This window comes from Callithrix jacchus, chromosome 18 (genome assembly GCF_049354715.1).
Source record: "Callithrix jacchus isolate 240 chromosome 18, calJac240_pri, whole genome shotgun sequence".
Classification (NCBI taxonomy): domain Eukaryota; kingdom Metazoa; phylum Chordata; class Mammalia; order Primates; family Cebidae; genus Callithrix; species Callithrix jacchus.
Window position 1 is genome coordinate 47,931,842 of NC_133519.1, and position 288,358 is coordinate 48,220,199.

General features: G+C 35.1%; 1 long non-coding RNA gene across 4 annotated transcripts; it reads right to left on the reverse strand.

Moving 5' to 3' along the window:
- Nucleotides 1–12,772: 12,772 nt before the first annotated feature.
- Nucleotides 12,773–135,587, reverse strand: LOC144580103 (uncharacterized). 4 transcript variants are annotated; one of them, XR_013529033.1, is made up of 5 exons: nucleotides 135,441–135,587; nucleotides 133,572–133,633; nucleotides 87,467–87,551; nucleotides 82,741–82,862; nucleotides 34,943–36,713 (listed from the first exon to the last, which is right to left on the reverse strand). It is a non-coding gene; the product is annotated as an uncharacterized LOC144580103 (long non-coding RNA). The 4 variants fall into 4 exon arrangements; XR_013529032.1 differs by lacking the exons at nucleotides 34,943–36,713; nucleotides 82,741–82,862 and adding an exon at nucleotides 12,773–14,434; XR_013529030.1 differs by lacking the exon at nucleotides 82,741–82,862.
- Between the last annotated feature and the right edge of the window lie 152,771 nt (nucleotides 135,588–288,358).

Consider the following 288,358-nt stretch of genomic DNA (forward strand, 5'->3'; position numbering starts at 1 on the left):
TTATCTTTCCAATCATCCTTTTTTGCCTGTGTAGCAAAGACACTTCCTAAGATTTCTAATGAGCCACTTAGATTATACAATTAATGGCCAGGGTTGGTTGAAGCACCATGGGGCCTCCTTACTCTCTGCTATGTCTCCCAAACTCACAGTCTATGTGGGACTTAATAGTAATAGATGCACAGCAAGCATTATATAGAGAAATAATGTGTTATTTTATCATAATATGTTTCTCCATAAATGTCCCATGTTCAGAATTCTAGATTTTTGTTCCTACAGCAGATAGCAGCAGCTATTATAGGATACATTTTATATTTTTAAAGGAAAGAGAAAACATTAGACTTTCCTTCCATTGGCCAAGATTTCAGAATAAATAAATGCCAGATATTAACCAAATTTTTAAAAAGTAGCATATATATTCAATATATGAAAGAGAATGCATTATTATTTATTCAGGAGGGATGTAAAGAAAAGCGTCCCAAAAGACTCAAAAGATCCTGAATAAAAAAGTTAATTGTAAGATATGGTACATTTCTTTTTTTAATAAAATATACTTTATATACAAATGCACTCTCCTATTTACAAGTGTGTTTTTAAACTGAAATATATTATCGAAGCTAGTATCAGTAGTTCAGTTTATTAAGCCAATTTCTCAGAATTTGCCTAGGTACTTCATTTCTGTTTAAGTGATTCACATTTTCGAGGCATATAACTTTGTAATCAATCAATTAAATAATTAAAGGCCCCAAGATATTTACTTTTACAAGGGTTGAAAAGGCCCTAAAGAATGAAATAGAGTGATATTGAAATTTCCTCTTTTCTATTTGCTAATTTCAGTTATTAATTCAATCAACGACCCTAAGGCATTTATTGACCGTTTAGTTCAACTTTATTTTTAAATTATATTTGAGGAACTTAGTACGTGAGAATTGTTTTGGAAAAATGGCATGTGTAGAAAGAAAATAACACAGTAAAGGCACCTGAAGAACCAGGTTTGAAAAATGATTCCTCCAGATATCAGCTGTGTGACCTTGTCTCAAACATTTAACCCTATTTTCTCAGTACTGAGAGATTCACAATAAATGCAATAATAATTGAGATACATGATGAATCTTTACAAGGACTCTCTATCTGTAATTTGTTGTGATACTTCTTTGAAGTCATACCTTCATGGTCAAGGACCAAGGCTTCAGTAACTTGAAGAGGCAGAAAAAAGCTGAAGAAGATGCAAAAGTACTTGGAAATTGGAGTCTGAGAAACTAGAATAAAAGACCTGAGCTACAGGAAGATGTGGCAGCAAGGGCCAGAATGAAAACAGGCATCCAGGCAGTGGAAGAGCAGAAATCCAAAGTGGGCAACTTTCCTAGAGACATAGACCATTGCCTCAAGATTTTCAAGCTTTAAACACTCATGTGGTGAATCTGAGCATGGAACTCTCATTTGTGGCATTTAACATCTCCTGTTTGGAAGTATTCTTGGGCTTCTAGAAATAGCTGAAGCAAACCCTTTTTGGAGGAAAGAATCACACAGTGAAAATTATATAACAGTGAAATTACTGGGCCCCACCTATATTCAATGAGACGGTTGAATATTACCAATGTGATTTTGCAAGGATTACTTTCAGCAGAGACAGAAAAGGTAATTCAGGCCAATGCTCACGCTGAGAATAACTAGAAAAGTTCTATGTACAGTAATAATTACCTCTTTGAAAACATCTAAGAGCTAACAAAACAGTAAAAATTATAAGGACAACATCTACCAAAACCACCACCCCTAACAACAACAAAGAGATCTTTTTTTCCCTAATAAGATCATCGGTCAATTCTAAAATAAAAGAGTATAAAGCTGAGAAACTACCCAGAGATTTTATATCCTTTAAACCTGGATTTCCCAACACTTGAGCCTCGGACTGGTACCAGTCCAAGACCCCTTAGGAATCAGGCTGCACAGCAGGAGGTGAAGAGGAGGCAGTGAGCAGGGGAAGCTTCACCTGTATCTACAGCTGCTCCCCATGCCTCACATTAATGCCTGAGCTCTGCCTCCTGTCAGATCGGAGGCAGTATTAGATTCTTATAGGAGCACAACCCCTATTGTGAAGTGCACATGCAAGGGATATAGATTGCATGCGCCTTATAAGAATCTAATGCCTGATGATCTGACACTGTCTCCCATCACCCCAAGATGAGACTACCTAGTTGCAAGAAAACAAGCTCAGGGCTCCCACCAATTCTACATTAGGGTGAGTTGTATAAATACTTTGTTATATATTACAATGTTATAATAATAGAAATACAGTGCAAAGTAAATGTAATGCATTTGACTCATCCTAAAACCATTCCCCCCAAGCTCTGTCTGTGGAAAAATTATCTTCCACTAAACTGGTCCCTGGTACCAAAAAGGTAGGGGGCCATCGCTTTAAGCCAAAAAAGGGATTCCAGAGTCTGACACAAAAAGAGAGAGAGAAAAACAAGAAGGGAAAAGGTAAAGAAGGAAAAGAAAAAGAAGAAAAGAGAGAAAGAAAGAGAGACAGAGAAACCACACGCACACATACACACACACACACACACACACACACACACAGAGAGAGAGAGAGAGAGAGAGAGAGAGAGAGAGAGAGAGAGAGAGAAATGACAGAGAGAGGGAAAGGGATAATCTGATAAAATCTCTTAATAGGTGGTCACTCACAACTACACCAATGTAGACTTTGTACTTAATTGAAAATGTACATTTTTTTATATCTTACTACTTACATATGCAAAAAAAGTAAATTAATTCAACATAACTAAAGAGAATACAAGTATTCCTATGTTGATCTATTTTATGAATTTACAATTAGGGTGGATGCTGACTGAAATGGTGGACTCTGCAGTTATATGTATGTTCTCCACATTTTACAAAATTTCTTGTAAGTGCTCCATTCTGCCATTCCAGAAGCATGGTTGGCTTCCCTTTTTGTTGGAAATTTAGGCCATTATTTGCATTTAATTGTCTATTAATTCCATTAAAATGCTAGATGAAATTTACTTTGAGTTTATTTCCTTCTATTAATATTTTCAATTAAGTAGTTTTCCAGAAGCCTAAGTGACATAGACACAAAGGAAGGAAATTTTGCTCTCAAATCTTTAAAATATCTGTTTTGCATATGTCAAAGACAGGCCAATTGCTGCTGTCTCAGAATCATAAGTGATAATCAGCCCCATCTATGTATAATATTGAAATTGTAAACAAAATTAAAACACCACCAATAACAAAACACATTTAAAATAACCCGGTTTTAAATAATCAACTTGAAATGACAAGAATCTATAACAAACATCACATTACTGGATTAATGGGAATCCAAATGATTGATAAGAAAAATAGTGTGGCTAAGAGGAGTTTGTTCTGTTTCACTTTTTGTTGTGATTTCAATAACCTTCTATTTTTCAAGTTATAGTTTTCTCTTTTTTCTATGTGTCTTTGTTTCAAAAAGGCAAAGAAAAAAATCAAAACAAAGCAATACAGAAATACCCCTAGAACAATATATTTTAAGTGCTGGATGTGCCTTCACAGAAGGAATAATGAAGAATAAATTCTTTTCCCCAGGTGAAGCTGTTCCCCGGGTTTCTTCTCCAAGAGCCAAATGTTATTTTTTAAAATTTGTAACTGCTTTAGGGAAGTGAAGCACCACGGGAGTTCTTCAGTTAGAGCTAATGAGCAAAATCTTACCCGTTATTTGCTTGACTTTAAGTCTTAGCCTCCATAAGCATTAGAAGAGAGACTATAGAAACAGGGGTCATTTGAGAACTCAACTTTCAAAAGAATAAAAGATACAGCTATTCCCAACAGCAAATGGTTCCCTTTCTTAATCCACAAGTAGAAATGCATCTTTAGGATTCCATATTATGAACAATAAAAATAAAATTTTAGGAAAGACAAAAGAATTACTGCAATTAATTCTTAAAATCCTCAATCTACTTGTTAAAAGGAAAAGCAAAAGCTTAAAGTAATATTTGTAAGAGTAAATGGTGAAAATATGCAAAGATACTTAACTCTTTAAGGAGGTTTACATAAACAACCTTCAAATGTTAATATGTTGTTTATAAACATAGAACCCTTGCCTTTGTCTATGTGTTTTCCAACACATAGACCATGAAAAAGATGTTGCTTTGGCTTACTTCGGAGAAGAAGAAATGTTTAATTGGAAAAAATAAGGAGTAGAATTTACAAACAAGAAATTTAATGCCCTAGATATTTTTTTAAATTCTGATGTCACTTAGCACAAGGATAGACATTATATTTTCACTGGTAGCATTTCTGTGTGTAGTATAAAGTTGTATCCTAAATATTTTTTTCTCAAATTAAATCCAATTCATAAAATAAATCAAAATATGTCTCATTATCTTACAATTCTGCAGAAAACTGACCTTATGGTAAAAATGTTAGGTACATCTGTGCATGTTATCTAATTTTGTTTAAATATATTTTAAAAGTTAGACAATTAATACTATTATTTTTAAAAAATTATGTTCCAACTATAAATATTTAAATTTGTCTTTTACTACCAATAGGCAGGAAATGAAAATTTAGCCACATGGAGAAAGCTGAAATTGGATCCCTTCCTTACATTTTATACAAAAACTAACTATAAATGTATTAGAGATTTTAACATGAGGCCTAACACCACAAAAACTCTAAAAGAAAACCTAGGCAAATACCATTCAGGACATTGGCATTGGCAAGGACTTCATGACTAAAACACCAAAAGCAAAGGCAACAAAAGCCAAAATAGACAAGTGGGATCTAATTAAACTTTAGAGCTTCTGCACAGCAAAAGAAACTATCAATAGAGTGAACTGGCAACCAAAAGAATGGGAAAAAATTTTTGCAATCTACCCATCTGACAAAGGGCTAAATCCAGAATCTACAAGAACTTAAACAAATTTACAAGAAAAAAAACAAACGACCCCATCAGAAAGTGGCCAAAGGATATGAACAGACACTTTTCAAAATAAGACATTTATGTAGCCAACAAACATGTAAAAAAGCTCATCATCACTGGTCACAGAGAAATGCAAATCAAAACCACATTGAGATATCACCTCTCGAGCATCTATTGTCTCCTGATTTTTCAACGATCACCAGTTAGCATGGTGATCGTTGAAAAATCAGGAGACAGGCCGGGCGCGGTGGCTCAAGCCTGTAATCCCGGCATTTTGGGAGGCTGAGGCGGGTGGATCACAAGGTTAAGAGATCAAGACCATCCTGGTCAACATGGTGAAACCCCGTCTCTACTAAAAAAAATATACAAAAAATTAGCTGGGCATGGTGGCGCGTGCCTGTAATCCCAGCTACTCAGGAGGCTGAGGCAGGAGAATTGCCTGAACTCAGGAGGCGGAGGTTGCCATGAGCCGAGATCGCGCCATTGCACTCCAGCCTGGGTAACAAGTGTGAAACTCTGTCTCAAAAAAAAGAAAAAAAAAATCAGGAGACAATAGATGCTGAAGAGGATGTGGAGAAACAGAAACACTTTTACACTGTTGGTGGAAGTGTAAATTAATTCAACCATTGTGGAAGACAGTGTGGTCATTCCTCAAAGATATAGAAATAGAAATACCATTTGACCCAGCAATCTCATTACTGGATATATACCCAAAGGATTATAAATCATTCTATTATAAAGGCACATGTACATGTATGTTTATTGTGGCACTGTTCACAATAGCAAAGACTTAGAACCAACCCAAATGCTCATCAATGATAAACTGGATAAATAAAATGTGGCACATATACACCATGGAATACTATGTAGCCATAAAAAAGGATGAGTTCATGTACTTTGCAGGGACATGGATGAAACTGGAAACCATCATCTCAGCAAACTGACACAAGAACAGAAAACCAAACACTGAATATTCTTACTCATAAGTGGTCGTTGAACAAAGAGAACACATGGACACAGGGAGAGAAACATCAGACACTGGGGCCTGGGTGGGGTGCTAGGGAAGGGAATAGCAGGGGGTGGGAGGACTGGGGAGAGATAGCATTAGGAGAAATACCTAATGTAGATGATGGGGGCAATGGATGCAGAAAACCACCACCATGGCATGTGTATACCTATGTAATAAACCTGCACGATCTGCCTGTGTACCCCAGAACTTAAAGTATAATAAATAATTTTTTAAAATTATGATAACATGGAAACCAAATACAATACTGTATACACTTCAGAAATCAAAAACAAAACAAAGAAAACCTGTATTTATGTTTGTGACAGATATTATACTTTCAAAAAATGAAAAAATTAACACAGGTAATGTGTTTGTTAGTTCTCAATGGATAAAAACAACTAGAACTGAAAAGAAGATAAAAGGATAGATTAGGACAATTAAAAAATGAATACAGGTCAATTTTTGCCAGCCATGGTGGATGATTTAATATCCTATTACTGTTTATAATTGTTCTCCCTTTTCTTAATGTTAATTAACAAAACGTAATTTCAAGCAGGCAACAGGCAATTTTTAGTGCCTTGACATAAAAAATTTTTTTTTTCAAATGTAGTATCTATTGATGTTACTCTTTTTACATTTACATTTCATTCATGTACTTATTATGGAATTGCATTAAAATAAAACTGACATAGAGATGCAGGGAATAAATTATGTCTCAAACTTATAAATGTACACCTCAAATTGCTAAAATAGGATTATGCAGTATTTCTAAAATGTAGACTACTAGACACAGGCATTCATTTTACTGTAGTTTTTAATCAGTATGCTTTATAGAGGGACTTTAGCCTTGCCTAGCCAGACAGTTAAGTAAAGAATGGCTAAAGAGCGTCTGTGATACTGCAGTTTCCAATATGGGGACAGCTGTCAAATTCTACATAGCTTTTATTTCTTATCTTTAAGTTATTGTGGAAAACAATACACCAAAAGAGAACAAGAAAAAATGGCAAAACAGAGATGTGTCACCTGTCCTATTTAGCATCATGCAAATGTTAACAATCATATATATGGTAGCTTAAATATCCAATTACAATATTGCTTCATTCTTCTGAAATAAAAGCCAGAATGTAAAAATTGTTCCTAAAATAATTAAAATATGTCTCATTGCTATCAGTAGAAAATCAAATTACGATTAATCAAATATACTTGTAAGGGACTTAAATAGTTTGTGTATAACTCATTTCTTTTGTAGACTTTTTGCTTATTCAAACAGAAAAAAAAAGTGTTTGTGTAGAATCTTTCATTATTTAAGCCATAACAGTCTGTCCCAGATGAAGATGAAATTGTTCAAGGGCAGTGACATTTATCTATGGGCAGCGCCATGTTGTAGTATTACAAGAGTCCCGATTCTTCTGCCTGTAGAGTGTATTCAGGGATCCTGCGAATATTAGAACATCTTGATTTCTTCTATCAAAATTCTTCATTCTTACCCTTGAATTTCAACTCCACTAAAATCAGTCTTGCTATGTCTTTCTTCCAAATACTGGTAGACAAATTTTTAAACAATGGTCTTTGTTTTTATTTGAAATCAAATAGATCCCTTGCTTTTTCTTAATATGTCTGATATATAGTGTGTGTGCGTTAGTACTGGCAGAAATTGGTTCACAGTGTTTCATATTTCATACAAATATGAGTCAGAGTTGCGAGGACTAAATCTAATTCTCTACACACAACTTTCAAAATAAAAATACGTGCCTCACAACACTGGTGGCATTTGTTGAGGTTAATAAATAAGAATACATGATAAGTTATTCTACCTTTTCATTCTTTGCTCTTTCTAAAACTCCAAAACAACAGAATCAAAAACGGTGAAAACACTTGGCTGGGTGCAGTGGCTCACACCTGTAATCCAAGCACTTTGGGAAGCTGAGGCAGGCAGATCACTTGAGACTGCGAGCTTGAGATCAGCCTGGCCAACATGGCAAACCCCCATCTCTACTAAAAGTATGTAAATTAGCCAAGTGGGTGGCACAGGCCCGTAATCCCAGCTACTGGATGGCTGAGGCATAAGAATCGCTCCAACCTGAGAGGTGGAGGTTGCAGTGAGCTGAGATCGCACTGCCGCACTGGAGCCTGAGTGAGAAAGTGACATTGTCCGGAAAAAAAGAAAAAAGATTAAAACACAACTGATTCTCTGTAGAAAACAGTGGGTGGGAAGTTTTTGAGTTAACTTGTAATCATTTTGTCTTCTGAAATTCACGGTGTAATCTAACAAGTGCTTTCTTATACTAGTCCGGTTTATGTTGCAAAAACAGCATGCTGTTCTCTTAAGGCACTAAAATGTTGTATGTAATGATTTATCAGTCAGTAACCCCAGAAGTGTAAACTGAGCTGACGTGCATTTCAGAGCCTCAGAACTTCCTCCAGGCAGAGTAAAGTGAACTTCTTAGTGTGAGTTCAATTTATTCTGCACTAAGAAGTTGGGCTTCATTTTAGAGCATAAATGTGAAATCATCATAAAAATGCAATAGGTAAAAGGCCTATTTTTCCATATGTAATTAATATAAATGAAAAATGACATGAAATATAAATAACAGTATATTTAAATGAGTAAACGTAATTCTGATTTTTTTCCTTAAATGTACATAAAATAATGCCTAAAAGTCCCCACCACAAATTAAATAAATAGGAAAATAAACTTTAGCAATTTGATAAAAAATTACTAATATTTCATCCAGAAAATATATATCAGGGACTAATTTCTTCAGTAGCAAAGTACTTACAAATAAAGGTTTGTATAAAGCTCAAGGGTGCAATAATGCACTACAATATTAAAATTAAATATTTCATTCAAGCAGTTCAAGCAAAGCACTATTAAATTTAACTATGTAATGTATTACTCTGTGTTGTCTGTACTTCTCCTTCCCAAATACAAATCTCTTTTTTTCCTCTACTGCACTTATTCAGTTCTCTATTCATCATTTTTACTTATGTATTGTAAGTCAATGCATTATTTAGCCTTATGACGCACATCAAGTCTCAATAAAAAGACATTTAAAATGCGCTGGGATCCAGGATTTGCATCTGGACTCAGTAGGTAGATGAGATATTTTGTTACATGTTTTGCTGAAAAAGCCAAGTAAGTTTAGACATGTATGTGGTACCACTGAATTATAAAAATGCGAGTATTTTCAACATGTTTGCATAAGAAGAAAATGTGTTTGAACTTGGGGATCTACTGCCACTAATCTAAAAATAGCAGTTGGGGCCAATTCACTTTCTTATTCTTATTGCAGTGGCCTGGGTGAGGAACTATTGGGTGATTCCGGGTGTTACAGGTGACCAAGACCAAAGCCAGGCACCACAACATTTTCCTAAGCCAAGCTGATTTCTTTACAACAGACACATAATCCAAGCAGAGGAAAGTAATTCCTGAGACTTTACTTGGGAATACTACTTCAGAGAGTCATGGATTTCCCCACTGCAATGGACGCTGACCACATGAAAACCTGGGACTGCTACCACCACCTGAATACAACACGAGGACTAAAAATTAAACAAACTTGAAGGGAGATGTACCGATGAAGACAGATAAGGCGAGGGTGACATCATTTTAAACCCTGGATTAAGTGGTACTGAAGCCTGCACTATATACTCAGGAACTTTGGAGTTTTATATATCAATACATGTTTTCCTCTCCTGTATACTTTCTGTCACCTTTCAAGCAAGTTTTTGTTGCTCTTTTTGTCCTTTGGAGTTTTAAAATGTCTTAATTGATCACAAAAATTAAAACACCTTTCCAGACATTCTTCCGTTCTTCAGGGGACTGCCCCTCTTCTTTCTATACATTGCTAGTTTTTTTAGAGATAGTGATTTTCTGATGCAATGGAGGCCAGTAATAGCCTTTCTCTCGGATCTTTTAAATGATAGCTGAGGAATTCAAGTCTCATTGGTGAGGAGACTCATCAATTTAAAATTATGATAGCAAGAAACGTCTGTTTCCCAGTTTGCTTTAAAAGCATGTTTCCACTGAGATTAGAAATCTTGTTATTAGAAAATGGAATCATGAATGCTAAATAGCAGGATAGTGACTGATATAGTTTGGATATTCATTCCCTCCAAATCTCTCTAAAACATGGTCTCCAGTGTTGGAGGTCAGGTCTAGTGGGAGGTGTTTGGCTCATGAGGGTGGATTGCTCATGAATGGTTTGATGCCAATGCCATGGGAATTGGTAAATTCTAACTTTATTAGCTTATGTGAGAGATGATAGGTTAAAAACAGCTGGTACCTTTCTTGCTCCCTCTCTCAACATGTAATGTGCCCACTCCCACTCCCCCTCCACCTTCTGCCATGAAAGAGTAGATGGAGGCCCTCACTAGAAGCAACACAAGGTTTCTGTACAGATTGCAAAACCTGAGCCAACCTATTAATTTATAAATTATCCAGTGTTAGGCATACCTTTAGAGCCACATAAAATGTATTAACACAGTGTCACATGGATATAATTGTGTGACATTGGGAAATTTAAAAAAATATAATTTGTAAGTGTTCAAAGAGCAGGTAAGTGAATAGGGCCTCAAACCTAGGGAGATGCCAGAAAATAAAAAGGTGAAACTCTCGAAGTTAATTAGATTTTAAAATGAGTCAATTCACATCGGTACTCGAAATGCAATTTTAGATACTGGGCACTGAAGAATTTAGTGATGAGCAAAATAAATGTGTCATTTCATGTGAGATGTGGATATAATTTTATGTGAGGCATAAACACACTCAATGATGATACCTAGAGATGAAAACGATGAGAGACATAACAGAGAGTAAAGACGTCTCACTGATTTCTCTAAGTATCTTTTCATCCAAACACAGACAACGAAAATAAATTGGTGATTTTAGTAAGAGAAGTTAAATTTCACTTTTCAGTTCCAGTTTGCTGTCTCTTTTCTGTAGAAAAATAGCAATAGAATTACCTACGGCTATCTTGTCTGAAAGAAGAAGTTATGGCAAGATAAAAGCAGACATCACATATGCAGGAAAAAACATGTAATGCATCTTGTGTTGCATTATGATGTTTACTCAGCCATTTACCTGACATCTCAAAGCTGTAAGTCATAATAGGCATTGCTGTCAGTCATGGGAAGAGTTGAGAAGGTCCTTTTAGTGTGATGATTGTACAAGAGCACTAGCCAGAGTGTTTATGGAAAACTTACAAGAAACAATCCCTTTGAAATATTTTGGACTCTTTTCTTAGATGTTCTTCTTCATGTACTATTTTCCAAAAGGGTAAAGATGCTATTAGATGCTTTTGTATTCAGAAATATGTGATTGGTATATTTGTAATCATTAATAAAAGTTTCACGATACGTGGTTAATTCTGCAGTAATGCTCCACAGCAAATGGCATCAATTCCTTGCTGAACTGCCCTCATTATTACAGGATATAATCAACTGAAAACTACATTAGTGTTGCTGATATCTCTGAGATTAAAAAATTCTGCATGGAAAATTTTATTTTATTCAGGAAAAACACCCTTTTATCTTATAATGTTTCTGCTAGAAGCTCAGAGCAGAGTTTGGGAAGGAAACTGTCTGTCACTTTTTAACTGACTGAACTTGGGCAACTTAGTTAACCTCTCTAAGCCTAATATTATTTACAAGTATTCCTGATAAATCCATTCAATAAGCTCATTGAGAAGATTAAAAAAATAACAAAGCAATGGTCTTGTTCTGATACCTAACACAGTAATTGCTCAATCTCTTGTGTACAGAATAAAAGTCAATACTTCATAGAACCTGCATGTAAAGAGATGTTTCGTTGATTTTTCTAAATAGAGGACTACCTTTATTTAAAGTTATCACTTCTCATGTATCAATAGGGTGTGGCCTTATCTTGCACTCATTTTGACTTTTAAAATTTAATTAAAATTATATATTGTTTTAACATATTTTCAAAATTATTGAAAAATACAAAGTTTAAAAACTTTAGAAATCATACCAAGTTTTTTTTTCTTTCACTATGGTCAATATATGTATAGCTAGAAAATGAAGACAGTAATTTCTTCAATCTAAAGTATTCTCATTAAAAAATATATTTTTTGCTGAGCATGGTGGTTCATGCCTGTAATCCCAGCACTTTGGGAGGCTGAGGTTGGTGGATCACCTAAGGTCAGGAGTTCAAGACCAGACTGGCAAACATGGTGAAAATCCACCTCTACTAAAAATACAAAACTTAGCCAGGCATGGTGGTGGGAGTTATAATCCCAGCTACATGGAAGGTTGAGGTGGGAGAATTGCTGGAACTAAAGAGGCAGAGATAGCAGTGAGCCAGGACTGTGCCATTATACTCCAGCCTGGGCCACAAGAGTTAAACTCTATCTCAAGAAAAATATACATACATATATATATTTTTCTATATATTTATTTTCTATAGAATATATATATATACACACACATATATATTCTATTTTCCTAATATTACCTCAAGTTTATTCTCGTTTAGTAACAATAGTCTGAATGAAAATTTTTTTCTTTATTCTTAGTTCCTCTTATAAATATAGTAAGTTTTGGACAATTTAAAATCTCCTGAAGCCCTTATGAATAAGGAAGAACAAAGCTAAAAATTGCAAATATTCACTTGAATAATAATGTCAATATAATTTTAAGGAAAATAATTTATGTCTCTATATAGTGTTATTTTATATTGCTTCAAAAATTTTTTTTATTGTTTACTCTTGATTCAACTTATTTTTTCTTCAGGAATTAAAATGTGATTCATAGTAACCCTATTTTAAAAATAATATGAGCTACAAAGATAAATATTTCTTGTAAGAATTTTTTTATTTCCAGTGAATTGAAAGGCATGTGAATCTAGACTTCTGATAAATTATTTATATTTCTCAGTATACATATTGTTTTCTATCTAGGAAATTCAGCAAAAACTTCCATCTCAAATTAGGGAACTTGGATAAAATTCAAGAAGAATTGAGATAAAGGATTATCACTGGATTCCATTTTTCTCAAACTATAGAATTATTGTCTCCTGTCATGACATTATTGTCAATATTACCAGACTACTCTAGCAACAAAAGTAAAACAATTTAGAGATTCTTTTTTCCAAAGAGATCCTAGAGCTAGTTTGGGCAGTTTGCTTCTGTATCTCTCTGAACTCCTTCACCTATTTGAAGAAGTTCAATCAGCTGAAGATGTGTCAGTCACAAGGCTGACATTGTTGGGGTAAAGGGAATGTCCGTGCATAAAACATAAGCGGTGGCTCACACCTGTAATCCCAGCACTTTGGGAGGCCGAGGCAGGTGGATCACGAGGTCAAGAGATCGAGACCATCCTGGTCAACATGGTGAAACCCGTCTCTACTAAAAATACAAAAAATCAGCTGGGCATGGTGGTGCGTGCCTGTAGTCCCAGCTACTCAGGAGGCTGAGGCAGGAGAATCGCCTGAACCCAGGAGGCAGAGGTTGCGGTGAACCGAGATCACGCCATTGCACTCCAGCCTGGGTAACAAGAGTGAAACTCCATCTCAAAAAAAAAAAAAATTTTATTAGAGCTATATTTTAGAGATGCTCTTGACAGAATTTAAGAGTTACACTAAGAAATATGCCTTCTATGAAACTGCTTTTGGTTTTACACTGACTTCTCCTATAATAAAGTGAAACATTCATATTAAGTTCCTTTTGAAGATATGTTAAATTAAGCATTATTTTTTCTCTATTTTTCCTCTTTTTCTTTATCCTTCTCTGTTTTCATGTGGATTTTGGCATAGAATTGACATATTGTTTGTATAATCAGCAATCTTAAGTATATGCTATTTCATTTACACATTTTGGTTACATTTCCCCTAATTCCAGATTTATTTAAAGGAAGTATCTGATTATCTCATCTTTTTGTTTGTAACATTTTCACATTTAAGTATCATCTTCAATTCTCTGCCTTGGCCTTTTTGTGAAAATACGAAGAATTTTGATAATATAATTGTAATCGAGCTGTGATGTGTTTACACATGTAAAACAGCTACCTGATTTATACTGCTATCTTGTTGAAAGGTCTGAAAAAATTGAACTGAAATAGACTGTTAAAAAAACTAACTCTTAATATTTGCTGGAAGAACAGTGAGACTCTGCCAAACTTCTATAAAGTCAAACTTATCACTCACAAAAGGTAAATTTATAGCACTTAAAGTCGGTAAGGCATTTTCAAACTTAAATACATCACTACAGTACCTTGACATTGAGTATCATAGTCGACTACTTAAAAATACTCTGCACAATTTAAAGCAGGATGTGTCACCTCAGCACTTTATATTGATTGAACAAAATTTCACTAACTGGAAGTTGAAGCATTTCATCAGGCACATACTGTCCCTATGATGCAAGTTCAATAGACTCACCTGGTCCTTTAATGATAATAGAGAGACATTCCACCACCTCCATTGTGATGAGCATAATAAGAAGAGTGTGCTACTCAGCTTTTAAAGCCTCTTTCTCAGAATAAGATGAATTCTATTAAGGAGGAAAATTGACCATGAACAGTCATAACCTTTAAAGTAAATAAGAATCATAGATAAAGTTGAGCAAAACATATTAAAGATAGCATTTTCCAAATGAAGAAAGGGTACTACTCCACAGTTCTAGAATTTTACCAAGTATCAAATGCTCCAATCACATAGAATGATTTAACCCCAAGATGAGGCCATTATGTAGCTTGTAAAGCAAGCTAGGACTTTTTTTTAAAAAAAAAACAAAACTTTGTATCTTAAACCTTTTTTTTCCTAGTAACAGAGTCTCATTCTGCTGCCTAAGCTGGAGTTCAGTGATGTGATCACAGCTCACTGCAACCTCGAATTCTTGAACTGAAGTGATTCTCCTTCCTCAGCCTCCTGATTAGCTGTGATTAAAGGCACTCTCTACCATGCTCAGCTCAAATTGTAAATTTTAATGACTATTATTTTCATGTTTCTAATGCAATTACTCTATCATGTATAATACTGAAGCATGGAAAAGACTGTGAAAAGAAATAAAACATAGATAAACAACATTTTTCTTCATTTAACTCCATGCGTACTGGTAAGAAAAAAAAAGAGAAAAATGATCTCAGAAATACCTATGAATTTATTTTAAAATTTGAATGACTTCAGGCCTTCTAATTGGAACAATTCTATAGCTACTTAGCTTATTTTATTCTGTGAATATTTGTGTGACTTGATTAAAGATAATACTACATTTTATTTCAGCCTTATTTAGACAATGCTCGTGCCTCCTTTTTTCTATCTGTTGCTACAGTTCTGATAAGGTCTCCATCCTCCCTCACCTTCACTACCATTATATCCTTTTAACAAACTCCCTACATCTAATCTTTCCACCTCAGTCCACTCTCTGACAAGTAGCATGAGTATTGTTTTAAGTTATTTTATGTGAACTGGATCACCCCTTCCTTAAAGCCTTTTAAAGACTTCCATTACACTTACAAAGTTTAGGTTTCTACTTTTAACGTAAACGATCCTTAACATTTCTCTAACCCGCCTAACGCTCTTCTTGCTGTGCTTTACACTTGCTGCACTTGCTCCATTCTTTTGAAGTTCTCAAACACAGCAGGAGCTGTGTACATGCACTTTCTTGAAGCCTGGTATAGCTGGCTTCTTAGCCTTCTGTTTCCAGACCACGAACATTATTATTTATAAATCAATAGATTTTCCACTTTAAAAATTCAAAAACGTTCTATGAATATTATGGCTATTGATATAAATTGTTCATAAATAATTGGGAAATTATGAATTTTACACTGTTAACAATTGTGCCTTAAATATTCTCACTAAAACTATAATATAAAATATAATGATTGTACTGGTCACCATTTCATAGCTTTGTCATTTGGATTAAACAATGAGCATATCCATAAGAAACACTAAGTAAATTCTTCAGTGTACACTATGTAAATTCTTAATGGAACTTAAAATATTCATTCAGTATATACTAAATATTCAGTATAGAACCAAGGGAAGTAAACAAAGTTACTCTGAATACTTCTGCCTCAAAAGTAATCATTAAAAACTGACTAGATATATCAGTAAGGGGACTAGAATGAACACTAATCTATGGCATATTTCAAAATAGCTAGAAGATAATTTAAGTTTTTCTAGCATCAAGAGAAGGTAAATATTTAAGTCAATGGTTATCCCAATGACTCTGATTCCATCTTTACATATTCTAAGAATGTATCTGCTAATCACATCTACCTCCAAAATATGTACATTCATTAACAATAAAAATGAATAGATAAAAAAGAACTTTAAAATACAGGAATTGATATACTTTTTAAAGGATTTTTTTCAAGATGAGGTACTCAATAAACATCACATGTGCTCCTTAAATCTCTAAGGTACAGATCGACAGAGGTTTCTGTATCTCAAAAAAAAAACTATACACAAACTATAGTCTGACATATATTGAAAATAACATTGGCTACAATGTTTATAAATTAGGATTCCCAGTTTGGGTGTTCACAGGAAAAATACAATTTCGTGTATCTTTACAAGTATTACTGTATTAGTCAGGGTTCTCTAAAGGGACAGAACTAATAGGCTATATGTGTGTGTGAAAGAGAGTTTATTAAGGAGAACTGACTCAAACGGTCACAAGGTAAAGTCCCTCGATAGATCATCGGCAAGTTGAGAAGCAAGGAAGCCGGTGGTGATTCAAACCTCAAAAGTAGAGTAGCCCACAGTGCAGCCTTCGGTCTGTGGCCAAGGCTGAGAGCCCTTGGTAAACCACTGCTGTAAACCAAGAGTCCATAAGCTGAAGAACTTGGAGTCTGATGTTCAAGGACAGGAAGCATCCAGCATGGGAGAAAGATGAAGGCTGGAAGACTCAGCGAGTCTGCATTTTCATCTTCTCCTGCCTGCTTTATTCTAGCCACGCTGGCAGCTGATTCCATGGTGCCCACCCCAATTGAGGGTGTGTCTGCCTCTCCCAGCTCGCTGACTCAAATGTTAATCCCCTAGACAACACCCTTACAGACATGCCCAGGAACAATACTTTGCATCCACCCATCAATATTCTTCTATTTCAAAATGTCATAACACTTTTTATAAAAATTAAATTTTCTTTCAATTAAGTATGTATTCTCATGAAAATCCATATGCAAGGTCAAATTTTAACATTTTATAGATAACTTCTATGAAATATATAGATGGTACTAAAATAAAATTGTAGCCATACTTATCTTACGAAGAGTACTTATTACAATTTAAAATTTTTTTCAAACCTATACACATAGTGAACAGAGCAGTGTTATATTAATGCAATTTATAACATCAACATATATGTTTAATAATTTTAAATTAATTGGCCCACAAAACAATAATTTGATTCTTAGTTATAACAAATAATGCATGCTATAGCAAACCTCCAGTGGGATCATGCAGTATATAAGATAAACAGAATTTAAAAGAAAAAGGCTTGGAACATAATATTTGAATGATAATTATATAACCAACAAGTTAAATAATGCATAACTGACTAACAAGTAATACAAATAATTTTTAAAAATAGAGCCACGTGATGGTTCACGCCTGTAATCCCAGCACTTTGGGAGGCCAAGGCGAGCAAACCACGAGGTCAGGAGTTCGAGATCAGCCTGGCAAACATGATGAAACCCTGTCTCTACTAAAAATACAAAATAATAGCTGGGCATAGTGGCAGGCACCTGTAATCCCAGCTACTTGGGAGGCTGAGGCAGGAGAATCACTTGAACCCGGAGATGGAAGTTGCAGTGAGCTGAGATTGCCCGACTGCACTCCAGTCCTGGTGACAGAGTAGGGCCCCATCTCCAAATAATAATAATAATAATAATAAATGAATAAATGAAATAATATAATAGTGAATATAATGTAAAATAAAAAATGACTGGGGAGTAATATGGCGAGAGAAGCATCTTAAGAGTCAGCAATTTACCTTAAGCATTCTGGTCTATAAAAACTGAAAATGAAGTGTTGTGATGGTTAATTTTTGTGTCAACCTGATGGGTTTAAGAACAGAATGCTTACAAATTTGATCTAGCATGATTTTTGGGTGTGTCTGTGAGGGTGTTTCTGATAAGGATAGCATTTGAATCAGGAGACTGAGTACAGTAGATTGTCCTTCTCAATGTGGGTGGACATCAGCTAATCTGAATAGATCAAAAAGGCAAAAGAAAGGAGAACGCGCTGTCTATCTCTGCCTGTTTGAGCTTAGTTATTGCTTTTCTTCCACCTTTGGATTGGGACTTACACCACCATCAGCACTGGTAGTGCTCAGGACTTTAGTCTCAGACTGGAAGGGTACCATCAGCTTTCCTGAGTCTTCAGCCTGCAGACAACAGACTGTGGTATTTCTCAGTCTCTATAAATGCATGAGCAAATTTATTATAATGAATCTCTTTGTAGATAAATAGACATACATATACATATGTGCTTGTATATCTACACACACATATACATATATATGTATGTAAACACAGAATACACCCAGAGGAAAATAGAGAGATTTATAAGATACACAGATCCTGTTGGCTTTCTTTCTCTTGAGAACCCAAACTAGTACAGTTGTCTAAAAATTTTTTTCAGAAAAAAAAATCTCTGGAAGAGTAGTCAAATTATAAAATTATTATCATATATGTGTCAATGATTCAAATACGTGAATGTAAATAATATTTGAACACATGGGTCTATATTTTCCCTAAATATACAAGTATACATAAATCTATATTTCCTCAAATTCTTCTCCAGAAGAGTTACCAAATATTCCAGTAGAAACGCTTCTTTATTCAATAAACTAACAAGCAGTAGACTTTTCTGGGCATAGTTCCAAATAAGTATGATAATGCTGATTTGAAACATGAAGCCCTCTTGTGGAAAGACAGCTATATGCTCATATTTTTCCCAATGCCTCATGGAAAGGAAAAAATACCCTAAACATATCTCTTACTGTACTCATTAAATACTGTGAAACTATTAGGGTAAATCATCATTCACACTGCACCTCGCATTGTTTGGCTTTGTTTATAGAATCTATTTAGAAGCTCTTGGAGAAAACATTTGCCAAATTTTTAATCACTTACCAAATTCGTAGCAAGTAGAGTGCTTTCAAATGCTAACAATCTGTAAACATGGTTATAAAAAACAAACAAAATGATATAGAATCAAAATGACAACTGGATAAGCACTTCAGCTGCATTTGTTGGAATTATTCCCACTCTCAAATGCTTTCAACTGGAAAAAAAAAAAATAGCACTCTTCCCCTTTACTTGAGCTACTGAGCTAGAAAGGGCAGTTGCCTTAAACAATATCTTACAATATCTTAAAGACTGAAGAACAACGACTGATAGAACTGACATAAAATAATGCTTCTAACTTAGTATGTTTATTAACCAATTGCCAGTGCAAACTACCATTAAAATGAACAGTGAAAATTCAGAAAATCAGAACTGTGAAAATTTGAATTGAAAAAAATTGTGTGTGCAAAATTTAATAAAAAGTGTTTACTTACATTAGTATACATTTTATTATGTTTTCATAGTTTTATTCATATAAGTATCATATAAGCGAATTTCAATAAAAACAAAACAAGCAAAGGACAATCATCTGCACTTATGCATGAACTTGGAAAGATCAAAGTGTGTATCGTGGGATTATACATTCTTTTCTATTTTGATTTTTTAATAATTTATTTTGATCTATTTTGATGATTATATGGTTATCACGTTTTACTCATTTCCTGATGATAATGAAGAATTTCACCCTATTGATTTTCACTGTATTCTACTGTATTCAGGATCATTTAATTGTGATAATTTTGAATAAACATAGAAATTAAAATGTTATCACAGTGTTTTGTAGAGAAGAGATAAATTATCATTAAAGGAGAATTGCATGACAATCCCTTTGGAAAATAAGAAAGTTCTAGATATGAATGATGCATAGTCTCTGATCAAAATGGAAACATGCTTCAGAGAGCAGATTGTTCCAATTTGGTCTATATTGTTTATTAATGGTATAATAAAGATTAAACATAAAATCAAATACAGCAAAAGTACATATAAAAATAAAGATTTAAATTATATTTCATGTAGTTTCAGAAATCTCCCAGAACATCAGGAACATTGTGTCTATCTTCACATCCATTTAATACAATTCCCAGAAACTATGATATATTTATATATGTGAAGGGGCAAATATGAAATGCACCAAACATATTTTGACGGAACATCAATTATGATCAATGTACCTATAGTCTAGGGAGGCATTAGAGAAATTCAGAATTTGAAACACCAATATCAGATTGTATCTTAACTCTGGTTATTTATTTATTTGTTTGTTTGTTTTTGAGACGGAGTTTCACTCTTCTTGCCTAGGTTGGAGTGCAACAGCGTGATCTCTGCTCACTGCAACCTCCTTCCCCCCAGTTCAAGTAATTCTCCTGTCTCAGCTTCCCAAGTAGCTGGGACTACAGGCATGCACCACCATGCGCAGCTAATTTTGTATTTTTAGTAGAGATGGATTTTCTCCATGTTGGCCAGGGTGGTCTGGAACTCCCAACCTCAGGTGATTCGCCCACATTGGCTCCCCAAAGTTAACTCTTTTTTAACCCTTGTCCCAATTGTGCCCTCAAAGAGCTAAAAAATATTACACTTTTAGGCTAGAACCCAAAAAAGCCAATTCTTAATCATAACTTTTGGTGTTCAAAAGAAGCAGACATTTTTATTTTCCTTGAGGTTACATTTAGAACAAGCCTGAGACCGCCTTTAATAAGTATCCAAACACGCCTGTCTCTTTTGTCTCTAACAGCTACTTTTCCCTTCTCCCTATTTTAGATTCCTGCATTCCTCCTCTTCCCCACATTTTGGTGTTTAAATTGGTAGGCTTCAGTTTCATGCTGCTGTCTTCAAAACATAAATCCCCGAGTAAATCTGAACAAAACTAACAATTAAATAAATAAACATTTAGATACTATAAACATTATTTCTAAGATAATTACACTTATTTTCTGATAAAAACCTATAATTATATATAGTATGCTATCTAATAATGAATATATATATCTAAAGATAAATGCAATATTCATACTATCTGCAACAAATCAAAGTGGCTAAATATGCATAGGAAGAAACTGATATACTCCTGGAGGCCTAAAAATAGTCCTTAAAATAACTTTTCTAATGAACATTCAATCCATATATTATGTTTGTATATATAATTATACACTTTTCAAGATGTCTTTATTTTTACATATTTTTTAACTTATCAAGTATTTTATAGACACTATGATTTGGATGAAATGCTAGAAACAATATTGACACAACATGGCACAATATTTCTTGATACTATCCAAATGTTGAGTATCTAAATAGATACATTTCCACTGGTCTTAAATTTCCTACCAGCTGGTTCAACTTTAAGAATTTCAAACTGATTAAAGGGAGGAGTGCAATATTTCTTGAAATGTGGTGAGAATAAGAATTGGCACTGGGCAGCAGAAAAGTGTTGAAATCACCATAGGAAGTATTTCACCTGCAATCACAAAATGTGAGCCTGTGGCATGTTAGATACGCCTGAGATATTTGGGTTTTCCAGGATGAACAGATGGGAAAAATATTTTAAAAAGGTAGCAGAAGGGTAATGCACACAGGCCTACTTTGGAGAAAATACTAAGATTATGGTTATAAAAAGATTTATGCCATGCTTTTCTTTATTTTATCATCTCAATTAAGATTTTAAAATAAAACACTTAAATTTTCCCCAAGAATCTGCTGACTATATAAAATGTTGTCTGAGATCTAGACATTACTATTCATGGGGAATGATCTCCTTACTAAATCCACAGATTGCTCTTCTGCCTAATGAACACCCACCCTGCTACATGCAATATGAACCTTTCTAACTTCCCTTGGCTATTGCTCTGCTGAACTACCAAGTTTTAGAGTGTTAGTCAAGAGGAGCAATTTGTCTGTATCTAGATCGCTGAAGATACACTCAATGGCAAATCAGGATCTGATTTATCTGTCATAGAATTTCGAAGCAAGTGTAAGAAAAAATTGTTGTATTGAAAACCTAGCCAGAGTTTTTAGGTGATATTAGAAATTAGACTGAACTGATGCAAAAATAAGGATTATTAAGCTTCTATAGGCTCTGGAGATTCTCAAGTGTTCTTGTTTTCCAACTGGATGGTACAATTATCTTCTGGATGAATAACACATAATTATATGTTACAACCAACTCTGACACTTACTGTCCTATCCCCAGAATTGACACACCATTAGTAGCTTTCGGAATTACTGAGAAACAACTTATCTATGGATTTATGTAAGCATTTTGGCAGCAGCCTTGCATAAAAACTCAGCCAAAATAAAATGGGTATATCAAATGTAATGTACATGCTAAATAGAATATCCTTTAACTAATGGCATTCGTGATTTTATCCAACGGTGGATTAATAATTCAGATGGGTTTAGAGAATTTCCTCTAAATTTTACTAGTGATGGTTATTTTCAGTGAATTTTATATAAACATAAACTACTGTTTATGTTTCTATTGGCAAAATTTACAAAGTTTATCTATACTGAATGATTGAACTCTCAATCAAAATTTTAGAATTATAAGACCTAAATACATACATACATATATATATATAGATAGAGAGAGAGAGAGAGAAACAGTAAGAGACAGACAGACAGAGAGAGAGAGAAAGCAACTCTCTAGCCCCTCTTTTATAAAGGCTTAATCCTGTCATGCAGGCAGACCTGAATAACCTCATCTAAACCTAATTACCTCCTCAGGCTTTGATCACCAAATGCCCTTATATTGGGGTTAGGACTTCAACATGAATTTTGTTGAGACACAATTCAGTCCATAGCAATACTAAAATATATCCCAGGATGTTACTTGAAATACATCATATGCCTAAATTATTTTAATTATTTTCTTGATGAGGCTTTTTGTTTTTTTTTTTTGGAAAATGATTCCTGGAGTTCTCTTTTTAAATAACCTTTTATTAAATTTAGAGCTGAGTTTCAGTTATTGCTAAAAAAAACCTTGAAAGTCCTTTATAATCATGTAGTTAATAGAATAACTGATGGTGTCATCTTTTACACATATTTGCCTTATTTATAATTAAATTGTAATATTACTTCACTTTTAATTTTTTATTATACTTTAAGCTCAGCTGTACATGTGCAGAACACGCAGGTTTGTTACATAGTTATACAAGTGCCATGGTCGTTTGCTTCACTTTTATTTTCTAGAAACTGTAAACAAAGGTTTTTAATTCTTCTCCATTTTTATTCTTTTTATCATGTGCAAAAGAAATTGTACAAATGTGCCGTAAGACACATTTCTTCAGCTGATGTGGATTTAAACTGAAGGCATTCTATAATCAGCTATGATGGTCTAAGCAGAACAAATGGAATTTCTATTGCTGTGGCAGATTGAAGTTACCAACAATTAAGAAAAATAACCCAAATACAATTCAGCAATAAGCAGCTGAATGGTTGAGGAAAAAAAATGAGAAGGAAAGGTGAAAAGCACTTCTAAGAGCAAATTGGTAGAACGACTTGAGCCATACACAAACCCCAGGAATCACCTACCTCAAAATTGCAGGTATTAAAACTTTGGGTTAGAAACTATAGACTAAAATGAAGCTCAGATACAATACTGACACACAGCCTTTTAAGATAACAATAATCTCATTTAATTTAGTACATATTTTTACTTTGCTGTATTAGGGAACAGGATTATGATAGACAGGTTCTCAAGTTTCAATAGAGAAAATTAGTAGATACTCAAAACTTACAAATCAAGAAATGTATACTCATTGCAGTGGCTGCAGTGAGCCAAGATCATGGCACTGGACTCCAGCCTGGGTGACAGAGCATGACTCCATCAAAAAAAAAAAAAAAAAAAAGGATTTAAACTGTGCTTGGATATTCTGTTGAGATATTATAACACTACTCTAAACAGAGGTTTCAAAATCAGCAAGATTTGGGTCACAAATATGTTTCTTTGTCCAGCATACTGAATGTGATTTGTTGTTACTGCAATCCCATGCCACAGTTAGTAATTCTTTGTATTCAACTTTCCCTGTTCAAATCACGATGTGGTTTCTCTCTAGTGATTAGACCTAGACAAATATATATTTTTCCATTCATCATGGGACTTGCTCTTGTTTCCTTCATATCAGACAAATATTTTCCTATATGACACTATGGCTTTTTCAAAGTGGAAATGCAAAATTTAGAGACTTTATTTTTTCACTAAACGTGAGAGGACATATTTTACTGTAGAAGTACAGTTATTCCCATGTATTTAAAGGAAAAAAAAAGTAACCATGAGCAAAAAGTGTATCCACCTGAGACCTCAATATAACCCCCACCCACAGAGAATATGCTTTTGGGGACACTGGAATGCTGGAGGTAGGCACTGCTCCAGAATGTTTGTGCTCTGATTCTGTCCCCACCCACCTCAATGCTGATATCTTGGTCTTACTGCTGCTGATTTAGGCTCAGTACATACAGGAAGCATATTTCATTACACACTGTTTTAATGAAAGGGATGAAAGCAAATTGTTGGTTTAACTTTCTCCTTAATATGTATAAGTCTCAGGGATTTTGTCTCAGTATAAAATACAGTTTCTTGCATCTGACGAGACCCACGTTCGTAATCTATCCCTGAAAGCATGCCCACAGAGTGGCTTGTGAGGCTCAAGAAGTCTCAGGCGAGCTGCATGGTATTTCTTCTTTGCTTTCACTTCTTACCAGGTATAGTTTTTTTGTATTTTTATTAAATAGTAAACTCAATCCAGCAGTGTGTACATATGTTTTTGCATGTGAGTTTCCTGCCATCATTAGTTAGTCCACATGCGATGCTGCATTACCATAACAGGGACCATAACAAATTTATAAAAACAAGAAATGGTAGAAAGCATAATAAATTCAGAAAAAGGTGGCCGGGCGCGGTAGCTCAAGCCTGTAATTCCAGCACTTTGGGATGCCGAGGCGGGTGGATCACAAGGTCAAGAGATCAAGACCATCCTGGTCAACATGGTGAAACCCCATCTCTACTAAAAATACAAAAATTAGCTGGGTGTGGTGGTGTGTGCCTGTAATCCCAGCTACTCAGGAGGCTGAGGCAGGAGAATTGCCTGAATCCAGAAGGTGGAGGTTGCGGTGAGCCGAGATTGCACCATTGCATTCCAGCCTGGGTAACAAGAGCGAAACTCCGCCTCAAAAAAAAAAAAAAAAAGAAAAGAAAAAGGCATACCTTTGAGTGTTTTCTAAAATGTAAATTAATGGACTAAGAGCACTGTGAAATAAAGAGATATATAAGGCATAAAAACTACTTAGAGCCAAATCGTTTTACTGGTGGTATATTTAAAATATAAATATGGTGAATAAAATGTAAATTAAATGTTCTCAGGCTAAGCAAACATTTTCGAAGGTAATACAGCTGGAAATAATTGGGCTTAACTGGGTGAAGGTATGGCTGAGAACTTAATGGATGGACAATAATTCTAAAAACCCTAAAATATATGGGTCATCTTCTAATGTACATGACAAAATAATAAATATGCATCAACATTTCCCAGTTATCTACAGGCTCAATGAAAATACTCAGTAGACTGAAGGCATTTCAACAGTGTCCATAAGAAGTATATGTGTGTGTATTTGTGCAGGCACACTGAGGAGAGGTTGAGAAGTTTATCGCAGGCTTATTAAAATTAGAAAGCATTGCTATAAAATAAGGCTATCATTGTGCTGCTTTATATTAATATCATACTTGTGAAAAATTTAAGAAAATATATAGTGTGACAAGATTTTCCAAAAACATGTTAAGTCTGTTAGTTTTAAACTAAAACTTCTAAAATAAAGGAAGTCTTAGTTGTCAACAATATATACACCTGTTCTTGTGAAAAACAGACTTGTATACTTACCAGTACAGTCGAGACAGTTTTTTTTAAATTCATTTTTAAGGTCAGAGGTACATGTGCATGTTTGTTACACAGGTAAACTTTGGTCGTGGGGATTTATAGTACAGATAATTTTGCCACCCAGGTATCAAGCCTAGTACCCATTAATTACTTTTCCTGATCTTCTCCCTCCTCCACTTTCCAACCTCCAGTGAGCACTAGTGTGTGTTCTTCCTCTTTATGTGTCTGTGTTCTGTTCTCATTATTTAACTCTCACTTATAAGTGAGAATATGTGGTATTTGATTTTCTGTTGTCAAGACAGTTTTGAAACTATTTTTTTCTTTTTTCTTTTTTTGAGACGGAGTTTCGCTCTTGTCACCCAGGCTGGAATGCAATGGCGCGATCTCGGCTCACCGCAACCTCCGCCTCCTGGGTTCAGGCAGTTCTCCTGCCTCAGCCTCCTGAGTAGCTGGGATTACAGGCGCGCGCCACCATGCCCAGCTAATTTTTTGTATCTTTAGTAGAGACGGGGTTTCACCATGTTGACCAGGATGGTCTCAATCTCTTGACCTCGTGATCCACCCACCTTGGCCTCCCAAAGTTCTGGGATTACAGGCGTGAGCCACCGCGCCCGGCCCTGAAACTACTGTTTTCAATAGCAAGCATACTATGTACACAATGATGTGATGGTTCCTACTGAATAATTTAAACATTATTACATTTTCCCACATTTTCTACACTTAATACTTTTGTGTCTGTCTAGTAATCAATGGTTTGTGTTGAAAAAATATATTTAACCCTAGCTCTGTTTAAGATATTCAAGGTACCATTCATTTTTAAACATAAAACAGGAATTAGCATTTATTTGTAGAAGGTTTATTTGTAAAATTAAAATTTTAGGAGACCTTTACTTGTAGCCAAGGGTATGGAGTAATAGTTTTTATCACACCCCTGAGAACAACTTAAAAAAAACAAAGAAAATACAAAAATCTATTTGAGGTCAGCTAGCAACAAAGATATTTGAAAGTCAGAAATTCCTAAGAGGAAAGACTGGTCATTTCGCTGATGACATTAAATACCTAATTCTATGATGAAGGAAAACTATCGAGAAACAAACCCATAGGGAGATTAAAACTGAGTCTTAATATAGCTCAATGATGATTCAATGGAAGCAGTTTGCCTCTTTTACTGAGACCAGGAGCTAAACATCCAGAACCTTGAATTAACTAATTTTCTGTACAGAGCATCCAGATTTAATTTAAACCTTACATGTCAGGAGATAAACCAAACACCAATGAATGAGTAGAAATAACTCCAAATGAAATAGGAACACTTTTACATGGCTGGCGGGAGTGTAAATTAGTTCAACCATTGTGGAAGACACTGTGGTGATTCTCAAGGACCTAGAAATGGAAATTCTATTTGACCCAGCAATCCCCTTACTGGGCCAAAAGGATAATAAATTGTTCTACTATAAAGACACATGCACACATGTGTTCACTGTGGCACTGTTTACAATAGCAAAAACCTGGAACCAACCCAAATGCCCATCGATGATACACTGGACAAGGAAAATGTGGCACATATACACCATCGAAAAGCACGCAGCCATAAAAAATGATCAGTTTGTGCGCTTTGTAAGGATATGGATGAATCCGGAAACCATCATTCTCAGCAAACTGACACAAGAACAGAAAATCAAACACCACATGTTCTCACTCATAGGTGGGTGTTGAACACTGAGAATACATGGACACAGGGAGGGGAGCATCACACACTCAGGTCTGTTGGAGTGGGGCAAGGGAAGGGACAGCTGTGGTTGGGGAGTTTGGGGAGGGATAACATGGGGAGAAATGCCAGATTTTGATTTTGAAAATGCTGTAGATTCAATTTAAAACAAAAAAGGAAAAGAAATAACTCCAAATAATACACAGTAGAAAATCCCCAAGACAATCCATATATGATTAACATGATGAAGAAAATGGAGAACGAAAGAGAAAACTGCAGCAGACAACCGGATTCCATTAAAGAAACTAGGCTTTTGATTCTCACTTCCACTTCCAGTTAAGGGGAAGCAAAGGTTCTTTGTTCTCACAGTAATAACAACACCACAAACAAAACAGACACACACACATTAAAAAAAACCCAGGAACAATAAAAATGTTTTAAAAATATATTATGGTTATGAGACAAATTGAGTCCCCCTGTAATTCATATGCTGAAGTCCTAACCTCTGGTACCTCAAATGTGTCTCTATGTGGAGACAGGGTCTTTATAAGAGGTAATTAAGTTGAAACGAGATCACTGGAGTTGGTCCTAATTCAGTATTACTGGGGTGCTTACAGAAAGAGGCAATTAGGACACAGATACACACAGAGAAAGCCCATGTGAAGACACAGGAAGAAGATGGTCCTCTACAAGCCAAGGAGACCTAAAAGGAAAAGAAAAATAACTCCACCAACATCCAACACCTTCATCATGGACATCTAGTCTCCAGAATGGTGAAAAACTAAATTTTTATTCTTAAAGTCACACAATCTGCAGTACTTTGTTACAGCAGCCCTAGCAAAGTAATACAATAACCTAGAGCATCACCAGAAGAAAGATTTAAAAGAACTGAATTCCACAGAGAACTGAGCCATTCATAGGTGAGTGGGTGTGGCGGGAGCTGTTGCACCTTCCAAAGCTGAGGACAGATGCCTTGTCTGTGTATAAGTGGGTGTGACATAGACAGAGAGACTGTGAAAATGAGAAGAAATCGGCCAGGTCTTGAATAACACTGTGAGTTGTCTAGGCATATTCTAATCTGGGAGAACTAGAAACAAAAGATCACCAGATCAAGCGATTGTCTTCTGACATCCCAATATTGTCAAGAAAGTAGCAGTGGAGGTGGGAGGTGGTGGGCAGAGCAGTGGAGTACAGTCTTGCTCACGTTCAAGTGACTGTGTTCAGTGGGATTGCAGCAGGTAACGAACATAAATGAGCTGAGGGGTGTTTCTGGGGTATTGGCAGTGTCTCATAAGTTTTATCTGTGATAGGTATTTGAGTGTGCATTTCCTTGAGACATTCATTAATCAACACACTAATAATCTGTCTGTGCACTTTCCTGTATGTAGGCTGTATATCTAACAAAAAATTATTTTTAGCAACCAGTATATTACTCTTTCAAAATAGGCTTACAAAGATGTGTGTGTGTGTGTGTGTGTGTGTGTATGTTCTTAATTTTGAAAGTATATTTCTAAATGTGTCCATTTACTCATCTTACCTATTTTGTATATCAATCTATATTGGAAAACACCAATTATGAACACTCTAAAATATTAAAATGTTCTTTCGATATTCTGAAATTATAAAACAACCCTCCTTAATACATTTTTAGCAATTTCAGTTGTTAATCTGAATTTATTTGAGAATAATTAAAAAAAAATTTTCCATGATGTTCTATACCTACAAAGTCAGAAGTTAGAAGTCTTTAAAATGGTCCTCATATGGGGTATTTTATTCTTTTTATTGTATCTCTTATCTTTAATTGCTTGGTACTTCCCTTCTCTGTTTCACAATTACAAAATTATGCATGTATTATCCCTCAGCTCCTGTTCATAGCAACTCCTTCACCTATGCTTTTTACTTGCCTAATTATTTTCAACTCATAATTTGTAACTTCTCTCCAGTTTTCCCTAATTTTATGCCCCTTCAGTAACCCAGAATCTGTTAATTATTTTGTGATCTATATGATAACATCATTTAGTAGTCTCTTTCTTTCTTTTTTCTTTTTTTTTGAGATGGAGTCTCACTTTATCTCCAAGCTGGAGTGCAGTGGTGCAATCCTGGTTCACTGCAACCTCCGTTTTCTGGTTTCAAGCATTTCTCCTCCCTCAGCCTCCCAAGTAGCTGAGACTACAGGCATGCACCACCATGCCTGGCTAATTTTTTGTATTTTTAGTAGAGACAGGGTTTCACCACGTTGGCTAGGATGGTCTTGATATTTTGACCTAGTGATCCACCAGCCTCAGCCTTCCGAAGTGCTGGGATTACAGGCGTGAGCCACCATGCCTGGCCTCATTTACTAGTCTCTTTCTTACTGTGAATCTCTTTACAGAAATAATCTCTCTAAATATATAAAATACATAATATATATAACATATTATTCATATGTATTAATATAGTCTTTCTATATGCTTAATATGAAATACACCTTGTAGTATTAGTAAATTCTTAAATTCTTTCAGAAGAAAGAATATGTGCCAGGGAGGAAAGGAAAGGCTAAGAAAAGAAGGAAGGAAGAAAGGGAGGGAGGGAGAAAGAGAAAGGAAGGAAGCAAGGGAAGAAGGCAGAAAGGGACAGAGGAAGAAGGACTGGAGAGGAGGGAAGAAAAGGCCCATAGATGAGCTTCACTTTTTAGACGACTACATCCATTCTTTTCTTTGATTTCGCATTGACAAATTATGAGGCATAAAAAGAAACCATTCTAATTGTTTATAAAGTCATCTCAACTTAGTCCACATGAATATTGCTTGATAAGTTTTGTGTTTAGTTGTGTGTATAGTTATAATAATATGTCTTTTATTTTGTGTTTTGAATTAAAAAACCACAAAGAAAGTTTGAAAGCTACTGCTCTTGATGACTCTTTTAAAGGACATATCTATAAAATATATTTTCACTTTGGGGCTTCATAAAAAGATTTAGAACATTGTGTTAAGGGTAGGATACTTTAAATTATCTTAAATAATCAAATAGATTCAAAGTATTTTCTGTCCTATACGTGAAGTCACTTTGTTATAAACATATGTTTATTGATACATCAAGGAAAGAAAAATTATTTAGAAAAGAAAATATAACAAATACAATCTGTAATATAACCAAACCAGTGACCGTGTTTGAATGTATATGGTCTTTTAAAGGATTAGACAACAAACAAACATTTTGGGTATGTAAGTTGCAATCATTTTTAATACTTTTAGTGACGTTTATTATATCTGGATTTACTAATCTGGTCATTTTGGTTGCTGTTGAGCATAAAAGTAGATTCACTGTTCACTGTTGAATAATATTATTTCACATATTTATTAAAGAGGCTAATAACAAAAATCAAGCATATTGTATAAAAGCTCATATATAAACAAAAAAATGAAAACTTTATATTCGCACTGCAAAATAAGTAACTTTTAATAGTCCTGAAAGTAATATGTACATTCAAACATGGCCACTGGTTTGGTCGTATTACTGATTGTATTTGGTATATGGTCTTTTAAAGGATTATACTTTTTTTGTTTTACATTTTTTCTTCCTTTGAAATATTAATAAACATATATTTATCACAAAGTAAAGTCAGGTTTAGAACAGAAAATACTTCGAATCTATTTGATTATTTAGGAGAATTTGCAGTATCCTACCCTTAACACAATATTCTAAACCTTTCTTATGAAGCCCAGAAGTAAAAATACCTTTTATGGATTTATTTACAAAAGTAAACTGAGTGAAAACATATCATAAAAAGTTTGAATTGTGGAATATTTAGAGCAAAACACGAAATAATTATTACAAAACAAATGCACTAATTTAAAGTAGACCAATTAAATCCTTACCAACTTGGGAACTTTAAAGGATATTTCCAAATTAGTAAGTTCAGTTCATAGTTGAATTCTTAAATTGTTCATATTTTAATGAGTTCATCTGAAGATAACAAAAATATTTTTATTTCCCATGGATATTAATATTTCCTTAGAGAACCTTGGTTTTAAAAAAATGGTGGGTGAACAACAAAATCTATAAAGAGACTTGTCACCTAGAGCCTTGACTCATTTCCAGCAGGATCAACAGTTGCTAAGAGCCAAGTGAAAGATAAATATTAACTAGGACAGTCAGATGCACACGGAGGAACAAAAAATAAGACCATCTAAAATAACCAAGCAGGCCTGCAACTTTTTGGCAACTATATCACAATTATTTCTTCATTACGAGTGCAATCAGTCCTTCTATGATATTTAACAAACAAATATTTCTGGTAAAAATATATCCTTTTTATAGATATTCTTTGCAAAATAAGTTATCCTTTCCACTGTTGTATAAAGAGATTCTGAATTAAGAGAAAAGGCCTTGATGGCAAGATATCTTATTGATAGAAGATGCTGATATAAATTTATATTTACATACCTATATGACAAGTGATGCTTATTTAGGTGCATAGATGAAAGATATAAAATAAACATATGCATATAATTTAAATAATTTCCAATCAATATCATATATTAATAATATGATAATTGGGCCAGTCCAGTGGCCCACGTCTGTAATTCCAGCACTTTGGGAGGCTTGGATGGGTGGATCACCTCAAGATCTGAAGCTGGCTCAAGACCAGCCTGGTCAACATGGTGAAACCTCTTTACTAAAAGTACAAAAATTAGCCAGCCGTAATGGTACCCAGCTGTAATCCCAGCTACTCGGGAGGCTGAGGCAGGAGAATGGATTGAAACCAGGAGGCAGAGGTTGCAGTGAGCCAAGATCAAGCCACTGCACTCCAGCCAGGGTAACAAGTGAAAAACTCCATCTCAAATAATAATAATATAATTAACTAGGACTCTTAGCTAAGTCTTACCAGGAAGGGCGCTAATACTTTATAGTATTTAATTCTATCCTCATCACAACTCTCTGAGACTGGTACAGTTTGTCTACCTTACAGGTGGGACAAGAATGTATATAGAGCGTAATTATGTTTTTAAGATTACGTATCCAGTGACATGCACAGATGGGATTATAAAATTGTCGATCTGTCTCTGATCTGTGGCATATAAATTTACATTAGTATTTCAGTATGGCAGAGGATATCTGGGATATTAGCCATAAAGCAAACATTAATTACACACCTGTGTCCCTGGTAGTAGCAGTAGTTCCCAATATTTATTTAACTTTAATAGTCAGAATTGAACAATGAAAGGAAATAAACACAGTTTACTATTTATATAGTTGCTCTGAGTACAAGCATGAGACTATGAGTAGCTATAAAAAAGATTTCGGTAAACATCTTCAAAATTCATGCAATTATATTACATATCAAATTGATAAAATTATTCTCTTATGAAAATGGTGAGAGATAGCATGAACAAAAGTGCTGTGGTTGTTTTTCTCTTCTCTATCTCAAGAAAACTATAGCCTTCAAAGAACAATGCATTGAATCTTTCTTATATTAACCGAATAAAATGTCTCTCAAAAATATGGATTGTTTTGTTTTTAAATTTCCATTTTAAACTAATTTTTTCTTTTAAAAACTGTATGCTATGAAAATTAAGATGTTCATGTCAAAATTAAGCATTTTTAAAGTTTTGTGATCTATGGGCTTTAGATCATGCTATATAAAATAATGTATGTAATAAAATCATTGCTTTTGTTTCTAATCTCTGTACAGATTAAGAAAACAAAAATATCTATTTTAAATGGAAAATTCTCTGTTTTTAAACAAAATTCACAGTCTTCATTTTTTTCTCACTTCAACTTAAACTGTGCTTTTCATGTCTAATACTTTTTTAAAAAGCAAGGCAAGTGAGGTGACTGTGAACATTTGTTTAAAAAAGACCTCTTTGGCAGCTAAGATATCTCATACACCCATGTCATTACGTTTAAAAACTGCCTCTCTTATCTAATCACATTTAAGATGTCAGAGAAACATCAGCAAACAACTCTTGAAACATTATCTTAATCGTTTTCTTGCAGTTGTGTGCAAAATGCTGGAAATAATTGAAAACAAATTGTATCTGTCTGAGCAAAAGAAACAATCTGCATGCCCTTAAATACAGCAATTGAAGGACTATTTATTTCTATCAAAAACAAATAAACACTTGTGACTATCTTAGATAAAGAATTTGGTCAGTTCAAATGGAATAAATGATATTTCATTGCCACAAAAAAGGGAAGAATATATGTATAAAACTTCCACTTACATTTTTATCAAAGTATACTAGGTTGCATTTAAGCAACACATGTAATCATTTTTAATTCCTTTAATAATCATAAATGCAATCTAAAATGTTATTTTTTGATTTTTTTTTTTTCTTTTTGAGATGGAGTTTCGCTCTTGTTACCCAGGCTGGAGTGCAATGGCGCAATCTCGGCTCACCGCAACCTCTGCCTCCTGGGTTCACGCAATTCTCCTGCCTCAGCCTCCCGAGTAGCTGGGATTACAGGCACCCGCCACATGCCCAGCTAATTTTTTGTATTTTTAGTAGAGATGGGGTTTCACCATGTTGACCAGGATGGTCTCTATCTCTTGACCTCGTGATCCACCGTCTCAGCCTCCCAAAGTGCTGGGATTACAGGCTTGAGCCACTGCGCCCGGGCATTTTTTGATTTTTTAATTGGTAACTAAAAAATGTTAAAATTATGGTAATATATGCAGTGACATAATACAATTATATATTGTTATTAGAATTAGTATGTCATTACTTTTTCTAAAGCATTTTGATAATATGGATAAGAAGCATATTTTTCAGAATTGTACCTGCCATAAACTTTTTTTTTTACTAAAGTAGAATGTATAGAGAACTATATAAACTATGAGTATCCAGCTTGAACATTCATAAACAAAAAATACGTATGTAACCATCACTGAATAGTAAAATATAAATAAATAAATGAAGACTGCCCAGCTGCTACCCTCCTTAGAAATGGATGCCCTTACTACTTTTAGCGGCATGGACACCACCAAATTATTTTACAAAGCTGATGCAACACTTATATACCTACCAACAGTGCATAAGTCCTACCCTCCACATCCTTGCCAACATGTATTATTAGCAAGTTTTCTTTCTTGAAATTTTGGCTGTTAGCTGTATCTAATTGAAATTTTAATTTGCACTATTTAATTGAGAACTAATAAGCTGAACATCTATTTGTATATTTTTGAACTATTATGAGTTTTCATACAGTCTAGAGAGATAAATTACATATATGACCAAATTTATAAATTCATTCAATAAATTTATCATCTAAAATAATAGAAAACGATTAAAATTATATTATTTATATATTTTTAATTCTATAAATCAATAATTATATTACAATTTAAAAAATTTCTTTGCTGCTTTTCGTGGTACATTTTTTGTATTCAGTTGCACTATACAAATATAGATCTCTTTCTATGGCTTATTATGATTCTTTAGTATTTTTTAATGATTTCCTCTATGAAGGGAGTATTTTAATGCAGTAAAATGCTTTCACTTCATGCAGGCGTTTTGATGACTGTTCGCAAATACATGAAATGTTACCATCACCACAACCAAGATACAAAATCTTTCTATCATCTCTGACAGGTTCTTTTCCACCTTTCCATTGGAAAGGTTCTTGAAAGGTTCTTCCCAATCTCTTTCCCTGAACCCACTAATATGCTTTTCCTAAACCCACTAATATGCTTTCCCTGAATCCACTAATATGCTTTCAATCAAAATTCCATTTTAAAGCAATACCACAGCAAATGTACTGTGAAGGAGAGACCAGTAAAGTGAGAAGAAAGGCAGCCAAATGATACAAGAGATTCAAGAAGGAAGAGGGCTGAGAATTTATGTTAGATGAGAACTGGGTCAGAACTGACCTTTCACTATATTAATGTGGAACTCATTGCTTAATTTGATGAGTAGTTTCTTTCACACAGTCACAGAGAAGGCCTGAGTGAAATAATTTTAAGTGAAAATGAGAGGAAGAAGAGTTAGGCATAGTGAGTATAATGATGTAACTGTTTGTAGGATAGTTTGACTGAGGGAAGCAAAAAATAAATGAATAAAAAGGGAGCAACAACTTACCCCAGAATTCATATCCTACTCCTCTTCTCACATTTTACCAACACACTGGCCTTCTGCTGTTTCTCAGTCAAGCCGCTCATTCTCTCCAGTATTGGTTTTTGCATGTCTATTCTCTGTGCTTGGAATGATTTCTCCTATAAATCCCTTTTCCTAACTTTCTTCAACTTTGCTTATCTTAATTTGGCTTTCTCTGTCCATTGCTTTAAAACTTCATCTATTTCTCTCCCCCAACACTCATTCTAATAACACTCCATCTGCTCCAATTTTTTTTTATTTCCTGAGCATTTACTGTTTTCTAACATAATACAAAATTAATTCATGTATGATGTTTATTCTTTATTGTCTTCCTTCTCCACTAGTGTAGGGAGCCAGTCCTACATCACCTATGGGTACCTTGTGTTTGGTGGCAACAAAGGAATGAGAAAAAGAGTAAGAGAGACAGTGGGACCAGGGGGCCATCACTCATTACTCCAGAGGAGGCAGTGAAGGCCCCGAGCTCTGATCATCCACACTATTTATTGGTTATAGTTACTTTGATCTATAGGGTAGGGGTGGAGTGATGGTGGATGAATCAGTGAGCCGGAAGTGAATCAGTGAGCAGGAACTGGTGTGTCATCCTAAGGATTGCTAACAGTGGCAGTTTGGGAGCTTCACAAAACAGGAACATGTGGCTATCTTTAGCCAGATATCTGTGTGCAGCTGGTGTAACTCAGGCCTTACAAGGAGTCTGCAAGTCTGGCAACATCATAGTGCTATGAAGGGGTTTTATGTCCTTGAGCACAATGTGTATGGTGACAGAGCCAAGGTCACCCTGCACCGGAACATGAGGCATGGAGAGGCCATCCTCCCCAGAGGCTTCCTGTGGCCTTCGCAGTTTATTGTTCCTTGCACATATGTTACTCATAATCAATTTACATAGGCTCTCTGTAAGTCCTTTCTCCTTTGCTGCTTTCCCCGACATACTAGAAGGTAGCAGCAATCTTGGTTTTGTTCACTGATAGATTACTGCAAGCATCCAGAAGAGCATCTGACACAGGAGGTACTCAGAATACATTTTCTGAAAAATAAAAGAAATCCAGGTGGAAAATAATGGTTTTGAACAGATGAATAAAATATTGTATTTAATTAGAGAACGATAAAAAAATGTTATTTGTTTGGGGGGGTTCATAGAAGAGTGGATAGGTGGATTGGCAGGGAGGCTATGTTATCATTTCTCTTCTTGAAGATTTGAAGAAGGAAGGGTATTCCAAAACAGTAATGCAGAGGTCAGAGGTTCAATTCATTAAATAATGTTTTTCTATTTGGAATATATTTTTTAAGTTAATACACAAAATTTACTTCAAGGGGAAATGAACAGACCAAAAAAAATGAATTTTAAGAAGGAAGATCACGTAAAGATTAACAAGATTCGGGCAGTGATTCCCATAGAGCCACTGATTCTGCAGTAGCACAAAATAACACTGTTGGGATTAAAAAGCCTTGTCCATATAATAGAAAAATAATACGGTCAACAAAAATGCTAGAGCACATACTATATTCTAAAAATAAAAACTTCTGTTAGAACAAAGAACAAAGGAAGATTCAAAGAGTGAAGAGCAACACATAAAAAAGTAGCAGATAACTGCACATTAACATCATGTACAGAAACAGCCATTTAAGCTGCATTTGCAAATGGCATATTTTCACATGCTAATGGATATTTAGATTTGCAATTATCCATTTTCATATAAAAGTATCTCTTTGAGTATGCAAATAAGTGATTTGAATGCATAATGTGGGCACTCATTCTGAATATTGGACTTGTTAGAAGATTGCTAGTGGTAGCAGAAACTTCTTACTTTCTGAGAACTGCAAACATCAAAAATTCAGTTTGGTTTTCATGAGAGAAAATGTTCTTGAGAGAAAAAAAATCAAAATTTTTCAAGTAAAGAATTTCCCTCTTGTGGTAAAATTTCTTTTGAGAGGAAAGATCAATCTATTTCGGATAGACCATAATAAATTATGACAATTGTGAATTCAAATGGTTCAAATAAGTCAAAGAAAAATATGAAATTGGAAGAAAACAAGTAATAGTTTTCACAAATTTGTAAAAAAAAAAAAAATGTATAGTATTGCTGGGCATGGTGGTTCATACTTGTAATCCCAGCATTTTAGGAGGCTAAGGTGGGTGAATCAATGAGATCAGGAGTTTGAGACCAGCCTGGCCAACAATGGTGAAACCTTGTCTCGACCGAAAATACAAAAATTAGCTGGGTGTGGTGGCAGGCGTCTGTAGTCTCAGTTATTTGGGAAGATGAAGCAGAATTGCTTGAATCTGGGAGGTAGAGGTTTCAGTGAGCCAAGATTATGCTACTGCACTCTAGCTCAGGAGACAAGAGCAAAACTTTGTCTCAAAAAAATATATATATATCTTATTTCTACTCTATCTGATGTGTTTGACATTTTTTGCTTGGTTTTATTACCTGGAAAATTAACAATAAAATCTTTAAAAGGAAGTCAATATTTAATTTGTAAGAATTGTGTTTAGGTTATTTTCTAAGCATGGTTATATAATAAATACTTTTAATACTTAATATGTACAAAAAGTTCTGATACACAAGTGAGTTTAAAACTAAGCAGTTTCTGCCACCAAAGAGTTTCCCATCTGAATTTTGCTGTATAGCATTACATAACTGACAATCCCTGAAATGGAAGCATAATGAGGTTGGTCAAATAAGGAAGAGGTTTCACATGATTAGGGAGATATGTAAGAATTACTATTTAAACTGCATCTTTAAGATGCAGATGTTCTTTAGAGAATATTTATTTTAATAGGTTTTAAAATAATTTTCATAAGTAAAGGTTTGCACATCATGAAAGGAAGCATTTTATGAGAAAACCTATACATAGGTGATTAACAAGATAGTATCAAGCCAATATAAATCAAATGTTAAAAAATTAGAATCTCATTAAATAAACTTATACAAAATGTTCAAATTAAAAACACAAAGGGGCAAATTAGCTGATTTTAACATCATGCCTTAAATATTTGGCCTTCAGTGCTTCTTCAGTGATGTAAAAATTATCAGAAATAGGCCCGGCATGGTGGCTCATGCCTGTAATCCCAGCACTTTGGGAGGCCGAGGCGGGTGGATCACAAGGTCAAGAGATTTTGTGACCATCCTGGTCAACATGGTGAAACCCCCTCTCTACTAAAAATACAAAAAATTAGCTGGGCATGGTGGCACATGCCTGTAATCCCAGCTACTCAGGAGGCTAAGGCAGGAGAATTGCCTGAACCCAGGAGGCGGAGGTTGTGGTGAGCTGAGATCGCGCCATTGCACTCCAGCCTGGGTAACAAGAGCGAAACTCCGTCTCAAAAGAAAAAAAAAAAAAAAAATTATCAGAAATAAGTCCAAATCTCCTTAGAGATAAAGTCCATTTTAAAACTCTCATGATTATAGCTTCTTTGCTTTAAATCGTTTTTAAGTTATAAAAAGTCCAAAAAATTTGCTTAATTTCATAGCAGCAAGGATCATTAATTCATATGGAGTAAATTAAGCAATATTTATTTTTGGCTTATTTATGTCCTTTTAGAAATTCTTATGACAATATGGAATACCTATTATTGAATGTACTTCAAAATTAAAATACATTTTGAATATTTCAAAGTAGATATTGCATCAATCAATTTAATTTAATTCAACTAACATTAAAAGGTGCCTGTTTGCTTAGTTCTGAGCCAAACAACATAGGAGAAAAGATATATGATTTAAGTAACAAATCTTGGCCCTTAAACAAAGTATAATATTAAGGAAGCATACTTTTTTAGGTAAAAATAGGCGGTTCAGATAAATAGAGTTAAAAAAATCACTGCAGAGGTACTGATGATTTACTTGTTTCACTTTATAACAAATCTATGTATTTATACTCAAAACATATATATATTGTGCTAATTTAATAGAGTTTGCCTCAAAGAAAAAAATAGTTTAAGATCAATTTATGTTATTTTATGAATGATTCACTAATCATTGAAAATGAGAAGGAAAACAAATCCATTAACAAAGAAGTGATATTAGTAGAATGTATCTTAAAGTTTTCTTAGGATTATTAAAAGTTAATTTTTCAAATAAATATGGGAATATATTTACTATATAAATAATTACATACCCAAACCAAATCTTGAAAATAAATAGTCATATGAAGCACTTGGCTTATAAAATGATTAGGGAGAAAATATGATATAAAGAACATCTTTCTGGTTACTGACCTTAAACACTGTCATGATAATACAAAATTTCAAATAGAATTTTTCTATACCATAAATACTTAAAAATAAATATGTCATGAAAAACTGATCAACATCACTAATTTTGTCAGGGAAATGCAAATCAAAAACCTCACTGAGATAATAACATCTCATAGATAGGACAGCAATTATCTAAAAGACAAAAAGTAAGTGCTGGTAAGAATGAAGAGAAAGAGGAAATTATGTCCTGTCGGTGTGAATGTAAGTAAGTACTGCTATCATGAAAAACAGTGTGGAGATTTGTCAAAAAATTAAAAATAGAACCACCAACATATAATCTCACCATTCAATTATTGAGTATTTATCCAACGGAAAGGAAATAAGTATATCAAAGAGATACATACATCTCATGTTTACTGCAGCACTATTCACCATAGTCAAAATATGGGATCAACCTAAATGTTCATCAACAGATGAATGAAGAAATGTATACAATGGAGTTACTATTCTGCTATAAAAAGAATAAATCTTTTTTCTTTTTAGAGAAAAAAGGATGAAAAGGAATGAGCAAAGTCTCCAAGAAATATGGAACTATGTGAAAAGACCCAATCTACGTTTGATTGGTGTACCTGAATGTGATGGAGAGAATGAATCCAAGCTGGAAAATACTTTTCAGGATATTATCCAGGAAAATTTTCCCAATCTAGCAAAGCAGGACACTATTCAACGCCAGGTAATACAGAGAACACCACAAAGATATTCCTCAAGAAGAGCAACCCAGGGCACATAATCGTTAGATTCACCAGGATCAAAACAAATGAGAAAATACTAAGGGCAGCCAGAGAGAAAGGCCAGGTTACCCATAAAGGGAAGCCTATTAGACTTACAGCAGATCTCTCAGCGGAAACCCTACAAGCCAGAAGAGAGTGGGGGCCAATATTCAACATACTTAAAGCACAGAACTTTCAGCCCAGAATCTCATATCCAGCAAAACTAAGCTTCACAATTGAAGGAAAAATAAAATCTTTTATGAACAAGCAAGTACTCAGAGATTTTATTACCACCAGGCCTGCTTTACAAGAACTTCTGAAAGAAGCATTATACATAGAAAGGAACAACCAGTATGAGCCTTTCTAAAATTATACCAAAAAGTAAAGAGCATCAACATAAAGAAGAATTTACATCAATGAATGGATAAAATAGCCAGTTAACATCAAATGGCAATAACCCTAAATTTAAATAGACTAAATCCCCCAATCAAAAGATACAGCCAAAACCTAATGGTATATCCAAAGATACACAAAGACTCAAAACAAAGAGTTGGAAAAAAATTTACCAACCAAATGGAGAGCAAAAATAAATAAATAAACAAAAAGCAGGAGTTGCAATTCTCACATTTGATAAAATAGATTTCAAAGCAACAAAGATACAGTGGTAAAAAGGACAATAAGAGATCTTAATACCCAGATACATAAGACCCATAACGAGATTTAGACTCAACGAGACAGAAAATTAATAAGGATATCCAGGACTTCAAGTCAGATCCGGAACAAGTAAACTCAATAAATATTTATAGAGTTCTCCATTTTAAATACACAAAATATTGAATGGCCATTATTAATACCCATTTTTAGAATGAAGCAATATTCCTGTTCTCTCTCCCTCTTTTTCTTCCTCTTTCTTCCTCTCCTTCTCTCCTTTTTTTACTTTTTAACATCCTAGTTCCTCACCTCTATTCAATACAGTCCTCTGAACACCTGATTCCTTGTGATTCTCCCGTCCCACTGAAACCTCCAATCCATTAAAAAAAAAAAAATCACAGCGCTGCCACTTTGTTTTGTGTTCGTAGCATGATGGTAGATGTTGACGCCCAATAATTGGCAAGGTGAAGCCACTGAATCGTAGGTGGCAGAGAAGGAGGCTTCAGTGGAGTTTGATTGCTCATGTAGTCATTAAAGAACATTTTTGTGTCATGGAGACTTTTGCTTTCCTAGACCAGCAGCCTCCAACCTTTTTGGCACCAGGGACCAGTTTCATGGAAGACCATTTTTCCATGGACCACAGGGGAGAGAGAGTTTGGGGATGAAAAAAAAAAAAAGAATAAATCTTGTCATTCACAGCAATGTGGAAAAACTGGAGAACATTATGTTAAATTAAATACGGCAGCCACTTAGAGACAAATATTGTTTGTTCCCACTCATATGTAGAAGCTAAAAATTAAGGTGAAAGATGTACACAGCAAAATTATGACTATTAGGGCCTGAGAAGGGTATGTGGGAGAGGAAGATAGGAAGTGGTTTGTTACCAGATAATAAATTATATTTTATTTAATATAAATTATTATATTAAAATGTAGAAATATCTTTATGTACAGTATTCTAAATTTTTATGGTATATTCTATGTTCTATATAGTATTTCTATATTTTATATATAAAATTTATATATTTTTATAGGAATACTATGTAGAATATAGAATAGCATATATAGAAAATATCTAAAATAGTATATATATAGTATCTGTATATTTATATAAATACAATATCCATAAACTTAAGTATATTTAATATTTAATAAATATTATTCATCCATAGTATTTCTGTATTTTATATATAGCATTTCTATATGTATATACTTTATATATAAATTTCTATATTTTATATGTATAAATGCTATATATAAAAATATGGAAATACTATAAATATTAATATTTAAATAGATATATTTTAGATTAATATTTAAATATTATTATAGATATAAATAAAATAATTTATAGATATAAATAATATAATCTATATATTTATATACAGAGATAAAATATATATTTATATAGTTATGCAAATATATTATTTCTATATTTTTGAATAGAAATACTATTTATTCAATTGTATGTATATAAAATATATACATACAATACATGCCAAAAAATTTTGCCCAAATATTTAGGATACAGTAGATGCCAAAAAATGTTTTGTAAAGTTTGAGCCTGAACTATTATGAAGGAGTTGGAGGAAAAACACTATATAATATTAAAAGGACGTTTCCCAGAATATACAATCAAATTGACAAATGAATGCTGAAGAGCTGCTTTGCGTTAAACTGGAAGTATGGCAAATCTTCTCAATGAAAGTGAGTTATCTCAAGAGTAGAGGCAAAAATTTCACATCTGGAAAAGCTTTCAATGTATTTATTTTATTCTTTCAAACATTCTGCCTCTAGCATGAAAACAAATATGTATAGCTTATTAAAATTTAAACATTGGTCTTACTCCTCTGATGAATAGCTTTTAAAATGTGATTTATAATATTATTTGTCTCCTTTTTCTCATAAAAGCTCATACAACAAAATAAGTTTTCTTAATGTCATTGATCGCATTTTACCTTTTGCCATTACAAATTGAGAATGCTTGTGTAAATAAAGCAGTATTTTCATGTTGGCTTGATACCATTAAGTTAAAGCTGTAAGGTTCGGTTTTATTAAATCATAATATTTTGCAAAAAGACTCATAATCCAACAAATTTGGGATTCACATTCTGTTTAAGAATTTAAATATTTTTAAAAATTAAAATTCAGTTGTAATAAATGATTGGAAAACAACTTAGCAAAGTCGTGGGTTTCTGTATATAATGACATTGTTGCTAGTCTAATCTTAATCTATAAGTGACATATATAATGCTGGTAAGCATAAAATGACCTATTAAGGTAATTGAAGTCTGGTCAGTATACAAGATTTTTAAATGTTACGTTTGGTAAAAAATCTTGCTCATACGTTAACATACCTACAACTTTCGGAAAGACATCATCAATTGACAATAAGAAGTAAATATATCTGAAAACTCACAATATTAGAAATCAAACTTCATATTTTACATCCTCTTATTCCACGATAAGTGAAAAGAAGGGTACGGACTGAAATAAAAATCAAAGTACAATGTATGGTTAAGTTATTCTCAGCTGCATGAAATGTTGAAATGAGGTATTTATCTGATTTAAAATGATAATTGTTTATAAAATAACTGAATATTTTAAAATTAAAATAGTTGATAAATAATAATAATTATTATGTTAAAGCTTGTTTAAATTTTAATTAACTTTTAAACAACAAGATACCACTATTCACATATTAGATTGGCCAAAATCAAGAACACTGATAAAGTAGGCTCTTTGGAAGACAGAGTGGCAGTTTCATACTAAACTAAATATACTCTTACCATACAATCTACAATCATATTTGTCAACAGTTACCCATACAAGTTGAAAGGCTCTTTGGAAGACAGAGTGGCAGTTTCATACTAAACTAAATATACTCTTACCATACAATCTACAATCATATTTGTCAACAGTTACCCATACAAGTTGAAAACTTAAGTCCACACAAATACCTGCCCATCCAGGAATGTTTATAGAAACGGTGTTTATAATTGCCAAAACTTGGAAGGAAATAAGATCTCCTTATGTAGGAGAATGGTTGAGTAAAAGCTGATGCATTCAAACAATGGTATAGTCAGTGTTAAAAAGACATGAACAACTTCTGATTCCTAGTTCCACATGTAAGGAGCTTGGAAGTTGCCTTTCTGTACTACCAATGAGAAAAAAAGCTAAAAAATTCATAACTATTCTTAAATTCCTAAGAGAAATAAGTTCACAGGCAAACTGCTATCCCCAAAACTGGAGAGACAGACAGGCGATTACGTAGAGAAGCACAAGATGTGGGAGCAGAAAACTCTGTGGGAATCAGTGCTGGAGTAGAAAAACCTGAAGTATAATTTATGAATTGCTCCAGGCTCAGAGTAAACAAGTCTGAGAGTTAAAAACTCCAGGAGGGGCCGGGCACGGTGGCTCAAGCCTGTAATCCCAGAACTTTGGGAGGCTGAGGCGGGTGGATCACGAGGTGAAGAGATCGAGACCATCCTGGTCAACATGGTGAAACCCCATCTCTACTAAAAATACAAAAAAAAAAAAAATTAGCTGGGGCATGGTGGTGCATGCCTGTAATCCCAGCTACTCAGGAGGCTGAGGCAGGAGAATTGCCTGAACCCAGGAGGCGGAGGTTGCGGTGAGCCAAGATTGCGCCATTGCACTCCAGCCTGGGTAACAAGAGCGAAACTCCGTCTCAAAAAAAAAAAAAAAGAAAAGAAAAGAAACGTGGAAAGTTTACCATCCAAAGGCAAAGTCTCACTAAAAGCCTGAGACTTAGTCATAGAGCACCTCTTCTCACCCCAAGCTTTACCACCACATTACCAAAGACCAACGTACAACAGCTCAGTACTCAGTATATCACATTTGGCCATCAAGAAAAAATTATGAGGTATATTGAAAGGCAAAAAACACCATTTGCAGAGACAGAGGAACCATCAGAACAAGACAGGAAAGGCTGTTTGAATTAACAGGCATGGAATTTAAAGTAACTATGATTAAAATGCAAAGGGTTTTAATGGATAAAGTAGACAGCTCCTAATTACAGACAGTAATAACATATGGGTAACATGAACAGAGAGATGGATATCCTGGAACAACAAGAGCAACCAAGTGTCAGGGATCAAAGACACTATAACAAAAATGAAGAATCCCTTTGATGGGCTTATTGAAAGAGTGGATACAGGTAAGTAAAAAAATCTCTGTGCTTAAGAGGTATCAATAGAAATTTTCCAAGCTGTAAAGGAAGAGAATAAAGAATAAAAAATTTAGACTAGAATATCCATAAACTATAGGACAACTCCAAATATGTATGACACATCTAATGAAAATACCAGAAACAAAACAAAAGAAAGTTCCTTAAATTAATATGAGACACAAAACCACAGCTTTAAGAGGCTCAAAGAAGTCCAAGAAGAATATATGCCCCCAAAACAACATCTAGGCATATTATTTTTGAGCCATAGAAAGTCAAAGATATAGAAAAACATCCTGAAAGAAGCCAGGGAAATGGCGGGAAATGCCTTACTTAATAGAAGAGCAAAGGTAATAATGACATCTGACTTCTCAGAAACATTCAAGGAAAGAGTAAATTGAAATATTTAAAGTCTTGAGAAAATATAAACTTTATAATTCTGTACATTGTGAAATTATCTTTCAAAGTAAAGAAGAATATTTTCTCAAACGTGTAAAAATTGAGGGAATTTGTTGCCAGTGACCTGCTTTGCAAGAAATGTTAAAAGCAGTCAAGGAAAATAACATAGGCTAGAAATGTATGTCTACAGAAATAAAGAGAAAGTGCTAAAGAAGGAAAAAGTAATGATAAAATAAAAAAGTATTCTTATAGTCCATAGTTCTAACATGCAATAGTGTATTCAAAGTAATAATAGAGCCAATGTATTTAATTAGTCACATATCATACATATGTTTATATTTATATGTGTTTATATAATTGTAAAATGAATGGTAGCAATTATGCAAGAGAGAGGAAAGAAAGCTTAGGATTGTTTTGTTATAAGGTGTTCATGCTAACCTTGAAGCAGTAAAGGATACAGTGTTATTTGGAAGTGAGTTTGAATTATTTATAAATGCATATTGTAAACTCAACGGCAACCACTAAACAACTAAAGAAAAAAAAACCCACAAAGTCTAATTGATATACTAAGAAAAAAGGGAGAGCAAATAATATCATATAATGTGCTTCATTAAAAGCATCAAAGGCAGGAAAAGAGTGAAAAATAAAAATTTAAACAAAAATAAGGACAACAAATAAAAAATAGGAATGACTGTGTAAGATACTCATTCAGCTGTATTAGTATTCACTTTGGATATCAGCAGTTTCAAGGCACAAAGACAGAGGCTGTCAAGTGGAACAGCAACAAAAGACCCAATTAGATGGCAACTATAAGAAACCCACGTTAAATAATAAGGATACATGTAGATTAAAGGTAAATGTATGAAGGCAGATAAATCATGCTTACACTAATTTTATTTAAAGTGAGAATAGCTACATTAATTAGAGACCGAGAAGATTTCAAAGCTCTATTGCCAATGTAATTGTATTGGGAAGTGGAGCTTTTCATAGATGATTGCATCACGTGGTCAGAGCCCTTAAAAATGGGATTAGTGACTTATAAAACTGGTCTCAGAAAACTGACGTGCACCTTTCCACCTTCTAAGGACACAGTGAGAAAACACTGTCTATAATAAAAATTGGGTCCTCATCAGACACTGAATTTTCTGGTATTTTGATTTAGGGCTTCTAAGCCTTCCGTACTTTAAGAAATAAATTCCTCTTTAATATGCTATTCAGTTTATGATGCTTTGGACCAAAATAGGGTCAAGTAACAAGACATAACATTCCTTAATATATATGCACCTAATAATAGAGCATTGCATAAAAATATATTGAACAAAAACTGATAGAAATGCAAGGACAAATAAAAGAATCTATTGCAATAATTGTGTACTTCATCATCCCTTCATCAAAAATGGACAGAGTCAGCAGGCAGGTAATTAGCGAGGACACAGGTGAACTCAATAGCACCATCCCACCAGTGGCATCTACAGGCTACTTCATCCAACCACAGCAGAGTACACATTATTTCAAACTCACATAAAACATTCACCAAGAGAGACTACATTTTGGGCCCTAAAATACATCTTAAAACATTTATAAATAATAGAAATCATGTAATTTCTGTTCTCAGACCAAGAGAGAATTAGGCTAGAACACCTGAAGATAACTAGACAATCCCAAAACATGTGGACATTAAACAAACCTCTAAATAACAGGTGAGTCAAAGACAAACTATCAAGAGAAATTTAAAATAGTTTGAACTAAGTAAAAACAAAAACACACTTTCCCCATACTTGTGGAATACAGCAAAATGAATGCTTAGAGGGAAATTTACAGCATTGAATGCATGTATTAGACAAGAAGAAAAATCTAAAAATCAATAATCAAATTCTTCACCTTAGGAAACTAAAGCCACCACCACAACAAAATGTAAATCAAAAGTTAGCAGAATAAAATAAATTTTAGAATATGAAGAGGAAATCAATGAAACTGAAATTGAAAAATTAATAAAGAACATTAATGACACTAAATTCTGGTCCATAGAAAAGATTGATAAAATTTAAAAACCTTTATCCAGGCTAAGAGAAAAGAGATAACACAAGTTGATTTTATCAGAAATAAAAGAAGGGATATCACTACAGCTACCATTAAAATTTTAAAAACAATTTAAAATACTGTGAACAGTTCTATGCCAAACAATTAAATAATCTAGATGAAATAAACCAGTTTCATCTGGTTGGACCCAATCTGCCAAAATTTATGCAAGAAGAAACCAGCAATCTAAATAAGCCTATATATATATGAAAGAAATTGAGTTGGCAATTCATAACTTTCCAAAGTAGAAAGTAACTGGCTTCACTCTTATTCCACCAAACCTTTAAAGAAAAAATTATGTTCATACAATTGCTTTCAGAAAATAAAAGCAAGAAAATACTTCCCAACTTATTCTGTGATATGAGCATCACACAGATACCAAAAAAGCTAAGATATTACACAAAAAGAAAACTAGACACCAATATCTGTCATGAACATAGAAGCAAAGACCCTCAATGAAGTATTAGCAAATTAAATCCAACAAAGTATTTTTACAAATTATATACCAATACCAGACCAGATTTATTCCAGGTACACATGGCTGATTCAACATTTGAAAATAATCAATGTAATCCATAACATCAATGGGCCAAAGAAGGAAAATCACAAACTCATATCAATAGATGCACAAAATACATTGGAGAAAATCCAAGATCCATGATTAAAAGAAAAAAGTTTCAGTAAAGCAGGGATATATGATATAGATATAGATATAGATATAGATATAGATATATGTGTGTGTGTGTGTGTGTGTGTATATATATATATATATATATATATATATATATATACATTTTTTTTTGCCAAAACAGACACTCAAGCCTGGTTTAATGATCATTGTCTAGTTTTCAGAGCCCAGAGGCTCCAAGATTTGCCACCCTAGGTGTACACAAGTGGGAGGAACGGGGTCTTGGACACGGGAGGCCTGCTTGGTCAGCAGAGCTACGAGGAAGTACAGAGGTAAGAACACACAGAAAACTGGATCTGCCTTCTTTGCTCTCCGCAGCTGGGGTGTACCCTCTCTTTGCCCCTTCCTTGGGCTCTATAAAGCCAGACCAAAAAAAACCTAAAGATCACAAATATTACACAGACAGATTGTAGAGCCCTGTCATGCTCTGTCTCCAGGGACACCTGCTTCCTGGGAGACATGTCAGGTTTATGGCTACAGGGTAGGGTGAGAGGAGGTGGTGATATCTCGGCCTTTTCTTATACCCACACCTAGCAGTATTCAATACAGGGTTCTAGTGAACTTACATATGCTGATTACTCAATTCTCCAGTTAAAAAGCTACCTTTGGGTTCTTTTTCAACTTGATTTTTAAAAATCAGTTAAAAAAAAAGAAAACCCTTCAGTTTTGGTTGTACTTAATTGTGAGAAAATAGAAGTCGTCTCACCACCAGGAACAAATTATGTCACTATCAGGAACAAGATGAGCTGTTCCCTCTCCCAATTCCTAATCAACGTTGTCCTGGAAGTCCTTGCTAGGGCAATAGGGAAGAGAAACTAAATAAATGCATACTGACTGGAAAGGAGGAAATAAAACTGTCTTTGGTCACAGATGACATGATTGCCTTTGTAGAAAATCTGAATGAATCAACAAAATAGCTCCTGGAATTCATATGTGATTATAGCAAGGTTGGAGGATATGATATTAGAATAAAAAGTCAATTGCTTTCTTATATACCAGCAATGAGTAAATAGAATTTGAAATTAAAAACATAGCAATTACCCCATAATAGTTAGGTACAAATCTCATATAATATGTGCAAGATGTATAGAAGAAACACAACATCTCTTATTAAAGAAATCTAGAAATAATTAAGTGGAGAGAGATTCCAATTTCATGAATAGGAAGACCCAATATGGTCAAGATGTCAGTTCTTCCCAGCATTATCTTTAGGTTCAATGCAATCCCAATAAAAATCTGTGACAGTTATTTTCTGCATATCAACAAACTGCTTCTTAAGTTTTTGGGAAGAGGCAAAATACCTGGAATAGCCAACACCCTATTGTTGAAAAGCAAAGTCGCAGGATGAACACTCCCTAACTTTAAGACTTACTTTGGGAGGCCGAGGCGGGTGGATCACGAGGTCAAAAGATCGAGACCAACCTGGTCAACATGGTGAAACCCCGTCTCTACTAAAAATACAAAAAATCAGCTGGGCATGGTGGTGCGTGCCTGTAATCCCAGCTACTCAGGAGGCTGAGGCAGGAGAATTGCCTGAACCCAGGAGGCAGAGGTTGCAGTGAGCCGAGATCGTGCCATTGCACTCCAGCCTGGGTAACAAGAGCGAAACTCCTTCTCAAAAAAAAGACTTACTATAAGGCTACAGTAATCAAGACAGTGTGGTACTGCTAAAAGAGGAAACTAATAAATCAATATATTAGACTAAAGATCCCAGGAGTACATCCACATACATACAGTCAACTGATCTTTGAGAAAGGAACAATGGTAATACAATGGAGAAACACAGTATATTCAACAAATAGTGCTGGAACAACTGGAGATTCATATCTAAAATAAGCAATAAATCTAGATTCAGTCCTTAAACCTTTATGAAAATCAGTCATAATGGATCACAGACCAAAATGTAAAATGCAAGGCTATAAAGCTCCTAAAAACAATGGAAGAAAATCAAGTTGATCCAGGTGTAATGATGACTTTTTTGATGTGACAGTCAAGGCACAACCTCTGAAAGAAATAATTGATAAGCTGGACTTCATCGACATTAAAAATCTTTATTTTGTGAAAGGCAATGTTAAGAGAATGAAAAGATAAGCCACATACTAGGAGAATATATTCACAAAAGGCATAGCTGAGAAAGAACTGTTATCCAAAATACACTAAAAACAATCAGAATTTAATAAGAAAACAAACAACCCAATTAAAAATGGCCCAAAGACCTTAACAACACCTCATCAAAGAAGATATACAGGTAGCACACAGTCATACAAAAAGATGCTCTATATTATATATCAGAGAAATGCCTGTTTGAATGGTCACAATCCAGAATGTTAAGACCTAACCTGGTGAGGAAGTGAAGCAACAGGAACCCTCATTCATTGCCACTGGGAATGCAGAGCAGTAGAATCGGTTTAGAAGACAACTTGGCAGGGTTTTATAAAACTAAATACACATTATGATCCAGCCATCATACTCCTTGTCATTTGCCAAAGGAGTTGAAAATGTATGTCCACACAAAGTTCTGCACATGGATGTTTATAGATTTATAGTTTCCAAAACTTGGAAGCAATCACGATGCACTTCAGTGAACAAGTAAACTGCAGTATATCCAAAAATAAAATATTATTTGCTACCGAAAGAAGCACTCTTTTAAACCATGAAAAGACATGGAGGAAGCAAAAATATGTATTATAAAGTGAAAGAAGCAAGCCTGAAAAGTCTATATACTGCATAGTATCAACTTTATAACCTTCTGGAAAATGCAAAATGGAGGAGTCGAGATCAGCGGTTGCCAATAATTAAGGGGAAGGGAGAGAGAAGCAGGCAGATTTCAGAAGATGTTTAGGGCAGTGTAACTATTCTATGCGATGCCATATTTGTGGAATCATGTCATAATACATCTGTCAAAACTCTTGCAAAGTACAGTACTCGATTGAACTTTAATGTAAACTATGAAATTTGAGTGACAACGTGTTGATGTAAGTGCACAGATTGTAACAAACGTGTCACTCTGGTTCAGGGTGTCGATAGTCCGGAAGGTTGGTGAAGGGGCAGAGTATGTGGAGACTGTACTTTTCATCCAATTTTGCTGTGAAACTAAAAGAACTCTAAAAAATCAATTCTTGCCAAACAAATTAAAATGGAAATGGAAAACCAAATACTGCATGTTCTCACTTATAAGTGGGGGCTAAACCTTGGGCACACATGGACCTGAATATGGAAACAGTAGGCACTGCAGACTACTAGAGGGGGCAAAAAGGGAGTGGGCTGCGGGCTGGAAAACCACCTATTGGATATTGTGCTTATTACCTGGGTTCAATATGCCCGTGTAACAAACTTACACATGTATCCCACTGGGTCTAAAATAAAAGCTAAAATTTAAAAGAAAAAAATGCTCCCATCTCTCTAATGGACACACAAAAAAATGAAAGGAAATAAGTAGTAAGGTAAAGAGTAACTGAGGAAGCAGAGATGAGCTAGTCTGTAACTTTAAGAAGCCTGACTAAGCAGAGATGGAGATATGGATAAAGCATTATTTAAAAGTTTTAAAAGAGGAGATTATATATATATATATATATATGTGTGTGTGATTTTATATATATATATATAAGATTTTATATACATATATATCGTTTAAAAAAATAACATATAAACATGATAAGAAAAATACTGAAGGACCCATAAAGCATGGCCACAGCCTCCTGCACTCCTCATCCCTGTTAGGACTCAGGTGTTTCTCTCCCCTAAAAACTGCTCATACCATGTTCATCAAGGACCCTTCCTTCCACTGGACATTTACTTCCATGATATTTGGTTTTGTTGGTCACCTTTTTTTTTCTTGAGATTCACGCTAACTTGAATCCCATGTAACCATTTTTCTGAGAGCAGCTCTTATGCCTTGACTCCTCTATTCTCTGTGGAAAGAAAGTTGCCCAGGTGCCATGGCAAGAGACTGAAGGCACAATCTGTCCCAGCATAATAAATAATTGATTACTTAGTTATAGCAATGATATATTTACTGATTACTTAGTTATAGAAATGACACCAAATAGATATTAAATTCAACAACACAATTATATAATCAATCTTATTACAACATTATTCTCTATTAATCTTTGCTTTAGCATAGGAACATTTTGTCTTATAGTATAGACATAATCGAGTGAAATATAATTCGGAACTGAAGGGACATCATGAGAAGTGACCAGGAGGTGAGAGTAAATGCCTTGCAGTAATGCCAGTGCCTGGGAAGGCACCGGTCACCTAGCAGGCAGGCCTTGCTGTAATGCCAGCCTCTGGGGAGGCACCCATTGCTTAGCAGGCCGTGAAGGCGAGTTACCCTTTCACTGGGGAGTTTCAGAGAAAACTCTGCTCTGCCGGCTCTTGAGGAAGGTCTGACACTTGCCAGGCTGGCCCACAGACATCCAGGGATTTATTTAAACACCTCTCTGTGGTGCTGTGCTCCGATGGTCACTATCCTTGTCCACTTTCCCACCCGATGCTCCCTTGTAAATTCTTAGAAGCTGTAAGAAGTAAGAATAGAGGAATCCTAAAAGCCTTTTGATCTCGCTGATAAGTGCATAGAAAGTTACTGACGTAGGTGCCTCCCCTCCTTGCAGAGGCTTCCTGAAAGGGAGGGGCCCCCTGAACTGTACCCACGTGACCCCCTGTACTATACCCATGTGACCTCCTGAACTGTACCCACGTGACCCCCCGTATTATGAGAATGTGATTTGCTTGACCCCTACCAATCACTCTCCTGCCCCTGCCCCTGCCCCCTGCCTTGTATACAATAAATATCAGTGCTGAAGGCATTTGGGGCCACTGCTGGACTCTGCCCCAGGCAGCAGTGGTCCCCCAAGCCCGGCTGAATTATTCTCTTATCTCTGTGTCCTTGTCTGTTTCTTTTCTGCCATCTATCCTCTCCATACACAAAAGAACACCCACTGGACCCTGCAGTTCTCCAATTGGTTCTCAGACTCCTTTGCTCCCCCATATTAAAAATATTACATATTCCCAGGCTTTGTCCTCTCCCTCTTCCCACTCAACCTGATCTTCCGGGGTGGACTTATTTGTTCCCCTGGCTGTAAATAGCACCTAGATGCCAACGAATTCAAAACATACAGCTCTAGTGTGAATCACTCTCATGAGCTCTAGAACCATCTATTTCTATCTGTTCAGTAGACACATGGAAACCCTACAGGAGCTTCAAAGTCAGCAGGCTCAAAACTAAATTCACAAACCTGACTCCTTAATAAAAAAAAAAGATCATGGCATCGATAGAATATTATACCATAGAATAATTTCTCTCTTGTGATTGATGAAAAAATAAAATTAAACAAAATATTACCAAACCATATTCTTTGAAAAGTAAAAATAATGTAATATGAATAGATTGTGTTTATTTTAGTAGTGTAATATTGGTATAACTTTAAAAAATCAATTTAAATATGTATCACATTAATTCATAATAGAAATTAACATTTGATTATCCCAATAGTGGTGAAACAATGGATAAAGTTGGGCAGCTATTCATGATAAGATATTTTAGTTTGCTAGGAATGAAATGGAGTCACTCTTAATCTAGTAAAACATATTTTTGAAAAGGCCTACATGCCTAAAAATAAAGTCACATGTCTTCCTCCTGAAATGAGGACATATGAGAAAGCTGATTATTCTCACTGTTATTCAGTGCTTGACTGGAGATCATAGCAAAATCAGCAAAGAATGGACAGAAAAGTAAAAAATCTGATAAGCCATTCAAATTGGTAAGGAAATATGGCAATCTCACTGGATAAAAATTTTATACACAAAAATTAATTATTCATCTCTGTACACACAAAAACCAATTCCCAAATGAATATTAAAAAACATAAAATATGCAAGAATAAATCCAATGAAATATGTGACTGGCCTGTACTCTGAAAGAAAAATAAACATCAAAAGAAGTTACAAAGACCAAACCAATGAAGCAGCATATCACCTTAATGTATCGGAAAACTCAACATCATAAAGATGTTACTTATGCAATATTACAATGATGCAACTTACTTACATTTAATATTTATATTAAATGCAACACAATTCAAAATTTCAGTACTCTTTTGGTGGGAAGTATACAAATTGATTCAAAAATTTACTAAAAATGAAAAGGACCAAGAATAGCCAAAAGTTTTGAAGAAAAAATTATGTAAGATTGTATCACTGTGTAATCAGCGCTCATTATATAGGTATAGAAAGAGATAATACAATGTAACAGATACAAAAGAGAAACAGATTCCCAATGGAACAGAATATACATAGCGGAAAAGGTCCATGCTTGTATGAACAACTGATACATGAGAAAGCTTATTTCTTACTTACACCTACATGAAAAACTCCTCTTTATCTCTGATAGTATTTCTTGTATTTAAATAAATTTTATCTGGTATTAACAAAACCATAATTGCTCTCATGTTTAATATTACCATGTTTGACCTTTCCCCATTTTTTAAATTTTAAAACTGTCTTTATATTAGCATTGTCTCTTCAATATATTTTTAAATATCATTTATATTTTCTCTCATTTGCTTTTCTTTCCAGACTTCCTTTGGTTTAATTGATATTTTGTTTAATATCTATTTAATTGCTTGTTTTGCTTTCAAAAGAGGCAACCACTATTATTTTATATTTAATTCTATGTATATTATAAACCACAAAATGTAATAAAGAGCAGAACATTATCATGTGGAGGAAGACACCTGACAGTATTTATCTTTGGAAATCTTAGTCATCATGAAGGAATGGACCCCAAAATTACCCTTTCATCAAAGCATTGTAGAGTTTTTTTGTTGTTGTTTTTATGATACTGCTATGCTTATTGATGGAAATTATATTGAAGGAGCAACATCTAAAATGCAGGTTTTTTGGTGCATCTACTGGATAGATTTAGAAGTTTTGTTAAGTTTGAAAACTTTTATGATTTATCTATACTGGTATACTAGTTAATTGAATCAATCCTTTCAATGAAAATATCTATCAAAACTGACAAAGAGTTCAAACACATCCGCTTGAAGGCATTATGGAGTTAAAAAGGAACAAAGTACTTTGGGCTAAGATATAGAACAAGGAAAGGAGGAAACTGAAACATATGATTGGGAAAAAAAAACAAACTGGGTTGTGCTAAAACCTGCATTCTGGTCTGGGACCTACAGGGCTCCACCCAAATATCTGTATAAATCAGAGATGTCAGACTACACAGAACTGAAGACTAGCAGCAAATCTCAATTTGTGCTTGGATTACAGTGATTTGGGATTGTCATTGCCAGTAGTGAACTCTTGAAGGGAAAAGTATAGACAGAATACATCTATTTTTAGGAATACAGAAACTGAGAGCATCCATCACCAACAGTTATTCTCTGAGTGAAATTCTACAGCTGTTCATTTAGAAGGAAAATGAGATAACTTGTCCTATGTAATCTTAAGGATTCTGTATTCAAATACACTTAAGATATATTTAGAATAGGTTGTTTAAATGTTGGTCTTTCTCATTATAGTGTAACTACTACAAAAAAGATAATTTACTATTTGATTATCATAGTATGCTCAAATTTGGTCTCATGCTTGACATAAGCAATTGCTTAATGATTTTCTCCAGGATAGCTGAATATGAATGAATTTTTTGCTGTGTAAGGATTTAAGATTCAAATGTTTCATTGCAATTTAACCATATAGAAGCGAGTTCACTAATTTCTTGTTTGATATTTAACTTTTTGACATATAATATCCGTACATAGTTAATACATATAATTGAATGAGTTTGGTGATGAGATTCAGTTAAGCAGCCATCGCTACAGTCTTGGTCATAAACCTGTCCATCGCCTCTAAAGGTTGCCTTCACCCTGTTATATCATTTTGTAATAACAGTTAACATAAGATCTACCCTTCTAGCAAATTTTTAAATATACAATGCAGTATTTTTATTACACACGAGTTCTCCAGGACTTATTCATCCCATTTGGTTTTAGAACCTCATGCCTATTTCAATGCCAAGTTCAACAGATTTTAGAATTATTCACACTATCAAACTATTTATTTATTTACTCATTTATTTTGAGATAAGATCTCCCTCTGTCACCCAGGCTGGAGTGCAGCAGAATGATCTTCATTCACTGCAGCCTTGACCTCCCCAGGCTCAAGTGATCCTCCCACCCCACCCTCCTGAGTACAGAAAACTGCACAGATGCCACCATGCCTGGCTAAGTTTTTGTGGAGATGGGGTTTCACCATATTGCCCAGACTGGTACTGAAATCCTGAGCTCACACATTCTGCCTGCCTCTGCCTCCCAAAGGGCTAGAATAATAGGGGTGAGCCACTGCATCAGACCCACACTGGTCTTTGGCTCACTTCTGCTCTTTTCTCTTTTTCCTTTAACCAAATAGAAAGAATAAAAAATAGCAAGACTATATAAAGCTAAAACACATAAGCATTCTTGGGAAGTGGGAGAAGCAGACAAAGAGGGGATTTAATGTTTTGGTTTCCATCTTATCCATTATATTGCATATACGAGCGATTTATTTCGGGTTTTCTGTAATCTTTGAAAGACTGGAGTAAAGAAGAGCTTCTGTGATGTAATTTGATTGCATGACCAAATGACAGTAAAAATAGCCCTTCATCTACCGTTCCCTGAAACTCTCTCTTTAGAGAGGCTTGTATATTTCTTGTGTATTATATATTTTTGGAAAAAAATTTAATAAAAAAACTAATTTGTTAATACCTTATTTATTATTATGCCACTAACAAAATTTAGAGAATATACAAACCAGAATCTAAAGAATTCTAACAAGCTACTACAATTTTTTCCTTGATGACTGTATTAGTCTGTTTTTATGCTGCTGACAAAGATATACCTGAGACTGGGTGATTTGCAAAAGAAAGAGATTTAACAAACCTACAATTCCACATGGCTGGGGAGGCCTCACAATCTGGCAGAAGGCAAGGAGGAGCAAGTCACATCTTACGCACATGGCAAAAAGAGAGCTTACGCAGGGAAACTTCTTATACAGCCATCAGATTTCATGAGACTTATTCACTATCACAAGAACAGCACAGAAAAGACCTGCCCCATGATTTGATTACCTCCACCAGGCCCCTCCGACAACACATAGGCATTTAAGGTGAGATTTGAGTGGGGACACAGCCAAACCACATCAATGGCTAAAGGAGTATCACACAAATAGTATTGCTTTGTAACCTTAAATAATCAAGTGATTCTTTCCATTTATTTTTTGATAATATTTTTGTTATATTTGAAAAGAAAATTTATATATATATATTTGCTTTATTGATTTGCCATGCTATGTAAAATTCTGCATTAGTGTAATGTTAATGATTGTATAATATAGCAGGATATAAAACTATCATACATATTTAAGTATCCGCTTTTCTGCAGTTGGGCTATTTTCATTCTTATTCAAATTACTATGCTATAATAAACATTTATGCATATAAATCTGTGTATGAAATCTGTTTCTTTTTTTCTTTAAGAAAAAATGTTTTTTAAGTGGAATAATTTAGTGCAAGGGTATAAGTATTCTAAATAGCTCTCCAGAATAGCCAAGTTTTTCTAATCTTCAGCACTCCAGATTATTGAACATCTTACATTTTATTTTGTTAGCTTCGTGACTGGGAAAGCTGCATTCTTGTAAGCAGACATAGAGTACATATGAGCACTTGCTATATGCCAGGTAATATATTAGGTATTTTACATGTATCACCTTAATCTTTAATAACACTCATAAATTCAAACATAAATTTATCTGACTGTAAATCTGTGCTCTTTTCACAGGATTGCACTTCCTCAATATCTGTATATCCACAAATACTGCTGTTTTAGTATTAATCATAAATATACACATGCAAATTATAAGCACACAGAAATGAAAATACCTGTGTGTGTATATATGAATATGTATATACATAAAGTTTTATGCTTCAATTGGTATTTCTTATTGTTTTATTTTTACATCTATTAGCTTTTATGTAAACTTAGGCAGGCATATTATGCTTTTAAGCATTCAATGTAATGTAAATATATCAATATTTTTAGTAACTATTTAATAAGCATTTGCTGCCACCCTTTGTAATTTCAGTCTAATTTGAAAATATAGCAAATGTAATAATGTTTCCTCAGATGTTTTCCAATAGAGATAGTATTTTACTAAACTTTGGATAATCCTGAGACTGATCATATACTGTAGAAAAACCACATGGCCTAGTGAAGACCCTCAGATATTTTCAAACAGACAATTTCTAGTCTAATGTTTAAGTGACAAACAAATAAGCAACCTCTGTGTAAATACTTTAATCTGAATTAAAGAACATCTTAAAATGCACAATTTTTGCACATATTTAGGCATAAAATTTAGCATTAAACTTTGCTAAATTTTTAAATTTCATATGCACTAAAACTGTGAATTTTTTAAAAGTCTGCAAAGAATTTGAAACAGGTTTTCTGTATTTATTCATAAAGACACGCAAAATTTAAGTTTATTCCATGTAATTACAGACTTTGGTTTATGTCTCATATTTCAAAGCATATTTATGACAGCTATATCTATCTCATTTGCCAACCCATGTAAAACATGAAACATTTCATCAATTGATGCTTTGCCAAAAACTATTCTAAAATTTATGAGTTTATTTTTCTTGTACTTTCCAGTTCCATCAAGACTGTATTCTGTTAAGATTTTTCTTAGTTCTTGTACCAGTCATTTCATATAACTAATTCTTGCTTCATATCACCTTCTTCATGCAAGGCTTTTAATTTTGAAATTAGCAATTCAACTCTTAAAGTCATTTTCAGGATTCACACTGTTCACAACACTCAAAGGTCTGCTTACAATTTCAAACCACAATTTCAAGAGTAAGGATAATTAACAACACTTACATTGTGACCAGAATCCTACCAAAATGTTGTCTTATATAGAAAAAAAAATTGTTAATATGCAGCATAGTAAAAATATGCATAAGCAATTGTATTTGTAAGTACACAAAAATGGACCCCTTGGTCCATGGAACTTTGGACTCTAACCAGAATGCATTAACTATAGAAGTAGTAAAAATATCTCATTATAAAACAATTTTACTTTTAATATGGTTTGCTTTCATAGAGTTGAGAATATTATATTTCCAGAGTTAGATGTATTTTTTTTTTAACCAAACCATTCTAGAATTATAATGCCAATAAATGTCTTAGGAGGCAAACTTAAAAACTAGCACATCATCAACAACAACAACCAGATATTGTACTTCAGGTCCAGTTAAAATGATATAGAATCAGTACTTCCAGGTCTACCTCATTAATTAAAACTATAAACCCAGGAAATAATGCAACCAAAGGAGAATTCTGAAATGTGGAAGTAGGAAAACAAATTGATGTGCTTCTCTCTAAAACTGGATGAATAGCACAGTGGCAGAGACCTTTCATTTCCCACTCATCAGAACACAAGCCAGGCCTGATATTTCCTTACCCCCAACCTAGCAACGGATAGGGATTGAGCCACAAACATCTGTTGCTTAATGAAATGAATATTCCACTGACAACACGAGGCCAAGAGAATTGATCAGGAATCACAGACTGTAAGATGGTAGGAGAAATCCATTGCTTACCTGGGGTCCTGAGGCACTACAGCTCTAGTAAGAGGCAGCCTGAAACTAGTGGTACTGAACAGGGAGATTCTGCCACAAGAGGCAGAAAACATCTTTATCCTCAGGAGCCCAAGACTCTCCTCCTTCACCAAGTGTCACCAAAGAGCCAGGTAGCACTTACAAAAGGGACACTCCCAGGAGGTCTATGGGACTGAGAATCTTTTCGCTCATTTTGAATCACCAGGTTGCTCCTCCTGGAGAAAACTCTCGTGACCTCTCAGGAATCAAGATCAAGGAGCCATAGTAATCCCAGCTGCACCAGATAAACCCAGCAGGCAAAGCTAACAATGCAAAGCCTCAGAGAACTAAACTGTATTTGAATTCACAGCCCGCAAAAGTAGACCAGGAACCTGTGTGCTAAAACAAACAGGGTGACTGCCCGCAAAATAAAAGATACAAAGTCTCCTATTATCATAGAGAAGAGCTAAACAACACAATCAAATAAGCTATAATCAATGTATATAAACCACCTCACTTAACAATAGTAAACATGCTTTTTCTTTTTAATTATTTGCCTGACAGTCTACCAAGGTAGACTATCCTAGGCTATTAACAAATTGAACAGACCAGTGAACAAATTGAAAACAACTGAAATTACACAGAATTTATTATCTTACTGCAATTGAATTAAACTGGAAACCAATAACAGAAAGATTTTTAAAAAATCATAAAATGTTTGAAAATTAAACAACACACTCTTATATAATCTAGCTGCCAAAGAGAAAATCTCAAAGGGAAAACAAAAATAACACATAGAACTGAATTAATATAAAAATACCAATCTATTCTTCTGACAAAGGTCTAATATCCAGAATCTCCAAGGAACTTAAATACATTTACAAGAAAAAAACCACCTAAATATAAACCATACAAGAAAAATTTGAACTTCATCAAAATTAAAAACTTTTGCTTTGCAAAATATCTCAATAAGAGGATAAAAAGAAAAACTATAGACAGGGGAAGTATATTTACAAACTATATATCTAATAATGTACTAACACCTAGAAAGATAAAGAATTGTCAAAACTTCATATTATAAAACAAACCAAGTAGAATATAGAAAAAATTTATAAAGAGACATTACACCAAACGGAATATACAGATAGTGAATGAGTACCTGGAAAACATGTTCAATGTTATCAGCCATTAGAGAAATACACCTGAGAACCACAATGTGATGTTTCCACAAACTTACCTGAACTGCTAACATTAGTAACAACACTAAATTATTCAAGGATGTGGAGATGCTTGATTAGTCACACATTTCTGACGGGCATATAAAAATTCCATATAAGCATTCCATAAAATATTGTAGTCATGTCTTATAAAACTAAATGGCCAACTTTCATAAGACTCACCTATTGCACTGTTAGGCATTTATCCCAGAGAAAGAAAACCTTATATTCAATCAATAAAAACCTGCATACCAATGTTCTTAATTGCTTTATTCATAATGGCATATGAAGTATACTACCTAGATGTCTTTCAACAGATAAACTGATAAACTGTGGTACATCTATACCATGAAATACTACCCAGCATTAAAAACGAATTAGTGATCTCCACAACAATTTTAATTAATCTCAAGAAAATTAAGCTGAAATTTGTAAAGCTCATTCCTAAAAGTTATATACTATTACATACTGCATGATTTCATTTAGATAACATCTAGAAAAGATTAGTGTGTGAATAAGTATACAAAAAGAAGGTGGATGCTATAAATAAAAGGAAAATACGAGGAATTTGCATGGGGATTTCTATGATCTAAGAGGTGATGTCCCCACAAATTCATATGTTGGTCCTGATCACCAAGGTGACGATATTAGAAAGTGGGGCCTTTGGGAGGTGATGAGGCTATGAGGACTCTGCATTCATGAATGAGATTAGTTCCCTTATAAAAGAGGCCTCAGAGAGGCCTTCCCTTGTACTGATGAGGGCAGAGCAAGCAGTCAGCAGTCTGCACCCCAGCAGAAGGCCCTCACCAGAACTCAACCAGGAAAACATTCTGATCTTGAACTTCTCAGCCTCCAGAACTGTCAGTGATACACTTATGTTGTGTATAAGCTACCCAGTCATGGTATTTTGTTATAGCATGCCAAACAAACTCAAATAGTGAGGGTGATTTTCTATTTCTTAAGTGATGTGGTGAATACATGAACACATGTAATACAATTGCATTATATGTATATATATTGCATTAAAAATGTATGTATACATATATATACATATATTCCCTCTGTCCCTCTCTCTCTCTCTCTCTCTCCATATATACATATATATATATATATATATATGTGACACCATCTTTGAAGCAGAGTCCTCACCAGACACCAAATCTACCAGCACCTTAAGCTCGGACTTTCCAGTCTCTAGAACTGTGAGAAATATGGTTTTGTTGTTTGTAAACTATCCAGTTGTGATGGTTAATACTGACTGTTAACTTGATTGGACTGAAGGATGCACTATTGATCCTGGGTGTGTCTGTGAGGCTGTTTCCAAAGGAGATTAACATTTGAGTCAGTGGGCTGGGGAAGGCAGACCTGCCCTTAATCGGGTGGGCACCATCTAGTCAGCTACCAGCAAATATAAAGCAGGCAGAAAAAGGAAAGGGGTGAGACTGGCCTAGCCTCCCAGCCTACGTCATTCTCCCATGGGGGATGTTCCTGCACTTGAACATCAGACACCAGGTTCTTCAGTTTTGAGACTCAGACTGGTTCTCCTTGCTCTTCAAGCTTGCAGACAGCCTATTGTGAAACGGTGATCATGTAAGTTAATTCTTAATACACCCACACACACACACACACACACATATAACTAATAGGATACACACACACACACAATGACTACAAACTAATATATATCTTAATATATCTTGGTTACTCCTGTATGACTACAAACCCATGTCTTATTCCTCAGGGTTCTCTAGAGGAACAGAACTAATAGGATATATATGTCAGTACAGAAATAATAGGGGACATATATATATGTGTGTGTGTGTATATATATGTGTGTGTACATATATATGTGTGTATATCCTCTCTCTCTCTCTCTCTCTCTCTCTCTCTCTATATATATATATATATATATATATATATATACACACACACACATACATACATATATGTATATAAGTTAACACTCGGCATTAACCATCACAACCTGGTTGTTTACAAACAACAGAAACATATTTCTCACAGTTCTAGAGACTGGAAAATCCGAGCTTAAGGTGCTGGCAGATTTGGTGTCTGGTGAGGACTCTGCTTCGAAGATGGTGTCTTCTTGCAGCACCCTCATTTGACCAAAGGGACAAGGCAGCTCTTCACCTTTTTTTGTAAGGGCACTATTCCCATTCATGACAGCAGAGCCCTCATGACTAAACGGATTCCCAAATGACTACTTAATACCACTAGGTTCTAATACATGCACTTTGGGAAAACACAAACATTTGGCCCATAGCAGCGAGCCAGGAGAAAATGTGAATAAACTCGGAATAAACTTCCCAAGATTAAGCTAAGGGTGAATTGGAGAGAGAAGGAAGAGAGAGAGAAAGAAAGAATGGGTTTTATGAGAAAGACAATTGTAGGAATTCCCTGATAGCTTTTCCCACTAACCTTAACACACAAAATACTCTTAAAATTATTTTGTTTTCTCTGACTAATTTCAGAGGTCTAAATGAACACTACATGAAATTCCTTTTTCGAAATGTTTCTTTGTAAGAAGATGAATAAATGATAAATTTCAGTTTAGTACTTAATTTTAACAGCTGCATACTGAGCCTACGTAGTCTTAGCTTCCTCCTGGGTCCTTGATTAGACTATTACTTTCAGAAAGTTCTACTTAATTACTGTGTTTCCCCATTCCACTGCAAGTCTAAAATCAAAACTATTATTTTCCCTTAATATCAACATCCCTTTAGCATTCCTGGCCATAGTTACTGGCCCTCTTGTCTTGTCTTGTCTTGTCTTGTCTTGCCAAAAGACTGAAAAGTGATTGGATTGTTTTTTAACATTTACTCTCGCTTTCCCCTTGATTCTAGTCAATTTGAAAAGGTTTACTTATGAGTTAATTTCTTCATACATAAACTTTCACTGTGTTATAAGCACATTTTAACCCTAACTTAAACTACATTAGGCTTCTCATTTGTACTCTGTTTCTAGTCTCTTTCCCATGAGAGTCATCAGACATGCAGATGTTGCATTAGGCTTACTATGGTAAAATCTACATGCTCTGATTGACTTTATAAAGCACTCTGTGATCTGCTCCACAATTCACATATTCCGTCTTCTTTTTACTACAGCTGAATTATACCTTTACTCTCCTGTCTTATAACCTTAGCTAGTGCTATTCATATCTTAGTATATCTTGGTTACTCCTCTATGATTACAAACCCATGTTTTATTCCAAGTTCAGTTCCACCTAACTCTAGTGAAAGTTTCCTTGACACTGGCCTATAAATCTTTCATGCTTGTGAAATTCTTTAGTAGAAATATAGCAAAATGTCCCTCCACATTTGATAACTTTAGATTACTATATTTTTTATAGCTGAGGGCCAGCATTTTCCATTCAATCACAACTTTCTGAAATTATTTCTAATAGTTTCATGCTTACAGATTCAACTCAGCTAGATTTTGACAGAAATTAATTACAGCATCCAATGTAGTGCTTCAAACAGTAGATTTTCCTAGATAATTACATTATTTGATATACTTAGACATGCTGATTTAATTATAATTATTTTGATTATCATTATAAAGTTTTATTAGCATCTCTTTTAGTCACCTATAACAACTCGTCGTGAGGAGTCTAGAAATAATCATTATTTTTAGAATTTGCCACCTTTGTTTTCATGGAAATCACTTGAAATAAGAGTTTGCTTATTTACTTACATTTTGATATTTAAAAGGTTTATATTAGGAGACATATGTACATATCTGCCTTGTATGTGCATCTGTTTCTTCTAGTGTTATAAATTCTGTCCACGTTCTAGGTTTGATAAATATCTGCTTTTTAAACTTTCATAGGGTTTTAAAGTTTGTTATTTTTACTCTTTACTCCATCTGGAATTTATTTGTGTAAGTGACGTAAGAATATAAATTGACACTTTGTTTTTAGAATGGCTTTTTCAAGCATAACAACATCCTTTTTTGAAAGATAAACATTCTTCTTTTGATTTGAGTTGCCACTTATAACATACATCAAATTGTTTATTATAATTGTGTCTATATATAAGCAATCCACAGCAATCTATTTATATTTGAATAAATATTCCAATATTTAGCCTAGGGTAATTGTACTGTTTTAATGACTGCCAAGTCACATATCTCATTTTTCTTTTTTTATCTTATTTTTCCACTGCAGAATATGTTTTTCAAATGCTTTCCTTTGATAGCAGTCTTTCAAACTAAGCCTATGCAGCACTCAAAGTGTAAAGCAGATGAAAGCAGAGCTGCTCTGGTTGAAGAAGGTGGAGCCCTGATTACCAGGATTGCACCGCATCGCATTTGCAGAGTATTGGGACTCCTTAGACCCATATTTAAACCTCTCATTTTTGATTTACATGAATATATTTTTGACATATTCTCCCAAAATAAGCTTGAATTTAGTTGCAATTGCTTTAAATCTACACATCACTTGGAACATAATTGACATTCAAATTGTGCATATTAATTAATTTATGGCCTCCCAGCTGCAAGCTGACCTTTCCTTGCCCTGCTTGTGATAGTACACTGCTTCTCCTCTGTCAGCCATCACACTGTTAGGCTTTGTCAGTGAAGGGTGATAGAAGGACCCTGGAGGAGATGAGAAGAAAAGTTTTCTTTCCCTTTCATGTATGCTTTATTGCCTGGTTCCTGTGTTGTTAAAGCACTCACCAGTTAACAGAGACTCCAGTAGTGCTCAGCTTATAGCTTGCCATGTACGCTCTGGGTTCTCTACCTCGTCAGCCTTTGCCACCCAGCTTCCCAGATGGGGTTTCCTGGCTGGCAGAGCTCCTTTTGCCAGTTTTGACCCAGTGACACCTAACAGAAGGCTACCTCCTTGCCAGTCCTGGCCTACCGTTCCTCGTCGGCCAAACTCAACTATTTATGATGAGCCGATTGAGGATTTCCGATTGCCAACTTTGATCTGCCAGCATCCTCACAAGGGCTTTATGTTTGCTGGCCAGTCTCCGGCTCCTTGACCATTACCTTTAGTCAGATAGCATCCCAGTGGGTGACATTTTGATTGACAGATCCAACCAGAGTTACCCATGCTCCATCCTCAGTCGGATGTCACACTAATAAGGAGCTTCTAGGTTAAGTCTCTGTCCACAGCTCCCTGCTCACCAGGCTCAGTTCAACACTGTGGACACATTCAGACCAGCAAGGCGACCCTGCAACCTCCCTGCAATTTAGTAGGCTGCAGTAACACACTCTCCAACGGAGGCTGAATCACAGTTTTGTGAAAGACAGCTCCCTTTCAACTGTTTTCCTTTCTTAAGGCTTAGACATTTTTAGAATCCATTTTTTCTTTTATTCACCCTTAATAACCAATCACAGGCATATTGTTAATAATTTCTTTACATAAAACCTCCTGTCTTCAAATTACTGTATACTTTTTGACTCCTAATTACTGACTTATAAAAATATATTTTCCCTTTCTCACCTCCTGCTTCTCTTCCTCCACTTTCTCCTTTTCCTTTTCTCTCCTTTTTCATTTTTTAAAGGATAAATCTTTCCAATTGTTCAAAACCTTATTCAAAGTATCTTTTTGCTTTGAAATTTTTTTGTTTTAGTTTTCTTTAGTTAAGTAGCATTATTTTGTTTTAGAAATGCAATGCTGTATTCTATTCCTATGGTAGATGAGGTAATTTGCATTACATTATTTCTTGGAATTTAGTGATGCATATGAAACTAACGCTTTTCTCTTTAATATGTCTAGCTTACATCTTGACATATAACTGAACTGTTTCATAATCAAACAGTTTCTTTTTTGGGGGTATTCTAGTTTAACAACTTTATTATCTATAATTAATGATTGTTTTGCCTGTTCTTTTTCACCATCCCTGTATCTGATAAGTTAGTCCCTGTTTTTTATGAGATAAATATCTTCTGCATCTATATAAGTGAGTAAATAGTAGAGGGAAGGAAACTTCTATTACTGAAAATGGAAGATATCGTGTTCCCCCGTAAACACTCCTATCACCCTGCCTCTCACAGAGGACTATGCTATTTTAAGATCTTGATTAAGTTACTGTGTTTAAATTATTTATTCGTAGGTATGTTTGTGCAGCTTGTTGAAAGACACCATAAGGAATCCCTACTTCCATTTTTAATTAAAGTACTCACCAGAAATTTACTACCTATCAAGCTTTTCCTAGCTATTTTCCCAGTTGAGTTCACCAGTGTTGACCATGACAGCAATAGTTCACATTAATCGAGTGCTTATGTGGGACCCTGAGCTTAATGCCATTCAATGTGGTGCTTTATATGCATATATGCATTGAGTTCCCACAGCATCTCTTTTAAATCATCATCTTCTCATTTAACAGATGAAGAAACCGAGGACTAAGAATATAATTTTCCAAAGTGACACCATGACAAATCTAAGATTTGAACTATAGTGGTTTCTAAAATATATATTTAATGCCTCTACATATGGCAGCAGAGATCACATTAAACCATGTTAAGCATATAAATATCCCGATTGAGAAACTTTGTTCCATTATTGACTTTGTGCAAAACTGAAATAGCCTAATTTTGAGGGTAAAAAAGGAAGAGTCCCAAGGAAAATAAATGCTACTTATCTTCCTCCTCCTAAAACTGCCTGTCTCCCATATTAATATTCTGTTCAATATTAGCAAGAGAGGATTTCACTCAAGAGTATAGTGGGGATGGTAATACCATAAACAGATGAAACTTGACCTTTCAATACTGTTCCAAAGTCAATAAAACATATTTCATATATTTATAACAATAAAACTTAGGACAAAGTACAATATGTTGGTTGGCATTAGAAAACCAATTGTCTGTGAAGTTGGTTGAAGTCTGGTGATACAAAAAACATGGATGAAACAGGGAACCATAATTCTCAGCAAACTGACACAAGAACAGAAAACCAAACAGCATGTGTTCTTACTAAGTGGGTGTTGAACAATGAGAACACACGGACACAGGAAAGGGAACATCACACACCAGGGCCCGGGTGGTGGGGGGCTAGGGGGGGAATAGCAGGGGGTGGGGGGATTGGGGAGGGATAGCATTAGGAGAAATACCTAATGTAGATGACGGGGGATGGATGCCACAAACCACGACCATGGCACGTGTATATCTAGGTAACAAACCTGCACGATCCGATCTGCACATGAACCCCAGAACTTAAAGTATAATAAAAAAAGAAAGAAAGAAAGAAAAATCTTGGTTTAAGTTTTCTTAGTATCCTAGTCAGCCTGATTCTGGGGAAAAAGTGAAAAACATCTTCCAAAAGAAAATAATGTGATATTGATTTTCTATATTTTTTGGGAAGATCCATTTCTATCTACTGCCTCATATTTTGGAGGAATATTTAAGTATATGTCATTTGTTATGTAGAAACTTGCAACATAATTATTGAGCCACAGTCATACTTATCTGACTTCCTTCTTCCCCTTTGTATCTATTGCATTTCCCATTTTAAAAATATGTTCTAAACAACATAAATGTTGAATTGGCAATAGATTCTTTCTAGAAATCTCATCCATAGAATAAATAAGGAAAATGTAGTAAGCCTTACAGTGTGCATCTGCTCCCAATCATTCGGTTTACTCTTACTTTTTAGGGAAAGCAAGAAGGAAGAGAGGTTAAGAAAGCTTTCCTAGCTTGTCATACAGGCTAAGAATTCCCTCCACTTATGACCAGGCAATGCCTTTGTCACTGGAAATGTTCTTTGTTTTAAGTCTACATTGTATAATTAACATAGCCAGTACAGCTCTCTTTTCAGTAATGATAAGACACAAGTTTCATTTTCAACCTTTTGTTGGTAAGTCTGTCTTTATATTTAAAGTGAATTTTCTGTAGACATTTTATAGTAGAATTCTGCTATTTTTAAATGAAATCTAAAAATCTCAGATTTTTTATTGTGGTCTTGAGACTTTACATTTAATGTAATTATAATATAGTTGGAATGAAATCTACCATCCTGAAAGTTATTTTTTATTAGATTTATATTTTATTATTTTGTGTTGCTCTTTTCTGGCATTTAAATTAAGTGAATTATCCTTAACTATTCTATGTTAATTCAAATATTCATGTACAGTACTAGCTCATCTTTATTTTTCTAATTTGTTACTTCAGATTTTCAATATACATCTTTAATAATACCATTCTACCTTCCATGTCTGGTGTAAGAATCTTATGAAAATATACTTCAGATTTTCCACTATTTTTATGGTTTTATTTACATACATTATATTTCTATATGCATTATTTAAAACCCAGAATGCATTAATTACAATGGGTGCTCTGCTAAGTAAATTAAAAATTTTAAAAGTTCTTACTTTTATTCTCAATTATTCTTAAATTTCTAATGTTTTTTCATTTTTTGAATAAATATTAATGGCAATCAAACACATATTTCTTTTGTATTAGGAACACCTCCAACATGCCTTACAGTGTGCATCTGCTCCCAATAAATTGATTGTTTCACAGAAATACAAATACTGCGTGCTCTCACTCATATGTGGAAGCTAAAAATAAACTCATATATATCTATAAGCATATATGAGTTTAACTCATACTACACATTTACACTTCAAATCTAAATCACAACTCATGAGTATATATATGTGTGTGTGTGTGTGTATTTACATGTTTTATGTTCTTTTCTTTTCAAATGTCTAGTAAATCAACTCATTATTTTAAACCTATAAAATTTAGTGAAAGAATTAAGCACTTATTCCGTGCTTTCAGCATAAACTAGGTATCAGTGTAACTAAAAATTTGATGAGGCTTAATTGCTCTATTGAAGAATTCTGCCTACTAAATTGAAAATGAATAAGGAAATTAAAATATTATGATTTTATTTTGAAGTTTTCAATGAACCAATTAACCCAAGCATTAAACATCAATGGCTACTCCCATCAGAAAAGAGAGGCATGTACATGTTGCATGCTGCCTGATGAAATAACATAACACCAACCTCTGAAATTGAATCTGATCAATCTTTTAACTATAAACATTTTCAGAAACAAAACTGATACTGTATAGCAAAGATAGAAATCACAAAATTCAGATTGTGTTAAATTCTGTAGTAAAAATAATGCAATTTTTTACAAAATAAATTACTAAAAGCAAAACAAAACAGTGAGATGCAAAGAGAACCTATAGATTAAAAGACTCACAAGATACGTCAGCCAATCACAATGTATACATCTTTTAAAAATGTGCATTCAAAATAAAAAAAAACTGTTACGATATAATACATAGATATGTATATGTGATCTTTTAAATTAGAATTTTTAACACTAGATATTTGAAGTTTTTAATAGATAAATGCTTTTTTCACATGATGGTGGCATTGTGGTAATATTGCAAATAAAAGATAAATTGATAGATTGTAGATAAATATAACATAATACATACCTGAAATTAGCTGTTAATATGAGGATGGAGAGAAATATAAATGAATTAATTTATTGTGACATGATTATTTCTGAATCTGGGTGATAACCACATGAGTACTTATTATACTACTTTGTCTATTTCCTATATGTCTGAAGGTATCTAAAATATGTCATATATAAATACTAAGGTTATTTTAAAATAAGTGACTTAGCAAAAATATCAAAAAGGATATTTCAAAGGATTTAGTGCAGAATCCTCTCCAAGAAATAAAGATAATATAAAACAACAGCAAGAGTTTTGTATTATAAAATATTAAATAAAAAGGTATCATATTTCTCAATTTTTAAAGAGATTGCATATCGATGTGTTTAAAGGATGTGCTAGAGATAACTTGAATGGAAAAGTTTCTGTTTCAATCCATTCTCACGCTGCTATGAAGAAATCCTTAAAACTGGATAAATGTATAAAGAAGAGGTATAATCGACTCAGAATTCTGCATAGCTCAAGAGGCCTGAAGAAACTTACAATCGTGGCAGAAAGCACTTTTTCACAGGGTGGCAGGAGAGAGAATGAATGTCAAGCAAAGGGGGAAGCCCTGTATATAACCAATAAAACCATCGGATCTCATGGGAACTCACTCATAAGAACAGCATGGGGGAAACTGACCTATGATTCAATTATTTCTACCTGGTCCTGCCCCTGACGTGGGGATTATTGCAATTCAAGGTGAAAATTGAGTGGGGAGACACAGACAAACCATATTTTTATGCCCCCACCTCTGCCAAATATCATGTCCTCACATTTTAAAACACAATAATGCCCTTTCACCAGTCCCTCAAAGCCTTAATTCATTCCAACATTAACCCAAAGTCCAGGTACAATGTCTCATCTAAGACAAGTTAAGTCGTTTCCACCTATGAGCCAGTAAAATCAAAAGCAAGTTAGTTACTTCCTAGATAGAACGAGGGTACAGTCATTGGGTAAATACATCCATTCTAAGTGTAAGACATTGTACAATTCAAAGTGGCTACAGCCCCATCCAAGTCCGAAATTCAATAAGAAATCATTAAACCCTAAAAGTTCCAAAATGATCTCCTTTGACTTCATGTCTCACTTTGAGGTCATGCAGTTGCAGAGGTGGGGTCCCATGGCCTTGGGCAGCTTTGCCTTTGTGGCTTTGCAGGGTACATCCCCCTCCTGGCTGCATTCACAGGCTGGCATTGAGTGTCTGGACCTTTTCCAGGGTCATGGTGCAAGCTGTCAGTGGATTTACTATTCTGAGGTCTGGAGGATGATGGTCCTCTTCTCACAGATTTAATAGGCAGTGCCCCAGTGGGTACTTAGTATGGAGGCTCCAACCCCACACTGCCCTAGCAGAGGTTCTTTGCGAGGGCTCCGACTCTGCTGCAAATTTCTGCCTGGACATCCAGGCATTTTCATGTATCCTTTGAAATCTAGGTGAAGGTTCTCAAACCTCAATTCTTGTTTTCTGTGCACCTGCAAGACCAACAACACATGGAAGCTACAAAAGCCTGGGGCTTACACTCTCTGAAGCTGCAGCCCAAGCTGTACCTTGACCCCCTTTAGCCATGGCTAGAGCAGCTGGGATGCAGGGCACCTAGTACCTAGGTTGCACACAGCAGGGGAGACCTAGATTTGGTCCACAAAATCATGTTTTCTCCCTAGGCCACCAGGCCTGTGATGGAAGGGGCTGCCACAAAGGTCTCTGTCATGCCCTGGAGACATTTATTTTATTGTCTTGGTGATTAACATTTGGCTCCTGGTTACTTATGCAGATTGCTACAGCTGGCTTTAATTTCTCCTCAGAAAATGGGCTTTTCTTTTCTATTGCATTAACAGGCTGCAAATTTTCTGAACTTTTATCATCTGTTTCCTCTTGAATGCTTTGCTGCTTAGAAATTTATTCTGCCAAATACCCTAAATCATCTCTCTCAAGTTCAAAGTTCCACAGATCTCAAGGGTAGGGGCAAAATGCCACCAGCAGTCTCTTTGCTAAAGCAACGCAAGAGTAAACTTTACTCCAGTTCCCAAAAAGTTGTTTATCTTCATCAAGGACCACCTCAGACTAGATTTCATTGTCCATATCACTATCAGCATTTTGGTCAAAGCCTAAGGCTCTAGGAAGTTCCAAACTTTCCCACATATTCCCTTCTTCTGAGCCCTTCAAGTCTCTAGGAAATTTCAAACTTCCTCACATTTCCCTGTCTTCTGAGCCCTCTAAACTGTTCCAGCCTCTCCCTGTTACCCAGTTCTAAAGTTCCTTTCACATTTTGGGGTATCATTATAGCAGCACTCCACCCTCTGAAGTACCACTTTACTGTAGAAGTCTGTTACCACAGTGGTATGAACTTCCCAAGACTGGTTAATTTATAAGGAAAAGAGGTTTGTCTCACAGTTTCACATGGCTGAGGGAGCCTCAGGAAACCTACGTGGTGAAAGTGCCTTTTCTCAGAGCAGCGAGAGAGAATGATTGTCAAGTGAAGGGGGAAACCCCATATAAAACCATAAAATCTCTTGAGAACTCACCTATCATGAGAACAGCATAAGGAAAATTGCCCCAATGATTCAAATATTTCTACCTCGTTCTACCTTTGACACATGAGGATTATTAACATTCAGTAGAGATTTGGGTGGGGACACAAAGCCAAATCATGTTAGTTACTTAATTTCTCTAAGATATAGTTTTCTCATGTATAAAATACAAATAATAATAGTACCTACTGAAAGAAAATGTTATAACCACTGAGAAAAATGTTCAATAATTAAAATAATGTTTAAATAACTACCACTGGTATTAATATCATGTCACTTGCAAATCAACATCATTATTAAGAATATATACACAAATAGTAATATTATAATAGTAATTCTGTGTTTTCATTGTATTTAACCCTTAAAAATAATTGTGTTTTGTTTTGTATGAGAATAGCAACAAACTTCAACGTTAGTGAAGGCCACAAAAATAATATTTTTTTAAGACTTTCAAATAAATAACATCAGTGTAAAAGAATTTGGTGTAAGTAATCAAAAGATACTAATCAATAAACCACTGATCAATTAGGATGCAGATCAATAAAACATATGTAGATCAATAACAGAAGTGTTACTGCTATAATGAATTAGTTATATAATGTGGTTAATTATAAAAGATGTAGTTATTGCATATAAAATTTTAACTTTATGTATTTTAAAATAATAGATTAAGAGAGTTGTCTGTTACAGAAATATTTATTATACAATATACTATCATTAGATTTTATAAAATAATTTAAAACAAAAAGAATAAAGCTGAAAATGTCATTCTACAGGTGCTTCTACATGATAGTACAAAGATATTAGTAAACTATGCTCTTTTTTATTTGTAAGTCAGATACTGAAATGTAGTCTGCAAAATCGTTTTCTTGGATGTCAGTATCCATCATAGTTTGAACTGTAGTTTTACAGTTGATACAGTCAGTGCATAATACAGACTGATTTATAACCTTGCTTTCTCTGGCAATATTAAATATCCTACATATCAACAGACAAACATACAGACATATATTACACAGTTTTTAAGCTTGTTCATGTGGGAGTGGATGTAAATTTGTGGAGAAAAACCCCAAATTACAAAATTAAAATCTTTCATTTGAAAACATTATGGTAAGACTTTCACATTCTATGTAGTTTGAATCAAGAACAATAAAATATTATTATGGCCTGTTCACTTTTGAAAAGCACTTATGGTGAAGCAATCTTTAGTCAATTAGGTCTTATTCAGCTTTCAAGCCATTATGAGAAAAGACAACTTGTAACTAGGCATAGAAAATAAAATTTGCAACCTATCAAAGGGTCATTAAATTTTATATCAGACCAGCTTCATTTATCCCTATTCTTCAAATATCACCATTTTCTTAAATGTAGACAATTGCAAGTAATTTTTTAAATTAGTCAGCTTGGATGAGATTGCTCTAATTTTGATCTTTATTGCCTTAAAGAATGAATTACAATGGAGGAATTCCATTAAACTACATTTTTTTTCCAATTTTACTTAAATAGGCCATAAGAAAAAATTCTTTAGTCACTTTGTAAAAAACTTTTTTACCTTTATGATTCTAGTTTAATCATATATAGTCATTCATGTCTTTATTCAAAATATACTAATATTACTGTCCTCTCAATCTCAAATACCACATTTTAAGAAGCTGTATTGCTATTGCTTTTAAAGCTTAAGATCAATAAGTAAAAATTAAGTTATCATAATCATTTTACTCTCAATTATGTAAACTAATAACACTGTGATAGAAAGTGCTTATGCAAATGAATTATACAATTTTTCACAAGTTCAAGAAAAACTCATATTTGGTTATATATGATTTTTAAATAAAAAAGTTTGGATATACATTTGTAAAAACTAACATTCAAAAGATAATATTTTATGAGAATCTATACAATGTAAAATTCTACATTAACTATAAAAGCTTAAATTATGAAAGTGTTTCAATTTATATTTTATAGTTTCAATATTTAAAACTATGTCTTTTAAAATAAATTATATAAATGAATGAATATTTTTTCAAAATACTATTTTTAAAATTATGTTTCCCTTGTCTTAAGACAAGGATTCCATTTTGGTAAAGAGACAGAGCAAACAGTTTTACTTAAATGTATCAAATGCTGAAAAACATATCTGTCACTTACAACCTCACCAGGTTGTGACTGATTGGTACTTAGAATATGATTTCATTAATAGACAGCTAGATATTCTTCAATGATTTTCAACTTTTAAATTCTAAATATGAACATAATAAGATGGAAACCAATAGAAATAGCAGAAAGGAAGTGTGATTATCATGCTTCATATTTATATATATATGAACCTGATTAATCAATTCAGATATATATATATGAACCTGATTAATCAACTCAGATATGTATATATGTGTGTGTGTATATATATATACATATATATATATATGTGAACCTGATTAATCAATATATATCTGAGTTGATTAATCAGGTTCACTGTGTGTGTACACACACACACACACACACACCCCTAGTATTCTTCACCTTTTCTTAACATATAGCTCTGAGAATACCTGTAATCTTCAGATTGATAAGAGTGTCTTTTTAGGCTAATACGATGAATTGACACTGGAAGTTGTTTGGTAGCTTCAGGATGAAGGCTGGTCACAGGAAAGACCATTAGATGATTAGAATAATCAGTATAATTAGAAGGTTGAGTCAACCATACCTTCCAACCTTCAGGTAAGAGAGAGGAGCTGGAGGTAAAATTCATCACCCATAGCCAATAACTTAACCAATCATGCCTACTTAATGAAGCTTTCATAAAAACCCAAAAGTACAGTATTTCAGGGCTTCTAAATAGCTGAACATGTAGAGGTTCCCAGAGGATGGGGTGCTCCAGGGAGGGCATAGAAGCCCCCTCCCTGACCCTTCTCCCATACCTCACCCTATTCTTCTCTTTATCTGTTGTTTATTGGTATTCTATATACTATCCTTTATGATAAACCAGTCAATGAAAGTAAGTGTTTCACTGAGTCACTGATACAGGATATCCAGCTGATGTCCACTGAACAACTGATTGCTTGCTGATGGGGAAAAATCCACACAGATATTTTGGTGCCCAGGGGCAATGGTGTTGATTGTTGAGCATGAGAGTAGAAAAAATCTTTTGGATTTTCATTATCTTTAAAATAAGCCATAAGTATTTTGCCTTCTGTTAAATTGCAGTTAGTCACTGGAATGCCACAAATGATTAATGAAAAAGTGCTAGTGTAAAATTTTTGTCACATTAATAAATAAATAACTAGTAGACTTTGAGGGGAAGTTTTAGGTTATAGAAAAATTGAGCAGAAAGTATCATTCCCATATACTACCCTCCAGTTTCCCTTTTATTAACACTTTGCATTTGTGTGGTACCTTTATTATAATTAATAATCTAATATTGCTATATTATTATTAACTAAAGTATAAAGATGACATTAATACTTTTTGTGTTGTACATTCTATGGGGTACATATAAATATATAATGACACCTACCCACCATTACATTGTCATTGTGTGAAAATGTCATAGACCTATACTTTCTGAACCAAATTCAAAAATTTGGAGTCAAGGAAACAAAATTTAAAGCTGTGTTGTCTCAGCATGAAGGTTCCAATCAGGTACGTTCTGTTTAAAACATCTTGATTCCATAACTCCAAAGATGTTAGCAAAGTACTTAATTCATTCTTTTTAAAATTATTTTTTATTATACTTTAGTTCTGGGATACACATTCAGTACATGCAGGTTTGTTACATAGGTATTCATGTGCCATGGTGGTTTGCTGCACACATCAACCCGTCACCTATGTTAGGTATTTCTCCTAATGTTCTCCCTCCCTACCCTGCCCAGGAACAGGCCCCAGTGTGTGATGCTCCCCTCCGTGTGTCCATGTCTTATTGTTCAACTCCTACTTATGAGTGAGAACATGTGGTGTTTGGTTTTCTGTTTCTCGTTAGTTTGCTGAGTATGATGGTTTCCTCTTCATCTATGTCCCTGCAGAGGACATGAACTCATTGCTGTTTATGGCTCCATAGCATTCCATGGTGTACATGTACCACATTTTCTTTATCCAGACTATCAGTGATGGGTGTTTGGGTTGGTTCTAAGTCTTTGCTACTGTGAACAGCGCTGTTATAAACATACAAGTGCATGTATCTTTAGAGTAGAATGATTTATAATCCTTTGGGTATATACCTAATAGTGGGATTGCTGGGTCAAATGGTATTTCTGGTTCTAGATCCTTGAGCATATGCCACACTGTCTTCTGTTCTGTTCCGCTGGTATATATATGTGTGTGTATATATATATATATATATATATATATATATTTTTTTTTTTTTTTTAGTACCAGTACCATGATTATTCTTATATTTTCTTATGGCATAAATAATTTATTTTACCGGTTTAAATTTTAAAAATACTGTAATTTAAGAACATTATTTTTTATTAATAAATATATCCAGTTATATTTTTGGTAATTAAGTGGGATGAAGGATATGTGACATCTGATTATTCAACAAAGGAAAACAAAAGATGATAATAAGTTCATTTCTGGGCTTAGTAAAGTTATATTTGAGAGCTCTTCCAGCAGAGTGGTTCTTAATTCAATATCAATAAATGTGCTCTACCCTAACCAAGAGTTATATACAATGTTACATCGTTATCTATTAAGTAGATTTATCAACTTGCACTCATCAGATTTACAGATTATTATGTTGCCTTTGTTAGAATTTAGAATTTTCCGTTAGGTTAGCTGTTTTATAAGGGATTATAAATTAAATAATTGCTAAAATCTAATGTGGGAAAAAAACAGGAAATTATCAATATAACTTATTATTACATAATTCTAGCTCTATTCATTACAGTGGCTTGGAAATGTTGCCACTCAAGTCATACTAATATTTACCCCTAAAACTTAGATTTTTATTTCTAATGTTTTCTTCTAAAAGAAATCTGAGCTTATTCAAATATCTTATTGCTAGAAGGCAAGATCATGTAAATTTTATGAAAGCTTTCGGTATTTAAAGAACACAGCTCCTTAATCTTCCATTGGTGAGGTTCTGATAAATTTCACTTTAAGAATATTATAGGTATTCAACTGAAAATCAGTCAAAGTGACCACAAATAAATCAAAATAAAAGGTATGTGTCCATAATAACACCCAAAAGAAAAAAAAAGCATTACTTTCATAGCACTGTATTCAGACTGATTTAAGAGGAATATAAAAATTTGTTAAAGCTTATTAGTATTTATCTTTACCAGCTTATAAAAAGAATTATACATGTTTACCCTTGTATAATTCTTTTGTTATAATATATATAATATAATTCTTATATTATACCCTTGTATAATATAAGAAACAAACTTAATAGTATTTCAGACTCTAAATGTTTTGCCCAGCAATGAAAACAAAGTCTTATGCTATCCACTCCAACTTATACAAATGATAGGTGTAGCAAGTATTTTCGAGCATCTCTTAACAAATAAAAAAAAAAAAAAGAAGCATTAGTGAGGTATGTTAAGACATTTCATTCAACGCTGCAGTGATTAGGGTAGGTCATAGTTATTCCATTTATTTTCCCTCTCGGCCTGTGGTCGATATCCTTTCCCATTTCCTTTCACATGACTTTCCATAGCTAACGATAAGTGTCACTACCGGAAGAAGCCTTTATGATCTAGTGTGCAGTTTGGTGCCCTTCCTTTGATTATTGAGTCAATAATTATGGGAACGTAGGAAAAGAGCCTCCCTAATTGGAACAGTGTGAAGAGAACCCTGTAGAGATGAAACACATGTGTACATTGTGAGTTAAATAAAACAAAAATAAAGTAATTATATTTGTTGCTATAATATAGTTTGCCTATAATGTTTATACAGTCACACAAGCTACAGTCTCTACTGGTTAAGTTATGGGGTAAACTGACAACAGTCAGACTACAAATTAAATTGATTTTAGAAGTAAAATATACTCACTCTAAATAAAAGAACAAACCAGGCTTTACTCATAACAAGTACAAAAAAAGTTATGAAGACCTCCACTTCCAAGTGAATTCTTCACAAAGTAATAAAATGTCTACTTCAGACAGTGTCAATAGCTTTTCAGGGCAACTTTGTCTTTGCATAAGGGTACATCATGTACCCCAGTATGTAGGTTTCCATTTCCTTTTTTTGTTGTTGTTGACAATTAGCCTGACTCATCTTATGAGTAATGTTAAAAATTCTGAAAGATAGACCAAGGGAGATATAAAGCTCTTGTCCTCAGACAAAAAAAAAAAACCAAAAAACTCTTAAATGACAACCACTCAAATTATCCACACATGGCAATCACTTTGAGGATTCTTTGTTGCTGACGCCAGTACTATAAACTAGTGAAAATATGAGTTTAAGGAATAAAAGTTTTCCAAAACAAACAGAGAAAACAGCTAAATTTGAATGTATTAGCTATCATAATATGTTCTGTCTTTTATCCGACATCTGTTATCAACACAGAGACCTAAGTAGAAATACGTTAAGGATTGAAACATGATTTAAAAAAGGCAACTGCAAGTAAAAAACCATTTTAATTATGCTAAATATGAAACACACAAATCTTTTTCTATGTAAGTGTTCATAACCACAACAGAGATTACAAAGCTGTTTTGACCAAACCATAGCAGAAATAATGCAAGACAGTAACGTTCTTTGTATAATTTCATCCAGTAAAACAAACCAGTAAAAATAGGCAAGAACTTCAGCTAAAGAATGTAATGCACAAAATGTTCTCTTTTGCTTAATCCTCCACATTTTTTTTATAAAACACAACTATTTGAAGGCAGTGTAAAGTAACCCAGAAGAGAAAGAAATTGAATGGTTTTCAACCCTTAAAAGAAGGTAATCCCACTACATTTTTTTTCCCCTAAGGAAATTCCTCAGTAAGATAATGCAAAGCAGCCATTTTCTGATGCTACACAAGAAAAAAAATTCGTAATTCCTAGCAATTACAAAAAAAAAAAATCATTAATTCCTAGCAAAAAACAGGGACCTCAGGGTAATATGTATGTTGTCAATAAGACATGATTGCCCTTGAAATATTGGTCATTCTTTTTTACCTATACATCCATATTTTCAGCTAAATTAGGAGTGAGTAAAAAGGCTTGTGCCCATGCAGGGTTCAGAGTTGTAGGGAACTCCTACGTCTGCATTAAGGTTTTATAATTGTGAGCCTGTCCTGAGGATTTCAGATTCCAGCTGTCTTACATGTATAGGCCAGAAAACTTCAAACTAATAAATTAAATGTAATAGACAGATGATTTATGTCTATTCAGATGACTTGGCAAGAATATAGATCAAATAGGAATCTCATACAGTGTTGTTGACAGCTGCTGGAATTTGAGGGTGTCATGGAAAAAACTACTTCATTTCCTTATCTAAGTAATTTAAATACATAAGTTAAAGAAGTATTTAAGAGAGGATCAAAATAACAGCGTTAGTGTAATAAAGATCAAATTGAAATAAGTGGTTTATGTGTGTATCAATAATGGACTACCTAAGGAAAAAGACTTACTCATGCATACATTCATTGGAACGCTCTAATACTGATTTCCTCGATGGCTGTAACTAGACCAGTGAACATATTGTGAACTCACAGGAATCTTCATCTGCCTTCTCCCCACAAAAAAAGGTTAAAGCGTGACCAAGAGGGTGAAACGGGGCTCCCCAAAATTGGTACAAACATTTTGCTGAGACATTTTCTAATTATTAATTAAGGAAGTGATATGAAAAACAAATCAATAATACAAAGCAGAGAAAACCACATATATGCACAAAAATTATGAAAGAATATTTAGAGCAGCATTGTCTTTAACATAAAAAACCTGTGTATATCTCTATTAACTTGAGAATAGATAAATAAACTTAGCATATTTACACAAGGGAATACTATTCACCTTTGGATACATGTGAATAAATATGTTGTACATAAATTGAATGCATCTCACAAATGTTATAGAGTGATATAAACAAGTTGCAGAATATAATCACCAGTATTTCATTTATATAATATATAAAGTGGAAAAATAAAAGCATAGATGGTTTAAGAATACATGTATATGTAATAGAAGAAAGGCATCAGAATAATCTAAACAAAATTCAGAATAATGGTCATTTATGATGCAAATGAAGGAATGAAATCAAGGAAATGTATACAGATGGCTGTAATGATATTGAAAAGTGAGTTCTCAGCTTAATGTATATCAGATACATTTTAAATATTGTAAAAAATTTAAAAATAAATAATTTATCCAACTGTAAAGGAAAAAAGTTAGAAAAATCTGTGTTTTCATACAATATAAGAGGAAAGCTGTATTTGTTATTTCATTTGATAGTGATTTATTTATCTTTTTATGGCAGAATATTTCTTTGGGATAACTATTACATAGGTCATATTTTGGAAAACTCTAAGTAAGTAACTTATTCCAGTAAAGTCTTGTGAAGTTCTAAAAATAGAGGCCAAGATTAGTAGCATATTCTACAGAGAATAGGAGCCATTTAATATAGGAAGAAACGGTCCTAGAAGACATAATAGCTCCTGAGGGTGTCACTGTACTAAAACATGGCACAAAACTTGCCATAAAACTGACCAGCAAAATATCATGCTGTAAGTTACCTTTTTATATGTTTCCGAGGGGACATTTATAAAAGAGGTATTGGGAGGCAGTAGCAAGTCATGGTTAAAATAGGGATTTTCAAATCACAGTGCTTGAGTGTGAATCATGGTTAAAACACTTGTTTGTTTTCTGATTTGGGGAAAGTTAATTACATCATCAAACCTTAAATTCCTGAGCTATAAAATGAAGTTAGTAAAGCCCCTAAGTCATAGGATTATTAAGGAGTTTCCAGAGATAAAACACAGAAAACTCTCAGTGCATCTGAAGGCACTTAATGAACTGCCCAATACATGTTTATTTTTATTAGCAAACATCTGTAGAGTTTATCTTTGATTTAAGTATCTAGAGGTCTTTCACTTTTTTTATTTTACAATACATATAAATTATAATTTAATTAAATATACGTTTCACTAAAAATGTAGTAATAGCCAGTCTTGGGATTGTTCAACACGAATCACTTCCTCTGAAGATGCCAACCAATAACCTGCACAAATCCATTCACATTCTGTAAATGGTAGTATTCCACTTTTTTTTTTTTTTTTTTTGCCAATCAGTTTGAGCTTATAAGGTTGCTCAGGTTGGCCTCGAACTCATGACCTCACCTTCACAAGCGCCACGACCTCCGGCGGGAGCCACTTTGGACCCTGTATTCCACTTTTTAAAAGTCAGACTTCTGGTCTCCTGACCAAACCAAAAAGGAATCAAGAACAGCGACTAAGAAAAACTGCAGTTGGATAAATAAAATAGAAAGTAGTTAACCAAGTACGATTATCCTTATAGCTATGCTCTAAACCTCCATAAAATTTAATCAGGAGAGAAGAGCTCAGGCCCATACTTTTAGACTATTTATTACTTTAAATACTAGCAGACTTTTGTTTTTTTTTCCTTATTTTACAGTCCTTATATTATTATTCACTGTTAATTATAAAATCACACCATGGGGCATATTTATGATAGTAAGACACTTGATAGATCATACAGCAAGATGGATACACATACAGATAAAAGTCTAGGCCACATTTAATTCGTCTTTCTAGTACCCAGTATTAATTACCTGAAATACATTAAGAACGAGAATTTCATAAACACTTCTTGCTGTATGATTGTGACATGATTTTTAAATAAAAGCAGAAAAAGCTGCAAAAACTAATCTGAAAGTAATAAATGTCCAGAAAATAGCAATATATGTGTTTTTATACCCTGAATTCATCAAAAGAGTATATGCAAATAAATATTAAAAATGCTTTCATGCATCAAGAAGTGGTAAAATGAAAGTCAGTGAACTCTGTATTAGGAAGCAATAGTAGTTATTAAAGAAGGTTTACTCAAATAATTAATAAAATCTAGAATAAAGTCACCTGAAATGTTTAGGTGGCAGATCTTTGGTACCTAAATTTGATTTATAAAAATAATACAATATATTTAATATTATCATATTAAAGTGGAATGAAAACTCTCATGGGGAATAGATTACCATAATTTCTGTAGTCTTTCAACAGATAACAGTTTTCTTACGGGTAGCTATATTCATTTCTATCCTGTTAGAAGTCTTTGGTTATGAACAGATAATAAATGAATGCCTTTGACATGAACATCAAAAATAGACTTCACACTGAATATTTCCTCATTCTTTTATTCCAGCATTTACCATTCAGTAATATAATATTCCTTCCTATTTTTCTAGAGAAGTTAGGTTTTCACTTCAAATTATTGAATATAATTTTCCTTCAATATCAGCTTCCCATATACTTTCTACTACTGCACTTGGCTAGACATTTCAAAGGTGCTATAATCAGTTTGGCCATAAGTTTGACTTCAAATTTTTTTTAAAGGAAGAGACCTCTGCTTTTACCTGTAATATACACAAAACTTGAATATCATCACAAAACTTGAATTTGGAAATCCGTGAGTTTTCCTGAATCCATTACAGAACCGAGGTAGCAGTGCAAACCGCACTACAAACTTTGGAGAGACAAATGAATCATAAAATTCGCAATCAAAATGTATTTAAAAAAAGAAAGACCTAAAATCAGCTACCTAAGCCTCCACATGAGAAAACCACAAAAAGAATAACAAATATATCCCAAAACATGTAGAGGAAAGAAAATATTTTCAAAAAGGAGAAAGTGATTATATTGTAACAGAAAAACAATATAGAAAATCAAGAAAACAAAAGCTAATTCCTCGTAAGTTAAATTAAATGGATAAACTAAAACAATAATAAGAACAAATAAACACACACACACTGACCTATATCAGAAAAAGAGGCGGCGTCTTCTGATTTGTGGACATTACAAGGGTAGGTAATACTATAAATAACTCTATGCCTGAACATTTGCTAACATATGCAAAAATGACTTGTTCAATGATACATACAAACTACCAAACCTTACTCAAGGAAAAAGAGATAATCTGAATAGCTTTGTATTTATTAAAGAAATTAAGAACCAGCAATCTTCCAAAAACAAAACATAATGTTTAAATATTGGTAAATTTTCTTAAGCATTTAAGAAAAACTAACACCAATCTTTAACATCTTTCAGAAGATACGGAGGGAACAATTCCTAAACATTTTTACAAGCCAAAATTATCTAAATACCAAAACCAGATAAGTACATTACAAGAAAAGAAACTAAAGATCAATACCTTTCATGATTATAGAAGTAAAAATTCTTAACCCATTATTAATAAATAGAACTTTGCAGTACATCAAAAGGATTAGATAGCGTGCCAAGTGGAGTCATTTCAGAAATGCAATCCTATCTAAACATTCAAAAATTGATAAATATAAGATTAATCACATTAAACTAAGATAAATGATATGCCACATCAATAGATGGAGAAAAAGTACTGGACAAAATTTATAAAACTTGTGGAAGAAAACACAGGATAAAATCTGTGTCGTCTTGTGTTTCGTTGTCTTTTATTTTGTAATCTAGATCAAACACGCAAGCTAGGAAAGAAAACACTTTTGAGATGGGTGCTGTTTAAAAGGCACTGCAGTATTATCGAAGAAACACAATTGAGAAAAACTAAGAAAACAAACCACTCTTTGTAGCAAAGTTTTCCAAAATAATGTCAACATTTATTCCATAGATCTTATTTTCATTTATTCATAATTTATATGCTTGATTATGTATAGTGTTGACTCAGTTACGTTTATTTTACCTGTATCTGATTTTACTCATGTATCTGATGTATATATCGACTGACTTTTGATGTTGATAGTAAAGACCAGTCAGATTAAATTCATTGCTTAGAAATTGTGGTAATAAAGAATGCTATTCTTTAACTGTATTCATTCTCCTATTTGCAAATGGTAAAATGAACTCTACACCTGGAATTAATTTTGGATATATGTTGTGATTTCAGTAATGAAATTTAAACAAAAACACATCATTTCTCAGTGAAAACTTCAAACACAGTGCACGATTAAGGTCTTTCCCCATTGATAACCAAAGGTCCTTACTCCTTACAATGTGTACGGAAATCTACCTCATCCTGACCTTTTATCTCTCTAGCAGTATCTGCCAACTGGTCTCTCCCTTGGTCTCTCTGCTCAGCCACACGATCTCCTCACTCTGTGTGGATATGAAGTTCTCTCATACCAAGGCATTTGTGATTGTTGTCCTCGCCTCTTTCGCTTCCTTCAGGTTTCTTCTTAAGTATCACATTATTGGCTCTATTTTTAGTACCATTCAATGTGTATTAATTAGTGACCATGTTTATATATTTTATTTATTTTCTCTCTTGGTTATATTCTGGGAGAATTTATTAGTATTGCCTTCTAATCAATACTCTGTTTTTTTTTTTTTTTAACAATGTCTATTCTTTAAAATTATTTGGTCTCTTAAGTGCTTTTATTTTTTCTTTTTAAATGTCAATTTCTGCCATTTTTATTTTCAAAATTTCTTGGATTATTTTTGTACTGACTTATTCCTGTTACATCTATGCCTGTTGTAAATTTTTGTTAATATGTCTATTTATTATATCCCATGCACCTATATGAACATCCTAAATATACTTTATTTTAAATTTGTATTTGAGTGCTTGAGTGCTATGTAAAATTAATATGATTTCATGGACTAATAATTAATTTTGCTAAGTGTCTCAGAAATAAATTTATATTGAAGTTTAGATAAATTTGCTTGGATATAATTTCATTTTAAATTATGCATTCTTTATTACATCTAACTTTGTAATTTTCTGCCTTGTAGTACCTGGTCTAAATCAAAGTTCACAGGAGTTTTAGAGTTCCTTCTCAGCTGTGTTCCCAAGGACATTACAGATTCAATCACTGACTCCACAGGTGGTGTAGTAGGCAGAATAATGGCTCCCAAATGATACTCAAATCTTAATCTCTGCAACCTCTCATTTCACATGACAAATGATGATTTTCTATATGAAATTAACATCACTGGTAACTTGACCTAAGCGGTGGGAGATCATCCTCGATTATCTGGAGAGCTTAATATCACAGGGTTCTCATGATGGGAGACCAGAGAGATGGGTGTGAGAAGGACACAGCCAATTTTGCTGGCTTTGAAAATGAAGAAATGGTGGCATGAGCCACAGAATTTGGCGTCTTTGAAAGAGGGAACAAAACAGAAGTTTCTTCTCTGGAGTCTCCAGAAAAGAACATGTTTTGGTTTTAGGTCAATGAAACCCATTTTCAGATTTATGATCTCCAGAACTACAAGACTTGTATTGTTCTAACCACAAAGTTTACAGTCATTTGTTACAATAGCAAGAGAAAATATTATGTTAGCTGTAGCATGGCTCAGATTCTGCCTGAAAGCCTGATCCCTTCTCAACACCTGTCTTATTTCCCTAGGTATGGAGATTCCATTAGCAATTGTACGCATCTGCCAATGGCTATTTCCTATCATCCATTATTTCCCTAAATTTGTATAATACTTTCAATGAGTTGCGTGTTATTATTCATATATTTTGAATGAAGACAGTGAAGCTCAAAATTCTTACCAAAATTTCAAGATTCAGCAAAGGCTAGAAGCAGGATTTTAACTGAGATCTTCTATCCAAGTCAAAGTATTCATTTCCCTACTATGAAAAATAAAGTTTCAGCTTGTGCAAAAAAATGAAAAAAGAAAGAAATTAAAAGCTGACACTTTTACCCTCTTGTACTTTCTTCATATGTGTTATCAAATAGCCATACACTTGTGTGTAGCACTAATAGGAAAAATTATAATGTTGTTATTGTGTGATGATATTAAATTTCATTAAAATTATTATACTTTTATTTTCTTTTAATTTTTTAGAGATACTCAAATACCATTTTGTAGAACTACAAATATACTCAAGAGGTACCTTCAACATGTCTGTTTCTGTATCAGTGAGCCTCGGGATTCACCACGGACTTCTCACCTCCTCCATTTCAATGAACTTCTGTGATCTGTAGGACGACCAACATCAACAGATAAGAAAACAGGTGTAGAAACCAAAATACTTTTGCTCTGAGATAAGAAGTCACAATTACTTCTCATCAGTGCTGCTTCACTAAGCCCCTTTTTTTCCAGAGCTCTGGAGTCTACTTGTTTAAGTGGACTTAAAGGAGTTACAAGTTCTTGATAAATCATAAATGCCTGCAGGCAAAGAAAACGTGTTAATCGATTTGTATTCCCTGAATCTAGCTCAGTGCTTAAATAAGGTGTCCGGCGAAACCTGTAGAAAGAACACATGTTGAATGAAGTCTTGCTCCTGCATGTCTTTGCGGAACTATCCTGTGAAGTTCCTGACTAAATGTTATATTATTTCTAAGTCCCTGGTTACTTACTAGGACACGGATCACTAATTTTGTGTTTCTGAATATGGTAGTAGGACCTGAATTTAACTCGTATAAGTGAAAATTAATAGCATGGCTTTAAGCAATGCTGAAGCATAAACACAAAATTAAAATCTGTCAAACTAACGGAAAAAGGAAAAAAATCTCTTAATTTGTTCTAGTGAAAATAATCTCTAACTTTTCTTCTGCTTTTCGATATTGCATGTGAACAGCGATTTCCTAGAGAGCAGTGGGAAATAACATAAAATTATAAAGTTTCACATTGAATTTAAATTTTGGCCAGCTCCTATAATATTTATTATTTTTGTCTGAATTGCCTTGTAGCTACGAAAACTGTTTTTTCACTTGAAGGCAGCTCCTACTCAGGAACTGATTTGATGATTGAATGCATTAGGAAAACTCATTAGTATAATTATGGAAAGGTGTTTCATAGCCTTGGGATATTTTCTTTTGTTCAAAGAAGATAGCGTCGCTATGAGACAAACATATAAATCATATAATTCAGTTTAAGGAATAAATATTTGTGAAATATTGAAAGCTGAACACTTTGGGATATTAGTGTAAGAACTGTTCATTGAGAATACTTTTACATCTCATTATCAACTATTTTTCTCTAAAATGTAAAATATGAACTATGATACAAATAATGTTTTGAAACAGTCATTAGTAAGGAAAATGCAAAGCTTAAAACAGGCAGAGAAACCAAAGAGTTACCTGATAAAATCTCACACAACATCATTTTTATTATTCATTTTCCTCTTGAAGCATTAAGTATCATTTATTAAGCTTCATAAAATAAAACGTTACTCACTGGCCAGGCCTGCTGACTCATGCCTGTAATTCCAGCACTTAGGATGCAAGGTAGGCAGATTACTTCAACCCAGGAGTTGGAAACCAGCCCGAGGAAGATGGTGAAACTTGTATTTATTATTGTTTTTTAAAAATATATTACTTGGAGCTTCTTTCTAATTGCTTCCTTACTTTTTAAAAAGTCACGACATTCCTTCATTTATACAAGGTGGTTCTAAATTCCTTCTGCAATATTTTTGATTCCCAAAAAACATGTAGATAACAGCTATTAATAAGAAGAAATCGTATTTTTTTCTATTTTGTATCAGTCAAAAACATCACTTTAAGAACTTAATGAGACGTATTCAATATATGTTTATCAGAACTTTTTACACAATTTTAAAATGAAGAAATACCATTAGTCTAAACTAGTAGAGGAAGGACAATACTAGCAGGTTAACATCATACTTTTATTTATTAGATACACATGAGAAAAGGCAAATAAAGTAAAACATAAGTAAAGAGACTCTTCCAAAAGTCAATGTCTATGACCTAATTAAGATATGACAAGTGAAGAGAAACAAATGAATATAAATAGCAGTTGTGTGTTTCCATATAAAATACATGGAAACAAATGACTACTAGTACTCTGCTCTCCATTAGGATAACATGTAAAGACACTATCACTTTCATCATCAAATAATTAAACTCGTATTTTATCCATACTTGGTTTCTATCAATCCCACTTCATAATGGATTTCAAATTCTTTCCACCCTCTGTATCGTCACGACCACCATATTCTTAGCTACCATGATTTCTAATCTTGAGTAGTCATGCATTACACTGAGAAGAATCATTTTATAGAGAAAAGGGAAACAAGTTTGCATAACAGGCAAATAAATCTTAGACAAGGATAAATTTAAAAAATAATGTCTAAATGTGTTTTTATAAGTGTTTTAGATAAACAAAGTTCTTTTAACTTAACTCAGTCAAAGCGAATATAGATAAGACTCCATTTAATAAACTAAAATGTATGTTTTTCTATGTTTTTAACACCTCTGGAATTGAGACATGTCTTCCAATCAATGCTATTATAGTTTATAAAGCATGATAATTCCAGCATTTGCATATAACATTGCCTCACCTTTTCTAACTGCTAATATTTCCACCTGGAAGAAAATTTTATTGTCAAATTTCAGAAATAATGTACACAGTAGCCACATAAATAGGCTTTGGATCAAAAAAATCATAAAGTACTCCCGTGTCGGCCGTCCATTATCAAAACACTTTAGACCTGCCCAGAACGTTCAGTAGAAGTAGAAGCAGTCAATGGTGCGGTGGTAAGAACATGGACTCTAAATCATGTTGCTTAGAGAATGTACTAGATGTGTCACGTGGCAAGACACTTAACTCTCTGTGTCAGCAAACTCAGATCACAATAATTATTTCAATGTATTTTTAAAGATTAACAGAGATTGTATATCACAATGTCTAATGGATAATATGTACTCTATATTTTAATACTGATTACGTATGTTCAAGGGAGGATTTAAGGCCCCATTAGAAATTTAGGCAATTAGCTAACATTCTCAATCCATTTCTCTTTTCAGTCAACATATACAGTCAGAGTGATTTTCAAAGCACAATTGCTGAAGACATAGTATTTACCCTGCTTTAGAGTAGCAATATAATGAGAGAACCAAAGTTAAAAAAACAAATGTAAGTGAATTTTAGTGTTGATAAAATTATGCTACACTAAGAATCACGCCTATATAAAGGTAAAGTAATAAACTATAAAGTTGTTTAACAACATTTTTATTCCAATTGCTTGCATTCCAATTCCTTTTTGAATTAAAACCTGCAAAAATTGGTGTGGTTCAGTGGCTCATGCCTGTAATCCCAGTACTTTGTGAGGCTGAGACAGGCAGATCACCTGAGGTCAGAAGTTTGAGACCAGCCTGACCAATATGATAAAACTCTGTCTCTCCTAAAAATACAAGAATTAGCCAGGCATGGTGGCATGTGCCTGTAGTCCCAGCTACTCAGGAGGTTGAGGAAGGAGAATCACTTAAACCAGGCAGGAGGTGGATGCAGTGAGATTCTTACCCAGCCTGGGAGACAGGGTGAGAGTCTATCTCAAAAAAAAAAAAGGAGAAAAAGTAATAACTATTAATCCAAACTTCATAGTGCTTTTTAAAGAAGCTTAACATACAAATTCTTAGTTTCTTCCAAGTTTTTAAGTTTTCATTTTTAATTTCTGTATTAAAATGCTTTTTATACTACCATAAAGAATACCTGAGCCTGGGTAATTTATAAGACATTTCTTACATGTCCTCAGAAGAGAGCCTGTGCTAAGAGCTCTCTCATTTATAAATCATCATATCTCCTGAGAACTCATTATCACTAGAACAGCATTGGGGGAACCACCCTCTTGAACCAATCACCTCCCACCAGGTCCTTCCCTCCACAGGTAGACATTACAATTCAAGATGAGATGTGGGTGGAAACATAGCCAAATCATATCAGTCTCCAAGACCTGAACTTCTCTGTGTTTTGTGTAACATATAATGTGCTCCAATGTTACTTTTAGTTAATGTTTACATCACATAAAAAGTTACTAGTCTTTTCTGATTGCAAAATTTTTAAGCATAACATTTTTATAAACTTTGCATGTGCATTTTAATTTTACTACAAGTTTCAAATACCTTCAGTGTTTCTTCTAGGAATAAGTCTAAACATTTCCACACACTCACATTTTTATTAAGGAATGAGGCTAAATTAATTGTGTTTATATACTCAAAATTGTGCAAAAATAAACATCTTATTAGTAATTATGGGAAAAGAAAACAAGATACAAACAAAAAAAGCACCTTTGTCATGTCTAAGAAAAAAGTTTTTCTATGCTCAAGCCTAGTGATTTTGCTAAGCTAAGGTTTTTGTTGTAGTTTATTTTGATATTTAAAGTCCTTCTTATCTACATTAAGAACTCACTGAAATCAAATTGTTAATCATGATGTTAAAAAATACATGAAAAACAATTTTGTGTTCAAATATAGTTCTCCACCAAACTTATGAAGCAACCAGGTTCTAAGAAGCAGGATTTATGCCATGCCACTGCTTTAGAGATCATGAATTCAGATGTGAAAGTATCACTGAAATTTAAAAACTTAAAAACTTAATCATCTTCATTTAGTTCAGTATTAACTCTATTAAGAAAAAGTCCAGAAATGTGTATTTGTTATTGAATTAACAAAGCTAAATTGATACGTCTAAATAATAATCTCTTAATAAAGCCTGAGGTAAAACCTATTATGCCTTAATGGAAAACAATCAAATTGAAAAAGGCAATACCCTCCTGGGAACAATTTTTTTTTTCTTTTCAATACTATTCCCCAGAGTCTCATTATAATGCAAGTTTTCTTATTATAATGCAAACATAAATTGCATAAACAATTAAGAAATGCATGTTTCCAGGAAAAAAAAAAAAAAGAGAATAAAAGAAAATCATATGGTAACATAAAACATATAAAAACAACATCCAGGCTAACACACTGTTAGCAGAATGGGAATACTCCTAATGGCCTTTGGAACTTAGTATTTGGCCATTATTTTAGTAACTTTCTCACAAGTGTGATGGTTAATATTGAGTGTCAACTTGATTGGATTGAAGGATGCAAAGTATTGATCCTGGGTGTGTCTGGGAGGGTGTTGCCAATTTGATTCAGAGGGCTGTGAAAGGCAGATCCACCCTTAATATGGATGGACACAATCTAATCAGCTGCCAGTGTGGCCAGAATAAAACTTGAGCAAAAGAACATGAAAAGACTAGACTGGCTTAGTTTCTCAGCCTACATCTTTCTCCTGTGCTGATGTTTCTTGCCCTCAAACATGGATTTAAAGTTCTTTAGCTTTAGAACTGGGACTGGCTTTCTTGCTCCACACCTTGCAGGCAGCCTAATGTGGGACCTTGTGATCATGTAAGTTAATACTCCTTAATAAACTCCCCTTTATATGTATGAATCTATCATATTAGCCCTGTATCCCTAGAGAACCCTGACTCATACAGATTTTGTTATGAAGAGTGTTTCTAGAGGAACAGAATATTAAAGATGGCGTTCTCCATTGGTTTGGGGGTTTCTGGAGTTGACTTCTTAATACTATTTAAGGACTCTACTTCCAATTGTATGGAGAATACTGATAGTCCTTGGCATGAACTGTTTAGAGAGTTATGCAAAATAAGTGCATGGGGCAGTTCTGATTCACTACTCATGAGAGGTAAGGAGTTTAGTGACTCTTCTAAGTTCTCTGGACAAAGTGATGAAAGAAAATTATAAACTCAGAGATTCTAACGCCCTGATATTGAGCCTCAAACCTGCTAAGATTGCCCTGAGTGAGAATCTTATTTTCTGTAAGAAAGAGCAGAAATTGTGAAAACTCAGACACCAGCTCTTATCATGCAAGGCTGACCTGCAATGAAAGATGCATGCACAGCCTCACCAGGTGTCTACTATTAATGTGAGAGCATTGACTGGAAAAGAACTGAACCCTGAAACTTAGAATGGGGACGGGAGGACCCTGATGAAGCTGGGGAACACGGAACTTGTAAATTCTGATGAACCTTTTTTGCCACCTTCCCATCTCAAGAAGTGGCAACATTCCCTCCCTGACCCACCCTGCTATCAGCCTTTCCACCTTTGTCTGAGGAGATAAAACCTGTGCTGCCTGAGGCAACAGAGATGGTCTCCCCTGAGGCAGTTGCCAGGCAAGATAATGTTGATTCCCTTCAGAAGCCACCCAAGACATCCCTGTTTGCCTCTAGACCTATAACTAGACTAAAGTCCCAGTGGGCCTACAGAGGTGAGGTTGAGAGTGTGACCCAGGAAGCGGTGTCCTACACTTGAAAAGAACTGCTTACATTTTCTGATTTATATAAGCAGAAATCTGGAGAACAGACATGGGAATGGATATTAAGAGTGTGGGATGATGGTGGAAGAAACATAGAGTCCTATCAGGCGGAATTAATGATTTGCACCCACTAAGTAGGAATTCTGCATTTAATGCTGCAGCTCAGGGAGTTAAAAAAGGTTCTATTAGTTTATTTGCTTGGTTAGCTGAAATATGAATTAAAAGATAGCCCACTGTGAGAGAGATGGAAATGCCTAATCTCCCTTGGTTTAATGTAGAGGAAAGGACCTAAAGGCTTAGGTAGTTTGGGATGCTGGAGTGGATTAGTCACGTTAGACCTACTCATCTCAGCTGGGAGGGTCCAGAAGATACACTTTTGACCAATGCATTGTGAAATAGGTTTGTGAGGGTAGCACCTGCATCTTTGAAGAGCCCTGTAATTGCTCTTCTCTATATGCCATATTTAATAGTGGGAACTGCAGTCACTCAACTACAACATTTAAATGCAATGGGAATAATTGGATCCTGAGGTGGCAGGATCCAAGTGGCAGCACTCAACCATCAAAGGCAAGGTGGGTGTAGCTACTGCAATGAACAGCAAAGGCAAAGCAGCAAGTAGAATAGTCAGACTTCTGTAGAGCTCTAGCATTGGCTGATTAATAAATGAAATTGATAGGAAGCCTACTGCATTCCTACGTAATCTATATAAGCAGAAACCTTCCAGCTCGAGTGGACAAGAGACCCATTTGAATTGTAAAAACAGAGAATCATGGCCCCTCAATCAATTTCCAGACTTGAGCCAGTTTACAGACCCAGAACTCTTTGAATGATGGGGAGACTGCATCTCCTTGAGAACCGACCCCATTACACTATGAACAATTTATGCTGTTACTCTTTCCCATTCTTCTCAAGGACACCTCCAGCCTTTTTCCAGGGTAACTGTGCATTCGGAAAAGGGAAGTATTCAGATGTTTGGGGGACTACAGGACACTGGCTCTGAACTGACATTGATTCCAGTGGACCTGAAACATCATTGTGGTCCTCCAGTTACTCCAGGGGCTTGTGGAGGTTAGGTAATTTATGGAGTTTTAGTTCAGGTGTGACTTACAGTGTGTCCAGGGGGTCCCCAGACTCATCCTGTGGTATTTCCCCAGTGCCAGAATGCGTAATTACCATAGACATACCTAGCAGCTGGCAGAACACCACTTTGGCTCTCTGATTGATAGGGTGAGGGCTACTATGGTGGAAAAGGCCAAATGGAAACCATTAGAGCTGCCTCTACCTAGAAAAATGTAAATCAAAAACACTATCTCATCTCTGGAGGGACTGTGGAGATTAGCTCAACCATAAAGCCTTGTAAGACCCACCAAGTCCCCATTCAGCTCTCCTACTTGGACTGGGCAGAAGACATAGGGATCTTGGAGAATGACATTGGATTATCACAAGTTTAACCAAGTGGTGACTCCAATTGCAGCTGCTGTACCAGGTGTGGTTTCATTGAGCAAAGTAACACACCTCCTGGTAGCTGGTATGCAGCCATTGATTTGGCAAATGTTTTTTTCTTCATTTCTGTTCATAAGACTCACCAGAAGCAATCTGTCTTCAGCAGGCAAGGCCAGCAATATACCTTTCCTGTCCTACCTGAGGGGTATATCAACTCTCAGGCTTTGTGTCATACTCTTGTTCAAAGACACTTTTATCTCTTTGCTTTCACAAGATATTACACTGGTCCATTACATATATGACATTATGCTGATTGGATCAAGTGAGCAAGAAATAACAAACACACTAGACTTACTGGTGAGCCATTTGTCAGAGAATGGGAACCAAATCTGACTAAAATTTAGGGACCTTCTACCTCAGTAGAATTTCCAGCCGTCCAGTGGGGTGGGGCCTGTTGGGACATTTCTTCCAAGGTGAAGGATAAATTGCTGCATTTGGCCCTGCCTACATCGAAGAAAGAGGCACAGAGCCTAGTGGGCCTATTTAGATTTTGAAGGCCACACATTCCTTAGATTGGTGTGTTACTATGGCCCATTTATTGAGTAACCTGAAAGGCTTCCAAATTTACTTTAAAAACGGCCTTGAAAGATTTCCTCATGTAAATCCTATTATTATTTATTGTAAATGCATAGGTAAAATCAGATTTATTTTGCTTTAATCTGCACGAAGACTTCTTGATACCTGCGAAAAACTAATCTGCTTATTTGAGTAACTTGAGTGATTTTGTAAGAGGCAGCTTATTTCATTCCTGTTAATGAATTCAGAGCTTGTAGTAGTGTGCTGCAGTTAACAGAACTTAAAATTTAAAATGATCTATGTAGAGAAAGAACATTTAGGCAGGAAAGACCTAAGTCAAAAAGGTGGAATCTCATGTTATGCTATGGCAGAAGATCTGGTTACACTATTGCTTGCTATTTGTGACTCAGACTCAGAGCAAATGGGAGAAAACATTTAACATTCAGAAAGTTGTAAGTTGTTTCTTTTCTTGTGAGCTTTTTTTTCCTTTAACTCCCATATAAGATGAATTAACTGACAATAGAGCTGACTAGTTCATAAGCAAAGGATAGAAAAGAACATAGTTATACTAAGAAAATAATTTAACCTTTGGAGGGAGGATGTATTTTTCCTCTCCCTTGCTAACCACCCCACAGGTTACACTTTGAATAATAAGAAATCTAGAGGAACAGTTGGTGCACACGTTCTGCAAAACCCATCAGGAATTCAGCGCCTTCCATCTTTATGCTCTGATCTCCTTAGTATATGGATTTAGTCCTCTTAGTTAAAAAATTAAATATTTTACTTTGAATTGTAGACAGAGAAAAGAAATAAATAAAAAAGACCAAAGGGTACATGCCTGCTGGGTCTAGGCTTTTTAACAAATTTTCCATTCTGATATTTCTGCTTGTATATTATAGTCTAGAAATGCCTCACACTGCTGCCCTACCTAGTAGGGAGGCTGGAAACCTGAGAGCTTCAGGCGGAAGATATTATTACTAAAGACTATTGTACAGTTCTGTTAAGGGAAAATGAGGACAATAATTCGGCACCACTGTCCCCACAACTTCTAAATTTCAGATGTTTTGTGTGTATAATAAAATGATTGAACTAGAAAACATCTAAAATTTCACTCATCTCTAAAAGTGTGTCTTCTAAATGTGTGTCTTTAGCCTAAGGTTTATCTGTGAGACAACAGTGAAGAGAGAAGTGAGGAGATGTACTTTTGAATGACTACAACGAAGCCATTGCTTTGGTTCTGCTTTCTGCACTTTTGCAGATAACAATCCTCCACGGATTTCCATTAACTTTTCATGTTCTAAGTTTCGTTATTTCTAATAGTTGTGTCGCAGTTTTTAAAAAAATCCCAATTTTGGCATCTTATTTGTTGACCACCACCTCCAAACTTTTCAGCAGACATAATCTAATATGTTAATGTTTCTCCAATAATTACTTTACTTCAATCAGCACTTTTAAATCCACCGACCTCACCAAATTATTGTTGCTGCTTTCTCATGAGGTCTCTCTTCTCATTACAAAAGCCCAACATTATAAGCTGATTGCATTCAGCCTTAAGTTAATTTACTTTACCTTACCTCTCTCATTTATAGACACCTAGAGAAAAAGCAAATCTGGTTTCACCTTACTCTTTACTTCCTCTGGGCCTACACTGTTCCCAAACCCATGGTATAGGTAAACACGCCTGGAGAAAACTTCATAACCATTCTGACCAGGTCCTTAAGGATATACAGAATACTTAGCATTTTTCTCCGATGTGTTGTATTTAAGATAATTATTTCAAAAGTTTTATTCTGTACTTAAATATTCAACTAATTCTTCTTACTTTCAATGAATTACCTACCATCTTATTTCCCTGAGAAAGTAGAATTAACCAAACTCACAAACCTACTTCTATACCACAATGCCCTAAAGTCTATTCTCTTCATAACTGCCAGAGATGTTCTGAAAATCTGAGTTCAATAACTCCATATCAAAAACCCTCAAGTCATTCCACGACATTGAAAAAAAATGAATATTTATCACCACTACATTTGACAGCTGCTCTATGACCTCATCCCTGATCATCATGGCTTATTCTACTCTAGGCCTGCGAACCTTTTTTGGTGTTCCTGAGACAAGCCAAGGTTGTTCAAGCTTCAGAATGTTCATCCCTGCAGTCCCTTAAACCTGAAACACTTTTCACATAGATCTTTACACTGGAACTACTTTGCCTCATTATTCAGATCTCTACCCAAATGACATATTCTTCAGTGGGTCCTCCATGACTTTCATAATGACTCTGCTGTTTGGCATTTTTTAGCCCAGCATCTGCCTTCATATTATTTCAAACTAATATCACTACCTGATTTTTTTTCTTTTTGTCCCACGAGGCTTTAGGCTCCTGAAGGTCAGAGCCTCTATCTTTTTCCTCTTATTCTCCTGTTTTCTTAAGAGCATCTGACACACAGCTGGCACTCAATAAATATTTGTCAAATGAATGAATGACAGAGTGAACACCAATCACAACAGTGACTAAGATAAACAGCTTACCATACAGCATGGACGATTCTAAGACCTTACACGCACCAGTTCACTCAATTTTCAACACCACTTTTGAGATGAGTAATTATTCCTATTTTATATCTGAGAAGTTAAGCTTAGAGAATTTAAATAACTTGTCCTTTATGACATATAATGTGAATTTGATCATCTGTTACTTAGGAAATCATCTTTATTAGCTTTTTGTTATGAAAACTAAATCTCTCTAAACTGGTTCAGTGAAGCAAAGAAGTGAAACAAGGTTTCTGGTCTCTTCAGTGTAAGACACAATGAGAATATTTCCTACCAGAAATCTAAGGAGAGAAAGTGTAATTGATCTTCAAATTTGAAGAAGGGCCTTGACAAAGTAAACTGACTCCAGGAACATAAAATGACAATGTATATCTGAGCATGCATTGCTAAGAAAAAGAGATGTAAAATATTCAAATTTTTTTCTCATGATATAATGTATAATAACCTTCCCCGATTTTTTTCAAAATTTTGAAGACGACATTACACATAATATTTTTATGTTAGTGGTAATCTAATGGAAATAAGAGGTAGACACTGACAAGTTTAGAATTGAACATTTAAGAGAGAAATATCTATTCCTCAACCCCTGTCCACTTTGAAGCCTGAGGCCAATGAGGCAATCTCTGCAACTTATCGCAGGAGGGCAGCTTTCTTGGATTTTCAAGAGAGTAAAGAGATGCCTTAAGTAGGCCTGTGAGTAATGCTTTGAAGCCAGGGCATTGACAACAGGGGAACTGACTTTGGAGCAGATACAGAAATCCGTGCATCCCAGATGATTATAGATGAAGGTCTTCTTTGGAGGGAGAATGACAGCTAAGTCTCCATACATAATGAAAATCCCAAGCAAAGCCAAACAGCCAACCGCTAGGTTAATTCTATTTAAAAAATGTTGAGGTACTGATTATCTTTACAATTTTACAACTTCTTATGAAATGTCCCTTTCTACCTTATGGCTTTTCTGGTGTTTATCTGAGGGAAAGACACATTTGATTATTAAAATGTTGGCAATGCAATCTCATATATAAGAGATAGCAATGTGTGCTAAGATGAACAGATGTGGGGTGAGGGATACTCAAACAGATGTAGCTTCTTGGAAGAAATGCAAACAAAAATAGACGTGAACATGCGCATTTTAGACATAAACTTAGTGACATTTCTTTTTTAAATGCTCTATCAAAATTATAGTGTACAGCAAAATTCTTTTTATCAAAATGTGAAATAATATGTTTAGGTAATTTGTGAGCATATTTTTATCATCTTCCACAGAGGCCAAAGCAATATTTTTTAACATATAGACCAAATGCCCCCATTGTGATATTATTGTGTTCTACAATTCCTTATTTTTTTGTTTGTTTTGAATGCCAAAGAGACAAAATAAAAGAAGCTTTGTTTGGCCAAATGCAGTGGTTCACGCCTGTAATCCCAACACTTAGGGAGGCCAAGGTAGACAGATCACACAAGGTCAGGAGTTTGAGACTAGCCTGGTCAACATGAAGAAACCACATCTCTACTAAAAATACAAAATTAGCCAGGCGTCGTGGTCCGTTACTATTTCCCAGCCACTCAGGAGGCTGAGGCAGGACAATCACTTGAACCCAGGAGGCCAACGTTGCAGTGAGCCAACATTGCACTCCAGCCTGGGCAACGAGCGAAACTCATTCTCAAAAAAAAAAAAAGAAGCTTTGTTACATAAATGAAAAAAATATGGTGACCTGGTGACTGGAACGAACTTTTTTACTAAGTATCTTTTGTGTTCTGCATGCTATAAAATATTATTTAACTCTTTAACTAGTTGTATCATATTCATTTATAGACAACAAAACACATTAGACTTTACAATGATCAATGATTTGTAAAATGTCACTGAGCTAAAATTACCAACCTAGTTTTGTATAAGATTGGCTTCCTATCTATTCCTGTACACCAGCATTTCTCAAAATTATGTAGATGCTGTTCTGGTTGACATTAATAGAAGGGCCTCGTAATAAAAGTTTGTGAAAAAAACTGTACATACTTTCTCTCTTTTAAAAATTAGATACAAATGAAATATAAAAGAGAATTTGTTTTAAATTGTAGATAGAAGTTTAAAATTATTTAAGCCCAGTATTTTCTTGTGTATATATTCTGACACTTATATCAAAAGGCTTTGTAACTCCATATGGGGAAATACACCTCTATACCATACTGTTCATCAGCCTTAAATCCATTTAGTGATTTCAAAAGCCTATCTACCATTTAGTAGTAACTTAAGTGCTAGACACTGTTCACTGTGCTGTATAGGAATTATATTACCATGACAACACAGATATCACTAACCCCATTTAACAAAGGAAAACTGTGGCTCAAAGACTTTTAGTAACTTATTGAGGCTACACAGATCATGACTGACGCCTTGAGCCTAAGTTCTTTTTTTATTATTATTATTCTAAGGAAGACTCTCAGGATTCCATGCAGCTGTACTACTTCCTACTTCCTAAGAGTTGCCCTTTTATTACAAGTCATAAGTATATTCAGCTTCTTTTATTTTCATTTTTATTGCTTCATGAATAGTAAGTCCAATCATTCAAATAATTAGCTATTTTTAGGAAAAAATCAATCATAATATTTTTAGAGATATGGCACTATAACAGGGCAATTTAATGAGTTAATTTTTAATTTTTTAAAAATTAGTTGACAAATTATAGTTGTTTATATTTATGGATTACAAAGTGATGTTAGTACAAAGCCTCAATTAGATAGATGTCAATTTTGACATTCCCAAATGCTAAAATGTAAAGGATTTTTTGTTTGTTTTATTACTTTTTTTTTCTAGTCAGTGCATGCAATAAATGTTCCTGACTCTCCATTTCTGATGCTCAGCTAAATTTATAAAACCTCTTATAATACTTCTAATTCTCATTTCATTAATTTCTGTCCTACTTGAATTTTTTAGATTCATATAAATTTTATAATCTATGAAAAATTACATCATTGAAGAACTGATAGTCTTTAAAATGAATTTTATTAAATAAAATAAAATGCATATTTCTAAATATTTAGAAAAATATTACAAACTTAAGGAAAATATATTTTATAATATGAAACGAAATAAAGGAGTTATGTTGTGAGCTATGGCATAAATCCTTCTTAACTGCCTAATAATGTCTAACGTAAATTGAATCCAATAAGTATAATTGCTTTAAATAAAAAGGTAAATTTGTCTTAAGTTTTACTAGTTGCAGTCTCAATTTAAATTTCTCCTTGACTACCTTTTAAATAATGTACCTTAAACATAAAAACTTCTATCAGTTAAAAATAATTTAAAAAAAAGATTGCCTAAATCTGATGTTTACATATAGTTAAAAAAAGAAAGAACTAAATTGATTTTAAACAAGTAAAAATGCTTTGAGTTATGAAAACAAGTATTCCTGCTGATCAGTAAGAAGTTTGGAAACAATCACTCTACTAGTCTTTGCCTAATGCTAGAGACTAACCATACTGCCACATTCTGAGAGAAGTCTCATCTGTCAGAAGCAAAAAGTTGGGCTTGACTGGTGGGACTATATTACATTAGCTCCTGGTGGATTTAGGTCCTTCAAAGTAGGTAATGCAGTTGTGGAGAGAGAGTTAAAACTAATACTAGTGGTAACACATGCTAGGAATTTAAGATTTTAAATAAATATTTTTTCCACTTGCCAGAAAAATTTAAAATGACATAGGAAAAAAGTCACACGAAAAGGACGGCCCATGAAAAAGAGAAATCCACATGAGATTGAAGGATTCAAATAAAAGAAAAATAAAATGGGAGGCAGTAAAGAGTACCACAAGCCTATGAAAATTTTAATGCTGATGTTAAGAGCACACCTGAGAGACTGTGAGTGTACTGAACAAGCTAAAAACCTGAAAATGAGGAGAAAAGAGATTAAGAAACAAAGATCCATCTGGAAATTACAGCTGTTTCAAAGGAGTGACTGGTATAAAAACTAAAATCAAACTCAAAATTGAGGGAAATTTTACTGAAATAGCACAAAATGTGTAGATTTAAGTGAAATTTGAAAAAAAAAAAAAAAAAAAAAACTAAACTAAAAACAAAGAGAACAGAACCAGACGCATTCTGGGCACTCCTGTTACTTGAAACATAGCCAGCCCAATAACCTAAGAACCCAGGTTCAACAAAAGATTAGAAATGCTTATTAAAATATACAAGCATCTTTTAGACACATAGTTGACTGTGACAAGAATTGTGAGAGAAACTCTTGCAATAAACCATCATCACAACAAAAAGTGGAAAGCAGGGTCTGGTGTTTCAGCTGTACCAAAGGTTCTGCTTGGGCCCAGGGAATGATTGTCCACCAAATAATAAGATGGAATTTCAAAAGTAAACATTTATTAAATGTAACACAGGTAAAGATGCACGAATTGATGAATTTCTTAAGATGAAATAACCCCAAATTACTAATGGCCTGATTAAGAAATAGAACATTATAAGCACAAGAGTGCTTCATATCAAGGATCCAGTCATTAGAAATCACAAAGGAAAATTAAACTGAATTATTATTGATTATTATTTCTATTTAAAATGTTAATAAATCGAATTAAAAAACTATATATTCTTTTTTGTTTGGCTTTGTTTGCTCACTCTTATATTTGGGGAATCTACCCATCTTGTCATATGCATTTTTATTGAATATGCATATCATAACTTAATTATCTTGAAATACTAATGATATTTGGGTTTGGTTTAGTTTTGTTACATTAAACAAAATGCTCTTATAATCATTTTGTGTACATCTCTTTATAAATATATATGCATTTCTATTAAGTATATCCGTAGAAGTAAAATGTTGAGTCATGAAGGTTAGATACAGAAGGCCTTCTTATCTATGATTTTGCTTTCCATGGTTTCAATTATCATTTTACCCCACAAATATATACTATTATTAATCATTTAAAATACATTTAAAAAATAATAAACAGATTTAATATTTTGATGACATTTAATTCAGATGATACATGGGAAAGTGCATGATCTCTTGTTTATGGGTTTATGTTTATTTATAGAGAGTGACCTTGTTTTAGAAAGTGATTTCTCAGAAAATATTTGACAATTATAGCATACAGTAGATGAAGAGTTAAACTTAATTAGTATTTTCATTAATCTTAAAGTATTGAAAGAACAATTTTATATAATTTTAGATTTCCATAGTATGCCAGTATAATTTGGACATGAGTGTGGTAACAGTATTTTTAAAAGTGATAGGTGTACTCTTACCTTTTCAGAAAGAGAAACAATACTTTGCATTTTTATCTCATTAAAATAATGTAATTATTATAACAATATCAATAGAAATTAAAGCTAGTAGTCTGCCAGATTATATACAAAATGTGGAAAATGTGAATAAGATACACATAAAGAACAAAAATACAAGAAAGTAATGTGAAGCCAATTATATAAGTTATGGCTATAATTTTTCCTGAGGCCCCATAAAATATTTTATGATTCAGGAAAAGCAAGTTCTTAAAATAAAATTCATTAATTATTCAACAACCTGTCTATACATAAGGCCAGACTTGTCAAGTCCCAAGGTCAGTCATTCTTGAGGATTCATTGCTTTTTATTTTGTATTTATACTGGAAATGGGGTAGTGGATATTTAACTAATGGAGTCCAGGCTGTTTGTTAGGAATAAACTGATCTTTGTTTGACTTATACTTACCATAACCAATTTTAGTTTACTAAATAATAAGTCTAGCATTCAGTGTTTTTTATACACACACACACACACACACAAACACACACACACATATATATAACATTTATGTTTATTGAATGTTTAAATAATTACATTTCACTATCTTCTTAAAATTTTTTAGAGAAAACAGTATGGCAATAACATCACAAAAATGCTGATCAAATATTTGGAATATTCCATAATGGAGAACTTTTTTCCTCTGTTCTTCTTAATTTTCTTAAAATTTAAGATATAATACTTGCAGTATACTTATTTATGCAAGAACACATTTAACTTTATTTAAACAATCAGTTATCTTGCTATAACTCTTTCTCACAGAAGTATATGGTCACCAACATTTCAGTTAAGTCACAGTTTGATTACATAGATGGTTGAGACTCTTACCACTTAGACTTGATTTTATTTGTAGCAGATTCTCTCTAATATCCCAGTGCAGTTATTAATTTATTGGCTAATATATAGAATTTTGAATGTATTAAAATGCTAGATGGCACTTTTATATTTAGTGTATGCCTTCTTAAAATATATTGCTCTTTTGGATTTCAGAAAGATTTGCTTTAAATCTATTCAGATTCCAGGTGTTCATCAGTGATGTATGTCTGAGAAGGTAAAATATGTAAGATTATTTTAATCGTCATGAGCAATCATCAAATAATTTGTGATACGCTGACAGAATGTAATAATGGCACATTTGCAAAATCATGCCCCCTCACCTGAGTCTTTTTCTCTCTGCTTTGCCAAGTTTATTTTTTCCTCTTAGGTTTTTTTCTCCATTAAAGTTTCTTATAATTTAATGGAGGAATAATAATATCTACTTAAGATGTGCTCAAAATAATGACTTCAATTACCCTACTCTTTACTTTTCACTAGTTTATTATTTTGGGTTACTTACTAACATTTCAACAAAACTACAACCTCAACTACATTAATTTATTTTACTTAAATTGCCTTTTGTAAACATGTTAATAGTCCCCACAATCAAATCAAATAAAATGTATTCATTTGCTTTTCATACTTAATCTGAAGTTCTATTAAAAAAAAATTTAAACACCAATATGTACTCCAATATTGATTTACAATATGGTCCCTAGATTCAGATAGATTGAATTTGAATTAGTTTTACTATTTACTAGTGTTGTGTTTATAGATAAAATGTTATTCTATCTCAATATTCAGTTTTTTCAACCTAAAATAGAGATATTAATAACTACATCAGAATGGTGTCACATGAATTTAATGAAATTATGCATCAGTAATAAGTATTGTAATTTAGAGTAAGCCCCTCCTTGCACAATTAAGTGGTGAAGTTGACCATGCAGTCAGACCTATAGCTGAGAGAGTGAGTAAACACTGAGAAAACTCATAATTAAATTCAATTAAAATGTGAATTCACAATGGGTTTCTTTGCTACTGTTCCACAATTTGACTCATACTAGTAAGTGATCATCAACACATACCTTCATTCTTGGTTATTTTTAAATTGGCTTTAGTGGTGTATTATCTAGTAAATACATTTCTTTAGAGTAAAAAGAATAACAGATCAAATTTTAATTAGGTATTTCTGAAATAATATACCACTTCATTGCGTAATGATTTAGTGAATATCTTGCTAAAGGGATTCCCCAGCAAGTGTCTTGCCCCATTTTTGAAGGAAAATACCAGAATGCATTCATTTTATTTAATTACACATTGTCAAACTAGGTGATCTCAGGATAGGTATTATATAATATGACAAAGTGTATCAAAGTAGTTTTCATTGATATTGTTAAGTAAAAAATAAGAAATTTTCTTTGAAAGAATAGAACTTTTTTTTCTAGAAATCATTGGTGGTATGTGTGACTTTAAAGTACTATTATAATAGTATTTTGTGTAGGTTGATTGACTCTAAAATTATTCATTTATTCATCTGCAAAAATATAGTTTAATCAAAACACTTGCTAATTCCTCAGACATTTCTAAGCTTTATATTAATAAGGGAGTCTTCAATTATAGCTTCTAATTCAAATTCAAAACTCTTGCCTCTGGTTTAGAAGAAAAACTATATGGAATAGCAAAACAAAGATAGTTGATTTACTTCTAAATATTTATTTCAAGTTGTAGGAAGTTTTTTTCTAATAAATGGACATTTAGTATTAAGAATACCAAAGACAGGAAATATACTTAGAGATATAGGCAAATACTTGTTAGTTTCTGTAAAGAAATCAACAGTACACATCACATGAAAAATAACTAGTAGAACACAAATGTCTTAGCATTTACAAATTTTCTCAGATTGTCTTTTACACAAAGGAGAAGTGAATGTTGTAAACATATCAAAATTACAATCTAGTTCACGTGCATAGTTTAGAAGGTTTAAACATTGACTTATAAAACTGTGGCTACCATTTCACTTCTCTACTAAGTCAACCTCGGACGTCCCTTTCCTTTCATCATTTTTATTTATATACAAGACCAGTATCAGCCACTAGGTTGAAAATAGCTACACAACAAATTGGTTTAGTGTTTAGATATTTAACTACGCTTAATTCTGTTTGCAAATGTTTATTTAATGATTGCAAAAAATCTAATATTAAGTTGATAATGTATGTTTCAATACAAAGACATAGTTCATGTTGTGGAAAGTTAAGGCAACCTTTGTTAATGGCTACCTAATGTGCTACGAGTTAGATTTGGTTGATAATAGAGATAACAATAAATAAAATTCCCAGGGAATTTTAAATGTTAGAAAATATGTTAATGTACTCAATTGTATTTCATCAAATTGCAAGACAGAATTCACTAACATTAAAAAGAATAAGTGATATGCATGAAATTATTTATTTATGAAGGCTACGAGCCACCTAATAGTTTGCTGCTATTGTTGTTGTTGTTTCAAAAGTAGGTAATGGTGATGAGGGCAGTTGTTGGTAGAACTTAGAGGTCAATAAGTAGACCAATGGTGTGTCAGGGCAGTGGTGGGCTAGATTACAGCTTTTGCCCACTTCTCTGGAGTGTCCCAGTCCTGGCCAACAGATTGTGGAGAGCAGGTAGCTGGGCAGGCAACGAGGTGCCATTATTGATGGTAATTGTCATAGTCCATGGCATATGGGAAGTACAAGCATCCAGGCATAATACCTGCCTATGTTGTGTAAATACTTTGTCTAGTGGGCCTTCTATTGCACCAAAGTGCGGAGATTGAATAGACGTCACAATAAGTGGGTGTGTTTCTCTGTGAAGTCATAGCTAATCACCCAATGAGAGCAGCATTAAAGAGTGATCAAATAAATACTTTCTATAACTTAGCTGATTATTTAAGAATGCTTAGACTGGTACAATAAATGACTTATACTTCATAAGTTTTTATATTTGATTATAACTGGTTATTTTGTGATAAACTTTATTTTAGTTAAAGAATGAAAGTACATGTCTGAATTTTGATGTTTATATTATTTTGTTTGACGAGTTTTCTTGTACATCCACAAATTAGCCATGTGTAGGCTTCTGATTAATTTTTCTATTATTTGTTTAAAGCAGAGCTACTCTCAGAGTATAGCAAGCTACACACACACACACACACACACACACACACACACAATTACATAGTAGTAGAAGAAGAAAAAGGATCAAAGGGGAAGATGTGGGATTTTTCTGTTGTTCTTACCACAAGCCAGCCATGAAGTAAAGTGTAGATTCATCTACACATCATGTCAAGTACAAACAAGTTTCATTTTCCTCCCTTTTAATACAAATTTTTTAAAAAGTAAAACAAGCAATTGCAAGTAAGAATGAAAGAACAGCCATCCCTTAATGTTAGTTGTCAAAAAGCATGAAAGATTAGGTAAAGGAGAGTAGATAAATTGCACTTCTCCAGATAAACAAAGTTTACAAATATGCGTCTAAGATGAAATAGAGTGCTTCCCCGATTGGTCACATTCGCTTCTGGGATCTCACTTTGTATTTCTATTTATCAAAGAAAGCTGAAAGGAACGTCACTAAAAGTTATTTTTTAGTGACTATTGGAAAATGGTGGCTGATTTTTTTTGTCAATTAAATATTTTGTCGACTTTGATCTATTTTCTGTTACTATACAGATGAGTAGTTACACGTTTTTTTGCATATATAGTGCTGCCAGGAAGATTCTAGTGTTAAGTGAAAAAAATAAAAAGGGAGCTGTAATAAGAAAAATAAAGTCTAGGGAAAGAACAATATAGGCCTAAATGGGAAAAGTCAATTATGAGTCTGCCTTTGAGATTGCAAGTTCCCGTTTGTATTATTATGAGATAACATACTAAAATCATAACTAGGACAAATGAAATATATTTTTCTTTGGTATAACTGTTATAAAATAATAAAAGGCAATAAAAATTTTAAAAATACTAAACAAATATAAAACTAAATGAAATTTAGCCATTGTACCTTTTTTTTCTCTGTCTCCGTATTACAATACTATTTCCAAAGAAGGCCTATGTTCCTCCATTATATGAATGGAACTTCTATTATGAGTTTTATCAGAAAGAGAAGAGTAATTTGGCTTTGAGTACTACCTGAATTGCCGTCATATGCAACTGCTATTTTATTCGACCTTCACAGTAACTCAGAGATGTTAAAATTGTCCTTACTGATATAAGTGAGATAAAAGTGATTAAAAATTTTAATTTTTAGTTTTACTTTTTAAAATTTTGATGTGTACACAGTAGGTGTATATGTCTATGAGATGATACATGAGATGTTTTGATACAGGCATGCAATGTGAAATAAGCACATCATGGGGAATGGGTATTCATCCCCTCAAGCATTTATTCTTTGAATTACAAACAATCCAATTACACTATTTATTTTTAAATGTACAATGATTAGTGACTATAGTTATTCTATTATGCTATCGAATATTAGCTATTATTCATTTTTTCTAACTAAATATAGGAGTTAACACAGCTTTAAAACCAGATCTATTTTAAAATAGAATTTTAAATAGTGTAACACAAGAACGTTCCTCTGGGTGTCAGAGAGGAAATGTTTCATTCACAGAATTTGAATTTCTAACACAGTATTTGTTGGTTCCAGTAAAATTTTTAACTATATTTTCATAGCTTGATATCTTTTCTTTCTTACTCACTATATGAGCTACTGTAGGAATAAGGTAAATACAACTTAGCATTGATAATTTCCGGACCTTAAACTAAATTATTTAGCTTTTTTTTCATTTATTTCTAACATTTCAAAGTCAACTTGACATTTAGTTAATACACATCTGACACCTACCTTTCCCAAATGTTAGCCAACAGGCTCTACTACCACAACATACCTTAAATTCCAGGTATATTAATCTATTTATTTGTTCTCAACCTCTTCTTAACTCTTCCTATGTCCCTTTATTCACTCCGCTTTTCCTTTACCCTGGAGCACGTTTACTCAGCCATACTTATTTATTAAAATTCTTCTAAAATTCAAAGACAAATTGAATTCCACAGCCTCAAAGGAAACTTTCTAGATTCTCATAAGAAATGGCTTTTACCACTGAACAAGTCTGAATGTAAGAGTAAAATCTCATTTATCTTGTGTCCATTTATTTACTTTTCACACCTCCCTGACCTGAAAGGAAGAGTGGCAAACCAATTTTATGGTTTGATTTTTTTATTGTTTTAACTTTTATTTTAGGTTCAGGTATACATGTGGACTCAATGTTAAACTCCCACTTATAAGTGAGAGCATGCAGAATTTGGCTTTCTGTTTCTGCACTACTTTGCTTAGGATAACGGCCTTCAGCTCCATTCATGTTGCTTCAAAGAACAAGATCTTGTCCTTTTTTGTGGCTACATAATATCCCATGGTGTGTATGTACCACATTATTATTATTTTTTTATCCAGTCTACCATTGATGGGCATTTAGGTTGACTCCATGTCTTTACTATTGTGAATAGAGCGGTGATGAACATATGCATGGAAATAACTTTATGGTAGAATGATTAATATTCCTTTGGGTATATAGCCAAGAATGAGATTAATAAGTGGAATAGTAATTCTGTTTTAAGTTCTTTGAGAAGTCACCACACTGCTTTCCACAAAGGCTGGACTATAACAGCTTGTACTCAACTATTTGACATGTTGAATCTGGTAAATAAATCACGGTTTTAAAGCTTAATTTACATATATTCATATAAAGTTCTTATTTAAAGACATTACCTAGTATGTTTACTATACAGAAAATATGCAATATGTTGTAAATATGCTATATTTATGGAATTTCCATAATTCATTTCAAAATGAAAAACTTCATTTTACAAAAGAAGATGACAATTTAAACTGTTTCCTAGTTACGTAAAAGGCTGGCACAGCCAATTAGTTTAACAAAAGCTTAGCTTTGAAACTATCTATTTTGATGCAAAGTAATAATTTCCGTCAGTGCTGGTTTTCCAAGCTGTGCTCCTTGGTAGTCCTTGGAATTCTGTGAAGTTCTTTTAAAAAGGCCACCATAGCCCTATTCTCTTTCTATTGGGTCAAACTACTTTTACTTGAATTTCTAAAATAATGTGTCATAGTAAGATTTTCATATGAAATTATTTTTTTTGTAAAGCCTAAATAACATAACTAATTTGAAATGTATTGGTTAAAGTCAACCACGAAAGTACAAATAGTCCATTACTTCATCTTTGCTTCTCTTTATAACAATATATTAAATTTTTAAAACCTGACTAAAATTGTTTCTAGAAATCATCTTTGGATAAATATAAATAATGCAAGAGAACAGAGCTTCATATCAAAACTTATAAAAAAAATTTTTTTTTCGTTAAACATGTAATTCACCATGAGATAGTTTTAAGCCATTAAGTATTTCTATGATATTACTCTGGGACTTGTAGAAAGCATGAATATTTGTTTCTTATGAAAAGAAAAGATGAGAATAGTATCTTAAATTTCTGTATACATAAAATAGCTTTTTTCTAAATAGTTCAAAAAATATATGCTATTATGACAAGAGTATATAATGGGATCATCTTATGAAATTATAAATATTAACCAACATGATATATGATTAAACATGGTTAATTGCTGTTATTCATTAAGTTTAATCAACAATGATAATTTATATTAACTTGATTTTTCACATGAAAATGCTAACTTGTAACATATTTTGCTATCAACTAGCAAATATGAAAGATGACAAAACCCATGGATTCAGAAGTGAACTACAGTTTACATTTCATCATATGAATTGATATGTTTTGTGGAACAGCTTTCTAGTAAATCCATTTTCAAGCAGGTTGCTGGTTAAATTTTTAAGAGAGGTTTGATATACAAGTGTAAGAAAGAAACAATTGACTGGCTTAGCAGATATGAAAGTGAAAAAATACTGCAAGACAAAAATATACTTAGCAGAGATTTGAAAAATGTATGAAGTAGAAGTTGATATTCAGACCAGATTGAATTTTAGCAAAACTATTTTTTGTTTTGAAGGAAAAACGCAGATCAGAAATCTGGATTAAATAATGTACTGGCACTTAGACCAGAATTTTATAGACAATACAAAACGAGATTATCTTCAAGAAGATTTCATGCTTTCTTCCTGAAAAGAGAACCACACCTCCACAGGAAGATGACCTAACGATCTGAGGAGAAATAACGTATTTAGTTTAGAACATTTAAGTTTTTAAGCTTTTAAGATTTTTGCTATGCCTGTGGATGACTGGACAAGAAAGAAACCCAATATGGAGACAGATTCCTTCCTTTATAATCACTTAACATATAATTTAGATTAAGCCATTATACGTAAAAAACAAATACCATTTTGAAATAAACAAAGAAGTAAGGTCAAATTCAATAAAATGAATTGATAAGATAATGGATGAAGTTTTGCCATTACGAACTCTGGTAAGAGCTGTTTATATATACAAATGCCATAGATAAACTGCAGGTTTGAATATAGAAAAGTGTTGTACTAGTCAATTGACTTGAATTTGTGTTAAAAATTATTGAGATGCCTATCTGTGCTTCCAACTCATATTGACAAGGCTTACACTTGATGTAAAGAAAATTAATTATTACATACCAGAGTAGTTATACTAGTAATTTTTAAGCAAAATTAATTGGCTGAATGTTAATTGGTTACAAGTAAAAAGATATACTTCAATTAAATCAATTTTGACTTAATAAAAATAAGGGACAATATATATTTGACATATGAAATTTGTGATAAATTATGGATCAAGAGATTTATTTAATATGTTCTATTCTTTACCTGTGAGGCAACTTTGACATACTGGACATACTGCGTGATATGCTAATAATAGATATATTTTAAATATCAAATTAATACTTTAATATGTATAATAAAAATAGTTTCTATTTCATCATTTTCATGAGTAAGGAAGAGGTAAACCATTAGGTCTTTGTATTATAAGACTATTACCTGTTGTAATAAACTAATTAAGGTCACTGAAGATGTTTTAGAATTTCATAGTTATTTACTTTCAAATAATTATTATGGGAGTAGATTTTGCAAATGATAATGCTGTTCCAATAGAATATTAAAATGACTATTGCCTGTGGTAATTATTGTGGATGGTGATTAAATTGAGTTTGAGGTGGCATTGTTTGCAAATATACAGTTTATGATATAAGCAATAGAAACATACATTAATTAGAATTGCTAAGAGCTGTTTCATATTTATTATGAATTTCAAATAATGTATTAAGAAAGTCTACTTTTCTGTTCTGATTATTTTATAATTAGTAAAAAGGATCTGCAGTAATATTAGATTTCTTTCAAACATGAAGTGTCTAACAAAGACATTTTAAAATATTTGTTTTAAAATCATAAAAATAAAGTATTTTTAGATCTTCTGACATATGCCTTGCCATGCTTCTGTGTATAAGAACATTTTCTCCTCTTGTTAAACACATGTAAAACAAATATTTAAAAGTAAAATAAATGAAAATCATTTGTATAATTTCTTTTTTTTTTTTTGAGACGGAGTTTCGCTTTTGTTACCCAGGCTGGAGTGCAATGGCGCGATCTCTGCTCACCGCAACCTCCGCCTCCTGGGTTCAGGCAATTCTCCTGCCTCAGCCTCCCGAGTAGCTGGGATTACAGGCACGCGCCACCATGCCCAGCTAATTTTTTTGTATTTTTAGTAGAGATGGGGTTTCACCATGTTGACCAGGATGGTCTTGATCTCTTGACCTCGTGATCCACCCGCCTCGGCCTCCGAAAGTGCTGGGATTACAGGCTTGAGCCACCGCGCCCGGCCCCATTTGTATAATTTCTAATTTGTTACTGTGTATGCTAAGGAAATTATTTTCATTCCTGTATCAGAAAATTACGATGATGGACTAGAAAATAAAGCAGATCATTTACACTGGCAGAGAAACAGAAAGTGCCTTCTATATATGAGCAAGTATTTTCATTTACTTATGTATCTGAAAGAAGAGAATGCATTTCAAAATGATATCCGGTTAGCAGCTCACAAGAGAGACTCTCCCAAATTCTCACAAAACGTTTAAGAACATACAGAAAAAAAGACAGGGTGGTAACTGAGATAAATTATTTTCTACATCCACTTGCTATTTTATCTCTTCCAGAACAGATGCAAAGATAGAAAGGTTTTAATTCCTTTTGCAAAGCTGGTATTACCTTCAGAGTAAAATAAAATTGAAAATTAAAATAAAAGCACTGTGTATGAGACTTTTTTTTTCAGCTGGAGAGAGGGAATTGTAATTTTTAAAAAGTAAATTTAATATTTGCTTTCTGCAAGTCAAACCTCTCTTTAAGAATTTATGAATGAAACAAGAAATATGAAGCATTAACCTATTACTTTCTTTTGTTGATCCATTCAAGTTTTTAAAGTAATGAACAGTATTCAAATTCAATTAATTCATTATTTTAATAAAACCAATATGTTCATTATTCCAAATTAGCAAAGCAACTTGTTTGTTATAGGCCAAATCTTGTTTCATTTCTATTAGTCCATGTTAACTTTAGAGTTAGGTATGCCAGCAATGAGAAATACAGATTCATGTTTAAATCGCTCATCAACACAAGGAAGATTCGGTTTGACATATGCTCATAAATCCGTTAATGTTTCTCTAAGAAATTATTAGAGAGAAAATCCAAACGCCCTGGTGCACACTTAAGATTTGGGGAGGAAATAAAAACAGTTAAGATTGAATCTCAAAAATTAATTTTAAAAAATCATCTCTATAGTTAACAGCAACATTGGATCCATTTTTTCCTTGTGCATTCACATGCAATGTGTTTCTCTTTTCCTGCTCTGTTTATTTATATTTTCAGTCCTTAGGGCCAACATATACTTTTCACATACCAAACCAAAAGAAGCACTGCAATTTTCTAAACTTCTAGGATATTAGCATGAGACAGTTTATTCAAAGAGTAGTAGAATAAAAAGAAAAAAAGAAGAAAAACTCAAGGAAAGAGAAACATATGCATTCCATTCAAAGTGCAATGATAGCAACTGGGATGGCATCAAGAATATAAAAAGACAGTAACTCTGGGAGGAGGGGGTCTTGACTTCACATTCACCTCCACCATTTCTTTTTCTTTTTTTTTTTTTTTTTTTACTTTAAACAAGTTTGTATTATATAGCATAATATATTCCATGTATCAAAGATAACTAATGTATTTGCAAAATCATTTTACCTACTATATTAGAATGAAAAAGAGTGTGTATGTCTTGTTCTCACTAAATTAAGAATAAGGTGAAGATGACCATTATCTCCACTAACATTGGACAATTATGCATGCTATTATACAAAAAAATCTAGACAAAATAATCATAAGCATAAAATAGAAACAAAATAAATAAAACTAACTCTATTTGCAGATAGTATACAAGAAAAAACCTACAGAATCAATGACACAAATAACTAAAATAATAAAAGAAATGGCTGGGGTGCGGTGGCTCATGCCTGTAATCCCAGCATTTTGGGAGGCCAAGGAAGGCACGTCATGAGGTCAGGAGTTTGAGACCAGCCTGGCCAGCATGGTGAAACCCTGTCTCTACCAAAAATGCAAAAAATTAGCTGGGCATGGTGGCACATACCTGTAGTCCCAGATACTCGGGAAGATGAGGCAGGAGAATTGCTTGAACCTGGCAGGCAGAGGTTGCACTGAGCCAAGATTGAAAGGAAGGACTCAGTATTGGCAGAATTTATCACCTGACCAAGGAGCTCTTGGGTGTTGAATAATCAGCAGTTGTAACTAGGTAGTACAAACCATGGGCCTTGGGTGAGACTCAGAGGTGTGCTGGCTTCAATTGTGACCCAGCATATTCACAGCAGTGGTGGCTATTAAGAGAGACCCCTTCTTCTTGAGAAAATAAGAGGGAAGAATAAAGCGGACTTTGTCTTACAGCTTAGGAGCCAGCTTGGCCACAGTAGAAATAATACTCAGTGGGCTGTTGGGGCCCCCAGTTCCAGGCCATGGCTTTTGGACAGCATTTCTGGACCTACTCTGGGCCAGAGACTAGCCCACTGCCCTGAAGAGTAAATGCGTCAGTGGGTCACATGCCCCACGAGTTCACTGGCTCCAAGCCCAGTATGGCACCATGATTTGCCTAGGAGTTGCAGTCCTTGCGGCCTAAACAACCTTTTAAGTTTCCTTAGAACCCCAGAGCACTGTACTTGTGGCAGTGAGATTTGCCAAACTTAAGTTCTAACCACTGGGATAGATGAGTCCTTATTGCTTAGGACTGGCATAAATGTTACCTCCGTGGATGCTGGTTGAGTTTTGCCCAATGATAGCAGTCCTAGCAACATTCATCACAATTTGACTGAAGAGACCTTGGGCTCTAAGCAAACATCCGCACTACCTTGCCAGGATTCCACATGGGCCCGAAGTGGTGGTAGACACGAGCAGAGACTTCACTGCCTAAGGAAATGGGAGGGAAGAGTGGGAAGAACTTTGTCTTGTGATTTTGATGCCAGCTTGGCTGCAGTGAAATAGCACATCATGTGGTTTTCTTGGGTTTCTGACTCCAGGTACTGGCTCCCATATGGCATCTCTGAAGTTGCCTGGGACCCCAAGTAACTCGCTGCCATGAGGGAAGGACATAAAGACTTCTGAATAGCTTTTACTACCAGCTGATAATAGAGGTCTAGGGTCTGCAGCAATCAATCATAGCTGGTAGCCAAACAGTGGTTGCAGTGGGCTTTGGGGGGGACCCAGTGCTTTCCTCGCTTCAGGTCTGATGCAGCACAGTCCCAATGGTGGTGGTCACAGGAGGAATTTTGTCAACCCATGCCCAGCTCCAGCCAGGTTGGCTCAGAGACAGAGTTTCCATTGTGGAGGAGAAAGTAAGAATAGAACAAGAGTCTCTGCGTGGTTATCCAGAGAATTATTCCAGATTGTATCCAAGACCACCAAAGTAGTATCTCTACAACCCTGTAAGAACGACAGAATTAATAGGCTTGAACTGCCCTCTACTGCAGATACAGCTGCAGTGATCAAAAACTTGAATCACAACAGCCAAACCCCTTCAAATACCTGCAAGTCTTCCTAAGAAGGATGGGCACAAACAAGCCAAGACTATGAAGACGACAATGAATGCCTAACTTTTCAATGCTCAGACACCAATAAACATCCACAACCATGAACGCCATCCAGGAAAAGATAATCTTACCAAATGAACTAAATAAGGCACAAAGGACCAATCCCAGAACACAGGTATGTTACCGCTCAGATAGATAATTCAAAACAGCTGCTTTGAGGAAACAAAGCGAAATTCAAGAAAACACAGAGGAGGAATTGAGCGTTTTATCTGATACATTTAGCAAAGGGATTTAAATAATTAAAGGAAATCAAGCAGAAATTCTGTAGTTGAGAAACTCGAACATAATGGTCTTTAATAGAATTGATTAAACAGGAGAAAGAATTAGTAAGTTTAAAGACAATCTCTGAAAATTGGGAATTAGGGGAAACAAAAAAATAGAAAACAATGAAGCACAGCATCAGGATTTAAAGAATAGCCTTAAAAGGGCAAATGTAATAGTTATTAGCCCTCAAGTGGAGGTAAAGAAATTAAGAGGGGTAGAAAGATTATTCAAAGGGATAAGAGAAAACTTCCCAAACCTAGATACAAATATCAATATTCAAGTACGAGACGGTTATAGAACACAAAGCAGATCTAACCAGAAGATGTCAAGGTATTTAATACTCAGACTCCCAAAAGTCGAAGATAAAGAAGGGATTCCAAAAGCAGCAAAAGAAAACAAACACAGGCCGGTCGCGGTGGCTCAAGCCTGTAATCCCGGCACTTTGCGAGGCCGAGGCGGGTGAATCACTAGGTCAAGAGATTGAGACCATCCTGGTCAACATGGTGAAACCCCGTCTCTACTAAAAATACAAAAAATTAGCATGGTGGCGCGTGCCTGTAATCCCAGCTACTCAGGAGGCTGAGGCAGGAGAATTGCCTGAACCCAGGAGGCGGAGGTTGCGGTGAGCCGAGATCGCGCCATTGCACTCCAGCCTGGGTAACAAGAGCAAAACTCCGTCTCAAAAAAAAAAAAAAAGAAAAGAAAAAAAAAACCACAAAACAAATAACACACAATGGAACTCCAGTACTTCCGGCAAGAGACTCTTCAGCGGAAACTTCACAGGCCAGGAGAGTGGCATGACAGATTTAAATTGCTGAAGGAAAAAATAACACATTACCTGATAATAGAATATCTGGCAGAAAACATCCTTCAAACATGAAGGAGAAATGAAGACTTCCACAGACAAACAAAAGCTGAGAGATTTCATAAACACCAGGCCTGCCCTGCAAAAAAATGCTAAAGGGAGTTCTTCAGTCTGAAAGAAAAGATGGAGCGATAAGAAATCATCTAAAGTAAGTGGGTAATACTAAGTGCAGATAAAAATACAGAAAATTATAATACAGTAATTGTGGTGTTTAAATCACTCATCTTGAGTAGAAAGATGAAAGATAAACCAATCAAAAATATTAACTATTAATACACATTTTTAAGACAGTACAATAAGCTATAAAAAGAAACCAAAAGTGGTTGAAAGTAGGGAGATGAGTTTAAAATAGGAAGTTTTTATTAGTTTTCATTTTGCTTGCAAATTTATGCAATCAGTGTTGACTTGTCATTAGTTTAAATAATGGGTTATGAAATATTATTTGCAAGTCTTATGGTAACCTCAAATATTTATATATAAAATGGCCTTGGAAATACTTCAGGATAAAATACACTAGAGATTTATGACAACTTAATGTCATATGTAATGTAGGCTGGACACTGCACTGGAAGGGAGGAAAAGCTATTAATGGATCAGCTAACAAAATCAGAATGTAATGGCAGGTTAAAGCAGTATTCCGATAGCAAATATAACAAAGTTGAGAAGTGTTCTGTAATTATGCAAGTGAATGTCTTTATTCTTAGGAAATATACATAAAAATACTTAGAGATACAGAAACATGCTACCGGCGACTGATTCTCAAAGGTCCATTTTGGGTAAAGAGAAATAAGAGATACATACTAAGATAGAAAAAAAGAGTGACAAAGCACAAATGTTAAATGATCAAGTGGTCCAAATGTTAACATTACGTAAATCTGAGTCAGAGTACACAGGGGCTCTGCATTATTTATGTTTGCCATTTTTTTTGTTTTTTTTGCATGTCAAACATTATTTACAAATAACCTTTTACAATATGCTTTAGGCTGGGTGCAGTGGCTCAAGACTGTAATCCTGGAACTCTGGGAGGCCGAGACTGGTGAAACACTTGAGGTCAGAAGTTGGAGAGCAGCCTGGCCAACATGGTGAAGCTCTGTCTCTACTAAAAATACAAAAATTAGCTGGGCATGGTGGTATGTGCCTATAATCCCAGCTCCTCGAGAGGCTGAGGCAGGAGAATTGCTTGAACCTGGAAAGTGGAGGTTGCAGTGAGCTGAGATCACGCCACTGAACTCCAACCTGGAAGACAGTGAGATTCGGTCTCCAAAGGGAAAAAAAAATGCTTTAATGAATAAATATCTTAGACATAGGATTATAAGGAAATGTGCTCTTCTCAGTGATCCTAAAAGAGAAAATAAATCCAGAGCCACATTTTAATTCATTTATACTATTCAAGAAATTTAAAATTAAGGATTTAGGATCTCCTGACCTTGTATCTGATCTATTTCCAACTTGATTCTCTATGTTCTTATTTAGTTCATATACCTAATCTGAATCTTGCTGTCTATTAACTATACCTGAAGTCTTTCTAAGAGAAAACGAATCCAGGATTCTCTTTATTTTCTCTCATTCATTCAACGATTCTTTATATGTGACAATTTTGTGCCTCCAATGATTTCATATTAAGAATTAGCTTTACTTTTTGTTCAATTACATCTTTTAAAAAGATGAAATTTACTTTTTAGATTAGTTTTTACAAATGATATTGGATGTCATTTGTCTAACATAGGATGTGTCGTAGACTATTATTATGTTTATTTCATTTTATTTTGTTTTATTTATTTATTTTTGAGACAGAGTTTCACTCTTGTTACCCAGGCTGGAGTGCAATGGCGCGATCTCGGCTCACCGCAACCTCCGCCTCCTGGGCTCACTGCAATCTCTTGTCTCCCTGGGTCAAAGGATTCTCCTGCCTCAGCCTTCAGGTAGCCGGGATTACAGGCGCCTGGCCACCACATCCAGCTATTTTTCTGTATTTTTAATAGAGCCGGTGTTTCACCATATTGGCCAGGTTGGTCTCTCACTCATGACCGCAAGTGATCCACCTGCCTTGGCCTCCCAAACTCCTGGGATTACAAGCGTTAGCCACTGCATCCGGCCCATAGATGCTATTATTTTTGTGTATTTTCTATTATACAATTTGGCATTACGATTGTCTGATTTTGTTAAATTAAATTTTGTTTTATAAGAATATGCAAAAAATATGGGGTTATAAGAACAAATGAAATTTCAATCAAACAGAATATTGTGAAAACCAGTATCTTAGTTTTTCATTCAAATAAATGACATTTTTATTGCCAATATATTGAATTTTATTTTACGCGTTCAGATTATAAATCATGTTTATTTTTATCATGAACAATGATCTCTAGACCAGTTTCATAAAAATTTGAATTGCATTTATCTGAATTTTTGTATGCTTTTGAAATAATTCTTTAGTAGAAGTGATCACTAAATTGGCCTTGAAATAATTAATGGAGTTTAATTTTCCTTAGCAGTTTATTCTAGTTATGAATGTCTGATTAAGTGTTTAAGAATAAAATAAATCAAGTGGATAGTCTAGTCTTTTATAATTCCTATGAATTGTCCACCTATGGACTGTCAGCTCTGTAATAAATAGTTTCTCCCAATTTTTAAAACATAAAATCATTATCATCCAGGAAATGCCAATGCAATAAAAATAAAATTTAGATTATTTTAATGTTCTAAATGTTCCTGCAATGAAAACTCTAGAAATAATAGTTGGCAAAATCATAGGCATTGAAAATTGCAGTATATAACATTAGAAATTAAAGCAGTATTTAATGCACTAGTGACTAGGTTTTAGGCAAAAACCTTGTGAAGGTATATTGCTTTTACACACACAAAAAAGGCTTGGGAAAATATTTTGATCTTTGTTATGAACTGAATGATTGTGTGTTCTTCAAATTCATATGTTGAACCCTTAATCCTCAGGGTGATTGCATCTGGAGATGGGCTTTAGGGGGTGGTTACAATTCAATGAGGTCACGGGGGTGGGGCCCTCATAATGGGACCAGTGGCTTAACAAGTGGAAGAGATCTCTTTTTCTCTGTCTCTCTCTCCCCCATTCCTAACCCCACCATCCCCTTGTTTAGCACATCTAGAAAAGGGCATGTGAGGAGTTAGCAAGAAGTTGGATGTCTGCAAGCCAGCAAGAGCCTTCACCAGGCCCTAAATAGGGTGGCACATTGATTAGACTTCCAGCCTCCGAAAGTGTGAGAAATAAATCTCGGTTGTTTAAGCTACCCAGTCTATAGTATTTTGTGATGGCAGCCCTAGCTAAGACAATCTGACCCAAAAAAGGTCATGAAAATATTTTGCCTTAGTTAAAATAGCAATTTAATGTAATATTTTTATCCAATTTGTCAAATGTTGCACAGTTTATTAAAAAGGTATTTGAGTGATAATTTAACAATATATACATCTAAGTATATAAACTGCAGTAAATGCTAACCAAGTAAATTGATTCACATGCTGATTAATTATAAGAGAGATATGAGAGGTGATGGTTTACTAGAGAAAAGTTCTGAAAAGACAATTTTTTGTTGTTTTTGTTTTTTGTGACAGAGTCTCACTGTGTCTCCTAGGCTGGAGTGACCGAGGCTTACTACGCACTCGACCTCGAGTTCAAGCGATTCTCCCACCTCAGCCTCCTGAATAGCTGGAACCACAGATGCAGGTCACTGTGCCTGGTTAATTTTTTTTTTAATTTTTGGCAGAGATTGGGTTTCACCATGAAATTGCACCATGGTTTCACCATGGTTTCATGGTGCATTCATGGTTTCATGTTAGATTGATGATCTCCATCTGCTGGCCTCAGCTTCCCAAAATGTTGGGATTACAGGCATGAGCCACTGAGCCCAGTGGAAAGTTATCTTACAGGTTGCTCAGGAAATGACTCTATTAATCAACAGTCATATTTAAACAGATGCTTCACTGATGAAAAGTAAGAAGGCAAATGATCACCTGGGGAAAATGTTTTACAGGAGATGGGAGAACACCAAATGGAAGGGCCCTGTCTATATTTCCAGAGATTTTCAAGTATTTTAATACTGGATTAGCGTTTATTGTTTTATTGAGAAATGCAAATAACATTTGTTAAGCAGTGCTAGGGTTAAATTCAATTACCTCACCTAGACCTCGTATCTGTGTGAGGCAACTACATTTTTATTCTCATCAAAGATGACTCTTTGGTTACTGTGCCAGTATCACAGAGATAGCAAGCAGTAGGCCAGCCATAGGCTCCCAGCTCTGCCCTGCCCCAAGGCTCACCACATGGCCTCTCTCTGCTGCAGACTGCCCTCCACACATTACCTACCGAGAAATTGTATAGACAACTTTTACATTTTAGGTAAATACACGTGTTCATTTTATTCTTTGAATTTTAGTAAGTGCTTTGACATAACTTAACATATTCTAGAGCACTGAGAAAATATAAAGATCTTCCTAGCAATCATAATCTTATAAGGCATCTGAATTACACATTATGCATTAAGGTAAAAGAGTTCAATAAATTGTTTTGATGAAGGTGACTATAAACATTATATTGGTCTTTTAGACCTGAAATTATTTTCAAAATAAAATAACTATTGTGTTTTGATGAAAATACAATAAATCTCTAATTGAAGAATTCTACTTCCTTTAGTTAATACATTTCAAAAAAAATTTACATACATGATCTTCTTTGATTCTCACAAAAATCATTTGAGATTGACATGGTAAATATTCAAGCCCAAGTTTATGAACTGCCAGTGGCCTTTCATGCTTCCTTTTTTTACCACCCAAGAATGTAAGAATGTAAATACAGATGCAGAGAAATGACTGTAAGAATACCCCACACTTGTAACATTTCAGATTTAGCTTTTGTATCAACCCATATCTATTTTGGTTATTAAGAAAACTTCTCTCTTCATTCATGTTCAGAAGAGAAGTGGACTGCAGGGTAGATCCTTTCCAACTTCTCAGATCAAAAAAAAAGATAAGGTAGATAATTTGTTTTCATCCTCTTTATAAAGAAGCAGCATCTGGTGAAGCTTATCTTTAAGTTATTCAGGTTCTGCATTTTCTACTTGATACTCTGAAAGGTGTCTGTGAGTTCATAAGCTTTCAGGGTATTTTAAAGGAGCTCATGTTCCAATGATTATGATATTAATTCTATTTAGATATTTAATGTACAAAGATGGCCTAAAATTTCCTATCTGTTAAATGTTAGTTAGAAAAAAATATAATTCATTCGTGAGAAATAAATCCACTTTTAACTACAAAGCACTTAATTTTCTAAGTATGGATTGATTTTTATGACACATCCTTTTTTGTAATCAATTAATTTCACCGTTATACATTTTGCCAGAAATTTTAAGGTATGAAAATAAAATGTGTTTTATTAACTACAATTTAATCATGTTTGTCCTATGAACATAAGCTTTAGAAAACATTGTTATTAATACCAAGTAAGAAACCTCCCCAAAGCTTAATGGATTATAAAACAAAACAGTTTCTTCTAATGAATGTATGAGTCAGCTGTGCTCAGTTAGGGCAGGCCTGACCTGGGGAACATTTGGGCTGTGCAGACTGGTGTCTTCCACTGTTCCTTCTAGACTAGTGGGCAGCTGAGGCACCTCTGCTTCTCATGCCTGTCTTAACCCTTAGATCAGCAGGCTGCACAGGCTGTGTTTTTTTATGGAAAGTTGAACACATAAGAGTTGAAGTCTGCTTTCACTTTGCCCATTTGCCATCTCCAAACCAAGCCATATGCCAAGCCCTAGGTCAGGGGGCAGTAAAAACAGATCATTATGAGGCCATAGCAAAGACGTGGATGCAAGCACAGGTGACAGTCAGGGTCAGACCTTCATTTATGAGAAAAAAATGCTTGATTATGCTTATATATTTATTCCTAATAAAAACATGAAAACAGAACAATAAAGTTGAACTAATTGGGAAATTTAAGTTCAACAGACATAATTAATTAGACTCTACCATTTATGCTACAAAATATTTATGATGTGATATTTGTGAAACATATAAAAATCTAATATGGTGGTATTTTGTTTATTATTAGTTTGGTACAGAAGTAATTGCCGTTTCTGCTTTTGGAATTTGCCATTTGATGTTGGTTTTGATATTGGAATTTCCATTTGATATTGGAATACATTTTTAAATAAATGAGATTATGTTATACATCGTTTGGATGAGCATTTCTTGATTTACAGTTTTTTGTTAATGGCATTACTATTACTTGCTCTTTACTTCATGTTTATTTTAGACTAAGGAAATAATGTTAGACAAAAAGCAAATCTGAGTGATTTTCTTATTCGAGTTTAAAATGTGTGTAAAGCAGCAGAGACAACTCAACATCAACATCACATTTGGCTCAGGAATTCCTAAGGAATTCACAGTGAAGTGGTGCTTCAGGAAGTTTTGCAAAGGAACCAAGAGCCTTGAAGATGAGGAACATAGTGGCCTGTCATTGGAAGTTGACAACGACAAATAAAGAGCAATGTTTGAAGCCGATCCTCTTACAACTACACGAAGTTGCCTAAGAAATAAACGTTGGCCATTCTACAGTTGTTTGGCATTTGAAGCAAACTGGAAAGGTGAAAAGCTTGATAAGTGGATACCTCATGAGTTGAATAAAAATGTTTTAAAAATGTCATTGTGAAATGGTATGTCTTATTTTACACAACAACAATGAACCATTTCTCAATCAAATTGTGACGTGTGATGAAAAGTGGACTTTATATGACAACCAGCAATAGTTGGACTGATAAGAAGATCCAACGCACTTCCTAAAGCCAAACTTGCATGAAAAGAAAAATGTCATGGTCACTGTTTGGTGGTCTGCTGCTGGTCTGGTCCACCACAGCTTTCTGAATCCTGCTGAAACCATCTGAGAAGTACGCTCAGCGAATTGATGAAATGCACTGAAAACTGCAATGCCTGCGGCCGGCACTGGTCAACAGAAAGGCCCAAGTCTTCTCCACAACAACGCCTGACTGTACATTGCACAACCAATGCTTCAAAAGTTGAATGAATTGAGCTACGAAGTTTTGCCTTATCTGCTGTTTTCACCTGACCCCTCACCAACCATCACTTCTTCAAACATCTCAACATCTTTTGTATGGAAAAATGCTTCCACAACCAGCAGTATGCAGAAAATGCTTTCCGAGGGTTTGCTGAATCCAAAATCATGGATTTTATGTTACAGGATTAAACAAACACCTTCTCATTGGCAAACATCTGTTGATTATAATGTTTCCTATTTTGATTAATAAAGGTTTGTCTCAGCCTAGTTATACATTTAAAATTCAGGATCCAAAACTGCAATTACTTTTGCAACATGCTAAATGTTCCTCAGCAAATAAATACTAAACAAAAATTACATGCCATAAACTCTTCCTGATTTTAAGATTAACAATGCTTTGTAAAGCATACTTTACCCTAAGTACTGGTATGTACTTAGAAACTAAATTAATACGTTTTTTCTGTGTCCCCACCGAAATCTCATCTTGAATCCCACATGTTGTGGGAGGGACCTGATCAGAGGTAACCGATTCATGGATGCAGGTCTTTCCTGTGCTGTTATTGTGATAGTGAATAAGTCTTATAAGATATGATTTTCTATAAAGAGAAGTTTCCTTGCACAAGCTCTCTCTTTTTTTTTTTCTTTTGCCTGCCATCTTCCACCTAAGATGTGACTTATTCCTCCTTGCTTTCTGACATGATTGTGAGGCTTCCCCAGCCACATCGAAATTTAAGTTCAATTAAATCTCTTTATTTTGTAAATTGCCAAGTCTTGGGTAAGTCTTTATTGGCAGCCTGAAAACAAAGGTGCAGGCTGGGGTTGTCTCAGATGGAGACCAGAAACTTATTGGAAACTGGAGCAAAGGTGACTCTTGTTATGTTTTAGCAAAGAGACTGGCAGCATTTTGCCCCTGCCCTAGAGATCTGTGGAACTTTGAACTTGAGAGAGATGATTTAGGGTATCTGGAGAAAGAAATTTCTAAGCAGCAAGGCATTCAAAGGTGACTTGGGAGCTGTTAAAGCCATTCAGTTTTATAAGGGAAGCAGAGCATAAAAGTTCAGAAAATTTGCAGCCTGACAATGTGGTAGAAGAAAAAAAACCCATTTTCTTTAGAAGAAATTGAAGCTAGCTGCAGAAATTTGCATAAGTAAGCAGTAGCTGAATGTTAATCCCCAAGACAATGGGGAAAATGTCTCCAGGGCATGTCAGAGGTCTTCTTGGCAAGCCCAGAAGCCTAGGAGAAAATGCTTTTGTTAGCCAGGCCCCACGTCCCTGTGTTGTATGCAAACAGGAACTTGGTGCCCTGTGTCCCACTCCAGTTGTGACTAATAGGGACCAAGGTACAATTTTGGCTGTTGCCTCAGAGGGTGGAACCCCCAAGCCTTAACAGCTTCCACATAGTGTTGAGCCTGTGGGTGCACAAAATCAAGAATTAAGGTTTGGGACCTCTGCGTAGATTTCAAAAGATGTATGGAAAAGCCTGGATGCCCAGGCAAAAGTTTGCTACGGGGCTGAGGCCCTCAAGAAGAATCTCTGCTAGGGGTGTGTGGAAGGTAAATTTGGGGTTAGAACACCCACACAGTGTCTTTACTGGGACACCACCTAGTGGTGCTGTGAGAAGAGGGCCATTGATTGCCCTCTAAACCCCAGAATTGTAGATCTACTGACAGCTTGAACCATGCACCTGAAAAAGCCACCGATACTCAATGCCAGCCTGTGAAATCAGCCAGGAGGGAGGCTGTACCCTGCAAAACCACAGAAGTGGAGCTGCCCAAGACTGTGGGAACCTCCCTCTTGTACCAGCATGACCTGTATGTGAGACATGGAGTCAATGGGAATCATTTCAGAACTTTAAGATTCATCTGCCCTGCTGGATTTTGGACTTGTATGGAGACTATAGTCCCTTTGTTTTGGTAAATTTCTCCCATTTGGAATGGCTCTATTTACCCGATGCCTGTACTCTCATTGTATGTAGGAAGTAACTACCTAGCTGTTACTATACAGGCTTATAAGCAGAAGGGACTTGCCTTGTCTCAGATGAGACTTTGGACGGCGGACTTTTGAGTTAATGCCAAAGTGAGTTAAGACTTTGGGGGACTGCTGGGAAGACATGATTGGTTTTGAAATGTGAGGACATGATATTTGGGAGGGGCCAGGGTAGAATGATATGGTTTGGCTGTGTTCCCACCCAAATCTCATCTTGAATTCCCACATGTTGTGGGAGGGACCTGGTGGGAAGTAATTGTATCATAGGGGCATGTCTTTCCCATGCTGTTCTAACAGTGAGTAAGTCTCCTGAGATCTGGTGGTTCCAAAAGGAGAAGCTTCCATAAACAAGCTCTGTGTTTTAGCCTGCCACCTTCCACGTAAGATGTGACTTGCTCCTCCTTGCCTTCTGCCATGGAACTTTAAGTCCAATTAAACCTCTTTGTTTTATAAATTGCCAAAGCTTGGGTATCTCTTTATCAGCAGCATGAAAATGGACTAATACATAATCTTCACAAAAATATTATAGTACATTTGATTAATCCCATTTTAAGGAGGGGGAAACTCTGACAGACAGTTTAAGGCCAGGGTCAAAGATTTGATTTAAACTTACACTACATTCATGGAGCATACATTTTGTAAATATTAGTTTGTGTGCATGTAAGTATGGTCTGATTTTAAGTACTTCTAAAATAATGCCAAATACAAAAATTGATTTAACATACCAATATGTTTAGAAAACTCAAAAATATATATATATTTTTAAAGTACCAATGACTACTCCTGAAAATTCTAGAACAGTTTTATTTTAAAATTAAAAATCAGGCCAGGAACAGTAACTCAAATCTGTATTCCCAGTGCTTTGGGAGGCTGAGATGGGAGGATCACTCAAGGCCAAGAGTTAAAGATCAACCTGAGCAACATAGTGATCCTTCATCTCTACACAGAATTCCTAACTTAGCCAAGTGTGATGGCATGGGCTTGTGGTCCTATTTACTTGGGAGGACCACTTGAGCCCAGGAGTTTGAAGCTGCAGTGAACTATAATGGGGACATTGTACTCTAGCCTGCATGAGAGTGAGACTCTCTCTCAAAAAATAATAATAATTAATCAACTTGGTTTTCCCTTAGAAATTCATGTAATATCTTTGTTGAGTTAAGCATCCATTGAAAGAAAATAGAACATAAAACCTTTATAGTGTGGCTCACGCCTGTAATCCCAGCACTTTGGGAGGCCGAGGTGGGTGGATCATGAGGTCAAGAGATCGAGACCATCCTGGTCAACAAGGTGAAACCCCGTCTCTAATAAAAATACAAAAAATTAGCTGGGCATGGTGGCGTGTGCCTGTAATCCCAGCTACTCAGGAGGCTGAGGCAGGAGAATTGCCTGAACCCAGGAGGCGGAGGTTGTGGTGAGAAAGATCACGCCACTGCACTCCAGCCTGGGTAACAAGAGCGAAACTCCGACTCAAAAAAAAGCAAAAAACCTTTATAGTGCATAGTTTATATGTGTAATGCATCTTGACTCATTCTAACTGCATGACAATATTAATGCCTATTATTGACAATAATATATTGGTTTAATTCTGACAAAAGCACATTTTATGTTCTGTATCTAGACAAATTTGCTAGTGAATCCCATAATGTAATTCTATAATTTATCATAAGGAAAGAAAAAATAAACAAAAGCTATAAAGTACTCTGTGGAATTTTGACACCCTTGAGGAACACAGCCATTCTAAAATCATATTAAGAATTTTTGCAAAAGTAAAGGAAATGTAGGGAAATATTGCCTTCAAATGTTCTGTGTATTTTATTCACAGAGGTTTAATTCAAATCATAGCTGAGCCAGTGGTGTGGGTAGGTTAAAGGACATGTCTAAACTATTATCACATTAGCTAGAACAATTTCCTGTGACAAGCATTTTTAAAACTGAATAGCATGTGGAGCTAATTTCAGTTCAACATTCTATTTTGAATTTAGAAGTTCCCATATTCTCAAATCTGTCACAAAATTCTTAACTCTCCTAGCATATACTCCAAAGCTGCAATAAAAGTTCTGCTTTAAATATATCTCTTCTGACAAATCCTATTCCTATCCCTGACATGAGTGGTTTGGCAACTTATTTGAATGGACCTGTACCTTCTATTTACAGAATCGCATGTCACAGCCTAGATTTGCTAGAGACTCTTGACTTTAGGTGCCAGTAGAACATGCTGATTTTCCTAGGACCATGAAATCTTTGGGAATCCAGAACACCAATGAGAATTAGAAAAGAAAAATATCCAGAACAGGAAGTAATCCATTGCATTCCTATGGATCCATCCCAATGGCCTCTGAAGATTGAATCAGATTTTCTTGATGCATATGAGCAAATCCAATTCACTGTGCCATCTTTACATCATTAATTCTCAACATGTATACCCACAAGTGACATTCTCAATTGTGTTTATTGAGTTTAATCTGTAAAGGAGAAACGAAGGCTTACCAGAAAATAGTTTAAAATGCACATCTTGATTTGTCTTAATATATAATGGAAACTTTTATTTGGAATATAAATCTCAATTAAAAGCATTTTTCTTTATAATACTATGTTTTCATTATTGATGCACTAAGTACTTTTTTCCAAAATATGATGCATCCAGATGAATTTCCAAATATCAGTGACATGCAAACATGCTGATCTTTCATATTTTTATTTTTATTTATGTTTAATTGACAAATATATGTATTTATGGTATACAACATGATGTTTTCATATATGGATACTGTGAAACGGCTAAATCAAGTTGCTTGACATATAAATTACCTTACATACTTATTGTATTTTCATGGTGAGTACACTTCAAATCTACCAACTTAGCAATGATTAAAGCGTACAATGTATTATTATTAACTGTAGTCATCCCAATGCACAACAGATACCTTGAACTTATTACTCCTGCCCAGTTGAAATTGTGTGTTCATTGACCAATATCTCCCCAATGCCCTCACCTCACTCTTCAATCTTCTTGAATATCTTCCAGCTCTAAGAGTACATGCTTTGCCTTAAATGTGTGCCACACATTTTTAATTTTTCAGAGTCTATTCCTATTATATTACTTCTGGCTGAAGCATTTCAGGCAAATTGTGCTTTGACAGAAAGAAAACAAATACAGTTACAGCCAACTTATTAAGCCAAAGATTAAAAAATAAATAAAGCTAGTACGGCGATGACAGAGAGGAGAAGATATACGTGAAGTTCCTTCTTCCTGGTAGCCATTTTCTCTAACTACGTGATGATTTCTCTCCATGCAGAAATTATCAGAGTTGCTAAAACAACATAACATTTTTTACACACTGTCATATCATGTACATATGGGCTTACAATGCTTTATTAGAAGAAATGTTGGGAAAATATGTTATTTTCATTTAAGGATTTTCAAATATCCGGTTTTCCTTCCTCTGAAACCAATGTAACACCAGCAAGTCTACATTCTCATTCAGAGAGAAAGTAAGGCCCATCCCTGGGTGTCACAAGATGAGCTGCCTTTCTCCATCTCTTCAGTAACCTAGAAAGACATTTTCATTCAGCCCATGACCTGATGCTAGTTTAATTTTCTTCTACATGGGTGGAATTAACAGTGAGTTTTGCTAAGGTCTTCAATCACAAATTTCATTTACTGTCCATAGAAACAACCTACTTTTAAGAAAAATCAAATCAGTATTATCATCATCTAAATAGTGGAAAACTGAATTCCAGAGAAATAAAGTGATATGTTTGGAGTCATAGATGTAGTTACAGGTGCAGTGAGGACTACAATAAAGGTTTCTCATGCCAGGTCAGATGGCTTTCCACACTCCAAACTCTATTTTCATTAAGAAATTACAGCTACATAAATATTCCTGGAATCATGACACCGAAAAAAAGCCTATGCAGAAATAAAATATAAAGTTTATAGTAATATATACTACAAAAGAAGCTACGTGTCAAAAACCATTACCATTTATCTAGTGTATTTCTTTAAGGTGAAGAAAAAGAATGGAGTCAGATACTCTTTTTAATGTAATTATAAAATCAAACTTCTAAATTTCCTGATATATGAATTTTTGGTATGTGCCTGGAATCTACCAGATACCCCTTTTTAAAGGGATTAGCATTTAGGTGTTGATTGAAAGAAGTTATCATATTTCTGAAATATAGTCTTCATAACAGCAGTTGCATAGAACTAGTATACTATTTTAATCTGGAAAATAGTAGACACAAAATAAAAAACTATTAACAAACAAACAAAAAATGATTTTCAGTATCAGAGAGAGCCACGTGATTTTTAAAATGGGGGAAAAGTGGGAGGATCCGTAACTAAACATGGGACTCCCACATAATACACTAAATTCTACACAATAGTGAGGCTTTTTTTCTTCCAGAAGAAAATCAATCTGAAAATATTTCTGTATTAAAATGTAAAGTGAGCCTGAACTCTTTCCACTAACAGAACTCAACAGTGTAACCAATGCTTAGAGGCTGAGTGAGGTAGCAGAGATTAGTAGAATTGCTAAGGAGAAAAAAAAGCCAAGGGTAGTTTTCTCTTCTGGCCAACCTCACTGTTAATTTTTATCTTCTAAATTGTTCAGGGATAGTGCTCTATCATTTATCCCTTTCCTCTAGAGTGTCTTGAACTTCCCTCTTTTCCCACTAGATATGATTTCTTTTGGTTAATAAATATTTTTTGCACGTTCTTCCTAACTTATGAGAGGGCGACAGAGAGAAAGAGAGATGAGAAGGTAGGGAGAGAAAAATAATGGATAATAATGAATAAAATGGGGGGAAACCACTAAATTTCATGTCCCATTTGTAATACTAATTATTAAATGTCTTCTCTGTTTCTCATTAGGGCAAAGTCTCCTGACATGAGCACCACTGAAAGGTGATTTCTTTACTCACCCATTCACTGAAATTGTTGTGGCTAGTGTTACCAGTGGCCTAGGTCCTTTAGGACCCTAGACAAATCCTCAAAGGGCTGTACTTGTCTGAAGTTTGTTTCCCTTTTGCTGGATAGCGCTTATTTGTGATCTGATTCCACTCCATTCTGTGTTCCCTTTTGTGTCTCTGTGCGTTATTCAAATTCTGCCAATGAAACATACTTAGATGATTTTAGAAAGCAGAAGTAAAATGAGTTTCTTTCTCTGGCAGTGGCAGCTGCAGAGGCATGGGCTTTTGACAGACGTGTGGCTTAGTTCATTTTTTGCTGCTGTAATAGAATACTAGAGATTGTGTAACATAAAAACAATAGAAGTTCATCTGATTCACAGTTCCAGATGCTGGGACATCCAAGACTGAAGGCCCACAACTGGTGAGGACCTTCTTGCAGCATTTTAACATGGCAGAAGGCATTCCTTGACAAGAGAGCTCATGAGCGAGTAAGCCTCCAGCCTTTTTAACAATGTGTATTAATCCATGCAGGAGAGAGACTTCATGACCTACATACCTCTCATGAGGTGAGTTTGGAAGCATTTTTTCCTCTTCAATATTTTGAAAGGTTTCGAGAGGAACTGGCATTAATTCTTCTTGAAACACTTGGTAGAGTTCACCAGTGTAGATATCTGGTCCTGGCCTTTTCATTGTTGGGAGGTATTTGATTTAAGATTCAATCTCTTTACTCATCATTGGTTAAAGTATGCTGACTCTTCATCAGTCAGTCTTGGTAGGTTGTACATTTCAATGAATTTATTCATTTCTTCTAAGTCATCCAATATGTTGACATTTTGTTGTTTGTAATAGTTTCTTGTGATCCTTTGCATTTCTTGGCATAACTCGCAATGGCCCTTATTTATCATTTTATTTATTGGAGTTCTATTTTTTTTCTCATGGTTAGTCTAACCAAAGACTTTTCAATTTTGTCTTTCCAAAAAGAAAAAAAAAACACTTTGGTTTTATTGTTTTTATTTTAATTGTCTTTCTAGTCTCCAAATAAAAGAAAATATAGGGAAAAGCTCTTTGACCTTAGTCCCGACAATAATTTTTTTGGTTATGACAGCAAAAGCACAAGCAACAAAACCAAAAATAAATGTCAAACTATATCAAACCAAAAACCTTATGCATGGTAAAAAACTCAGCAAAACTAAAAAGCAGCATAAAATTGCAGACCTAGCAAACTGTTTAATACATGGTTTGCATTTATTAATTATTTGATGAATAAACAATGTCATGCTTTCTCTAAGAAGAATATAGTCATGGTTCATCTACTAATAATGAAGATCATGAACCGGTACTTCAAATTGCTCTAATGTTACATTATCAGAAAAGCCATAATTAGAATAGTCTGTATAACATTACTAGAATCATGTATGGCTTTTGCTTCAGTTCAAGCAAGGCCCACATTTCTGATGACTAGAAAAAAAAAAAAAACTTTTTTTTAAATGGTCAGGCTCTGTCACCCAGGCTGGAATGCACTGGTGTGATCTTGGCTCTGAAACCTCCGCCTCACAGGTTTAAGCAATCCTTTTACCTCAGCCTCCTCAGTTGGGATTACAGGCATGCACCACCAGATCTGGCCAATTGTTTTGTATGTTTAGCACCGATGAGGTTTCACCATGTTGGCCAGGCTTGTCTTGAACTCCTGACCCCAAGTGATCCATCCATCTCAGCCTCCCAAACTCCTGGGATTACATGCATGAGCCACAATACCCATATGACTAGAAGAATATCTGAAAACCATAGCAACATGAATTTATCATGATCAACTTTAAATACAGTGCCTTCAAGAATACTCTAAATGGCTTTGTTTGAAATGCGACATAGATTCTCCTCCACATTACCTGTGTCTTCAAAGATTTTCCAGTAGTTGTTCAAGGCAATCTCTATGCAGTATCCCAGAACTTCACTGATAAAATTTGCACTTAAAGTCTGTAAATAATGTATAGTTCAATCCTTGATTATGAAGGATATTTTAACCTTACCTTATGTAGGTTCAGTATCTTTTTTCTTCCAATGCAATATTTTATAATGTTCGTTCAGTTACCTATAATGAGTAATAGGGTTGTTATAGAGAAAAGGGTTTTAATGGAACATTTGTACAGTGACATTGTTTGTGCCCTCTTCCCCCACCCCATTCCCCTTGGATCACTTTCTCAGCTCAGGGCCCGCTGCAAGTTTCTGTACACTTTTTTTTTATGTGAATGCCTTTGAGCACTGGAGTTGCCTGTGTATGAAAAACCAGAAATGCTGAAAAAAATTTGTGCCTATATTTATTTATCCAACAGTGATTATAGACAATTACTGACAGATTTGGGATTATAAAACCCAGGTCCTTTTCCTCCAGGTAGGATACACTGTGGCATATGATTCACTCTTCAGAGTTTCCTGAGAGATCAGTTTGCATCTGAAATTTCATCAGAAATTATGATTGTTCAATACCTTCTCTTCTTAATTACAGTAATATAATATTTATATGTAAAAATAAGTTGTTTTGTTTATGCAAACTGAAACTGTATTAGATGTATAATCTAAGGAATTTTCTAGAAGCTTATTTTAATTTTTTTGGGTAATATTTTCTTTTAGTTTTCTCATGATTTAATGATAAATAATATATTTGTGAGTATCCCCATGTCCTACATGGTACTGACTAATTCTTTAGAGCATGCAGAGCCTAGAATGATTATGTCTTCAGACTTTTATTTTTATTTTTACGTTACAGCTCTAATATACAAATAAACTGTTTGCTCTAAAGTCAGTAGCAAATGTGGTCGTGAGAAGAGATAAGATTTAATTTAAAAATATACTTCTTGTTTTGAAGAAAGTGTTTATTTTCACCCTCATTATTTTGGAGAAATATCAAAATGTTTTCTTGCTATTTGCTTTTCTCTCTCCTTCAACTAGATTGGGCAGATTTTTTTTTTCTTTACATGAAATAGCCACACTAGTCAGCATGTTCAAATGCTTTTAAAGTCTCATCACTTTAAGTTCGATTGCTTTAAACATCTGACAACTGTGCGTATAGTTTATGGAAACTAACAAACTTGAAAACCAGTAGTCAGTAGTTAAATACAAGTTTTACTCTGAAAAAAAATGCTAAATTTTGATCATTGTTTTGAAAATCTGGCAAATACTCAAGAGCAACTAGCGGAAGAAAAAAAAAACGTATGCAGTAGCTTCTTAGATTTTTTCCCCCAAAACCAAAGTATCTTAATAGCTGATTTTCAGGTAAGATCTTGATCTTCGGCCTCCATGTTTGGGTCCCTTCCAGGAACACCCCCTTGGTGGAAGCCGTCTTTCCCTCTCCTGGATTTCCCCTCTGGAGTCCCCTCCCACACTCGCTCGTGGAAGCCTGTCTTCCCTCCTAAACTCCATCTCTCTATTCCCTTCCACTCAGTGTGGAAGCTGCTTTCCTCTCCTGGGTTCCATCTTTCTGGATTCTCTCACTCGGTGAGAGTCAGCTGTTTCTTTCTCTCTCCTTCTCCTGTTTCTCTCTCTAAATAAATCACTTTCTACAAACACTTTTGAGTCCGGTATTTACTGCGCGCTGCGCCGCGGTCTCCTCACCCATTCTTGGGCAGTGATTGACCGAGAACCTGGAGAAACGTCCTCTCAGGGGAGCTGAGGGGGCACCCCTGAACCCCAATATTACATTTTGGCGAGCCAGTCAGGAGAGGGGTTCACCAGAAAAAGGGGTACAGCCAGAGAAAAAGACTTCAAAATCGTGAGTAAAACCGGCCCCATCCTGTCCTGTCTCTTAACACCGGAGCAGCAGTGCCAAGCTGCGGCCGCAGCCCAGTCAGGATTAAAAGCACAGTTTTTTTTGTTTGTTTGTTTTGTTTTTTTTTTTTTACCTCCAAGCTCTCTCTCTGCTCTTCTCTCCTTCTCTATCCTTCGGATATTATCTCTGGGACCAAAACCTGCAGGAGCCTGAGGGCTGGAAAAACTGACCACACCCGCTTTCCACTCCTCGCCCGCCGGAAACGGCCCAGCCGCACGGCGGAAGTCAGCGCCCAGAGGTCAGCCAGAGGAAAAGCAGCGGGGAGGGGCGAGGTGCGGCCCGAGGCCTGCAGGGGTCCAGGGAGCACCGTGGCCTGGTGCATGGCCCGGCAGGCCTCTCCTGTGTTCCCCAGTCCCAGGCAGCAGGATCGAAAAGCTACCCAGGACGTTCACCAGGTGGCCGCAGGGGAATGGCCCCACCGGGCACGTGGTTCTGGCGGGGTCAACATGGCGACTGAAAGCTGAGCGGGTGGGGGGAGTAAAAAGATCTTGATGTCACATACTAATGGTGAACTATGACTGAAATTCTGCTGAAATTGATAAACAAGAGGATAGATATCTTCAGAGGTAAAACAAAATGCATGATCTAAATTTTATTGGTTCTGCTAACCTAAAGGACTCCGGACAACTTACATAACCTTTATGTCCTTAATTTTCCATACATTTCTGTGAGAATGGTATTAAATTCGTAGAGATTCTACAAGTATGTCTCGACGTTGGAGGAGGTCTCCTGATGTTTAAGCTGGTCTCAAACTCCTGTACTCAAGCCACCCTCCTGTCTCACTCTCCCAACGTGCTGAGATTATAGGCATGAGCCACTGCACCTACTCTTTTTTAAAAAGAAATTCTCCATATGAGTAAAATCATACAGTGTTTGTTTTTTTGTGGCTTATTTCACTGAGCATAATGTACTCCCAGTTCATCCATGCTGTTGCAAATGGCAGAATCTCCTTCTTCTTATAGACTGAGTAGTATTCCATTACATACGTATCACAATATATAAAATGGATAAGGAAACTGTGATGTATGCATGTGCATCTATATGTCTATATACATATGTGCATACATATATATATATATATCCATCAATAGAAACTTTGGCTGTTTTTGTTTCTTGTCTACTATAAATAATGCTGCAGTGAATATGAAAGTACGAATATCTTTTCAACATAGTTATTTTATTTCTCTTGGATATATACCCAGCAGTGGGTATATAATGTTGAAAGTTAACATTCTCAGTTTAAAATAAGGCTCAAACTGAGCTATTGGCAATGAGAAGAAAAAGAAAGATGAGATGTGAGAGGTTCTTGTGAAGTAGATTTAACAGAAAGCTATGACAAGTGGATTAGATGATGAAGGTAAAAGTTGAGAATTTGATAAAATTTAAGAAGCAGCCATCTACATGCACCTGTGCCAGATGTTTTCACAAATACCACATGTGAGTTTCATAGTGCCTCTCTAATCTTATTATTTCTATTTTATAGGTGAGGATAATGAGGTCTACCAAGAAAAAGTAATTTGCTGAAGACTATGCTTGATGATAATCAGAACCAGTTTTTGAACTTCAATCCTTTTATCCATCCATACTTAGCTTGGTTCCAGTTTGAACTTTCTTCCTCAAGGGCTATAATCATTGGTCTAAATACCATAGAAATAATAATTTCAAAATGCTTTAAGCAATAAAAATATAATGTTAGGTTAGGCGTGGTGGCTCACATGTGTAATCCAAGCACTTTGGGAGGCCAAGGTGGGTAGATCACCTGAGGTCAGGAATTCGAGATCAGCCTGGCAAATATGGTGAAACCCTGTCTTTACCAAAAATGCAAAAAATTAGCCAGGTGTGGTGGTGGGTGTCTGTAATCTTACTCTGGAGGCTGAGGCAGGGGAATCCCTTGAACCCAGGCGGCAGAGGTTGCAGTGAGCCAAGATCTCACCATTGCACCTTAGCCTGGGCAACAAAAGCAAACCTCCATCTCTAAATATAAAATAAATATATATATATTTTGTTTTATATCTAGAAGTTGACTGAATACTAAATGCTCTGCTAATACCTCCCATTTACATAGTGACTTACAATATTCAGAACACTAGCAATAAATTGGCTTGTGAATATGTAAGGCAGATTCCATGAAAGAAATACTGCTCCTTGACCTACATTCCAGCTCTTTAATCTCCACCATCATCATCTCATTCTCTTATATTGGGGTTCAGGGGTTCAGGGTGCCCTTAGCTCCCCTGAGAAGATGTTTCTCCAGGTTCTTGGTCTCCTACCCTCTCACAAATGAGAGAGGGGACCACGGTGCAGTGCACAGTAAGTGCTGGACTCAAAAGTATTTGTAGAAAGTGATTTATTTAAGTAGAGAGAGAAAAAGGAGAGGAGAGAGAAAGAAACAGCTGACTCTCACACTGAGTGAGAGAATCCAGAAAGATGGAACCCAGGAGAGGAAAGCAGCTTCCATACTGAGTGGAAGGGAATAGAGAGAGAGATGGAGTTTAGGAGGGGAAGAAAGGCTTCCACGAAGGGACTCTTCCTGGAAGGAAACCCAAACATGGAATCCAAAGGAGTGTGGAAGAAGGGGACTTTTAACCTGAGAGGAACCCCCACCTTCTGTAAGAACCCTGGTCAATGAAAGGAGTTCCTTAGAACTGCCACTGGAGTGATTGACTCTTAGTTTCTTCCCACTCCTGTGAAATTTAAACATAAACTGTTAAATCTCCCAGATGGAGAGAGATGGGAGGAGGGTATGGTGCTGGGAAGTTCTTGCTCTTAAAAACTATGCCCCCTTGTGGACTCGGAAAGAAAACACCTTCCTTCAACCCCCTCCCCATTGGATATTTTAATAATACATAATTGTATTCGTTTGTTCTCATATTGCTACAAAGAAATACCTGAGACTGGGTAATTTAAATAGAAAGTTTTAATTGGCTCATGGTTCTGCGGGCTGTACAGAAAGCATATGGGATTCTGCTTCTGGGGAGGCCTCAGGAGCTTACAGTGATGGCAGAAGACAAAAGAGGAAGAGGCACTTCACCAGGCAAGATCAAGAGGAAGAGAGTTGGGGTTTGAGGGTTGCTACACATTTTTCAACAACCGGATCTCATGAGAACACACTCACCATCAAGAGAACAGTGCCAAGGGAGAGGTGTTAAACTACTCATGAGTCACTGTCCCTATGATCCAATCACCTCCCACCAGGCCTCAGCTCCAACACTGGGAATTACAATATGATGTGAGATTTGGGCGGGTACACAGAAACATATCATATCCAAGATTTAGCAATTTTCATGGAATTATTCAATCTGAGAATTTTAAAGTCTTAAAAGATATCAAATCTAATTCCCTCATTTAAAAGTAATAAAAATTTGCACAGATGACATAAGAGATTTATAAACTAGAATGAGTGGTACCAGTTCCTCTTTGTATGTCTGGTAGAATTTGGCTGTGAACCTGTCTGGACCTGGGCTTTTAATGCTCTCCCCATCAAGCTACCTATGACCCTCTTCACAGAACTGGAAAAAAACACCTTAAACTTCATATGGAACCAAAAGAGAACCTGCATAGCCACCACAATACTAAGCAAAAAGAACAAAGCTGGAGGCATCACACTACCTGATTTCAAACTATATTACAAGGCTACAATAATCAAAACAGCATGGCACTGGTACCAAAATAAAGATATAGGCCAATGGAACAGAACAGAGGCCTCAGAGGCAATGCCGCACATCTACAACCATCTGATCTTTGACAAACCTCACAAAAACAAGCAATGCAGAAAGGATTCCCTGTTTAATAAATGGTGTTGGGAAAATGGCTAGCCATGTAGAGAAAGCAGAAACTGGACCCATTCCTGATACCTTACACTAAAATTAATTCCAGGTGGATTAAAGACTTAAACATATGACCTAACACCATAAAAACCCTAGAAGAAAACCTAGGCAAAACTATCCAGGACATAGGCATAAGCAATGACTTTATGACTGAAACACCAAAAGCATTGGCAACAAAAGCTAAAATAGACAAATGAGTTCTAATTAAACTTAATTGCTTCTGCACAGCAAAAGAAACAATCATTAGAGTTAACCAGCAACCAACAGAATAGGAAAAAATTTTTGCAATCTACCCATCTGACAAAGGACTAATACCCAGAATCTACAGAGAACTAAAACAGATTTACAAGAAGAAACCAAATAAACACATTCAAAAGTGGGTGAAGGATATGAACAGACACTTTTCAAAAGAAGACATATATGAGGCCAACAAACATATGAAAAAATGTTCATCATCACTGGTCATTAGAGAGATGCAAATCAAAACCACATTGAGATACCATCTCACACCAGTTAGAATGGCGATCATTAAAAAATTTGGAGACAACGGATGCTGGAGAGGATGTGGAGAAATAGGAACACTTTTACACTGTTGGTGTGAGTGTAAACTAGTTCAACCATTGTGGAAGACAGTGTGGCAATTCCTTGAGGACCTAGAAATAGAAATTCCATTTGACCCAGCAATCCCATTAGTGAGTATATAGCCAAAGGATTATAAATTGTTCTATTACAAAGACGCAAGCATGTATATGTTCATTGTGGCACTGTTTGCAATAGCAGAGACCTGGAACTAACCCAAATGCCCACTGATGATAGAATGGACTACGAAAATGTGGCACATATGCACCATGGAATACCATGCAGCCATAAAAAACGATGAGTTCTTGTCCTTTGTAGGGACATGGATGAATCTGGAAACCATCATTCTCTGCAAACTGACACAAGAACAGAAAATCAAACACCACATGTTCTCAATCATAGGTGGGTGTTGAACAATGAGAACACATGAACATGGGGGGGAGCATCACACACTGGGGTCTGCTGGGGGGAACTAGGGGAGAGACAGTCAGGTGTAGGGAGGTTGGGGAGGGATAACAAGGGGAGAAATGCCAGATATAGGTTACAGGGGGATGGAGGCAGCAAACCACATTGCCATGTGTGTACCTATGCAACAATCCTGCATGATCTGCACTTGTACTGCAGAACCTATAGTGCAAAAAAAAAAAATATATATATATATATACACACACACATATATAAAGACATTTATAAACTAAATTCAGACCCTTGAATCTCCTATTTCCTTTCTTATAGTTAGCTTCTCTCTCATTCATGAACCATTCCTTATTCTGCTTTTAATAACATTATTAATAAACTCTAGATTCTTTCTCCTGTTAAGATTCACCTGTTAAGTGAACAAGCCTATTTTAATAAAAAAATTAAATACTTTCATTTTTGAAACGAAACTATTTTTCCTAAAAAACGTAGCAGTATTTTTCCTATAAAATATGAGTCTTATATAGCACTGTAATATGCTAGATGAATTAAATTATACTAATAATACAAAACAACTATCATTCATTATAGGAAAATATAAATAAGTCTGTGTGCCCACCTTGGTGGCTGGGATAATTGGCCTTATATTGATCTTTTCTGGTTTTTACATTAGCTTTTGAAGTCATTTCAATTTAAATTGAGGTGGTTCTATTACAGATTTGGAAGTTTTCTCATTTTAAACCAGATTGCATTATTAACAATGTAGATAAAGTAATAAGATAACTAACATGTAGAGTATCTAACATAAGTTTTTCATTTCTCCTGAAGAAAATTTTGCTAGAAAATATATATCTCTTTAAACTAATTTCTTATTTAAATGTGAGGGTTGATTTTTTGGCTTGACTGACTTTTACAGTAAGGTGATTTCCCATACTTTAGTTTTGATGTACATTATTTGCAATTAGATATTAATAATGTGCACATTTTTTGCATTTGTTTATTTTCAGAACTGTTGATATCATCAAGAAAACATCATACCCCTTCTATATAGGTGGATTATGGGAAATTGGTTATTTTTGAAGCAATTCTTTGCTCACCCATCACTTATTCAGCAACAGTCCCAATAAAACAATCCCACAAGTTGATGAAAAAATACCCATGTCATCATATAAATAAGAATCTAAAATACAATTTAAAATTTGAACAAGAAAAGGATTTCTTGGATAAAGTAGCAAATTGAACTGACTCATCACAGGCTGGATACTTTTATGCAAAGATCTAGGTGGCAGTAATCAGCAGTTAGATGAGGAAGGAAATGTTGTTCAGCAAAACCAGGGCAATAATGATGTAGGAAACCAAAGGGCAATAGAGTGAAAAGGTCTCAAGCCGCTCAGAAAGACTTGTTTTCAATCTCACTTTAGACTTTAACAGGCTTCAGTATGTGTATGAATTTCTTTCACAAATAGCCCTCTCTTGAGGGAAACTGATTTTTGTAAGTGGTTGTCAATTGTGACATTCTCTGCCATTTTGCAAAAGTAGGAATTGCTCACTAGGGATGGAAGATTCTGTGGTAGGTTAAAGCCCAGAAATTGGTGTTTTGAGAGTCAGGCCTTAGATGCATGTCTTGTGAGAATAGGTTAGAGGATGTTTGAGAACTTTTCTTCTCATGAAATAGGACAATAATGAAAGTGTCTAAACATCACTTCCCCTATCTTAGGTGACACATATTTAAGCAGCTTTTCTCATTTGTTTCTAGGAAGTAGGCCATCTAAATGCTAGATTCTCTATCAACCTGCAGCAGTGAAGAGCCTATCCTGATCAACTTGGATTGCCTACTTTTGCTGAAAAAAGATTATTTCTTTTCATTTACAACACACACATTTCTGGTTTGTGTGTATTTTTGTTACATAACACACCCTTTAAAATATTGATCTTCATTTATGAACGAGAATTTCAGATCAACAAGACCATAAAACATACTATCAAACTCTTATGTCAATTGCCGAGTAGGTGAAAATTGTGATTAAATTTGTATAACAATCCATTATAATATATAATTATAACTAAAATTTTATATTTATGAATGAATAATCATTGCAACTATATTCATTTCACAGAAGAAAATAGCAAGTAAAAAACTAGCTGAAGAGTTAACTATTATATACAATAGAATATTATACAACTATTAAAGGTAATATTTAAATGTAATTTTAAGCAAAGGAATTATCAGAAAAAAATCATATATTCTATGCTTTCAAGGCATTGAAGGAATAAATGTATAGAGAGAAGTTGTCAGAAAACATGCCCAAAATTTAATATTATTGATTACCTGAGTGGTGAGATTGAGTGATTCTTATGTCATTTTATGCAATATAGAACATTTCAAATTACTATATATGTACAATAACTTGAAAATCAATTAGAAGCCATAAAAGGTTTAAAAAAATCACAAAAAAGGAATGTTAAAAATCTAAAATGTATACATTAAAGTCTTACTTTCCTTACCATTTTCTCATTCACACTAACAATGTTAAACCCTGTTTATAGGCTGATGAATCTCAACTGGGACATAATCTTTGAACTCAGACCTATATATACAACCACCAATCTAGCATCTTAATTTAGATAGTTAATAGGCATCTGACATGTGGCAAATGCAACTGAACTTCCGACTTGTGCTACATAAAGTTCGTAAAGTCTTGCCCTTCTTTGCTAAGTCAGCACCGGTCTTCCGGTTGCTGTAGCCAAAATACTGAAACAACTTTTATCTTTATACTTTTCTTATATTTCTTATGCAGTCCTTCAGCAAATATTTATGGCTCTGCTTTCAAAATACAATTAGAACGTTTAAACTCCACGTCACTCTCACTGCTATCGTGAGATATTGTCTAGCCTCCCAATGCATTTGTCCCTGTCTAATCTGAAGGGAGAAGCCAGATGATAACATAGAGTATAATTCAGATCATAATTCGGATCATTCAGTTCTTCTCATCACCCTGTAATGTTTAACCTGAGAGTATAAACCCAACTTCTTGCTATAACCCACAAGACCCTATGCTCATTGAGGCATTTAGTTTTCCCTCTGACTTACTCTCCCACCATTCTTCATCTCACTCATTCAATCTGCAATGTACTGAAGGTTTGTGTCCCTATAAAATTCAAATGTTGAAATCCAAATCCACAATTTGATGGTGTTAGCAGGTAGAAACTTTGGGAGGTGAGCAGGTCATGAGAGCGGGCCTTCAAGCATGGGAATAGTGCCCCTATAAAAGGGGCCCCAGAGAGCTCTCTCACTTTCTTTGTGCCATGAAGGTACAAAAGGAAATTATCAGTCTGCAACTTGGAAATAGGTTCTCACCAGACTCTAACCAGGCTCCAGAACTGTAAGGAGTACATTTCATTGTTTACAGTGTTTACAAAGAACCCAGTCCACGACATTTGGTTGTAGCAGCCTGGACTCACTAAATCATCATCCAGAACACATGGCCCTCTGGTGTCAGTAATAAGCTAGACATGTTCCTTCAGAATTTTGTCAGTAGCTCGTTCATCTGCCTAGAATTTTCTTCCCCCAGTGTGATGGTCAGTACTGTCCAACAACTTGCTGAGACTACAGTTTCCAGTTAGCCAGTCAAATATTAATCTAAGTGTTGCTGTGAATATATTTTCTAAATGTGATCAAAACTTTAAACAAGGGAAATTGTCCTCAATAATATAAGTAGTCTGATTTAACAAGTTGAAACATTTTAAGAGCAGAATGGAAGTTTCCCAGAAAAATAAATTTGGCTTTTGGGTAACAGCTTTAGCCCTCAAGTCCAGGAGTTCTGCAATGCCCTTCCCGACGGCCTGCCCCATTTATTCCAGATTTTCTTAGCCAGCCTTCATAGTTCACAACCCGACATCTTGCAGTAAGTGTCTCAATATATATCACCTACTGGTTCTTTTTCTCCGGCTGAACTTGACTGGTTCATCAGATATCACCTGTTTAAGTTTTTACTCAAACTTTTTAGTAAGGTCCTGGTCACTCTGTTATATTGAAGCTTTCTCTTTCCTGCATTACTATGATTAATTCTTATCACGTACAAGTATCCAGTGTAATACATGTTTAAGTTATCTTTTCTCTGGTGCCTTTTTCTTACAATAAAATATGCATTCTATGAGGCAGATACTTGTGGATCTGATTTGTTTTATAGCATCTCTAATACTTGCAATGAAGCCAACATGTAGTACTTCCTTCATTAGCATTTTCTGAATGAATAAATTCTGATAATAAAATTATGCCTGAAATTATGCCTGTTTTTATATGTGAGCTTGTTAAATTTGCACTGCATCATTAAGCACCATCACTTTTTTCCTGTCCTAAATGATGTACACTGAGTGATACTGTCACTAAGTATATATGTTTTGTCATATTGTGGGATACAGTATCAGATGCTATTTAAATAAGGTGATGGGGCTGGGATCGTAGCCGTATCTTCCCCAAGCTCTTCAACTTCGGACAACACAGTGAACCTTGAAAAGACTGACTTTGTGTTGTGAATAGCTAACAAGGTTGTTATGACAAATACAAAGCAATATATGGAAAATTTCATGAAGTATAAAGCATCATTGAAATATACTCTTAATTGTGGAATGTTTATAAATATTTCATTCAACAATTAATTTCACAGTGTTTGGCATAGCATGCTAGTTTGTCATTACATAAAGACTGTCTTTAAAATTATAATAATACACGATTACATATATTCAATAAAAATATCCATAATTACTTATAATAATCAAGCTTGATGGTTGTAAATATTTTAATATAATCTCTGATATTATTATTATAACTACTTTGTATTTTAATGATCATAACATTTCCCATTACATGTCAATTTTGTTCGGATAAAATCTTTCTTATGATTCACAGGTAAGGAGAAGAGTTCTGTTCACAAGTGCTGAACTGAAATAGTGGGGACAGCGGCAAGTTACTTTATCTTCATCTAACGTGGACGTTCTCTTTTCTTTATTGATACCCCATGTAGCTTCTGAAATCATTGTTAAATCGTGTTTGTTCTACTGTCTGACATTGTTTTTACCATTTTATTAGTAAAAGTTATCTTTCTTCTCTCTCTCTTCCCCACTACACACATAGACATACACACCTTCTCAAGTCAAATTTTAAAGATATGTTTATACTATTTGCTCTGTGCCAGGAATAAAAAAATTCAGCTTAGATTCAGCTTAATGCCATAACTTATGAATTTTTAAGGATTATTCTGCGAACACAAGTAGTTGCTATGACTAATACAACTCTACCTTTAAAATAAAAATTCGAAGTAATTTTGATTTTCAAATTTCAGACAGTAATATTATGCAATACATTTATATAATTCACAATGCTTTCCAAATTTATTGTCAAGAAAACAAATTTTGTGGCTGGGTGTGGTGGCTCAAGCCTGTAATCCCTGCACTTTGGGAGCCCAAGGCAGATGGATTGAAGTCAGGAGTTTGAGATCACTCTGGCCAACATGGTGAAACCCTTGTCTCTACTAAAAATACGAAAAGTTAGCTGGGCATCGTGGTGTGCACCTGTAGTCCCAGTTATTCGGGAGGCTGAAGCTGGTGAATCACTTGAACCTGGGAGGCAGAGGATGCAGTGAGCTGAGATTGCGCCACTGCACTCAAACCTGGTGACAGAGCAACACTGTCTCAAAAAAAAAAGAAAGAAAGAAAGAAAATAAAAAAGAAAAAGCAAACATTTTACATAGAAACTAAGAAAAATGTAACATAATAAAATACATGTTTCTCGATCTATCTCTACAGTAACCAGACTGCTTCTTTTTTTCCCTAGAGAAATGCTTCCTGAAACACTTTTATTGAAATTCCATAAAACGGCCCACATTTTGTGATGGAACATTCAGCTCTTTATGTTCTAAATTAGTCTAAATGAATGTATGAAGAGGAGAACAGTTTATCTCTCTTTGGAGACCTGAAACTAACTCCGTTAGCACGTTCCCCTCCACTCAGTAAATCTACGCTAGTGGCAGAGAGATTAGAATCTGCATGGTCAGAGCTGAAGCTATTGATTAGTTGGCATTCATAACTGAGTCATAGTACTTGTTGTAAAATAAAAATTATAATGCTGTGTCGAATGGCCTTCTCAAGTCCATACCATGCCTCTCAACACTGGCAACCCATAAAATGTAGGGAAACATTAGTAGTCTGGGGCAGTCCTGAGGACAGAGGAAAAAGCCATCCTTAGTCTTGAAACCTAAAGCTCACAAGAATATTTGAGCAGGCATTAATGAATTTGCAAGTTATCTTCTTTTTGCTATGGTCATCTAAAGTATGTGCCAGCAGTAGGTATGAGCATTAAGACATGGTCCACGCATTCCTCGTCTCATGGAGGTAACAGCATTCACTACCACCCACACATCAAACTGAACCCATTGACAGTAGTTTCAAAATATAAAATGTCTTGTTTAACCTTATTATATTGGCTGATTATTTTCTCAATTTTGAAGAGAGTCCTACTGATACATATGTGTGTGCTTAAAATATGGATTTAAAAATTTTATTATGCTGTAGTTTATACCATAAATATCCATGCACATTGTAATAGAGTTTATATTTTTATTTTAAAGCACCTCACCTCATATCTCTTTAAGCATATGTTCTGGCAAAAGAGGGCAACGTGTCTTAGAGTTATCAGTTCCTTCAAAGGCCAGGCTATAAAGATAATGGTGACATAAAAATCAGAGGTGTCATGGAAAGTTTAGTGTGCTCAAATTTACTACCAGTAGTTTTAAAGCAGAAATTTAACTCCTCTTCCTGAGTTATGAGCAGAGAGCTAAAATACACCTGTTAGATCAAGAACAAATGTTGTTTAAAGTGGACTGTAAAGGCTTTTCCTGATCCTGCAGCCTATTGGTTAAAAACTGGGAACTTCTGCTTCCAGGGGATATAAAAGCACATTTCCCAGTGAACAATGGGAAATCCATTCTTATTTATACTCCGGCAAGAAAATTTATTCTTACAGCAAAAAGATTTTAAATGACACTCCCGTCACCAGAGTAAGCTGGCTCTGGTGATAACACGTATCAGGAGTTCTTGGGTAAGATGGGTGAGAATTGCAGCATGAAGCGGCTCTTACATTAAGAAATATTGCAAGCAGAAAGTGTTCTCAGAGAACTCAAGTGACAAACATACTAAAGAGAAGAAAACATCCCAACACACATGTTAGCGACTGAGTCAGTGGGGCCTCAGGGTAAACTGAAACGGCGTCTCCTCTGCTTTCATGGCCTATCCTTAAGAGAACACGTTCTGAAGCCACACTACTTGGGTTGGAATTCAGCCTCTCACACTTGATGGCTGTTTCGGCCCAGTTCCCAAAAAGAGTCAGAAGGCATGCTCAAAAGGAATTAACTGAAAAGATGATTAAGGAGGGTTCTTTCCAGAGCTACGGGCAAGGCTGATGAGGAAAGATGGAAAGGCAACCGAGATGAGCAACCGTGGAAGCAGCTGTCACTGTCATTTTAAAGGTGAAAGTAGAGAAGCCAACGTTAGCTTCCACCTGCACCCAGTGAGGGCTGGAAGCATAGACAAGGAACGCCAAGAGGAGTTCTGCCTGTAGAACACAGCCTTGCCGGACCCACAGCCAGGCAGGAAGACGGGGTAAGTGCAAAGCCGCTCTTCCCGTCTCCTGCATCCACATCTCCTGCATCTCCTGCCTGGGCCTCACATCTGTCAAAGAAAACAGAAAGTCAGAAGCCAGGAGATCCTGTATGATGAAGTCCATGGAGAGCTGCCTCTTGGGGTCCAAAGAACAATAATGGATCCGCCTGGGTGGTTTCCTGTTGGACGCTGGGTAGGGAGCAGGGAAGATACACAGCTCTCTGTTTTAAAGAACACGTGTATTTCCTTCATATGGAATCATGAACTTGAATTTAAACCTTCTCACTAAGAAGTCAATAAATGTTCTTGCTTTCATTGCATCTTCTCGAGGACAAAGCAGTTGCAGATTACTGTAATATTATAAGTTCAGGTCTGGGTTTCTCCTTTCATTTTTTTTTCTGGTAATTTTATCAGTTGTAGACTTATAAAATGACCCTTTCTCTGAGCTTTGCTTTCATTCTGATAGAATTTAGCTGAACTTTGTAAAACTGTATTTTCTTTAAAGCAACCTTTATTTTTAAAGTCTTGCCTCTTAAACAGTTTTCAGAAAGCATTTCAGTATTGTTTGAGATACACTTCAGGTGACTTTTCTAGAGGAAGGAAGAAACAGAGTTTTGTGTTCATTCTGTGGATGGAAAATTGAGTCTAGAATAAGCCAGGATAGTAAGAGGTAGAGGGTGAATGATTCTGAAGAAATCTAGGCTTATCTGATGCTTTGCTCCAGTCTTGGTTCGGGGACTCACGTGCCTTAGTGAGCCTTTTCCTAACCTATGGTTTTAACGCATACATCTGCTCTCAGTGCTGCTTACCTAAGAGGGCCATGACTTCTGCTGATGTTTGGTTCAGAATAAGGCCCAATTCTGGTAATGAACTAAATTATCTCCCTTACCCATTTAAAGCTAACAAATTACCATCAAGATGTTAAATTAATCTTATTCATCAGTTAAAAACGAAGAGGAAAACACAGCTTACTCTCTTATTCTCCTGCCTAATTGTTTTCCTCTATGTTCTCCTCAGCTTAGGCAAGTTATGTGTCTCCTCATTGTTCTGTGCTGACAGCATCTGCACATGATTCCCCACAAAGAGAAATGGCTATTCTGTGACTACATCTGTTCTCTTATTTAGTGGAGTCATAAAAGTCTAAAGAGAGCAACAGCCATCTTCCAAAATGAGCAGAAAATACCTTCTTTCTAGCTTAATGCTCTAGCATATATTTGCTAAATTTTTGTGATTTGTCTCCAAGACCCCTATCAAAGGTAGAAATAAACGACTGTAAAATATCGTGAGAGATATGTTTCTGCTTTTATTAGAAGATTAAAAAAATATTGGTTAAATTTTCTGCATTTACTTTGAAATCATTGTAATTTTTAATAATTTAAAAGAGTATTTTCTGATCTGACTTCTACTCTAGTAAGTAAAGAAATAGAAGGAGTGTTGCTCCTTTCTTCATGAAAACCAGTCAGATTAATTTCAAATTCATTACTTTTCCCAACCAATGAAGGAAGTGAAGTCACTGAGAAAGGAACTATGAACTATGCTCATTTTGTATAGAAACAACAGCCAGGAGAGGTATCCATCTGGAATAGTTGACTAACTTATGATAGCCTCGTTCTGGCTGGAAGAATAATGGAAAATAATTAGCAATGATTATTTGTCCCTAAATGAAAAATAATTACTAATTATTAGTAACCTCAGGTGAATAGGAAAACAATGTTATCAGGCAGTACATCCTGAAGTCTTAGAGATTACCTCTTAGAAGCCAAGGGCAAAAGCCAGATCTCTCTTTTGTCAAGATTAATTTACTTAGTATACAATTCTGTTTTGCTGTTTCTCTCCCTCCTTCCTTCCTTCCTTCCTTCCTTCCTTCCTTCCTTCCTTCCTTCCTTCCTTCCTTCCTTCCTTCCCATTCCTTCCTTTCCTTCCTTGCTCATTAAGGCTGCTTTTCCACAATCTGCAATGAGAACTCACAGAAAAGTTTGGAAAGAATTCTGTGAAATAACAATTGTGGTGAGGAACTGGGAGAAAAGAACCAAAACTGTGTGGGAGGGCTCAGAAATAACACCTGCAATCTATCGGATTAGAAACACAATTGTTAAGAAGCAGGAGAGACTAATACTCCTGCCCTCAGGGCATTAGTAAATTCTTCTTATAGGGCTGCATGTTCTGCATATGTACCCCAGAACTTAAGGATATAAAAAAATTCTTTATCAACTGCTTATCCACAAATAACTACAGTTTTCCAGATTTACTCTCCATTATTAAAAAAAAAAGAAACATAAACTAAAATTTGATTAAGAGAATTAATTGGAGGAATTGGTTTCTAGTTTTTGGAAATGTTTATAGGTTGACTAGTCCTTCATCGGATGACCTAGTCATTTCTAGTAAATAGATATCTCAGCACTTTAAATATAAATTAATTAATTAATAAAAATTTTTTTAATGTTGAAAAAACAGGGGGAAATAACTTTTACTCCGGGAAAGAAGTGGAATTAAGCAGCTTATACAAACACCCAGAGAATGGGCACAGGAATTAAAGTATCTACCTGCTCCATACCCAGCAAAAGAGTGCATGCTTAAAATTAAAGCTTAACTGAAATAACAGAAAACATACACCTCTAATGCCACCCTTCCAGGCAACAATAGAAAAACTCACATAACAAGTATAAGCAGAACTTGTCTGGCAGGAGAATGGGAACAAAAAGGAACTCTCTGAGATATAGCACACAGAGAAAACCTAAAATTCAGTATCAAACAGCAGTTGGTGGGGTAAAAAGAATAATCCACTCTAAACAGACTATTCTATGGGATTAGAGGCTGTGATACAGTAAATCTCAAATCTAGCCCAACTTCTAAGTAGAAAGCTCAATCCCCTGACTGAAAGTTTAGCAGAAAGCTAAGCCCATTTATTTGCATAAGTGCTGTGTACTTCAGCTCTACTATTCTACATAATATGTGTGACACTCAAAAGATAATCATGAGATATACAAAAGAAAACATATTTAAAAAGACAAAGTGATCATCAGAACTCGACTCCAATATAACATAGATGTTGGAAGTGACAGGTGATGCAAAATAACTATGATTGATACCTTATAGGGTCTAATGGAGTGGTTGATAATATTCAAGATTAGGTGGGAAAATTCAGCAGAGATGTTAACATCTATACAAAAAAACGGAAGAGATACACTAGAAATGACATACACAAAAACAAGAGTTGAAGAATGTCTCAAGGGTGTGTCAGGGACCTGACAAAGCCACAGACAAACAAACAGAGAAAATAAATTAGTGAACTTGAAGAGAGGTTGATGAAAATATTCAGGTGAAAACAGAAAATGAAAAAGGAATAAAGGAAGAAGAAAGGGATGGAGGTAGGGAATGAAAGAGGAGGGAAAGAAGGCTGAGAAAAAGGAAAGAAGGAAAAGGGAGGAAGAAAGGAAGGAAGAAGGGAGGGAGGGAGGAGCAAAGGAGGGAGGGAGGAAGGAAGGAAGGAAGGAAGGAGAGAAAAAACAGCAAAACAGAATTTTGTGCTAAATAAGTTAACCTTGACAAAAGAGAGATCTGGCTTTTGCCTTTGGTTTCTGAGAGGTAATCTCTAAGTCTTTAGGGTGTACTGTCTGATAAAATTATTTTCCTAGTCACCTGAGGTTACTAGATATTCTTAAAGCATGGGCTGACCACACCAGGAAGACCAACGATGTGATTTAGAATGGGGTTTGAGGTCACTTGCTATTACTGACCTAGAGACCAAAATAAACCATGTGGCTTTTTGTATTTTTACTGCAGACAGGGTTTCTCCATGTTGGCCAGATGGTTTCCATCTCCTGACCTCATGATCTGCTGGAGGTCTTCTAAGTAGGTAGAGTTCAGTTCTTGAGAGCATTTACACACGTTTCTTCTCAATGTTGTCAAGTTGGACATACCAATTTTCTCTGGCATTCAGATTAGAATTCCATTGAGGACAATGAAGAGGCTGATCTCTCTAGAAGACGAAACTAGTATAGATAATGTTAACTCTGGGCCAAAAGAACCAGATGTTTATGAAGCATGACATTGGCTAGTTAGTCTAGAAAGACTTTGAGGTGGCTAAGGATATCACCAGTCTTACAGGTTAGAGTTTATATAACTGTTTTAAAATTTTGGATGGTTACCTTGAGGTAAGAAAACCCTCCTCAGGGAGCTAGTTTCAATGCCAACCAGGATAAGCTGAGTCACCCATTTATTTCCTAAGTGACAGGAAGATAGGAAATGATTTTAAAACTTTGATTTCTCTGGAGACTGTTGAGTGAGCATACCTAGAGCTGACCCTTGCTTTTCCTGGAAGGTGGAAGGACCTAGAAAGGTCTAGCAATCTCAGGGCAGGTGCAGGAAGCAGCCCGCGAAGGCCTATTGAAATATCTCAGTCCATTTAAAGGGATTATCATCTTTCCCTTTTAGTTGCGTATATTGGGGCTTGTCTGTAACCCCAGAATTGGATATCCAGATGTAACAGAATTCTGCTATGCCCAGAAAACCCTGTAGCTGCCTCTGATTTGGCAGGAGCACTGGGCTACAGATAGCCTCCATTATCTCTTTGGGTAAATTCCTCCTTTAATTTTTTCGTTGTGAATCCTATAATCCAATAAGCCATCCTAATTTTAGAGATTTCAGCAATTTTCTTGAGACCAGGTAGCCTCTTAAAGCCAAGTGACTTAAACTAATTTGAGGACGTATCACAAGTCTGACAGCTCCCAAGACAGGCTAGCAAGGAGAATGTCACCAACATGTTGTAACCCAGTTTCCTGATCAATGTTATGTCCTGAAGGTGTCCCAGCAATCCTCCACCAAAAAAGATGGGGAAGTTTTTGAACGCTTGTGGCAGGACTCCTTGACAGATCTGCTGCTTCTGTTGTGTATCACCATCATGCCTTTCAAAGGCAAAAATCTCCTGTGACTCAGGCGCCAGAGGAACGCAGAAAAAGATATCCTTTAAATCTAGAACAATATACCCGATTCTACCCGGCAGTATAGTACCCAGTGGAGTGTATGGATTGGATGCTGTGCAGTGAATATCCTCTGTGGCATCACTGACCATCTGGAGACCCTGCACCACCCTGCACTCCTCATGTGGCTTTCTAATAGAAAGGACGGGGGTGTTACAGGAGGATTGGCAGGCTCTCCAGATGTCCTTGCTTTCTAAGCTCATTAATTATTGGGGTTATCACGTGTAGTGCCTCTCATTTGAGCTAGATTACATTTTAGGGCTTCGATAAAGGGGCTGTTTATGTCTTCCTCAACACTCCTATAATCCTGCATTTTTGGTGGGGACATTTACACCTGGAGGTGTTTAAAACTAAGTGTTTGGCCCCTGTGTTGACCAAGAAGTCAAAAGCGTGTTGCCTATGTCCTGTCTCAGCAAGGGCTTCTTGGGGGTGCGTAGAAGGCCAACTGAGAAGCCCCCAGGCCCCACCAAACTTTTTCTTTAATCAGCTCATCTGCCCTGTGAAGCACCTGGGTGGTACAATCCCCCTTTCCCCTGCCTGTGGAGGTGGAGGGTACAGTCCTTTTCCAAGTGACCTTTCTTCTTACAGAGGGAACGTTCATTTGATCCTCCTTGGTCACTGAGATCTGTTCTGATGGCTAGGGAACTGAGGGTGCCTCGGCAGAGCTGTGGTTCTTCATCAGCAGGTGTCCGTGAGTTATCTGACTGACACTAGTGGGCAGCAGCTAGTGGGCGGGCTTTCTGCTCGGCCTTTTTGTCTTCTCTATGCCAGTGGCTAAACACCTTACGGGCAGGTCTTCCAGTCTGGAGATGGAAGTATCAAGCTCTAATTCTGTTTTTTTGGAGTTTATGTCTAATGTCTGACGTGTTCTGAAAGAGATAGTCAGATTTTAGATTTGCCGCTTCCTCTTCTGAATCAGGATTAAGAGGAGTACATACCCTCACGTCTTTCCTCAGTCTTTCTAGGACGGTAGACGGTCTTTCCTGGGGTCCTCAATTAATCTGTTTTGGTTTACACCAGTTAGTGGGTCTTTCCCCTGTGGCCTCCATTCTCTTTAACATCAGTGACTTATAGTGGCCAAATCTTCCCTTCCCCACCCCTGTGTCAGAGTCCACTGGGGGTCAAGGTCCATCACAGCCTCTTTCCCTGCACTCTCAGTAGGATTGTCTCCTTCATACCTATGGGCTCCGTCTACTTCTTCCCTATTCTTTCTCATAACAGAAATTTCTTTCCGTTCTAGGGAGGAGAATGTTCAAATATTCAAAGGGAACTGGATATCTTCCCAGTGGGGATCTTGGGTCTGAAAAATACTCCAAATAAGGTTTGAAACCCCTCAGGTTTTTTTTTTCTATTCTTTAGAATGAGGCTTCCAGTTATAAAAATCTGAAGTTGCAAAGGGAATGTGTAGAGTAACCGTTCCTCTTTCCCCATTGGAAAACTACTGGTGGGGCATCATAGCGGAAGTCTAGTAAGATGCTCTGCCCAGGTACTGTCCAGGCTGATTTCCCAAGGAGTCTGAGAGTGACCGGTAGTGGGAGAGCGTGTCGATGGCAGAGGCTATTGGAAATAAGGGAGTTGTATGTAAAAGGTTATAGAATTTAAAAATTGGTGAAATTCTCTTATAATTTTATTAAGAGCAAATCAGTATCTGAAGTAAACCTTGTTCTAACATAGGGGAACAAAGTTTAGAAAGACTATTATAAATAATTTTCTTTCAATTATGGCCAACCTGCCTGATTACATACAAAATTTCTTTCTTTCTTTTTCCTTTTTTTTTAAAAAACAGGATCTCATTCTGTCATCCAGGCTGTAATGCAGTGGCATGATCTTGATTCACTGCAACCTCTGCCTCCCAGGTTCAAGCAATTTTCCTGCCTCAGCCTCTTGATTAGCTGGGTCTACAGGAGCATGGCACCATGCCCAACTAATTTTTGTGTTTTTTTTGGTAGTGATAGGGTTTCACTGTATTGGCAAGGCTGGTCTCAACCTCCTGGTTGAAATGATCCACCCACCTCAGCCTCCCAAAGTGCTGGGACTATAGGCATGAGCACCATGCCTGTCCCAAAGTTTCTTTTGAAATTTATCACAATTTACACAGACTATTTGCAACATATTTGAACTTTTTAACTGGTCTTATACTACCTGTTTTCTAAATACCAGTCACTCGGCTTTAGAACAGCAGTTTACCATAGAAGATCTTTTCTCATGCAAAATTATTCTCTTTTCTTCATAACCTTTCTTGCCAAAAGTACATCTTTATATCCATAAATTTCTTTGTTCACTCTCCTCAGTGTTTACCCTGCATCGTTTTATAAATAACTTTCAAATAACCTTCAAACTATGTATAATTATTATTTTATTTTGTCAATAAAAACATAACTTACAGAATTATTCTTTCACTAGAATTATTATTCTTAGTAACCTTAAATTTTAGTGAAAACCTCAGAAGCAAGAAATTTTGAACTGTTTATTGGATATTAGTGCTTTACAGATGAAATCCTTCTATAGTTTTTAGAAACGTGCTTTTCCATATCACATTTGCTTTTTAATTGGAAATGACCCAGTAATCTGACTAGGATCTGTTAATTAATTCAAAATAATTTTAAGATTTTAAATTACACAAAAATTTACCTACAAGAATTTATACCATTTATATTTGCTCAATTATTCTATTTTTAACAGTTTATCTACATTACTTCTGAAAACTGAAATATTACACAAAGCTAGTCATCATTAGTTATTTTTCTATTTACGATGTCTTATAGCTTGTAAAACTCAAGTGTTCGCCTAAGATCTTAAGGTTAAACAGCTAAATGTCTTTACTACTAACTCAGAAGATTAAGTTGTTTTTATTGAACTAGCAATATTTTTAGTCTTATTTGTCAAAAAAAAGCCTAAAATTTGTTTTGTTTTTGGCTTGATTTAGAGTCTTATAATCTTCATGACAAATCCTCACACCTTAAAATATCTAGCCAAAGCAAATATAAAGTAATCAGTAAATCCAGACAAAAATGTATGCTAACAATTCTGAAGACATTTTTAGTTTTATTTTAGCAATAACTGTAAAGCTATTTGTTCACTGTAGATCACTAAATTCCCATGAATTTAAAGAGCATTCGGGCTGAACTCACGAGGGCTCATTTACTGATACTCCAGTTTGGTTTCATTCTAGACACAACATAGCCTGATGCATGCACATGCACATAAATATATCTAAACACGTGTACACACACACGAACTATAATCTAAGAACTTTGATCTTTGATTTTATCCATGATGGAGCAATAAAACTCACCGTTTTATAAAATATACCTAAATCTGAGTAGAGCTCAGAAATGACATCTGCAAACCCACTGATATGCCTTGAAGCCCTTTGGAGCCTGTCACCTGCTGTGTTTGCCCTCACAAAGGATTCCCTGGCCTCAAGGAGTCACTCCTGAGAACTCAAACTCTTGTTCCCTGCTAAGGGTTATAGCTATCCTGAGGGTAAGGAGGCTGTGTGCACCACTTACACCCTAGGGAAAGAGGAATGGCTGCTGAGAATCCAAAGCATATAGAATCTAGGGGTTGGTTTTTGTGTTAGGTTTGGGTGTCTTTGTACTTCTCCAGAAGGTGCTGTTCCACTTCTCTTTACCCTTCCATTTTATTTATTTGTAAGAATAGAAGTTTTAATTTAGCCATTTAGGTTTTGTTGTTGTCGTTGCTTTTCTAATAAAAGGGTTGTGTATTGACAATATTCATGTCCTTTCCGGAAATGGGCAGTGACCTTCTCAGAACCAGAGTGCTGCCTTCTTTTTGCCTGTTTATGATTTCCTCCAATCCTTACTTATCATGGTGATTATCAGTTGTCGTGCCATCGGGGGAAATGCCATTTAGCATGAAACTTAAAATATAATAAAATCTGAGGTTGATTTGAGGTCAGTCACCCATCTTGGTTCTAACCAGTTTTTACCTGGTTCTCCTGAGAAGGAAGTTCTGTCTGTCTGCCTTCCTGTTTTTTAAAGATAAGCAAAGTTAGACCCCAGTAGAAATTCAACTGTGTCACATAGGCATTAGGCTGGGCTTGCATTTCCACATGGTCTTATTCCAGGACCAAAAAGGCTGGATAATACTGGGAGATCAGTGTCGTACCCAGTGCTTTGTTTCTTTATTTTATCCCAAGAATAATATTTAAAACACTCCTTAATGTACTCAAAACCATAATAGAAGCCAATTTGTCTAGGGGACAAAGGATCAACAGAATTATGATATATTCCTGCATCAAGCTCAGTAAATGCCATTTTGGTAGATTAGCTGACCCATGGAATACATTAAATAATCAGAACACTGAAGGTTTAAAACACACCATTCCCAATATAAGAGATATTTGATTATTATAGCAGACTAACCAAGAATTTTGAGTTCCACTCTGCTTAAATTGTGTTTTTATATGCAAATTTTCAGTCTCTTTTGGAGCAACTAAAGTCTTAGTCTACTTACAGTAATGAGAAGTGGAAAACCCTTACACTGCATTTCCCAAAACAAAAAATAGGATGCTAGAGAGATAGACAAACAGACAGATAGGTAGTGATATGATTTGGTGGCCTCCCTCAAGTCTCATGTTGAAATGTTATCACCAGCATTGGAGGTGGGGCCTGGTGGGAGGTGACTGGCTCTTGGATTTCTCATGAATGTTTATCACTGTTCCCCTTGGTATTTTTCTCATGGTAATGAGCTCTCCTGAGATCTGGTCATTTAGAAGTTAACCATTTCCCTGCCCCTTCCTTGCCCCTGCTTTTGCCCTGTGATGTGCCTGCCCCCCTTTGCCTTTTGCCATGACTGGAAGCTTCCTGGAGCCTCCCCAGACACCAAGGAGACATTGATACTGTGCTTTCTACAGAGCTTGCCAAACTGTGAACCTATTAAACCTCTTTTTTTTAAAAAAAAAATAAAGTACCCAGTCTCAGGCATTCCTTTATAGAAATGGGAGAATAGCATAGTACAGATACATGTGTACATAAAAATATACATACAACAGTATAGATACAGGCATAGGACTGGATGTAGACGCATGTGCAGACATACACATGGATGCGTACACACACAGAAGTTGTGAGTAGTTTCTGGATTAACTTAAATAATGTCAGCCAATTTCAATTTTACCTCTTTCATTAATATAGTTCAATTGAAGAAAGCATTTTATTTTTGGAGATACTTACAAATGGAAACAACATCCATTTTCTTATTTAGAGACAAAGTGTCTCAAAATCTATGCAACCTTCATCAGCATAAATGTAGCTAAGGAGAGATTAATCATGACCCCTTCTGTACTTAGAGTTCATTCTTTCTAAGCATCCATTTCCCCCCGCCTTATTATTACCAGAAATGTGCAGTGAGACTATGTTGGGTCTCAAAACAGCAGCTAAACAAGCAAAATCACATAGCGGCCCCCACATATTGCATGTAATCAGTATTCTTGAGTGTCTGTCTCATCTCCTGTTCCTTACACACACAGACGCATGCAAGCTGCATCTTCTCCAGCCTTATTCCCCTAAGCCATTTCATCTGAAGCAGATGGAATTGCTTATTTTTCATTAGCTAAACTATTTTCTTACCTAGGAAGGAAGATTGGTAATACCAGAAAGCATAGTATTTCTATGAAAGATCATTCTTTCCAGCACAAACTCATAACTTTTTCATTGTAATTTTACACCATTAGGTATTGACTTTTGAAACAGTGAAAGCTGGCATGGCATATAGTTTCTTATCAAGGCAGGTAAAGAAGAGATGAAGCAATATTCTTGTAAAGAAAATTTTGAAAACAAGGACTAAAACACGACTTTTACCTCTCTTAAGCTGAAATCAGGTTATATAATCACAAAAGAACTTCGACATGTCATTTACAAAACAGAATTAATCAATATGAATACTTTGACAAAGAAGGGCTTGGAAGAGCCATCGGCTGAGCAAAGACCAGAATGTTCTGCTCAAACTTAATGAAACATCCATAAAATAAAATAAATTGCTATGAATGATTTCGGGTCAAACATACAACTATTCCAATAGATGCAAGAATGTTTAGGAAGACTTTCGAGTATAAAACCTTTGAAATTTGTATCTTGGTTTCACTTAAGTACAGGCTTTACCAAAAAAAAAAAAAGAATAAATATAATAAAAGAGCTTACTGATATTTTACATACAAAGCAGAATGTTTTCTGTGCCAAAATCTCTCAGCTTAACTCTGATGTTTATTTGGTGTACTTACTTGGGAGATTGTTGTTGTTCCATCTATTTTTAAAAGTTTGTAATATCTACTAAAATAACTAAAAGTAGGGTATTAGATAGCTATAGTGACATTTACTCATATAGTAACTACCCCTAGGAATGAAGGAGGTAAGCAAAGCTTAGTTGTGTGTATAAAGAATCTATAAATTTTAATATTAGCATAAAGCTAAATTAAATTTGCATTTTACTTATAGATTTACATCCAGAATTAAATCTGATCATGCATTAGGCTCTTAAAAGAGTAACTGGTACATGGCAAGAATTCAATAAATGTGAGCTATTATTGATGTCATTTTTACTCCAGGTTTGAAATAAATTTATCCTTAAATTTTCTCACATTCGATCTAGGTTTGAAAGTAAACTACTTTTTTGAATAGATCATTTTGTGCATTTAAAACTATTACAATTTATTCACTTATGCCAAAATACATATTTCATAGGTCATTCATTTATTTATACATTCCTCCTCTTGCTATTTTATTCTTCTACTCAAATTGTTATTTATTGCTTACTTTTGTGAAAAGCACTTTTTCTTAGGCTATGAAGTCACAAAGATAAATATGACTTTGTAACTTTATATCAAATAATTTATAGTTAGAATGAGGAACTACAGAAAGAGCAACATAAAGATATTGTTTTAGAATATGAGACACAATATATTGGCAATACTTTATTTGATCAAATTTTCCTCATAAATTAAACCATTTTTTTGTAATAGAAAATATTTTCAAATTTCTTATTCTTTCTTGTCTTGCAAAGACAGATCCATACAAATGAAACAGAAACAAAGAAAAAAGTATTTCTCATCAAATGCCATCATATATTAGATGTCATATGTGACCATGTTGTTTTCATTCAGATGAATAATCATTAAGGCTTTGTTTCTTTTTCTCTCAATGCCTTATGAAACTATTTCAAAATAAAGGATTCTTTCCAATTAATTAACACAAACTTACATCAGTTGGCCAGGAGAGTGAATAAAACAGAAATAAGAACATAATTGGAAACCATTGTGCACTGAATCCTTCACTCTCGATTACTGGACAGTTTCTAATAATAGTTAGCTTTCAATTACCTGGTTATTCTCATCACTTACCCCCACATCATGTATTGAAGCACTCTCTTAATTATGAAAGACATGTATGTCAGTAGTCTTTGTTTAATAACTGATAATTGAACTTCATGCATTAATCATTCCATATACAATTATACCACAGGATCATCAATAGAATTTAATGAACTCTAGTCAGTGAAACAGTTATACATTATTCATGCCTGAAAATGAACTGTATCAAGTTAATCAAACTGATATTTTCTAAAATAAATTATTAGACAAAGTTAATATATCTTTTAAAAAATAAGTGATCTCTACAATAACATCTGACACTTGTAGGTACATAGGGCACTGGAACATGGAGAACATTTTCAAGTATATTGTTTTCAATGCTTTAATTCAAATTTATCACAAGTATATGTATTAGTATTGTTATTATTTTCAATTAAATGTATTATGAGTATCTCTTCGTCAGTTTACTAGTTATTAAAGAGAGCTTATGGAAGGCAAAACTTTCATTTAGGTATTTGCATCCGATATGCCTATAAAAAAGCACCTGGCATATGCTAATGTTTGCTGAAGTTATAGATTTTAGTTCAAAGTTAAATTAACTTAATACTGTTACTGTCTATCCTCAGATATTATTATATGTAAGTTTTTACAAGAACATTTCTGGATATAAACCAAAGACAGAGGCACAAATTATTACAGCGGTTGTATCTTTTAATTGCTCCCAGATAGCTGAATTTGATGGTTTTTTATATTCACCATCTTTTTATACTAAGAGCTATCCCAAACCACATGTAAAGTAATTTCTAAATGGAAAGTCTTTCCCTTTTCACTCTCTTTTGTTTTTCAATTACAATTATCTTCATAAGACACATGTAAATATGAAAATTTTAGCTGACTAGAAGATAAATAAATTTCTGTGTTAGAATTAAAAATTGAGCATTTGAGAATCAAATCAAAAACAAAAGAAATCACAAATAGGATTAATACAAACCAATATTAAGTGAAGTTTCATCTTATTAGGAAAAATTTTGAAAAATATTTTTATTTAGAAATAGAAATCAATCTAAGAAAAGCAAAGCATTCTTAATGCTGTATTCATGAGAATAATTTTTATTTAATACAATAGGAAGCATGATTATATTCCAAGGTTTTTTGCATTTTGTAATTATCATTCAAAACTTGTAGTTAAAGTATATGGTAAATATGCATGGATGAATTAAGCAATTCACAACCTAATAGCCATAATAATAATAATGACATTAAAAATACAGTACTCTGGTTTCTTTTCAGATTGTACTAAAAAGACAAAAATATGTAACAGATGCCGGCAAGGATGTGGAGAAAAGTGTACTCTCATATGCTGTGATGGGAATGTAAATTAGTGTAGCCACCTTAGAAAACAGTATGGCTATTTCTCAAAAACCTAAAAATACAACTACCATATGACCTAGCAATCCCACTATTAGATATTTACCCAAAGAAAAAAAATAAGTATATCAAAGGGATACCTGCCCTCACATGTTTATTTCAGCACTATTCGCAATAGCAAAGACATGGAATCAACCTAAACGTACATCAACAGGTGAATGAAGAAAATGTGGTACATATACACAGTGGAATAATATTCAGCCATAACATAAATGAAGTTACGTTATTTGCAGCAACATGGATAGAACCGAAGGTCATAATGTTAAGTGAAATAAGTCAGGCACAGAATGACAAATACCACATGTTCTCACTCATATGAAGGAGGTAAAAGAGTTGATCTCATCAAGTTAAAGGAGAATCGATACTTAAGGCTAGGAAGGCTGTGTGAGTAGGAGTGAGGAGCAAGGAGAGATTGGTTAATGATTACAAATGTACAGTTAGATAGAAGATACATGCTGTACTGTTTGAAGGCAGAGTAAGGTCATTATCATTAATAATGTACCGTAAATTTTAAAAGAGCTAGAAGAGAGGACTTGAATTGTTTCCAGCACATGGAAAATGATACTCAAGGTGAATAATTTTCCAAATACAATGACATGATCATTATATATTCTAGACATGTAACAAAACATTACACATACCCCATGAATATGTGAAATGTTACATCAAAAATTTTTTTATTAAAAAACCTCAAAAAATGTTTTGAAATAATGAAGTGTTTTCATGACACAAAATAATAATCTTTAGTTTTATACCTTTTACCATGTCTCCTTTTTTAAAAAATTATTAATATTAATTAAGAAATTATAATTATTACATTTATGGGGCACAATGTATGATTTGATATACGTGTACAATGTAGACTGATTAAAGCAAATTAATTAACATATCCATTACCTCATTACTTATCATTTTTTGTGGTAAGACATTTGATATTTATTAGTTATTTTAAATATACAATATGTTATTTTTAAATATAGTCACCATGTTGTGCAATAGCTCTCAAAACTTCTTACTTCTGTCTAACTGAAACTCTGTAGGCTTTGACCAATAACTTCCCATTCCTTCCCTTCCCACTTCCATTCCCCCAGCCGATGATAACCACGATTCTATTTGCTACTTCTATATATTTAACTTTTTAAGATTCCACACACAAGTGAGACTATGCAGCATTAATCTATTGTGCCTGACTTATTTCATTTGCCATAATGTCCTCCAGGTTCATCCACATTGTGACAAATAATATCATTTTTTTCATTTTTATGACTGAATAGTATTCTATTGTATATGATTCTCTTTTCAAATTCCTCACCCAATGTAAATTACTTCCCTTTCTCAACTTTTCCATTGAGTATTTTTAATTTTGATATTTGACTCTCACATTTTAAAATGATATTATTGTTTTCCCCATATTTTATTCATTTGTGGACTCAAGTTTATGTTACTTTTTCATTTACATTATTCTCCATGTGACTTTAATATAAGTTTCTGAATGTTGATTAGTCAGACACTTATTCAAGAGTCTTTATATATTCTTAGATATTTTTGTGAAACTAAATCTTTGATAAAATAATATACACTAGTGGAATAATCTAGAGTATCAGAAATTATAAAATCCTTCCTTAATTCTTCATTTATGTTATCATTCAGAGCCTTTTCCAAATCATCAAAGAATATCAGAACATGACATTTTGGTGTATAAAGCAGGATGTGTTTCACTGACCACACACAAAAAGCTCCACCCTGAACTCAAAGGTAAGATTATTCAGTACAAATAATCCTAGTACTGAATATTAATACAATACCAGGCCCTGAGACTCATACTGACAGCTCTCTCACCACAGGCCCTTTGCAACACTCTCTTCTTGAGTGTCATCTTGGTAACTCTTTTCTTCCCCAAGATCTTGGCTTTCAACCTCCACTCTCAATTCAGCAGCATCCCAAGGTTGAATAATTACAATTACTATCATATTATATTGCTCTTTTTAATTTTTTTAAAAGATTTTTAAAATTGCATTTTAGGTTTTGGGGTACATGTGAAGAACATGCAAGATAGTTTCATAGGTACACATGTGGCAGTGTGATTTGCTGCCTTCCTCCCCTTCGCCTATATCTGGCGTTTTTCCCCCTGCTATCTCTCCCCAACTCCCCACCCCAAGCTGTCCCTCCCCTATTCCCCCAAAAGACCCCAGTGTGTAGTGCTCCCCTCCCTGTGTCCATGTGTTCTCATTGTTCAACACCCGCCTATGAGTGAGAACATGTGGTATTTCATTTTCTGTTCTTGTGTCAGTTTGCTGAGAATGACGGTCTCCAGGTTCATCCATGTCCCTACAAAGGACACGAACCCAACATTTTTGATGGTTGCATAATATTCCATGGTGTATATGTGCCACATTTTCCCTGTCCAGTCTAACATCGATGGGCATTTGGGTTGGTTCCAGGTCTTTGCTATTGTAAACAGTGCTGCAATGAACATTCGTGTGCATGTGTCCTTATAGTAGAATGATTTATAGTCCTTTGGATATATACCCAGTAATGGGATTGCTGGGTCAAATGGAATTTCTATTTCTAAGTCCTTGAGGAATTGCCACACTGTCTTCCACAATGGTTGAACTAATTTACACTCCCACCAGCAGTGTAAAAGTGTTCCTATTTCTCCACATCCTCTCCAGCATCTGTTGTCTCCAGATTTTTTAATGATCGCCATTCTAACTAACAAGGATCATAAAGGACCTCTTCAAGGAGAACTACAAACCACTGCTAAACGAAATAAGAGAGGACACAAACAGACAGAGAAACATTCCATGTTCATGGTTAGGAAGAATCAATATCGTGAAAATGGCCACACTGCCCAAAGTAATTTACAGATTCAATGCTACCCCCATCAAGCTACCAATGACCTTCTTAACAGAACTGGAAAAAACCACCTTAAACTTCATATGGAATCAAAAGAGAGCCCGCGTAACGAAGTCAATTCTAAGCAAAAAGAACACAGTGGGAGGCATCACACTACCAGACTTCAAACTATACTACAAGGCTACAGTAATCAAAACAGCATGGTACTGGTACCAAAACAGAGATATAGACCAATGGAACAGAACAGAGGCCTTGGAGGCAACACAACATATCTACAACCATATGATCTTTGATAAACTCGACAAAAACAAGCAATGGGGAAAGGATTCCCTGTTTAATAAATGGTGTTGGGAAAATTGGCTAGCTATCTGCAGAAAGCAGAAACTGGACCCATTCCTGAAACCTTACACTAAAATTAACTCCAGATGGATTAAAGACTTAAACGTAAGACCTAACACCATAAAAACCCTAGAAGAAAATCTAGGCAAAACCATTCAGGACATAGGAGTAGGCAAGGACATCATGACCAAAACACCAAAAGCATTGGCAACAAAGGCCAAAATAGACAAATGGGACCTAATCAAATTCCACAGCTTCTGCATGGCAAAAGAAACAGTCATTAGAGTGAATCGGCAACCAACATAATGGGAAAAAATTTTTGCAGTTTACCCATCTGACAAAGGGCTGATATCCAGAATTTACAAAGAACTCAAACAGATTTACAGGAAAAAAACAAGCCCATTCAAAAGTGGGCAAAGGATATGAACAGACACTTTACATTTTATATTTCTAATAGAATAATTCTTCATCCTTCTATTTTTTATATACAAACTGTGATAGTTAATATTGAATGTCAACATGATTGGACGGCAGGATGCAAAGTATTATTCCTGGGTGTGTCTGTGAGGATGTTGCCAGACTGGGAGAGGCAGACCCACCCTCAGTCTAGGTGGGCACCATCTACTCAGAGGCCAGTGCTGCTGGGATAAAAGCAGGCAGATGAACATGGAAAAACTAGACTGGCTGAGTGTCTGGCCTTCATCTTTCTCCTGTGCTGGATACTTCCTGCCCTGGAACATCAGCCTCCATGTTCTTCAACTTTTGTACTCTTGGACTTAACATCAGTGGTTTGCCTGGGGCCGTCAGGCCTTCGGCCAGAGACTGAAGTCTACACCATCAACGTCCCTACTTTTGAGGTTTTGGCACTGGGGCTGGTCTCCTTGGTTTTCAGCTTGCTGAAGGTCTACTGGGGGGCTTAAGCTTGTGATCATGTCAATCAATAGTCCTTAATAAACCTACGCAACTGTCTTGCATGCTCTGCTCATGTACCCCAAAACCTATAATCCAATAAAAAATTTAAAAAAAAAAATAATAAACTCCCCTCATATATACATCCATCCTATTAGTCCTGCCTCTCTAAGAACCCTGACTAATACACAATTTATTCCTGGACTTTCTTATCTGCCTAATTTACATTATTCTAGCAAAAGCGTAGTTTATCCTACGATAAAAATCTGCCAGTTGATGATGGTGCAGATACAAATGCAATGGCAGGTTTTCGTTTTCTGTTTAAGAAGAGCATTTTTTTTTTCTCCTATATTGTTTTACTTTTCAACTGGTGAAATTTTTACAGGCTTAGCAAAGATTATGATGTACAAATTATTTTCTTAAATGAATGTTAGAAAAATGTTTCCCAAAAAAGTATCTAGTTGTAATATCTGGTTATATCTCTCACATCAGTGATCCCTTATAGACAGTGGTTTCAACAACAGAATCAACATTAATACCTATGAGTTATGCTCTCTTTGGAAACCCAAGAGTAATCTGTAGAGGCCTGTATATGAGGACAATGTCCTTAACCTCGCATTCTGGGTAATAGTCCCTCTCATAGTGTCTTTTATTTCACTTCTAAAGTGTTCAGTGTGAGAAATATGAGGTCCAATTGAGTTAAGAATAATCTTCACAAACTCTTTGGTAACTAAGAAATGAGATCCTTTTTTCAATTTGCAGTAACAACTTCAAAAATTAGTTTCAGGTAAGATTAGGTGATCCTGTTTACACCTTTTACATATGCTTTTAATTCAAATGTCTTAATTCAGATTCAAATCTCAGACTGGCTGCAAATGCATATGGTTGTTTTGCACTCTGGCAAATCTTCTTTTGGCCCATCATAGTTATTCTGTGACTTACAGGGTATGGGTATTAGATTTTCACCAATTCTTAACCTGATTCAGGGGAGTTTCAGAGCCTAGCCAAGCTCATCATCCACAGATCTTCCAGCTCTACCTGCTCATTTTAAGATGAGTGAGTGCTCACCCCAATTTACCCTAGTCATGGGAACAAGAATTTCATTATTCAATCACCAATCCTTTTCTTAATCCTACCAGGCATATCTGGAACTAAGTAAGTCCAACCTCTCATCATGCCCTGAAAATTGGCATTTTATCATCAGTTTTGTTTTACTATGTATCAAGACTCTGCTCACAATTACCTTCCACTTGCAAATTAACAGTATTCCCTTTTCAGTTGGTGGCTCTTTCAGCTGCTTTTGGAGGACTGTTGCAAGCCATTGCTCAAAGTAATATACATACACACACACACAAAGACACACACACGCACACAACACGCATACATATACACATACAGATATACTTAAGCACACACACACTAGTGCATGCACACTTAACATAGACACACACATATATACATTCAAACTTGCTTTATTTTTCTATACTTAATTACAACTTTTGATATTACATTTGAAACAATATTTTTCCTTTTAATACAAGGTCAAGAATTTTAGGAAATTATTTATTTCACTGACCAAACTGATTAATGGATAGAAAGAATAAGACCTAGTATTTGCAAGAACAACTGACTGACGATAGCAAAAAATGACTTAATTGTATATTTTTAAATAACTAACAGAGTATAATTGGATTTTTCATAACACAAAGGATAAACGCTTGAGGTGATGGATACCCCATTTACTCTGATGCAATTATCACGCATTGCATGCCTATATCAAAATATTTCCTGCAATCCATAAATATATCCACCTACTATGTACCTACAAAAATTAAAAATTAATGTCACTGTGAAATAAATCACAGATACTAGTCCCTTTGACAATCTGAGGCCAAGGATAATCTCACATTATGCCATCATCTCAGATGTGATCAGATAAAGGTCATAATTTCAACGGTTTTCTATCAACCTCTTTATTTTTCAAAGACTTGTTAGGCTTATCTCAGTGGTGAATCCAAAATAACATAAAAATACATCTCTCTGTACCTGTACATTATGCTTTTTATGACTCCTCCTAATATTTGATGGAACATGTCCTCCCTCATGGGATCCATTACTTACTCATTTGCCTAATACAGAGTATGAATGTAATTGCAGGGGCTTTTCCACACATGGAAGAACAATGGCATTTTCATAAACCAGTGTTTCTTAAAATAAGAACGGACTTTAGTTCTTTTCCAATTTCAGTTTCTATAAATGCCTTTCATAAGCATTAATCTTTACAATTCTTGAAAATTATTCAGTAAATATTAGCAATTCCACCAAGCTACTGTGATGAATGACAAATACATATATGCACTTGAGGTCTAGTTTCACATTTGTGTCTTTCTGCCATTTCAAAATAAACCTCAAAACTGAACATGTTTTCTTTGCCTCCCTCCCCCAGCAAGCTGTTTTCCTCAGGGGTGCCAACATTGTGCCTGCCAGTACATTTCAAGCATCTGAGTCCTGTTTGTCTCTTTCCTTTCCCTCTTTATCAAGTTATACAAATTCTCCGATGATCACAGTGATCTTAAATAGTACATGACACATTTCAGGAGATCGGGAAATGTTTCCTGAGTGCACTGAGGAAATATTTTTTAAAAATCCACCGTCTATTTTAACGTCAGGTTTCTTATGTAAACCTGAAATCTTAAAATTAACCCCAGATTAGTGACATGAAGACCAAGTTGTCCCTATTTTGAACACTGTGTAAAACACGAGGGCATTTCTATAGTAGTTATATTTTGGTAAGGGTTAATCAAAACACTAAGGGAAAGAAGTTGAGAGTGGTAACCTCTCTCCCCATCACTCAGCCCGAAAACTGCCCTGTTCATCACACAAACGACAGAGGGGTGGTCAAGGTACAGTGTGTTGTAGCGATGACTTCATGGACTCTAATGAATAACAGACGGACTGAGCAGTGAGAGTTCTATAATGAGGGCACTCAGGTGACAGGCAGTCACGCAGTGCCATGAGCACTCACAGGAAATGACTGCCACGAGGGAAGCTTTGTTAGAATAGGCAGAAAACTTTCTTTCTGTATCACTTAATTATGACATTATAAACCCTATTTCTTTTTATTTATTTATTTTCTTTTTCTCCACCTAGATTTCGGAGGCATATAAATTCTATTTCTAATAATATTTTTGTAAAATACTAAAGGAGGGTTCATCACTTTTATCCAAGAGATATAATTATAGATATTTTGATAACTATGTGTTCAGTAAATATATGTGAGTAAATTTAAAGGACATATAGTTAATAAGTCTGAAAATATGTATCTATCATTCTATAGAGACATTGCCCATCACTTGTTTAGTTATAATGATTTAACTACCACAAAAACTCAAACACTGATATACAAAAGATTGTAAGTGATTCTAGGGCAATCAAAAAGCATTGTAGGGGTAAGAAAGAAAGACAATTAAAACCTCTCAGAGGGTCTTTCTGCAGAAGATTACTAGAAAACGTTGTGTTTATTAGGAGAAACTAAAGATTAAACATTGTGTGTTCTCTATCTTTCTCAGCCTTTCTTGATAGATAGATGATAGATAGATAGATAGATAAGTGATAGAAAATACAGATGTAGATATAGATAGAAGGTAAAATGTATGTTTTAAAGAATAGTGTCTGTTTTAAGCATTTTAATACCACGTAAGTCCAATTAGCAGGTCTGTAAATTCCCCTAAAGATGAAGGAATTTGCAACTCCTAGGCTACACATATTCTCATTGAGGCTCATCAAGAAATTTAGAAAAAAATTAGAAAGAAATTGCTTTTCAATTTTTATATGAAATTTAATGAAAATGTTAACAAGTAGAATATGTGATTGACCGTGTGTTATAAGTGATTTTAGGGAAAGAACTTTATAAGTAATACAAACTTAACCTCAAAGATTGTAGCTGATTGAAACTCAAAATACCAGAAAAGACATACAAAAATCTAATGAGTTTTAGCTGATTCTAAAATATATGGTATTTAATACAGCAGCAGAGAAAATTTACCTATCCCATGTAACACAAGAAAAAAAAATTATATCGAATGGGTCACTAACGGAAAAGAAATTTGATATGCATTTAAAATACAGTTTGTTGGCAAAAATGAGAAGTCTTTTTAAGATGTTTATCAAGTTATCACAGTGGCTTCTTAAATAATTTGCCACTTTAAGTGAAATAGTTCTACTTTCTTTAAAAGTCAGGAGTGCGTTGATTGTGTTTCCTTGTGGGACTCTTTTATATGTTTATTTCCAAAAGAGATCACGTTCTTTAAAAGTAACAACAAACAAAACAAATATATTCTACTTCAGGTGCTTCATGCTTTGAGTTACTTTACTACCTCAGTAATACAGTTTTAAAATGAATACACATATTTAAATTTCTTCTGAAATTCACTGTGCAGAGTGAATGAATAAAATAGATTATTACCAAGGCGATAATCTATTTTATTTATTCACCTTTTTGTGTGTTGTAGGCAACGTAGAGGAAATGTAAGAATGGAGATGCACTTGCCATTCCTTAACACAGAAATCACCATGTTAGATTCTGAATCCAGAAAAAGGGCTGCCAACATTTTTACAAAGTTGAAAAGTTCAAAACATTTATATAAATGCTAGTAATAATTTAATTAAGCTTGCTCCACAATGAACAGAAACAATAACTTCAATAATTTAATTTAGCTTATATCATCCACCATTCAGTTCAATAAAGGGAAAGTGCATTCTCATAGCATTTATAATTTTGTAAACATGCAATTGAGACAAAAGTGAGTTTTTATATAGATGCCACATAAACAATAAACTCACTAGAAATCTTAACAAGAGAGTGATTATTTATATAACATGCATTTTGCCATTTCATGACAACATTATAATTCCCTTTTCTGAAACTAATATTAGGGAGTAAAAACCAATTTAAGTTAATATAAATGTAAAATTGATACTTCTAACCCATTGTAATTAGAGACAGTTGACAAAAAAATAAGCTTTATTTCTATAAAAAGAACAGTTTAATGATGACTAATTTGTTTAGCAGACAAATATCTAATTTCAAACAGGTGAAAAGAGAAAGATATTTGACAGTAATAACATATCATAAAACAGATACACCATCTTATATTTTATTTTTGAGAAATTTCTTCATAACATTTATATCGGAGTATGTACAATGTGATTTTATAACTGGTGTATAAACAAATGATTAACTATTTCAACTCAGCTCTAATTAAAATTTAATCTGAAAAAGAGCTGGCTATAAGCTTCAGTAGTAAGAAATTATAAATATGTATTTGAGAATATAAGACCCTAAATGAAAATCAAACTCGTTTAGATTAGAAAGAATATTAGCAAATATTTATATAGTAGTCATCATTATATGTGAATATAAACCTTCTCTGTTTCTTATTATCCTAAAGCAGGATTTCTGTTTTTCTGCTTGCTAAATCTATCCCCATAATATTGAAAGACTGATTTGAATATTCCAAAGTCATTTGTCTCACAATTTTGAGATAATAAATGTTATTTGAATAGGAATGCTTCATCAAGATGGGTGTAGCATGAACATGCTGTAATTTAATTATATTTGCAAAGGATGGTTAAGTTTATCAGGACCTCATATGATTAACTGACACATATGCAACAATATTCATAAAAATAGAATACCTTGTCTCTGCCAAATGCGCTTTTAGGTTCCGCTAATACTGTAGTGTCAAAATATGCAAGGATGGAACTGATATTCTAGGGAGGCAAGTAATAGTTAATGTATAACATCTCAATGGGGAAGACGCTCTAAGGAAAAATAAAGCAGAGGAAGAGAGAGAAAGTGATTGGGAAACCATGCTATTCTATGTAGGAGAGTGAAAGAAGGCATCTCAGAAGAGGCAACATTTAACAGACCTATTGAAGACAGGGGAGGAAATTCCAGGTAGAGGAACCATCCAGTGCACAGCCTCTGCCAAAAGAGCATGCTTGACATGTCCAGAGAACCACAAGGAAGACAGAGAACCTTAACCGGTGAGAGCGGCCGGTCTACAGTGCTCGCAGTGGAATGGGTGACGAGAGTGGAATTACAGAAGATGATAACCTCACTGATAGAATTTAACATAAAAAGACTAGACAGAATCAGTCAATGCTGATGTTCAATTTCCCATCAGAGTTTGCAATTAAGTTCACAGATCAACTGATTTTGGCCATTTAATGAAAAACATTTTCAAAATTATAGAATTTAAAGTTTTTTAAACTAAAAATCTTGCAAATTAAAATGTTTCTTTTTTTTTAGTATAAAATTTTTTAAATTGCATTTTAGGTTTGGGGGTACATGTGAAGAACATGCAAGATAGTTGCATAGTACACATGTGGCAGTGTGATTTGCTGCCTTCCTCCCCTTCACCTATATCTGGCATCTCTCCCCCTGCTATCTCTCCCCAACTCCCCACCCCTCACTATCCCTCCCCTATTCCCCCAACAGATCCCAGTGTGTAGTGCTCCCCTCCCTGTGTCCATGTGTTCTCATTGTTCAACACCCACTTATGAGTAAGAACATGCGGTATTTCATTTTCTGTTCTTGTGTCAGTTTGCTGAGAATGACGGTCTCCAGGTTTATCCATGTCCCTACAAAGGACACAAATTAAAATGTTTCTAAAGTCAACCTCCACTTCCCAGCTCAGTCCCAGAGCTCAGTATCGGTTCATTTAACCAGCAAAAGCTCTGTCATTAAATGTGGAAGTATATATATATATATATATCTCCATACTATTTGGCCTTATTACTTACATGCCTCATAGACATTTCATGCTTTTCTCATTACAGGAGCACAGAAAGCTCTAGGTTTATGCTACAAGTCTGCTTCTTCCCCAGAGTTTTCTGTCTCTGAAACTGGAATAATTCTCTACCTAATTGCTTAGGCCTAAAACCTGGAAACATCATTGACTCATACCTCTCTCACATACTTATGACCTAATCCATCAGCATGTAATTGTAATTATCTGTCTCAATTCTATTTCTCATCATATTCACTGCCAACCCTCTGCTAATTCTGGCCTATTATCAGGTTTTTCCTGGACTGCAAACATAGGTTCCTTTCTGATTTCCCTACTTCTACCTCTCCTCACCTGCCACCCATCAGTGTGTTCTTCAAGTTCATCTCATGCAAATACATGCTAGTGGCTTCTCTTCTCACTGGAAATGTAATGAAAAAAACAAAACAAAACAAAACATAAAAGTGTCTAAGGCCCTGTATCACCCTAACAACCCTGCGCACCTCTCTGACCTCAAATCGTGCTTGTTTCAAAATCGGCCTCATTCTGTAGCTGGATGCTCCTGTCTTAGTGAGGAGGACTCCCCTGGCAGAGATTACAGCACTTGCAACCTAAGGCCTCCACTCGACTGTTATTCCTAAGAAAGGCCTTTTCTGACAACCCCTTCATTAATAGAACTTTTACGATCTTCATCCAGGTTAATTTTCATTTGTGAGATTTGTCATCTTATATGTCACATTGCTTTACCCCTCTCTACCCAACCCCCACAATAACATAAGCTCTAGGATGGCAGAAAATGGTCATGCCTCCTATTGTGTACTGAGATTTGATGGTTAGGCAGGTGTTATGGTTGAATTGTGTTCACCGAAAACCCACATGTTGAAGGCCTAACACTCAGCACCTCAGAAGGTGACCATATTTAGAAATAGTTCTTTGAAGATGTAATTAGTTAAGATGAGGTACTGTTAGAGTAGGGTGGGCTCCTAGGCCAACGTAACTGGTATCCTTATAAAAAGGGGACATTAGGACACACAAAGAAACACACGAGGAAAATGTGAAGATGAAAGTAAAGATTGGGGTGATGCCTCTGAAAGCCAAGAAACGGTAAATATGGCCAGCAGGCTGCTCGAAGCCAGAAGGGAAATGTGGAGCACATTTATCTTTACGGCCCTCAGAAGGAACCAAGCCTGAAGATTAACTTCTTGGACTTTTAGCCAAGAGAACTGGGAGGCAATACATTTATTCTGCTTACACCACTCAGTTCAGGGCACTTTGTTATAGCAACCCTAGCAACCTGAAGGCAAAACTGACACATAACAATGATCTCAGTCTTTAGGTTAAATCCACTGTGGCCCCTTCTCCAAGGGCACTCCTTGGGCATATTATAAAGAGAGCTAAATAAAAAAGCTGGAGAAAAGAATAAACATACCTAATAAAGTATAAAATATTTCAATTCATAATAAGCTTATATTAGAAATTTTTAAGCTCACTTGCTCTCTGTCCTTCAAAGTAATTTATGTTTTACCCTTAAAGGCATTACACAGTAGGAGAAGTCCTCTATCTTCACATTAAAGTACATTTTCGAAAGGCAGGACAGAATATGGTTTGCTTTCAGAAAAGAAAAAGATTTGAATTGGTGTTTTCCCAGAGCTGTAGACTGTTGTAAAATATATCTTATGTTTTGAACTCCCTACAGTCACATTGGCTATGAAACATAAATAAGGTTAATATATTGTTTAAAGGTCATGAGAAATATAAGACAACCATTCTTTGCAAAGACCAATGTCATGAAGCTTTTTACCTATGCTTTCTTTTGCAAGTTTTACAGTTTCAGGTTTTAAGTGCAACTCTTTAATTCATTTTGAGTGTGTGTGTGTGTGTGTGTGTGTGTGTGTGTGTGTGTGTGTGCGTGGTATAAGTAAGACAAAGATATCCATTTTCCTCAACACCATTTGTTGAAAGGACTGTTCTTTGTTTGTTGTGTATTCTCAAAACCCTATTTGAAGATAAACTGACTATGAATGCATGAATTAATTTTTTTACTTTCTATTTCATATATCTGAACTACATGGATAGGACACCAAAAGCATATGCAACCAAAGGAAAAAAAACACAGGCAAAACTGAAAAGCTTTGGCACAGCAGTGAAAACAATCAGCATATTGGAAAATGAACCTTCAGGAGGCGAGAAAACATTTGCAAACCATAAATCAGATAATGGGTTAATTTCCCACATATATAATGTATTCGTCCATTTTCTGTTGCTTAAAACAGAATATTTGAAACTAGGCAATTTAGAAATAAATCTATTTTTTACAGTTATGGAGCCTGCAAAGTCTGTGGTCAAATGGTTGCATCTGGTAAGAGTATTATCACTGGTGAGGACTCTGCAGAACTCTGAGCAGGTGCAAAGCATCACATAGCAAAGGGGTGAGCATACTAACATGCTCAGGTCTCTCTTCCTCTTCTTATTAAGCTACCAGTCCCACTCATGATAACGTGTTAATGTGTTAACCCATTAATCAATGAAGCTTTAATCCATGAATAGATTGATACATTCATGAAGACAAAGCCCTTACAACTCAAACATCTCTTAAAGGTTTAATCTCTCAGTATTGCCTCATCACATACTGGATCAACATGACCTTTGGAAGAGACGAATACAACTGCATATAAAACAACTCAAAAAGTTAGTGGCAAAAACGAATAAATTAAATAAAATTGGGTTAAAACTCGATTAGACGTTTCTCCAAAGAAGATATATAAATGGCCAACAGGTATAGGAAAAGGTGTTCATAATAGTAAACATCGGGAAGTGCAAATTAAAACTGTAATAAGATGTCACCTTACATCTATCAGGATGTCTATTTTTTTAAAGACACTTGTTAGTTAAGGTGTGGAGATATTGGAACTTTGGTCCACTATTGATGGGACATTCAAATGGTGCAGCTGTAACTGGAAATGATATGGGAGTCCCTCAACAAATTAATATCAGAACTACACATGATCCAGCAATCCCACCTTGGAGTATGTATCCAAAGAATTGAAATCGGGGACTTGAAGAGGTATTAGAATTCCTATGTTCACTGCAGCACTATTCACAATAGGCAAGTTGTGAACAAAACCTAAATATCCACCAACAGATAAATGGATAAAGAAACGGGGATATAAACAAACTATGGAATATTTTTCAGCCTTAAATAAAACGGAAACCATGCAATATGTGACAACATGGTTGAACTTTGAGGACGTTATGACAAGTGAAATAAGGCGAATTGGATATAAAATCTTAATTATGAAAGATGAATAAATTCTGGAGATGCATTGTGCAACATTGTCCTATGGTTAAATACTGTATTGTACATTTTAAAATAATTTAAGGAGGTAGATCTCATGTTAAATAGTCTTAGCACAAAAATAAAACTTTTTACATAATAACTATTTTTATTTTTACTTATTTTGTATATATTTAAAAATAAAATTTTATTTTGAAGCATAAAAGAAACATCACCATCTTGGAAAGTATTGAAGATTCTCTATCCATAGAATACAAAATACTGTAAAGTATAATAATAAATGTAATCTTACTATTTATAGATAATCATGGATAATAATGGGGTAAACATAATAGTTAGTGGTTTTATATCCATCTGGCAAATGTGCATAAGTTTTTAAATAGTAAATATCTAATCCTGAAAGTTAATATTTTAAGTCATTATTTTGACTTAAAAACATATTTTCACTATAGGTCTGATTAAATGCTTTTTCCATAGTATTAAGCAAAAAGGGGAAAATCTTCTTTTTAAAAACAGAACTATATCATTGTAAACAACTAATTCAGTTTGCATCACTGCAATACAAATGTAGAAAAGGTAACAACTCAGATGCAGGACGTTTCTTGACCCTCTCACAAGAAACTCAGATGCAGGACGTTTCTTGATGCTCTCACAAGAAACTCAGATGCAGGACGTTTCTTGACGCTCTCACAAGAAACTCAGATGCAAGACATTTCTTGACCCTCTCACAAGAAACTCAGATGCAGGACATTTCTTGATGCTCTCACAAGAAACTCAGATGCAGGACGTTTCTTGACCCTCTCACAAGACTTAGAGCAGGGATGCCCTGTTTGCTCAGCCTGCTGCACTAAACCCTTTGCGGGAGAGAGCACATGAGCAAATGAGTGCCGGAACTGGCTGGCTGCTTCTGCGCTGGCAGGAGCAAACTCTCTTTACTCAGGTCCACTGACCTCCACCCCTCCCGGGAGAAAGCACATGGTAGAGTGCAGAAACCAGAAACTCCATTCAAGGTCCGCAGCAGCATCCATGTGGGTGTATGCCTGTGACCCCAAAGGCTCCAGAGGACATATTACAATGTTAGCTCTGCCATCAGAGGATAGCAGTGTGTTGTCAGGTCAGTGGGCCCTTTGCCTCATCTCATGGGGTGGCTTCCCTCCACCAGTGAGGGCAAAGGCCCAGTGTGACAAACTTTTTGGGTATCCACACTTGGTAGTTCCTGAATTCTTGGCTGGTGCCCAAGAAGAATGAGGTCACACAGACAAATTGAAGGATGATGAATGAGGAAATTTTATTGAGCCATCAAAGTGGCTCTCAGTGAAGAGGGGAGCTAGAAAGGGGATGGATGGGAAGGGCGGGTCACTCTTCTCCAAAGGCAAGTTGCCTTTCTCTAACATCCAGACATCATCATTGAAGTTAAGTCACCTCTCCCTAATGTCCAGCCAGCTAATTCTCTCTACCAGCTAAGTCTGGGGTCTTTACAGGCACAATATGTGGGTGGGGCTTGCTGTAGGTAGTTTTGGAAAAGGCAACATTTGATTGATAAATTAAGAAATTATTATTCAGAAAGACATTATTCAGAAAGAGCCAATCAAGAGAGAGCAAGAGAGAGCAAACAGGAATAAAAGTTATTACTTTGGACTGTAGGTTTCAGGCTACTTTCAGCTTGAATGTGGGGATTCCACCAGGGACCTGCCCCTCTCTGCCTAGAATTTCTCTGTCTCCTACCTCTGTCATAATAGTAAGACAGTTGCCATTTTTTCCCTTCTCTTTATTTTTGTGACACAACTAACTCATGGTTTTAATTTCATTGAAAAATTATCTAAGCAGTATTTCAAAACACAGAATAATGCCTGGAGTCCGCATTCACCTCTCACTTGAGAGCTGCTAATTTCTTGAAATATAACTTTAATAATTTGGAATATGCCACTCTACTCATTATAGACACACACACACACACACACACACACACACACACATGCAATATAAATGTGCTCATCTCTATGTAACTATTGTTTAGATTTTTATATACTTGATAAGATACTTTGGAGATCTTCAAATGCCAGCATCTACAAATGTACATAATATTTTGTGGACTATTTTGGGATTCTGTGATTAAAGGCAATAATTTATATTAGTCTTTTAACAATTATTTATATAGGCACTAGAAACACAGGTGCAACACAGACACATACTGTTTCATCATAAAACTCATGTTCTGGCAGGTAAGATAGATATTAAACAAGTAGAAAAATAAATTCATAATGAAAAAGTGCTACAAAAGAAGTAAGCATATTTATGTGATAATGAGAAATAAATGGTAAAACAATTACTTTAGAATATTTGACTAGGGAAAGCCTCATCAGGAAGTTGGTATTTGTGTTAAGACATGTACAATGAGAGAAACCAGTCAGTAAAGGAATTAAGGAAAGAGAAAAAATCAGAAAGAACAAACGTGAAAGGAGTTTTAGGAGAGATGTTATTTTGAGAGTTAATAAAGAAGTGAATGGAGGCAGGAGTTATAACAGAAGGTACTAGAGAGTTGGTTAAGGGTCCAATCTTGCAGAGCTTTGCAAACAATGTTAGAGAACTTGATTTGATGCCAAATTCAATGGAAAACTCAAAATCACTGATATGGAGATTGCCTGATTTATATAGTTTTAAAATCATTCTGTTTCTGTGTGCAGTGTGAATGGTAGCAGGACCAGAGTGGAGGGAGGAGGATAGCTGTACTCCTGGTCATTTAGAAACTTCCAAGTAGCTTGTTAAATTATTTAACTCTAAATGACAGTGTACTGGCATGTGCATATGTATTGGTGCAAATAATGTGATATTTCTTGAGGAAACATTTCTATAAGTCTTAAGTCAAAGGGGCTATGCTTTTTGAACTTAAAATATTGGTCAATTCTCCTTTTGTTATTATTTATATAAAATTTTTTCTCTATTTGTCTATTGTATTTTTGCACATCTATTTGAATGCTTGGTATGAGAAAAGTTGAAACAAAACTAAGTATTTGTATTTTCAATAGAATAAAGTTTTCTATAAACAGAACAGTAAACAAAATCATTTTTAAAATATAAATTACAAATTTAAAGCATAATCACTTGACCTTCTTTTTGATATACTTAAATACAATATTGGGCCTTGCTCATCTATTTTGTCATTAAGAAAATAAATCTGAAGAGTTGAATTAAATATTGCCATGAACATACTTATAAGGCAGGACATTCAGGCAACAGGGTCCCTCTGAAGTAAGTAATCAGATGGTTCTTTTGATATATATGGAGTACAAGCAAAAAAAGAAAAGTCTCTAATCATTCCTGCTGTATAAATAGTGATATAAAATTAGCACACTAGGAACTCAGACATCACTAGCATAACCCTCAACTATAAACACTTGACAGAGCATTAGAATTTTATTCCAATTACTTTTTCAATGAGCAACATTATTAGAAAAGTATTTCCATTAATATTTCATTTTGAAGATCAAAACAGAAATTGTATTCACATAACGCTTTCCCATAAGAGTTTGTATATACACGACATCCATTATTTTCTCTCTGAATAAGCAGATTTACTGCCATCAGCATGTTAATACCGCAAATAAATTTCAATAGAGTATACAGGAACAGGAAATAAGATCCCTGGAACTTGGCCATAGTTTGATTTGGTCTCTTGTTAGAAGTAACATTAATTTGAAAGAATAGATTGATTGCTGACTTGGGAGAAATACTGTAGAAAGGAAAGTATGTGGGCAGTAATGTGGCATCAAATTGTGCTGAGCATTCACTAAAAATGAAACTATGTATACAAACATGTAGAATTTATTGCTTAATAATAGCAATTTTACTCCATTCTTACACTGCTTTCAAATTATCTACAGTCATTAGTATATGTTATAAATGAACAGCATTTGAGTTATTCTCTGTGCTTTACCAAGTAAATTAAACATGCATGTAAGTTAAATTCCACGAGTTATCTCATTATAATATAGGTCTTATAGTAGCCACTGTATTGTGTATATTTCAGAAAATAAAATATTCTCAGAAAAGAGTCTGACACCTTAGGAGGATTTATATAAATTTATTTTATTTTATTTTATTTTTTTATTTTAGAGAGGGTCTGTCATCCAGGCTGGAGTGCAGTGGCGCAATCTCAGCTCACTGCAATCCCTGCCTCCCAGAATCAAGCAATTCTCTTGCCTCAGCTACCTGAGTAGCTGTGAATACAAGCATGTGCCACCATGCCCAGTTAATCCTTTTTTATTTTTAGTAGAGACAGGATTTCACCATGTTGGCCAGGCTGGTCTCAAACTTCTGACCTCAAGGGATCCGCCTCCTTTGGCCTCCCAAAGTGCTGGGATTAAAGGTATGAGCCAACATGCCAAGCCTACTGTAATTTTTTAAATTGGAATGTTTCAAAGTTTCATTTAGTAACAAACTAATTACCATAAACATACTCTTTAATCTACGTCGTTGATTGAAATATATTATGGAAGGCAGAATAATGGTTTCCTAAATGTGTTCATGTCCTGATCTCTGGAACTTGTGAAAAGGTTACATTCTGCAGCAAGAGGAATTAAGGTAGCAGGTGGCATTACATTGCTAATTAGTTGACTTTAAAACAGGGAGATTATCCCAAATTATCTGGTGGTTCCAGTGTAATCACAGGTGTCCTTAAATGTGGAAGATGGAGCAGGAGCAAGAGTGTCAGAGTGATGCATATGTTATGAGAAAGATGCCACCAGCATTTGGAAAGGACTGCCACTGCTGGTTTTGGAGAAGGAAGGTGGGTAGGAACTACAGAATGCCACCAACTGGAAAAGGGAAGAGAGCGGATTCCAGAGAGTAATGCAACCCTGCCAACACCTTGGTTTTAGTCCAGTGGGGCCCATTTATGATTTCTGATGCCTCCAGAAACATAAAAAATTTTTTAAATTCTATTATTTTAAGCCCCAAATGGGGGTTATTTGTTACAGCAGCAATAAGAAACTAATACACACATGGAAATATGCAGCAAATAATGTTAAGGGAATGAGTTTGACATTTCTTTGATATTGGTAAGATATACAATCATAATTAAGTAACAATATCTCATTAGATATAGCCTAAACGAGAAGTACAAATTTTGTGGCTGAGAGGCAATGAATAGCCTTAATATGTCATGAATGCAACCATAAATTAACACCAATTTTCATATGACCTATCTTAGTCCATTTTTGTGTTACCATAAAGGAATACTTAAGGCTGGGTAAGTTACGAAGCAGTTTTATTTGGTTCATGGTTCTGCAGACTGTATGTGAAGCATGGCATGGACATCTGCTTAGCTTCTGGTAAGAGGCTCAAGCTGCTTCCACTCATGGCAAATAGCTACGGGGAGCCAGAATGCAGAGAGGCTAGTGAGGAAGCAAGAGAGAGAGTGAAGGAGGTAGGTGCCAGCCCATTTTTAACACCTAGCTGTCTCTTGAGAACTGTAATAATAGAGAGAACTCACTCATTTTCATAAGGACAGCACCAAGCCATTCATGAGAGATCTGTCTCCACGACCCAACACCTCTCACTAGGCCCTTCCTCCAGTACTGGGGATCAAATTTCAACATGTGATTTGCAGGACAAATATCCAAACTATAGCACAAACATACTAAAACTAGTAAGTAATGTTAATACCATAGCATCTTACTCATAAATGCTTCTCCAAATCCAGAGAACAAACTTCTTAGATTATATGTGCGTTAATTTAAAACTCACAATTTTGGAACAAAATCATGTTAGTCCTTTAAATATTAAGAACTACAAAACCTACGTTTATTCAACATATTTTATAGGGAAAATGGAATCAGTTTTTAGTATGTTTGGTAAGTGGGTTTTCCCATAAATAGATACTTTTTCTTCTCTGAGAAGATTCTCTTTTTGTTTCAAACTTAATCTTGGTACTTGAGTTGCATATATGACCTTTTGTATCACATGTAGGAAGTGGTTTTAAAGGAAGTCTATATGTTTATATTGGAATGAGATAAGAGTGAAATATATCTTTTATTATTTTAATTTAGCAGTTGAGATTTCAGAAAAAAATTACAAAAAAGATTTTTACCCAAAACGTTTTTATCCACAGAAGTAGACTCCATATATCACTAACTCAATTATGTCTGCCTGGATAGAAAATTGGACCCCTTTATTGGACAATTTTTTTCAAACATGCACAGGAAATATAAACAGATTGGACAGATAACCTACAAAATTGTAGAACTGGTCCAAATATAGACTGGTAATTAAAAAAATTCTAAGTTTAATAAGAAATATTTAGCACTGAAAGTGTTTCACAAGTTCGTTTAAATGCTAATCAAGGCAGTTAGTTACTGGTCTACATTGTACACAAGGTCACTCCATGGTCATCCGAGGGACAAAATATAAATGGAATTGGAACATATTCAATTTTGGCAGGAATGTCATTTGGAGCATAAAGCAACAATGAAATGCAGTTAAATAAACAAAAAATTGAGCCTGTGGAATATATATCTTTAAAATTGTGGAAAATTGGATAGATACCAGATATGATTACATTTAAATTTATCCTAAATACATGTGATATTAGTAGCCTGAGACTAACTACTGCTATTAAAATTATTTATTTTTAGGATAAAATGGACAAAAGTACAGTCTTTATGAACTTCATTTTACTTATATACAACATAATAATTTTCAAAATTGCTTCAGCATTTCTAATGTAATAAGATGTGGAAGAGTAAAGTAAGAATATGACAGTAGAAAATTAAAAATCTGTGTGTGACATTCTGTTTAACAGATCTTTCTTTGGGCAATTGTCTTATACTCTAATCTTTCTGGGCAGTGTCTATAACATTTATGAAGAAAGACATAAAGGCATTTTCTAATGATGAAAACGTACAGTTGTCTGACAACCATTTATAAAATGATAATATGTTTTAGGAAAAAAGAGAAAATTTGATTGGCATGTGTGAAATAAATAATACAGACGCTCTCTGTGGTCTGTTTAAAGACTTACACCTTCATGGACAGAAAAGTACTGCAGGAGGCTAAAGTCTCGGAGAGTCTCCATGTCTAGCAAGAACTCTGCTTTTGTTAGGCATGGGAAAATTCACCAGCATTTCACATGTCTACATTGCTGAAACCAAAAAGAAGCACAGAAATCATGCCTGTGCAGTGTGGGGGACCATAACCACAATAAAAACCACAGAGTTCTGAAACCAGGAGGGCAAGCCAAACGCCAGGATCATTTTGCTGTTTACCATCATGAGTCTTCTTATTCTGTTTTTGTTTTCATTCTCATGGAAGGGAAATTTTACACGCTCAAGAACTTCCCTAAAATCTCTTTGATAACAAATAAAATGAACTAAAATAAAAGCTCTAAATATATATGACTGGTTTTGGATGGGCTCAGAGAAATCACATCAAGCATTTGCAGATACATGTGAGTATCTATACCACGTATTCCTCAACGTCATCATTAGCTCTTTAATCTGTATAAAGCTGTCTTCTTTTTCTTCTCCCCCTCTATCTCCTCTTTTATTCATCACATTCAGATATTCATTCAATAAATTCTTATTCAGTGATGACTGAGTGTCAGAACAACTTCCAGGCACTGGGATACCACAGTAAACAGAATGGCCAAATATCATTGCTTAATAAAAAAGGAATTTACATTTCAGTTGGTATCTTGACTAAACATAAGAAAAAATATGCAAAATATATAGTAAGTTAGACTGTGTGAGAGGTATAAGAAGCAAGTTAAGGAAAATAGGGAGCATGGGGGGGCGCAGAAAAGTTTCAGTTTTACTCATGGTAATCAGTGAAGGCCTCAGTTAGAAGGTGCAATTTGAATATCACCACAAAACTTAATAACTTAAAAGCAACAATTTTTATGAAGTTCAATTTCTGTAAATAAGGAATTAGGGAAGGGCTCAGCTGGCAGTTTTGACTTCAAGTCTCTTTTACTGTTGCAACCAGATGGTGGCTAGAACAGGAAAATGTCACCTTGCCTCGTGTCATCACATCATCACAGGCTTTTCTATGTGATTTCTGCATCTGCTATTTAGAGATTTCTAGAACACCGCAGCCCGAGGACGGCCGACATGGAGTGTCAAGCCTTGAGGGCAAGTGTTCCAAGAGAGAAGTAGATGCCACAGTCTTTTATTACCTTACCTTATCATATAGGGTCCCTTTTCCCATGGACGCAAACTCATCTAGGTTTAAGGGGAGTGAAGGCAGACCCAGGTACTTAATGTGAGGAATGTGGAAGTCCTACTGTAAGAAAAGGATGCGTGGTGTTATATGCTGTTGTCGACTTTGTGCAATATATAGTTTTCCTCTTTTTTTTTTTTTTTTGAGGCGGTGTTTCACTCTTGTTACCCAGGCTGGAATGCAATGGCGCGATCTCGGCTCACCGCAACCTCCGCCTCCTGGGTTCAGGCAATTCTCCTGCCTCAGCCTCCCGAGTAGCTGGGATTACAGGCACGCGCCACCATGCCCAGCTAATTTTTTGTATTTTTAGTAGAGATGGGGTTTCATCATGTTGACCAGGATGGTCTCGATCTCTTGACCTCGTGATCCACCCGCCTCGGCCTCCCAAAGTGCTGGGATTACAGGCTTGAGCCACCACGCCCGGCCTAGTTTTCCTGTTTTAAAATGCCTGGACTTGAAAAGGAATGTAAAATTTGCATCTTTATTTTCTTACACAAAAGATTATGATAATAACATTTCAACTCCATAGGGTATTTTTGAGAACTGGCATGTATAAGCATTTAATAAGTAATAAATATATTTTGGATATTTTACTATGAAACAGGAATTATAAATTCAACATAACTAATGTTTAAGCCATATTTATCCTCTATATATTTGCATAATTTATTATATTTTCAGTCATTTTATGGAACATAGATTAACCTGGTATGTAGAAATCTTACATACATATTATTCGATTGTTTGTGTAACAAATATTTATTGAGCATCTAATTTGTATCTTAGACAATTTTTTCACATCTGAAAACATAGCAGTAGTAAAGAATGAAACAGCTCCTGTCATAATGTATGATGGAATTTGCATGGTAATAAAGTAGGAATGTATAATTTACTGGGATAAATATCCACTCAAAATTGAACCAAATTTTATTTAAATTTAGAATAGCTTATCTTTCTCTTCTGAGTTTTAGAAATTTTGAAATAAATGCTTTATTAAAATTTCCCACAATCTATTAAATCAGCCTACCCCAAAAAGCCACTTGAATTTATGTCCAGGAGAAACTACATTGGTGAATATTGTTTTGTTTCGTATCTGTCTAAAGTCAGACACTCAGTTCTTCCCTAATACTTTTTTTCTCTCTTTCAATATAATGGAGGTTTAGTTCTACATATGCTAGAATTTCCTTTCCTGGCTAGATTCATTTCCCAGCCATCTTCACAGATCGATGCAAATGTATTATAGTTCTGGTCAATGAAATTTGAGAGGAAACAGGCCTCGAAGCAATTTGACATGTGCTCTTGTGCTTTTCCTCTTTCTGCTCTTTGAGAGGTGAGACGGGAAAAATTGCAGATGCTTTTATGGACCCTCATCCAGGCGCCATAAGTTAAAGACGAAAGAGACACTGATCCACTGTGGAATACCTAAATCTAGATAGTAACAACAGAAATAAACCCATATTTTTGTCACTATATTTCGGGAGTCCCTGTTGGAGCAGTAAAGCCATTCAATTAATACCAGATGAACACAGAGGAGAAAGTTTTCTTTGTGGCTCCCAAATCCCCTAGGTCTAACTCTTCAAATCGGAATACTTACAAGAGAGGGAGCATTGTAAACAATAAAATAACAATAGCATTAGGTTCTTCATGAGTATACATATATAATAAGTATATATCAAACTACCTGATATAAATAAATGAGTAAGGAAAAACAGAAAAATTGGGAGAAGAAGCCAACTCTTCCTTTTGGTAGAATTTTAATGTAAAAATGTAGAAGGAATGATGGAAATAGAAAATCACTATTAACTAACACCACAGCAATAATCATTGCAAGCAAGAACAATCAATGATTGCAAAATTAGCAGGTAAAACATGATGAGAAAAATGATATTTGCATAGTTTCAAAGTATCTTCTCAGAAGATACTAATTAGTATAAAGGGAAAAATAGTAATTACTGGGAAGAAACCTGGCAGGCACCACCTTAATCAAGTGATAAACTCATCAACATTCAGTAATAAGGTATATTGACATCATATACACCCAGACATAATATACTAAGAAGAGAATAACCTAATTTTATTGACATTCTTGCCCAAACTGCACAACCTCTGTCTAATCATGTGAAATCAGACAAAACCCAAATTGAGACAGTTTGCCAAAGAACTGATTAGCACTCTTCAAAATTGTCTGTCAGCAAAGACACACAAAGACTGACAAGCTGTCAGAGTGAAAAAGACTGCAGATACATGACAATTAAATGGGATCCTGAGCCAAAAAAAAAAAAAGTTAGCAGGGCAACTGGGGAAATTAAAATGTGTTTTGAAAAGTAGTTAATAGCATTATATTAACGTTACTTTCCTAATTTCTGTAACTACACTGTGATATGTAGGGTGATAAAAATAGAAGTTGAGTAAATGCTATGGGAACTGTACTGTTTATTCAATTAAGGGATGAGGGGTAAACCTAAAATTGTTTCAAAATAAAAACTGAAAAAGTAAAAGAAAAACTGTAACTGTGCATGTCAAGTGTTCATGAAAACAGCCTTCACATTTCCTTAGATTGACTAAACTCCAGTTAGAATGCTTCCTAGTTTTAGGATCCTGGCCTCTCTACTCTTAGTGCATTTAATTCAGAAACTTTTCATTGTAAATTCTTGCTCTTCTTCAAGGTGTAAATCTTCTCCCAGCCTCTTGCCAGTTTTACAACAGTGTATCAACTTGAGAATGTCTTTCTCAAGGACCTGGTAGCCATGTCTTTGAAATATAATTATAAACGGAAATAGTGCCTCTGTTTCTCAGTCTCTGTGGGAAGATAGAAGCCTAACTTCCAAAAGGGACAATTAACAAACACAGATGGTCTAATCACATTGACCAACTTTTCCCTAAAGTCCTCCAGCACTTTTCAACTGGCTCACAGCAGTACCTTAAAACTCAGCTGCCTTTCTGTTCCACAAGCAGGAGCTAAACGATGAGACCCACATGGACACGTAGAGGGAAACACCACACACTGGGGAATTTTTCTTTTTCTTCTTTTTTTTCTTTTTCTTTTTTCTTCACTCTGTCACCCAGGCTGGAGTGCAGTGGTGAGACCTCTGCTCCCTGCAGCCTTCACCTCCTGCATTCAAGCGATTCTCCTGCCTCAGCGTCCTGAGTAGCTGGGACTACAGGCATGCTCCACCACGCCTGGCTAATTTTTGTATTTTTAGTAGACACAGGGTTTCACCATGTTGACCGGGATGGTCTGGATCTCCTGACCTTGTGATCTGCCCACCTCAGCCTCCCAAAGTGCTGGGATGACAGGCATGTCACTGCGCCCAACCTCTACACTGGGGACTTTCTAAGGGTGGAAGGTGGGAGGAGGGAGAAGATCAGAAAAAATAAATGTTAGGTACTAGACTAATACCTGGGTGATGAAATAATCTATACAACACACTCCTATGAGACAAGTTTACCTATATAACAAACCTGCACTTGTACCCCTGAATTTAAAAGTTAAATAAATAAATAATAAGTAACATAAGTAAACAGACAAACAACTCTGCTGCCTTTTATTTCAGGGGATTTGTACTATCCCCCATTGCAATAGTCTTGGATAAAGCCTCCCTTTCCTATTTAATGGTCAATGCAATTATGCTTTTATTGTATTGAAAATTATCAATGTCTCATTTTACATAACCATTATTTCATAAAAATTTAAGATTTTAAGAAACAAAATTAATTAACCTGATAAGCAAACCATACCTTGTTGTACAATTAAAAGCTGAGGTGATGAGGCTTTTAATCCCATTTGTTTTTGTTTTAGGATGATTGCTGTGGAAGAAGAGCAGGCTCCTAAGACATCTGTTTGTTTCAACATTCACAACCCATATATACTGGGATTTTGGAGTCCATGATTTCAGATAGTCCTCTACACATTGTTGTCAGGAAAAGCAGAAAGAATATAGGCAAACAGAAATCTTGTTCAATCATCATTATTAACTGGGGAATGTTGTTTAATGTCTGTAAACCCAGTTTTATTCATATCTAAGCAGAAAGCATAATGCTTATGTTGTAAAGTCATTTGAGAATTAAATTATTTAAGTAAAGTAAAACTGAACAAGGCCAATTATGTATTAAACATTTCATTTAATGATACTACTCTTCTTTTCTTATTAAAACTATTAGAGGAAAATCAAGAAACCTAGTAAATGCCTTTCAGTAATTGCTACTTCTACTGAAATGGGTTTTTAGAAATGTTTTTTATAAGGCGACATTAGATAGAAACTTAATTAATTAGACTTTTTATTTAAAAAATAGGAAATGCAATAAATTATCATGTCATGGAATAAATATGGTAATGCTATGTATTCGTCAACATTAAACAAAACTGTTCATTTAATGCTTAATCTTTTAGAAAAAATAAAATAGTAGTGAAACAATAACTTTTCAAGATGCAAGATACTTGTTTCCTGATTATTCTTAAATGAGTGCTTCTTTAATAACTTAACAGTTTTGCAGTATTTCTATAGTCCTATAAAGTTCTTTCCAAGGTGACTCTAACAGTAGTAACTTATAAATAAATTTGTGACTTGGCTTTGTTTCGAGGTAACTGGTGCTTCAAGGAATAACGTGACTTAAAAGGAGAAATTACATTATATAGAGCATATTGTTCCCTTCCTTGTTTATGGTTGTTGGATATAAGAAAAATGACATTGAGTGAAATTAATATAAGCAATAATAGAAGTGTATTTATGCATAGAATTAAATTTTATTTCTAAGATATCATCCTTCAATTATATTTACATAATCATTTTCTTATAGAATTTGTATCTAATAGGATAATGGTTGCATACAAAGGAAGCCTCAAGGAAAATAAATTACCTAATTTCTAAGGTTATATTTCTAAAATAAAATTTCTTTACAAAATAAAGCACATAAAACCTACAAAGTTTGTCAGTAGAAGGAATGTGTGTGTGTGTGTAGGTATGTGTGTGTGTAGGAATGTGTGTATGTGTAGGTGTGTGTGTGTGTAGGAATGTGTGTGTGTGTAGGAATGAGTGTGTGTGTACGAATGTGTGTGTAGGAATGTGTGTGTGTAGGTGTGTGTGTAGGAATGTGTGTGTGTAGGTATGTGTGTGTGTGTAGGTATGTGTGTGTGCGTAGGAATGAATGTGTGTATGTAGGTATGTATGTGTGTGTAGGTATGTGTGTGTGAGTAGGAATGAATGTGTGTGTGTAGGAATGTGTGTGTAGGTATGTGTGTGTGTAGGAATGTGTGTGTGTAGGAATGTGTGTGTGTAGGTGTGTGTGTGTAGGAATGAATGTGTCTGTGTGTGTGTGTAGGAATGTGTGTATGTGTAGGAATGAATGTGTGTGTGTAGGAATGTGTGTGTGTAGGTGTGTGTGTGTAGGAATGTGTGTTTAGGTATGTGTGTGTGTAGGAATGTGTGTGTAGGAATGTGTGTGTGTAGGTATGTGTGTGTGTAGGAATATGTGTGTGTGTGTAGAAATGTATGTGTGTAGGTATGTGTGTGTGTAGGAATGTGTGTGTAGGTATGTGTGTGTGTAGGAATGTGTGTGTGTAGGTATGTGTGTGTGTAAGAATGTGTGTGTAGGAATGAATGTGTGTGTGTAGGAATGTGTGTGTGTAGAAATGTGTGTGTAGGTGTGTGTGTAGGAATGTGTGTGTAGGTACGTGTGTGTGTGTAGGAATGTGTGTGTAGGTATGTGTGTGTGTAGGAATGTGTGTGTAGAAATGTGTGTGTGTAGGTATGTATGTGTGTAGGAGTGTGTGTGTAGATGTGTGTGTGTAGGAATGTGTGTGTAGGAATGTGTGTGTAGGAATGTGTGTGTATAGGAATGAATGTGTTTGTGTGTGTGTGTGTAGGAATGTGTGTGTAGGAATGAATGTGTGTGTGTAGGAATGTGTGTGTGTAGGAATGTGTGTGTAGGAATGTGTGTGTGTAGGAATGAATGTGTTTGTGTGTGTGTGTAGGAATGTGTGTGTAGGAATGAATGTGTGTGTGTAGGTGTGTGTGTAGAAATGTGTGTATGTAGGTGTGTGTGTAGGAATGTGTATGTAGGTACGTGTGTGTGTAGGAATGTGTGTGTGTAGAAATGTGTGTGTAGGAATGTGTGTGTAGGAATGTGTGTGTGTGTGTAGGAATGTGTGTGTACTAGTAACACTCATGGCTTTGTGGTTAGAGTATTTCCATTCTTGGATATTGGTAAATTTCAACATTAGAGCTCTTGCTCAAGTCTAAACAAAGTTTGAATTTTAATATTCTTAGTACAGCGGTGGCAGATAGGAATCTCAAAAATCTTTTCAGCAAAACTGGAATGAAAGTAGAATACAAGGAACGTAAGTAGTTTGACTTAAAAAGACAGGAGTTCTGATTGAGTCAGAGAATGGTTTCTGAGGCTTTCTGGCCCATTCCCCATGACACTCCAGGGGTAAAAGAAAGCATGCAGACAGCACTGTAATGATCATTCACTTTCCAATTTTCAGCTTAGCTCTTGGTAATGAATACCAGCTCTATTCCAGAGTGCCCTTCTTTATCCCTTGATCTGTCCATTGTTTAAATGATGAGAAAATATCATTTTATCCCATCAATTTACAATTGTAACCCACTTCTTCTCATTTTCATATGAAAGCCCTCATTTCTTTTTTCAGATAAATGATACCAGAAATTATAAAGATCTGTCTATATAGCTGAGTGGCATAGAATTATACTAAAATAATATTAAAATTATGCAATCTTACAACAAAATTGGCACGCCTAGAGCAATGCTGAAAGAGGCAGGGATTCCTTCCCATTGTTTCTGCCATTTCACTAATATAAAAACATTCTGTGCTCCTACATTTATTATTGGTAATATATTTTATATATTTACTGAAATATCATATTTGAGTATTATCTACAAAAAGAAAATATTAATTGCTAGCCATGTATTAAAGAGTATTTGCCATTTGATGATGGAAATGTTTTGTGTCTATGTGTTACACATAAGCAATGCACACTTGTGACTACTAAGCACCAGAAATTTGGGTAGTGCAATTGAGAACCTTAATTTTATGTTTAAATTTAATTAAATCTAAGCACCCACTTATGGTTATATGCTATAGTCTTATACACTATAGACAATATAATCTTATGTGGTTCACATATAATCCACATTCTGAAACTCTTTTGTAGTTTTACATCTGTTTTTCTACTTTTGACAATCTGTATCCGAACTGCAGGAGAAAATAACTTGTCCGTAGAGGTTCAGCTAAGCAGATAACTATAAGTGAACAGTCAGACCAATTATTTATTTTACCCATATGAGGATAGAAAATAAACTATACATTTTAACATCCAGAGCTATTTATTTAAAGAAAGACAAAGTGATCTACTTTTGGTTTGCATGTTGTGATGGGTTAACTTCTACACGATTCTTTTACTATAACTTTTTACATGATAGTAACATAATTATCGAATCTTAATTTGTTAGTAATTTTCATTGCTCCAGTTTTATCTTCTTGAGAAGCAACTTGGAGTCTGGATTAATAGTTACTATTTCTACAATCAATAACTCAAAGGACTTAGAAATATCTAAGTTATGAATACTCTATTGCTTTATGTGCTATTAGGAAAACTAATTTTAAAAACCCATAAGTAACAAAATCATTTTGAATAGGATAACGTGTTCTACATAGTTAATATTCTGCTTAAGATCAATTGATGCTAGAATATTAAAAATGTAGAAATTGCCTTTAAATTCATATTATTTAACTGAAACTTCTGCTTAACAGCACTGTTCTTAAAATCGTCAAGTGAAGTCCTAAGCAGAAAAGTGCAATTACTTCAGTTCTTTTCATCATAAACATGACAAATTTTATTTTCTCCTCAAAATAAAGTAAAATGATGCCTTTTACCACAACTTGCTCTTAAACGTTCGCATTTACACAACACAAAGCAAAAGTAAAAGGTGACAGTTCTCCCCTGGTCCAACCTACTTCTCCAGTTAATTCAACAGTTACTGTTACCCTTTTCTATTTTCTTTGTTTGATTAAATAATGTATTGTATAAATCTCAGACCGCAAAATATAAGGTATGCTATTTTTCCACAACTGAGTAACATTCTAAGTCTGCCAGGCTCCTGAAACCTTACTTTTAATCAGTTCCCTATTCTGGGCTGAGTCTGTTTACCCACTGGCAGAGTTCTGGCAAGATACATTCTCTACTCCTCATTCCCAGTGGGCCCATTAGGCCTCCTGTTTCTCTGCCTTCAGTTTGATGACACCACTGGATGCATGGGTACCACACTGTTGCCCCTCGCCACGCTGGGCCATGGGAACGCTGAGCAACATCCTAGCACTGTATTGTCCAGTACAGGAGCCATTCCCTGCATATGGCTGTGGAGCGCTTGAAATATGCCTAGTTAGAATTGAACTTTGTCATAAGTAGAAAATACACATCAAGTTTTAGAACTCTGTTCTCAGCTTTTGAAATCTTTTTGAAGTATTCTGCTGTTTATTCCTGGGATTTTCAGAGTTTGGGGATTAGGTAGGGGCAGACAGCTTCTTTTCACAGAGACACTGTTTATGATCTGGTAGGTTTGGGAGAGGAGCATGGAAAGTTTTTACAATTCTCTTTATGTATTTTCTTAGATATTTTATCTTGGCCAGATTTCTTTCCATTGCCAAAATAGCCTAGGATTTTGAAAATTATGAACACATGCATACAGATAGCTTTTTGTTTCTACATTCTGCTACATGCTCTTTCCCATGATGAAAGAATGACCATACTGAATACAGGGACGAGGTGCAATGGGAATCAGAAATAACATACCAAGGAAACAAAACAGCTAACTTTTTCAAAGCACTAAGCACATTAACATCAACAGAAAATGATATATAGTGAGGGGAAAATATGGGATGTTTATAATAAGATATTATCTTGGTAAAATAACAAAGGGAAAAGCTACAAAACACCATATGTATATTTTTTCTTTAGAAATAATATTTCATGTTCACTGATACTCATTCAGCACCTTTTAATTTAATCATATGCTATTGACATCTTTCTGAAAACATCACATCACATATAGATCCATGTTTGTTCTTAACTTTATATTTGTTCTGTGTTGTATAAGCAACATCATGAATGTTAACTTTATTTTTCAAGCAAATATACATTGTTCCCATATTTGTTGTAATCAGTGTAACAAATTTATTGTACCAATGATGTGACATGTATGCTTGAGTAGACAAAAATAGGCTCTTCTGAACAATGTGAATTTGAATATAATGGGATAAATGGATGTCAATCATTTTTCATGCTTAACTTGGGCTACATTCCCAATATTCCTCTGGGCCAAACATCTTGTGTGGCATAGATTGGTAAAAAGTGTGTTAACATGAGCGATACCCTACCTGGTTAAATGAATGAAAAAAGAAAAAAAAAAGTGTGTTAACTACTTAGGAGATTGTTGCAATTACTGACACAACCACAGGTCCCAGAAATGTTCTCATCAATACTTAATCCAGAATTCACAACTTCTACCAGATGGCATAAGCCATGTCACAGGTTGAATTTACAGGGATTTGGATTGGGCAGCTGGATCACCAAAACTGTTAGCTATGCATGTTAACTATGTTAAGTCACCCTCTTGATATCACTTACTGTGTTCAGATGGAGTTTCACTTTGTATCTGTAAGACCTATTTGTAGAAGTGGGATGTTAGGGTAAATTTGTGAATACAAATTAAATTTTGATAGATTCTAACAAACTTCTCTAAATGTATGTATAAATATCTGCTCACCAGACTTCATTCCTTGTCCTATTCTGTACGTAACAATATTTCTCAGTTTCCTTTGTATTGATCAGGCCATGTCACTGGTTTCTGAGTAAAGGAAATGCATACAGCAATCACGACCACAGATGATCCGCCATTATCCTTACAATGGGAAAGGATTCTAAGGTCACGAACAGAGAAGAGCTATACGGTGGAAGGATCCTGGACTGGAAAAACCCACGGATAAGGCCACATGGTGATTGGATTTTATATAAATCAATACTATACTATTTCATTAAACTGCTGAGTTTTTTTGGAGTTATAGAAGTTAGCCTTTTGAAACAATATGATGAATTTTCCACAGTATTTTACTGGACTTCCTTACAACATGTGATGATAATGATTCAGAAACTTAGATAGGAAGGCAAATATCTCATCATGTTAGCTTTTCTAGAGGGCAGAGATCTGCTCTGCTCCCCAACAAAACTTAATCAGGGATTCAGACAATGTATCCAGAGAGACAAATGGAGAGACAGCAAAAGAAACTTAGCTTTTCAAATGTTCTCAACATGTCAAATTTCTGCACATATTTGAAAATGTTAGATATTACCAGTTAAAAAGCATTTTTGACATGCTGATCAGAATTTCGTTTAATGTTTCAATTAGATCTCTTTTTACCAATAAGCGTAAGCATTTTTTTCATATGTTGTTATCCAATTTTTCCAGTGGATTACTTTCGACAGTCTGTAAAATTGTTTAATATGTATTCACTTTCATTCATTTATTCAACTATGATGTAGGAAGGACCCAATTTGCCCAAAGTAATTTGCTAGAGACTGAAGATGCAGGGATTAGCAACTACAGATATGTTCCTTATTCACATGGAGTTTGCTGTCAAGTGGAGAAACAGCTCAATAATCGCATTTGTGTAGAAAGATTTCCTGGCCCAGCAAAGTGGCTCACACCCATAATCCCAGCGCTTCAGAAGACTGAGGTGGGTGGATCACATGAGGTCAGGAGTTTGAGGTCAACCTGGCCAGCTTGGCGAAACCCCGTCATCACTAAAAATACAAAAACTAGCTGGGTTTGGGGGTGCTTGCCTGTAATTCCAGCTACTCAGGAGGCTGAAGCTCAAGAATCACCTAAACCCCGTAGGGGAGGCTGCAGTGCGCTGAGATTCTGATATGATACTTTCACTTATTTGCCTACTCATCCGTCTCCTTCCTACCCTGACTAGAATAAGATATCTGTAATACCGGGAGCCTTCTCTGTTGTGGTCACCACTATATCTCCAACATTAACAATAATGCTTAGTGTATAGATTAGCACACACTAGTACATCTTCTGTTTTTCTTTAATTTTTTCCTTTTGGAATCAGAGGAGTCTCACTCTGTTGCCCAGGTTGGAGTGCAGTGGCCTCGTGATCAGGGATCCTTAATTTTATTTTCTTTTTTTTTTTTACAAATTGAAGGTTGTGACAACGCTGCATCTTGCATAAGTCTTTACTTTTTCAAGAGTATGTTCTTACTTTGTGTCTTTGTCACATTTTGGTAATACTTCAAGCCTTTTCCTTATTACTATGATAAGGTAATTTTTTTCTTTTAAGAAGAAATTTCACACTGTCACCCAGGCTGGAGTACAGCAGCACCGTTGTCAGTGATCTTTGATGTTACTCTTGTAATTATTTGAAGTGCCACCAAACAAGAGGGCAAACTTAACAAATGTGTGTATTCTGACTACTCCACGGACAAGCCCTTTCCTCATCTCCCTCCATCTCTTCAGGCATACCTAAACCCTGAGACACAGTAACACTAAAGTTAGGCAAATTAACAACCTTAAGATGGTGTGTAACTGCTCAAGTGAAAGGAAGAGTCAAACATCTCTCACTGTATCTCAAAAGCTGGAACTCATTAAGCTAAGTGAGGAAGGCATGCTGAAAGCCAAAATGGGCTGAAAGCGAGGCTTCCTATGCCAGTTAGCCAAGCTGTGAATGCAAAGGGAAAAAAAAAGTGTGCCACGACAGTGGACACACAAATGATGAAAAAGGACAAGAAAATACTTATGAAAGTAACTAGCCAAGGAGGAGACAGATCTTGGAAGCACATCCCATGCTCATGAATAGGTAGAATCAATATTGTGAAAATGACCATACTGCCAAAGGTAATCTACAAATTCAACACAATTCCCATAAAAATACTACCATCATTCTTTGCAGATGACAAAAAGCAATCCTAAAATTCATGTGGAACAAAAGAAGGGCCCACACAGCTAACACAAGACCAAACAAGAAGAATAAATCTGGAGGCATCACATTACTTGATTTCAAACGACACTATAAGACCATAGTCACTAAAAAAGCAGCATGGTACTGGCATAAAAATCGTCACGTAGATCAGTGGAACAGAACAGAAAACCCAGAAGTAAACCCAAACTCTTACAGCCAACTGCACTTTGACAAATCAAACAAAAATCTTAGAATGGGGAAAGGACACCCTATTCAACAAGTGGTGCTGGAATAATTGGCAAGCAGCCACATGTAGGAGAATGAAACTGGATCCTCATCTCTCATCTTATACAAAAATCAACTCAAGATGAATCAAGGACTTAAATCTCAGAGACCTGAAACTATAAAAATTCTGGAAGATAACATTGGAAAAACCCTTCTAGACATTGTCGTAGGCAAGGATTTCATGACCAATAACCCAAAGGCAAATGCAATAAAAATAAAGAGCCAGGCACAGTCACAGTGGCTCGCGGCTGTAATCTCAGGATTTTGTGAGGCTGAGGTGGGCAAATCACCTGAGGTCAGGAATTCAGTACCAGCCTGGTCAACATGGTGAAACTTCGTCTCTATTAAAAATACAAAATTTAGCTAGGTATGTTGGCACACATCTGTAATCCCAGCTACTGGGGAGCCTGAGGCTGGAGAATTGCTTGTATGTGGGAGGTGGAGGTTGCAATGAGCCAAGAACAAGCCACTGCACTCCAGCCTGGGTGACCAAGCAAGACTCCATCTCAAATAAATAAAAAATAAATAAATAAATAATAAATAAATAAATAAATAGATAAAGATAGCTGGGACTTAATGACTTAATTAAACTAAAGAGCTTTTGCATGGTAAAAGGAACAGGCAGCAGAGTAAACAGACGATCTACAGAGGGGGAGAAAATCTTCACAATCTATACATCTGACAAGGGGCTAATATCCAGAATCTACAATGAACTCAAACAAATTAGCAAGAAAAAAGCAAACAATCCCATCAAAAAGTGGGCTAAGGACATGAACAGACAGTTCTCAAAAGAAGATGTACAGATGGTCAACAAACATGAAAAAATGCTCAACATCACTAACGATCAGGGAAATGCAAATCTAAACCGTAATGCAATGCCACCTTACTCCTGCAAAAATGGCCACATCAGAAAATTAAACAAATAGGTCATGATGTAAATGCAGTGAACAGGGAACACTCTACTCTCCTTGGGGAATGTAAACTAGCACAAACGCTATGAGAAACAGTGTGGAGATTCCTTAAAGAACTAAAAGTAGAACTACTATTTGGTCCGGCAATCCCACTACTGGGTATCTACGCAGAGGAAAAGATGTCATTAGATGAAAAAGACACTTGCACATTCATCTTTATAGCAGCACAATTTGCAATTGCAAAAGCATGGAACCAACCCAAATGCCCATCAGTCAACAGGTGGAAAAAGAAACATAGATAGATAGATAGATAGAGATAGATAGATAGATAGATAGATAGATAGATAGATAGATAGATAGATAGATAGACACATAGATACATAGAGAGATAGATAGATAGACAGACATAGATATATGATGGAATACAACTCATCCATAAAAATGAATGAATTTATGGCATTCACAGTGACCTGGAAGAGACCCCGGCAACTATTATCCTAAGTGAAATAACTCAGGAATAGAAAAGCAAATACTGTATGTTCTCCCTGATATGTGGGAGCTAGGCTATGAGGATGCAAAGGCATAAGAAAAATGCAATGGACTTTGGGGACTCAGGGGGAAAGGATGGGAAGTGGGTGAGGGATAAAAGACCACAGATTGGATACAGTGTATACTGCTCAGGTGATGAATGCACTAAAATCACCATTAAGGAACTTATTTATGTCACCAAATACTGCCTGTTCCCAATAACCTATGGCAATTAAAGAAATAAACTTAGTTGAAAAGTTTGTATCAGGTTTCCTTAAAATTCTCTTAAATCATACCTTTCATGTGGTTTGTATTTGTTATACTAACGTTGCACATTAAATAAAAATGTATTTACCCTATGTATAGTATATGAAACATTAATGTAACACAAAATGTATGTATAAACAGACCCGTCTTTAAAACAAGCCGACAATATTTGCCTCTCAAAAATGTTTAGATCCCTACCGTACTTTTCCCTCACACAGCACACAGTCACACATTATAGATATGTACATTTATTTTATGTACATGATCTCACTGAAAACAAATGTAACCTTCAAATAAATAATAGAAATATTTACAGATTTCATTACCGAGCTTCCTTCTATGTAATGTATCATATTAGTTCTATTTGGAACAAAACCTGCTTGAAAAGCTGAACTATACCATTTTACTGCAACAGACTTATTAGGCCTGTGGATAGGAATGATGAAGTGTGTCATAAAAAGGATTTAGTAAGTTTCTGGGCAAAAGGATGACTGGCTATACAATGCACTGGTATCACCTACCAGCTCTTCCATGCACTACTCTCCAAATGTACTGAGAGAAACATATCACTGGCCATACTGACAGGTGCTATAAAGCTAAGCTGCCCTTTACCGGTGAATAAAAATAAGCCAAAGTGAAGAATTGAAAGTGAATTTTTAAAAGTAAAGTATTTTTCATGAAAATATTTGAAATTCATGATTGTTTTAACAAGTTAAATAACAAAGAATGTAATCCATATTCAATTTGTAGGCTGAAAGGCTTCGGGAGGACAAATACTAAAAATAAGTTTGTTGTACTTACTGGGGGTACTATACCATATATACGTATAGAGAGAAACATCTAAAATAAAGTTATATAGAACAAACTTCCTTGTGTGTTGGGCGAGTATGAGCCACTGAGCAGGTACTTTCCCTGTTTTAGAGCCTGTACCTATGGGATATAAATCATCTAAGTTCTAAATGTGGCCTGTCTAATTATTCCAAATAGGGGTTTGGCAATACATAATTAAAATGTTTAGCTTCTCAATTTAACTTTACTTGAGGCTTATCACTGTACAATGATATAATCATCGTATTGGGGGGTGCACATGTTAAATGTAAAATTTGTTAGATTTTTTTTTTTAAATGAAAGTAAGTTTATTAAGCAAGTGTACCTTACTTAGCCAAAAGAATGGCTGCTTAATAGGCAGAGCAGTGGCATGGGCTGCTGGCTTGAATGTACTTACTGTTATTTCTTCATTGTATGCCAGACAAAGGGTGGGTTATTCATGCGTTTTCCAGGAAATGGAAAGGGTTTTCCCAGAACTGAGGGATCGCCCCCTTTTAGAGCATATGGGGTAACTTCTGAATGTTGATATGGCATTCGTAAACTGTCAGGCACTGCTGGGAGTGTCTTTTAGCATGCTAATGCATTATAATTAATGTATAATGAGCTGTGAGGACAACCAGAGGTCACTTATTGAATAGGAGAATGGAGTGGTAAAATAGTGAGAAAGAAATTATACCTAATGCTAGAGATTCCAGGTTTCATTCACATCACAGTGCCAGGTGAGGGTTTGAAATATTTTTCACCACTAGAAGTATAAAACTTTCTCTAAGCAGTTTATTTAAAACGGAGGCAAGACTGCTCTTTATTTAAGTCAGTATTTTTCAGAAAAGTGATGGATATTGGTCATAAGATTCATTCAAAAGTTCTGCTAAAATAAAACGAATGTAAAAAAGCAATATTAAACAGAGAAGTACATTAAATAAATATAGGCAGAGGGAAGTGCAATTTGTGAGAGATGCAGCGATTCTTAGCTAACCAGCTAGGGAGATAAGGGTAGGAGTTATGTAAGTTCCGAGACCAGATATTCACACTGTCAAGCAGTCCAGATTTCATTTGGAAGGGAAGGACACCCAGACCACTGTAGTGATAACTCTCATTTCTTCAAGATTTTGAATGCATAAAATATCTGGAAAATTATGTTTTAAAGCATTATTATCTTGTTTTAGGGAAAAGTGTGTGGTGGTGGTGGTGGTGGTGGTGGTGGTGGTGTGTGTGTGTGGTGCTCAATTTCTAAATATAAAGCAGGACTCTGTGTCTATGAATAAAATTAAGAGTTTGATTAATTTTAAGGTCAATTTGCTAGTGGATTGTTCTCAAAGATCAGGGAGGTAAACTTATGAAACTGGGACATGCAAATGTCACTGACTAAAAATTTGTACCGTAAAAAAAGTTCCTTAGATTTTAACTGTAATTTCGAAACTACAAATTTTAACATGAAACTTTATTAAGAATGCCTTTTATGTCTAAAATTCAGGAGAGTACAAATAAACTCTTAATTTAAAAAAATTTCTTAATTTAAAATACATTTCGTTGTCACAAGACAAAGGTGCTTTAAAAATCATTATATATTTACCCATGCTCATTTTTAAAAAAATACTCAGTAAAAATGTTCTAATAATATGTGAAACTTAAACAGAGTGAACGGTAAATCCTTGCCATGGGAAATGCAGAGTTTCAAAGTCTTTATCCTAGAATCAGTAGTTTTGATCTGTTTGAGTCTTAGAGTCTAGAGGCTTAGCCAAGAGTCAGTTGGATCAAAGTCTATCTCCCTGAACTATGTCAAAAAGAGAATGGTTAATTGTGTTTACTCTGAATGGGGAAGAGAGACACCAATAGTATATCTCAAACTGATGAATATGAAAACTCTACATGAACATGGAGAGAAAGGATATCTTTCTATACATTATTTTGATGAAAGTACTTTAATACAATATCTTAATACTCTGAAAACAAGGGATAAGTATGATTTGGGTTTTATGAGTTTATCTGAATTAAACAAAGTAGAAAATGGCCATATATATGCACACATTAAGAATGCTGTTCAAGCCAAAAAGTATCTTTTTTATAAAAACTCAGAATAATTTTCTAATAAAATGTTCATTTAAACCATTGAAAGGGACATCTACAGTTATGAATACAATGTTTAATTTAAAATAAAACACTTCCTTCATGATACATATATAAATATATATAAAATACATGATTATTTTATATTTGGCCTAATAGCTAATATTTAATGAAAATTTTTTATATTTATAAGAAATGCTATTTCCTTCTAGTTTAATCAGCAATAAATATCACATAATGCATAATGCTTAAACTTAAGTAGTTTTTATTCACAATCCTAGTGGTTTTCTAGAGAATTATATCATTCCATGGAAGCAAATGAAGCAATTAATTGGTTTCTGTTTATTAATCCACTTCAGATGTAAGAAAACATAACAGCAAACAAAATACATTTGCACATTATGATTAATGCCATTTTTGTTATATTCAGTCAACTCATATTTCTAACAAATGTATGCAAATATATAATAAAGATTTGCATAAAAGTCTAAATTAAATCACTGGAGACTTAAAATAGCAAATTATGTTTATTCATTTATTCAATCAAACTTAATTGACCTCATACTGTGTCAAATCATGGAATAAAATGTCTATCAAGATATCTAATGTCTTAGCACTTTGAAAATTTTATTGTGGCAGTTTTTAAATAGGCTCATAACTGTCTTAGGTCAATCTATAGAGATTATATTTTCAGACTGGATTCTGAATAAAATAGGCTTTGTTTTTTTTGTTTTGATCAAATGTCACATTTGTGAAATGTTCAGTACTGTTCTCTGTCTTTCTTTTCTCAGTCAGATTTTGGTTTTAGAGCATATTTTTATTTATCTTCATATGATTATTTTTCTCTTTAAATTACTTTATTGTGGCAAAATTTACATTCCATATAATTCACTCAGTTTAATTGTTCATTTCAATGAGACTTAATAAATGTATGCAGTTAGGTAACTATCTCCATATTCCAATTTAGATCATTCTCTTCACTCCAAAAAGATCACTCATGATCCCCAGCCCCAGACCACCACTAATCTGATTCTATTTTTATACTTTTTTCTTCTCATGAAATTGTATAGATTTGAAATCATGCAGTAAGTAGTTATGTGTCTGGCCCTTTTTTGAGGCTGTTCACGTTCTTGCATGTATATAGTGTTTTCCTTTGTATATCACAGTAGTATTTTATTTCAGTAATGTTTCATGGTTTTCAGTACACAGAAATTGAATTTCCTTTGTTAAAAAATTTTGTTAAATTATTCATTTATTTTATTCATCTTGATATTGTGAAAGAAATAATTTTCTTAACTTTACTTTTGAAAACTGTAAGTTGTCTATAGAATTATAGTTTATTTTATATACATATCATGTATCTCATGTCCTTGTTAAACCTTATTATAGAAAGGTGATAGATAATCCTTCCTAAATCCTTAAGAATTTCTCCAGATATGATCATGCCATCATTGAATAAAGACAGTTTTATATCATCCTTTCCCAACTTTAATTTCTCTTCTGGGTCTTACTGCACTATCTTGAACTGCCTATAAAACACAATTGACCCATGAACAATATAGGAGTTAGGGCCACCAACTCCCTCCTACACAGTCAAAAATCCACATATAACTTTTGACTCAGCAAAAACTGAACTACTAACTGGCCTATGCTGACCTGAAGCCTTACCAAAACCATAAACAGTTCATCTTAAATAGATCAAAATCTACATGTATTTTATGCATTCATGACATGCCTAAATTTTCTTAATTTTTTTTTCAATGTCTCTAGGCTATGTGGCTCATCTGTGAGCTTTTTCAAACTGTCACAAATCTCCCCCAAATTTTCCAATGTATTTGCAGGGAAAAATCATCCTATATGTGGACCTGCACAGATCAAACCCATGTGTTTAGGAATCAACTGTATTGAGCAATGCAAAGAGTGAACATCCTTGCTCTTTTTCCAATCTTAGGTGCAAATTATTAAGACCTACATCATTAAGCATAATGTGAGCTGTATGATTTTCATAGATGCTGTATATTAGGTTAATGATTACCCCTGCTACTCTTAGTTCGTTGACACACTTAAAAATGAATAGATGCTGAATTTTTTCAAATGCTTCTTCTACATCTATTGGGATAAACTTATGGTATTTTTCTTTTATTCTTTTAATCTTGTGAGTCTTAATAACTAATTTTAAAAAGTCAAATGACCTTACATTTCTGGAATAAAACACATTTGCTCATGATACATGATTATTTTATATTTTGCTTAATAGCTAATATTTAATTGAAAATTTTTATTTTTACAAGAAAAGCTATTTTGTATTTTCCTTTCTATGTTATGTTTTTATCTCATTTGATATCAGGGTAACATGGGACTTATAAAATGAGTCTGAAGACATTTCCTCCTTCTCGATTTTCTATAAGAATTTGTGTAGGCCTGTATAATTTCTTTCTCATAATTTTTAATAGAAATCACATGTTGAAACCATTTGGGCTTGAACTTGTTTTTGGGGAATATTTTTCTTTTGCTAAATCCATTTCTTTTATTAATACAAGTTTAATAAGACTTTCATTTACCTAAAAAGTTTATAAGGATTATTTGTGTGTTGATAGAAATTTGTGTACTTCATTTTATTGACATGTTAAAAATAATATCATCTAATATTTTTAATTGTTTCAAAATCTGTAGTGAAACCCACTTACATTTCTGATTTTTGTAACTTCTGTGTGTGTGTGTGTGTGTGTATGTGTGTGTGTGTGTGTGTGTGGTGTATGTTTCTTTTCTCTTTCTGTCACTAATAGGTCTATAGGGTAGGTTATCCACTTTTTATCTTCTGAAATAATTACTTTTGGTCTCATGAATTTTTTTGCTATTTGATCTCATTTATTTTTATTCTCATATTGCATCCCCACACACATTTTTCTGTTTGTGTTTAATTTGACTTACTCTTCATTTTCTAGATTCTTAAGGTGGAAGAAGCTTAGATTAGTTTTAAAGTAGATAGATTGCTACTTTTCATTTTCAATCAAATCCAAATATTTTCGGATTTTCTTTGTAACTTGATTGTGTTATTTAATTTCCATATAATTGGAGGTTTCCTAGATTTTATTCTGCTAGTGGTTTCTGATTAAAATCCAATGAAATTACAGAATGTAATTTGCATAATTTTAATAATTTTAAATACAATAAGATTTTTTGACTTATTCTAGACAAATTTGATTATTTGGCTTATCCTAGACAATGTGTCACAGGCACTTGATAAAAATGTGTATTCAGCTGCAGTTGGTTAGAGTTCTGTACCTGTCAGTTTGATTTAGTTGATAATGTTATTCAAGTATTCCATGTACCTACTGATTTTCTGTCAAGATGTTCTATCAATTACTAAGAAGCACTATTGAAGCCTCCAATTATATTTAAATTTGAATTTCTCTTTCCAGTTCTGTGTGTGTGTGTGTGTGTGTGTGTGTGTGTGTCTGTGTGTGTGTACATGTACTTCATGTATTTGGGGGCTCTTTTAAGAGAAAATACATTTATAAATGTTATATCTTCCTGTTGTGTGTAACCTTTTTAAAATAAAAAGTCTCTCTGGGTCTCTAGTTAATATTCTTTTTCATAGAATCTTTTATGTCTGAAAATAATAGAGTTACTCCATCTCTTTTATATTTGCTGTTGCCTGCTATGTCATTTATTTTAAATCTAATTGTGTCTTTGAATACAATATTTTGTATAGTGAACATTTAGCTACATCAATTTTTTTCTTCGTTTTTTCCATCCAGTCTGGAAATTGATGGCCTTTGATTAGTATTTAGTCTGCATGTTTAATATAATTATATGTCAGAATTTGGGTTTTTCATTACACTTTTTGATATTTTAAAATTTGTATGTTTATTATATTTTTATATTCTTGTTCCTTCTTTACAAACCTCTGCTTTGTTAAAGATATATTTTTAGGTTTTCATTTTCACTTCTTTTTTTGTATTTTATTTTTTTGGTTGTTGTTGCTCTAAAATTACCATAAGCATCTCTAATTTAACACAAATTATTTTTTACAAAACAGAGCAACTGCAAACTAGTATTATTCCATTCCCCTTCTTTTTGCTATGATATACATATATAATTCACCTAAATAGTGCATAAATCCAGTAATTTAGTGATATAATTGTTGGGTCAATATTATGGTTCTTTTTACTAAATTAATAAAAGAATGAAAAAATTGTACACACACACATATATTTGTCCACATATTGCCATTTCTGTTATTGCCCCTGTAGATCAGTTACCACATCTGATCCATTTTCTTTCATTATTATTCCTTCCTCTTGTATTTCTTATGGGAAAAGTCTGCTGAAAACACATTTTCACAGTATTTTATTTATCTGAGAAGAATTGTATGTCACCTTATTACTTGAAGAATCAAATCCTAGGATATTTTTGCTGGATAGAGAGTTATTGGTTGAGCTTATTTTCATTAAACATTTTAAATATGTAATTCCACTATTTTTTTTCTTTCTTCTTCCAAGAAGCCAGCTGCTTTTAACTGCGTTGTCGTTCTGTACATTAGGAGTTACAATCTTTGGCTTATTTCTCTTTGGCTTTCAGCTGTTTGACTATCATGTATTTTGTGTGATTCATTTTGTGTTTGTTGAACTTAGATTAATGGTTTGTTTGACATAAAATTTAAGAAGTATTTGGTCCTGATTTTCTCAAATTTTCTGTCATTTTTCATATCTCTTCTTCTTTTCGGACTCCAGTCTTCCAACAACAAATAAGGAGAGGCCCAAGGGCCCTGCAAGAAGGGATGGTTGAGGAGTTCACGTTCCAGCTCTCGCTTCTCTAGATCACAGTCCAGCCCGTGCCTGCCACCCCAGCACAGTGTCTGTGCCATAGGACACCCACCTTGTCCCCAGCCAGGATCTTGAAGGAAGCCATGACTAGGTCTGCTGTATCTGTATCGGCTGTCTCATAGGACATGAAGTCGACGAAGGCCTGGAACGTCACTACCCCCAGGTGGTTGGGTCCACAATGCTCATGATGCGGGCAAATTCAGCTTCTCCCTGGAGGGAACAGCCAGCCCCAGGCCTGTCAGCCCATGGTTTGCTGGGAATATCTCACATGGCCTGAAGACCCTGGGGGCTCAGAGCAGCCTGTGGCTGGAAGAGGAGGGCACAGCAGCCCCCTGACCTAACCTGTGTTGTCCTGAAGGCACGATGGGGACATAACACCCAAGAGTAGAGACCCAGCTCAGGGTTTCCCATGCCCTGCAGATGCCTGGGTTCCCCTTAGAGCAAATAATCATGCTGATAATAACTATAATGACAACAACAATTAATAATGGCTGACACCTACATAGCATATATTATATGCCCAGTATTAACCTAAAAAAAAATACCCCTTGTTTGTTGTTTGGGACTTCTTCTTTTGGAACTTATGTTGGAAGACTGATAGAACGTATGTTGGAAGAAACACTGACCTTGTGTTCCATAGGTCAGTGAATTCTTTTTAATTTTAATTTAAGCTTTCTTTTCTTTTCTTTTTTTTTTTTTTTTGAAACAGAGTTTCGCTGCTGTTACCCAGGCTGGAGTGCAATGGCGCGATCTCGGCTCACCTCAACCTCCACCTCCTGGGTTCAGGCAATTCTCCTGCCTCGGCCTCCCAAGTAGTTGGGATTACAGGCACGCGCCACCATGCCCAGCTAATTTTTTAATATTTTTAGTAGAGACGGGGTTTCACCATGTTGACCAGGATGGTCTTGATCTCTTGACCTCGTGATCCACCGGCCTCGGCCTCCCAAAGTGCTGGGATTACAGGCTTGAGCCACCGTGCCCGGCCCTTAAGCTTTCTTTTCTATACTTTGGATTAGATAATTTCTATCAGTATATTTTCAAGTTCACAGTTTTTTTCTTATATCAAGTCTGTTGTTGAATATAATTAGTGAATCCTTTTCATTTTGATGACTGTATTACTAACCTACAGGATTCCATTTGGTTCTTTGTCACAGTTTGTATTTTTCAACTGCATTTCCCTATTTGTTGGCACATTGTTCATATAGTTTCTTTGCTTTGTAGATTTATTCATAATAACTTCTATGAAGTCAGCTTCTGCAAAATGGAACACCCAGAATGGTCGTGGTCAGTTTATTGTGACCATTTTTCACCCTAAGTATGGGTCACACTTTCTTGTGTCATTGCATGTTTACTAACTTTGTTTTGAAAATAGAACATTTTCAATAGCATAGTATAGCACCGGGCACAGTGGCTCATGCCTGTAATCTCAGCACTTTGGGAGGATAAGGAGGGCGGATTACGAGGTCAGGAGATCAAGACCATCCTGGCTAACATGGTGAAAACTTGTCTCTACTAAAAATATAAAAAAATTAACCAGGTGTGATGGCTCACACCTGTAGTCCCAGCTACTCAGGAGGCTGAGGCAGGAGAATAGCTTGAACCAGGAGGCGGAGGTTACAGTGAGCTCAGATCATGCCACTGAACTCCAGCCTGAGTGACAGAAAAAGACTCAGTCTCAAAATAAATAAATAAATAAATACATAAATAAAACAAATAAACATAGTATTGCGACTTTGTATTTAAATATATATATATATTTTTCTGAAGGTTGCTGTTTTATTTAATTAAGTTACTAGTACATAAACTGTAGAATCCATCCCTCCCATTGTGTTCAGTCACTTACTAAACTGTACAGAATTTTTTCAACCTATTGTAAAATTTTAAAAATTCTGTCTTCCTAAGGATGTTATTTATATATTTACATAAATGTGTATATTTTATAAATTAGGGATGTTATTTATATATTTCAATACCAGACCATACATTGAAGAGTTATTTAAAATATATTTATAAATTTTTTTTTTCATTTTTTTATTGCATTTTAGGTTTTGGGGTACATGTGCAAAACGTGCAAAATAGTTGCATAGGTACACACATGGCAGTGTGTTTTGCTGCCTTCCTGCCCTTCACATTTGGCATTTCTCCCCAGGTTATCCCTCCCCAGCTCCCCCCACCCCGCTGTCCCTCCCCTATTCCCCCCAATAGACCCCGATGTGTAGTACTCCCCTCCCTGTGTCCATGTGTTCTCATTTTTCCTCACCCGCCTATGAGTGAGAATATGTGGTATAAAATATATTTATAAATCACTACTTGTTTGGATTATGTGACAGAATGGAAAAATAAGAAAACCTATACATGTGATTCTGGGATTGTTCCCTTCCCTCTCTTCCTAGCACTTTGGTAAGAATTCTTCTTTTCCAACAGGCAGATGGTAATAAAAAAGCCTTAGCAGCTTTCTTTTTAGAGGGAAACACACTTGGTTTGAGCTGACCCTGGCAAAGGGAAGCCCAAATCTTTGCCAGCTACAAGTGGCAAAGTCATTAAGAAAGGATTCCGCACATCTGTAGCTTTGCTAGCTGAGATGCAACCATAACCATAACATTAAATAGGAGAGTTTAGAAAAATGAGAGTGATGGAAGGGATGAGCACATTTCTCCATATATTCCTGGCCGAGAAAGACATGTTTGGGCAGTTGAGACCCTAGATAACCTGGAGAAAAGTGAAAGACAAGGAAATCTTGAAAACTGATCACAACTTTGAATGTGTTCCTCAATTCATAAACTAATTGATTAGCAAAGGGCATAAGCCTTTATACACTTAAGGTTTTTGAGCACAGTGTCTATTCCGGTCATTGTCTAACCAACAAGCTATTCAGATACAGGAACATCCCTTAAAAATGGATGTTATCTTCCTAAGGGATGTCAGTTATTTATAAATATATTTTAAATAACTCCTCAATGTATGGTCTGGTATTGAATTTTTACATAATATTCCATTACTAATCAAAAACTGTGTTAGCTCTATCAATCTGAATATGAGCACAATTATACTCTCTACAGCCATAATAAAGTCATTTTGATTGAATAGCAATAATCTGTTCAATCAATAATATTATGGTTTTATTTCTTATTGAAAGTAAAAACTTGGGGAACAAATAAAATATAAATACAGATATATATTATGCAGAGTAATCTTCATTTTTCTAATGAAAAACAAATGGAATGTCTATGGGAGAAAAAAAGATGCTAGTAATTAAAATTACTCACAGTGTTACATTAGGTGATATGTAAAGAGAAACTCCAAAGGAAGGAAAGGATATTCCAAGATGAGAATGAGACTCGATATGAGCTCCTCAAGTTCCCTTTAAACACCCAAAAAAAGCCACTAAATCAGTTTTTATTTTTTAAGTAGGCATATTTGGGGGAATTACGACAAAGGAGACAATTACATTTAATTGGAATAAAATGCTGAGCAGGGGCAACGAGGAGGGTGCAGCTTTACTGTAGTGAAGGAAGAACAGCTCATTTAAATAGGCTTAATTAAATGAAGAAGAGAACTGTGATTCCTGACAGTTAAGGATTCAATCAGTCTGTGATAACCAGGGCAAAAAGACGCAGAAACATGATGCAAAGCAGAGACGTGCCCACAAGAAGTCTTACTAGGGAGAGCAGTGTTACCCTGTATCACCAGCATACCCCTGAGAGAAACCAATCCATGACAAATTCAGTCACTCTATATTTGAATATATTAATTTATGTTTCTTCTGTTTAAATCACATTCTAGACTGCTATATATTGATGAAGAATGAACCATGAGGTTTCAAATATATTCTTTTTCCTATTAAAAATGACTTTTTAGGAATTTTCTAAAATATCTTTCAGAAAATAAACTTTTCAATTTATGCTATTATACATACAATAGCTTCATGTGTCAACAGTTCAAATAAACAACAAATATCTATTAGCCCATTAGAAAAATAGAAAAGAACGTGGAACCGTCTTTTACATTTATATTAAACTATGAAATTTCACTTCCTATGCACAAGTGGTTAAAAAATAGTATTTTAACTGGTCAAATATATAAAAAAGATTGCCAATTTTTAGACTACTCCTATATAAAATGAAAGATAATACAAAATTGCAGAAAATAAACCAAAGCATTATCTATCCACTAAAATTAATAGTTAACAGTGAGAAAGTGTTAAAAGTATTAATTAAGATAGTGGGATATCTGGAGGGAAGGACAGGCTTTGAAACACAATAGACAATATCGAAGCAGACACGAGTCTATGTGAAAATTTGAGAGGAGGAGCAGACAGAACTCTAAGTATGTGAGAGACTTTAAAAATAAACATTACTCGCTGGGCGCGGTGGCTCAAGCCTATGATCCCAGCACTTTGGGAGGCCGAGGCGGGTGGATCACGAGGTCAAGAGATCGAGACCATCCTAGTCAACACGGTGAAACCCCGTCTCTACTAAAAATACAAAAAAAAAAAAAAAAAAAAAAATTAGCTGGGCATGGTGGCGCGTGCCTGTAATCCCAGATACTCAGGAGGCCGAGGCAGGAGAATTGCCTGAACCCAGGAGGCGGAGGTTGTGGTGAGCCGACATCACGCCATTGCACTCCGGCCTGGGTAACAAGAGTGAAACTCCGTCTCAAAAAAAAAAAAGAAAAGAAATGTAACATTTCACTATAAATCGGACTTCACCTCTATTCAGCATGCAAGTATCTGTTCTCTTTTTAGGTATCATTATTATTTCATCATTCATCAATGATACTTAAACAAAGTATTTTATTTGAGTATATAATCTACAAATGTTTCTATTATTCAAAGCTTTATTTTTCCAACTATGTTGGACCAAGTGCTTGAAGACCGCTTTCTCAGTAGCTGGATGGCAATCATACCATGATTTTCTAACTCTGTCCAGAACACCCCATGTCTCTACTCTTTTGCCTAAACACCGCTTTACTACACTTAATTTGTTTTCAGTTTATCAGTGGAGTGGAGTTGTGAGTCTCCTTTTTGATGAAATCTTTTCCTGAATTTAATCATGGCAGAAAACAGATCCTCCCCAGTGTTTGTGACCATATCGCATCTCTTAGGATGCCCTTAAACATCTTCCTGGCAGCCTCTGCTCATGAATTATTTCTGTTGAAAGAAAATATCCATAATAAAAAACTTATGAGACAAAGTTCAAAAATTAGACATATATCTTTAAAGATTCTTCAGTTCTTTCTGCTAGAAGTATAAATCCTGATGAGTTTTCAGTGATTTATTTACATGGACACTTACGTGTGTTACATAAAGAAGTTCAAAACTTACTTGAAGTAGCTTACAACTATTTTAAGGTAGAACCACCAAAATAATTATGAAATAACAAGAGCCCATTTGATAATAATGGATATAGATGTATAAGAAATATAAACCAAGTTAGCTTATATAGTGATGTGATTTTTTAAATTAGAAATCTATTAAGAATTCTGATATCTTTAGATAAAATTTTTAAGCACAAAGATCACTCTTTCGTATGGCCCTAATCACTTCTGAGGATTTATTTTATGTGGTAGATAACATGATTTTTATATAGGTGTTTGAACAGTTGTCCAAAGAGAGTAGATAATAGACTATAGGAGAAAAATAAATCAGGTTTCAAAATTTTCTTAAGTCCATGTCCCATTCCTCTACCTACTATACACTCCAACACACACACATACACACACACACACACACACTCCCACACACACACACACGCATGTACACACATACATTGAGGTTGAAATATACTTCTTAATTTTTATGTCTAGCTTTTATTAGCTTTAAAAAGAGAATATACTTTGCAAAATTATAATTTAAATACCAAAGGATAGCCTGCCTTCTCGAAAGTAAATATGAAAGAAATAGCTGGCTCTCATATTTAGCTAAGTTGCCAAATAGACTAGAGTATAAAAATCAATTTGAAATAACTTTTGAGCTACTGAATGCATAACATATTGTCAATAAGAGGTATGGAAAGTTCCATTTTGACCTTTCTTTTCTCTTAATTTTCATTCCACATATATATATATATATATATATAATTTTTTCAATAAACGTCAATGTAAAAATGAAAATCACTTTTCCTACAAATTCTTATCCTATTATGATAAAATAATTTAAAAATCATGAGTGAAATTAAAATTGAAACCCACCAAACAGGTTTAATTGTGCAAATTATAAAGCAGTAAGATTTGATATATATGGAGCTCCCACAATGGCGTAAGTGTTGAAATACTGGTAATGTCTTATAGAGAGGGTTTTTCTATTTTTGTTTTTCTTACTTGTTTAATAGAATAATTCATTAAAATATGTCTTATGTTTTGATAGTATAAATAACTCCAAAACATAGTACTAAAACAGCACTTCCTCAACTTTTCCCTGATTTTTCACTCAGTTAAAAACACTAAGATAGAACATACGGTTAATAAAACCCTTGTTCTCAAGTAGTTAAAACGCAAGTAGAAAGATTCACATATCAACGAATACATTTGTGAAAAAATAACTAACTTTCTTACCATGCCAAAGTTTTAATGTTGCTCTTTATGGGAGAAATTGAAAAATGTCCATGGTGTTCCTAATGGAAGAAACCGAAAAACATAAAACTTTCGTCAGATGGAGGCAGCAGTTGGGGTAAGTAGAACTGAAGACAGGAAGATAGTGTAGGCAACATCGAGTGGGGGAAATCATAGCTAACACATGCCATGAGTCCCATTCAGCTAGAATCTAGGACATAGGGATGTTATAGGATCCAAATCCTAAGGAAATGCATATACAATATAGAAGCAATGCAAGGTTCCTTAGAAGAGAAGCGGCATCACTGGACTTGTATTTTGATATAACCACCTCTCTTCTGTACTGTTCACAAAATAGATACAAAGATGGGGAGAAAGTACTACATAGAGCACAAAAGGAGAGCTCAATAAATTTTAAAATTTCTAGGAAGGCATAATGACTTGAATTAGATAATAGCTGAAGTCATGGAAAGAAATATATATGTTATAGAAATTTTTGCAAATGTAATGAAAAAGTTTTTCATGGATTGGGAAAGGTGGGAAATTATGCAGATATCAATGGTACATGACACAAATATGTTGGTAGCAAATATTTTAAAGTAGTGTCAAATAAATAAATTCCTTGGAGGCCGAGGCGGGTGGATCACGAGGTCAAGGGATCGAGACCATCTTGGTCAACGAGGTGAAACCCCATCTCTACTGGAAATACAAAAATTAGCTAGGCATGGTGGCGCGCGTCTGTAATCCCAGCCACTCAGAAGGGTGAGTCAGGAGAATTGCTTGAACCCAGGAGGCGGAGGTTGCGGTGAGCTGAGATCACACCATTGCACTCCAGCCTGGGTAACAACAGCGAAACTCCGTCTCAAAAAAAAAAAAAAAAAAAAAAATTCCTTGCAGGGAAGGTTAAGAAAAGCAGAAATTTCACAGGTTACTTTTATTTTAGAGATAATATATTTGAGATAGCACCTGCATTTCATTAGTACATATCTAAGGGAGGATTAAAATCATGAAAAAGAAGCTTAAAAAGGGAAAAGGCAGGGAAAAATAATGTGTCCATGACAATTCTACATGCTTCTAAATACATAATCTCATTTATTTTTCAGGCAGCTATGTAAGATAAGTATCATTACTTTATTCTTATTAAGAAGCTTGAAATTCAAAGTAATTGATTTTTTCCCCTGAAGCATCAGAGACAGCAGCTGATAGAATCAAGTCTTCAACCAATCTCCAGTTACCAAAAACGAGTATTTTCCTCTCCAGTATATTCACAGTGTAAAATATGTCCATTTTTTTAGTCATCTACTGAAGAAACAAAAATTAAACTCATGGTAGTGAATGAAGCCACTTATGAGTTGGTGAAAGAGCAATACAGGGAAATAAGTGCTTATAAACTGTCATTGTAGCTGGACAAATGGTTTCTAGGATGAACCATTAGAAATAATTGTCCAAAAATACACAAAATGACCCAAAGGGAAACTTCTGCATCTGTGGATGACCCTAGATGTATGAGTTCAAAATCACAACTGCATTGTACAGATTGGGAAGCAGAATCAGGAAGCTTCTGCCATCAGGTCACCACTAGAATTGCCTCTTGAAATGCAAGAAGTTGGAGAATCAAACTTGAAATGATGCTACAGATAGCCATTATATTTATAAAATATGACTTGCTGTTAAATGTAAGAAGGAACGAAAATGAATAAGAAAACAGGGAAAAAAAGTGTGCATGAAGGGGTGAAGAGAAAGCAAATCATGATTAAAAATAATCTAACCTTATTTACATCTTCCAAATGTGGTAATCATGCGTCCAAGTGACTGAACCTAATTGTTATCAAGATTTATAGCTCTAAAGTAATTTGGACAACGTCTTTCAATAGGAGGAGGACGACAGAGGTGTTTAGTAAGCTAATCAATGACATCCTTCATCAAGAGAATTAGGATGAGTACAGTCATGCTTGATTTAAAGCACAGTAAGTTAAAGAGATACCATTGTCAATGACAGACAAAATATAGGCATAGATAAGGAATGGAAATAAGTGTAATGCTATTAAGAAGCCTTATTTCCCTCTTAAAAAGTTGCTGATTTTAAAACAAGAGCTATGTCTATATAGAATATGGTCACAATTTGTGGAGAAAATAAAAGATAATACAACAGGAAAATATAATTTTGCAAACATTTAGGTTACTACTAATTTAAGAAATAATTTCATTAGACTAATAAGGGCTGAGTATAGATTTTAGAAGAATTTTAATGTTTTAATGTTTTTAAGTAAGGGAAATATAATTCCAACTAAAGAATTATGGCATTTTTTTTTGTTAGGATGGCAATCATTAAAAAATCTGGAGACAACAGATACTGAGAGAATGTGGAGAAATAGGAACACTTTTACACTGTTGGTGGGAGTGTAAATTAGTTCAACCATTGTGGAAGACAGTGTGACGATTCCTCAAGGACCTAGAAATAGAAATTCCATTTGACCCAGCAATCCCATTACGGGGTATAGACCAAAGGATTATAAATCATTCTATTATAAAGACATAAGCACGCATATGTTCATTGTGGCACTGTTTACAATAGCAAAGACCTGGAACCAACCCAAATACCCATTAATGATAGACTGGACAAGGAAAATGTGGCACATATACACCATGGAATACTATGTAGCCATAAAAAACGATGAGTTCATGTCCTTTGTAGGGACATGGATGAACTGGAAACCCTCATTCTCAGCAAACTGACACAAGGACAGAAAATCAAACACCACAGGTTCTCATTCATAGGCGGGTGTTGAACAATGAGAACACATGGACACAGGGAGGGGAGCATCACACACAGGGGTCTGTTTGGGGGGACAAGGGAGGGACAATGGGGGATGGGGAGGTCGGGGAGGAATAACATGGGGAGAAATGCCATGTTATTGGCATGGGGATGGAGGCAGCAAACCACATTGCCATGTGTGTACTTATGCAACAATCTTTCATGAGCTGCACATGTACCCCAGAACCTAAAGTACAATAAAAAAAAAAAACAAACGAAACAAAAATAACCACAGCCCAAATTATGGAAAAGAAAAGAAACAGCAGAGAATATTTCTAGTCAAAAGGAAAGTAGCTATTAGAGACCTCCAAAATGTGAATGAGTGGAATAATTGCTAAAGTAAGAGCCTAGAAAGGGAGACAAATTTCAAATAGAAAAAATAAGTGCTAGGAAAGAGAAAAGAATTATTTGTGTTTGAATCATGAGGAAGGTCAGAAAAACAAAATAAATAATGCAACAATAAACCTTTTCAGATGTAAAAAAGACCATTTAAGGCCTTGATGTCTGATAGTATTACTCTCAGAAGGTGAAGGTAGGTACTTTGGATCAAAATTGTGGGATTGCAGATTTGAAGAATATATAAAAGGTAGAAGAAGCCACTGAAAGTTACATTAGAAGAAAATACAAGATGCATGAAAAAAATTTACCAATAACCCTTGATTTGAGGCTGGATACTGTATATATAGAATGAGGCATAATTTTATTTTTTCTCTCATAATATTAAGAATTACACATTGCGAAGAAAAATATTTGGGGAAACATAATTGACTATTTGTGTGGAAACACCTGTGAATATGCATAATATATTTGAAAAAAATTAAGGACCGAAGAAAAAAATGATCATGCGAAACTATAGAATTAAGTGAATGAAAAGTTTAGAAACAAGTAGATTTTGGTCACAGAGTAACCCAAGAGTCTGAGATCCTGGATGACAGCTGAGTCAAAGATATAATCGTTCTAGTACATGGCTGAAATAAAGTTTCAGGCAAATCAACTATAGGAACATAGTAGCAGCAATACTAGATTTATCACAATAGGTGTAGCATTTATGATGTATAGATAGAAGAAAATTATAAAATTGGTGTTAAAAATCTCTGAAAATTCATATAAAGTCATAGAGCTCAGTGGATATAAAGGCTCACTTAGGGTAAAGCACATGGGTGAACAACATCCTTCAGAGTAGTATATTTTAGAAACTAAATATAATGTAGATTTAATATTCTCAAATAAACAGATCATGATTAGTAGAAATTCTATTTATCTTCATTGTTTTACTGTCACATTTGATTCAACATTATTAGGAAATCACTGCAGCAAAAATAGTTTTGTGAATTACTACTAGAAATAGTGACAACTCAGCTAATTAAAATTCTAGAATATGTTTCTATGATTTTTCTTTGAAATACTAAGATTGATTAGACATTTTAATATATAACTATTAAATTAGCTCTATCCTAACTTTCAAATGAACACAAATCTTTCCACTGAAATTTCTCCAGTGTCTGGAAATAAATTTAATTTTTATTGTTAATGTAATCATCTGTAGTTATTCTTCAAGTGGTTATAACATTATTTTAGACTGGCAATTCATAAAACTCTTAAGCTTATTATAAAAGGAATTAAGATACTGTTCTATCTAGGTCACAGTCTTCAAATAAGACTGTATCCAAATTACTATTTAGGTGTGTCTAACGAGTCTAATTTCTACATAAAACAAAAAATTTTTCCATTGCATTCTATCTATTCTATAAACAATAGAAATATATATGCGTATAAAATATATAATACATGCATGTATTATATGTATATAAAATATATATACATGTGTATATGTGTATATGTTTTAAATATATGTTTGTATATTTTACACACACACACACACACACACACACACAATCTAGGCTCTCTAGCAGTCATTTTGCCATTTTGGATCATAGATATTTCTATGGCCCAAAATATGTATTTTAGAAAAAAGATGGAGAACGCTCTGATTTATTTCATGAATCCAGTTTTATCAGAACAAACAGTATGCATCTCTTTGTGTTTTTAAACTGCCTCTGCTTCCCCAGAACCATGCTGCTACACTAGAGACTTAATACTTGATGTGGAGTGGGAGGACCAGGCGCTCTTTCACTGCCACTTCACAGCTAGACTAATCCGCCCTGCGCCTGGAGTTAATGCTTCATCTTGACAATGAAGACTTGCAGGCAGAACCACACTGGAGGTTATAGGGTTTATGATCCAACATGGTGCTGGAGAAGCTGGATAAGACAGTCTGAGCGGATGGTAGAATTGAGAGCTTATGGAAAAATCCTTGGAGAAGGAGAACAAGGACAAGTAGAAGCCAGACAGACAAATATGCCTTATTCCCTTCTCTTTGTGCTGCACAAAGAAAGAGTTCAACCGTGAAGATTTTTAGGAGAAGTCCCAAGTGTCCAGTCAGAGCTGCTGGAAGAGTCTGCTCCATTTGCTGCAGGCTTGTGTAAAATCAGCTGGGAACGTGCCGATGCCTCACTTTCCCTTGCGTCATATCTTCCTTTCCCCTGTTGTTTCCTTCCATTCTTATTAGCTTATATTTGCACCTTCTAAATAAAGGACCCATTCTTTAATTCATTTTTGAGGTTCTTTTTTGTGTGTGGAGGATTCAGGATAAGTCATTGGGGCTTAAAATAAGAGAAGAAAATGGTAAGTTTAATGGATTTAAGCACATAATCCCAAATTGTTCTTTTAATTTAATACTATAGACAATTTAATACTCAAGAATAGCAAAAAATAATGTACAGAGGCTTGCAATATTGCATATTGAAATATAAGTCACTGTAATCAAATCATTATATTTTAGTACGGATATAAGAAATATTACTCATAATCTAGGAATATATTCATGTATTTTAATAAATGAAAAAGGTGGAATTTTAAGTTAAATTTTAAGTTTTAGTTGATAAATGCGATTAGTGTGTGCCAATCAAGAAGAAAACAAAGGTAGACTCCTATTTCACACTATAATCTTTTTAAAAATCCAAAATGACTTACAGTATTAATAATTAAAATTTATAAGAAAACCTAGGGGACTACATGTACTGTATAAGGATAAGGAAGATCTTCCTCTCTTATAACCAATAAATGAATAATAAATATATTTAACTATATTAAAAATCAATTTTTTATGACAAGATATAAAAATAATCCAACTCAGATAATAAATATCTAATATTCATAAAGCCGATTTTTATATAAAAATACACATTTTGGAAGAGTTAAAAATAAACATTTTGAAAACTTGACAAGAAATATAAAAATTTATAAAAAAATAAAACCTATTCACTACTCAGTCTTGTGTTGCTTAGCAACAATAGCTTTTAAATTTTGTTAACTTTTTGACTCTTTCGTAAGATTTAGCTTAAAAACATAAACACATTGTATGGTTGTACAAAAAATTTCTTTATATTCTTATTATAAAGCCTTTTTCTATTTTTAAAATTTGTCATTTATTCATTTTTTAAACTTTTGTTTAAGATGCAGGTGTGTATACACCTATTATTTTAGGCCTCCACATGGTCAGAATCATCAGCACCACTGAGTTCCACCTCTGTGTTTGTCCCACTGGAAGAGCTTCAGGAGTAGTAACACCCATGGAGCTGTCATCTTCCGTGACAAAAACAGAAGGAACCTTATGTTATTTCTTCGTAGAATACCTTTCAAAGGGCCTGCCTGGGGCTCTTTTACAGTTAACTGTTTTTATATGAGTCTAAAATAACACTAGCATAGTAAATATATAAACCAATAACATAGTTGCTTATTATCAGTACTATTATGTACTGTATATAATTGTGTGTAATATACTTTAATAAGACTGGCAATGCAAAAGATTTGTTTACAGTAGCATTACAATGAACACGTGAGTAATGTGTTGCACTAGGCAGTTAGGATGAGGTCATCAGGTGTTGGAAACCTTTCAGCTTTATTATAATAGTATGGAACCATCACAGTACATGTGGCTCTTCATTATGCAAAACGTTATGTGCTGCATGACTACAGATGTGTGATAAGAAACTCGAATGTATTAGTAGCTAATAAAATGCAGTTTCCAAAATATCAGTACTCACTATTTGCTCAATATTAAGATTATCGCAAAAACAACAAAAACAGTAAATGGATCAACAAATATTATATATCAGTTTTTGTTAAGTGCTAGAATGAAGAACAACCAGAGTAAAGGCCATAGAATAATGAATAGAGAAAAATGATTTTTTCTTTTTGTTTCAGATATGTGTGGTGGTGCCCTATAGAGGTGCCGTATGCAGGTGTACCAGTTTTAAATGGTTATGTCTTATTTTGAGCTTCCCTTTTCTATGTTTATATATGTTTAGATACATAAATACTTACCACTGTGTTACAGTTGCCTACAGCATTCAGTACAGTAACAGGATGTAAAGGAAGCCCAGGAGCCACAGGTTAAGCACACAGCCTAGGTATGCTCTCGGCTCCACCACCCAAGTCTGTGTAAGGACACTCTCTGATGTTCGCACAAGGAAAGTGCCCACTCACACATTTCTGGTGGTCAGAAAGAGCCTCTTCAAGGAGGTAGTTTTAGCAGGGGTCTGAATAAAGAAAAGGAGTGAGTCAGGTAGAGACCTGAGGGTGAGTCTCTCAGGCAGAAAGCTGTAAATGCAATAATGGGAAACCCTGAAGTGCCAGCAAACTTGAGGAGTCCAGGAGGGAGACCAGCACCTGAGACTGAGAAAGACGCAAAACAAGGATGGAGAAGAACCAACTGACGTGGGCCTTGTAGAACATGGAAGTGACCTTAAATTTCAGCTCTTGCAGGATTCTGAGCAAAAGAGAGGCAAGGTGTGTAGCTTACATTTTGTCAGTTAACGTAAATAAGTAAATGACAAAACAAGGTGTCAACTGTTACTATCCCCATATAAAAATGTACAAGAAAACACACTGAGTGTCTCCAAACATGTATGTTTTATGTGAGCCAGGGAAAGCCTTCCACATATCAATATGCTAGCACTTGCTAAAACACTTCTATGAGGGTTATGTGGTTAGGATGGAATACTTCATCTGTAGTTTACCCAGTATCCGTTGTTACTGTGAAACTCTATTTTTTTGGTTTCAAAATCATTATTAAGGATGATACTGAAGTAACTGTAAATGTTTTATGCCATATTACACTTGAAGAAGAAATAAAACAAAGCACAAAATATTAAAAAGAATTCTGAGTTTTGTCTATAAATGGAAAGAATGACTTTTACAACCAAAAGCTGAAATAATTACATCTGTATTTTAAGTATTTATATAATGTTGGTTACACTTTACAACTTTTAGAAATTATATTCTTGATCTCTACAAATCAACATGAACCATGTTTAGAAATCTAAATTTGCAGTTAGTCTAAAATCCATGAGTTACTGAGATCAGTGGCACAAAACTAACATTTTGTGTTCTCTGATGTGGAAATTTTACACAATTTTTGTTCAACCATAAGAAAGAATGATATTCATTTGTCTCATGGGATTGACACAAAGATTAATTAGATAATGTTTATAAATGTTTTGAAGATTATAAGTGCTAAATACTATTATGCATATTACTTCACCACTGAATCATTTGTATTATTAAAGGATATAATTCTTTATTATATCCTTTATAAGAATATAAAGGATAAAAAAATATATTCCTAAATTTTATTTTTCACAAAGCCAGATGTACAAAAAAATTTATTCCTAAATTTTATCTTTCACAAAGCCAGATGTACAAAAGTATGGTATCTGTTCATTTACTGAGAAGATTTCAAAATTTTTAGGTAGACTTGGCACCCAAACGAATCTCCTTAAATCATATTTAATTTGAAAATGAAGAAAAAACAAGGTAATAGTTCTTCCTACCATGATGCAACTATCCTGCATACACCTGAAAATCCACTAATCTCTTTGCCAGAATTCAACTTTTAGGATTTCAACCCTCAGGATTCAATCTTTCAGAATTGTGATTTTTCAATATGTGAGGTGTTAGGAAGTTAGAATTTAGACTTTAGGATTCAGACTTTCAGGATTTAGACTTAAGAGACTTTGGTATTTTATAATTTTGACATTTGGGATTATGGCATTCAGAATTATGATCAACACTGGAATAAAGCATGTAATTGAGCTATCTTTAAAAACTCAATCTAAGTATTTCCATAGTGTGATCTCTATTGGTCTATGCACAATTTTTAAGTAAGATAATTATAATTATTATGTCCACTAAAACAGTGATTTTAAGTGGTCTCTTTAAATTGGCTGCTGATAAATAATGCATTTAAAATATTTAGCATATTATATGACAAAAAAAAATTAGATAACAAAGAGATAGCATAAAATTTTAGGCAGTCGACTTGCCCTCACTTGTCTCCCAGACCACTTGAAGAAATAACTGCGGATATACAACAATGGTAATAATGAAGAAGAAGAGGAGGGAAATAGACAATGATACAGGAGTGTGTGAGGGAATGTTAAAGAGTGAATATGAACAAAAAGATAAAATCACGTAAGTCAGTATTGATTTGAGTCTTGCATTCGTAGGCTGCAGTTAAGAATTAACGTGTTAGGTCTTCAAAATATTAGGATTCAGATAGAAAACAGAAAGATATTAGAGAGGAAGTAGAGTGTAGTGATTATGAGTTCAAACTTTGGGGCAGATTGCTCAAGTTTGAATACAGACTTTGGTAACTCTAAGTTCTGTGGCTTTCGGTAAGTTATTTAACTTCTCATCTTTCAAATACGGGCTCTATCAATTGTGCCTACCTCATAGGTTGTCACAGCATGAACAAAGTAAATATACGCAAAACACTTAGAGCAGCGTGTATCTAAGTGTTTGCACCTGTTTCAGGTTTGAGGGACAGGATGGTGGGGAATCACGTTATGGCACCGTAGCATCATGTTCTAGAAACTATTCGTTCACTGTCTCTTAAAAACTAAGTTCTTCCCCAGCTTATGAAAATTACCACTTTGTTGTATTATCTTAAATCACTATTATTTTCATTCATTTCATCATGTTTCACTGTGTTACAATAAGCAATGCTTTATTTATTTATTTATTTATTTTTGAGACGGTGTTTCGCTCTTGTTACCCAGGCTGGAGTGCAATGGCGCGATCTCGGCTCACCGCAACCTCCGCCTCCTGAGTAGCTGGAGGGTTCAGGCAATTCTCCTGCCTCAGCCTCCTGAGTAGCTGGGATTACAGGCACGCGCCACCATGCCCAGCTAATTTTTTGTATTTTTAGTAGAGACGGGGTTTCACCATGTTGACCAGGATGGTCTCGATCTCTTGACCTCGTGATCCACCCGCCTCGGCCTCCCAAAGTGTTGGGATTACAGGCGTGAGCCACCGCGCCCGGCCCAGCAATGCTTTATTTTTATTTACACATTTGCACTCAATCCTCATTAATTTCCACATATTAATTCAATATAGGCACTGGTGTTAATAGCTTTGCTACTACACATGCTGAGGTGAATTGTGTTAGAGGATTCTTAAAATGTGTGCACCCTAACTCACGCTTGTTGATGCACAGGTTGCTTAATACAATTAACACGATATGTATGAAATGTTCATGATTCATTAAAGTGAGAAACGTTCAGCACTTTGAGGAAATTGAATGTCTGCTGCAATTATCTTAAAGCAATCTCATTCTGTTTTTACTGACACACTGTTTTAAAAGTGACAGAATTTATTGACACTTTTAGTTGTTTAGTTCAAAAAAGGCTAAACTAAATTTAGTTAGGTTGATAAATACATTTGGCTTTTAACATATAATCCGTTATTTTTCAAGTCTGTAGGACTAATAGATGCATTCACATAGTAAAGGTCCTAAAGAACTAAACATTCTATTCATTGTCACTTTCCACATGATCAGACTTAGTAATTATAATAATTATATCATTGTTTGCTATATGCATGACATTGAGCTAAAGTGCCTTTGTGTGTTAGTTTTCTAAGTATTCACAGTAAACTTTGAGTTAGACTTTACTGTTGAGTAAATTTAAAAATCTAAAATTTCACGTCTTTATTGTATATAATTACGTTTTCTGCATATATCCTGGCCACAATGTAAAGTAGTTGAAAATTGAGATCCTGACTTAAACTGAGATCCCGTTCTGGAATGTACCTTTGCCTCATGTTGTGCTAACAATCAGTAAATGGTCACCAATTATCAGAAATCAGATAGAAATTTTAAGCTTAAAAGTGAGATTTAAATAAAATTATCAAATATTTAAAGGATTAGTTCACAACTTGAAGTTTAGGATAAAGTATTAAATGATGTAGCGTTGAAAGAATAATGATGATTTGGTCTGTTAAAAGTTAAAACCAATTATTGCTAATTCTCCAAGTTTATTTCAAAGTATACATTACTCTAAGTAAATGGCAGATATTAAAATGTGTTTTTAATGTAATCTCATAAAATTTGAACTCATGGTTTGGGATATGGATGAGAGAATTATAGGTAACATATAAACAATTTTATAGCAAAGGTATTATGATTATTTATTTCAATGTGAGATAACAGTTGCGCCTCCTTTGAAATTTGGGTCCTGCCTTTCTAAATCTCTAGGAAATAACCTATAAAGTTTAACTTTTGACCAAAAAAAGAAACCCACTGCTGACATGTTTAGATTTAAAGTGTATTTTAAAAATAATGCTTGTCAACCTTTATAGAAAGTAATCATAGAGGCAGTGCTTCATGAAATTTAACTATTTGCCATAAAAAAAATGTTGCACTTCATTTCCAGAAACCTGTGTTGTTTTGGTCTCTACTTGTTCCCTAGCAAAGTTGCGGTTGTAAATTAGTTTATTTTATTTATCTGGTAATTTTTATACCAAATCACTTTGTTTATTTAGATATGAGTTTAACCTCATGATTTAAACAAAAGTATGAGTCTAGTTGTTTTCTTAGGTTCCTTTTAGCTTTAAAATTCTATCTAATTTGTAGTTACCAAATGTACTTTATTACCTGATGACTTGTTATTATCTGAGGACTGTTTATTAAACAACGTTTAATAATGTGGTAAATAATATTTGGGATAAAGTTGTCTGAAAGCATTTCACTTTAAATATGATAAAAAGAAACAATTAAAAAATGAAACTACTTCATTTTGGGAAAAATATACGAAAAACATTCTATCATAAATATTTTGTAGAAGATATTTTATCATTTATATATATTAAAACTATTTCAATATTTTTATCCATCATTACTTACCAAACCCTTGGATAATACATACTTTGGAAACTACAAATAGTGACATAGAGTTTTGGAGGTAAACAAAACCTCAGAAATCACCTAGAATCACAATTTCATTTAAATTATGAGCTTAATTAGTATTAAAATGATTTTAATGTATGTCTTTAATTAAAAGATATATACATCATTATATTAGCAAGAAAATAATCTAAATATGTTTTGGTTTCATTGCTATCATAACTCTCTTACAGCATTTAAAGGGTTAATTGAGAGACCACATGAATGAAGTAATTTTTCTGCTAATGCTTTTTTTTAGACTCGTCTGGGACATATAAGCTAAGAGATGCAATATTCTACCATCTCATTAAGCTTGTGTTATAGAAATGAGAGAAACTAATGATTATTTGTCCTTGTAACCCTAAAAGGAAAATCTGAATCTTAAGTAGTAATTAAGAAAATCAAAACTACATTTTAAACAAAGCATCGCTTATTTAGGTATGCCATTTTCTCTTTTCTTTTGTGAAAAAATAGCCTTGAATTTAATTGTGCGTTATAATTGTACCTCATTCTTTTTGGAACCGTTAAATTATTCCTCTAATTCTTTTTGTGTTTCTTTTCACTTTTATCCATAGTATTTTTTAACAATACATTATTACGGATTCTGTAATTAAGATATTTTTGTTTCTCCTTGAAAATGGCTAAATAGCTTATGCCTCACTCTGAGCTGCTGGGGAGTGGGAATTGGGGAGGTTTTATTTTTATTTTTTTTATCTTTTCGGGTTTTGTTTGGAACAGAAAATAAACCCTAAGTCCATTCAGTGGCCTTTTCATTCTGCAAGCAAGCACAAACTTTCACAGAGAATGAGCATTGCAATGACAATGTACCTTATGCAGAAACTAGTGCTTCAGAAGGTTAATGTTTGAATTGCAAGAATACCAGTGTACAGACTATAATTAGGAGTGTCTGATGAAAGCCTGAATTATTATATGAAAAAAACCCATCTGCTTGTTCATAGTAATGTCTGTCTTTCACTCTTTCTGCATACCTTTTCTGTTTTAATAGCACAGTTATCAAAATCTCATATGCTCATTAATCTTAGGTTATAGGAAAAATATAAGTTCATATTGCATTTCAACAAAGGCATTTGATCTTCTTCTTAACCTCCTTTTAGACAAAAGAAGGAACCAATGATACATTATGTCCTAAATGTTGCTTTATTGGCAAGGGGTATTATACAAAGGTTGATATTTTCTCTGATTTCTAAGAAGGGCCTATTACTTTACTCAATTTCACAACTAAATATATTTATTGGAGTATTGGTTAATGCCACTGGAGATATTACAGAAAGCCTGAATCAAATAAAGAAATATACCATGACCCATATACTCGTGTTATATTGTTCCAAGTACTATTACTCGAAATTCCCATTAGTAAGAAGATAAATTTGCTCAGATCACTAAACACTTCATGGGTTAACCCATTGTTAACCCATGAAGCTCAACAGTGAGCTTCTCTTGGTAAACAAGGATCAAGTGTCTACCCACCTCATGTCCACAGTTGGCTCTTACCTATAAGCACAATCTACTGGCTAGAAGGTCAAACTACACAACCCAGTAAAAAACTGGTGATGGAAGTGTACAGGGCCATAGAAGCAAAGCCAAAAGGATCTACTCAACATTCTCTACAGTCACTCCCCCAAGAAATAGGAGAAAGGGAAGTAAAACATAATAATATCATAGAGAAAGAAGGCAAGGACACAAGGATTTTGCCATCTGCATGAAAATAATTATAAAAATTGGAAGCACCAGTGTCTTCAGACAAGGAGCCAATGCAAGAATTCTAACACCGTGAAAAATATGAGCATAGTGACATCACCAAAGGATCACACTAGCTCTCTCCACCAACAGTTCTCAACAGACTGCAGAGTCAGAGAGACAGAAAGAATTCAAAGCATGGATTGCAAAGAAGCTCAACAAGCTCCAAGACACTGCTGAAAATCACACAAAAAAATCTTCTAAATCAACCAAGGAAATGAAGGAAAAGATAAACATCTTATAAATAAACTAATCATAGCTTCTGAAATTGAAAACCTCACTTAAGAAAGTTCAAAATGCAATTCAAATCTTTATCACTAGACCAGACTAAGAAGAAATAATTTCACAGCTTGAAGGCCACTCTTTCAAACTAACTCAGTTAGACAAAAAAATAACAAAAAGGGATTTAAGAAAATAAACAGTCTTTGAGAAATATGAGATTATGTAAAGTGACCAAATATATAAATGATTGGCATTCCTGAGAGAGAAGGAGAAAAAGTAAGCAACTGGAAAACACATTTGAGGAAATGATTCATGAAAATTTATCTAGTCTTGCTAGAGACAGACATCTCAATACAAAAAAATCCAGAGAACACATCCAATATACAATACAAAACATATGTCACCAAGTCATATAGTCACCAGACTGTCCTAGATCGGCACTAAAGAAAAAATCTTAAAGGCAGTTAGAATAAAAGGGCAGATTATGTACAAAGGGAACCCAATCAGACCGACAGCGGAGGTTTCAATAGAAACCTTACTAGCAAGGAGAGATTGGGGGCCTAATTTTGGCACTCTTAAAGATAAAAATAATTCAATTGTCTTACCAAACTGTTTATCCTACCAAACTAAGTTTTGAAAGAGAAAGAGAAATAAAATCTTTTCCAGGAAACTAAGCACTATGGAATTTGTTACCACTAGATCAACCTTACAAGAATCCTCTAAGGGAGTTCTACACATGGAAATCAAAGAATGATATTGCTACCACAAAAGCATACTTTATTACATAGCCCACAGACCCTGTGAAACAACCACACAATAGAAACTACAAAGCAACCAGCCAACAACTTCACAATAGCATCAAACCTCATGAATTAATATTAACTTTGAATATACATAGTATAAATGCCCTCACTTAAAAGACAGAAAGAGGCAAATGGGATTTAAAAAAAAAAAGACTCATCAACCTGCTGTAGTCAAGAGACACATCTCATTGCTATGCAACACTCGTAGGCTAAAAGTAAAAATTGGAGAAAGATCTATTGTTTAAATGGAAAACAAACATGAGCAGGAGTTGCTATTCTTATATCAGATAAAACAGACTTTAAACCAACAGCAGTAAAAAAGTGCCACAAAAAGCACTGCATAATGATAAAAGGTTCAATTCAACAAGAAGACTTAACTATCGGAAATGTATATTCACTCAAGAGTAAAGCACACAGATTCATAAAACAAGTACTTGTAGACCTAAGAAAATACTTAACTACCCAATAATAGAAGGGGACCTCAACACTGCTACAGTGTTAGAACAATCATTGAGACAGAAAACTAGCAAAGATATTCTGGATCAGCACTTGACTAATTGGACCTAATAGACATCTACAGAATATACAGAGAATAGACATTCTCATTTCAAATAGAACATACTCTAAGATTGACTACATGCTTGGCCATAAAGCAGTTCTCAATAAATTGAAAAACCTGAAATAATACCAATCATACTTTCAGACCACAGTGGGAAAAAAATAAAAATTAAGACCAAGAAGATTTCTTAAAAGCACACATTTACATGGAAATTAAACAACTTGGTCCCAAACGGTAGCTAAACAATTATATTAAGGTAGAAATTTTTTAAAAATTGATATAAATGAAATGGAGACAGAAAATACCAAAATCTATGGGAAGCAGGAAAAGTGGTGCTGACAGTAATGTTTATAGTGCTAAATGCCTTCATCAAAATGTTAGAAAGATGTCACAAGTAATGATCTAACAAAATACTTAGAGGAACTAGAAAAACAATTGATTGAGAACTACAAAACTCTGCTGAAAGAAATCAGACAACTCAAACAAATGAAAAAATAGTCAATCTTCTTTGAGTGGAAGAATCAATATCATTAAAATGACCATAATGCCCAAAGGAATTTACAGATTCAATCAAACCACCCATGTCATTTTTCACAGGATTAAAAAAATTATAAAACTATATAGAATGAAAAAATAGCCCAAGTAGACAATGTGGTCCTAAGCAAAAGGAACAAAGCTGGAGGAATCACATTGACCTAACTTTAAATATACTATGAAGCTACAGTAACTAAAACAGCATGGTACTGATACACATATAGACATACAGATCAATGAAACAGAATAAAGAACCCATAAATAAGGTAGTATACCTATAGCCACCTGATATTTGACAAAGTTAACAAAAAATAAGCAACAGTGAAAGAATTCCCTGTTAATAAATGCTGCTGGAATAGTTGGCCAGCCATATGCAGAATGAATCTGGGCTCGTATCTTTCACCGTATACAAAAATTAACTCAAGATGGATTAAAGACTTAAATGTAAGACCTTAAACTATAATATCCTAGAGAAACACCTGTTAAACATTATTCTGGACATCAGCCTTGACAAAGAATTTATGACTAAGTCCTTAAAAGCAATCTCAACAAAAGCAAACATTGAAAAATTGGACTTAATTAAGCTAACGAGCTTCTGCACAGCAAAAAATAAGTAAACAGACAACCTATGAATGGGAGAAAATATCCACAAAATATGTATCTGACAAAGGTCTATATTCAGAATTTAAAAGGAACTTAAACAACTCAACAAACAAATGCCAAATAACCCCAAAAAGAAGTAGAGACTTGAGAAGTGGACAGACACTTTTCAACAAAACACATATAAGTAAAAAACTAACATATGAAAAAGAATGGTTCACATCACTGATCATCAGAGAAATGCAAATCAAAATTATAATGAGATATCCCACACCAGTCAGAATGGTTCTTCTGACATGTGACATGATAAAAAGTGAAGAAACAACAGATGCTGATGAGGCTACCAATAAATCCACATCACTGATCATCAGAGAAATGCAAATCAAAACTATAATGAGATGTCTGGCACCAGTCAGAATTGTTCTTTTGACGTGAGACTTGATAAAAAGTGAAGAAACAACAGATGCTGATAAGGCTGCCAACAAAAGGAAACACTTCACACTTTTGGTAGGATTATAAATTTTTTCAGCTACTTTTCTCAGCAGTTCGTAGATTTTTTCAAGAATTTAAAACAGAACTACAATTTGACCTATTGGATATAAACCCAGTTATCCTATCACTGGGTTTCAATCCAAAAGAAAATAAATTTTTCTACTAAAAAAACACATGTGCTCATACATTCATCAGAACTATTCACAATAGCAAAGACATAGGCTGAACCTTGGTGCCCATCAAGGGTGGACTGTATAAATAAAATATGGTACAAATACATCATGGAATACTATGCTGTCATAAAAAAGAATGAAATCATGTCCTTTGAAGTAATGTGGATTTAACTGGAGGCCATTATTGTAAGCAAATTAATGCAGGAACAAAAAACCAAATGCTGCACATTGTCACTTATAAGTAGAAGGTAAACATTGGGTGCATGTGAACATACAGATGGGAACAATAGACACGAGAGACTACTGGTGTGGGGAGAGAGGGAAGAGAGCAAGGGCTAAAAACTATCTAGTGGGTGCCGTGCTCGTTACCTGAGTGATGGGATCATGCACACTCCAAACTGCGTCATCATGCAAAATACCCACGTTAGAAATCTGCAATGTACCCTTCAAATCTAAAATGAAATTTGAAATATTTTTAAATACACAAAAAGCAAGCAAAAATACCCCAAAATGTGGAAAAGTAAAAGTAACAAAGCAGCCTTAGTAATAAACTGTAGAACTATTTTCAGACTTAGATTATAGGAGTTTACCTTAAAATGTCTTTATTAAATTAATAATTATTATACAACTGCATACTTTTTAAATTTGCAAGCAAAAAGAAGGATGTGAACACATCTTTGAGATAAAGCTGCCCTACATTTCTTATCCTAAAAATAGCCCCAGCCTGCCAATATCAATGGATGTCTTTAGATTCATCAGAGTCAATTTGATTATGCCCTTTGCTCTGTTCATTACTGTTGACATAAGAAGCTACAGTCATCTTGCTCATCCATCATCTTCTCCATCCTCCTCACCCCATATAGTGCATCTCCTCTTCATCCCTTCTCTAACCTTTCCACGACTCTGGAAACCCTTCAACAGTCCACCAATATTGAAATACTTCATATCCTCAACTTTGGCTCTAAAAGCCTTCTTCACATTATCTCTTGGCTTTTCCATTAGGATACTGAAACTCCTGCTCATTCTTAGGAGTATTTTTCTCTTTCTGCAGGTCAGCGTGGCTGTAAGAGGGTGGGTAACTTCTTAGTACCTTATGTCGTATCACACATTACACTTCACTGTTTCTGTGTCATCCACTAAGAGCAAAGGGCCTTCACTTTTGCTTCCGTCTTCATATTATTCTCATTATTCTTAGTCTTAATTCTTGACAGTTTCTATAGAACTATAGAAATCCTCACACACCATGACCTCTAATTTTCATGAATGTATTTCACCGATGATCTTGTTATCGCCTCTCTCTCTTAATGAATCATCTATTCTCAGGGTTATACCCTCTATATATGTATTGTAATAATCTCATTTTATTGCACTCATTTTTCTAAATACTTCCAAATTCTTTCCAGGTGACTTCTTTTGGCATTTACAGCGATCCCTCAAAACTATCAGGACCTATAATCTGTGTATTCTTCAATGTTCTCACTAACTTTCAGGCTTTCTCTTTCTTGCTCATACATTTTCCATTTCATGGTCCATTCATTTAAACCACACTCATATACCCTCAAACATTCTTGAATTTTTTCATGCAGCTGTGCTTTCCTGCACGAATCATAACACCGCCCAAAGTAGCCATTTATTTATTCTTTCCTTGCCCTAATGTAGGTAAAAGTAACTGGACGAGAACTCCAAATCATAGACTCGTCTCACTTCAAATGACGAATACAACCTCAGCAGGTCTGCAGCACTGCCTGGGGGGCCGTGATTTGTTTCCCTCAACCATACTTCTTTCTCCCAGGAAACCAATTCATCTTTCTCTTTTATCTCTTTTAATCCTTCCGTACTTTCTTTCCCATTCTCAGATGATGGCTTTGCTTATTAAAAGCCTTGAAACAATCATAATAAAAATTCTACAGATTTTCATCACATTCACCTGTAACTTCTAAAATCTACACTTGCATCCTTTTTTTCCCAGTTACTTTTTCCAGTCACCTTACAAAGGATCAGCTAACACTCTTCTACATAAAATGTATTTTTGCACATTGCTCTTTCTAAATTGAGGATACAAATACAACAGTTTGTTCTTCTTCTGATCTGCATCATTGGTTTTTCTACCTTCCGTGTATAAATCATTATTTTGCTTTTTGTTATCTCTCTCCTTTTTAACAAAGATGTATTATTTCATTTCTTAGGCATGCTGTGTCCCCAAATCTCTCTTTCATTTGCAGCAAAGACCCTTGGAAGAGTTTATTTTGATTGTCTCCTATTACTTTCTCCATTCCCCATTCTTTCTTAAATGGTATAGAATCAATCTTCACCTCCAACTCTGTTAGAACCACTGTTTAAGTTCACCAATTATCTTCAGCCTATCTGCTAGGACTCGATATTTGTCCCCCTTTTACATCTACGCTACCTATTATACCTAAATTCATAATTTTGATAGCATTTGATTTAAAGACTGACAGCTTTATTCTCAGGAATCTCAAACTCATATCCAACTGTTCCAAATATAATTTATTTCCTCCAAATCCATCTCATTCATGGTCCATTTTAGGTGACACTAACTTCATCTTGTAAGTACTCAGTCCAAACAAGCAGGAGATACTGTTGACTTCTCTTTCTAAACTGTTAATTGCCTTACACAGATTCTGACAGGGTGACCAGATTTCTTAGTTTTCCTGAGATTGAGGGGTTTCCTGTGAGAAAGGGCTTTCAGTGCTTAAACGAGAGCAGTAGCAGGCACATTGGCACAGTTGTTCACCCTCTAGAGAATATGTTTCCTATGACTTCTTTGATACCATTTCCCACTAATGTCTATCTCACCCACTGTACCCCAGCAACACTGAACTCTTTGCATTCTCTCAAACTTATCAAATAGTTTTCTACCTTAAGAACTTTGTACCAGCTCCTTTGCTGCATGCCATGCTATTTTCAGTGGCTAACGCCTTCATTTCCTTCAAGCTTGCTCAAATTCCCACTTCTCAATGGTCTCCTCTGACCGCCCAGTTGAATGCTTTCCACTCTTCTCCCGTCTTTCTAACTCTGACTCACTACCTTGGACCTTCAGCATGAGCCACAGGCACGATCAGAAGTTGTTTGGAGGAAGAAGTGGAAACAAATTTTGTTGTGTAATTTGCAACATGGGAAATAAAGTTATGTCTAGTTTTCTTGCTTATACTATATGAGTTTAATAATAAACTAGCTTAGTTATTTTATGGACTATAAAAGTGACCTCTGGATTAATTATGTTTAATCTAGGAAGCTTTTATATTTCACATATATCAATTTACTGTAACATTTCAGTGTTGATTCTGCATGTGTTTAAGGAAAGAGAGAGAATTCAATTTTAATAACCATTGCCATATATTTAAACTTCTTAGATTTTAATTCCAGTGATTGAGCATTTCTTAAAATAGTTTTGTGTTATTGTTTCCCAAATCTTCTTTCAAGCTAATGTCGCTATTCCGCAAGTCTCTGCCAGGGACCTCTTGATCTAACTAGACGGCTTCCATGGATTTTTAGAAAGCAAATGAAACATTTAACTGGCAGTTGAATTTAACAAATGTGGTGACAATAATTCACAACCAAACTGAAGTGACAGCAACATGAAAAGCCATGGAAAAGAATATTAAACATATACAAGCAATTATAAAAATATCAGCATGCAACCTGACCAAGGTGAGAAGTTTTAAACAAATTCTCATGCTTCCCAATTCTAAAGGTGTTAATCATTTAAGAAATGACATCCTGGAATCACTGAAGTGTTATATGCTAGACAGAACTGCCATGACCAATTTCTTTTTTATAAAATGTGAATTGATCAGTACTGCCTTGCTGATTTGCTGCAGAATTCCTCATATCGTTTCATATGTTAAATCACATTTGTGAAGCTGGAAGAGATGGATTTATTTTGTTGAATTTCACAAATTCTTCTGTCTAGGGATTTCTCTTTGCTTCCCCTCATACCATTCTTTTGAGCAATCAAATAACTAGTATTTAAGAATATGCTGGTTTTTAGTCTCTGCTGTTCTAGTGTTAAGGAAGAAAAATTACCATTTATTCATTTCCTGTGTCTCCTCAAGCCATATAAACTCTTAAGATAGTAGTAGTTGTAAATAATAAGAGCAAAGGATTGAAGAGGAACCCCTTTCTAAGTGTTTAATCTTTTTCACCTGGAGAATGTTCTGATTCTTAGAGATATCCCTCCCTACTTTTAAAATCATTAAGAAAATCTTCTGAGAGGAGCTTTAAATTGTGATTATGCAAAGATAACGAAACATACCATTAATTCAGTAATAGGTGTGCCAGAAATGCTTTTCAATGTAATCTCATAAAATTTGAACTCATGGTTTGGAATATGGAGGAGAGAATTATAGGTAACATATAAACAAATTTCAATCTACTGGAAGCATAAAAGAGTTTGAATACTTATGGCTGAAGAAGATAACTCAAACAGAAGTAAGTTTATCTTTGTGTACAGGATATTAGTACATATTTCCTGTTCTGACAGTAAATATTGGTTTAATTGGTATGAATTTATTTTACTGAAGAAATAGAATATACTAAACGTCGTTACAAAAAATATTAAATGGAACATTTTAGTTATTGCCACAAAAAGATGGAAACTTTTTCCTAAAGCACCAAAGCTGAACAAAGTAGGAGCGGAGTATCAACAAAATCTAAAGGGAGACAGCCAAGAGCCACCAGATACACGCCCCAGAGGGGATATAATGTGCTCAAATATCCCAGGCAAGCAGAAGACTTAGGCGTTACGGAAGGTGTAGAATAAATAGTGGTATGGTGACCTTAGTAAGAAATTATGCCTTTATCATTCCTTATAGCTGACAGTGGGGATTCTTCCCTGTAATACAAGCTTTGGTTTTTGAACAGCCTCTTAAGTCCACACCACCAATCACTCCTCTTACTGGGCTGTCAATTCGAAGTTACTATGCCCTCCCCGTTTGCCCCACGGTCGGGTTCCGGACAACTGAAATTACTAAATTATCAAATTAGCTAATCCACAGGTAGCCCAAAAACCTAGCTAACCCTACCCTGATGGCCACTCATGAGCTTCCCCACAGCTCCAATTTATTGTTACTCTGTCCCGAGGTTGCAAACCTTGTGTGGCCCTGCCTGGCGCCTTCTCTCATTCAGAGCGATAAGTAACAATAAAAATCTTATCTTTTATCTATCAAGTGTTGATGTTTGTGGTATGCCATCAAAATACTTAAAATCTTATAAAGAATTCCCCATTGCCTAGTCAGAGGTGGACTCCAAAACGAACATTTGTGAAGCTCCTGTGACTGACAGAAAGCCAGGCCATTCATTTTCGATGGGTATTCAGTGGATTTGCTGATCAATCTTCTCTAGGAATTTGAGCAAGTGAAAAAAAATTCTAAAAAATATCACAAGGAACACAGAAGAAAAAAACAACAAATCAGCTGATAATTTTCCTATAGTTTCAGTGGAAAATTTGTTAAATATAGTTAACTCTATGGTTCCCCACCAGAATCTGAGTGGTCAGTTTCTGAATGGGAAACTCCAACAGGAAAAGGCCCGAATAGACCACAGAGTTGGGTGTTGAGTAGGTAATTGGTCAATTCATAAATTCTTCATGTCAAGGAATCTGGCAACAGGAGGGAAACTATATTCTGCCCCACAGTATCATACATATGTTTTACCAGAAAGCCAAGAGAGTACTAAAGCATTACCAATTGAGAAAATGACATGTTTATGTATTTCTTTGGTATGGGTTAAATTGTATATTCAGGACAATATATGCTGAAGTTCTAATGCCCAATACTTCTGAATGTGTGTGACCTTATTTGTAAACGAGGTCACTGTAGGTATAGTTAGTTGAGACCGTATGGGGGGAGAATGAGTCTTTAATCCAATATAACTGATGTCCTTCTAAGGAGACACGGAGATCCTGGGAGAATACCACGTGATATTTATAACCTGAGAGTGCAGTGATGCATCTAAAAGCTAAGAAAGCAACAGGAGTGCTGGGTGCCACCCGAAACGAGAAGGGAGGCAAGGAAAACACCCTCCTTCAAAGCCCTCAGAAGGAACCAATTCTGCTAACACCTTCATTTCAGACATCTAAACCCCAGAAGTTTGCAAGAGTAGATTTGAGACAGGAAGAGTTCCCTGACCCCCTCCCAGGGCGTGTGACAGGGGTGTGGCTCCCTTCCTAGGTGGCCCACTGCTCAAAAGGCATTCAGGGTTGACTGTTTACAGCTCCTGAAGCCTCGGTGGGGCTGTGCTACAGTGTGCACTTTCAGGTTTGCCATCTGCAGGCAGCTTGTGTTAGTCGGCTCAATTATGCCCTCTGCCTTACTGCAAGGACAGAGGGGTTTGAGAATATATGGTTTGTATCTGGGTTATTGCCCTAGCGTACCAGAAAAATCAGATCACGTGTGGACTTGGAGGATGGGTGCGAGGCTTTATTGAGTGGTGGAAGTAGCTCTCGGTGACATGGATGGGGAGGCCATCAGGGGGATGGAGTGGGAAGTTGGTCTTCCCCTGGAGTCAGGCCACCCAGTGGCCAGCTCCCCTCTGGCCTCCCCCAAGAGAATTCCATGTCCACTAGCCAGCTGAGGGCCTGCCAGTGTCTGCTGGTGTCTGTCAGTGTGGTCTTCTGCTTCTCTGCTCCTCTCAATGTCCAGCTGCTTGGGTCTGCCCACCAGGGTTTCAAGGTTTTTATCGGCACAGGATGGGAGGCGTGGTGGGCCAGAGTCATCTTGGAAAATGCAACATTTGGGCAGAAAAAGAGGAGTGCCTCTCCTCTCTTAGGTCCTTGGGCACAGGCCCGAGGGTGGAGCCCTCACCAGGGACCCCGCCCTTCTGTTCTCAGCACTCCCTGCCCCCTTCCCATATCAAATTTGTGTTGCTTTAAGCCACCCTGCTTGAGGTGCTTTGTTAAGGCAACCTTAGGAAATTGATACATTCTCCAATTTTTTCATTGCTCACTCTTAACTCAGGAAGAAGACCGAAGGAAGAGGAGTAAAAAGCATGGAAGCCTCTAAGCCTCAGGTACTGGAAGCAGACAGAGACATAAGGTTCCACTGCACAGGTGATGGAGGTTATAAACTGGAATGATTGATCTAGATACTGCATACTCTATATTTTACACCCTTGTATTAATTTTCATTGCAAAATGTTTGTTTTAATGAGATAAACTTCAAATACCTTTAATACATTTAAAAAGAAATTAAGCAGATATATGTTGGCAGGTATTGGAGAAAAATAAATGTCATTCACATATGTACCCCAACAAGTCCTGGGTACTCAACAAACCAGTCACATAGACTAGACCAAGAATAAATGGATGTAAGTGGGCATACTGTGTTATCAATTCAGCCACCTTGAAACTACCCTTAGCACTTGCCCCAGTGACCACTAAAGAAACAAACAGACACAAAACTTCATGCTGCGTTAATTATTCATAAGATTTACATTATACATTTTGGAGATTTATATCCTACAATCTTCAGGAAAATAAAATAATTTCCTCTCTGACTTAGAGTCACATCACCTCCCTTTTCCCTTTCCCCACCTTTCTCTATCGTCCTAAGCAAACATACCACACATGTTCTATTCGGCAAAATTGAAATTCTATTAGTTGAAGTTAAATTCCTTTAAAAGGAGCTCAGCAACCATCTACTGATAATTAACTATGCTTCTTAAGTGCTGTATCAAATGATTCAACCAAACACATAGGCCTCTTGGAAGATTTTCGTCTTTACATAAACAAAGCACAATGTAGTTTTCTGTCCAAATATGTAACCTGTATTTAGAAAATCCTTATATATGCATGCCGAAAGAATATTATCATATATATGCTCATATATGCATACTCATATGTATGATGTATGAAGAACATTCTCATATATATGCTGAAACAACACAGAACATAAATATGTAAATGTTTTCACATTTAACATGAAATATATATAATACATTTTTATGTATGTTATATACAATGTATTGCTACATGCATTACATATATAATATAGTAATACATTATATATGTAGCATATGTAATACATTATACTATACATGATGTACATGCACAAACTACATGCACAAATTACAGGAAAGTTATTGGAGATAAATGCAAATAAGACAACATGAAGAACTGTAACTATAGGAGAAAACAAACATATAATTCCCTAATTATAAATGTAACTAAAGACAGAGTGTTGTGCTAGGTTTGTGAGTGCTAATTACTAATGGCATTATTTTCAACTCCAAGTATTTAACCAACTGAGAAGCTTACTCTGGAGTCAGTTAGAAAATAAAATACCAGTTGTTTCTTTTTCTTGTTTTCCTGATAAGGCTAAATTAGAGAATGGAATAAAAATGGGCCTGCTCCTTTTTCTATCGACTCCATCTCACTCCATCTCTAGACCTTAAAATCTTGGACTGCCAAACTGAAATTCCCTGGGAAAAAAAACTTCCTACGACATCCAATTCAGAAGGAACCAATATATAAAATCTACCTATGAGTAAATGGGAGTTTATGTCTATGCAATGGAAAATTATAAAACAGTGAACAGATCTCCATTTCTTATTGCAATTATATGGGTGTCTAGTCTTGGTCCATTCACTGAAACCATTTGAGATTTAACCCCTGACTTGTTGTCTTCCAGCTGATAAATTAAGGTGGCAAGAATTTTTAGCTCCACTAAGAGTGGCTAAGATGTAATAAATATTCAATAAATACCAATTAGGAGTTGTAGACTGAGGATAAAGGCTTATTTATATAGACTTGATTGAAGAGGATAGAATTTGAATTTGCACTGAGAAACTCCCAGAAGGCCCCGCAAGAGCCACAGAATGAGCAAGTGAACAAGATTCCCACTATCCTTGGGACAGTCAAGAACAATAACATGTAGAACTTTGAAATTTGGTGATTAAGCTGTAAGGCTAATTCACTAAGAGGACTAACATGAGCAAACATATGAGCAGGGAAATATGGTACTGGCAGCACTTAAGTTTAGGACATAAATGGGGATGAATGCAAGAAAGTAGAATAAATGGCTTTTTAGTATAATTTGAATATTATCAGATGAGAAATTTTAATTTAACATAATTTCATTTGTGTATTAAACTGTTTAAAATAAAGTTTAATATATTTCACTATTATTAAACATTAATCATTCTGTCATTAATGATAATTTTAATGTTTGCTTATAATATTATTTAATTATTTTTCTAGACAGGTTAACTTAGTTCAGCTTTCCATTAGTTAGAAGCAGTAGTAAAAGTTAATATTCAAATCTTTCATTTTCAACCAATACCACATTCTTTCACCCACTCCTTTTTAAGATTTCTTTTTCATCATCAAAAAGAGGGAATGAACTACTCATTCGTATCCTTCCTGACATGATTCAGGTCAGAGTTTGCCAATGAAAGACACTAACGAGGATTAGGACGGTAGTAAAAACTGGACAAGCCATTATTTTTCAGAGGTAGTTGTGATGGAATACAAGCTTCCTGGCACACCTTGGAAATCCACTTATATTGCTGCTGCCTAATTTCTCCCTGAACATTTAGAAAGCTTCTGGATAGAACCTACAGAATCGAAGAGAATATTTGAAAACTATGCACATGAAGAAGGTCTGATATCTAGAATCTATGAGAAACTTAAACAAATTAACAATAAAAAAAAACCCCATTAAAAAGTGGGTAAAGGACATGAACAGAGATTTTTCAATAGAAGACACAGACATGGCTAACAAGTAAATGAAAAAATGCTCAACATCACTGATTATTGGAGACAGGCAAAGCAAAACTACAGTGAGATATCATCTTATGCCAGTCAGAATGGCTATTATCAAAGGTCAAAAAACAAATGCTGTCAAGTTTGTGGAGTAAAGAGAATGCTTATATACAGCTGGTGGAAATGCAAATTAGTTCAGCCATTGTGGAAAGCAGTTTAGGAATTTCTCAAAGAAGGCTAAGGTGGGAATATTAAACCCAGCAATCTGGTTATTGGGTATAAACCCAAAGTAATATAAATCATTCTACCATAAAGATGAATGGATATATATGTTCATTGCAGCCCTATTCACAATAGCAAGATATGGAAAGAGCCTAAACGCCTGTCAAGGATAGACTGAATAAAGAAAGTATGGTATATATACATAATAAAAGACTCAGAAGCCATAAAAAATAACGAGATCATATCTTTTGTGGCAACATGAATGAAGCTGAACACTATTATTATAGGCAAACTAAAACAGGAACAGAAAACAAAATACCAAATGTTTTCTTTTGTAAGTGGCACTTAAACTTTGAGTGCATATGGACACAAAGAAGAGAACAATAGACACCAGGGCCTACTTATGGGTCAGGGGTGGGAGGAGGGAAAGGATCAAATTACTACTTATTAGGTATTATGTTTATTACCTGGGTGACAAAACTATCTGTACACCAAATGCCTGTGACACATAATTTATTCTTATGACAAGCCTGCACGTTTACCCCTGAACTTAAAATAATTTTTTTTTTTTTTTTTAGTGGAGAAATGTAGCACTTTCTCAGGGAGCTGTTGGAAACCACATGCTTCTAAACTCTTGGTTGAGATAGTAATGATGAACTTTCTCACCTTTGATTTCTCAGTTCTTCCAATATTTTTCTAAATCTCCAAGTCCAACTAAATTCCATTCCTGCTCAAAACAGACAGATCATATTATAGTTAGAAAATAAGACAAGAACCATGTTCTGGTTCATTCCAACCTGGGCCACCCTGACCTGGGACTGCCCAGGCGCTGCACAACTACCCCTGGCACCAAGGTGAACCAGACACTTTTGTAGCTGGGAGCCTGTGGGCCTACCCTGCCCACTGCTCGTCTGCCCTGCCCACTGTGGCCCTGGAGGCTGAGGTAAGTGGTCTCTGGAGCATGGACATGACCTGGCTCAGCTCTCAAGATTAAGTTCATGGACCAATGTGAATGGATAACGACTGAAAACGGTATTGGAACGGCGGGAACTGGAAGTTTTGCATGGGAAACATTGGGATTGCACTCTGCCTGAAATACAGACGAAGTTAAACAAATAAAGTGGATTTGGGATATTGGAAAATGCGAAAGCTGTTACTAAACTCTGTTTTTCTCTATCAGGAGAAGTTACCAAAATTAATGAAGCTGTTGCAGAAAAATCCAGCACTTGTCAACAAATCTTGTTATTAATAGGGTTGGCTGATCAAGGTGACACTGAGTAACTATTAAAAGCTGGCTGGAATGATGAACAAAGAAATATATGAGAAATACGTAAAATCAACTAAGGAGTAAAAACGAAACCTCTGAAAAACAGTTCTGAGAAAAAGGAAAATGGGCAAGAAGTAAGATAATCAAGTAATTATTAACATGATATTTTAGGGTTACATATCATTCTGAACAAAATAACAAAAAAAGTAACATGGTATAATTTACTTACACTTATTTTCTTTTTAGATATATTCTTTAATTAGCATTCCATTTCAAACTTTTACAAGTATGAATTTTTAAAACTACATTCTCTCTCTTTTTAATAAGAGTTGGCTATTGAAAACTCAAAATCTACAGAGCTGACCTTTCCGTTAAAGCTGTGAATTCACTTGATATAATTAAAAACCATACAATGTAAAAGAAAGTATAGAATCAAACTTAATGTGATTAGCGTATGATAAAATGATGATTAATGTAATAAGTCTTCAAAGCTTTCCCTAAAACTTTTGATAGATCAAATAATATTTTAGCTCTTATCCTTGCCTGATGAGCACACATCCTAATTCATGATAATTAACTTATACTGTGTAAAACATCTTCAGAAAGTTCTACAACAATTAGTGATTTTAGATTTGAACAGTACCGTATTCCATCTACTTATCTATCTACCTAAAATTAAACAATGGGTCCTCTTTTGCAAGTGTGCAAATGATTCTCATAATGTAAATTGGGAATATTTCTTAAATTGCATTTTTTGGAACTTGGTTTTCCTACTAGAGTTAAGGCAAGCTGTTCGACCTCCTACTGTAATTTTTGTTCTTTCTTTAATTACCTCTTTCTTCCTTTCTCTTTCTCTCTTATTTTTGTCAAAACATTGACTAACATCAGATACAGGTTTGCAATTATCTACCATGGAAGTGTGGAATGATGTTTTCTGTATTTAACGGTGTTATTGTTCACTCTCTGGCTCCAATTCCAGGTAGTATGCTTCTACAAATACCAATGGCTTGCTGTATTTACTTACTCACATGCAAATATAGTATAAGGCCTATATTTAGCAGTTCATCCTTTATTAAAGTAAAATTTTACTAATAACAAACATATAAATGTTTACTGTTACTTTCTCTAGTAAAGCAATCTTCATTTATCCTCTTCAGCTCTACCAACTAGAAAACACAGGACTTGAGCACACGAACTAAGTTACTGAGTATTTAGCATAGTAACAAGACAATGATTAGTGCTCAGAATAAGAGGATACGTTTATAACCATCAGTTCCTCAACTGCTCTTTGAATGCTTTATATTTCTTTGTTGGGTTTATAGGACAAGTAAATATTCAGTACTACGAATGAGATAGCAGCAAACCATATGTATTGTTCCTGCTCACTGAAGCTAGAGTACATTTTAAAGTATAAATATAACCATGCCACTTCTTGTCCTAAAATTCTTCATAGGCTCCCTGTTTTCAAGATGAAGTTAAAGCATCTTATTAAAGTCTTCTGACTTGGATGCTTTGTCTTCCTCCCTTGCTTCATCTCTTTATTCTTTTCAATAAAACATATCTATTGGGCTGACTTCCTAGTTGAGGGCAGTAGAATCCATTCAGCCTAGTTTAAACAGAAAGGGAAGTTGCTTTCTTTTTGCAAAAAGGCCCCCTAACAGGTACAAATGGTAGTAGAAAAATAGTAGGAGAAAAGTAAACTACATTTTTTTCCTCTTAACATTCACACAACAAGAACAGCCAAAAATGGATCAGAGATCTAAATAAAAAGCTAAAACTCTAAAATTTTACAAAGAAAATGAGAAAATCTGTGCAAATGCTTCAGATATGACACAAAAGCAGAAACAATGAAAGAGTAATATTGATACTTGACATCTACAAATGTTAAGCACATTTATTTTTTAGGTCAATGATACAAAAATATAAAAACCAGAAACAGACAGAGGAAAATATTTGCAAAACATGTATCTGGAAAGTTCGTGGATCCCGAATATATAACTAATTTTTGACTCAGTTGTAATATAATCAACCTGTTTAAAAAGAAATATGCAAAATTGTGAGCAGCATTTCACCAAATATGGTGTGTGTGTGTGTGTGTGTGTGTGTGTGTGAGATGCATGAGTATGTGGAAAGACACTCAGCATTATTAATCATTTGAGAAATACAAACTAAACCATAGGAATACACCGTCACATAGATGTTAAAATGGCTAAAATTACAAAGTGTGTTAATATCCACTGTTGTTAAAAGTTTGGATCAACTGGACCTCTCATTCATTGTTGGCAGGAATATAAAATGCCACAATCAATTGGGAAATAGTTTGACCAGTTTCTTATAAAGTTAAAAATACATTCATAAACAGTCAGTGATTCAACTCCCAGATACCCAGCAGATATAAAAAATAGCCATACAAAGCTTATATTCACACAAAACTTACATTCCCTATAATGGAAAAAAATCTCTGCTTTAGATTTGGTTCCTAGAGAAAGTCTGTATAAACATATTTTAACTTGAATCTTGATTGGCAGGAAGAAGCAAGCCAGGCCAAAACTCAGAAAAACCTTAAACCCTAAACATTGCATGTTCTCACTCATAAGTGGGTGTTGAACAATGAGAACACATGGACACAGGGAAAGGAACATTATACACTGGAGTCTGTCAGGGTTGGGGGTCTAGGGGAGGGATAACAGGAGGTGGGGAGATTGGGGACGGATAATATTAGGAAAAATACCTAATGTAGGTGATGGGGGAATGGAGGCAGCAAACCACCATGGCACATGGATACCTATGTAACAATCCTGCAAGATCTGCACATGCACCCAGAACCTAAAGTAAAATTAAAAAAAAGAAAAAGAAAAGGAAGACATTAAATACTAATCAAGTAGCTGGCACAAAGGCTCTAAGATAGGAACAAACATGGCTAGGAAAAAGAGTTAATATTTCTTGAGAAGAATGAACTAAGATGGTTATGGCGGACAGTGAAATTTTCAAGAAACTTGGAAGCCATACCAAAGAAAATTCTAAAGCGTAATTGTAGAATAAAAAACATATTTTCTAACAACAGTGTCACTAAAAATATTATAAGCAACAAGCAATATTCTGACGCCACAGATTTCCAAATTGTGTGTTAATTTTAATTCCTTCTCTATATATACAATATAAGACCTCCATGTAGCTTAAAAGACAATGATGTTAGTATCAATACTTGCAGAAAAACTTGACGAGCATATAATTAATTGTCCAATCTAGCTGGGCCCGCTGGCTCATACCTGTCATCCCAGCATTTTGGAAGGCCGAGGTGGGTAGATTACTCAAGCCCAGGAGATCAAGACCAGTCTGGGCAACATAGCAAAACCCAATTTCTACAAAAAATACAAGAATTAGCCTAGCCAGGCATGGTGGTGCATGCTTGTAGTTCCGACTTCTCGAGAGATTGAGGTGGGAGAATCAACTGAGCCTAGGAAGGTGAAGCTGGTAGTGAGCCCTGATTGCTCTACTGTACTTCACCCAGAATCACAGTGAGAACCTGTCTCAAAAAAAAAAAAATTGTTCACTCTAATGCTACACATTATATTTTGCTTTATATTTGGGGTATATTTTCTTGTTTCCCTTCATGAGTTCTAATAGTTTTCTCCTTGACCTAGGGTTAACCCACTTTTACCATATTCTTATCATCTAGGGCATAGAATCTTCCCTTTTTGTCAAAGCACTCTAATTGTTGTTTTTTATTCATTTCAGGATGAATGTTTTCTACATGCCTCCTGCAATGCATATCTTTTCCTGTGACTTCTTTTCCTTGAACTGATGGACTAGAACTTCTTTTATATGTTATTTGTTTTTAGTTTTCTTTCTTATTCACTATAATTCACCTTCAATTAACATGCTTGCCTAAAGTATATGAAAACAAAACCTTTGGGATTCTTGCACATGCAAAAATGTTTCCACTATGCTCTCACATATGTCTGTATAGTGTGTATAATTGTTTGTCTGGGTGTTAAAGATTCAAAATTGAGTTCTATACGAAGTTTGATTCATTGTCCCCTAGCCTTCTATTTGGCTTATTAAAATTCATGCTCTTGATGTTAATATAGTTTTGGCAGATTACATCACATTTCTGGCTAAATTGAAGTAAGTTTATTTACAAAGACAGTTAATAATAACGAATGTTAAAATGAATAATGAAGACATTTTCTCTGATCAAAAACAACTATCTCTATTATTTCAATCTATAAGTTATTGGCTAATATTTAACCTGACTCAACTTTTCAAAACAAACTCTAATACACAAATATTATTTGGTGTTCAAACTAAAGCAATTCCCTAAAACAATAAAAAATGAGACAATGCTTTTGCAACCGAGACATCTCAAAAACAATTATATATATATTTCTGAAAAAGTCAGTAAAAAATAAACAGATCCTAAATTTCCACCCTCGTAAAACTGGATACTTCATATTCTCTTGTCATCATTAGCCTTGATGACAAGGCCAAGGATAGACATTTACAATTTTGGTTAAGGGTTGTTACTTCTAAATCTCAAGCAGTTGGGCATGAATACTTTCTAACTTTGGGAAACTTAACCAAAGGATTGAAACTCCACCGTTAATGAATGATGTAAAGGCAAAGTGGTTCTTCGCACAAAGCAGGGAAGGGTCCAGCTCTCCACACTCTCCCCCTGAGTTCTAAACTCCTAGGCATTCTGCTGCCTCTGCTCTGGGTGAAGCCTTTTCCCTGCAGTAGTTGAATAATAGGAGATGCCTTCTAGACTGGTTAACAGGTAACACATACAGTTAAATAGGATACGCTCCACTGTTCAACAGCGGAGTAGGAGGACTATAGTTAACAGTAATGTGCCAAATCTTTCAAATTAGCCAGGAAAGAGGACTTACAATGTTCCCACCATGTGGAAATGATAGATACTAGAGGGGAAGGATGCTTTAAATTCCCTGACTTGATCATTGCATATTATATGCATGTAACAAAATATCACATGCACCCCATGAATATGTAGAAATATTAGATATCAGTAAAAAATAAATAAAATATAATACAATTCCCAAGAATAATTTTAAGAAAAATATGGACAAATAACATTGACTTTTAGTTATAATTTTTGTGGAGTTATTAAAAATATTTCAAGGTCTTTGAATAATGCTTATTCATTTCTGATTGTATTCACAAATTTTATAAGTCTACATGAAAATTGTTAATAATTACATGTATCTCATTCCAGAATTGCAAACAACTAATAAAACTTTGTTTTGGCATCTCACAAGCTCAAATGTAAAATTTCTATTTTACTTCCATGAAACCTAATAAATAGAAATTTTCAGTTTATAAAATTTTAAAGTGCTCTCTCTAGATCCTGCAGAGCTATACCACAAATGATGGTGGAGGCTAATACTACAGTGAAAACCTGATTCAATGGTTATAATTATTATTTTTCTTTTCATTGGAAAAGTAAAAACACATGTATTACACCCCTACATACATATATTTACAATTTCAAAAACTAATTTAAGACAATGATAAAAATTACAGAATTTACTTACTAAAGATAAATAAAACCAAACCAAACCAAAAAAAGAAAAGGATAACAAATACAGTAATATCCGTGATAGGATGAAGTTGTATGTGTCTAGCCCATTAGGGAGCAACGCGGTTTCCATTTTTAGGATATGCTACCTTAGAAAAACAAACTGTGAACAGGGCCAGACTTTAGTCATATACCTTGATGAAAGTCATTGCTTTCATATGGATAAAGCAAGTTTTAGAGTAATGAAAGGGAAAAAAGAGTTTCCTAGCTATAATTTATGTAAATACATATGAACTTTAACAGATCAAACAATATTTCTACTTAATCCTTTCTTTACTGAGCAAAACTTCAGTGTATCTATTGCTGCATTATTCTTTCCAATAAAAATTTTAAGTAAATTCAGTAGTTTTCTTAAAATAACTTTTGTAGGAAATTTTCCACAGTGTAATGCTTCAAATGGTGATTTTAAAAATCATTATTTTTATGGAAGGTTGAGGTAAAGAAGAAAAATGATGTATTTAAGTGCAAAAGAGGGCAACGAATCTAATGGACAGAAAAGCATAAGTGACATCTCAAATCTACAAATGGTATTTTTATGGAATCTTCATAAATCATTCATTATTTTGAAGTTTTAATATAGAAAGGTGGCTAGCACACACTCAAATGGCTCCATAATACATTTTTCTCTTTCTAGCTGCAATAGCTCATTCAAAAATTACACAGTCCAACCAATTCAGAAAAAAAAGTATACATAGTATTCCTTTTAAATTTACTATAAATAGATATGCTCTTTAGTATAACTATGTATCTGTACATTTACATAGACAGACAAATACTAGCCTCAGGCAAACTCATCACATGCATGTTGACACATTTATTCGGCATCTCAAAAGTGCTGAGATTACAGGTGTGAGGCAGTTTTCATTTCTAAGAGCAACTGTGAATATGTTGGATCTCCTTCTGAGTAAAGTCCATAAAATATAAATTTGTTCTTTATTTTCCTCTTTAATATAACTCTGATCAATTTTTATGAGACTCAATGACCCTGCCATATTTTGAGCAGCCTATGAATATTTTTACGACTTATGATGCAAACTTAATTTTCATTTTGTGTTTCTATTTTCCCCCAATTTTTGCCAGTGTGGTGTTTATCTGTTCCTGACAGCATTTTGTTTCTGAGCCCTTTGATCTTTTGATATTAGCATGAGTCCTTCGATCTTTTGATATTAGCAATATATCAGAAAAGCCAGATTTCATTTGGATATTTTAAAAATTTTACAGAAAGTGCTGTATTGCACTTTGATGTATTTACCACTTTTATGTTCTTCTTTTGCCTTTTCTTAGTCTAATTATTTTCCCTTTATTTTTATTCTTAATGTATTTGTGGATTTTCCCAGTGCCTGTTGTGATTATTAATCATATTATAAGTTCTTTCTGCACAAGTTATTTGTGAAATATTGTACTTTTGTTATCTGTTTATATTGGGCATGCATTAGGGTTGAGCTGTAAGCTACAGGAGACCTTCTCATCAACTGAAAGATCTGCAGATACAACTCACATGCAATCTTGCAAGGTGTTTTTCAGGCTCAGTAAACTCCATATCATATAGAATTTGTCTTCCTAATTTCGTCTTTTCTTTTCCTTCTTTCTGACAGAAAACGGTTATTGAGCTTTTTGTGGCATCTTTTGCCTGGCCTACTGTTTCCTTCTTTTTTTATATATATTTATTTTCAAAGACAGTTTTGTCACTGCATTCAAGATTTAAGCCCATTCTTTCTCCCACTAATGTGTCAAACATGGATCTTGATCTGAAATAAAGGAACATAAAGGAAATACAATTTTACACTTAAGAGTTAACCACGTGCTTTGACAACTTTTGCTCTTTCTTATTTCAGAGTCTGAATGCTTTTGGCTCTTTCCAAAACCTAATGATCTTGTAAGTATTTACCTATCCTAATCTGGTTTTACCCAAACTATAAGCCAAACTTTACATGTTGTATTCAGAGTATAGATGTTTCTTGATTACATATACAATATTTTGTGAGTCATGTTGTTATTTGGGTTGGCTTCAGAAAGAAAGACAAAGAGAATGCTTTATATACTATAACATCTTAATTCAGTGGTATAACAATTTTTTAAATAATTTTCTATTCATTTACAGTTAAAAAAAATAGGGAGTGACATCAGCAAGATAGCAGGATAGGAGTCCCCAGGCTTCACTCCTTCCTAGATCCAACGGCAAGAGAAATGGATTTCTTTGATTACACTGACCCCACTCACAATTGGCATAGCACCCACCACACAGAGAATTATCCTGGATCCATGGTTTGTACAGTGGGAAAAGTGAGTTGGAGATGGACATTCAGCTTCTCCACCATTCTGGGACCCTTCACAGAGCAGTTCACTCCTGTCTCATCCCGCAGAAACACTGGGATAGATTAACTCCGGTCAGTTAGAACCAAAGAATGCAGGTGTGGTTCATGGCCACTTCTCCACCCTGGAGCCTACAGCACTGCCACGCCAGAGAAACTAGCCAACATCATCCTGCAGGGAGCATAGTCTACAGGTCTTTCAGACTCCAGTCTGTAGCCATCTTCCAGCTGTTCCCAGGGTTGAGCAGCAACTACAGGTCAGGGATTACCTGCAGAGGGAGCATTCACCCTGCCCAAAGCTAGACAGCAAGAAGTAAACTCTAAATCCCCTTCTCCCATTAAATCATCCCCGGACTGGCTGGCAACGGCAGGTCAACAGCTACCCACGGAAGGTGAAGTGTGTCCCACCCAACCCTAGCTGCTAAGTGGTGACTCTGACAAACTTACGGCTCTGCTTAAGCCTCCCTCAGGCTAGGAGTCAAGCCCAACACTATGCATAGCAGTGGAGCAGAGCCTTTGGCTGAGCAACAACCCCAGAGACCTCCCCGACTCAGATGCCCAGCACATAGCCCTGCTCAAGTATGGACTTTAAATAAAAAGACTATCTAGCCGGGGGAAATAATAACTTGCAGCTCTGCTGAATTAAAGGCAATTGCAGAGCCTAGCCAGCAGCTCCACGTGATGGCAGAGTCCAGCTACTGGCCTCACTAGAGCATGAAGCACAGTCAATAGTTCCATTTGACTTCAGAGTATAGGAAGCAACACAGTCTAATTAGAGAACTCAGTAATCAAGTTTGCTGTCCAGAGTTGGGACCAGCCAGCCCAGCCATGATCCCAGGCTAAACTAACTAGTAAAGGTCTATTGCCTCCAAAACACACTTGCAAATAATGGAAGAAGTAGCCACCTCCTCAACATAAAGACAAAGGGATTATTTTTCAAAATTAGGAAAAGATGACAACAAAATAAGCTACTGAAGCTCCAACAATGGACCTAGATGAAATGGAGATCTATAAGATTACTGACAAAGGATTCATAGTAGTAGTCTTAAAGGATTTCAGTGAATGCTGAGAAAATACAGACCAAAAATTAAATACGATTTAAAGAAAAAGGAAGAACAAAAGGTTGAAAGGGCACAGCCAAGTGCTAAAACTGAGTATCAGTAAAACTCCTACAGGTACAGTCAGAGGCTCTGTTCCTCTGCTTTGCTGAATTGTAACTTCCAATCATGACAAATATTTTTGAGTTCTTTTTAAGAAAAATTGAAATCATATATTCTATTGAAGATTTGTGTCAGAGTACTGAGTACAGTTTCGGTTTTCATGGTATAAAGTATATTTGGATTTAAAGAAGCAAAGAAAACGAAGTAATAAGTAGCTGAGTAATATTTCCTACCTGCCAAGAAATTGAAGATAAGGCAGAGGCACTGGATTTCCTCACATGCTCAGGAAGACTCTGAGCCAATTTTATGGGACTATTAAGTACATGGTAAATGTTGGGTTATAATTAGCTGAAGTATTGCTAGTTGAACGAAAATCAGTAACTAACCACCTCCATCATTATTATAATTTTTCTTCCATGGTTACTTGAGATCAGTGTAAAAAATACAGTACCCGTTTTTGGCATTTTTTCCCAACTGACCTTCAATATGTACTTACACATATTTTGGTTTTTGTGTTTAGACATCTACTTGTAACTAAATGCTCACTCGCGTGCTCACACAATGCTGTTAATTTTTGAATACATACAGCATTCTTCTGTTTCAAATAGAATACAAGATAACCCCTCTATAACTGTAAAGCAGTGATTTTACAAGAAATCCAGCCATTTGGGGGAAATGTTTAACTGCTTTGATTTTTAAAGATTATGTTATGACCCCTGACCTAACTTAGTATAGCACTGGTAAGAGAATACTAATTGCTTTGTTTTCTTTCAACATTTTTTTCTCCTGTATTGTACCAAGTATGGATCATGATAAGTCTGCTTTTCTGTAAAATTTTATCTTTCATAATAAGCAGTTGACAGCACTATTTGATCATCCTCTCTTACCCTCCGCACAAAATTGAATACCTTTTGTAGGATACACACACATCTGAAACTAGAGATATTCAATCAATCAAATTAAAATCAAATTCTTCTTAGACAAAACATTATTGTTATATTTTCCGAAATCATGTTCTCCACAACAAATCTAATTTGTCCAGCCACCCTTATTTTTCTTCAAGGTACCTATCATGTTTCCCCAAATGTGCTACTGATCAGATTTTTTTCTGTCTTTCTAGAGCTTGGAAATATCTCTCTTTCTAAGAAGGTGTTCACATTCTTAATAATCATTTTTTAAAACTGTTTCTTTCATTCCTCTTGGGTATTATTTTACTTACTGTTTTTTTAAATCACCAGTATGTCTTTCTATGTAGAATTAGATGCCTTATACTTCTGCTTCTTTATTAATTTTTTTTTAGAAAATTTAATTATAACATAATCCAAAGTTCTATTACACATGGATACAAGGGAAGAACGTTCTGAATAAGCTAATTCAAAAAACCCAATATTCTGAGGTCTATACAGAGAAAGTGTTTAAATATTTTTATTACATTATATATAAGACAAAATATATGTGGTTAAAGATCATAAGATTCCTGACAGTCATCTTGGTGGCATATAACTAGCTTTCTTAAAAAACAAGAAAAATTGCTTAAAAATTTTAGTAGGAATCGGCAATCCAGGCCCCAGCTGTTGCCCAGACTCCAGCTGTCACTAAGGGACTGAGGTGACTGGGATACGCCTAACAGATCTTCAGAGAGAAGGTACTGGGAGTGGGCAAGGGGAAGACAGAGAAGCTGGGCTGAAAAAACAGGAAGCTGGGAACCCTGCATGGGGCTGCCTTGCACCAGAACTCATTCCTTACTCCTGACTATGGCAGAATGGGTGAGTTGAACTGGCAAGAGTAACCTGCTTTAATCATGGGCTTCTAGTATCACAGAAGGAGGAACCCCTTGACCACCACAGACACTCAAGAGGGCAGGGAGAGCTGGTTAAGGTGGTATGGGCGGCACACTGGCTGATGAGGAGCCTACATGATTTGGTGTGGGAGCTTCTGTAGTGGAGCATGGGCAGGGATGCTCATCCCCCTAGGCTCAGTTTGCTCCTGTAGGATATTTTAGCCCTAGGGGAATTGGTGGACCTGAACTCTGCAAAGTGGTCTTGCCCATCAGACAGGCTGGACTGACCTGAGCACCCCTTGATCTGCTGACATCTCCTGGCCCCGCCTGCTTGCAGGGCAGCCTTGGGTGCCCTGGGGGCCAGCATCATAGCTCCTGCACTGGAGGACCATACCCAATAAGCAGATAGCTCCAATGGGATGGCCCTCACCATACACTAGCCTGCTGGTTCCCCAACAACACCAAAGCTTCCCCCACTCCCACAGCCACCCCAACATCACTTTTCCGGTACGTGTGTGTGTGTGTGTGTGTGTGTGTGTGTGTGTGTGGCAGGTTTTGCCTTTCTTGCCACATCAGTGCATGTGTGTGCCTGCAAACTACCCTGCCACTGCTGTGGTGGGAATGCAGTCTGCTCCTCTTCCCACTCCCAGACCACCATTGCAGTCAAAGTCTTGGCAGAGACAGTCAGCAAGCCCCACCTCTGCCAGCACCCAGCCCTTGCACCAGCACTACAGGGAATGAAACTGGGCACAGAGAAGAGCAGACCACCCTTCCTCATCATGAGCCACCATGCCTGGTATGGCACACAGAGAGTACACACAGACTTGAACCCACCGGCATCCCGCCCCTGTGCTAACACCATCACTACTGCAATTACGCAGGCCCCTTCCCCTTAACCCCAACTCGTGCTGCCTCCACCACTGTGGTAAACACCAGCACAGAGGTAGGCATTCTGACACCCACTAGCACCCTGATGCAGTCGACACGTGCACTCTATCGTGTTGCCACTGTCACTGCCACTGCATCAGACATGTGCAAACAAGGATGGATCCTCCTGCCACCATACTATGAAACACACCGCACTCTGATGGGCTGACAGCACCTATCAGAGTATAGCTACCACTGGTCCCAAAGCACCTCTGCACCTGAGTGCACTGGATTCTTGACTTGGATGAGTCAGAGGACAAAATTGAGGCCTGATGGAAGTTTCTCGGAGTTGGAGAATGCAGTCCAGGAGTTGGGGGCTGAGCACTGGCTCCCTAAAATCTTTCAGATACGAAACAAGTTAGCTCAACCACACAAGAACTCTGATAACTCAAAAAGCCAGTGTGTCTTCTTTCCTCCTAATGACTGCACTACCTCTCCAGAAATGGTTCTGAACTGGGCTGACATGGCAGAAGTGAAATAAATAGAATTCAGAATATGGATAGACTTGAAGATCATTGAGATGCAGAAATACATTGAAATCTAATCCAAGGAAGCTAAGAATTACAGTAAAGCACACAAGAGCTGACAGACAAAATAACCAGTATAGAAAAGCATGTAGCATACCTGATAACACTGAAAAACACCACAAGAATCTCATAATACAATCACGAATATTAAAGCAGAATTGACCAACCAGAGGAAAGAATTTCAAAGCTTGAAGACTGGCTTTCTGAAATAAGACAGATGAGAATGGGGGAAAAAGAAAAGAATAAAAAGGAACAGATAAGACCTCCATGAAATATGGGATTAAAGAGACCAAATTTATGACCTTGTAGTGTCCCTGAAAAAGACTGGGAAAGTTTAAGCAACTCGGAGAACATATTTCAGGGTATCACACATGAGAAATTCCCCACCCTAGCTAGAAAGGCCACCATTCAAATTCAGGAAATGCAGAGAACCCCAGTAAAATACTTCACAAGAAGATCATCCCCAACACACATAATTGTCAGATTTTCCAAGGTTGAAATGAAAAAAAAAAAAAAAGTTAAAAGCAGTTAGAGTGAAGGGTCAGGCCACCTACACAGGGAAGCCCATCAGACAGACAGCAGACCTCTCAGCAGAAGCCTTACAAGCCAGAAGAGATTAGGGGTCAATATTCCACATTCTAAAAGAAAACAAATTCCAACCCCGATTTTATTTCTGGACAAACTAAGCTTCATAAGCAAAAGAAAACGAGCTCCTTTTTAGCCAAGCAAATGCTAAGGGAACTCATTACCACCAGACTTGCCTTATAAGAACTCCTGAAGGAAGCACTAAATATGGAAAGAAAAGACTGTTACCAGCCACACACACACACACACACACACACACACACTGAAATACACAGGCCAGACTATAAAGGAACCACACAAAGAAGTCTGCATAATTACCAGCTAACATCATGATGACAGGATCAGATCCACACACGTCAGTACTAACTGTGATTGTAAATAGGCTAAATGCCCCATTTAAAAGGCCCAAAGGGCCAAGCTGGATAGAGAAATATGACCCATTGGTATACTGTTCAGGAGACTCATCAAACATGCAGTAACCACATAGGCTCAAAACAAAGAGATGGAAAAAGTCTGCCAAGCAAATAGAAAACAGAAAAAGAAAATAAACAAGACAAACGAAAACAAAACAAAAACAACCAGGGGTTACAATTCTAAATTTCATATGAAACAGACTTTAAACCAGCAAAGATCAAAAAACAACAAAGAAGGGCATTCCATAATGACAAAGAGTTCAATTCAACAAGAAGACCTAAATATCCTCGATATATAGGTACCAAGCACAGTAGCACCCAGATTCATAAAGCTCTTAGACACTTTTAAAGAGACTTACACTCCCACACAATAATAGTGGGAGACTTCAACACCCCAGTGACAGTATGAGACAGATCATTGAGGCAGAAAAATAACAAAGATATTCAGCACCTGAACTCAGCAGTGGATCAAATGGACCGAATAGGCATCTATAGAACTCTCTACAAAAAAACAACAGAGCATACATTCTTCTTATCACCACATGACACATGTTCTAAAATTGACCACATAATTAGTTGTAAAATACTCCTCAACAAATGCAAAAGAACTGAAATCATAACAACCACTCTCTCAAACCATAGCACAGTCAAATTAGAACTGAAAACTAAAAAGTTCACTCAAAATTATACAATTACATGGAAACTGAATAACCAGCTCCTGAATGACTTTTGGGTAAATAATAAAATTAACGCAGAAATCAAGAAGTTCTCTGAAATTAATGAGAACAAACATACAACATATCAGAATCTCTGGAACATAGCTAAGGCAGTGTTAAAGGGGAAATTTTTAGTACTAAATGACCACATCAAAAAGTTAGAAAGATTTCAATTTGGCAACCAAACAGCACAACTAAAAGAACTACAGAACCAAGAGGAAACCAATCCCAAAGCCAGCAGAAGATGAAAAATAGCCACATAAAGGCTGAATTGAAGGAGATAGAGACACAAGAAAGCATTCAAAAAGTTAACAATTACAGAAGTTGGTTTATTTAGAAATAATAGTAAAATAGATAGACCTCTAAGTCTATGGAGAAAATCCATATGAACATAATTGCAAACAACCAAAGATATATTATCACTGACCCCACAAACATAACTATCAGAAAATATTATGAACACCAAACTAGAAAGTCTAGAAAAGAAATGGATATATTCCTGAACAAATATATCCTCCCAAGACTGAGCCAGGAAGTAACTGAATCCCTGAACAGACCAATAATGAGCTCTAAAATTCATTCAGTAATAAGCCTACCAACCAAAAATGCTTACAGCCACATGAATTCCCAGTTGAATTCTACCACATATACAAGAAAGAGCTGGTTTCATTTCTACTGAAACTATTCCAGAAAATTGAAGAGGAGGAACTCCTCTCTGATTTATTCCATGTGCCAGCATCATCCAGATACCAAAATCTGGCAGAGACACAATAACAGCAACAAAAACAACAACGACAACAAAAACTTGCAGCTAATATCCTTGATGAAGATTGATGCAAAAATCCTCAACAAAATACTGTGAACTGAATCTAACAACACATCAGACAGAGTATTCATCATAGCCAAGTAGACTTTATCCCTGGGATGCCAGGTAGTTTCAACATATGCAAATCAATACGCATGATTCAATGCATAAACAGAACTAAAGACAAAAACTACATGATCTTCTCAATAAATGCAGAAAAGTCTTTCAACTAAAGTCAACATCTCTTTATATTAAATGCTCTCAATAAATTAGTTATTGAAGGAACATACCTGAAAATAATAAGAGCCATCTATGACAAACCTACAGGCAACATCATAATAAATGGGCAAAAGCTGGAAGTGTTCCCCTTGAAAACTGGCACAAGATGCCTCTCTCCACTTCCTAGCATTAGAAACCTCAAATAGAGCAATCAGGCAAGAGGAAGAGATAAATGTCATTCAAATAGGAAGAGAGAAAGCCAAGCTACCCCTGTTTGCAGACAACATTATCCTATATCTAGAAAACCCTATAGTCTCAGGCCAAAAACTCCTTCAACTGGTAAACAACTTTAGCAAAACGTCTGGACACAAAATTTATGTACAGAAATCACTAGCATTCCTCTGCACCAACATCCGTCAAGCCGAGAGTCAAATCAGGAACAATATCCCATTCACAATTGCCACAATAAGAATAAAACACCTAGGAATACATCTAACCAGGGAAATAAAAGATCTCTACAAGGAGAACTACAAAACACTGCTCAGAGAAAGCACAGATGATACAAACAAATGGAAAAACATTCCGTGCTCACGAATAGAAAAAATCAATATTGTAAAAATTGCCATACTGCCCAAAACAATGCATAGATTCAGTTCTATTCCTATCAAACTACAAATGACATTTTTCACAGAACTAAAAAATAAAAACTATTTTAAAACTCATATGGTACCAAAAAGAGTCTGAATAATCAAAGCAATACTAAGCAAAATAAAAAAGCTGAAAGCATCATGCTACCCAACTTCAAACTATACTACAGGGCCACAGAAATCAGAACAGCATGGTACTATTACAAAAAACAAACACATAGGCCAATGGAACAGAATAGAAAGCCTAGAAATAAGGCTGTACACTTATAACCATCTGATCTTTGACAAAGCTGACAAAAGCAATGGGGAAAGAACTCCTTGTTCAATAAATACTGCTGAAATAAGCCTAGCCATATGCAGAAGATTGAAACTATACCACTTCCTTGTAACATACAAAAATAAAATCAATATAAATTAAAGATTTTAATGTAAAACCTACAGCTTAAAAACCTGGAAGACAACCTAAGCAATACCATTCTGGATGTAGGAATAAGCAAAGGTGTATTGACAAAGATGCCAAAAGCAAGTTTAACAACAAGAAAATTGACAAATGGTATCTAATTAAACTAAAGATCTTTCATACAGCAGAAGAAACTATCAACAGTGTAAACTGACAACATTACAGAATCAGAGAAAAATTTTGCAACTGTTCATCTGACAAAGATCTGATGTCTAGCATCTAAAAAGAACGTAAACACATTTACAAGAAAAAACAACCCCATTAAAAAGTGGGCAAAGGACACGAACAGACTCTTTTAAAAAGAAGACATACATGCAGCCAATAAAAGTATGGAAAAAAGTTCAATATCATTGATCATTAGAGAAATGCCAATCAAAACCAGATGACATAACATCTTATACCAGGCAGAATAGCTATTATTTAAAAGTCAAAAAATAACAGGTGCTATCAAAGTTGCAGAGAAAATGGAACACTTACACACTGTTGATGGGAGTTTAAATTAACTCAACTATTGTGAAAAACAGTGTGGCAATTCTTCAAAGACCTAAAAATATGACTACCATTTGACTTGGCAGTCCCAATCCTGGTTATATATTCAAAGAAATATAAATTGTGTATGTTTATTGCAGCACTATTCACAATGGCAAAGACATGGGATCAACCTAAACACCCATCAGTGGTAGATGGACAAAGAAAATGTGGTACATACATACCGTGGACTACCACCAGCCATAAAGAAGAATGAGATTACGTTCTTTGCAGGAACATGGATGGAACTGGGGTCTATCATCCTTAGCAAACTAACACAAGAACGGAAAACCAAATGCCACATGTTCTTCTTTAAAAGTGGGAGCTAAATTGTAAGAACACATGGACACATAAAGGGGAATAATAGACACAGGGGCCCATCAGAGGGTGGAGAGTGGGAGGAGGGAAAGGATCAGAAAATATAATGCATAATAGGCTTAATACCAGGGTGGCAAAATACTCTGTCCAACAAACCCCCCATGACACAAGTTTACCTTATAACAAACTTGCATGTGTACCCCTGAACTTAAATAAAAGTAAAAGTATAAATCAATTTATCTCCAAAACTAAGTTGTAAATAACATTACAAAAATTGTATCTATCTCAAATCAGGTTTGTGTTAATTTTTCTTTTACAATTGTATTTTCTTAAAGACATTTCAAGTGCTTTCATCTTTTTTGAAATGTTCTTTCTGAAGATAGTAATTTTTTTTGTAAGCACACAATTGGAACTGGTTTGTGCACTATAACGAAAGCCTATTTTACAGGCAACAATAACCATAGATCTAGCTAATATATCATTAAGTGAAGATGTCCAAGTTTACTATTGTCTTGTATTCTTTGAACCCCTAGCTTCGAATCACATGCTTTATCTGCTCTAAGATACACTGTAAGAGGCTATTAAACTGGATGCTTCTACTTAACTTTTCTAATGTTTTTTAATAGGCCAGTGTGTACAGGTGAGAGTAGTTAGTAATTGACAGTCTCCAATCAGCAATTAGCTCCAATTAAGGCTTCCCAGCTGCTCATTCACGTCTGTGCTGACTTCGCTCAGCCAACTTAAACAAACACATATTGGTCACAATTCAGGCTAAAAATGTAAGAATCATTCATAGCTCATCATTCTGAGGTAAAAATTATATGAAGACATCCCATTTTCCATGCAAATTACTTATCTTGTGGGGTCTCTAATACATGCAGCTGTAGGTACATCAGTACCCAGGTGGCAAAACAAGACCATACAATATGCTGGAGGTTGGTGTTACTATCCTTCAAATAACTAATAATATTTATAAAAATCTATCCTAAGGAGAAAAACAATCATAACACTTTTATACAAATGTATTAATTCCAAATTTTCTAATAATTTTAAAGATTTAAAATAAAATATATGTTTGAAGTGGGAGTATTTTAAAATAGTAAACATTGTCTTTTTAATACATTATAAACTTTAGGCATAATTTTCTTATAAATATTTAATAATCTTATAAATTATCCTAAAATAATAAATATTTAATTAACCTCTGGGTGTTTTGCAGTTTTACATTTTACATTTAGGTGTGTGACCCATTTTGAGTTAGTTTTTATGAAGGGCATAAGAGCTGTGCCTAGATAAATTTTTTTTTGTAGGTGGATGGTTAGTTGTTACAGCACCATTTGTCAAAAAGACCATTTATTCTTTATTGTATTGTATTATCTTTATCCCTTTGTCAAAAATCAGTTGACTACAGTTACATAGGTCTAATTTTTGGCTGCCTGTGCTATTGTTTCAAACATTAAATCATGTGATAAACCTTAAAATATGTAAGCATTTTAAATAAAAGCTTATTTAGTATACTCTGTTTACCTACCTACACAGTACGTATGTATTTACTAGGGAGAGAGAGTGTAATGAAATACAGTGATATATGTGTTATTGTCCATTCTAGATGGCAGAATTATGAATGACTTAAAATTACCCTAACAATATTTCTTTTATTTTTAAAAATATTTACTTTAAAATAATAATTTTAAAAGATCAAAGAATTTCAGTCCTCTAGAAACTGAGCTTAGATATACCCTGAACTAGAAATAGACAGGGCTGGTCACACTTGGGTCTTTATCCAGACAGGCAGAATGAGATCTGAGGTTCTGCTTCTCTCCTTAAAGCTACAGATCTTTTATTTATTCTTAGTAATTGATTGGATTACAATTATATAATGCACAAAAATGAAAGCAAAATTGTTTGAAAGTATTTACATTTAAAAAAACGTATTTCACTTAATCTGGTCTCCCTACCCATAATTTCCATTAGTTAGTGTTAAACAAATTCTATTCTATTAACTGTTTCTTCTGCTAAATACATTTATAGATCTAAATATTTTAACTCTACTTATATGCATTGGTGTTCTTTTTTAGGTTACAAAGTTATAGCATCAAATCAATAAAAATTTAAATGAAAGGTTTGAAAAAGTCTGGATTGTTAAAAACCCCATTGGAACTCCAAGTCAAACTGGGACTGCCTAATTGATGACCTCTTTCTATAAAATAGATAAGTCAAGGGTGAAGAAAAATTAGTCATTGTTTGTTATTACCTGTTGATGAAATTATTCTTGATACAATATGTTACTACTACAGTGGTTAGAAATTGTGATTTCCAAAATTACAGATGACAAGTCTTAAAACACTAAAAAAATGGAAATATTAAGCATCTTCTTGTAAAAATTAAGAAGAAAATTTAATATTTCTTTACACAAATGATATGGCAACAGAACATAGCAAAATCTATGGGATAGAGCAGAAATAGTACTAAGATGAAAGTTGATGGCTATAAGCACCTATATCAAAGAAGAAGAAAAATGTCAACTAAAACTCATGTCCTTTGCAGGGACATGGCTAAAGCTAGAAACCATCATTCTCAGCAAACTGACACAAGAACAACAAACCAAACATCACAGGTTCTCACTCGTAAGTGGGTATTGAACAATGAGAACACATGGACACAGGAAAGGGAATATCACACACCAGGGCCTGTCAGGCGATGGGGGGCTAGGGACGAAATAGCAGGGGGTGGGGGATACAGGACAGACAGCATTAGGATAAATACCTAATGTAGATGACGGGGTGATGGATGCAGCAAATGACCATGGCGCATGTATACCTGTGTAACAAAACTGCATTCTACACATGTACCCCAGAACTTAAAGTACAACAAAAATAAAAATTTATTAAAAAAGAAAAGCCAGAAAAAACTAGCAGAAAAAAAAGAAATAATAAGGAATTAGAGCAAAAATAAAACTGAGCAAAGAAAATACAAAATATCAACTAAAAATTGTTTTTTTGCAAAGAAATACAACTGACAAATCTTTAGCCACACTAAAAAAATAGAATGAATACCAAACTAAATAAAATCAGAGACAAAAAAGCAGATATTACAACCAACGTCATGGAAATTTAAAGAATCGTTCGTGGCTACTATGAGCAACTATATGCCAATAATGTTGAAAACCTAGAAAACACAGATAAATTTCTAAACATGTACAACCTACCAAGATTGAACCCTAAAGAAATCCAAAACCTGAACAGACCAATAACAAGTCATGAGATTGAAACCATAATAAAAGTCTTCCAGCAAAGAAAATCCTGGGATCCAATGGCTTCTCTACTAAATTTACTAAACACTTAAAGAACTAATGGCAGGCTTGCTCAAACCATACTGAAAAATAGAGGAAGAAATATTACTTCCAATTTCATTCTCCAGCACACTGTTACTCTGATACCAAAAGCAAGGGAAAAAAAGGAGAGAAATCTATAGGCTAGTGACCCTAATGAACACTGATGAAAAAATCTTTAACAAAATACTAAGTTCAATAACATATTAAATATATTCATCATGACCAAGTGAGATTTATCCCTAGGATGCAAAGATGATTCAACATATACAAGTCAATCAATGTGATACATCATGTCAACAGAATGAAAGATAAAAGCCATATAATCATTTCAACTGATGCTGAAAGCATTTGATAAAGCTCAATATCCCTAGATGATAAAAATCCTCAAAACACTAGGTATAAAATGAACAAATTTTAACAGAATAAAAGGCATATATGATAGACTCACAGCCAGTATTATGCTAAAGGGCTAAAAACTCTAAACCTTTCCTGTCAGATATGGAAAATGATAAGAATGTTCACTTTCACTACTGCTATTCATTATAGTACTGGAAGTCCTAGCAAGAGCAATCAGACAAAAGAAAGATATAAAGGTCATCTAAATTAGAATGGAAAAAGTCAAATTATCCTTTTGGCAACTGACATAATTTTGTATTTGGAAAAACCTAAAAACTCCATCAAAAGACTACTAGAACTGATAAATTCAGCGAAGTTACAAAATATAATATCAATATACAAAAATCAGTAGCTTTTCTGTATGTCAACAGCAATAATCTGAAAAAGAAATGAAGAAAATCATCATATTTATAATAGTTGCAAACAAAATAGGATATCTGAAACTTAATCATGGAAGTAAAAGATCTCTATAGTGAAAACTATAAATCATTGATGCAAATAATTTAAAAACAAACAGACGAAAATGGAAATATATTTTACGTTCTATTGAAAGAACTATTGGAAGAATTAATATTGTTAAAATGTTTATACCACCTAAAACAATGTATAGATCCAATGTATAATTCCTATGACCATTCCAATGACAATATTCACAGAAATGGAAAAAAAAATCTTAAAATTAGTATGGACCCACAAAAGACCAAGAATATCCAAAGCCATCTCAATAAAAAATAATTAAACTGGAGGATTCACATTTTCTAATTTCAAATGATAGTACAGAGCTATAATAAGCAGCATGGTACTGGCATACAAACAAACACATAGACCAATGGAACAAAACAGAGAACACGAAAAAAATTCTCACATCTACAGTGAACTCATGTTTGACAATCAAGCCAAGAACATATATTGGGGAAATGATAGTTTCTTCAATAAATTGTGCTAGGAAACTGGATATCCATATGTATAAGAATGAAACTAGACCCCCCCCAAAACATAATTGTCAAACCAAAATAGATTGAAGACCTAAATTTAAGACTTCAAACTACAGAACTTCTAAAAGAAAATATTGGAGAAGCTCTCCAGGACATTGGTCTAAGCACCAGCAACCAAAACAAAAACGGACAAATAGGATCACATTCAGTTAAAAATCTTCAGGGTGAGGAAAACAATCAACAACTGACCGAATGGGATATAATATTTTCAATCTATTCAACTGACAAGAGATTAATAACCAGAATATGTAAAGTTCTCAAACAATTCTATTAAAAAAACCTAATAATCTGATTTAAAACTTGGCAAAATATCTGAATAGACTTTTCTCAAAAGAAGATATATAAATGACAAACAGGCATATGAAAAGATGCTTGTCATCAGTGTTCATCAGAGAAATAAGAATCAAAACTACAATCATCTTACCCCAAGCAAAATTACTTTTTTTTCCCCAAAAGACAGGTAATATAACGAATACTGATGAGGTTGTTGAGAAAAGGGAATTCTTTCATCCACTGTTGGTGAGAATGTAAATTAGTACAACCACTGTGGAGAACAGTTTGGAGGTTCCTCAAAAAATGAAAATAGAACTACCATATGATACAGCAATTCCACTTCTGGATATATACCCAAAATAAAGAAAATAGTCACATCAAAGATATATCTGCATCCCCATGTTTATTGTAGAGCTATTCACAATATCCAAGATTTTGAAGCAACCTAAGTGTCCAGCAGCAGAGAAATGGATAAAGGAAATATGGTACATATACACAACAGAGCACTATTCAGCACTAAAAATGAATGAGATTCTGTCATTTGCAACATGGATGGAACTGGAGGACATTATGTTAAGTGAAATAATGAATAGCCTAAAAAGCTTGACTTCACCACTATTCAAACTATATATGTAACAAAATTGCACTTATGCCCTTAAAATTAAACAAATTAACATATGATTTTAAACAATAGATTTTTATTCCAAACCATAAAATAAATTATCATGAATTCATACTTACATCAATAAATGATTAAGTAAATACGTAAATGAGGAAGACACAAGTCTCCTGTGTAGAGGAATTCTAAACAAGCAGAAATTTGACTCTTAAGGAGCTTGTGCAGAATTGCATGCTCCTTTGTGAGGGGTGAAATTAGTGTCTTCCTTCCAGAAAGTTCAATTCATAAAGGAGGACAGAAAGAATAACTCCACAGTGGAGAAACCTGACAGACTCTACCTCTACAAGGCAATCAAAGGGAACACCAACAATGATAAGTCACTGAGATGTCTACAATATACCTGTCTGTACTCAAAGCTATCAAAGAGAAGGAAATTCTGGAGAACCTATCACAGCCAAACAGAGCCTCAGGAGATATGATTACTAAATGTAATGTGGTATCTAGGATAGGGCTCTGAAACAGGAAACAGATATTAGCTTAAAGCTATGGAATAAAACTGAAGAAATCCGAATAACGTGTCAACTTTAGGTGAGAAAAATGTATTAATGTTTCACTAATTGTTTCAAATTAACCATATTAAAGGAAGATGCAATATAATATAATATTGCAGAGACTGGATGCAGTGTATATGAGAACTCTGTTATTATCCTCACAAAAATATAAAATTGTTCTTTTCTTTTTTGTTGTTTTTGAGATGGAGTCTCGCTCTGTCACCCAGGCTGTAGTGCAATGGCACCATCTTGGCTCATTGAAACTTCCACCTCCTGGGTTCAAACAATCTCCTGCCTCAGACTCCTGAGTAGCTCAGACAGCAGGTGTGTGCCACCACACCCAGCTAATTTTTTGTATTTTTAGTAGAGATGGGGTTTCACCATATTAGCCAGGATGGCCTCAATCTCCTGACCTCGTGCAGCTATCTCCTTGACATAATAATTTCATTCCTTTTGAATATATGCCCAGTACTGGGTAATTGGATTGCTGGATAATAAGGTAGTTCTACTTTAAAATTTTTAAGGAAACTTCATACTCTATTCTATAATGACTGTGCTAGTTTACATTTTAACTACAATGTATAAAAATTCCCTTTTCTCTGTTCCTCATTCTCATCTGCATTTGTTATTTTTTGTCTTTTCAATAATTGATATTCAAATGGGGGTAAGATGATATCTTGTGATTTTGATTTGCATTTCCTTGATGATGAGTGATGTTGAGCATATATGCCTGTTTATATGCCAGTGCTGTGCTATTTTGGTTACTATAGCTTTGTAGTATATTTTGGAGTCAGACAGTGTGATGATTCCAGTTTCCTTCCTTTTACCCAGAATTGCTTTAACTATTAAGGGTCTTTTGCGGTTTCAAGCAATTTTAGAACTGTTTTTTTTTTTAATTTCTGTGAAGAATAGTATTAGCAATTTCATACGGATTGTATTGAATCTGTAAGTAAAACTATTCTAAATTTTTAATGCCTACTTTTTATAAACTATTCTCAAGAAAGAAATTAAAATTACTAAAAACATATTCTGAATTTTATAGTTCTAAGTAGTATTGCATCAAAACAAAAACATTCTTTCTCATTATCATTTATTTTTGTAAGAATATTGAGAAGAACAAGTACTAATGGCAAACTAAAAAATGTAGCAATGGAAAATAAGTAATAAATCCTTATTCTGGCCTCTTCTACACTATATTGCTCCAAGTAGACTAGAGCAGCATAAAAAAATCACTTTGGGAGGCCGAGGCGGGTGGATCACAAGAGATCGAGACCATCCTGGTCAACATGGTGAAACCCTGTCTCCGCTAAAAATACAAAAAATTAGCTGGGCACGGTGGCGCGTGCTTGTAATCCCATCTACTCAGGAGGCTGAGGCAGGAGAATTGCCTGAACCCAGGAGGCGGAGGTTGCGGTGAGCCGAGATTGCGCCATTGCACTCCAGCCTGGGTAACAAGAGCGAAACTCTGTCTCAAAAAAAAAAAAAAAAAATCTTATTTGAACCTCATAATTTTACACACTTTAGAAAAAATAATAATTATTTGAATACACAATGAGGTAAAACACCAACACATAGCATTTGGTGAATTAATATATTTTGCATGTAATATTGATTAATACTGTTAGCATGGCTGCCAGAATTTTTCATTGATTTGGGGTTATTAGTCTGTTTTTTGGTTGTAGTCCAAAGTTTTTTCTCTAATTCCTTCTTTGCTTTTTTCCTCACATAAGACATTTGTATTGAACTTTGTGTTTCCTATTATTTTTCACAATTAAAAACATATTCAAAATTATACTTGACAGGATAAAACTTATGTCTATAACAATACAGATGATTCTGTATGTAAATAAAAGTAGTTACATTGTTTCTGAGTGGCACATTTTTTAACTGAAATCGTGACATTGGTGGGTATGTGTGCTGTATTTGCATCGATGTTGAAAGAATGCACAGACATAAAGTTTTACATTACAACTTATTAATAGAAATTATAGTTACATTTCTACCCTATCAATTTAAATACTAAATGAGTTGCTTAAAAATTATTTTTGAAGTTCAACAATTCCAAAATTACTGTGGCCAGGGTACAGTTACAGTAGATAACCCATGTTTTTATCTGGTAATAGTTACATTGTTTTCCTTCCCAAAAATCAAAATTTTTAATTTGCATTTTTAATGACTTTATAGCTGCTTACAGCCACACTTTGTTTGTCATGATAAATTAGATAATATACCTGTAATTGTGCTGTTCATGGTCATTTCTTGTCAGTCGTTTATTATGTTCATCACTGTATTTCCAGTGCCTACCATAATGCCTAAGCATGTAAGAATAAATGAATAATAGTTTAACAAAGGCATAACAAAATGTGTTTTTTTTAAATTATGTTAGTGAATGAATAAATTTATGTTTATTTTTGAAACCTCAGTATATCCATTTTAAAGAATAGCTTCAAATCTTGTTGGACATTTCATTTTATTCAATATTTTATGAAGAATCCTGAGCTTACCTGTGACTGCATGAAATTTGGCAAAGTCAATGAGAATTTCAAATATTCATTGAGGAGCGTTGTTGCTTCCAAGAGACTTTATAAATAATTATTCTCCCTGAATTTGACAACGTAATTACAGAGAACAGTTTTCTGAGATGGTAATATAACTTTCTGGGGGGATTCCTATCACATTTGAAATTTTGCTAGAAAATTTAAACCAGGTGACTCCTGACAACTTGTGATTCAAACAATTAACGGGTTATTATGTTCCAGGAAACAAAAATGGCTTTTAAAGCAGTAGATGAATGGTACCTCAGCATGACAGCAATGAATCTCTCCCAATCCCAAAACACATAACATGGTCTTCATACCTTACGCTGGTTTTCACCGGCAAACCAAGCCTTCCCTCACATGAGTCTCCACAATAAATGATTCCTCTTCCTTAGCATACTATTCTGCCAGCTCACTTTTTGCTGAACTTTTGCTCTCACTCCTAGGCTAATTTATCTGTTTTCACAATAATGTCATACTACAAACCGCCTAAAACCTAGTGCTTCACCACAACAGAAGGTATCTTTACGCATGCGCCCCATTGCACTCTGAAGTTAAGTGGCGTGGGCTGGACTCCGCTAATCCTGGCTAGACTCATTCATGTGTTTGCAGAAGTTGACTGTTTGGCATAGGCTGGTTGCTCTAGGATGGCCTGGCTGCGACGACTCCATGTGTTGCTCACACTCCTCCATTAGTCTGCTCTCAGCATTTGCTCACAGTGTTGGGAGGAGCCCAAAAGAAAACAATGGAAAAACAAAAGTGCTTTCTTAAGCTTCAGACTGGCCCAAATAATTCAATAGTGAAGCCCAGAGTTAGTGTGGGAGGACAGTGTCAAGTGGTAGATATACCAGGTGGAATGAAAAACAGACTATTCATGCAGTGAGTCTCTCATGATAAATATCTGTATCTCTGTGTGCATTTCTGTCTGCATCAATATCCATGATGTACTTTAATTTGATTTCCAAGTCCAAATAACAAAATGGCTAAAGCAGATGTTTCTTTGCTTCTATCAAAAAAATATTAAAAGTTGACCTGTGCTTTGATTCTGTGACAATAAAAATGTTAAATGTCACACAATATAAAATACTTGTAACAATATTTTCTCTGTTCAATTCAAATGTAATAGCTTATTGGAATTCTCTTTTCTATTTTCTATGCACTATTAAACATCAGACATCTCCTGTCTCATTCTCACCTAATTCTTTATCTTGTTGAAATCCCTAGAAAATTTGTCATATCCTTTTCATTGTCCATATGAATTAAACTATCTTTTATTGTTATACTTTAGAAAATGTGTTTTCTCTCTACCTTCCAATAGACTGAAATCTTAAATGCAAGACAATATCTAATTATTTCTCCAGAATAACTCTTATGTGTCACATTATCATCAATACTGGATATCACTATAAAGGCTGGTGTTATTATTTATGTACTGATGGTTACTTGTATTATCAGCTAGCATTGTGAGGGACCATTGTGAATTACTATTAATGTAAATATACTCATGTCTTAAGTATGGCATGAAATAGGGATAGATATCTAAAACAGTGGCTCTCTGACTTAGCTGTATACTAGAATCTACCACAAACTTTATAAATACAGACTTCTAGACCTCAATGTGGTCTATTCTGAGACATGTTTACATTAGTTGTTAATATTCTACAGAAGTTGATTTCACAGGCCAGGGAATCATATTAAAATATAGAAAAATGAATAGTTAAGTTCCATAGCATAGGATATATATAACCAAAAGACAATCTGAATTATTAATTCAAGCTTACTCAAAGGTGAAAGACAAAGAAAAATGTTAAGAGCTGCAAACAGCAGTAGGTTGTCCCCAAGAGAGTTCTTCATAAAGTGATAAGGAATGTAATATTCATCTACAGGAGAAAAGCTATGTCTAAGGCTAGCCCAGAAAGAGCAGCCCAGCTTAGTTTATTCAGAAGGCCAATAGTATAGATCGTAGAAAGACTGAAATTAAAACCAATGGAGCTATATTTTTATTTTAATAGAGGCTTATCTTTTAAAAGTAGAAAGTATTATATGGCTACATACCAAGTCATTTCAGATGGAACTATAACTAAACAATTACAAAAAAATTATTGAAAAAAAAAGATCCCTCCTTATTACAGTGGCCTTACAAAGTTCTTGATATGAAAAATTGTATTCATCAGTTCTCTTATTTAGTTTGATCTTCATAATCAGAAGAATTGTGTGAGTTACTGTTATCAGCACTTCATGAGAATATTTTGATTACCTCTTCCTACACAATACAGTATCCAGAACTGAGTGGGTTAATACAACCGTTTCATCTGTTCCTATTCAATGGATTAGGAACGTCCTCAGGACATTGCAGGTGCAGCTTATCTTTGCTCCAGTTGGTGCTTGATGGGGATGAAATGCTCAAGATTATTTCCTGTTTCACATGTATAGCACCTCAGCTAGGACTGCTTCTATGTTTGAGGAACAGTTAGAACGTATCATCTGGGAAAGGATGATTCAGTTCCAAGATGTCTCATGCACATGACTATCAAGATGGTTGTGGCTGTTTCTCAGAAGCTCAACAGAGACTTTCAACTGAGAAAAGTATGCTTACTGTCCACTGCGCTCCTCACTTCTATGGCACGTGGTGATACTAGTTTTTTCCAGCATGATGGGATCAGGATATTTGTACTTCTTATGTGGTTGCTTGTTTCTAAAAGTGCAAGAGCAGAAGCTGCCGAAGTGGCTTCTGGTTTAGGTCCAGAATTTAATTAATCAGTTAATTAAAGCAGCTCACAGGCCCATCTTGGCTGGAGCAGGGGCAGCTGAAGTTCTACAATTATGTCAATACCAGAAAGCATTATTCACTGGGACCACCAATAAAACCTTTCACAATAGGTTGATCTGTGACCCCCCACTATTGTGTGGGATTAACCTATGCAAGTCACGTTCAACTACCCACCAAAGGAATTCAAAATCTCATGTTATTACAGCATGAAGCTCAGGTTTGAAGTCCCAGATCTCATCTGGTAAGGCAGGTCTAGGTGTGCATGAGGCCACTCAAGTATGCTAATTTTTAAACTCTTAATCTATAAATGTAGCAGGTAAGTTACTTTCTTTCCATATATTCAACATATCTGAGGTAAGAATTACATAATTCAATATTTTTATTCATGATGGAGGTTGGTTGATGAAAGGCACATAGCAGCTGTTAGTTCATATAATTCTTAAATCCAGCTGAATGCATGTACTATTAGGGCCTGGCTCTTAGAGCTGAACACAGTCCTTATTAGAGCCTGATTTTATTTCTATAAATAGTTCTATATGATCGTGATCATTGGATGTATTTGGATATACTTGGAATCTATATGATTCTATGGTTCTTGACTCTTCTTTCTGAACTATACTTTCCACCTACTCCCCCTCCTGCCCCCCAAAAAATGTCCCAGGTTTTCAGCTGAGTAGTTTTCTTAAGGTGCTTCCTGTTCAGATGGAGTTGGAGGCCTCAAACCTCTTTTGGTATGGAAACATCTCAAACACTTTTTGTCCAGGTGAATATATTTTTTATTACAAATATGTGTGTTTCCTGTGTACTAAACTATAATCTTTGCCAGGAGACAAAATATACACACATGCACACCCGCCCCATGCATGTGCACGCACACACACACACACACACACACACGCACAGACACACACTTCCTTGAAATAGACTCTCCTCTACTTTAGGTTCAAAGTCAGTGGGCTTGACATTTTTACAGGTCTCAGTATACAGTTTGATGCCCCTCCTTAGATGTTTCTAAGGTTTTAATTAAGGGTTATATAGGAATCTCATTGTGAAGGTGACTTTTACTGGCAGTTTCCTGATTTTGCTTTGTGCTAAGAACCTTTTCATTTTGAGAACCTCAATTTGGCTCAATAAATTAGAACTGAGAAACAGTTTTATTTTCCAATAAGAAGAAGTGCTTTGAAAATATTTTATTTAAATTCTGCTTGAAAGTGATCAGTTCTTTCATTAATTCATTTATTTTAATTTATGCCTTATCCTATTTAGGTAAAAATAAAATAAAACTACATACTGCTATGGTTTGAATGTGTCCCCCAAAGTTCCTTGTTGCAAACCTAATCTCTAACACAGCAGTGTTGAGAGGTAAGTCCGTTAAGAGGTGATCATGTCATGAGGCATCTAGCCCCCTGAAAGATTGAGGCTATTGCGGTGGAGATGCGTTTGTTATCACAAGGAGGGGCTGCCCCTTCCTGTCTTGCTTGCATGCTTATGCTCACGTGCCCTTCCACTCTTCCGCCATGGGATGACACAGCAAGAAGAACCTCACCAGACGTGGCCCCTCGAATTTGAACTTCCCAGCTTCCAGAACTGCAAGCCAAATAAACTTCTGTTGTTTACAAATTACCCACTCTGTGATAGTCTACTACAGCAAAATGCACTGAGAAACACATGAATAAAACTAAAACACTAATCGGCACTTTTAATGTCTACATCGAAATTATTTTAGCCAAATCTAAAAGTTCTCAAGTTTGTTAAATATATATTTTATCTTTCATACTACTACAAGTGGTAATCTCACCAGTTAAAACATTTTCTTCTGCCTCAATAGAAATTTCCTTCCTACTTTTTTTAAGAGAGGGGGTCTTGCTTTGTTGCCCAGGCTGGAGTGCAGTGGGACATTCAAGCTTACTGTAACCTCAAACTTTTGGCTTAAGCTATCCTCTAGCTCAGACTGCATGTCTGTGCCATCACACCTGGCCATTTTGAAAATTATTATTCATTTTAGAGACTACTCATGCTGGCCTCTAACTACTTACCTCAAGCAGTCTCCCTGCCTTCACTTCCCAAAGCTTTGAGATTACAGGTATACAGATTACGGATTACAGATATACCTAATTATAGATATAGAGATTACAGATATATAGATTACAGATATACCTAATTTAAAAATTAATACCTAATTATTATATATATTAATATATATATATAAATGTAAAAAAATTTTAAAAACTATATGTCAGGCACTTTACTAGTCAGCAATAACACAACAATAAATAATATGTTTAAGGCTATTGAGGATTCCTATCTGAAATAATAAGTGCCTAAACTGCTATGGTAACAGAGAAAGTGCAGTTATCCGGTGCAAACAACATGCTCTGAGAAATGGGGTAGGTGTGATGCAGATAATTACTGTTAATTCTAAACCAAATACCTAAGGTGAGAGTATTTCTTTTAAATCACTGATGTAGAATGAGTCAAATTAGTTAAGATATGCTCCAATTCAATTACATGAGATATTCTAATATCTTAATTGCACTTTGACTCATATTTGAAATTAGGTGTTAGAATGACTTTGTAATACATTAACTGAAATATCATACTGAAAATCTGAGAAGGAACTTTTTATGTTAAAACATTGTGACTGAGAGAGGGGGACTCAAGATGGCGCTGTGAGAACAACCCAGGATTGGAGCCCGCGTTGAATCCGCAAACGGTGAGTCAGTGCTGCATTTCCAGACTGATCTTTGTTGCCCACAGAACAGGGAAACTCCCAAGTATGAAAAGACACGGGACGCCAGGCAGTAGGTCTGCCTGGCGAAGCCGGCAGCCGGGGCGGCGGCGGCCGGCCCTACCCAGCAATCCCCACAGGGCGCGCTTGTCCGGGTGCCTTGTTGAACCGGCAGCCTGAGACTTGAGAGGGCTGGACCTGAGACTGAACGAGACTTGCACAGTAGCCCAGCCCAGGGGATTGCAGGGACAGATCGTTTGGGATACCCAGTGGGACGAACAAAACCGCGATTTCAAACTATCCCGGGCAGACGGTCCAAGACGCTCTGTGGGGGAGGGGCGTCCACCACTACGGAGGCAACCTGCCCCAACTGATATACACGCCCACTGCTGACGCAGCCAGCCGGTGCCGAGGCAACACGCCCCAACTGAGATACACGCCCACTGCTGACGCAGCCAGCCGTTGCCGAGGCAACCCGTCCCTACTGAGATACACGCCCACTGCTGACGCAGCCTGCCGTTGCTGAGGCAACACGCTACAACGAAGAGACTCCGCCGCAGGGCGTGGCGGAGACCACAGCAGAGCCGGCAGGAACAGCGCGAATCACACAACAGCAGGGCGGAGCCTCGGCAGCCAAACAGTGGCTAGTCTGCCTTCGAGCTGGGCAGGACACCTGATCGGACATCCAAAAATAAAGCCCAAACCCCTCAACACAGAACATTTGAGAAAAAAAAAAGGGTTGTTTAATGAGCTGTGTTGCAGCAGAATCAAACATAGCAGCCTAACAGCCCTGAATGAACAACAGAGTGCACAGCTCAGCAATTAAACCCCTATAAAGTACAAACTGTCTCCTCAAGCAGCTCCCTGACCCCTCTATATCCAAAAGACTGTCATTAGGCAGGCATCATCCTGGGACAAAGAGAGCAGAAAAAGAAACTGGTAGCATCCCTCGCTGTGCCACGGCTACTAGAGGTGCACCCCAGACAAGCAGGGTCTGGAGCGGACCTCAACAGTCGTACAGCGAAGGGGCTAGACTGGTAGAAGGAAAACCAAGCAACGGAAATACTTCATCATCAACATTCTGGGTGTCCACTCAGAGACCCAAACGAAAAGTCAGCAACTACGCAGACGACCAGCGGACAAATCCACAAAGATGGGAAGAAACCAGCGCAAAAAGGAGGAAAACACCCGAAACCAGAACACATCGCCTCCTAGAAAGGACCAGAACTCCTCACCAGCAAGGGAACAAAGCTGGACGGAGAATGACTGTGACGAAATGACGGAATTAGACTTCAGAAGATGGATAATGAGAAACTTTTGTGAGCTAAAAGATCATGTATTAAATCAATGCAAAGAAACTAAGAACCTTGAAAAAAGATTTGAAAAAAGATTCGAGGAAATGATAACAAGAATGGATACCTTAGAGAGGAATATGAATGAATTAAAGGAGCTGAAAAACACAATACGAGAACTTCGCGAAGCAAACGCAAGTTTCAATAGCCGAATTGACCAAGCAGAAGAAAGAATATCTGAAGTCGAAGACCAACTCAATGAAATAAAACGAGAAACCAAGATCAGAGAAAAAAGCGCAAAAAGGAATGAACAAAGTCTCCAAGAAATGTGGGACTATGTGAAAAGACCTAACCTACGTTTGATAGGTGTACCAGAAGGGGACGAAGAGAATGAATCCCAGCTGGAAAATACTCTTCAGGACATCATCCAGGAAAATTTCCCCCACCTAGCAAGACAAGCCAACACTCAATTGCAGGAAATACAGAGAACACCACAAAGATATTCCGCAAGAAGAGCAACCCCAAGGCACATAATCATCAGATTCAACAGGGTTGAAATAAAGGAGAGAATACTAAGGGCAGCCAGAGAGAAAGGTCGGGTCACCCACAAAGGGAAGCCCATCAGACTCACAGCAGATCTCTCGGCAGAAACACTACAAGCCAGAAGAGAGTGGGGGCCAATATTCAACATTCTTAAAGAAAAGAACTTTCAACCCAGAATTTCATATCCAGCCAAACTGAGCTTCAGAAGTGAAGGAAGAATAAAATCCTTTGCGAACAAGCAAGTACTCAGAGATTTTGTCACCACCAGGCCTGCTTTACAAGAGCTCCTAAAAGAGGCACTACACATAGAAAGGATCAATCAGTACCAGCCATTCCAAAATCACACTGAATGCTAAAGAGCTTCAACATAATGAAGAATCTACAACAACTAACAGGCAAAACAGTCACTTAGCATCAAAATGGCAGTATCAAATTCACACATAACAATATTAACCCTAAATGTAAATGAACTAAATGCACCAATCAAAAGACACAGACTGGCAAATTGGATAAAAATCCAAAACCCATCAGTGTGCTGTATCCAGGAAACCCATCTCACATGCAAGGATACACAAAGGCTCAAAATAAAGGGATGGAGGAAGATTTACCAAGCTAATGGAAAGCAAAAAAGAGCAGGAGTTGCAATTCTCATCTCTGATAAAATAGACTTTAAAGCAACAAAGATCAAAAGAGACAAAGAAGGCCATTACATAATGGAAAAAGGATCGATACAACAAGAAGAGCTAACGATCCTAAACATATATGGACCCAACACAGGAGCACCCAGACACATAAGGCAAGTTCTTAATGACTTACAGAAGGACTTAGACTCCCACACAATAATAGTGGGAGACTTTAACACTCCACTGTCAATACTAGACAGATCAACCAGACAGAAAATCAACAAGGATACCCAGGGCTTGAACTCAGACCTGGAGCAAGCAAACCTGGTGGACATTTACAGAACTCTCCACCCCAAATCCACAGAATACACATTCTTCTCAGCACCACATTACACCTACTCTAAAATTGACCACATAATTGGAAGTAAAGCACTGCTCAACAAATGCAAAACAACTGAAATCATAACAAACAGCCTCTCAGACCATAGTGCAATCAAGTTAGAACTCAGAATTCAGAAACCGACCCAGAACCGCACAGCTTCATGGAAACTGAACAACTGGCTCTTGAATGTTGACTGGGTAAACAACGAAATGAAGGCAGAAATAAAGAAGTTCTTCGAAACCAATGAGAACGAAGACACAACGTGCCAGAACCTCTGGGACACATTTAAAGCAGTCTCTAGAGGAAAGTATATAGCAATAAGTGCCCATATGAGGAGAATGGAGAGATCCAAAATTGACACCCTATCGTCAAAATTGAAAGAGCTAGAGGAGCAAGATCAAAAAAACTCAAAACCCAGCAGAAGACAAGAAATTACTAAGATCAGAGCTGAGCTGAAGGAGATTGAGACACGAAAAACCCTTCAAAAAATCAATAAATCCAAGAGCTGGTTTTTTGAAAAGATCAACAAAATAGACAGACCACTAGCCAGATTGATTAAAAAGAAAAGAGAGAACAACCAAATAGATGCAATAAAAAATGATAAAGGGGAAATCACCACAGATTCCACAGAAATTCAAACCATCATCAGAGAATATTACAAACAACTCTATGCACATAAACTAGTAAACCTGGAAGAAATGGATAAATTCCTGGACTCCTGTGTCCTCCCAAGCCTAAACCAGGAGGAAGCTGAAACTATGAATAGACCAATAACAAGGTCTGAAGTTGAGGCTGCAATTAAGAGCCTACCTCACAAAAAAAGCCCAGGTCAAGACGGGTTCACAGCCGAATTCTACCAGACACACAAGGAGGAGCTGGTACCATTCCTTCTAAAACTATTTCAAACAATCCAAAAAGAGGGAATCCTTCCCAAATCATTTTATGAGACCAACATCATCCTGATACCAAAACCCGGCAGAGACCCAACAAGAAAAGAAAACTTCAGGCCAATATCCATGATGAACATAGATGCAAAAATCTTCAATAAAATATTGGCAAGCCGATTGCAACAGCAAATCAAAAAACTTATTCATCATGATCAAGTAGGATTCATCCCAGGGATGCAAGGCTGGTTCAACATACGCAAGTCTATCAACGTAATTCACCACATAAACAGAACCAAAAACAAAAACCACATGATTATCTCAATTGACGCAGAGAAGGCATTTGACAAAATTCAACAGCCCTTTATGCTAAAAACCCTCAATAAACTCGGTATTGATGGAACGTATCTCAAAGTAATAAAAGCTATTTATGACAAACCAACAGCCAATATCATACTGAATGGGCAAAAACTGGAAGCATTCCCTTTGAAATCTGGTACTAGACAAGGATGACCTCTCTCACCACTCCTATTCAATATAGTACTGGAAGTTCTAGCCAGAGCAATCAGGCAAGAAAAAGAAATAAAGGGTATTCAAATAGGAAAGGTGGAAGCCAAATTGTCTCTATTTGCAGACGACATGATAGTATACCTAGAAGACCCCATCGCCTCAGCCCAAAAACTCCTGAAACTGATAAACAACTTCAGCAAAGTCTCAGGATATAAAATCAATGTGCAAAAATCACAAGCATTTGTCTACACCAATAACAGACTTAAAGAAAGCCAAATCAAGAGCGAACTGCCATTCGCAATTGCTACAAAAAGAATAAAATACCTTGGAATACAACTCACAAGGAACGTAAGGGACATCTTCAAGGAGAACTACAAACCACTGCTCAACGAAATCAGAGAGGACACAAACAGATGGAGAAACATTCCATGTTCATGGTTAGGAAGAATTAATATCGTGAAAATGGCTATACTGCCCAAAGTAATTTACAGAATCAACGCTATCCCCATCAAGCTACCATTGACTTTCTTCACAGAACTGGAAAAAACCACCATGAACTTCATATGGAACCAAAAGAGAGCCCGCATAGCCAAGTCAATTCTAAGCAAAAAGAACACAGCGGGGGGCATCACACTACCGGATTTCAAACTATACTACAAGGCTACAGTAATCAAAACAGCATGGTACTGGTACCAAAACAGAGATATAGACCAATGGAACAAAACAGAGGCACCGGAGGCAACACAACATACATACAACTGTACAATCTTTGATAAACCTGACAAAAACAAGCAATGGGGCAAGGATTCCATGTTTAACAAATGGTGTTGGGAAAACTGGCTAGCCATGTGCAGAAAGCAGAAACTGGACCCCTTCTTGACACCTTACACTAAAATTAACTCCAGATGGATTAAAGACTTAAACATAAGACCTGGCACCATAAAAACCCTAGAAGGAAATCTAGGCAAAACTATCCAGGACATAGGAGTAGGCAAGGACTTCATGAACAAAACACCAAGAGCATTGGCAACAAAAGCCAAAATAGACAAATGGGACCTAATGAAACTCCACAGCTTCTGCACGGCAAAAGAAACAGTCACTAGAGTGGATCGGCAACCAACAGAATGGGAAAAAATTTTCGCAGTCTACCCATCTGACAAAGGGCTGATATCCAGAATTTACAAACAACTCAAGCAGATTTACAGGAAAAAAACAAACAAGCCCATTCAAAAGTGGGCAAAGGATATGAACAGATACTTTACGAAAGAAGACATATATGAGGCCAACAATCATATGAAAAAATGCTCATCGTCACTGGTCATCAGAGAGATGCAAATCAAAACCACATTGAGATACCATCTCACGCCAGTTAGAATGGCGATCATTAAAAAATCTGGAGACAACAGATGCTGGAGAGGATGTGGAGAAAAAGGAACACTTTTACACTGTTGGTGGGAGTGTAAATTAGTTCAACCATTGTGGAAGACGGTGTGGCGATTCCTCAAGGCCTTAGAAATAGAAATTCCATTTGACCCAGCAATCCCATTACTGGGTGTCTATCCAAAAGACTATAAATCGTTCTACTATAAGGACACATGTACACGAATGTTCATTGCAGCACTGTTTACAATAGCAAAGACCTGGAATCAACCCAAATGCCCATTGATAATAGACTGGATTGGAAAAATGTGGCACATATACACCATGGAATATTATGCAGCAATCAGAAATGATGAGTTCGTGTCGTTTGTAGGGACATGGATGAATCTGGAAAACATCATTCTCAGCAAACTGACACAAGAGCAGAAAATGAAACACCGCATATTCTCACTCATAGGTGGGTGATGAAAAATGAGAACACATGGACACAGAAAGGGGAGTACTAAACACTGGGGTCTATTGGGGGGAAAAGGGGAGGGCCAGTGGGAGGGGGAGGTGGGGAGGGATAGCCTGGGGAGAAATGCCAAATGTGGGTGAAGGGGAGAAGAAAAGCAAAGCACACTGCCATCTGTGTACCTACGCAACTGTCTTGCATGCTCTGCTCATGTACCCCAAAACCTATAATCCAATAAAAAATTAAAAAAAAAAAAATATTGTGACTGAATTAGAAACCAAATTTCTTCATTTAACTCAGGTGTTACTTTATTTGAAATATGAATTACTTAAGATATACATACTTTTACTTATTTTCATCATATATATTTATCCAACAGTGCCATGTTTGTTATAATAAACACTGTCAGAATTCACTTGCCGAAAGTTTTTCAAATGTTAAGCGCTGGTTTAGGCAGCTAGATGATATACATTATCTTTATTCTTCACATCTCTTAGCAGAGTTTATCCCTATTTTGCAAATAAAAAGCTGGTGATTTAGGTGTCAGATGCTTTGTGTAACAGGGCACAAAGCTAAAATTATCTAATTCAATATTATTTTCTGTTTCACTCTACCACAATGTATACTTGACAATATGAGATGTGCCATTTATATCTATTAAATATTCTTTTTAGTCAATAATAATTTATAATATTTAATGGGGAAAATAAACAAAATCAGAGTATTATGAAAATACATTACCACGGCATCTAATGTTACATTTACTATTTAGTGAAGCTTTTTTTTCCATCACTTTACCTATAATGACAGGTAAAATGTACAGGGACCAAATGAAGTGAAGTCATGAGGAAATCTATCATCTATTTGTGAGATTGTTAAAACTAAGACTCTGTTTATTTTCCAGGGCTCTTTGTTAACATTTTAATATATTGTACATTACTCTTGTATAATATGCAGTGTAATTTAAAAGTAAAATGGAAATGTTATAGTTATGGCTATTAGTGTCTTATTTTCTGTTTTTATAGCTTATATTGTGAAAAACAAGAATGCATATTTACATGATATTTTTTAATTTCCTAATGTATTTATTTATAAATTTCAATATGTATGCATTTATTTTAATGTTAGGATAAACTCTGTAGATGAATAACTTGTTTAAGAACATAGATGAAGAAGCCACATTACCTACATTTACATCTTGCCTTCATTATGCTATATGGTAGAATCAAGTACAGTTGACTATGCCAGAAAGTCAAGAAAATCATGAATCAAACACAAAAAAATTCTATTTATATTTAAAAAGTCAAGAGTCCAAGGTGATACGTTCTCATCATGTATCCAGTGTCCCAGATTTCCACTCCACTGTTAGAGTATGACCTCATCTTGTGCTCTCAGAGGCCTGCCAGAGCTCCTTGGAGAGTCTCCAAGCAGCAAGAAAGGAGAAGAGCAAAAGATGAAACAGGTTGCCATCTTAGTCTATCTCCCTGAAATCTTACCCAGTGATTCTCTTTTTATATTGCACTGCTCAAACCTATGTCACTTGGCCACCTCTACCTGTGGGATGACTTGCTGCCCCCAACCATATAACAGTTTCATTAATAAAGAGAAAAGAAAAATGTGGATTCTGCAGGCTATTCAGTCTCTACCACAATCATCCTCAGAGTGACTCTGAATAACAAAAACAAACAGAAACTGATTATGTAATACTCATATTAAGCCTGCTGTTGTGTCCAGAAAACTTAGGTTACCAAAACCAGCCACAGGTATTTGAGACTATAATTACTCATTCACTCTGAGGAAGCCCAAAGACGTCTAGCAGGGCCAGATATCCAATGCAGGGGTCTCATTCTGAATGATTAAGGAATCTGTAGTTTAGATACAAATATAAGCAAAATCATTATTTTTGGATTATCCTGTCTTCTCAATATTTATTGTCTGGGTTAGCCCTAGATCCTCCCCTGGCATGATTAGAGAGCTGGCGGCTATGTCTTGCACATATCACATAACCAGCTAGTTGGAGCATTCCCCAAAATAGTGTTTGGTTTGAGAAGCATGAGCCATTCTCCTGCACTTTACAGGCCCTGTGATAGAGATCCTAAAGATGATGAAGATGTATTGGCTTGAGTACTGGGCCATAGAAAGTTTCCTCTGAACAATAGAGAAGTCCAGGTACTTTTCTGGAAGACCACATTGCAAGGAATCAGTCTTGGACAAACTGACACTTCTCAGTTCACATACCTCATTCTCAAGTGTGGCCAATAAGTGTCTGTTATGATTAGGTTTTGTGTCCCTAACCAAATGTCATCTTGAATTGTAATCTCCACTTGTGAAGAAAGAGACCAGGTGGAGGTAATCCAATCATGGGGTTGGTTTACCTCATTCTATTCCCATGATAGTGAGTGAGTTCTCATGAGATTTTATGGTTTTATAAGGGGCTCTTCCCTCTTCACTCAGCACTTTTCTTTCCTGCTGCTGTTTGAAGAAGGTGCCTTCCTTCCCCTTCACTTTCCACCATGATTGTAAGTTTCCTGAGACCTCCCTGGCCATGATGAACGGTGAGTTCATTAAACCTCCTTTCTTTATGAATTACCCAGTCTTGGGCAGTTCTTTATAGCACTATACAAACAGACTAACACAGCATCATGCCATATACCTTCAATAAACTGTACCTTTTCAACCCATAGGGAGTGTCCGGCTGGTCACTGTCATTGTTATAGAAACACAGCAGAAATGCTGACATAGGACGCTGGATTCTCATGACATCTTGTGCAGGATAGCCTGATGTTGATTACTAAGCTGTTGAGAGTGTTCTGATAGAGATTGCATGAATTATAAATATCCTATATGAGTTACCAGAGGACTGTACCATTTCAAGGAGTTTTCAATGAGCAAACTCCTACAGACCACCTATACCAATGACACTTCCATTACTCTAAACACATAAGATGAGGAATAAAATTTTAAAGTTCTTTTAATTTTTCTCTTCTGGTTGATTTGTGCCCTCCTCTGTTATTTTCTATTTTTATTTAAGATATCACTAATATAGGGCAGATTCTTCAGCTGTGAGAGGAGAGGGTACCCCATGTTTCTGTTCTTTGGGAATAAAATTTTATCAGAAAATAGATTAATAACTCCCCTCAAGAGTCTGTCCCTTTGGTTAATCTTGATCAATCTTTCCAAAACTCAGAATAAAAAACAAGGAATCTTATTCTTCATGGCCTACTATTCTGGAATTAGAATATTTACTCTTGAATTGTTAGGAATATAAACTGCATGGTTAGGGAAATACCAGCTCTTACCCCTGGGTGCCAGCTTATCTTACTGGTTGCGGATTATACTGGCCCACTCCAAACATGGTTGTTGGGCATGAGCCTTACAATTGCAGTGTTATCTTAATGGCATGACCAACTAGTGGCAGGATTGGAATCTGGAATTCCTGGAGGCACCAGCTCATCCTCTTGGTACAAGAAAATGTTAGAGGAGTGAGAGTTCAAGCCTTGCAGTTTTTCCTTTCTTATAGTTGACTAGAAATCGACATTTTAAGAATGGACCTTAATTCAACTTCCACTGAACTTGTAGAATGATAATTTCCTTTCTAAGATGATGACTTTAAGCATGTTAACATTTACTTTTATTAGGTTGGTCACTTATGATTTGAGTAGGTTGACTACTTCAGCTGCTTGCAACGATTAAAGTCATACACATAATGAGCTTAAATGATATGCCTTAAGTTATTTTAATTATTAGCATATATAATTATATTATTGTAATTGTCAAATATATGCAGTATGTTATACATAGACACACACACACACACACACACACACACACACACACACGCGCGCATTATCTTCATTAGACAAATAAAGAAATTGAGGTTTACAAAGCATAAATGAATTGCCCAAGAACACACAAAAGTAAATGATAACATGAGTAATATATATTTAATTTTCTAAAGCCTAACGATTTTTTAAATCTACATGTAAAATATATTTGGGGCTATATATATCAAAAGTGACAAATTTTAATTTAATAACAGAATTTTTACTTAATTGATAAACTATTAAATTTCTCCTTCATAAAATGTTTTCATTATATTTTAAGAAAATATATAAAAGATAACAAGTATTTATCAAAATCAGAACACACTAAAAATTAGAATTAAAATTTAATTTGATTTTTAAAATTATTTAAAATTTTTAAATATAAAGTTATTTTAAAGATATAACATAGAAAATGCTAAAATTTAGTAAGTAAAAGCTCAAGAAGTATCTTTTATATATTAAGCAACGATGCTGCAAATGTTTTTAATGCTGTTATAAGCAGAAAACAAAAAACAGTACCTTCCTAAAATCATGCTTATTATTGTTCAATTTTATTACATAATGAGCTAATTGGCATAGGCGCTGTTAATCTACTGTATATTATTCAAGAAAGGATATTGTAGTAGATGACATTTGTTATATAGCTAATTTTTAAAAATAAGTTATTTTCATGTGATAAAATTATGGAAACATTAAAAAAAGCATAGGAGAACAATTAAAAGCACAGGTTTTAAAGTTATGCTTCTCAGGTAAAAAATTCAGGCTCCACAATTTCTGAATAGGATCTAGTAAAATGCTTTTCATATTATCTTACATATCTAATGTTTCTCATCTATTAAAATGGCAAAGTAAGAATACATATTGTAGTATTAATGTTTCACTTGAATAAAGCATTCAAATGAAAGTTGGTTTTTAAAATAAGATTAATATAGAATGTATTTCCCAACAAAATGTCAGCTAGCATTGTAAAAGTTTATTTTGTGAAAATAAAACTGAGATTGTCATTTAATATTGTAGAATATAAAAATATTCCTTTTCATATTATCTCAAGGAGTTTAGTAAAACATTGCATTATTTTAACTTTTATATTCTCTCTTTTGAGATTTGTTAGTTACTCTCACTTAGAAAAAACTAAATATATACACAAATTTTATTATTTTAAGGTTGAACGTCATATTAGTAAAATGGCCCTACTGCCCAAAGCTGTTTACAGATTCAATGCCAGTCCTATCAAGCTATCAATAATATTTTTAATATAATTAGAAAAAAATTCTAAAATTCATTTGGAATAAAAAGAGAGCCCAAATAGCCAAAGCAATTCTTAGCAAAAAGTGCAAAGTTAGAGGCATCACAACCCAACTTAAAACTATACTACAAGGCCACAGTAGATAAAACAGCAGTGTACAGGTACAAAAACAGACATATAGATCAATGGAACAGATTAGAGAATGTAGAAATAAAGCCTCACATTTACGAACATCTGATCTTCAATAAAGCTAACAAAACTAAGCAATGGGGAAATGACTCCCTGTTGAGTAAATGGTGCTGGAATAACTGACTAGCCATATGCAGAAGATTGAAGTTGGGCCCCACTTATACGTGGGAGCTAGACACTGAGTATACATGAACACAAAGAACAAAGTAATAGACACTGGGGTCTATTTGAAGGTGGACAGTGCAAAGAGAGTCAGGATTGGAAAACTACCCCTTGGGTATTATACTGATATTATACTGAGATATTATACCTGTGTGATACAATTTTCTGTACACCAAACTGCCTTGACACACAATTTACCCATGTAACAAACCTGCACATGTACCTCCTGAATCTTAAGAAAAGTTGGAAAGCAGATAAATAAATAAATATAAAGTTGAACTTCATATTCATAAATATTCAATGCTATAATGATAAAAATTAGAGTGAGATGTTTAGAATTCTGCCTTGTAGTTTCCTGATGCAGTGAATTATCACAAACCTCCCTAAGTTTACGCTTCCCTTGAACACTATTATATAATTTATTGTAAGAGCCTTTAAAAAAATAATTTCAATTTGCTTCATGGATGAAATCTGCAAAAACTTCATGCTGAGTTTTAATTCTTAATGCATTATACTTATTATTGTTAAATCCCTGCCACAATACATTGACTAGGTGAGAATTTGAATAAAAAGAAAACAATAAAGTTGCTTTTATGAAACTCCAAAATATCGTATTATTTATTCATCATCTAGCTACCATCTAACAATTTTTAAATCTTTTCATTTTATTTTTATTTAATGTAACAAAAATATTTTTTAAATGCACTAACTTCAAATGCAATGCTCAAAGAATTGTCACTGACTAAATAAACACACAATTATTACAACTTCCAAGATTAGCATAGACAGTCAGCACCCGGTAAGTCATACTTCTTTTTACAATCACTATGGAACCAAACATATATTAACACAAATATGGTTTCTATGCTATCAACTTTCATATAAATGGAACTCTGCATTCTCCATGGTATCCTGTTGTGGAATTAAAACGTTGATTCCTGGATCGTTAGGAATAAATAGACCTTACTTCGGTCTTTTACTCATTAAAATGTGTGAGGCATCCATTAATGTTACTGCAAGGAACAGCAGTTCATTGATCTCTACTGTCCGGTTACATGTAAATCCTATGATGCAGTTACACATTGTACTGTTGACGGACATTTTGGTTGTTCTTGTGTGAGGCTACTATAACTAATGCTGACGTAAGTATTGTTTTACATGAATATATTTTTGCATATATACATAGAATTTTATTAGAGGTTGGCACTGGAATCATTTGATCATAGGGCATACCTATATTTAACCTTGTAAGACACAACTAATCAACATTTCAAAGAGGCTGCAACAATTCACACTCCCAGCAACAGTGTGAAGGACGAAGTTATTCCACACATCCTCCAACTTTTGGTATTTTCAGCTTTTAAACTTTAGCTATTTTAGGCTGTGCGTAGCTGTACCTTATTGTGGATTTGAATTAGTTTCCTGATGAATAATGAATATATTTCTAGTTGTATGTACTTTTTAACATTAATTGTTTTGGTGATTATTATTTGCAAAAGCCTAATAAATCAAAGTCCACAAGAGACAAGAACACAGTCTGACAAAGTTAGATTTACTGACCTGATAAAGCAAGAAAGGCCGCTCCATAAGAGGGATTAAGGAATCCTCTTTTGTAAGGTTTGGCTTCTCATCAAATGATTCTTAGGAGGATCTAAAGAAAGTAAGAGTCAATTCTGATTCGACTCTGTACCTGAGATGGGTTTAGAAGCAGAGATTAACTACGGATTGGGTCCTGTCATGAGGCAAGGACAGCTTAGTGATTAGGCACTACCAGTACTAGATAGGACCGGCAAAGTGGCTCCAGGATGTCACTGATTAAAAAAAAAAAGCAGTAGTCATTAAAGAAAGGATTATTACCACATTTCACTGCTGCGGCAGGACTTTGGGACAAACAGTGCTTGCAGTTAATTTGTTACTGGCTTTATCTGGGTCTGTCCTTCTGTTGTGATTAATGGTAGAGTTGCTTTTTCTGTTTTCAGTTCAGGTTGATTTTCTTTCACTCCTTTAGTCCTAGACTGATTTTTACGCTTCATTATATATTCTGGATACTAGTGTTTGTGGCCTTATGCAATGAGACTAACATCTACCATTATCTGGCTTTCCCTTTCCTTCCTTTAATAATGCTTCCTGAGGAGCAGAGGTCATTAATTTTAATGAAGTGAAATTCATCAGTGTTTAGTTCAGAGTTAATGTTTGGTTCCTCCTGTTTAAAAAATGTTTGCCTCTGTAAAGTTCATGAACGTATTTTTCTATACTATCTTCTGGAAAACTTCTTACTTTATGTCTCACATGGAGTCTACACTTCATCTGGAATTGATTTTCATATACAGTATAAGGTAAGATCCTAGGAGATAAGATTAATTTTTTCTTCTTTGCATATAGATGGCCAAATTGTCAAATCGCTTTTATTGAAAATAATTCCTTTTTCTGGATTCCAATTGCTCTTTTTTTTGCACAAATCAGGTAATTTTATATATAGGTACATCTGTTCCTATACAAAATTCTTTTCAATGGGTTCATTTAGATGTCTTTCTAACAATACGATATATTTTAATTACTATAGCAATAATACAAGTTTTGAGATTGGCAAGTGTAAGTCCTCTACCTTGGTTCTCATCTTCAACACATTAGTTTTCTTCATTAGTTTGCAATATGCACACACACACACACACACACACACACACACGCAGCCCATAAATTAAACCCTACTTGAATGATAATTAAAATTGCATTGTGTCTATATATCAATGTAAGGATATTTCCTAACTTAAAAATGATCAATCACCTAAATTTCAAACACGTTGTAGTTCTTTTTGTTTGCCTTTAAAATTTCCTTCTAATAATAAATTGCGACTCTAGTAAACTTGAATATAGTTTATATTTATTCCTAGGTTTTGAAAATTATAATTTTCATAATTTTAACACTTTCATGGCATATTTTTAACTGTTGATTGCTGGTGGAGAGAAGCACAATCATCGTTGGGTATTGATCTTGCATTCATATACCCTGCTAAACTGCTTTATCCATTCTCATGGGGTTTGCTTAGATTTCATTTACATTTCTTACATTTCTATCAGTGAGAATGACAGTCTATACCTTCTTCAGGCTCCACTTTTATACTTACCCAAAATTTCTTTGCCTTAAATAGAGGCGGGGGTATTGCAATTAAAGTAAAAGTGTTCTTCTTTGTTTTATTTAATCTCAGGAAAAACATTTTTAATATTTAATAAGTGTAGTATTTTCTTTTTGTGCACAATTGTCATTCATTTATGATATGCCTTCATATTTATAGTTAACTGATAGTTTTTACCTTAAAATTATATTAAATATTGCCAAAACGTATTTATTCTACTTTTTATCAACAAATACTATCCACTAATTTTGCTAAAATTATCTTAAATTTTACAAATGCTTTCCCTGCATTTATTCAAACAATATCATTTTATTTTTTATGTCTTTTGATATTAGTTGGTTGATTTTAATGAACTTTGTTGAGGTATAATTTAATAAAATATTCTGCAAACAAGTATAATGGACGTTTTAAAGAATTTTTCCAATATATATCCCTTCCAATCACAAAGACAATCAAATTTAGAATTGATTTTCCAAATCAATTCTATCATGAGTTTCTGTCATTCCAAAATGATGAAAAATGATCATTTAGATGCAAATCTTCTCTCACCTCAACCTCATACAATATTGATTTATTAATTTTTTGTAACCACAGATTAGTATGCATATGCTTCTTAGAAATTTCTTCTGCCAGATAACCTAAATCATCTCTCTCAAGTACAAAGATCCACAAATCTGCAGGGCAAAGGCAAAATGCCACCAGTCTCTTGGCTAAAAATAATGAGTCACATTTGCTCCACTTTCCAAGAAGTTTCTCACCTCCCCTCCATCTGAGACCACCTCAGCCTAGATTTCATTGTCCATATAATTATCAGCATTTTGATCAAAGCCATTTGACGGGTCTCTAGGGAGTTCCAAACTCTCTCACATTTCCCTGTCTTCTGAGCCCTCCAAATTCTTCCAGCAACTGCATGTTACCCAGTTCCAAAGCTGCTTCCACATTTTCAGGTATCTTTTCAGAAGCACTTGACTCCTGGTAAAAATTTACTATATTAGTCCATTTTTCACAGTGCTGATAAAGACACACCCAAGACTGGGCACTTGACAAAAGAAAGAGGTTTAATGTACTCAGTTCCACGTGGCTGGGGAGGCTTCCCAATCTTGGCAGAAGGTAAAAGACATGCTTCACATGGTGGTAGACAAGAGAAGAGAGTTTTGCAGGGAGATTTCCATTTTTGAAACCATCAGATCTTGTGAGACTTCTTCACTATCATGAGAACAGCATGGAAAAGACCTGCCCCTACAATTCAGTTACCTCCCACTGGGTCCCTCCCACAACACGTGGGAATTTCAGATGAGATTTGGTTGAGGACACAGTCAAGATATAGCAGAGAGTGAGTGAGTTCTCGTGAGGTCTGCTCATTTAAAACTGTGTCGCACCTTCCTACTCACTCTCGAGCTCCTGCTCCGGCCATGTGACGTTCCTGTTCCTCCCTCACCTTTTGCCAAGATTGTAAATTTTCTGAGGGCTCCCCAGACGCTGAGCAGATGCTAGCATTATTCTTCCTGTACAGCCTGCAGAACTCTGAGCCAATTAAACCTCTTTCCCTGCAAATTACCCAGTCTCAGATTTTACTCTGTAGTAATGTGAAAACAGACTAACACACTGAGCATGCGATAAATCTTAGAATATGTTTTGTGTAAAGATAAGAAAAATGTATATTCTGTGATTGTTGGGTGGAGTGTTCCATAGATTTCTGTTAGGTCCAACTGGTCGAGTGTCAAGTTTAAGTTGAGGGATTCTTTTTTTGTTTTCTGCTTCCATAATCTGTCTACCACTTCCTGTGAATTGTTGAAGTCTCACACTATTATTGTATAGTTGTCTAAGTCTTTTTGTAAGCCAAAAGGAACTTGTTTTAT